We start from the raw sequence: 286,199 nt of genomic DNA, 5'->3' as shown, positions 1-286,199 counted from the left end.
CAACCCTGAACTTGTGTGTTGCAGCGAGGTCTGATGAGATTACAGCAACACAAAGGGGCAAGAGGATTCATTAGGACGTTTGACCCCGAGAGGGATGAAGCACGATCAGCACAGGTTCATGTTTACAGACCGAGAATCTACACAACTGCAACTCTAGTCACATCTCGTCAAACACAAACTGTATTAGATGGACGGGTGTTGAGTTGTACACCTTTTGCGAACACAAAGATAATTTAAAGAGCTTTACAGCGACACGTGAGACCACAGTGGAAAGGAAACGATTGAAACAATAGTCAAGCAGTCATGTTGCAGAGCAGTGGACTGTTTGTTTGAATTTAATAAAGGAAGTAACCTTGTGGAAGAGAAAAATCAATAATTCAAAGACAGAAGAAAACAGGTGAATTTTTATTTGTTTGAAAGGTTTAGCCTGGCTCCAGGCGGCTTTTTGTTTAGCAATTTAAATAATAAGTCTGGTGTTATGTTCTTGACATCGAACAAACAGCTTTGTGGGTTCATCATACTGCTGCAGCAAACTAGCCAGCTACTTTATCCATCCATCGTCTTCCACTTATCCAGGGTTGGGTCTGGGTGTCCCAGGTGTTCCTCTTCCCTAGCAACATTTTCTAGCTCCTCCTGGAGGATCCTGAGGCATTCTCAGGCCAGAAGAAATATATATAATCCCTCCAGCTAGTTCTGGGTCTGGTCGTGATCCCGAAAACCACTCCAGACTCAAGGAAGGCTACTCTTAGCTAACAGCCTAAAGGGATCGTAATCAAGTTCTTAACTTAATCTGAATCATTTCAGACATTAATAGACAAAGTAATGGTTGAACCAGATGCAGTTTGTGTCTGTTTGATTGTGAAGAAGGCTTCAATGAGGACTTACTGGTGGTTTGGCAAATGCATGTCTGGTTAAACCTTCCTGCCTCCGATGAAGACCGGCACATGACTGCTTCAGAAACGTTTCTATCAGAAGGATTAAGGAGGTCCGAGTGGTGCATGGGATGGATCCACAGCCACAGATGCCAGGTGTGTGGCCATCATCTTGCAGCAGGAGCTCAGTTGGTTTGGTCCAGGCAGGATTCATGTACATGTTGGTATGTTTTCCGAAGACTTTCAGGTCATTGCGTTACCGCTCCGGTCGCACCGTTACTGAAGCTGTTTTTTGCTTCTTTTCAGTCAGTGTCTGATCAGAGGGAGATGGGATTTATATCAAAGGTGAAGACTGCAGAAATGAGGAAATATAGTTTGGAAAGCATGAAGGAAGTTTTGAAGAAACAACGGGAGGCGACGGCAGCCAGCTGGTGTGTCTAATTAAGCTCACTTCTTTCCTCAAACTGTGACTCATAACGTACAGATGTAGGCAGATGCACACCTTGTTATTCATCCGCTCTCCCTCCACCATCTTTTTGTCATTGTGTAAAAGACAATTAAACGTAATAATCCGCCTGCGTCAGCCACGACCTGCAGGGTCACCGTCCAAATCATCACATGTGGAAAGTGTTCCCGGGTCTTAGCGGTGCGTTATGTAATTACAGCAGACAATGGGAGCATCGTGTTGTCTGTGTTCTCGACTGAAGTCTCTCTAAATATACAGCAGAGATAACAACTCTTCCCATCAGTGTTGAAATAAATGTACGTAAGTGCTGGTATCTGACACTTAAAAGTCATTTAGACACACTGAGAGGAAGCAGCAGCTATACAAAGAATGGCAAGAATAAGTATTTATATATCATGAATCAGGATATATGAGCAAAAGGACGACTCGTGTTATTCCTGTCAGTCACTGTGTCTCCAGCCTGTGGTGATAATTGCAGCTCGTCCTCATCAGCAAAAACAACAATATAGGTTGACAGTGCATGAAACTTATTACCACCTCATTATGAGTTATTGTAAGGAGGCTGCCTCTCGTTGCCATAGTAATTATAACATCAGCAAAGGAGGAAGTCAGGTAAAAAAAGTCACATAAAGGTATTTCCATCAAACCAAACTTGACATCTTTACTTTTGAATGAACGGAACGACAACAACAACAATTTCATGCAAATGTCTCCGGATCAGGTGTTCGAATAATATATAAAATAAAACCTCAGTCAAACTCAACATAGCTCTTCTTATTGAAATGTCTCGGCTCGTTTGTGAATCTCAAACAAAAATATGTTAGCGAGCAGCAGCGCTGCAGGTGCAAACTGTCATTATGCTAACAACTGATTTTCAAAAGCAACAAAAGCTTCACGTACTTAAATCTCTTTTTGTTTTTTTACAACTTTGCGATCGAATTCAGACGATTTTATTCAAAACCTCCCGTTCTCGTTCACCTACACATCCCCTCCGTCACTTAACAAAAGGCTGAACTTTTAGAGATTATACATAAGGCCATTTGTAATAGCACTGCAGCTCCTGAGCTGTCAATCAACATGTTTCATCAGATGATAAAAAGTTTTTCTAATCCACAGTTTGAGCAGAAATATTCAAATTTATTCATAGTTTCATTCCTGTGTGGTTGTGTTAAAAAAAAAAACGTGCTTATCTCGCTGTGAGAACTATTATGTATCTGTCAGTCGTACACGGGCTGAAACGCTTTAAGCCCGTGAAGAGCTTTGTTTCATTCTGGCATGAATACATTTGGGAATAAAATCATTTTTCTGACAGCTATCATTCAGCAGCACTGGGGGAAAAAAAAACGGGGGGGAGCCGGTCTGTAAAAGAAATAGCTAATTTTGCTGAGAAGGGTCTGAACACAGTCCCGACAGGACTCATCCACAAGAGTCCTTTCATTTGCATGTGGAGAAGTGAAATGTTTTTGATGGTTTCTGATCTTATTATAGCTTATTTTCCCCCCGTGTACAGTTTATAGTGTCAGAGCCTCGACGAAAAACAGGATGACTTAAGTTCAGAGTCGGGCTTCGTTTATTAGAAGAGCGATATGTAAGAATGTGAAGCAATTTACATGCAGACGTGTGAAAGGATTGTGAAGATTAGACCGTCCTGGACTCTAACGGCCTGCGGACTGATTGCTAAAGGACTTGGGATGAATTTACAGAGAAAATCCAATGGGTGCAACATTAATGATTGCCTTGCCTCTCTTCCATTCCCTTACAATGCTAACAGTGTGTATCACTAGCTTAGAGTTAGAGTCCACTAACAAAGTAATTTGCTGATGGCAAACATGCCAATTTACCAACGAGATCAGCCCGGAGAGGCACGACGACTCAGCCGACTTTCCACTACAGACTATCTGCTCCAAACTGTGTTTTGTGTCCAGGATGCTCCTTTCATACCCAAACATGACACTATCACCTGTTACCTGTGAACCTGTTTACCTGAGGAATCATCCAAACAGGTGTTTTTGGAGCGTTTCACATCTTTCCCAGTCTTTTCTTTTGTTGCTCCTCTCCCAACTCGGTTGAAATGTGCTGCCGCCATCAAATTCAGCATATATTTACAAAAAATCAATTAAGATGATGAGATAAAACATTGAATAAGTTGTGTTTGCACTGTTTTGCTTAACATATTAGCATAACAACTTTATTAGGTGAAAAATCTGTCAAGGTCCGTCAGCAATTAAGAGTTTTTCTGCCCCCTATGTGCCAAATATTGATTAATGCAGCTTTGAGAATGAGACACAGTTGTTTCATTTCAGAAGGCAGAGGATACTTCAGATCATAATTCATATTTCCAAAGATAAACTGCAGTTCATTCAGAGTTGGTTAAACACAGCACCTGTTATTCTGGAGTCTCAGGTTCATTTCCTGCAGCAGTTCCTCCGAGGAACGACGCCAAACAATGAAAAAGCCGAGGGCCCTCCACCCCGATCAAATCCTTTGAGACGGTTATTTTTAAGACACTACATCATTTTCTTGTACAGTAAGTGTATTATCACTTCTAAGAAGCTTTCTAGACCCCGACTAAAAAGGTTTGCAGTACTTAAAGCCATTTAAGATGCTAAGTTGCAGTGGGTTTGTTTGGGCTTAGGGGTTAATGACCTTCAGGTCTAAGAGACTTAAAAGATGACTGACACTTTCACTTTTTCTTCTGCGACATACGGCCGATCAACTCCGTCAACTTTACAAAGTAACCGTGGCCACGAGTCGACGTGTAGCATATTAATAGATACGGGTTTATGACATATAAACATATAATAAGCATGGTAATAAAAGTGTGACACACTGTGCGGTGCTTTTAATTTGCTAGCTTTAAGAAAAAGTTTTATATTTCCAGTTAAACGTGCAGAAATAACGGACTAAGACACTTAGGACATTTAACGTGTTTGTTACAAGCGTGTCACCATGTGTTCTTATGGGTTAATAAGCATTAGAGTAAAAATAAAAGAATTAATATATATATAAAAGTCTCTATTAAGATGCTTCTTAAATATTCTTACTAAGGAAATATTCTTATTAACATGTTTAGTGCTCTGAATGATTACTTTTATTTGAATATTTGTTAAATGTTTTCACACTGAGCAGCTTTCAGACACAATATCAAGCAAAAAAAAAAAGTATATTTATTTATTAACAGTAAACAGACGCCTGTTGTGTTCTCGTGTTGTGGATGAAGGGAGCTCACAGCAGGTTGTTACTGTAACAGTTGTCAGACGGTCGACACATAACAGCCAACAATCCGCTTCTTTTTTAACTACACTCTGGTCTATTCTTAGCGCTGTTGGGCTTTTCTATGATGACCTAATCTGAAGGTGACTATGAATGCAGTGCAGTGGCCCGGCTGAGCTAAAATAACCAGAATAACTGCGGGTCAGAGCCGGGAAAAAGAACCTGGATTAAGCCTGCCCCGGAGTTACGAGGTCAGCTTCAAACAGGGTTATGAAACATGCTTAGGCATGAGGGAAGAGACCAGACCTGCAGGTAAGCTGTGAAAAAATGTACTGCTGACCAACGTGTCGTCTCCACATGACTCATACATGACTCAATATATCAGGTTCGCTAACAGACGTGTCGACATTTATCAGTTTAATACAAAAATATATGGAAACACACACATAAATTGGAAGAGGAGCTTAAATTTGCAGATCCAGACAAGGAGATCTGTGCACGCTTACTGGAAAGTTAGGTCCAAATATTTCTAAATATTATAATTTATATAATTATTGACTATGAGGAATTAATATGCATGCAAAATATAACATCACATTTAAAAGTTTATAGCATTTAAAGCCTTGCTAAGATGCTAATTTCGGGAATTAGAGTAATAACTGCCACGTCCGAGACAGAAAGAGAATTACAAATATGTTTTTATGTTTTTCATTCAGTAGTTACAAACGGAGTTTCATTCCAGTTTTTCTTAATCAAAAGTAGGCTTCAATAAATGTCATGTGACGGAGAAGGAACGGGAACAATGGCTTCTTCTTCTACAACCAACATAGACGTAGAGGGAAGAGGAATCCATCGGGGAGGAGGAGACGCAGAAAGCTTTTCTCTACGCCCACCAGCAGCAGCAGAAAATAGACCAGAATGCAACACAGACACAAGACACACTGTTTCTGAGCGCTTCTCACTTTTTCTTTTTTTTTTTTCTTTTTTTTTGTAGACTGAAACTCACTTAACTTTCACGCTGCGTGTTCTTACTATCACTACCACTACCACTCTCCACCTACATGCAAAACCCACAGCTGAATGCAACACATGTAAAGGCTCTGCTCTGTAAGAAGTGATGCAGGAGCACAAACGGCAGCTGTGGCGCCGCAATGAGACCCAACAGAAACACTGAGAGCCTGAAACAAACCCTCAGTTGCTCTCCTTTATCAGTATCGGAGTAACTTATCAATGAGTCTATATATGAGCTGTGTATTGATAATAAATCTATGGTGCTGAGGTGGTGAAGTCATTTCACCTTTTTCTCAAACTATAAACTATAAATACTCAACTCTGACTGTGTTGTAGCCCAAATACTCTGTAGAGTCGTGTGATCTTCATGACCAGCGTGACAAGAAGCAACATGTGGTCGCAGACATGTAGTTTTTAGGGCAGACGTGACTACAGACACAGTTTTTACTGAAGGGTGAAGGTCGGTATCGGTGTCTGACTTACCTCTTAAAGATCTTTACTGACTGATTGACGGACTGAATGAAAAAAACTCTCTATAATAAACATAAACTGAATAAATAAACTGACCTTAAAGGACAACACCATTTCATACTGTTTTCTTTTGTTTATATGTGGCGGACCCTGCCACCTTTCTAGCTTCAAACAGTGTTCTGGGACCTTGTTTTCCTCTGAGAACAGCTTGTTTATTCAGCCATGGAAATAATAAACTGGGTTTGTATTATTACCTCAGTAATATTGTAAATATTAAAATTCTGAGTTTGAATTTCTTCTCCAAAACTACAGACTGCCCCTTTAACCAAGCCAAGTTGTTTTGTACCTAAACACTGCACATCATAAAAGATATGTGTGTGTTCCTGCTACTTCTTCTTCTTTACCAGTTTCCCTTTTCACCCTGAGGGCCGACACCTGCGTCCAAACCATCCAGAACATCCTGTTTTTGCTTTTCATACCAAGATCCTGATGACATGATGTAATGAAAGCTGCGCAGGTACAGCTTGACTCCACTCGACTCACTTCAGGTGCCAGGTACTTTCCTCAATTTCGTTTTTTTTTTTTTTTTTCCCACTGCAGCTGGTTCTCCCTCGTGATAGGTGGGATTCTCAGCTGATTGTCATAGCAACAGGCCCGTGAAACCGCCGTGACATCATCTTCAGCGCCACACAGACACACAGGAGCAATGAACGACGGCATATTTGCACTTAATCGCTGCGTCATTCTGTACAGTGCCTTTTTTAAAGAAAAAAAATATCTGGGTCAAGTGAATTAAAAAAATAATTGCTGTCAGTGTGCAGGAAGTGATTACTCTCGTGACAATCCTCTCCGACCAATCAGCAGCCGTGTCTCCATGAAGTATTTTGCTGAATATCACATTAGAAATTTTATGTAAACGACAACAAAAAAAGGTTTACTTCTCTCCTGGACTGACAATATAACTGTCAAAATATAAATCAGAAAATCTCCACAGAGCACATTTAGACTCATTGCAGATACGTTGTGCTGCTCATCTCATATATTTTATGGTTCTCATCACTCGAACCTTTTCTCTGTCGCCTTATTAAATCAGCTGATTTCTCCTCACTGTGAGATTACATCAGTTCATTTCTGAGGAAACTTACAGAAACACCAGCTGCGTCTCTTTAAGTCGCTTCTTTGGCTCGTCGTCTCCTCTTGATTGCATCATTAGTAGGTCTGTCCACCGGCCAATCAGGTATGTGGGACTTTTCCTGTCTGAGTTTTCTGCCACGTCGGGAGGGCAGGGCCGTCTCCCGCGGAGCAACTTCGAATTGTAAATAGGAGGGCGTGGTTGAGATCCGAGGGGGCCGGGTCAGGTCCAGGCGAAAAGGCTCAACCTAAGCTTCGATTAAAAGCACTTCAGATGCCAAAGATTCAAAAATACAGTTTGACCCAGCTCTCGTGTTTGCCTTTAGTTAAAGACACTGAAATGTGTTTGCAGAAGAGAAAAACAAATCCTTTGAACATGAGGTGACATATGTACGTTTAATAATGATCATATGTTATTAATCTAAAGACTTCTTGTTTCTTCTTCGTGGTTCTGACTTCCTCTCTCATGAAACAAAGCATTTATTAATTATTTTCCTGCACAGAGGAACTATTTCTCTGAACTATACAGAATAATGTGTCCCTACAGTTCAGAACCACAGGTCCACAAGTGAAACAAGATGGCAGTTATCAGCCAGTCTGATTGGAAATGCGTGAGAGAGGTGTGTGCATGAGTGAGTGAGAGAGCTACAGAGAGAGAGAGAGAGAGAGAGAGGAAGTTAAAATTATCCACCTGAAGCCAATCCTCCTCAAGCTGATCAGTGTGCTGAATGGACTAACCAGCTTGGAGATGTCAAACTTTGCAGGCAGGTAAGAAAACTTTTTCTTTTTCTTTCTCACAAACTTATTTTGTTGTTTTCTTTTAAATCCAAACAGACGTAGAGATTTTAAACTGCTTTTTAACGAACAACTTGATGAAACTCAATCAAATCACAAAGAAAGTTAGTGAACATGAGTTTGTTTACAGTGAAACAGATGATGGAGACTGAGTGATGTTAACTTTGTATCTGCTCTAAACACCTGTACTTGTTTTTTTGGGGGGAAACATGTTTATTTTTTATTATGTAAGAACAAGTTGTGCTTCTTTTGGTTATGTAATGCATACATAAGGATTTTCTCAAGGGGCTGCAGTCGCCCATAAGCTGCAAGCTTACTGCCAACATGTACATACAGCACACGTAGCGGAGCGGCGACAATCTCATTTCTGCTTAAAAATATACCTGAACGTGTTCTGAAGTCAAAACCCAACGATTAACTCAGTGAATATAACGGATCAACTTTGGTCCTCAAGACATTAAAAAGCAGATCCAACCAAAGATCAGACACAATATTCAAGATTACAAACATGAAGTTTAGTTTATCTGTAATTGTAGCTCTGTGATTCTCAGTGATAAATCATTTTTCTGATGGAGCAGACATGTTATGGTTGTTCATTTCAACAGCTGCATCTCGTGTCAGTTAATGATGATGATACTGAGGCGGCAGCTTTAGTTAAAGACACATCCTGAAGATGAGCCGAGTCACGTTTGCTCGCATGAGCATCGTACTGAGATATGTTGGAAAGACTTGGACTAAAACTTTGTAATAACACGCTGCAGATGGACGTGTTCCTTATAGTTTACATGTGTGATGTTTGAAAATCATTGCTTTAAAAACCTCTAAAAATGTCTTCAGGTTTGGATAAAGGTGCAAGACATTTCCTCTGGTGCTGGCATTTTCTGGCCACATCTTCTTACAGATTTGAAAAGTTTGTCGTCTGGAGACAACATCATGTTTTTGTTGTTTATTTCTAACCCCCCCTCGCTCGCCTGTCCCCACCTCTGCATGTGCCACACCTTCAGCCTCTGTAATATTCAGGGCCGTTTTGATGAGCTTTAGATCACGTGCAGCTAAGATCTTGATGTGTTTGACACCTCGTCTTTAACCTTCATGCAATCGCCTTATAGGCCTGAACTGTCAGAGCTCACACAAACAATTACTTCTTCTTATTCATATCATTTTATTTAAGATGCTCAGGTGTTACAGTCGTGGAGCAGCTGTTTCTTCTCCCTTTGCTGCATCAGCCTTTAGCATAGTTGATATTGTGAGTTTTCAGTAAGGAGACTGTGGTTATCAAGTTCATTAATTGTCGTTTAATTTGCATTTTCACTACCAGTTTGGTTTTTACCATCAGCAGCGTGACTCATCCAACAGATTGGAGTCTGTTGTTGTCGTGGCCTTTGCGTCCTCTCCGGTGACCCCTCCTCTGTATCCCCGCTGAGTCTTTGGCCCAGCCGGTGCGGCGCTGATGGGCTCGAGGCCACGTGCCGCGCTGAGACCTTGGTCTGACTCGTCTTCATTAGCGAGCGAGGCCAGAAGAAAAGCTTACAGGAGGCAAACAAAATGTGAGGAGATCCATCAGCCCTTCAGATCAGACATCAGCCTCACGACAAGCATGACGCCGGCTCCCGAGAATCAAGATAGATGATGGTATTATTCTAGAGACTGGAGAGTGATTGAGATCCTCGGGTGATGGATGGTCCAGAAAACCTTTATAGTTTGGAAATTATAACCTTAAGTTCGTCATCAAGTGTGTCTGAACGTCAGTTTTTCGAGGATTAAACCGCGTCACTGTGTGTTTTAATATCTGCTGTCGTCCTCACATTAAGCAGCTTTTTACAGCTGAACTTTTATTTGCGAGGCGCTCTTCATCCTCACACCTGTAACATGAGAGTGCTTCACAGACAAATCAAATTAAAATAGAGTAGAGTCATCACCTCATGAAGTGCCTATTAAAGTGAAGTTACAGAGCGCTTCACAGAATGATACAATGGGAAAGATCATTAAAAATTCATCCCACATCATCGTCCAGAATCAAAAAAGGTCTCATTAAAGAGTCTCCGTCGGTCCAAACACCGGAGGCCTTCAGCGAGAAACCCGAGCTCCGTGCCGTGCTCGCACTAATCCAGTGTATTGTCACCCTCGCTTGTTTGTGTTTTCACTCTCTGCACTTGAGCCCGAGAGCTTTCCGAGGCATCACAAGTATTCCCAGCCGGGCCGGGCCGAGGCGACCCCGGGCAGGGAGGTCTCTGGTGAGTCTGTCCCTGAGTCAACTCAGACGGAGTTTGACCCTCAGGGTGACGGCAGGCCGCCGACCTCTGACTCACACGAACTAAGAGGTCACTTAGGCCCAAGTTCAGTCGAAGTGTCTGTCCCCCGTCTCCGTGTTCCCGTGGGAAACATAAATCCTGAGTGTCCGTCCAGAAAGATTTGACCTTCGCTTACTTTTGAAAGTTTGAAAGTTTTGAAAGAAACCAAAAAATCTTTTAAACCAGTGATGGAGTGAAACTACTCAGATACAATAACTGAGCCGGCTGATAATAACCCATGTTTAATTAAATTTTATCTTTTGATACTGAAGTACATTTTTTGCTAGAAAATCACTTCTGGTCCTAAAATAAATGTAATATCATATAACTCGTAAAATTCAGAGTTGTAAAAAAGTAAAGATATAATTTTGAAATGTCTCTTTGGTAAAGTGAAAGTCACCCGTACAAATAGTTCTTACTTAAAGTATCCTGATAATAAATGTACTTAAGTAACTAAAGTACAAGTTGAAATAAACATATATTTACATGTGAGTACAGAGTATCCTGTATATCACGGGTTGATCGGACATGTTTCTTATTATCAGAATCAGTGTTTGGCTCTGATGCAGTTTGCAATCTGCAAAGTAACTGATTACTGAAGTTATCATATCAATCTATAGAGTGAAAGTGCAGTACCAGAAGTACAATTACCTCCAAAATTGTACTGTTATTGAGTAAATGTACTTGTGATGCAGAGACACGAGGCTTTCTTACTTTTCTTTATAGGTTAATGTATGCAAGTAAACCCGCCTGCTGTCAGAGAGGCAGTAAATCACAGGGTCCGACCCGTCGGGTGCAGAACATTGTTTTTTTCATATAATTGTGCACGCGAGGCCTTTATCTAACGCAACAAAGCTGAAAACAGAGAGGAGGAATTTGAGAGAACATGTCGCCACCAGGTTTCATTGTTTTCGTCTGTTCGGGGTAATGGATGCAGTTTAAAGTGCTCCACTTTTGTGAAAATTACTGACATCAAGCTGCACTAAAATAACAAGGACAAAAGGTGCAGCGAAGCCACTCGGTGCACGTGGCACTTAGCGGCTCGGCAGCAGACGGCTGTCGACCCGGGCAGCTCTGAACTGTAATTACATGTTTTCTGTGTGAATGTGGTTCAGAGAGGAGAATCAACGACTTGTCTTTTAGTTGATCTTAATTGAGCCGGTGACAGAAAAGATAGACAGAAGTCCGTTTTATACGCTCGCTGCTAGAAGCTGTTGGCGTTCGTCAGCTGTTTATGAGCTCTCATCAGAAATAGCAGGAATGCTGTGTGTTTATTTTGCGGGGTCGGGAAATCAATATAAGTCCAACTTAGACGGATATCTGTGGGAGCAGGAACACTTTAACGTTTATAGACTGAAGCCGATCTGCTGCCAAAAAACACTGAGAGAAACAAATAGTAGAAATAATAGTAGCGTTATATTTACCTGGTGTGGGGTTAAGGAGAATGTTTAAGAACATTTTAGTCACAGTGTTTCTACCAAAGGAGGCAAATTTACAGTCTTTCACACTTATTATTGACTGTTTTAAAAGATAACAGCAGCAGGACGGTGACGGGGACTGAGGGGGGGTGTTATGGTTGTAATCACTGATGGTATGTAACTAATTACATTTACTCAAGTACTGCACTGTTGCACACTTCAGACTTGAGTATCTCTGTTTTCTGCTGCTTCCACTCCACTACACTTTAATGGGGAAATACTGAACTTCTTACTTCGCTTTATTTAGATAATAATTATATTTTCTGGATACTCTGCAGATCTCACGCTGCATCAGAGCCAAACGAGCACATTTATTTCCCGCTTACGTATGAAAACAGATGCACAGTGTTACCGTAACTGCCCACATGAGTCCAAGCGTCCTTTACGTTGGCATGAATGTAAAGTAAAACCTCCACTTAAAAAAAAAAGCAGGTCGGAGTGAAGAGTTGGTGATATATAGTCTAAAAGTGGAAGCAGGCCATTTAATACTTCATCATCTCATCTCCACTTTACCACTGAGAGAAACTGACAACCGATGTCATTTCCAGTACTTTCCGATGTCTGTCATCGTTCAGACCTCTTTTTCGTGTCCTATGGAAGTCAGAAGGCTATTAAACGTGTAATGTGAACGTGATATGACACTTAAATACGATCAGTATGACACCTATAAATTTAACCTATATGATAGTTCTCACAAACTTGAATTCGGTACGCACCAATAAAATGTTTATACAACTAAAAGTCCTCAAAACAAAAGACTAAAGTTCTCATGACAACAAGTCCTTTTAATTAAATGTTTTCACAGCTAAAGAAAAGTCCTCTTCACGTCTTCACAGCCAAACACGCTGCAGAGGAAACCCCTCTCAGAAACACCTCACACTGAAAATAAAGAAAATCCCCACAAATAAACACTGAAGTCACTGAACCCATTTATTCTCTCTGAAGAAATGAAAGTGTTAATTAAGCGGAGACGTTACTGGGAGGAAAATGTCTCATACTTTGTCAGATTCAACAAAAGCCTCAGCGCTCAAATAGCTTGTTTATAACGCAGAGAGCAGATGGTAGCCTGTTATCAGGACGTACTGACAGATATAAAGGCTACTGCTGAGAGTTTTTTATAACTTTAAAGACTCAGACTTGGCCTCGGAGGCATTTGTTTTGCATATCACTGCAAAGAAAAGCTTCAATAATAATGAAACCATCATTTTAGATAAAAGCAGACGCTCAGCAATGGTTTTGTGCTGATAGAGGCTGTTTTGTTAAGTTAAATGTTGATTTAATTCAGAGCTGTTAGTTGTTGCCCTGAAGAAATCTCCTCATATGCAGTAGTGATAAATATTTATTAAAAACACAACAGATACGTGATGTTTGGGGCCAATACCAACGCTTATATGAGGGAGTAAAAAACTCCAATAGCGATTTATGTGGTTATCAAACACACGATGTGTAACAGAGGCAGGATGTTTTACAGTTTAACTTTATTGTCAAATATGATATCAGTGAACTGAAACAGTCAATTTTACTGTTATCTACACCGATACCAATATATCTGTGTTAGAAAGATTAGGACTCGGTGCAGTAGGTGTCGTGCCATCATGTGTCACAGCCACATCAGTCCTCAAAGTGTCACTTGGCTGTCCGCTGTTGTGGCGTGTCACGTTCAGCCAGACATGACTCACCTCCGACGCCAAGTCTACCATCCAGCCGGGGCACCTGACAGGGCAGGAGGGAGGGGGTGGAGGGGTGGAGGGGAAGGCTGACTCATGTGATATGTTGCGTGAGGCAGGTAGGTGAGCTCAGGTCCCCTCACAGGAGGAGGAGGAGGAGGAGGAGGAGGAGCGCCTTTAAGCTTAAGCGAGGAGGCTGAGGCCACATGGCGGGATGTATATCCAGTGAACCTGGATATGTGGCCTGAGCCAGCAGCTGGGATTGTCTTGACGAGCTGAACGTGCACATGTATGACAGCCTGCATGCACATGTCAACATGCAAACTCACACAAAGGTTGAGCAGAGATGCAGTGGAGGGATCTCTTAAGTGTGTTGACATTTTTACGAGCTTTTATAGAGTGAATCACAGTCAGAACGCATCCACATCCAAAGTGTTAGTTGATATTAAGAGTAAAGATCGACTGTGAGCTCTGTGAGTCCTGTTAACGCTTTTCTTCTCCACATGATCTTAGTGATATATTTGATTATTGAAACTGCAAACCGCCTTTTAAAATATGTGATTTTTGGTTTATATCTGTTGTCGATCGCTTCACGACGACGACCAACCGCATGTCACTCACACGTTCTTCCTCCACAGCGACACGTGTGACAACAATGGCTTGACTTTGTGGGTGGGGGTGGCAGAACCAGGACCCTGCAGCCAATCCCTTGTTAAATAGCATTAAACCCAACCAATCCTATTAGTCTGTCACCCTTGAGAAGAGGAGGAAGAGGAGAGCTCAGCCTCCACTGAGGGAAACATGAGCAGATAAGATGCTGAGATCGAGCACAGATGAACTGCGAGCCTCAGTCAGTTTGCATTGTTGAACACTGAAAGAAAGAGATTTAGAGAAAAGAAAGTACAAATTTAAGAAAAAGAAACATTCAAAATGTTATCGTAAAAGTCATCCAAAAGGAAAAATGTAAGAAATACAATGGTAAAAATGTCTGATAGGCTTTTGTTTTCATATGTTCATATATTTTATTAACCTTATATTCTGTTTATATTTAAATATAGGCTGTTTATAATCTTTGTACATCAACTCAGAATTTATTTTGTCATGCAGACACAAAGTAATAACATATAATACCTTATAATACCACACTGTATAATAATAACACAATATTTAGTGTGAAGTCACTGTAGACGTGAGGAGCAGCCTCCTTTTTGCTGAATTGCGTCTCAGTCAGGTAAAAAAGCTCAGTAGCAGCTGATACAAAGGTTATAAAAAATACAGCATGTCAGAATGTATTTAATTATGGACTATTATCTTAGTTAATGAACTTAAAAACTACGTGGCTGCATAGAAATGCTGTGTAAAGGACATAATATCTGCTGAAGTGGTCATGTGTTGTCTCAGAGGGCCGGTGCCCTTGGTCGCTGCTCATCGCCCCTGACCACGAAGCGACGCTGCTCTTTGGGCATCATGTGCGACGCCTCGTGCCTCGCTGAGGTATCATGTCTCCTAAATCTCCTCCTAATGTTGTCTTTAAGTATCAGACAGCGGGGCTCACTGTCAGATTAAGGCCCTCATCTGTTGGCTGCAGGCAACACCTCTGAACGCCTCATTAAACTGCACTCAGTGCACCGACTTTGAGAAGAAAAACAACATATGCTTTATTGTCAGAGCGAGGATGGTTTAGAAGTCAGGGCTGGTAGACGGTTTGTTTTCTCTCTTAAAGGCGAAACATGCAGGATTTGTTGGTTTCTGTTTGTAAGAAAGATCCTGTGAAACTAAAACAATACATTCATCACTGTAAAGTTAAATAAAACAAATTATTTAAAAAACAATGTTGACTCGGGGTGAGCAGTGATGGAGCTAGCTGAAGCGTGCACTGCTACGTCCTGCAAAACCACCACGCCCATCCAGACGAAAAACCAAGTTTTTAGGGAGTGCCGTCATTAAGTGGCTTACGTATTTAATGACCTGTGAATAATAGTCTATGTATAATTTTTTAAGATAATCCTTCATAGTCAATCTTTAAAGTTTTAGTGTCGTGATTATCTAAATTGTCAGCTAAAGGTACAAAATGTCGGGATCTACTGGTTGAGTCTGCACTGGTTGATTACACGTTGTAAAAAATGGGACTTTTGACAATGTTTCAACCAAGTTCTTTGCTCATAACTGTTGTAAAGCCTTTTAGAAGTCGTCTCTGGAGGTTAAGCTTGAACAGAAAGCAACAAGTTATCATCATAAATGAGAAAATGTGTTACTTCATCTTAAAAAAAGACCCATAAACGTGGCACAAGGTGAGATTTGAGACGGCACTGTGAGGTTATCTGTCAACCAAAAACTCCAGGAAGTCACTGATCATCGCAAATGAAAAAGTCCAGCATATAAATTCAAAATTAAATAAAAACTGTGAAGATTAAACAGTCAAAATATAACATTTTGATTGGAGAAATTTAGACGTGCTTGAAGGCAGAGTTTGACACAGTGGATGTTGTCGGTGCCTGACACTCGGTGGTTTTGGACTTAGTGGTGCTGCGGGTGCTTGAACTGGCGATGGGCTATGGAGATAAGAAGATTAGAGGGAACAGCATCCTGTGTGCTCTGAAAACTTCTTCTTGGCCTGGCGTCTTGCTCTCTGGCTGACCCGACCAGCATGCAGCAGACTCGTCTTATTCCTTGACACAGATGGAAGTTTACATTATAAGGACTTTATAGGTGTGCAAAGATTTTATTAGCTGGGTAATTAGCCCATTCATTAGTTTTGCCTGTTGACAGTTTTGTCAGTAAAAAGTTTAAACCCAGGCCGACTTCAAAGATTTAAAAGATGCGTTCTTATCTGCACTTTTGAATATATAATGTTTCTTTTTACTTACTGCCACTTAAACAAAAACCAGCATGTATATATATTTCCTCTTTTTTTCCGGCTGCTTACCATCACGGCATGGAAATCTCCTTGATTGATCCACGTATGTGATTTGCCGCTTCCCTGACACAACCTTCAAAATGTATCCAGGTTGGGGACAGGGAATTATTAACGCCCTGGCTTGTGCATCCCAAGTGGCTGTGGAGCAACCTGGGATTCAGTGTTTTGCCCACAAGGACGCTTCGCCATGTAGACTAACGGCGGTGGGGACAGACGGCCCGCTCTACCTCATGAGTCACAGAAATATTCACGGGAACTGTTCTGAACTCATGTCACGAAGACACTGAGGTCGTGATATAATTAAACTCTGCAGCTTCGTCCAACTAGGGACATCAACAAGTATTTTCTGGGATCCCTCCACTTACACTCTGACTTTGTCTCCCCTTGCCTGTCTTTAAATAACCAATAAACACGCTGTCCGAGGGCGGACGAGCTCTGAAAGTGATTCACGAGGCCCTGGTGTGAGTGACTGGACCGCCCATGTTTCAAATGAAAACCAGCTTTCATTATGTGAATTGCCGGGCTGTGGTTTAGGGGGCAGATTAATTGGATGTAATCTTATTACACTGTGGCCTGCCGCAGTCTCGATGACCCCCCGCCTCCCCCTCACCGGCCTCCCCCTCGGCACTGTTTACCTGCCTGCTGCCGTCACGAGCTGTCTGCTGGCTCAGTGCTGACGGACTGAAGGGGCGATTTGATAATTGGAGATGAATTGTTTATGATGGAGATCACGCTTCACTGACGCATTCACTTCCTCTTAACGATCTTAATATATCTCTTTATCTTTACAACTATACGAATGTTTATTTTCTCTTAATTCATTCGTGACCCAGATTATCTCCCTCTAAATCTCTTCAGTCCACTTTCCTTTAGCACAAGGTATCCACATCATAACGAACACTGTTAACAAGACTAACTAAAAGATCCAGTTAGTCATTCATTTTCCTTTATATCCCAGTTTTGTTTACTTGTTTTCTAACCTTTTCTTTATACTTTCTCTGTCTTAAAGGTAAGAGCAGTCTATGATCTGATGGCTGGTTAGAAGCCGAAGTTAAAGGGATTACTCTTGGCTGGCTGTCGAACGCAGGAGGTCCTTGGAGCCAAGACGGATCACCTGGCTGGCGTTGGCCCAACACCTCTTCCCAGAGACAGCAGATGGACTTATCGGGATCGATCAGCCCAGCTCTCACTGGTTTTTAACTTGCCATGGAGCCAAGAAACCTTTGGTGAAACCACCGGGTTGTCTCAAAGGCAAAACAGCTAAAGAGTCTGGCAGCAACCTTTGTTTGCTTTTGGACTACTGCCCTGCTATTTGTCCTCTGAAAGGGATTTACGCTGTCTGGGAGGAGATTTTATCTGCAGTTTTATTGTTGACATGCTTTTCCCCAACACCTTTCAATCCAACACGTATGACTTCCATTCATGGTGTTCGTCACAACAAAGCTAAGGCCCGGGAGGACTGTCATTTATCAAGGAAAAACTTTGACTCAGGCCAAGTATGGCCAGAGACGTCAGTCCTCTGAGCCTCATGCCTTTGTCTGCGAGGCACCAGCAATGGGTCGGAGCCCCTCTGGGGTCCTTCCTCCCCCTCTTCCCCCTACGTTCTCTAATTTTCTGTTACTTCCTGTCATGTGCAGCAGCAGCGGCAGCAAGCAGTATGCCTGGCATCGAATATGACTATGGCATTAGCCCCAAATTTGTCTGCACTCCAATCCCCCCAGATGCAGACCCCAGCTGCTTTTCTCCACCCACTGTGCCCCATGGACCGAGCACTAATAGCCACAATACCGGTAACCGGCGAGCCATGATGTCCGACGAGGCCAAAGCCACCATCTTGCACCTGCGTGAGAGCCTTGTGAGGCAAAAGGAGACCATCCTGGACCAGCGGGAGACCATCAGAGAGCTCACCGCCAAGCTCACCTTGTGCGAGGGCTTCGGCGGTCACCATACTGGCGGTCACCATGACAACCATCACGAAAATCACCATGACAACCATCATGATACCCATCATGACACTCATAATGAAAACCACCACGATGACCACCACGGGCAGCACGGCAGCCACCACTCGTCGTCATCATCATCACACCACGGGCCTTCGGCGTACCACAGCAACGATCATCACTACTCCCACGGCAGCCACAGGTCGGACACGCACCACAGGAAGGGCTCGTCATACGGAAAACACGGCTCATTCTCGCCTGAACAGACAGGGAAGACACTGCAGACACTGAAGGAGAGGCTGGAGAACCTGCAGGTGAGTGAAAATATCTGCAATGAGGGAACAACATTTTTTTGAGTCTTTCAGTGGAGATGAAAGACTAAAGAAGTCCAAGACTGTAGTTTTAAGTATCTGTACTGATGGATATAATAAAATGTGCAAAGTGAGGGGAACAAATTAGAATAACTTATAATTTAAAAGACTAAAAATCATTATAGTTATTATCTATTGACGCCCATAACGATGGAAAGTCAGGTGAAGTTTCGCCCCAAAAAACAGAAATCTGGCATAAAGAATCCAAAAGCCCAGAAATCCCATAACTGATTTGAAACAAAATGTTCTTACACCTGTTTTCAGGCCACAATCTTAGCAGCTCTCACTGTAGCTGCTAAGTTAAAAAGGTACTAGCAAGCATCCCGTCTGATGTGAAGCTCCAGAAATGTGTTATGGGCTACGAAACTTCACCCAACTTCTGCATCTGCATCGGGGTGAGGAGATAAATTGTTGGGTGAACTGTTCCTTTAAATAAGCCTGGAGACACAACACTAGAGCCAAAATAAGGTGATAGCTTACTGTAAACTAAAATACATTGTAGGGGATAACAAGATAAAAGAAGCTACTTCTGGCCTTTTGTAACTTTTTTTAAACATTCAACCGAAGTCAGGTGTGCAGATTTGGGAAAATGGCCAGAGCTTGCTCGGCAAGATGCTGCTTTAAGTAGGACCAAAACCAAAATTTGAAAGTTGGTGTCATGCCAGGGGAGATGTGCACTAATCGATGGACTCCTGACACCTGCACATTTTTTTTTAAAGTTCAACACACAGGCCTAGCAGAGGGGGGAAGCAGCTTCATTTCACTCTTCTCAGTATTGACTTTCTTGCTCTGAGTTTCCAGCCAATACAGCTAAAAAAAACAAAAAAAAGGTGGAAGGTTTCAGGTAATGGTCAAACAGAAACACTGCATTTGTCTTCCAGCCCCAGGGATGTCAAGTGGGCTGTAGAAGTTGTGTCTGCAGTACACAAATAACCAATAATAACAGTGTTTTACTGCAAATTAAAGGATCCAAACAAAGCAAACGGTCGATGCATTTAATATTTTTGCATTAATTGACTGTCCTGAGGTTCTGCTCTTTCTCAACTCTGACAAAAGCTGTTCAATTTTTTTTTCAAAGAATGAATCCATAAATTTCTTCTCTTTACTATAAGAAACTCGAGCAAGGCACGGCACTGTCTCCTATCTGAGCAGATTCATACAACTGTAATTAAAGCTCTGAGGTTTCGGGTTAAAAGGGTAAACATTCTGTAAAAAGCTCCTGATGGAGGAACGTACGCCTTCGCAGCGCAACCGCACTTTTTTAAAATGCTTAGTAATGTGTCTGCAAAGAAAGGCTGAACAGTCTGCAGGGAGGCAGAAGCCTATCAAAGGTTTGACTTAATTGGGGTCGTATCTTGCGTCACTGAAGGTCACAAGCTCAGCTGCCGTATAAGCTGCCGGTGATGTCTGCCGCTAAAATGCTGTGAGAAAGACGTGTTTCATGAAGACGTGGTAACCCACTGAATACTGTTTGTAATCCTGAAGAGGCCATTGTTTGATTATTTAGACATATTTTTAATTTCAAGTGTTGGTACTGTAGTGGCACATCTATCGTTTGAGATAATCGCAAAAATTTCAAGCAAGATTTAAAAGTTTGAGTTGAAAAAAACACACACACACACACATCAAGATAGACCCACCAGTCATCGTCATACACACACCACCTACAAAGCTAATATCGCAACTGTTTGTTGGTCGTCTCTGAGCAGTTCCCTGAGCCGATCTCTCTCCTGGTTGCCAGTGGCCAAGCCTTGAGCTCAAACAGGAAGCTCATCTAAGTTTATTAGCTCTCAACCTGACCTAAAACAACCCCTGTGTCCATGTGATTATCACATGATGCATCGAGGCTTAGAGGAGGACAGGGATGCGAGGGGAAGAAGAGGGAGGGTACCGGTCTCTGCGAGAAAGATCTCCAAGATCATCAGATCACAGTATCGTTATTTGTGCAGTGATGTTTACTCAACCTGGTTAATCGCATTGAGATTAAGGATCTGCTTCCCCCGCAGAAACCAGGCCAAGTAGGCCTGTAAGTCAGCATCCTACCATAAGCCAAAACAACCCAGAATTTATACAACGTATGTTTCTGTAAAACACAGATATTGACACTACATTTCTTAAGGTTAAGTTTCTTATTCTTAATCACTTGGTTGGGGTTAGGAAAAGATTCAGTTTTCAGTTTCCTTAAAAACACCCAGTTTCGCCACATTTTACTCTGGTGACTGGGCTCCACTGATCCACATGTTTAAAAAGTGTTTACTTTTTAGCTTAGATTGATTTCAGTGACCTCAACAAGCACCATATCAGTCCACACTGGGAACTTTTGAAGCTGTCGTTGCTCTCCCAGAATTTCAGCCGTTTGAAATCTGTAGATATTTCACAGTACGTGATAGTACTGTCAGTAATACATCCTCTAAGTTGTGTTCCTCCACCTAAACAACAAGCCATACATGTGGTTCTGCTGTCTCCCTTGTGTTACAACATTTAATGATGCTGGTGTCACCTTGCGAGACTAAAACCCTGCTGCCCGCTGGCCTGTGAAAGCCTCATTATCAGCGCAGGTGGTCTCAGGCCACGCACAGGGGAAAGTGTTGCCAGAAATCCCCTTCAATCTCCCTCAAAGGTGTGAGACAAAACAGAAGCGGAGCCAGGATTTACCTTCCGTCACTCCCTCCTCTAACAGGATGTCTACGCCACCAGCCTCTGGCCGTGCGCCGAAGGGAGCTAGCCAGCCTCACCTTCAATTAGCTTCATCCTCCCTGACGAGGCTATTAATCGTGGCGTGCGCTGGCAGGGAACAAAGCCGGATTTGCTGGTGAGGAAGGCGAGGATGAGCAAGGGAGAGTAGGAAGGAGGGTTTACAGGCAGGAGGGGCAAATATGTGCATGCAACTTAAAATGACACATCAGAATTTGTATTCATTGTATATCATTTACTGCAAACAGCTTCTGACAATTTCTAAATCTATTAATTTTCTTTAAGATTAGAGCTTGGTAAATTTGACAGTTGTTAAGTCTGAAACTTCATTCTTGACCCTGGAAACCAGACAAAACAATCCCATCTCAGGGTCCACTTACCAGCGTTTTCTGTATCCCACATCAGCATAACAAGCTCGCTCACTTATTGTGTCACTTTTAGGATTTCTTATCCTTGCTGTCAATGACAATCCCCGAAGGTAGTGGCCTGCCCAACACGAGGAACGTGACAAAGAGCTTGAGGGTTCGACCTGGCCTGCAAATTCCCCAGATCCCAATCCAGTTGAGGATCCGTGGGATGTTCTGGAACAAGTCCGATCCATGGAGGCCCCACTTTGCAACCCATAGGACTCAAAAGATCTGAGAGCCAGGTCTGAACCATGGTGGGGCCTCCATGGATCCAGTGCTTGATCTGATTGGGGTTCATGAGCAGGTCTTGCAGTGTGTCAGAGTACGTTGTCCTCCTGGCTGCGTTACTGCCATCAGGGAGTGATGTTACAATGAGGGGGGGTGAACTTGAAACAGTGTTTGGGTGGATGGTACGTGTCAAGATGCATCCAGCTAAATCCTACAGTGCAGAGTTGGAGCCTCTGTTGCTCACTGTCAGAAATCCTGACCAATGTCTGTTTGCCTCCACAGGCCAGGAACTCCTCCAGCTCCTACTCCAGCTCCCTGCGAGAACTCCTCCAGAGGAAGATCACCGCTCTGGAGGAGCAGCTGCACAGCTACCACACAGATCACGACTACGGTCACCACAACGACCACCACGACGACCACCACGATGACCATCATGACGACCATCACGACGACCACCACGACGACCACCGTGGCAACGGCCACCGCGACGACCATCATGATGACCACCACGACGACCACCATGGCAACGGCCACAACGACAACCATCGTGTGGATCACCATGACGGCCACCACGACAGCCATAATACCAACCACCACAGTAGCCACAGGTACAACAGCCATCGCGGCGGGCACCATAATCGCCATCACGACTACCACTATGACTCACACCACAGCCGGCCTCATGGCAGCCGTCGCAGCCACTACCGTGATGACCACCACAATGACCGCCATTATGATCACCATGATGACCACCATGATGACCACCACAATGACCACCATGATGACCACCATGATGACCACCACAATGACCACCACGATGACCACCACGATGACCACCATGATGACCACCACGATGACCACCATGATGACCACCACAATGACCACCACGATGACCACCACGATGACCACCATGACTATCATCACGACTATGACCACAGACCTGGTCACCACGATGATCACCACGATGATCACCATGATGACCGCCACAGCACGGACCGCGTTACCGATAATCACCCACGCCGCCTGCCTTTCGGCAGCAAAGAGACGAGTCTGCGGGGCGCAGGACACAACAAGCTGGAAACAGTGATCAGCCAACTGCATCACACCTCTGACCATGGTACACACACACACACACACACACATTTTAAACATATACGTTGATTTGACTGTTAAACAAACAGAAAAGGCTGATCAAAAATTAAACTCCCCATTTAATGGTACTATTCAGAAAGTCCTTGCTATCTGTAGCTAAGTTATAGCTAAGGCTAACCTTAGCTTAGCTGAGGTTACAGTTAGCTAGTTAGCTGCTCCTACACAGTTACTTTAACCAACACTGTCCTACAAATTGTCTGCATCAGGAAACAAGCTAACTTTAGCTAACAATAGGCAGCTAAAACCATAATATCAATATATTCAACATGCTTTACCTTCGACTTTTGACTTTGTGTCAGACTGTGTTGCGGTGAGTGCCAACCGTTTGTTGATGTTAGCATTTCTAAGCTAATGTTAACTAGGCCTAGTGTTGCATGCTGTTGGCCCTGTAGGGGAGCAGAACAGTGTAGGCTACTTTACATGACATGAATCTAAATGTTGCCATCTCACCAGGAAACCACAAGAAGCTAAAGAGTCCCAACGCCTTCCTGCTCGACTTCCCCATGAGGACCAACTACATGTACGCCAGAATGAAGCGGTCGGTGGTCAACGAGATCTTCGCCCTGACAATCTGCCTGTGGCTGAAAGCAGGATCCGGTCCTGGCCTCGGTACTCCCTTCTCCTACGCAGTACCTGGACAAGCCAATGAGCTGGTGCTCATCGAATGGGGCAGCAACCCCATGGAGCTGCTGATCAACGACAAGGTAAAAGCAATGCAATAAAAAGTGATGTAGAGAGTTGAGAGCCAGAAAATGTTAAGAATGAGACACTAAAACTCTTTGGTGCTGATTCTGGTACAGAAAACATTGGTTCTACTGGATATTAAAGGATTAAAGACTCCATACGAAGTTCTTAAAGAGGGATTTTCCAGTCAGGAAGCTGTTTCTCTTTAGGGGGCCAGTGTCCTTCGGTAACTCTGATTTTCTGTGACAAATCTTGTACACAGTGAGGTGTGATAGTCCCAGCTCAGACTGGACCACATCACCTCAGCGGTGGAGGTCAGGGCTACATGGAGAGGACAGTGACGTCAGACTCAGGAGTGACAGTATTAACACCGAGCCTGCCATGCTCTCAGTCACTGCTTAGTCGAATGACGTCTGTTGATAGTGGCACATGCAGACTTGAGGGAATGAAAAAGAAAGACTTTTGCCGTCTGTGCTCAAGCGTTTGCCGGGATGTGCCGAATAAATATTTGGTGAGGTGAACGCACAAACACTACTTGGTAAGGTTTTGGAAAAGATTATACTTATGGTTGAAATATGTTACATCAGCTTAAGGTGAGTTACTGTTGTACTTATTTATGTCATACATCACACAAAATACCTCTTAACTCTAAACACTCGGGACATAAACTCGACTCTTTGGGGGGAAAGTCCAGTAAATGACCCATCCAACCATCCAACCACCTGACTCGGACTTTTCTTTCTTTAGACTGCACTAGGCTGCTGCATTTGACAAGCTGGGAGTGAGAACGGGCTGCGTATGACTTTTACACAAATATCTAATAGAATAAGATAATTATGTTATGATATTTTATATCTAAAAGGTCAAAGGTCAATGCCTTAGCTCCATCACACACTGGGGTTAACGAAGTTGTAGACCTACAAATGAGGTCATGGCTCAGAAAAGGCTATCTGTGTATGATCATCAGAGGCTTTAAGAAATAATTTGGCTTTGAGCCTCTCGTGGCTGTAATCTCATTTTATGAAAAATTGTGGACATCTCAGTTTAAATGGCACTCGTGCACAGATTCTTGACACACAAATTAGTCAATTACTCCGTTAGCCTCCTAATCTGACATTCTCTGAAAAGCTGAAGGCCTTTATCTCCAAATCGGGAGACAGATGTTTGTCTTTTTCCCTTCCTTGCATCAGTACAGTGAGCAGGGAGCTCAACAGACAAACCAACAAAGTAATTAATCTGATTATCGTACTAGATTGGCCTGATTGTCTGTAGGAGTGACATCACCAGGAGGGATGAACTGTCATGTTTGTTTTGTTTAGTTTTTTCTAGTAACACACTTGGCAGTCATCAAACCGATCAGTGACCCAGTTAAATGATCTTCTAAATGCAGATTCATCCGTCTTTGATTTATCTTCTAGAGTTTTTAAGGATGAACAGAAATGAGATTGTCATGTTGTACTAATTCAGTTTCCATACATTAGTGAGCATGTAAAGCTGTCGAAAGCTATCATGGGATTGAGATTCGTACAGTTTTTGATTTTTCTTTCCGGATGAAACAAAGAAACTTTTTTCTGTGTGTGTATGCTGATGATGATGTGCTGATAATGAAGATTATTTGATCAGGGAGAAATATCGGGTCAGGTCAGGAATCAATGATCTCATTAACCTATCACATGCACATTTCCTCAGTTATTACTTATAAGTGTAACCTTGTGAAAGCACACAAGAAGTCTTCATAAACACATTCTTTGACCACAACCTTGTCTCCATCTGTGTGTTTGTAGGCGGTCACATTGCCCATAACCATGACGGATGGGAAGTGGCATCACGTGTGCGTGACGTGGTCGACACGCGATGGTGTCTGGGAGGCATACCAGGATGGGGTGAAGAAAGGCTCAGGGCAAAACCTGTCATCCTGGCACCCCATCAAATCAGGAGGGACCTTCATCCTGGGCCAGGAGCAGGTAAGACGTCCGTTTTGCTGTCAGATGGAGATGCAGTAGGAACAAGAAGTTTAAATGGACGCACACATTGGGCTCTACAAACACGATCATTTTCAGGAAGTTTTTCAATTACAACGTTTCATGCCAATCTATGAAATAGTGTCAGCAACACAGTTCACCAACACAGGCTTGCAATCATTAGCCTTTCTACACATTAACTCCAGACAATGTTTGCAGAATCAGATGCAGACTTTGTCCAGAGTTGCCATTTCACACATGTAGCACACAACAGGAGATCGTCCGTGTCCGATGCATTTTCACCTACTTAATTAGGTTTAAGCGAAGGGTTGGCACCTGGGTAAAGCATGCAGGACGAGGAGGACTCATGTAAAGATGACTGTTGTGGTGCTGATATCAATATGACCTAGGGATCATATGATTATCCAAACATCAACAGATGGTTTTATGCCCTCACAACTGTCTTTAAAAAGATTGTGGTACTTTACAAGAAAGGCTTGACCTTATCCAAGTGATTTTGCAGGTTAGGGTAGGTGCACAGTAGAGTCCAATAAAATGTGTTTGATCTTTGATCTTTATTTTATTTGTTTTACAGCTCAGTCAGTAATCCCTGTGTAAAGGCTCAATCCACCCAATATGCAAAACCATCTCAACCTGTTCTTTTAACTTGTCCTCACAGGACACGGTGGGAGGCCGCTTCGACGTCACCCAGTCTTTCATGGGGGAGTTGGCCGACCTCCAGTTCTGGTCCAGAGTCCTGACGGCCAGCGAGATCTACGGCCAGGCGACGTGCGGAGGCCACCTCATCGGTGATGTCATGTCCTGGTCGGAGGAATCGGTGGAGCTCCACGGAGGGCTCACCGAGCTCCCGTTTGACCCCTGCCACTAAGGACTGACTCCAGACAACCCACATCAAGAGCTGCAGCATCATCATCCTCACATTTTGGATTAAATGTTCATGTCAGAAAAAGTTGGAGAGCGGTAAAATGTTGTTTTGTCACGGATCAAAGATGATGAAATGAGTTATTTCATTGCTCGCTCTGGTTCTTCATCATATCGGTCTGCAGAAGTTTAATAACACAAGCTCAGCCACGGGCAACAGATGGAGCAAGGAGTTGTTTTTCCTTTTTTCTATATATTTTTGCCATTCCTGTTCGATCTTTCTGCCTTCTTCCACCTACACTTTCTTCACTCTGACGCTGTCAGCAGGACGACTTTGAAGGCTCCAAAGAGCGCAGGGCTTTGGATTTTACAGGCAGTGTGGTCATGACTACGGCTGCTCTGAGAGATCCACCACACATAATAGGATTTCTTTCCAGCAGAACAGGTCCAAAGGTTGCTTGTTGCCATTAGCTCACCTGCACTAGCTTGTTCTTGTTTGGTATTTGAGCAACATAAACATTACGGGAGGTGAAAGAGTGGCTAAAAGGCACAGGATCGCTTACAAATGAAGCCACATGGGGACCTGAAGCGTGATGATTCATACTCGTTTATAAATGACTGATCGGATATCCGCTCGTTGTTTTGTGGAGACGAGGAATAATGCTGCTGCAGGAGTGTTTTTTAAATACAGAGAGAGGTTTTGGCAGACTGTTTTATACTAGTATTTCATATTGAAAAATCTACAACAGGTTTGTTTTTTGTAGGAAGAAAAACAAAAAAAGTGTAATCCAATGCAGAATTTAAAAAAATATTCTCTGTCTCCGTCTGTAAGCGGATACATTTCTCTGTTACATAAGAGCGCCGCGGCTCAATGTCAGCCATGACACGTTACAGCCACGAGCCACCTGACTGCATCGTTACAGCGTTAGCCGTCCGTCAGCATGTCAGCCGCCGTGATGCCGATGTCTCCCCGGCACCCGGCGGCTTACAGCGGGGATTTAAACTGTGGACAACTGATCCGATCCTGCCTATTTCCGACCAGCTCAAGCCACGTGGCAAGAGGCAGACTCACAAACACACTCACACGCGCACACACACACACACACACACACTTGCACATGCTCAGAGGAGGTAACGAGATGAAAAGAGACGTTGTTGATCTCATGCTAACTGTAGATGCACCTTCCTGTTTTTATAACAAAAGAGGTTTTTGTACATGTAAATTATATCAGATAGTCTCTTTTTAATTATAAAAAAAAATATTTATTATGGCATTTCTCATATTGTAAATAATTTATAAAGTACATAGCACTTTCTGGACCCACTCTTGACCCCGTGTTTGTTTATAAAGCATGTCTTTGGGAGTAAAATGTTTTTTTTGTTTATCATATTCCTAATCCACTTTGAGTCAAACTCAGCGTTCACTCAGCGTTGGACTCTCGTTATTGATAGTAACAAGGGGGTATCTGTTGTTGCCATGGTGATAGAGTCTCTCAGCATCAGGACCGCATCATCCCGACAGTGTCGCACTGCAGCAGTAAAATATCTGCGAAACGTTTTTCTTTTTGACTGTGATGCCAAGACGAGCGGCACTATCCTCATGATAGTGGGGCCAAACGCACCTGACATGACTTTCATATGTTCTGTCTTCTTGTCTTTGTCTTATAGACTTCAGTTTCTACACCTCCTGATACTACCGAACTGTGTAGTCTGTAAGCTGAATGTTGACATAAAACATGTAAAAAAAAAAATATATATGCATATATACATGATATACAACTTTATGCAGAAAATGCTTATTCTCGCCTTTGGTGTACATTTTAATAATCATTAGGTTTTTTTTGTTATGTTTATCCTCCTCTGTGTCTTTGGCTGTAAATATTTTAAGTATCACATCGTGTTCAGTCAACAGTCCCTCCCTCATGTGTAAGCCAAAATTATAAACTGAATTGTAAAACTTGAAAGAGGAAGAAAATGCACTATAAACTGTCAAATATTTGTAAATATGTCAGGATTTTGAATAAAAATATTTAAAAATATTTTACGAATTCAAACCAAACTCCGAACTTCTTTTTGAACACATAGCACCGTACAGTGTGAACTGTGGTATACGCTGTTTTTGTGACAGGTCAGCAGAAGAGATCCACCGGAAGTCGAGGTCAACAAATATTTGTGTCATCAGGAACGCAACAAAAGAAGATTTATCTTTTTACAGAGCACCAAAAACAAACCAATGTACATGACTACATACGTGGTAATCAGCAGGACGACATCATTCGTCTTCCAATAACGTCACAAAATGCTGTTGAAAAAGCAATCTGTTTTATCATCACATGAAACATTGTGGTTTTGGGGTTCAAATGCACGATTACCATGAAGTCAAACATGGTTAAAGGGTAACGTCGACAATTTTACACATTAAAGTGTGTTTGCAGGTCTCGATGAGTACGACTGCTTAGTGGAAAAAAAAAGTAGTATAAAGCCTTTTGTGGCTCCAGTAGAAGCTGGATGTCATCTGATAAAACTGCCTCCAGTGATGTCACTCAATGGCTGAGTTGCATTGTGGGTAATGTAGGCACCAGGTTCTCAAATGCAGTCCGCTGGTCAAACATTGGACTCATTATGGACAGTTTTAAAACAAATGATCATAATCAATACAACAGAACCAGAGATATCACCTTACTTATTCCACGCATACTTCTTCCTGCTGCCTACATTACCCACAATGCAACTGATCCGACCATGACTTAAAACCCAGTTACAGTGCAGGTAAATACTAAAGTACTGTAAAAAGAAAGATGACAGTGGGGGATGTCTGTGGTTGCTGTGCATCAGCTGCTGAACTCTTCTGGGCTGTTTGGTTATCAAACGGTTCTGCTTTGCATCCGGCTGCAGAGGAGCCAGTATTTAAATATGAGATATATCATCCACATTAACACATCAACCGTTGGGCTTTTCTTCTGCACCTGCTGTTGGAGGATGAGGACTCTGACAAACTGCTCTCGTGGAGTCACGGTGCGTTAATGCATCGACACTCACGCCTGCTCCAACTGATGAAACCATGAAAGTGAACAACGGGTCGGTTCTGCTGGAAGACCAACAGGAAACCTCTGCAGACAAAAGTAATATTCTGTTTTTATCTTTTGCAAAGTGTTTCTCGTTACAGCCACATGTGTGCATTTAACCTCCTTTCACTTTAAGACACATTTGAGCAAATTTTTCTTTATAAAATCTGGATTTTAACGACCTCGACACACAGAACAGGTGCATTAAGTGGACTTTGTGCTTTTGTCTGACAGTTTTATTTTGAAACAAATGACTTGCATGGACTAAGTCAAGTGTGTTTTAGAGATTACTGTTCAGTTTTCCTCATTATGACATTAGGTGATGTCTGTGCAGATAGTTTCAGCTTTGTTTGCTGAGGTTTTGAGAGATGCCACCTCCTCCCCCGTACAAAAAAGTTTCATTTTTATCGTTTACGACATCAAAAATTTCTTTCCAGAGACAATCTCCCGGTTACTTAAGATAATCTACAAACCTCGCAGCGGGGTGGAGGCTGAAGTCTCAGCAACAATCTCAACACATCAGCAAATAAAAGTGAAACTTTCAGCATGTCTGGACTCCATCAGAGGTGAGTGGGAACAAATACAGCCTGCCGATGTGTTATTATTATTATTAAAGGTAACACCTGCAGAGTCTCACGCGGCAGTGTGAAATAAATCAACACCAGCCTCATAAACACAGGATTTACTGTTGGACTGATTTGGGCGAACTGCCCCTTTATGTAAATGTTGCAGCATTGTGCTGAGTCAGCTCGTGCATGTGAAGTTGAAGTGCTGTTTGTTTCCTCTCAGGTTGGTTCGGTCAGTACAGACAGCTGACTCATTACTTCGCTCTGCTCTGCTTCCTGCTCATCATCATCACTCTGCTCCAGACGCTCTGCTGTGAGTAACCTCAGGATGCTGCTAGCACGTTATAATGACGGCCTGTCAGCGGTTATTAACCTGTTATTAAACTAAATGACTTCACACAATTAACAGACATACAATTAACATATACGGAAGGAATAAATAGATGAAAATAAGAATGAGAAAATAAATATGATCACTTTTGGCTCCAAACAAACCAAGATGGCGCCGCGATGCCAAGCTCAAACTTCTGAAAGGTCGTCCACAGACTGATGGGTGGCGTCACGGTGGGCTTGTTGCCACAACGAATCTTGAGAATGGTTTGCAGATATATTTTTAAAAGCTGATAACGTCTTCCTCCTCCAGAACATCCTTTCCCGTCATGCCGGCAGCTGTCAGTTTGTAAATCGTCAAATGAAGACATTCAGTCTAAAACGGGATGTGAAAAGGAAAATGTCTCCATTTGTGACAGAGGATTGACTCGATGCTCCCGCTGAACGTCTTCATCTTTTCATGTTTTTCGTTACCTCTGTCAGTCTGCTTTGTTTTCTCCCCAACACGTCCTTTATTATCCTGTATCCATGGAAACGGCTGATGGGACATTGTGTGTGTAATTTTCTGTCTTTCTGGCGTCTCTCTGTGTGTTTTGATACGTCAGTGGTTCAGATCAGCTTGGTGTTCCAGTCACAGTCGACGCTGCAGGAGAGCAAAGTGACGGATCTGACGAACAGACTGGAGAAGCTGAACCAGGCGTATCGCCTCCTGTTCTCCCAGTATCCAGCTCTGAACCAGTACTGCCCCGTCAGCAACTCCACCACCGGCGGTAAGCGTTGCTCTGAGGACCCCCGAGGCTTGTGTGGGGACATTTTTAGACGTGTTGTCTGGTGCTCACTTCTTTAAAGGCCTGTTTGAGGGTCGCCACGTGGTTAGGGTTTGGAAAAGCTGGAAACAGCTGGAAATGTCGTCTCAATAAAAATATCCAGGGGTTGACCACTCACAAATGTTGAAAACGCAGTCTTGAACAGTGGTCTTTGGCTTGGCCGCCTTCTCGCCCAGCTGTAACGACATCACCTCCACCTCCTGACACAAAAGTCAGCTCAGATACTTTCAATCTGATATCAAACATAATGTATGAACGTAGATGTGATGCACATGAAAATGCCAAAGTTTTATTCTGTGAACTGAGCTGGCAAACCTCGCATGAATAAATAAGATAGGAGATGAAACTGTAGATAACTTTTGTGCACCATTGCAGAAAGACTTGTGTTAGTTTGGCTGTTTGGCTTCGTTAACTTTTCATATCAGAGTTGTTTGCAGAAACCCGTTGGACCCAGCAGCTCTGATTTGCACAGTGATCTGCTAAAGCACACAAACCACATCATCTGTGTGCTTTGGATTCAGATAACAGGAGTTCTTCCTGCTTTTGTTTCCTGAAACTGTAACTGCCCGCCGAGGTCGGTCGAGCATCCAGAGCGCTGAATCATGTATTTACTGCATATTAACACCAGCCACGACCGAAGAGTGTCCGGTAATTCGTACCACGCTCAAATTATAGGATATATGATTTATTGGCCACCTTTCACATCAGAAGGTGGAGGAGATGGTGGTGGTGTTATTACAGCCAACAAAGACGGCCACCCGGAGACATTTCCAGATGTTTTTGTGCCGATGAACTGTCTAGTTGGACCATCTCCATCCGTGTTTGTTGTGACCGTAACAGGCATTTTAAACCAAACCATGAAACCCTAACCGGGTGGGTTTCTGTGCCTGAGAAAATTGAATCCAAACAAACATGAAGTTGCATGATTTCTTCTATTATACAGGATGTACAGCAGTTTACATAAAGTCCCTGTTGGTAAGATAGTCAATCAAACACTGATGCTTTCGAACAACAGCCGACTTGACCAACAGTCCCAAAGCGTCAGTATTTGATGAGTTGGGAATGAGACTCAAAACTCAATTATCTCGCCAACAGGAGCGCAGAGCACAAACATAATCAGCTTGTAAAAAACAAAACAGACTGGGAATGAATTTCTGATGTTTGACGACAGTTTTATACTTTTAAAAAGTGCAACATGATTCTGTATTTCATGCATGAAAGGCCGTGAAACAGTCAATCAGGATTGTGGAAAAGGTCACGTGGAGCGAGAAGCAGATTAAAACACGCTGAGGATAAAAGTTGTTTCTTCTTTTTTCTGTCTCCCACAGAGAGAGCGTGCACGCCGTGTCCAGCCAACTGGACAGCTCAGGGAGACAAGTGTTTCCTGTTCAGTCGGGACAGGGCCGACTGGATCAGCAGCCAGTACCGCTGCATGGCACTGGGGGGCGCTGTGGCCACGGTCAGGACAGAGGAGGAGCAGGTGAACACACACACACACACACACACACACACATTAATCCTATCATTTTCTAGTTTTATTTTCTCATATTTCATCTCTACTCCATCATATTTCACAGAACATCCCTGGAAACTGAACTCTCTGCCTCCTTTTCTAAGTATCCGTGTCTCACAGAGAGCCTCACTAATGATATGTTCTGCCTCTGTCCAGTTGTAAAACATTTGAGATGCTTTCCCTGAAATATCAGCTGCACGATCACACATTTCAAAGTGCACACACCCTCAGAGAGACGAGTTAAAAATAGATTTAAGACCTCTATGAGATATGGGGACGTCTGCAGGAGCAGCCGCTGCTCGGGGTCAGCTGAGGTTTTGTCTTTCACTGTTTTACTGTACACATAACACAGTTTATGTCCTGGATGTGTGAAGTGAAATGATCTCTGGAGGAGAGAGGGAGACATTTCTAAACTCGTCTTTTCTGACATGTTTTTTTTTTTTCAGGTGTTTCTGTGGAGCGAGGCCCAGAGTCTGAGCCAGGGGGACTCGTACTGGCTCGGCCTGAGGACGGGAGGTGGTGACGAGGGCTGGCAGTGGAGCGACGGCTCCCCGGTGGAGAAGGGACCAGAGTGAGTAATGAGGAGCAGGAGGAGGAGGAGGAGGAGGAGGAGGAGGAGCAGGAGGAGGAGGGTTGAACAGGGATGAAAGGGGGCTCCTTAGGTGACGAGCCAGCAGATGTTGATCTCTATTCCTGCAGCTCGAGACTTTGGTCACATGTTGCTGGTTCACCTCTGAGGACACACAAGTATGGACACTCGAGATGAGTGATGAAGATATTAAAATGTAGACGATCCCCTGAAGGAAATGTTTGTTTTGTAAGGAGAAAAATCAACTCGGACGAACTTTCCATGTGATTAAAATAGAAATAGAAATAAAATACACAATGAGGAGGTCAAAATGAGAAGCATCAGCGAGAAAAATGTGTGAAAAGTAAAAGGAAATGTAACAACAACACAATAATTTAAGTGTTAATCACTTTTATGAGTGTTTGTGTGTTTGGTCAGTGTGTTTGTTTTGATATTATGTGTATATTTAACATTAAAAATGATATTTTAATCATAGATCACACTGACAGAGTTACAGTATCTTCACTATCTCCTCTTTGGATATACAGTGATTACATTTGCTTTAATGGGAGGGGATTAAAAGACAGTGGGAGGCTGTTTTTAATTTGATGGTGTATTTTCATATGGAGAAGGAGCGGTTGCCATGGTAACAGATTAAAGACTGTGGTTTCCTCCTGCATCTCTGCAGTTTTTGGCAGCATGTGCCCGATAACACATACAGCAGCGAGCTGTGTGGTCGACTCGCCCCAGGAGACGACTACAGGAAGAGCTGGTTCACCTCCAGATGTTCCACCCAGCTGAGGAGGATCTGTGAGAGGAGGCAAGCTGCTCTGCAGTGAGAGGAGGAGAGGAGAGGGGAGGAGAGGAGAGAGGAGAGGAGAGGAGAGGAGAGGAGAGGAGAGGAGAGGAGAGGAGAGAAGAGAAGAAGAGAGGAGAGGGGAGGAGAGGAGAAGAGAGGAGAGGAGAGGAGAGGAGAGGAGAGGAGAGGAGAGGAGAGGAGAGAGGAGAGGAGAGGAGAGGAGAGGAGAGGAGAGGAGAGGAGAGGAGAGGAGAGGGGAGGAGAGGAGAGGAGAGGAGAGGGGAGGAGGGGAGAGGAGAGGAGAGGAGAGGGGAGGGGAGGAGAGGGGAGGAGAGGAGAGGACAGAGGAGAGGAGAGGAGGGGAGGAGAGGAGAGGAGAGGGGAGGAGGGGAGAGGGGAGGAGAGGAGAGGGGAGGGGAGGAGAGGGGAGGAGAGGAGAGGACAGAGGAGAGGAGAGGAGGGGAGGAGAGGAGAGGAGAGGGGAGGAGGGGAGAGGGGAGGAGAGGAGAGGACAGAGGAGAGGAGAGGAGGGGAGGAGAGGAGAGGGGAGGACAGAGGAGAGGAGAGGAGAGGGGAGGAGGGGAGGGGAGGAGAGGAGAGGAGAGGAGAGGACAGAGGAGAGGAGAGGAGAGGGGAGGAGGGGAGAGGAGAGGAGAGGGGAGGGGAGGGGAGGGGAGGGGAGGAGAGGAGAGGACAGAGGAGAGGAGAGGAGAGGAGCTGCTCTACAGTGAGAAGAGAGGGGAGGGGAGGGGAGGGGAGCGGAGGGGAGCGGAGGAGGAGAGGAGGAGAGGAGAGGAGAGGAGAGGAGAGGAGGAGAGGAGAGGAGAGGAGAGGAGGAGAGGAGAGGAAATTACTAACAAAGAAGCAAAACAAAACCACATTAAGAAGCAATTCAGAGTTGTGAGAGATGATGATGATACAAATAAAACACTTAAATCACTAAAATAATTTGTTTGTTCTTGTTTGTTTTCTTTGTTTTTTTTAGTTCTGTTACTTACTTCTCTTACTTCTGTTTTTGCTGTTTTAGGTTTCAAGAACCCAACTTCACTGATTCTTATTCATAAGATCAATGTTGAATTTATCTTTTAGTCTCAAATCCTAAATATTTACCATTTAATAAATAAGAGATACAGATGGACTGCAACACTGAATATTTGAAAAGTGGTTAAATAGGAATGCATTGAAAAAACAATAGAAAAGCATTGTCATATGTGAGCCAATATATGATATTTCCACTTATTTTAACTATAGAAAATAGAAAATAATGTAACTCGGTCCACGCATTTTCTTTTTTAGAGCTTTAAACCACATTTAACTGTCTGTCAGGCTTTTTCCAAGATCCATAATTAACATTAAAAACATTAACCCTCAATATTAAGCAGATAAAATGATTCATAACGTATTTTTATTTTTTTATTTATATTATTTAATCTTATTGTTAATATCTTATTTGTGTTAGATAAGCTCTCCACCTGTTATCCGTCCCGGGCTGCTGCTGTACCTCCTCGGTGTGTCCACCAGGTGGCGGTGTTGCCTTTTCAAACAACACCTGACGCATCCTTTCTGTTTCCCGACATGCTTTGCGGGTGCGCAGCCCTTCACAGTAAAGGACACCGAGCGGTGAGATTATAACGGAATTTCAGTGTGAAAGGTAAAACAGCTCATCTTACTAATATTATGACTTTTACTTCAACAGCTCGCTGTTAGTGATTACATTTAAATGTATGTGTCATATTCATGTATGTATTTGTGTCTGGGGGACGGGTCAGGTGGTAGAAGCGTCCACCTCCAATTAGCAGAACCGGCTTAACGTTAGCTGAGCCCGTCTTTAGTGGACACGTTCAGAATTATGATTATATTTAGTTTAATATATATTAAAACCAGTGTTCATTTTATTGTTTAATAAATAACTGAACGGTCGGTGGTGCTGAATTATCAAATTTCCGCTGACGTAGGCCAAACCTGCTTCCTTCATATCAAATTATAGCGTTCCGTTACCCGAACTCCATTTGGAAAGGTCCGTGTTTTTTGTTATTCCAGTGTTATTGTTCAATGCTTACATCCTAGAGAGAAACGGAATGATTATCCCTAATAAGTAAAGTCCTCTGGTAAATTCGGCTTTCATCACAGTTACCAAGACCGGTTTAAACTGAGCATATGGTGAAGTTTATCAGTTGGTCTCCATCGCTATCCTCTCTCTTGACCGCTGGCTGTGATGTAGATCCATTCAATTAGAGCGCTCTGTTATCCGAACTCCATTTGGAAAAGGCGGTGTTTTTAACATTTTCACAATTATTGTTGAACGCATACATCCTAGAGAAAAATTGAAGGATTCCTACTAATCAGTAATGTCATCTGGTAATTTCGGCACTCAACACAGTAACCAAAACCGAGCCTAAACAGAGCAAACGGTGAAGTTTATCACTTGATCCTCGGTGCTATCTTCTCCTTGTACAGTGTATTTTGGGGCTAAAAATGCGTCTCCTCTTATGCAGATCCACTGTTATTGAATAATTAGCGACTCTAAGCTAACGTTAGCCAAAGCAGCTTTCTCCATATTAAATTAGACCCTTCTGTTATCCGAACTCCATTTAGAAAAGGCGGTGTTTTTAATTTCCCCAGTGTTATTGTTGGAGCCATACATCCTGCAGAAAATTAAAGGTTTCTTACTCAATCAGTAAAGTCATCTGGTAAATTCGGCTCACAACACAGTTACCAACACCAAGCCTAAACAGAGCAAATGATACATTTATCAATTGATCCTCATCGCTATCCTCTGCTTGTGTACTGTGTTTTGGGGCTAAAACTACACAGTCCTGTAATGCAGATTCACTGTTTTTCTTCTCGGTCCGGTTTGGAGTGTCTAACATGTTGTTGCTCCTCTGCAGATATCCAGCAGCTGAAGATGTCTGACCACATCGAGGAGAAGATCAAGAACTACAGGACGGCTCCTTTCGACGCCCGCTTCCCCAACACCAACCAGACCCGCAACTGTTACCAGAACTATCTGGGTAAACAAGACAACCTGCTTCATACAGTATTTCACACAGATCTAGTGCATAAAGTCTCAACCCCATCAGGTGGTACTTCTTCAGGTGTATTCATACCTTATCTCGCCACTGACATAGAGCATATCTGCATGTTTCCTCATGTCAGACACACACAGGACTTGTCCTCTGACGCTGACTCCTACCTGAACTTTTTAACCGAAGCAGGTGAAGATGAACGCAGGTCACATCTAACCGAGAGTCACTTTGCTTTGCTCTAAAGCTTCTGCCGGCATGTTTTCTTTATCTTTGATTTCACTTTATCTGGCTTCATGTGAATGAAAGAGCTGATCTTTAACTGCAGCTGTAAGGTCAAGTGTTTCGAGGCCTTCAGCTTCTGTTCTCACTGGCTGTTTCACATCTTGATTTCCTCATCGTCTGTTCCCACAAACACTTTAATGTTCCTGCTGGACTTTTTTTGTCTTCATAACAGACGAGACTGTGACTACAGGGGACCCAGACATCTTGTCTTATTTCCTAACATTGCAGAAAAATCTTAATTGAAAGCGTTACGTTCTGAGGCTATTAAACAGAAGAATACAACTGTACACCCACTTTTACCAAACTAAGACAAGTTTAATTGCCTTGTTGTCACAGTCACCAACTCTAGTTTGGTCAAAATCACGTTACACGTTAATGTAGCAGCCAACTGAGAAGGTGTTAAAGTGATATTTCTGTCTCAGCCTTCCTCCAAATCAAATTTTTAGAGTTTGTTTGTCTTTATTTTCATAAGAGGGCAGTTCTTCTTTTCAGAGCTCCATTTTGAAGATGTTGAAAGTGTCTGTATTTCCGCCTCATTTCAAGCCTGACAGTCAGCAGATTGTTCCCTCGTCCTCAGAACTGATCGCCGACTGCTTCCCTGCTTATTTTCAAAGTATTTTAAAGAAAGATATTTCTTCAAACGTAGCATTTTCTATGCGTGTTGGCCTCTTGTACACATGTCACTGAAAATGGACCGTGTGGAAAACCTCTGCTAGGGTGGAGATATTCAGAAATGACGATGCAGACACCCACGTTCACTTCCTGACTGGGTCTTATCAGGGTTTGTGGTAATATTTTGCAAATGTGAGCACGAGGTATGTGTATGTTATTATGAAGTATTTCGGTTTATACATTCAATGATGGAAAAGAGAGGCAAGGCAGCTTGTACGTTTCCCCTCGTACATGTGGACTCGATCTAAAACTAGAAATAGACGGCGCTTTGTGAAACTATTATTAATCTGCACTCCACACAGACACAGAGACTGATTGCAGTCTTAAGTATAAAGTTGCATTTGTAATCATTTGTTAAAAGTAATGAGACACTCCTTCCTCTGGAGGGTAATGTAAAGTGACATCCACCATCTTGTTCAAGCTCCTCAGAGCAGAAATAAGAGCTTGAGGACAGACGGCAACATGGCCGACTAGAACGACTTCTGGTTTAATGGAGGAGCACGGAAATGTCAGAGACGAGACTTGGGACGTGTCCTCTCATTAGCAGCTGTGTTGGGGATCACTGCCGGCTGTTTATTTCCTGCTCCGACATCTCGTCTTCCTCTCTGTGTTTCCTCCAGATTTCCACAGATGTAACAAAGCTCTGTCTGCCAAAGACCAGGACACAGCTCCCTGTGACTGGTACCAGAGGGTCTACAAGAGCCTCTGCCCCATCAGCTGGGTACGGTGCACCAAACACACATTAATATTATGGACCTGTATCATGTCGGGTCTTATTTTCCAGTGTTGACCTTCGACATGACACTCGGGTCCTTCTTTAAGTTTTCCTCTCTGTCTCTCTGCTGCAGGTTCAGAAATGGGACGAGCAGCTGGAGGCAGGAAGCTTTCCCGGAAAGATCTGAACAAACACAATCCTCTCCATCCTCCTGCACCTTTCTTCATCCACGTATCTTAATGTGAAGCATCTGCTCTTTATGTACAGAAGCAACTAAATAAATATAATGTTACTGTGAACCCTGTTGTACTCGTCCTGAATTATACCTGATGACTCCTGGACCAAACTACTGCAGCAAACCTCAGAGATCGATACTTAAGTATATTTACTGCCAGAAAATTACTTTTAATGTCAGAAACTTTCAGACTTTTACTGAAGTACTGTTCATATGGGTGACTTTCATTTTTATTAAAGTAATATTGTAGCACGATATCTTTACTTTTACTCAAGTATGACTTTTGGGCACTTTTCACAACAGTGATCATCTGTGGTGTATTTTTTAATTCATGTGTAGGTTTTAATGTCGTCTGCATGCTGGTGTTGTGTGTCCATACGTGTTAAACAGGTCTAACTTCAAGATCAAGTGTTTTTGAACACTTTTGGGTCAAGGTTTTCATTTAGGAGCTGTTCTGGAGCTTTAGATCACATCACATGCGCCTCATCAGCAGATCAATGTTCAAAGCTTTTGTTTTTCTGACCTCTGAAAGGACTTCTTGTCCACGCTGACCCCAAAAATGTTTATTCTTGACCTCAGCTCCTCGAGGGTTTCTGATCACAGAGTAGAGATGTAGTTCTGCCTCTTATGAGCCAGTTTGTCCCTGATCATGTTATATTGATAGTTTGTGATCGTCCACGCTGACTCAAAAACCTGAACTTGAATAATCATTCTTGACCTTGAGTTGAGATGTAGCTCTGTGTGTGATGCTGCAGAGAAACGGTTTGACATCAGCGTCAGCTTCTTGTGGCGACCTCACAGTTTTTCTAAACGTATTCATTGCATCACTGCACACAAACCTGCGTGACTCACAGTCAGCTGACTTTTGTTGTCGTCCATGAGTCACGAGCAGATCATGAGACGGGGGGGGGACTGCAGAGTGTGCATTAATTAATACCCGACACATCCGGTGTTATTGGGCAGCTGTTCACAAACTGTCTGTAAATGTTTGTAAAGTCATCATCTGTACAACTGGAGCATCATCTGACCCGTTGCCTCGGTTACGGAGCGCCTTGCATCAGCATCCGCAGCATCAGCTTCACCCAGAGCTGCTGTCAAGGTCGCCAGAGTGAGGCATCATGGGAAGGCGAGGAGGACAGCAGAGGGAGGGGAGGGGAAGGGGGGTCACATTCATCCCTCTCACGACCCTCAGGGAGCTCCCCCTCTGCGCATGCGCCCACTCTATTCATCAACCAACTAACCGACCATCGGCTGCAGCCGTGATAGGAGCAGGGCGCCGGCTCTGGTGATGCGCCGGAGTCACGTACGACCGGAGGGGGCGGGGCCACGTCACGGCATCCCAGCATTCCTGCTTTTCATAGGCTGATGGGGGGGGGAATAAAAAAAATAAAAAAATAAAAACAAGTGCGTGCTTTTTACGTGCGGTTCTCCTCGCAGCTCCCTGAATAAGACGAGTTGGATGAGGAGGGGAGGGAGCCACTGCCGCACACGCACCCGACCGCTGAAGCCCAACAGAGGGGTTCTTTGTCCGGCCCGGGAGCCACGGTACCGGTGAGTGGAGCTGCAGGCTGCTGGGTTCGGGTCTTTTTTTGTTTGACCGACAGCACACACACACACACACACACACACACACACAGAGGTTAACCGACAGACAGGCATCTACATTCACATCCTGCACTTTATAGTTAAGAGTTGAAGCTTTACTATCGATTATCAGTGATCGGTTTCCTGTCGGGGGGACAGAGGGAGGCTCGGTCGTGTCCTTCCCTGGCACAGCCGGCTGGTACCACGGACAGCGCCTAACGAGGTGCGTTTCTTTTCCCGCAGCTGTCAGCGCCGGCGGGCGGGTCCTGCAACGCTTCTTCTCCTCACCACCACCTGAAGATCTCGTGTGCGCATCTGAAGTAAAAAAAAAACAACATCCTCTGCCAGATTTGAGAAGATGGAAGGACAGGCAAGTGATTTTCTTTCCTCATACTTTCTGTTGTGATCCAGATTGTGATGAGGAGCTGAGAATAAAACACCTGTGAGGAGTGTTTCTGTGTGAAGTGGAGCTGTGTGGGCGGTGTCAGTCTGAATGCATGCTATAATAATGCTGTGAGTCACTGCAGATGTGTGTGAAGGAAACATCGTGTACTATATACATGTCTGGCGTGGATTACAGTGAGCATGCGTGGGTTTTATATTGTTTTATAAGTCTGTGTTCAGCAGGATTGGTCAGGAAATGTGGCCTTTGTTTGACTCATTGTTCAAGTCAGATGTCTTACAACTGATGAGCTAATGCATGAATTACAAGAAAAGTTCACCCAAGAATAAAAATTAAAAATGAGTCATTATCTCCTCCCTCCATGCTGATGGAGAGTCAGCTGATGTTTCATAGTCCACAAAATATCTCTGCAGCTTCACAGCAAGAAACAGAGCAGCATTCTCCTAAATCAACTGAAGTAGCTGGAGACTTGTTTTAAAACAGCATAATCCAAGTCTCAGGAAGCCCAGAGATCCCACATTGATTTTAAAAAGATGTTATTTACACCCTCAAAGCATCATACACCCACTTCAGAGGAGTTTAGCAGCTACAGTGAAGATTTCCTCTTAAAAGGAGTTTAAATAAACGTCTTTTCAAATCAGTTTGGGCTCTCGGTGGTTGGATTACAACACATGGAGCCATCTTAAGTTGTTTTATTACATTTTAAAACAAGTCCCCAGCTGCTTCAGGTGTTTAGGAGAACGCTGGGACGCTGTTTTTGTTGTGAAGCTCCAGAAATGTTTAGTGGAAACTTCACCTGACTTCCCATCAGCATGTGGGGGAGAAGATAATGACCGAACTGTTCCTTTAATGTAGGATGTATCATGAATTCCTGTCGCTCACCAATAAGAAATGATGATGTCACGCTGGATCATCAGCTAAGAAATATTAATTTACATCAACACGTATCATTGCTGTATTTATGTTTAATATATAAATGTTAATCAGTAGATTTGCTTCCTGTTTCTATAAGATCAGGTGCTGTTTTGCTCGCATATAAATTAACGTCTCGTGATTCATGATTGTAATGTATATTTATGACGTATGAACGTCCTCAAAACAAGAGACGGCAGCGAAATAAATCTTTAATGTTTCATTTCAGAAGATGTATATTCGGGTTTAGGATTAGGATTAATATAAATGGACGCTTACACGAAAAATAAGCCTTTTTTTTCTCAAACATAGATTAAGTAACATCTTTTCAGATGTTTTTTGAGCAGCTACAAAAAGAGTTTGAGAGCAGAAAATATTTCCCAAAATGCAAAACATCGTATTAAGCATTGGATCTGATGTTATATGCTTCCTTTGTAAAATCTTATAATCCAGTTTCGACAGCCACAGTAGCAGAAATAGACCAGAATGTAACGCAGCTACAAGAGAAACAAGAAACACTCTCTGCACGTTCACATGTCAGCAACACACCGATGCAACGTGTTCCTCCTCTGGGATTTGCTGAGAGGAACCTCCGGAGACATCAGTTAGAATCAGAGCAGAAGAAATCAGATTATTCTCTTAATCTATTTAGTGAGTGTGTGTATGAGCTTTTGTTATGTGCAGTGTGTTTGGTCCACTGCACTCAGGTCTTCTTACAAACGAGCCAACTATTTTGGTAATCGACGGATCATTTCGGTCATTTTTCAAGCAAAAAAGTCAAATATTTGTTGGTTCCAGCTTCTTAAATGTAAGAATCTGCTGCTTTTTATTGTCATTTATGACAGTAAATGAAAAGTCATTGGGCTTTGGACTGTGAGCAGCATTTTTTACAATTTGTGACTGAACAATAAATCAATTAATCGTGCAAATCAGTGTAAAAATACGCTTGATGATAACTATGTATGACTGGCTCCAGCTTCGTAAATGTGAGGATTTTGTTGGTTGTCTTTGTCGTGTTTGACAGTTCATGAAGAGTCTTTGGGTTTTGGACTGTTGGTTGGATAAAAGAAGCAGTTTGAAGATGTCAGTTTGGGCTTTTTTTGGACTCTCGTGGGTGAGACTTTGTGAAAACAATTGGCAGATTCATCGATAATGAAAATAGTAGTTGTCTGAAGACTGAATAGAAGTTAAAATAACAACAACAAAAAAAAAGTGTGTTGAAAACTCTTAGTTTGCGGACAGATGATAAAACTTTTATAACTTCAGTGAAAACTTTCGCCTCCTCTACATGTTGACTCCTTTCACTGTGAGACTAGTTGCATGTTTGGGTGTACAGATGTGTGTCAGTGTGTTGGTGTGTGTGTCCCTGCAGGGCGTCCTGTCATGTTCTGACTTTGCATCCCGCTCTTATCGCTCGTGCCAAATGTCGACCAGCTCGTCGATACGCGACCCGATCGCTGTTTGACCCTCACGCTAAAAAAATCCGGCCTGCAACGTTTTTTATCTCCCAAAACAGCTCGATACGTTTCACTTCCTGGATTTTAACTGGCGACTCTGACTTGATTGGCTCTTTAGAGAGAAACTGTGTTAGCTGGCTCGGACCGGATGTAGGTCAGATGTAGTCACTGTGTGTGTGTGTGTGTGTGTGTGTGTGTGTGTGTGTGTGGGGTGATGCAGGCATGTGTCCACACCCACATGCACTGTTGCAGTAGCAGGAGTGTACTTTAGCTAATGAGATCCTGCCTCATGTCTGCATGTGTGTGTGTCTGTGTGTGTGTGTGTGTGTGTGTGTGTGTGTGGTTACTTTCAGCCTGTGTCAATAAAACTGTCACCTCCAGGCTGTTGCCATGGAGACGGAGGAAGAAGGGGGGGCGAGAGGAGAAGTATGGATGCTCTTGGTTGGACGGAGGGAAAGAGAGAACGGAGACGGACACTAGGAGGAAGTTTGAGAAGGACAATTAGTGATGAGTCATGGCGGTCGTCTGAGTCATGCGTACAGTGGTTAGCATCAGAAACACCTGTAGCTATGCAACTGTTTCCCCTTGCACACGGCAGAAAAATCATGTTTGCTTGTGGGAAGAACAATGTTTTATTAGTTTAGCGAAAAATGTTGTGTATTTTGACTCAAAAGTGACGATGAATATCCTCTAAGTGTTTTTGTGGCGCCCCGAAACAAGGAACAACAAAAGTTTTTCAGTGAGCAGACGGCAGAAAAAACTCTGTTTGTTTTGCAATCAAAACAAAAACAAAAGACGTACGTCGTGTGGGATCATGGGAGTTGTTGTCTTCATTGATAAAAAGCAACCATTAGCTGATGAAAATCTATCGACCTGCATGGGTGGATGGATATTTCTGGTTTGAACATCATTGGAAACATTTGTGATAGTGTCTCATATTGTATCTTTAAAACGTAATGACATCACACGAGAGCACCAGCCTCACCTCCCCCTCACCAAGTGTTGCTCTCTTTAAAGACACCAAACTCCATTGACAAAAACAGTGATTTTACCTTGCAGATCATCATAAAACTTGACAGAAACAAAGAAAAACTCACTAAAACCAGCTTGATTCATCTTTTCCAGTGTTCCAACAATCACCCACTCTGGTTTAGTCAAAATAAACCTTTAATTTTCAACGAGTTAAATTATAGTTATAGATCTAAATCTACCTGACATAATTATAAGCTTGTTAGCCGTTAGGGTTGGCAAAGAAAAAAACATCAGCGAGCACAAAAAGGTAGTGAGTCCCCTAAGAGCTGCTTTAAGGATGGAGATGTTTGAACCCATGACACTCGGTTACATCGTTGGCAGCAATGTTTCTTTCAATCGTGCTTTTGTTATTTGCATTTTCTTAGCTTAGCTTCCTCAGTGTAGCTAGCCAGCTAACTGTGTCTAAAGTTTCTGAGGCTGATGTGTGTCGGACACATGTGAGAGCTGATCTGAGTCCCGTCACTGGTGATGGACGACAGTATCTCGCCTGGGTGAGACAGTCAGAAGTTGCCATCGAGAGATGATGGGAAACAGCGTTGTGGTAATTAGCATCTCCGACCTTGTGGCAACTCTGAGGGGACACAACCAGAAAAAAACCCGCTTCAGGGAGCTAAAGTCTGATGCTTTAAGTGAAGGTGAACGCTGAATGCTTCAAACCGCCCGAGAGCTCTTGAGTTTCGTCTTCATTCTCAGCTCAGGACACAAGGTATGAGGCTGGACTTTGTGTGTGTGAGCGCAGTGTGTGCACACTGCGTTATAATGACAACGGTTACCATAGCAACACAGCATCTGTTCAGCAAATCTGGGAGCTGCAACAGGCTGCGAGCACACAAGTTTGTCCGGAGCTTAATATGAAACGTTCTCAGCTGGTGTTCGTGGGTTTGTGCATCGTGTTTCTGCTCGTCGACATTCAGATAACTGAGCTGAAGGATGATAAAGGTTGTTCAGACTCAACATTCATAAGATTAAAGAGGGTTTGAGCTGTTGGATCAGGACTGCTGTGTGACTGAGGACGTCTCTACAGATCTAAATAAGAGTCTGGATCTTTAAACAGAAGTGTCATTAAAACACAAACAGCTGCATTAATGTTTGACCGTACACGCTCTTGTTATTGATTCTTATCTGAGACGTTTTGGGTGCCGTCACGTGACCGATAATTTCTACTGAGTCACTGTGACTTGACAAAAAAAAGCAGAGATGGATACAGTCGGTGAGGGAGACGGAGAGGAAAGAGGAAGGTGAACTACAGGGCAGATATAGTGTGTGTGTGTGTGTGTGTGTGTGTGTGTGTGTGTGTGTGTGTGTGTGTGTGTGTGTGATGTTTGATATATAGCTTTTTTTCAGTGTCCTTAGACACCACAATGAGTTGCATTTGGGTCTTGTGACGCGCTCGGGGCTATTTTTTTTTTCTTTCTGTCTTGTTTAATTAACTTTAAAATGAAGTGATGTTGATGATTTCAGACGGATGGTGAAGGATCAGTCTGAAGTTCCTCCTCAGAATTAATGTCACAATGTCGTACTGAACCGTCATCTGTCATCAAAACCACTGATTTTATTTACATGAGGTTCAGTTCACACATTATTTTACTGTCTGTGAAAGTTGTTGTTGAACGTTTTCTGTAGCTCTGATCCCCAAAAAAAGTAAGAACGTTGTGTTCACTGACATCAGTTTAACAAAGCTTGTGTTTCGTACCCAGTCAATCAGTCCCAGCTCGATGCTGTCATCAAATTCAGAATAAAAGCAAATACTTTACAAAAATCAATGAAACAAACGAGCCTGTGTTACCAGACGGGGGAAGTCTAATGAAATATGCTGTTGAGCTGCATTAAGGATTATATATGATGGAGTATGTTTGGACCCATACCAGAATTAAATATCAGACTCAGTCGGCGTCTGCTGCAGCAATTTCTTTAATGTTTCACTGGCCAGCGCCCAAACAGGTGGAAGTAAAAATACATTATATACATACACACAATATATTATGGTTGTGCTACTGCTAAATTCTTGCACACTATCACGATAGTGTTATGTTCGAGTGAAGGTACTTCCGTGCTGATACTACTATATTCTCTTAGATTAACCTGAAGTATAGAAGAAAAGTTACGTTTATTCATAATTGTGTGATAAGTTATAGTTTCAAATCCACCTGAAAGTGACTGAATATTATAAAAGTGGTGGAAAAACACCTGTAGCTCATCATTTAACATCTGTAACATTTAGTCAGCACACATACATTTATATAGGGAATAAAAATCCAACCATATCTGTAAAAATCACAGATAAATGCATTTATTCTAAAATATCATTGATGTAGGTGTAAAACAAAGAATAAAAGTAAAACAATGTTGTGTAAAACAGCCAAAACTTAAATCAAGGCACACTGGTGACGATCAGGAAGGTGGTAGTGTTTTGAAGTCTTTCTAAAATGTCTGTTTTTAATAAATCTTTTCAATTTATCTGAGAAAAATATATAAAACTTTGAATCCGGTGTCCATTTTAGATCCTGAGATACACAACGAGAGCAGACAAATACCTCCAGCCAGTCCATTTTGCAGACACACCCAGAGAGACGCAGAGGCTTTCAGGCTGTCGGCTCACCGGATTATTGAACGCTCGTAAATGTCACACAAGTCCTCAGGGAACGTATGGAAACAGAGAGAAAGAGCAAAACAGTGGCTGTTTGGCCGAAGAGCAGATCTCATTAAGTTTGGGAGCTGGAAAGGATTCAAACAAAAGAAGAAGAAGAAGAAAAGGGAGATGCAGGTGGAGGACAGGGTGGATGTTTGCTTGTTGAGACCTTCAGCTTTAAGAAGAAATCCTCCTGATTCCTCCAGTATATAATAACTCCAGTTTGACCTTCACATCATTTTTTCATTCATGCTTCTCACCCGTCTTCATCTTGATTGGTCCCGAGTAGCCGACACCCACCTGGCCAAAACTGAATCCCGAGAAGTGCAGTCCATGCTAATATTGTCCGACCTCGCTCTGATATTGTTGTGCCAAGGGCGGTGGATCACCTGAGGCCTCGTTCAGGTCTCCATACTGTCTCAAATAACAGCAGCGGCTCGTTCTGCCTCCGTCAGCACCGAGTCTCTTTATTATCACAGAGCTCAGCAGAAACAAAGACACGCTGGCCTACTTTCTCCTGCCGTCACCCAGCGTGACCTGCCCGCTGTTTCATATGAGGGATCGATCCAGATGTTTTTTTAATAAAGTTCGACCTTCGATGACCTCTAGTTGCTCCCCTCCTCCTCCTCCTCCTCCTCCTCCTCCTCCTCCTCCTCAGCACACTGAAATCACTTGAGATGAGCCAAAAGTCTCCTTGCTCCCAGCAGTGTGTGGATGGGTGAAGCATTGAAAAGCATTTCTGACAAAGAAATGTGTCCTAATCACCTTAAATGAACTTTAACCTGAAGTTTCAGCCCAGATTCAAGAATAAAATTTGGGCAGTGAAGGCGAGGTGGCTACCAAATGAAAGATGACTGCTAGAGACCGAGAAAACTGGGTAATTTTGGTGACTGTCGGGACATTTTCCAGCTGTCTTTGTTGCTTAAAAAACAGGTATTTTACATCACAACATGATTTTTGTCCGAACCGTAAACAAATGGTTCATTTACCAACAGCGTTCACATGACATAAAATCCAAAACTGTAGCATGAAAGCAAAGTTTCAACACATTCATGGTTTGCTGAAATGTAAAATGCCAACATTTATTATTTCCAAGAAAGTTCTTCGTCATTTTCAGATTGTAATTTATCGTCATACCTTCCATCAGCGATCACAGAATTAATTATCATCGCTCTTATTTTTGTGCTGATGCTCTCGTAGTTGGAAGACTGGATCTCTTCCTCTTAGTTTTAGTCTGGTAACAACTTCTTTTTGCCTTTTTTTAAATACACTACACCATCTGCCGACACCATCTCAGTTAATCATGTTCCAACTAGGAAACATAGATAAACTGGGCTAGTTTTTTGCAGAAAAAGTTACAAAAAGTGAAACAAAAGGATGAAAACGAAGCTCATGTGTTTAAAGTTTTATTCCAAAACTATTTAAAAAAGTGCTTTGAACAATCTTCATCTCACGTTCTTCACTGATGGTTAAAGATAAGTAAAAACGCAGCAGGACTCTTCGATGACACTCCTCTGATCAGCTCTTTTATAACACATTCATCTTTTGGAGGCTTGGACGTTGTGACATCTGCTCCACCATGATGCTCAACATGATTTCATTACAGAGATGAATACAGGGGCATTATGAGGGCTGACTCAGAACCAGAAGACGGCTTCAGTATTGAATTTCATCTACATTAACTGATTTTGTGTTCGAGAAAGAAAAACAGAGACGCTTGAACGAGCTGAAACGTAACGTGAAGGCCCAAATTTAGTTTTATTTCTAGGTTTTTAAATCATTTTATTCCTGTTTTGGGTGTTATTTATAGAAAACTCTCGTTTGAATGTGATGAGTCATCTTGTGTGGGTGCACAAGTCTGAGCATGAGTTCACCTGAAATTACTGTTTGTGATCCGTCTGGCATCAGCATCAAAATCTGATTATGAGCTCAGATCTCATATTTACTGTCTCTCTCTCTCTCCTTTTATTTCCACATTCATCTCCATTTTCTGTTTTGCTTTTCCATTCTTCTTCTTCTTCTTCTTCTTCTTCTTCCTTCTCTCTCACAGCAGGAAAAGCAGGTGACAGGTTACCTCCTGTTCTCTCTGGGCACCGCTGTCATCGGCTCTCTGCAGTTTGGTTACAACACAGGAGTCATCAACGCTCCTGAGCAGGTTGGTGATGATCAAGAAATAAGACTATCAGCCGAAACTATTCTTTTTACTGACCAATACCAATAACATTCGTCCCTGTACCTTCAGAAACTACGATCCTTCTTCAACGACACCTGGGTCGAGCGCTATGGCGAGCCAATCAGCCCGGGCGTCTGTACCATTGTGTGGAGCGTCGCCGTCGCCATCTTCAGCGTGGGCGGCATGGTGGGCTCCTTCAGCGTGGGAGTCATGGCCAACCGATTTGGCAGGTAGAAACTGTTTACTGTTGTCGTCTTTAATGAGAAGCTAACCCTGTTCATGTCATGTTGCACATATTTACTGTAGAAGCGTCTATCTGGAGATTTTTTTCAGACTTGTGTTGTTTTTCCTCTAATGTCTCTGTGTGTTTCCTGTGTGGTTCAGCTGAACTGTCACAAGCCATTACCTCTAATGGAGGAGATGAAGCGTGTCTGTCTTGAGCCCACAGCTCGGCTCTAATGTTCCCCAGAGTTCTTCCTTCTTTCCTCCATTTACCATTTTCCCTTTCAGGGGTGAGACTGTTGTTTTGAACATAAGTTTGTTTTCCACATTTTTCCACTAAAAATGGTATGAAGTTGTCAAAGAATTCAGATTGAAAATAAATTTGACGTTGCGTTGTGTGCGTGACATGCGTGTCAATCTGTGCACAAGGTACAAAGCTGGAGCTTGGAGCTTCCAGCCTTTGTAAGCTTAGCTAAGCTAAGCTGAGCTAAACTAATCACCTCCTGCTCTAGCTCCATATCACTATGGAGGAAGCTGAATGTGCACGGCATTTGAGTCCGAAACAAATTTCCCCACAGGGAAAATGAGGCACATCGTACCGTATCGTAGCGCTTCATATCATGCCATACCATACCGTACTGTACCGTACTGTACAGCATTGTATCATACCGTACCGTATCGTACAGTACCGTACTGTATCGTACCGTGCCGTACTGTATCATACCGTATCGTAACGTATCGTATCGTATCGTATCGTATCGTATCGTATCGTATCGTAAAGATGGATGACACGTCTGCACCAATATCCCCTTGCGCTAGTGATATAATATTATAGCATCAAATAACTAATTACTAAAAATGAGCACTTGAAAATACATCAGCATGATAAAAACAACCTAAAATTAAAGCTGCAAGCAGCGATGAACGGGCCCTCGCCCCCCCACATACGTTGGGCCGTGGCGCCGTTGGAGGGCAGACGCAGAGGGCAAGTTTGTCCACTATGTGGCCCTAGAGCTCACCCATCAATTATATGTCATGTTGTAATGTATGATTTGGAGAAAACAGCCTGTGAATGTAAATCGGATGATGTTTGTCGTCACAGCACATAGCTGAGCGAAAGATAGCGCCTCAGTAAGCTTCTGTCAGAAATGTATGTATGTGTCATGTGTGAGAGAAAGTGTGTGTGTGTGTGTGTGTGTGTGTGTGTGTGTGTGTGTCTTTTGGTTTCACTTCTGTTTTGTTGTGCTTGCTTTTATTGTGTGAAGCTCTTTGTGCTACATTGTATTTGTATTAAATGTGCGATATAAATGACGTCTGATTGATTGATATCGGGCTGACCCACAACACAACATAGCCACCTAGTGGACAGTTTGTGTCCAACACACACCACACATTGACGTGGCTCCTATAATGGCCAAGCATTGAAAGTTCAGACTGTCATGCCCACCAGGAATAACGTAGGCGAAAGCTTTTTACCACTTTTCATCATCAAGGTATGAGGATGAGTCTTAGTGACTGAAGTCTGTGGCGTTAAATCTGTAGGGCAAGTTAATTAAAGTACGAGCCATGGAAATGGGTGGAAATGGCGGCAACATCTCAACTTTGAACCAAAATGGAAAACTTCCCGTTGGACTGAGGTTGTGGGTCCAAGAGGCTTTTTTGTGTGTTTGGTCACGATACTTATGCGTGCCGAAATTCATTAGTGTATGTGCATGTAGGAGGCGGGGCTTCAAGTTTGATAAAATGGCCGCTGTGAACCAAAGTGGCCGACTTCCTGTTGGACTGAGGGTTTCGGTGCCGAGGGTATTTTGTGCGTCTGGTCATGATACATATGTATATCAGAGGCAAAAGCTTTTGACAAGGATTCATCATCAAGGTCTGAAGATGATATTTAGTGAGTGTGAAGTCTGTGGTGTTAAATCTGTAGGACTAGTGAAATAAAGTACGAGGCGTAGAAATGAAAAAATTAATGGGGAAATGGGGAAAAAAGTATCGACTTAACGTACTCATGTGTAATGAGCTACGGGCCAAATCTGGTGACCCATGACTCATGCAGCCAGTGTAGTTACATGATCCCAACATGATTTTGAGTCAATTGATCACATGACCTGGAAGCTATTGAGCTAAAATGCTAATATTTACATATAAAAATTAATTAAAAAAATAATAAAAATTAATAAAAAATATTTAGAGATTCAAAACGTAAAAACAAGAGGTGTATCTCATGCAGCCAGTGTAGTTACATGATTCCACACTGATTTTGAGTCAATTGATCACATGACCTGGAAGCTATTGAGCTAACATGCTAATATTTACATATAAAAATTAATAAAAAAAACAATAAAAATTAATAAAAAATATTTAGAGCCAAAAATGTAGAAGTAATCCTATAAAAATATGCAGCTCATAAAATCCAAAAGTCAAACATTCAGCTGATAGAAACAAAAGGAAACATAGATTTCCTGTTATCTTGACACACACATGTTTGCAGTGTAAAACTGGACTGACCCTCATGTGTCAATGAGGGATTAGACAGCAGAGCTCCTGACCTTCAGCTACAGTCACGCAGGTCAATCAGTCCTGACACACGTATCGTAATTTCTCAGCTAATCAATGAGGTTGTCAATTTTTATCTTCTTCAACCACATATCTTTTAGCTGATCCTCCTCTGTCCTCATTAAAATAAACAATGCTGAAGCTTATCTCATAAACTACATAAAAAATTCATCACCCTGCCTCTTCTCCTCAGGCGTCGCTCCATGTTCCTGGTGAACTGTCTGGCAGTGATCGGCGGTCTCCTCATGGGCTTCGCCACCATCTGTTCCTCTTATGAGATGGTGATCGCCGGTCGCCTGGTCATCGGCCTGTTCTGCGGCCTCTTTACCGGCCTGACTCCCATGTATGTTGGCGAGGTGTCGCCCACTCCCCTCCGAGGAGCCTTTGGCACGCTTCACCAGCTCGGTGTGGTGGTGGGCATCCTGATCGCTCAGGTCAGCAGGAGCCTTCATAACAAAAAAGGTTCAGACTCTAATATAATTTTTGGTAACTCTAACCCAGCTCTTGTGGTCCTTGGTGTTTAGATCTTCGGTCTGGAGGCTCTGCTGGGCTCAGCCAAGCTGTGGCCCCTGCTGCTGGCCCTCACCGTGGCCCCTGCTGTCCTGCAGTGCATCCTGCTGCCCTTCTGTCCTGAGAGCCCTCGCTTCCTTCTCATCAACCTTAAACAGGAGGAGCAGGCACGCAAAGGTAGGCACTGATACACAGGTGTAGTTTTCAGGGGGCGTAGTCTCTAGTCCAGGTCCTCCTGAATATTATGTGCAGAGACGAACCACTTCCCTGAGAGCCTGACTGCATTATATTCTGTTTTTTCGTATTTTCTTTGACCTAAACGAAGATATTTCCACCATAAATTGATGCAGAAACTCACAAATTGGTGCATAAAAAAACTCAGAAACCAGAATGCAGGAAGTGTTTTAACCTCTGCTTGATATAATAACTGATATGTGCTGCGGCACACGGGACCAACAGACACTGTGAGGGTGGTGCTTAATTTAAGCTCCTTGTCCCTTATGAAACAGGAAACACTAAGGCGGCCAGCTGGTTAAAAAACAATATCGTATTACAGCTAAACAGTTCACTCTACTCTTTGTAGTTGAGACAACAGCCCTTAAATCAGACAGATGATGCATTTTGTATCATCTGGTGGGTAGGAGAGAAATATATCAGATGAGAAAAGTGGGACATAAAGGTGTGCTGAGAGGAAACAAGCTGATGAATGTACGAAAAAACATGAGAGAGAGATCAGTCAGTGTAGCCAGAGATACACAGGGGTGAGCTGAGGTGAGTCAGGATGACGCTGCAGCCTGGAGAGAAGAGTCCTTGAGCTGGCAGAAGGTTTTGGCATCTGTTCCACGTGTAGCCTGTCAGGGTCGACGCCGAGGCGCTGACCCACTTCTCCTTCACACCTCTCGTCACAAACAAACAATCGCAGTTAGAGCTGCATCATAGTTTCTGTGACTGTGAGGTGTTCACAGCGGTTTCTCTGCTCTTCCTGGTAAATAGGTGTGTAGATATAGTGTCAGAGGGGGAGGATGTCAGCAGCTTGTATGGATGTCGACCACGTGGTCCTCTCTGATACCACCACTGGAGGGAGCCACAGTTTGGGATCTTCAAATACCACTTTTATTGGCTTTTTGGGGGGCATTTTTATTCTGTTATTGAGTCGTATCCAGTGCAGAGCTGTGAAGAAACGAGGGAAAAGTTATTGGAGTGTCAGCGCACTGACTCAGCATCACCAACCTGTTAGCAGAGAACATTTTTGTATCTTCTCTCTGCCTTTATGTCCGTGTGCCAGATTAAAAACAAAGACCGGTTTGTGTTTGTGTTCTGCCGACAGCGCTGGTGCGTCTGCGTGGCAGCGAGGATGTGAGTAAAGACCTGCAGGAGATGAAGGAGGAGAGCGCCAAGATGGCCATGGAGAAGAAAGTGACGATCCTCGAGCTGTTCCGCTCGGCGTCGTACCGGCAGCCCCTCCTCATCGCCGTCATGCTGCAGCTCTCCCAGCAGCTGTCAGGGATCAACGCTGTGAGTCAGCCAGAAGTTCTACAAACCTGAGACAGATGGTGGTCAAAGAAAATAACTATATAACAATATGATAATAAAACATGTGTTGTTTTCTCCTCAGGTGTTCTACTACTCGACAGGTATCTTTGAGTCAGCGGGTGTCAAGAAGCCCATCTACGCCACCATCGGCGCCGGAGTCGTCAACGTCATCTTCACTGTTGTCTCTGTGAGTGACGTCAGCGTGTTTCTGTTTCCTGCTTGTGTTTGTGTGCGTTCAGCAGCACATCACTGCCTCCTGTGTCTGTCCTCCAGCTCTTCCTGGTGGAGAAGGCCGGACGAAGGACTCTGCACCTCCTGGGATTGGGTGGAATGGCCGTCGCCGCTCTGCTCATGACCGTCTCCCTCCTGCTGGTGAGTTCGGTGCTATCACAGCTCACCTGACCACCACTCTCCCATCAGCCAGCCTTGATGTTAAATATATACGAATACAGTTCATTCTGTAATAGGATATTGTTTCTGCTGCTTCAGCTACATTGCAGTTTTTTCTTTTGGCCACAAGGTGGCAGTTGAGAGTTATGTATTCACCCACAGTTCTCCCACTAATCATGAGATAATACAGATGTCAATCAGTGATCATGTAACATATCATTTTCTGATGCCTCTTCTTCCTTTTTCTCTCATCCTGAGCAGAAAACTATGACCGCTATGAGCTACGTGGCCATCACTGCTGTCATGCTGTTTGTGGCTATGTTTGAGTTGGGCCCCGGTCCAATCCCATGGTTCATTGTGGCCGAGCTGTTCTCCCAGGGGCCCCGCCCGGCGGCCATGGCTGTGGCCGGCTGCTGCAACTGGACGGCCAACTTCCTGGTTGGAATGAGCTTCCCCAAGCTAGAGGTTTGGACTGAGTTTGGACTGTCTTTGAGAGTTTTTCTCCTGTTTTTTGGTTTGATTTCACGCTTTTGAATCTTTTGTTTTACATAAATCTTCCTCTATTTTCTGTTTCCTTGCCTGTTTACATTCTTACAGATAATATTCACTTATCTGTTTATACAAATCAATAATCTCTACAAAGCTCTGACTCCCCTCTCTCGTCTCCTCAGGAGTTGTGCGGGCCTTGGGTCTTCCTCATCTTCACCTTATTCCTCATCCTCTTCTTCATCTTCACCTTCCTCAAAGTCCCAGAGACGAGGGGCAAGACCTTCGACGAGATCGCCCGCAGCTTCGGCAGCGCCCAGCCTCCCACCTCCTCATCTGTTGAGGACCCTCCTGCCACCGCCAGCGCCGCCACGACGCTTCCCGCCTCACCGGTGAAGGAGAAGGTCCCGCTGGTGGAGGCGCCGGCAGCAGCTCCGCCTCCTGCAGCTGAAAGCACGCCACTCGACGATAAATCAAACTCCACAGTGCAGGAGAGTGTGTAGATCCAGTTTTAATGGTTGACGGGGGTTATAAATGAAGGAAGAATCACAGAGATTTGAAATATGCTGTAAATTGTAGTTAATTATCAAACCTCGGAATAATATAAACAATATAATTTTATAATAGAAAACAACTGCATTATCAATTTGTAGGCTCTGACCTTTAAAAGGTCACGCTTTCTGCTGTCACGGTAACATTTTCTACAATTCCTTCTTTTAAATCCTCCCTTCCTAAACTGTGAAAGGGAAGCGGTCACTGTACAAAACCACAGGTCGAATCTACCGTACATTCCTAGGAATTAAGCTCCACTCATTAAAAGGGTGAGTGTTTCTCAAGAGTGTCGAGTGAGGATGACACAGCAGCAAACACAGGTTGTGTTCATGGAAATACTAACAGATAAAACGTCCATCAGTGCAGACTAAGAAGCAGAGTGTGTTGACAGTGGCACAGCCGTTGTGCAGGTGTTTCCACACGTGTTAGAGAGTTCAGGTCCATGTGGTGAGAACGAGGTGACATGGATCGAGCCACGATGCAAATATTTTTTCACATATTCCTGTCATAGTGGATATTTTAGTGCAATATAACTTCATAGCTGTAGTGTCATCTTGTAATATTTATTTATGTTCTATCTCTTATTTCCTGTCTTGTTTTCAGAAGTGTTCTCAGATCACAGGTCGATGAAGGGATTTTTAAAAACTGAAGCTCTGCCTTCAGCTGTCGAATATGAGCTGACGAAACCAGAGAGCTTTTTAGCAAAATGCCAAAGTAGTGAACTTTAATTACCATCTTGCGAACACATGCGACCTCAGATGTGTTTCTCCTGGTTGTTGAATTCAGGGCGAGAGATTAGCAGAAGCCACAGGTCATGCTGTGTTGATTCATTCTGAAGGCGGTGATTAAAGCTGTAATCCACAAGTTTATTGAACTTTATTTAAATTAGCGGCATCCTCGGTGGAAACCACTTGTTATTGGTCTTGCCCCGAAGGTTCATGAACTTGTTATTGGTTGATTTTCTCTTCTGATATATTTATGGGCAAATAGGGGAAAAAAGATATCAACTTCTTGTTAAATCTTGTGGATTATTGCTTTATTGGAGGGTCAAATAGTTAGTAAAATCATGACTGTGGCTGATGATTTTGAGGACCTGCGGCCTGTGGATAAAAACATGTTGGCTGAATTGTTTTACACATGTAGATCACAGTAGGGTAACGTGCAATGTATATTTTTTTGTTGAAGATAAAGAGTATTTATTACCTTAGAAGTTAATTTTTGTATAAAGTATATAATTATAATACACTAAAGTAAATTTAGAATCGTAATGCTTTCCAAACTAGCCCCCGGGGTAATGAAGTTAAACGAGTCTGTAGTGAGCTGCTCTGGTGGAGTAAACCTACACCAGGGACCTTGAATTGACTGAGAGTGAAACGCTGTAAATCTCATTCGTTGCTCTATTTAGATGCACTTTGTGAACCAGTTACGCAGCAAAGTGAAGCATTAGAGACACAATCGCCGGTATAGAAGTCATTGAGCACAACAACGCTTTATGTCAAATTAACTGAATAATAATTAAAAAAACTATATTTAGGCTACCTGAGCAAATGCTTAAATCTGACAGGCTGTTATTAGAGTAGAGTTGTATAAAATGTGCAATCAAGAAATAGGAGCTGATAATGAAAAGAGGCGATTAAAGGGAAGTGCTAATACTGAAGAAACAACGGGTAAACAACATTTTAGTGGAAGACCAACTGTCCCTGAAGAGTTGCTGTCATTTGATTAAAGTATCTAAAGTGGTTAATTAATTAATTTTTTTATGATTTCATATTTTCACATGGGAGAAATGACTGTGACTATTGACTTATGTTGACTACTCTGATAATCTGAGAAAATTATTTGAAATCTGTGAGTTTTATATGTTAAATTAACATTATTCCAAAATGGAGAACAGACACTTTTTTTTCTATGACTGGCAGCATGACATTAACATTACATTGATCTGTGCATACAAGAACCTTGAATTTAACAGATTGAAGTTTTAGTTTCTTTTAACCTTAAAAAACACCACTAAAAATCAACTAAATGCTTATTTATGCAAGTTAGGCGATTTGCAGACGAGCCTATCCTATACCTAGCTGACCTAGCTAGGAAGTTGTCCCGAATGAAAGAAAAAACAATCACAGATTTTTTTTTTATTATTTAGCCTATTTAAGGCAGCTTTTTTCTTCGCCTCGTGACTTTATCTTTTGGCTATGTTAGCTAACTTAGCTAGCAACTGTCTTTTGCTCCAGAACCTGTAGTCCTCTGGTCTTTCATTTGAACCAACTCCAAACTGAGTCTCGGAAAATGTTTAAGAACTAAAACTACAATCTGCCTTCAAGTCAAAATTAACAGATTTACTTATTTGTTAGCACTTTGGAGTAAAACTAAGCTCAGATGACACGTTGAGATTGGACATTGGGAATGTGTTCAAACACTTTAAAAATCCTTTTGAAACAATTGTGACAATTAAAGCCAAAACACAATGACCACAACTTTGTTAAGAGTTTAAAATTAAATTTAAAATTGAGCTGTAATGGAGGACTGTAACTTTTAGCAATGTCTATTTTCCAACATTAAAGAAGTCTACCATTAGGTTATAAATGAACAGTGTTTCCGCCACACTTCTGTCGGAACTCAAAATCATACCGTTTTCAGTGTGTTTCTGGCTTTATTTGTTGGGTCCAGACGCCGTCTACGCTGTGGTGCTTTGTCTGAAGAGTCAGCCATGTGTAGCATCGTCAGCCTTTACAGATTAATGTATCGCCACCATTGTACGGCATCTTTGGTGTATAAGTGTATGACACAAAGTATATTTTCTATACTCTGTAGTGACTGTGAATTACTGTTGTAAAATGAAAATAACTTTCTCAACTACAGTAATTCATACTGCACTTCGGGAACATATTTATTTATGTATTATTTATTTTTGAATACACATTGAAAAAATATTTATCTTGACAAGTGTTTCAAGTGATTTACACTGAAGTGTAACGTTTGATTTGAGTGATACCTGCCTTGTTATAAAATACTGATCGATACGCTGATTTGAAAGTAAAATATGTCCCTCTGCTGACATTTTTCACTTGATTTAAGAAATATAAGCCTGTATGACTCATGTGATTTGATGTTGAACGGCTTGTTAAGATGAATATTTCTTACAGTGAAGGGACTGATTATGGTCAAAGTCATGGCTTTGTTGTGTATTGCTGTATTTGTGGATGATTGTGGCGTACTGTGTTTGCACTGGGGGAGGTGTGTGGTGCACCCTCTCATGGTAGTGTTCAGTGTCGTATTCAAACTCTCCTGCAGGGTCCCGCTTCTACACCTACACTGCTCCTTTAATATGGTACTAACACTGAACTTGACCAAACCTGAGTCGAATATGGATTTAAAATGCTTTCTATTACTCAGCTTGCCCAGGTGGGTTTGCCTTTTGTGATAACACAATTTCAAATACCTCTAATGTTAATGCTTGTTGCTTTCCATTATCTCTGAGTGCTGAGGTGAATTGAAGGTGTCTCAGAGGTAAAAATGAAGACACAGGTTGAGAATTGTGTTTAATAACAATGTAAAGAAAGCCAAAATGTCACTGTTGTCCAGGAGAGGATTTGTTTTTGGTGTGCCACATCCAAAACCAAGTTGAAAGTGTCAGTTTAAGGTGCAGTCACATCAGCAATTTGTTTTCTCTGGTTCAAACCATTGTGGAAAAACTAATATGATTTATTTGTAAGCAAAACTGCCCATTTACAAGTGAATCAGGGATTGCAAATAAAATTTACACACCAACTCAGTTGCCAGAATAAATGTTGGCAATATGCAGTTTGTTTCTGCAAACCACGGATATGTTGAAACTATGTTAAAGCTTATGGTCTGGTTAGGTTTAGGCACAAAAATGTCTTGGTTATGGTTAGGAAAAGATCATGTTTGGGCTTGCCTGGCATGTCTTGACAAATATATCTGGTTTTGTGGCCACAAACATGGCTGGAAAATGTCCCGGCATCACCTTGAAAATAAGTGTTAAAACGCCATCTATCTCTCCTAGCTGGCGCGCCAACATAATCCCCCAGCTGGCACGCCAGCAAACTTCCCACAATCACAATCCTGAAGTGAGAGTTAGCTCATGTAATCTGAATGTGATGTTACACATATTGTAGGAATGCTAATAGGTACAAATATAATGTCTCCGTGGTTTACATAAATGTTAAGTGCCAATAATTTATTCTGGCGACTGGGCTGTATCGAAGTTTAAACAATAAACTTTAATGTTTTTTTCAAGTAAATATCTCCGGACTCCAAACAAACTGGTTTGGTGTGGCTACCCTCTAAAAGACAGATGCATTCAGTGTATCACAAAAGTACGTGAAAGGATTTTTAAACAAATATGTGGACCCAGGTGCACACTGCTCCCAACTATCGCCATCCACTTTATGCACATGTACGAGCTCACAACCCACCACTTACTGTACAAACTAGGAGAGTAGTATAAGTATTTATTTGTAAATATGTATTTTCTAAAAGAGTACTATTTATATGTTGACTTGCACGGTCATGCGTGTGTTGGGATTATTTTCCCTTTGCGGTGTACACGTTCATTATGTTGAAAACCTCTTTCTCTTTGTACATTTTGCTCCTTCTGTGGGTGAACGCGAGTCAATCGCTGACTAACACAACTTTCTCCCGTCTTATATTTTCATCTCATGTATTTCTCATCACTCAGTGGCAGCCATGGGCTTTTATCTGTGTGCCTATTCAGATTACTCTCAGAGCTGTTGATAGTAGTTTTGTCAGGTTTTTGGCCACCGTCGTTGTCCTTCTCTGCAGGCTTTTTCTAAACACTTCTCGGCTGTAATGGCATTCCCAAACTACTGTATAAAAAACTGTCTCTGAAATTAATCATGTAATGGAAAAAAAGTGTCATCAACATGCTTGAGCTGCTGTGATCTTATCGTTTGTTTGGTCCTGATCTGTGTGTTATAATTGTGTATATAAATGTGCTGACTGTGCTGTATGTCTGAGTACCATGTACTGTAAGTCTGCTATTTGTGCCTCTCTGCACCTCACACATTCACAGACTGTTATTTAAATGTTGTGATGAGAAAGCTTCCCACAGCTTCTGTATGTGAGATGAAATCACTCCCTCTTTTACTTAATGATACACATTCAACAGGTGACGTATTATTGTACGTGGCTGGCAGGCAGTGATTACGATCCATCACGTAATATTTACAGCGTGTCTAGGGAGTCACGTGACACCGTTAATGACTTCTGGGTGATTAACGTTGGTTTCTGTGATGTTGATGGAAGGGAACCTGACAGAAGACATTGTAGCTGCAGGCTTTTATAACATTTCTCAGCGATCACCCCGACTGTTTCTGTTTCACTTGTGTTTGTACTGTACATACCAGACATAAAGTTGTTGAATAAAATACTCATCATGTAACGAGACATGGTGTGACTGTGTTAAGAGTGTTTTTCTCTCTGAATTTTGGTGCATTTGTGTTTGAATTCAACAAATTGAAGAGCAGCCACAATGTGAGCGATTATAAAGTACTCTTCTTCAGTTCTAACCAACTGGAGGGGAGTCGCAGGGTTTTAAACCCTGTGTGGGAGTCGTTAAGGACACGTGTAGGTCGTTGACCCAACCGGCCTTCGTGTGAGTTGCTAGGTGAGCACAGGTGTGAATGGTTGTTAAGCCGTGTGGGGAGGGAACTCTACTGCATTGTAGGTGGGTGATAAGTAATGTCTTAGGCCACCTCCTCTGTTCAGACCATCTGTCTTCTCTGGCCAAGATGTTTACATCGTTGGCCCTCACGACTCTGAAACTCAGAGCTCTTTAAAGGGGCCTTCCACCATTTGTCAGAACAACACGGTTTAAAATTGTCGTTTGTGGCTCTGGAGGAAGCTTCTTTAAAGTCTTATAAGCAGGATTGGGAGGATTATTTAAAATTTAAATGTATTCGGATACAGTTAAATTACCTGTTAAAAAATGCAGATATTTGCCTAATCCAAGAGATAATTTTTTTCCAGGACATCTTTGGTGACGATCTAGCTGGTACGACAGACAGGGAGCGCGTCAGTAGTCGTTATTAGAGTTGACGCCATTGATTAGTACAGTAACTGAGTTCTACCAATTATTCCGTCATTTAATCGAGTAATCGGATCAATAATAATTTTGCTTTAAAGTGACTACGAGGAACTTTTAAGTGTTTATGAAACAGTCTCTGTTATCAGCGAACAGACTGCTGTTTTTATATAGTTATTATTAATGTCTGTGCTCGGGTCCGATCACATATATCACATATAAAATCACATATAGATACATTACCTCATCGGGATCCATCCTGCGGTCTCTCTGTCACTCAGCAAAGATCTTTACAAGAGATTGAACCGATTTTGTCCAAAGGAGGCGCTAGAATCAACAGAAGTTCCTTGTTGTCACTTTAATTAATCAAGAGCAATAATAAATATATAAAAGAAAAATCTACATGTTTATAATAATATACAGTATACTTCTAATTATGCGAGTTTAAATAATGTTTTAGGACAGCACAAGATTTTCCAGGACATTCTGCTTTTTCTCTCGTTTTCCATGACTGTTTTCCAGGTTTTCCAGGACATCCTGATCAATATTTTTTATTGGTGCTATATTGCTGCTGATTTCTATTTCCACATATAAATCAAAATTATGAAGCATTTTGTGTTTGCTTGCATTTGCACTGTGGTCAGGATGTTCAGGGGGTTGAGATCAGGAGGATCCTGCAGTAACTGGGTCACAACAAAGTGTTGTAACACCTGGTCCGGCCCAGACAGACTGAACCGGGGGGGGGGGGGGGAAGCCTGTCTCCCCCCTCCTCCATCCTCTCCCCCCCGTCCTGCTGCTCCGTCATCCCGTCGCGCCGGAAAAGGCAGAGCAGCGGAGAAAAGGAGGCGTTGCCCTCCAACAACACATCAGCTGCAAATTTATGCAAAACAGTAAAAGCACTGCTGCTGCTGCTGCTGCGTCCTGCACACAATACAGACCGAGCAGCACCAGCGGGCTGCACAGGCCCACCAGCGGCCCCGGACACGGTTTGCAGCGGGCAGCCGGTTGCAGGAGGAGGCTGAGAAACCCGGACCGGTGACGGTAAGGACGGACCGAGAGCCGCCACCTCCCCCCTCCCCTCCACCTCCACCTCCTCAGTTAACGAGCCAGACAGCAGCAGCGGTTAGCGGGATGCTAGGAGGAGTAGCCTCCGGTGTTGACTGGGCTGAAACATGGAGGAGAGCAGCTAGGCTAACAGCGAGGATACACCAGCTGAGTGTGTGTGTGTGTGTGTGTGTGTGTGTGTGATGGTCGATGCAGACTGTTGGTGCTGGGACAGGATGGTGTGTGTGTGTGTGTGTGTGTGTGTGTGTGTGTGTGTGTAGGAGGGGGGTAATAATGATAGACTGCTGCTGAGATGTAATGGATACAACACCAGATCTAAACAGATCCAGAGTCAGTGCAGAGGAGGTTAAAGTAGGACAGCATAATAACAATAATGTAATAATAATAATAGTAATAGTAATAATAATAATAATAATAATAATAATAATGATAGATGAATAAAAATAAATAGTGTGTTAATGTGATAAAACATAAAGATAAAAGTATTGTGCACACAGCCTGTATGTTTTTTTTGTTTATGCATTTATATTGTTGTTTGCAGCAGCCCGGGTCTTTTGCACGAAGGAAAATCATTTTAATTCTGCTTCTATCTCTGCTAAGATGCAGGTTAAAAAAAATGTAGGGGTGCACGATCATCGGCCGGTCAGATAAGGAAATTATAGCCGATAAATAGAACCGATAATGCAAAGCCAAATTGCTTTAGTCGACTTAACAAGTGCAGCGTTTACACGCAGTATGTGGCGGCATGCACCTTTAAAGTTGGTTTGTGAGCAGGTAATAAACAGAGAAGAACAACAAACATGCTGATGTCGCACTCATAATGTCAAACGGCTGCACACAGTTTCCCCTCAGGGCTGTAAACACTACAGGTTAGGAACTTAATTTTAAAATACAAAAAATGTGAAATTATAATCAGTATCGGCCGTAAAATCCATATCGTGCATCCCTAAAAAAAATAAAATAAAATTGCAGATTTCAAAATACAGGTCAATATTAGCTGATCAGAGGTTTATCAATATTTGTGTGTCAGTCACAAGACATCGTAGAAATACCAGACACACGTCTCGCTGTTACATGGTTCGTCAACAGAGCGCTGACAAGTGTATCTGTAAAATATGACACTCCTCCTGTTTGTTTACCTTGTGTGTTCATGAAAAACTCTAATGTCAGCCGATATGTTGTAGAGTTTATTTAATTATATAAAGTTATATCGGTATCATCTTGAAAAGTCCTGTATCAGTCTGGTCCCAGTATGTTCTGTGTATAAACATTCGTCTCTAATTATCAGAGGCCGACTTGTGGATGGATTTCAGTCTCAGTGTCAGATGTTGGATCTTCCCACCTGCTCTTCCATCACTGCCTCATATTTTCTATCTGTTTGGTCTGTTTTCATTTAAAAACAGATTTTTTTGCCCCACTATCAGTGGTATGATTAGTGTTAATGACCATTTGGTGATAAATTGTGATCCACTAATCCACCAGACATAAAAAAAAATGTCAAGTATTCAGCATTTTAATCCTCCCTGTTAATGTCTGAACACATTTGTGAAGTTGTTTTGGATTTATGTACAGACTGTATATCCTGTAATAATAATAATACACATTTTATTTGTATTTTATGTGAATTTCTGTACATCAGTGTTACAAATGTCCTCAAATGAACGCTGACGCTTCAACATTGTGTACATTCGTAAAAATCAATTTTAATTGGTTACATTTTTTACGGCAATTACTCGGTTAATGATTCATCAAACACGTTTGTAATAAGGTTGTAAAATGCACAAAACGGTTTTGCTTTCCTGCGAGAAAAAAACAGTTTGTGAGACACTGAATTATTCAGCTGCGATGCAGAAAAACGGTGAAATTTAAAGATGTTGAAGTGTCAGAAGAAAAGTGTGAGCAGGACTCCATCAGTCAGTGTTTACGTCAGTGAAACATGGACTCAGAGTGTGTGTGTGTGTGTGTGTGTGTGTGTGTGTGTGTGTCGGGAGCAGTGACGGGCTGTTTATCATCAGCTGGCCTCTCAGAGTAAGTGGAGTGTGTGTGTGTGTGTGTGTGTTTCTGTCTTGTGTTGTGACTGATGGACGGCTCCTCCGTGTCTCCCTCAGCAGCCATGGAGACGGATGGAGAGCAGCAGAACCAGCAGGGGGCCTCCACCAATGGGAGCGCTGCGTCTGGGACCAGCTCCCGCCCCTCTCCGATGAACTCCATGTCGCTGTATGAAAGACAGGCCGTGCAGGTAGGTGTGTGTGTGTGTGTGTGTGTGTGTGTGTGTGTGTGTGGGTGTGTGTGTGTGTGTGGGTGTGTGTGTGTGTGGGTGTGTGTGTGTGTGTGTGTGTGTGTGTGTGTGTGTGTGTGTGTGTGTGTGCGGGCGCCTGGTAAAGCTTTGTTTACAGTTTCCAGGCTTTGGTTCTGCTCGGATGCGTGTTGATCTCCTGAGTTTCGGCTGAAGAAAAGTCTAAATCTCAGTACTAATATTTACCGTTTACACATTCAGTCTTCCCGAAAAGTTCACAAGTTACAACAATGATTACAACCCACCGTTTTTAAAAGTGTGAAACGCATAAAATAAAAAATGTATGTTGTTTATGTTTCACTTCTGTGTGCCCGTGCTGACTCAGCTCATCTTCTGTGTTGCCGGTAATTTAGGGGCTGCAGAATTTTATTCAGATCTCAGAGGCTGTAATTTCAGATGAAGGTAAAATATGTCACAACATGCAATTATAAGATGCTCCAGCCATGACATCACGTTCTCCAGATGTACGGGAAAACAAAAATCACATCGTCATTTTTATGTTTTTGCAGCGAGATTAAACTGCAAAAATGATAATTCCCAGTAAATTCATGGCTCGTATCAACGTCGCAGTAGTTGTCAAAGTAATCGCCAAATTGTGCAGCCTCACCAGTAATGATGGCAACTGCATCCTGTGACTGATGGAAGATTTCTTCATCAGCAGGGAGATCTACAGATTATATCTGTCCTGACGTAACCCCTCGTGGGTTAATCTGTCCTCGTTAAACATTTGATATGTGACACTTCTGCCAAACGATGACACGTTTGGTAAATATTTTGTAGAGTTGTGTACGAGTTATACAACGTAACGGTGAGTCGGATTGAGGAAGAAAGTCGATGATGTGACAAAACATGACATGAGTAAAACTCATACATAGATTTTATAGTTTTATTAGCTTTTATCTGGTTCAGTCAAAGGTTTCACTGCTCAACTTTCCACCTACTGAATACAGCTGAAACCAAAAATCATATTTTAATCAAAAATTTTAGTGAGAATGATCATTTTTACAGAAAAAAATAAAAGTAATGATCAGATTTTTGCACAAGTCTATTATAAATAGACTTTAATAGAGAGAATATATGATGTGTAGGCCGGGGCATCCCTGCAACACCACAGAGATTTATTCATAACGGTCCGTTTGAGACGCATTTTACCGGCTTCTCCTGCAGTTCGCTTAATTTTTCCGCCTCACTCCTGAAACACTGTACATCTCCTCCATGTAAAGATCAGCCATTCCTTACTCTTTCCCCCCAAACACCAACCTGTGCATCACTTCCACCCAGAGGATGATGGTCCAGTAGCTGAGAGGCAGAGTCGACGATTATTACAGTGAATGAAAATGAAAAAGATTCGGCCGGTGTCGTTTCCTGCTGGAGGTAACGAATGTCCTCGCAAAAAAATCTCTTAACTGGAGCATTGGAACAAGAACCACAAGTAGGCTGCGAGCCTGGGGAGCCGAGAGCACATGAAAATGTGATTCAGGTCTCGATTTAACAAAATGAGACTTCAGGAAGCTTTTGGCTGTTCTCGTAAAATTAAAAGAAGTGATTAAAACTATAAATCTACTTCCTCTAGATGAGATTAGATGACATTAATGCATTCATTATAATATAGCTTATTATTTCTAGTAGTGAAAATCTGGCTGAGAGGATTTAAGGTCGGAATAGGGAATGTAATTGTTGTGCCGTCGGTCTTTTTGTTTATGGGTTCACGTTTCAGTGCTGCCATTTTGTCATTGATGTCGTCTGGAAGCTTTCACATCACAAACACACAGTATTTGTATTGTTGTTGAGGTGTGAACGGAGCTTGTTTGTGTGTCTGAGCGACAGCAGGCGGACACTCGTGTTCGTCTTTATATTCTCTGATTTATGTGTATTTAAGCTGATGGGTGGAAAGTGATGAAGAGCTGAGAGGTGGAGAGAGAGATGGAGTCGTGCCGGGCTGATGGAGGCTCTGTGTAATTTTCCCAGGCTTCTGTCACCCTGCACAGCCATCTGTCTTTGTCACCCTGAACGCACTAATCCAGCCCGCCGCGCTCGCTTTCATCCCTCAACTTATTACAGTACGAGCCTCTGCTCATACATCAGGCAGCTGGCAGCCGGCTTTACGCTCGGCTACAGCGTCCCTCCCTCTCCGCTGCCCCTGCCCTCGTTTCTCCTCTTCCTTATTCTCTCATTTTTCATGCCACTGAACTTCCTTTATCTTCCAAGTCTCCTACTTTTACCTCCACATCCTTATCTTGTTGTTAGCTCCAGCTCTGCTTCTCGAGTTGTCTCGTTCATCATCCTCCAGTACATCCATCTTGCTTCCTCTCTGTCTCTTCTTCATGTCCTCCTTTCTTCCTTCTTCTCTCTCCTCTCTTCCTCCATTTTCTTTGCTGCCCCTTGATTTCTCATTTGTCTGCTCTCCTCCTCCCTCCAGGCCCTGCAGGCGTTACAGAGGCAGCCCAATGCAGCTCAGTACTTCCAGCAGCTGATGCTGCAACAGCAGATCAACAACGCCCAGCTGCAGAACCTGGCAGCTGTGCAACAGGTAAAGGTGTGTGCATGTCGTTCATAATACTGCCTCGCAGAGACAGAAAAAAAAACATGCAAGACGGGAAATAAATCAGACGGCTGATCTAATAAATCAGGAAACACAGAACAAAATGAGATGACATCATCCGAATAAACCAGGCCGACAAGAAAACAAACAAGATGGAAGAAAAATCTAATTTGCTGTGAGCTCGACTGGACGTGGTCAAAATATATTAAGTCTGTGACTCAAACAAAGAGCCACATTTCTAACTGCTCCACTGTCACATCACATTGTTACATAGTGTCCAGCAGCTTGGAGTTGTACAGTGTTTGTTTATTGGACTATTTATACAATTATCTGACAATTACAGAGTTTGATGGTGAAGTTATAGTCTGAGGAAAAATCCCGGTATCACAATTGTAATGCACTAATCTATTTGACAACACTACGGGTGTGTAAGTCACATGAGAACATTTTATAAGGATTTCATTGTTATTGTGTTTTGACCCCACAACGTTTCTTTGTTGACTCGAAACAATAAAAATACAGAAAATAATAAATGTAAATAAACAAAAGTGAGGTCAAAGTGCAGTTTCAGTCGGCTAAAGTGAAGAGAAAAAATGTAAAACATCATGCAGAAGTTGTTTCCTTAAGGGGATTATGTAGTTTTTAAGAGAGTTTATATTGAGGCAAAATAAATATATCATCAGTACTGTGGATGTAATGAAACCAGAAACTCTTCTTCCCCCTCTTCCTCTTCCTCCCAGGCTACTCTGGCAGCCAGTCGTCAGTCAAGTCCCTCCAGCAGCAGCTCTTCTCAGACCACCAGCACCACAGCTGTATGTACTCTCTTCCTGGTCAGACCGCACCAGCACTGTGGTGACATGTTAACATTTCCTCCCAATGGACTCTTTTGACTAATGCACCACAAAACAGCATAACTTCGCCTCACTGAAGTTGCTCATTATCGTCTGACAGGCCAGCGTAACGTCTGGATCAGGGTCGACAACCAGCAGCCGTCCCATAGGGGCCTCAGCAACGTCCACGATCAGCCAGTCGGTGCTGCTGAGTGGGACGGCAGGGGGACAGGGACAAATGTACCTGAGGGTGAGTTTCTCTGTGACTTTGACATGAATATATTAAATGTAAATGTGAGTATATCAGCGTATGCCCTCTGCTGTGCAGCGCATACTTCACAGACTGCAGTATTCGTTTAGCACCTGTGTTTGATGCCGTCCTGTCGTCCTGCAGGTCAACCGCTCCCTCAGGGCCCCCATCTCCTCGCAGCTCATCTTTATGCCTGGCAACACAGCAACCGCTGCCGTGGCAACCGTCACCCAGCAGCCACAGGCTCAGCAGCAGGAAGTGACACAAACTTCCTCTTCCAGCAGCCAATCAGATAATGACCAGGTTTGTGGAACGATGAACGGAGGAGGGTACTAACTTTGACTCTTGCCACAGTTTGACCTTCGTGTTTGTGCTTCCCCTCCTTCCTGTCTCCAGGTCCAGAATCTGGCCATGCGAGGTGTGTCCGGTACCAAAGGCGTCGGTGTAAAGACTGAAGCCCCAGAGAGGAGTGACTCAGGTAGGAGTCAGGAGGAAACTGAACTCCACATGAGTTTATGGTCTCAATCTCTAGTTTCAAGTCTTCTTCAACACAGCATGATGTTCATTTCGTACAATATGGTCCCATTTATGATAAAGCAGGGTCTGCGTTAGGGCGTGGCTACCTTTTGATTGACAACACGCTACCACAGCGTGTCCTCAGGTTCTCAGTCAGATCCAATCAGGATATCTTCCTCAACAAACCGATGGGTTCGCACTGCAGCGAGAAGGAAAATGAATATTGGACTTATCATTCATCAGATGGCCAGAAACACGAGTCCAAGTGAAAGCTGAATGTGTAATATGTCTGTTTGCCAACAAGTGCCCATATGGAGTTTATAAGGTGATAATCACATGGGGTGGTGTGTTTACAGCTTGTTTTCGCTGCCAGTTAAAGTGTCATAAATGTTGGTGTGTAACCTGTTTTACTCTCTCGTCTTCCAGCTGCCTACTCCCTGGTCCAGCCCTCCCACCAGTCCAACAACCAGTCCCCCACGAAGCCGAGCCAGCCTCAGCCTCAGCCGCCCCACATCAAAATCCCCACGTACCCCCAGCCGACCAACCTCAAAGCCCACCCTTCCTCCTCCTCTGGTGCCTCCTCCTCGTCCTCCACCTCCTCCATCCCTCTCTCGCAGCTCCTGCTTCACGGGACCCGGACTCTCACCACGGGAACCACAGCTCCCACAACAGCACACACTCTGGTCCTAACGTCCAGCGCGACATCCCAGCCTCATGGGTATCCTGTTGGCACGGCGACCATCAAACCGGCGGTCAACGCTCAGACGCTGGTGGTGCAGCCTCTGCAGAAGACCTCGCTCGGCGGGGAGAAATCGGGCCACGGCAATGGACCCATCCCCATCCAGCCTAAAACTCTTCAGGGGCTCCGGCTGCCCCTCCAGCTGCCTTCTAGGAACCCCCCTCCCATCCTGCCTGCCCCGCCGCCCACCAGTAGCTCCGCCCAGCCACCCCAGCCGCCACACATCCCGGTCCAGATCGTGGGTGCGAGACAGAGCACTCTGGGAAACACCCAGGCTCTGGCTCTGGCCCGGGGCAGCTGCTGCCAGGAAGGAGCCGCCGTCCTCAGCAGCTCGTCCAGCCTGCTCACCATGGTGGCGTCCATCGCTTCCAGGGAGGGCGGCGTCGTGGGCAGAGGGGTGGGGCTAAAGACGCTTCAGTCGCCGCAGGAGGCTCCCCCGTTGGCTCAGGTCTCTCAGGTGCATCCGCAGGCCAATCAGAGCTCTGGACAGTCACAGAACGGATCCCTGGCTTCGAGCCCCGCCTCCTCCCAGTCCACCACCGTCTCCTCTCCTCCCGCCTCCATGTCCCGCTCCTCCCTCTCCCTCCCCCTGGTGACAGAAGAGCAGAGAGGAGCATCAGCTGGTGTGACCACCAACGGAGACTCATCAGGAAGTCAGACACCGCAGGTCAGCTGATTACTGCCATGTAGTCAAGATTACATCACTCCTCACTGAACAAGTGTTTCCAGATGAAATTTAATTTCACAGCAGTTTATTTACTTTCAGTTTGAGGCGGTTTAAAGGACTTTTGTTGGCACAGCTTTCATTTTCACTTCTTCCCTAGTATATTTCATCCATTCCCAGTACTTTTTACCACTTTGTAGTTCTCTGTCTTCAGTCTGTCTACTCTGTACAAGAGTGCAAGTTTTATTTCTTATCTAAACAGAAGTTTCTAAATAGAGGGCGTCAAGTACTCTGCAGATGTTTAAGCCTTTGAGGCAAACGTGTGATTTAGGGCTTTAAAAGTAAAAACAAAAAACAATTGTGATGTAGACGTATTAGAAATTTGGAAGATACGGCCAGAATTGTAGTGTTGACGTTATGACATAGATGTCTATGTATTGTCTTGCAGAGATATCTACTGAGGTTATCATGCTAACCAGCTAGCCCTGGCTGTCTCCTAATGCTAACAAGTAAACAAAACATACTCCACCATACTGCACCTGTTTTCCTTAACAAACATTAGAATACAAAGTCTGGAGATAAACTTAGGTAGACAAACAGCTGTGTCATGAATGTAGTTGCTCACATACTTGCCTATAAGCATGTTACTGGAGGATGCTGTGTTTCCTGGTCAAGCTGAGCCATGTTGCCAGTGGTGACTCCCCTCGATGCAGTACTTGCTATCGGCTTGCTATACTTGCTAGATAGTCGCTACAGCCAAAGCTAGCTGCAGCAATATAGAGTATAGTGAGCTACCTTCGATTCCTAATGACCAGCTCTTAGTCCAGCTGTGCTGTTGTCTTTACATCTGTTCATCTGTTCAAACTGTTTGTGTCTTTCAGGGAAAACAGTTGACCGGCTCCCTAAAAAGAAAATCAGACTCCAACTCAGCCAATGACGAGGACGGCCCCTCCCCTCCACGGCTCCAGCCAGTCAGAGATCACGCCTCAGCGCTCCCGACCAATCCCATCGAAGCCCTCACCTCCCCACCAGGCTCTGGTGCTCCTCCTCCAGCCTCCTCCTCTCCCTCCCCGGTGCTGGCGGTGTCTCGTGGGGTCTGCGGCCAAGGGGAGAGAGCTCCTCCCCCACAAGCTGTGGTGAAACCCAACGTCCTAACGCACCTCATAGAGGGCTTCGTCATCCAGGAAGGGGCAGAGCCTTTCCCTGTGAGTTCATGGGATTTGTAGTTTTTAGCACGAGACACATGCATGACACAATAATCACCAACCTTTGTTCTTACTCTGTTACTGTTTGATTCACAGGTGTGTGGTTCAGTAAAGGACTCGACTGGTGAGGATTTAACTAACGACAGTCCGGACACTAACCAATCAGAGACAGTCACGACAGCGACAGGTAACTGCTCTCAAATACTGCTGCAGGGTAGAACATTGCCTGTTTGCTTAAAGGAACAGTTCACCCAGAAATTAAAATTAAGTCATTATCTACTCACTTTTTATAATCATGGAAAGTCGGGGGAAGTTTTGTAGTCCACAAACCGCGTTATCGGAGTGTGCTAACCATTTCAGCTTAGTAGCTAAAGTGACAATTTCTCACGGCTTAGACTTGGATTACTCCAGCTGTATGGAGCTATTGACACAACATCATCAACACGAGTCATTTTATGTTTTTTAATCAGTTATTTACTTTTTAAAACAAGTCCCCAGCTACGTCAGTTGTTGCTGGACCACGTAACTTCACCAGACTTTCCGTCAGCATGAGGACATAATGACTGAATGTTAACTTTTGGGTAAACTGTTCCTTTAACCTCGCCAGATATGATCAACAGAACACAGATATGGACTCTGTGTTATGTTAATTATATCTGGCAGTACTTTACACTGTGCAACAACGTGACCGTTGTTTGACCCTTGTTTGTCCGAGCCGGGCCACAGGAACGCACAGAGGTTTTAATTACGCCCTCTTCAGTCTGGAATTTCCCACCTCCGACTTTGACTGGAAGGCAGCTTAACAACAACAAGTCAAATATTACAGTCGTCTTCTTTCATTGTGGTGTTATGACGAAGAAAAAGAAACATGATCTCGAAGCTATTTTAGTGCATTCGCAGGATTTTGTAATGTAACATTATAGTGGTGCAACACAGTTATTTATGTACACAGTCATAGAAATGATATGTTTACCGTCTGCTCTGTTTCTCCTCCAAACTCTCCCCTCAGTGCTGAAGTGTGAGTACTGTAAAAACTTTGCTCCTGCCAGCCAGTTCAGAGGCACCAAAAGGTTCTGCTCCATGTCTTGTGCCAAGAGGTACTTCAACATGCATGAAATATAATATATGCAGCGGGAGCCATGTTGGAAATAAAAAACACTGCACTGCTGAGCGCTGCAGCCGCTGTAGCCTGATCTCTGTCATTTCAAAGGTGCAATATGTCAGAAGTTTAGTTTAAAACATTCAAACATTGAAGCAGGACTTATGCATTTTTGTTTATTTTCCTTTTTATAGCTTCTTGTGCATGTAAAAGGTCTTGAAAGTAAAAAATGTAAAGGTCCGGTCCAACAGAAGCTCCTCTCTCCCGCAGAAAACACCTCTCCTGAAACACCTCGTCGGTAGTCCCGCCTTTAATTCTGTTACTTTGTGACATCACATTACATCACCGTGTCACACATTTGCATAATTTATGCCTAGTGGCATGTTCATCATGTAAAAATTGATTTAGCGCAGCTGCTCTGTTGTTTAGTGGTTCTGGGTCAGGCACGTGTGAGCTGACCAATCAGAGCAGACTAGGTGTTCAGTGGGAGGGGCCTTAAAGACACAGGAGATAAAAAAAAAAGAGCATGTTTCAGACAAGTGATGTGTTTTTGAGCATTAAAGCATGTAAATCTGTTCTAGTAGTAACTCTAGATACATTTATGAACATAAAATAAACATTTTGTCTGCTTTAACTAAAATAATCACCAGAATGTGAAGAAATAACAGCGTTGACATTATTTCAAAGATGCTTATATGTTCTGTTGCAGAGGTTATAAATAAAGTTGGCATGCTAATCAGCTGTTTAAGGCTCAAGCAGAGTCAGCTAATAGGACTGCTAGCTGCACAGCCAGCTGAGCTAACTAGCTGACGGCAGCTACAGTTAGCAGCAGTTAGCGGTTACTCTGGTTATACGCTGCCCCTCATTTGCTCGGAAGATAAGTGTGACAGGTGGCATAATTCTGACATGTTGCACCTTTAATGAGAAAAAACTGACTTTTCAGAAACCGATTGAGGAAACAGTTTGACGGCAGTGTGTAAGTTCTTATGTGGCTTCAGCTGCATATTTCCCAGCATGTATGTTTCATGTTCTCATGTTTTACACGTATGTTTGCGTACTGTGATAGTGCCACATCCACTCTTCACTACAAAAAACGGCATGTAAACGTTTGTCTGTTTTCATGTCAAAATGCAGTGCAGTAAATTTTTGTCTCTTTTGAATTTGCTCCATATTAAAATGTACGTTGTATTTAATGTGTTTCACTATGTAAACAATGCACTGTCTGCATTGTTTGAAACAGCCTATGATTTTTACATTCTCTGCTTCTGCTTTGCATTTGTCCCTTTGCCCACTACATGCGTATGGATTGTATACCTCGTATGGCGCAAAGAGATAAAAACTGTATGTGTTGCTCGTCTTGGCTTCAGTACCGTATATGTCACTCTTTGTCTACGATACAGTATGTATTGGTTCCCCAGGTACAACGTCAGCTTCAGGCAGCATTTCTGCGTGCGGCAGGGTCAAAGTCAGGGTCACGCTCCGGATCAGGATCAAGGCCACGGTCACTTCTCCAACTCCGACGAGGAGGCAGGGATCGCCAGGCGGAGGGTTCCCCGCAGGACGAGCTCAGAAATAGCCAGCGCAAAGATAGCGGGGAGACCCATACCTGTCAAGGTGAGCGGGGACAGAACATTTCATACACAAATAAATTTTAGTTACTTCACCTGACATTAGCCGTAAGATAGTGAGCGACGGCAGCGAGGCGTTTAAAGGGAACGTTTAGATTCAGATCAACTCTACCAGAACTAGCCGGCAGTGAGAAGCTGAGCAGCAGGTCTGCCGGTTCTCCTGACGCAACACTCGGCAAAATGTGCAGAAATTAAAAAGACAGAAATTACATATTGTGCATTTAAGCATCTGGCTTTATGCGGCAAGCATTGGCATTTTGAAACAGAAAAGGGTCTCCTTCAAAATGTTGTAGCAAAGTTGGGAGGACCATAAAAACAGCTGTAGATCTGTGTGAGAACAAGGGCGTCCACATATTACACATAAACACATCATCACAAAAACAGTCATTTAGACAGTAGGCAGGATGTTTTTAGGATCCATCAACAGCAGTCATTCATGTTAAGCCTGTCTGCCCCCTAGTGGCTGCAACACGGCACTGCATGCTGCACTCGTAACTAGAATCACTCTCACACCTTCTCTCTGTGCGATGCTACCGAACTGTTTTGGGGTTTTGGGGATAACAATCCAACAACATCCAGTGCCTTGCTCACAGGCTCCTCCGCCTCTCCTCCTCCTCCCCACAGTGCCGTTCAGAGTCCAGCCATTCAGAGGAGGAGTCCAGCGGAGAGGAAGATGAAGACGACCCCATGTCCCTCTCGCCCGCCTCCTCGGCCTCCTGCCACCAGCCGCCCCCGCCGCTCCCGACAGAAACCTCTGCACCCAGCTGCCTGCCTGCGAGCCCCGGCCAGTGGAGCGTGGAGGAAGTGTCCCAGTTTATTTCCTCACTACAAGGTTGGGAGAAAGAAAGACTGTTTTTAAGGAAAAATTAACTTGATAGTATGAGAGGCCAATGTATAATAAGTTGCAGTTGTTGATTCACTCCACCTTTATTCTTCATTATCTTTGTTTCGTCCCCCTTCCCCATATTGCTTCCTCCGTTTACATCTCTCTTCCTCCTCTTCGCAGGCTGTGAGGAGCTCGCCTCCCAGTTCCTGTCGCAGGAGATCGACGGTCAGGCCCTGCTGCTGCTGAAGGAGGAACATCTCATGTCCACCATGAACATCAAGCTCGGTCCTGCCCTCAAGATCTGCGCCCACATTAACAACCTGAGAGACTGATATTAGTGTTTTCATAAGTCCTGCCATGTTCAAAGTCAAGCCCTGGGCATTTACCCCAAACTCCTGGTCTCCACCCTGTTGAGATGTGGAACTGGTTCCAGAGCAGGTGAATGTAGGAGGTACAGTGCATTTTGAAGCACTTGAATCTGTTGTTGATTTGTTCCCGTCGTGACAACATCTTCACATGTCGTGTGAATGATACAGTTACAGTATTGTTCCTCGCAAATCTGTCAAGTCTGTCAGTTAAAAAACTGCAGGACTATATTTTGGTTCATGTTCCCCTAAAAGGTGCAAAATCAGCACCTGCAGTCAGAAAACGTTTCCACCGAGATTTCATTTTGCTTTTAAGATGCACAATTTCAGTCCTGTGCCTGTGTTGTAAAATGCAGAAATGAAGGTTTTGAATGTATTTTCAATGCATTATATCACTTGTGTTGTATAATCAGGGTGTACTTGCACAGGATTCCCACTTTTTTTTAAGTTATGCACATATAGGGCTGCCCCCTTTTCACAGGCTTTGACTTAAGCTGTGCTAATTGTGTTTCATTTTATGTTACATTTAATATTTCTGCCATTCACTCATTCATTGTATCACACTGTACAGGAAAAGTATTTTTGAAAGATTTGCCAACTTCTTGGGCAGCGAACTTTATTCAAGATTCTTGTTTTTCTTGTGTTTGAGAAGAATGTTCTCATCGAGGCTCCTCACAACCTGATTTAAGCCACAATCTGCACAGAATTAGGACAGAAACCTGCAGAATTTAATTAAAATCTACCCAAAACTTCAGTCAAGTGAAGTTCATTTTGAAGTTTTATTGTAAAGAAGTAAATTCTAAGGAAAGCACTTACAGTGTGTGATTTATAACTTTAATATTCTGTATGTAAAAACTTTCAAAATTATAATCATTGTGTCAGAATAGGCATCATGAGGCATCTTTTTATTTTGGAAGTGGCCTATTCTGCAGTTTACAGGGTACAGTTAAAGTACAGGGTACTGAAATTAAAACCCAAATCCTTCAAGGTTCAGAGAGTGTTTCACATGTCAAGCGAGGCAAAAATAAATACTGACGTTGCATAAAGTTTTCTCACCAGATTTCTACATACAGAGCACATCAACAGCAGACACTACCGCGACATGCTGTTTTTTCACTCAGTATCTCCAGGAGATCCGACCTTTACAAGTTTTTTAACAGAGAGCACATTGTTGACTCTAAACCGACTCTAATCTGCAAAAATCTGTGACTGTTTTGTTCCGTGAGGCAATTTTTCAAAATTGTAATGTTTTTCCAAATGGTCCAACCAGCTGCTCCTGATCAGAAGTATGAAGTGTGTGAGTGAAGGGTAACGTCATGGGCTTGATTTTGTGAAGTGACAAAAAAAAAAAGTTGAAAAAGAAAATGCTGAAACAGATGAAGAATGAAAAGTGAACTGCAGATGTGATGATAAGATGTTAATTTGAAGTATCTCAAAGCTACATTCATGAACAAAAACCTGAGAATCGGTGAAGTAAAAGTCGTCTGGCAGCCGTGTGGACCTACGTTTAGGATGGATGAGAGGAGAAAAAAAAATCATACCCGAATGGATGAGTGTGTGTGAGTGAGAAAACCTTTAACTATACTGTAATAAGTGTAAAACTTGCCTTTATATTTAAATGCACATTTGTTTGCTGGACTGCCTTGTTTAAGCTTTTTACCGTAGGAGTTTTCTCATGTTATCTCTCTGTGAACCTTGTGGCCTTTCTCACTAGTCTCTACGATAGGTTTAGATGAGGATTGTCTGTTTTTTAACTGCTTTTCATACCATTCCTTGTTTTATATTAGTGCTTACTTTTTTACGATTGTTATTTCGAGCAATGACATCCGTTGCCTTTCCCAAAAAGTGTGACTGAATAGTAGCTACCTTGATCAAGGAAACTTGCTGTCTTCCTCATAGCTTTGTCACATAGCGTGTAACTACCAACAGTATTTACCTTTCTAGCTAGCTATCTTTGGCTTTATTGTTAGTGACTGTGGCAAATTACAGCATTTTTCTTTCAAGAAGGATAATAATCTCGTTGATAGCTGTGTGTTTATATGTCATAGTCGCCCCAGGATTTTGGAGTGTTTAAATCAGCAGATCTCTCGGTATATTGTAAAAACCAAAAAAGGCATTTGTGCTTCATTACAAGCGATGCTAGCCGAACATTTTTAGTTGAATCGTTGCAGTTGTGCAGTGATTACCGGTGTAAACGTTTGTTAACAAGCAGACCGCTGAGACTTTTCCCAAAAAGGTAGCACTTTTTGTCACAAAATAAGAAACTTGTTTTAATAAAGAAGCTACTCCAGAATTAAAATGTGTTTGCTTGCAATAATCAGAAAAAAACTGCAAAATCTTGGAGGGACTGAGTTTGACATGGAGAGGCTAACAATACTATCATGCAAATAAATAATCAAGGAACTGTTTTAAAACTGTGATGTCTGTGCTTTTATTCCTGAAATGGAAACTGATCTACAAATGTCACGTAACGGGTGATTAACTTTTATATATTGCTTTGATTTTATATTGCGTGTCAGACTTTGCATGGATAAATAACCCAGAGTCACAAAGCCAATCAGATCATACCTTTCATGTGAAGGAAGTGCGTTTCTACTCATGAGTGGCTCGGGCTCGTAACAGTGCTGGACGTAAACATCCTTGGTGGAGCTGTAACATTAGCTAACATAGTCAGCTTGTGTCTCTGAAGCACCACATGTGTCATCTAGTTGCATTATATTGGAGAGCAGCTACAGCCGATATATCAAAAACTCTGCAACTCCCACCAAAACAATCTAGATGGATAAATGTAACTACAGGTAAGAGGCAAAATATGTACTTTTGATTTTGGGGTGAACTGGCCCTTTAAAGTTGACTATTTCTAGGCTCCATACATGCTATCAAGCTTTGAATTTAGTGATAGGTGTTCACACTGTATTTTGCGACCTGGATCAGTACTTGAGTCCTTGAGAAGATCCTGCTGGGCTGAGTCACTTGATAATGACAGCCCTGCAGGAGGTGCTCAGTATGCGTTTGAATGCATGGCATCATGCTAATGCTATCTCTGTGTTGTCATGAAGCAAAAAGCTGCAGTTAAAGCTTTCATCCTGATCATTTTATGGTCCCCACTGAAGACTTTGAGATTTATAGTGCAGTATTTCTGGTCCAGTTGCTGCAGAGGGCACACCCTGACCTCTGTCATCAGCACCTGAGAGGCTATGAACATACAGAGACTTTTGTTACAGTTAAAAGTGCAGAGAACTTGCATCGCTTCCTCTCATTATATTATAATATATCATATTTACAATCAATATATTAAAGTCCAGCAATATAAAGTGAGTGTGCTTCATAATGCATCTTAAGTGTTCTAACAGTACAAACAAGTATAAAAACAAATATGTGTCTCAGAAACATTAATTAATTATAATATAACTTCTTCTTCATATATTCTTCACTCTCGTCCCAAAGGAAAATCCACTGGCCAATAGGCGGCGACAACAGCGTCAAGTACTCCTCACTGAAGCCTCTCTCAGCCAATCAGAGCATAGCATAGTTGTACGCCTCTCCATATCCCGCCTCCCTCATGTATTTCTCGATGTTCAGTGGCTCAGGCACTCTGACAACTGTCCTCCCATTGGCTGATTTCTCTCCCGCCTGAAGTTTCCTAATCAGCTCCGACATTGACAGCCGTTGTTGGGGGTTCCAGTGGCAGCAGGACTTCATGATGGAGTACCTACAAGACCAGGTACAACAAGTTAAACCCGGCAGAAAATTACATGTATTCAGTACCTTTATCAAGTGTAGACACGTTGTTAGCAGGTTATTACAATATTTTACCGATGTGTTAATGAGCAAGGTGCTTTTTTTGTCAGTTGTTGGAACTAGCTTTAGCCATAGCTAACGGCTAACCGTTACCTACCCTTAACGTATCTTACATTATAGCTATCTTAGTTCTCTTGAGCAAGTTCATTTGACAATTTGGATTAAATGTGTTTTGTTTGAAAAGGTTGTTGTGTTTAGAGTAATGTTTAAATTGCCTTGCCTGAAATAAACCAACACCGATGAAACGGAAGAAGGAAGTTTGACATTAAGTCAGCTAAAGTTACTGGGTAAAGTTAGCCTGCTAGCTAAGTATGTTCCTCTTAACTTGGACAAAGTGAGCTGTGCTAATATCCCAGAATAGCCATCTTTGTGTGAGTTAATATGTATGACCTACTGATGACTTAAGAAGGAAACAGAAAGATTTTGTAAACAAATCAAGAGCGAAAAATAAAGGCCAGCTCTGACTTTTTGACAGGTTTAATACTTCCTGTTATGGTTGGTACTCAAAACATGATAGAAAAACAATATATCATCACTCTGTGAAGGTGAGGGTAAGAGGTCCAACCATATTGGGTAGCTACATCTGACAAAATGAAATAATGCTAGTCTCTGTGGCTCTTCCTGAGGTTTCTTCCATCTTTTTTCCCCTCTGTTAAATGGTTGAGGGTTTAAAGACAGACGATGTTGTTCACTGTACATATTGTAAAGTCTACTGAGGCAATGTGATTGCGATTTTGGGCTGTATAAATATAATTGATTTGATCTTAACTGTCAAAATTATTTTCAGATGTGAGTCGTTATCAGTGGCAGGAAATCAAAGCTTTCTCTTAACTGCATTTTGTGAGCTGTGCCAGAGATGGCTGAGCAGACTGAAGGAAAAAAAACCTGCTTTTATTGAGGTCAGTCTAATGCTGGTACTTAATAATTTCAGGCTGATAAAGACCTCTGGACAAGGGTGTTTCCTGTGTGATGCACAGCTTCATAAATACTGTTTGCCTTACAGTGAACTGGAGCAGGTCGCCGGCCGTTTGAGGTGATTCCCTCTTTGAAGATACTGCAGAAGTTCAGTCGCCATGAGCTGAGCAAACGGTGGGTCACCTGCATAGATGGGAGATTTCTATATTAGATTGAAGTATTTTTATTTAAACAAATGTGCACTGAAAAGATTTAAGCCTCTGCACAACTGTAATGCCAAAGTCACAGAGGTTTAAGATACATTCATCTACATTTATCAAAAATAAGATTGAAGTTTGACTGGATTATGAACTCATCCCTGTTGAATACATTTTAAAAATGTATTAAAGTACCTTATTTATTTATTTATTTATTTATTTATTTCGGCATGTTATTAGACAGTCATCATCACACATCATCTTAGTTAAAATCAGATAGTACACATGGCCGAAAGGGAAAGCGGGAGAAGCAGATGCTTATCTAGTCCCGCCCCCGTTGCCCACAGAATACATTATTTCCACAAGTTATATTTCTTTTGTATTTTGACGTACATGTTACAGCAGCATGCATTGAACAGAGCTGCAGTCCAGCTCTAGACAGTCAACAGACTACGTGTGTGTCTGCACAGTGTCTATATTGGTCCATCATGAGTGAACAACAGTCTCTACTTGTTGCCTGGAGTGTAACACAGTCATAAGGTGATCCAATCGATATAGGTTAGTTTCAGTTATTTGGTTGTTAACTGGGATGGTGTGAGAGCTAGTATTGCCGTCTTTATTCATCCATCTCTTCTGTAGCTTTCGCCGCGCTTAGCTTCACCAAGACCTCTTGGTTAGAAGCCACGTCTGCTCGCATCTTTCCCATGTACTCGCACATTTGTAAAGACTTGAAAATAGGTGTATTGTGCACTCTCCTAATCTACAAAGGAGCTTGATATTTATTATTTTCTGGAAACAGTAAGCAAAATTCCAACATTTTACTTAAACGCTATGTTGTCAAATTCTATGATTCATTAAATAAACAACGTCTCTTGGAGGTGTATCTAGAAAACACTCACCCAGTGTGACCATTTCATAGAGGAGGATACCAAAGGACCATCTGTCGAAAGGTTCAAGAAGGACAAAATGTGAATAAAAGAGTCTCAGATTAAACTGAAAACAGTGCAGAGGTGCAAATTTCATCCCCTGTTATGTACCAATGTTTAGGGACAGACATTAGAATAAACATCTGTGTGGATTTTCAAACACAAATTGTTCATTATCTAAATTGTGAACCAGGATGTGAAGTGGCTGATCAAAAAACCTTTGAACCTCTACTACCCAACCTGGTTTAAATGGTTTTATGATTGTTTAAAGCTTCTCTCTGCATATGAAGTGGACTGTAATGTGAAAACTATTCATATCAAACATTAATTCAAATAGATCAGTTATTCAACATCCAGATTAAGTTAGATAAGGATCAAGCTCTGACATCAAGCTCCCTCTTCAATAACATTGGCTGGGACATTTCAATGACGTGCTTTATATTCAGTCATCTTCACTGCATTATTTAATATTCTTTCAGGGGGCTCGGACACTCACACATCACTGCTCTGACTGATGGCTCTTCTGCTCAGCACTTCAGGTGCCTGCCACTTCCTCATCTCCATGTCCTCTACCTCCCCCGGTGAACTGGCCTGTGCTCTCCTGCGGTAGGCTGAGCCCAATCCCCACAGTTTTGCTGTCAGATCTCCACCAACCAGAACGCTGCGAGCTCCCACGTTGCCATGGATGCAGTCCTGACTGTGCAGGTACTCCTTGAAGACAGATAAAGATGGGGTGATAAGAGGGATGCTGGGAATGCAGACTTTCTAGAATTCAGCTTTACAAGGGTGCTACAGAAATTACAAACATCAACCAGACATAAGTGGTTTATACTGTATTCATACGTTGTGTAATTTGCACGTCATTTTGCTGACAGCTTACACTTAACCTGACGTAAGAAGGTTCTGTTCAGAGTCAGAGGTATCTGGGTAAAACTGGGAGATGGAAAGAAGCTGACAGACAATTAGAGCGACAGATAGACAGACAGCAGTTTAACCAACCAGAGCAGAGGCCACTTGTGCTGCCATGGTGAAGATCCTCTTCTCAGTCATATCACATGCAGACTCTAAACTTGAGGTATCCTTCAGTGAGAAAGGAAAAGGAGGAAGAAAAGGGAAAATATGTAAAAAAAAAAAAAAAATTATTATTATTTTTTTTAAATTACAGCAGCTTAACGTCCACTTCTGTGCACTCCTGTTTCACAGATTTGAAATGGCCTCGGGGCCACTGTTTTGGAGACATTTTGAAGTGTCTTTAACGTGATTGACAGACTGTCTTACTTACTTTTACATGAAATACATTTTAAATTTCCATAACTTTTATCACCAGTGTTAAGCTCCAAATGAGATTCAGTTTCAGGTTTGCCTTCACTGAAGAGCACATGTGTAAACCTGTCTCTAAAACTATAATAATCTGTCTTTGTTTTTGGTAATTAATAGATTACATTACCTGTCGACATCTCCACAGGTAGCCCAACAGGTCTCTGTGCTGCAGCTCCTCCACCACCATCATAATGGGCGGCTGCACCGAAACCACACCCAGCAGTGCAGGTAGGAAAGGGTGCGGTCCCAGTCCTGACACGAAGGATGCAAAACCCAAAAAGTGCTGCTTGTCACGGCTGTTTGCTGTTTCTGTGGAAGAGGTTAGATAACAGAATACTTTTTAAACTTTTATTCACACTGAGAATCATCAGAACACCCTGCTTCACTCATACACAGTTAGTCTTATTTGATTTTAAATATTTAAGCATACATTTTTGGTTTGACGAGGCAGAATGTGAGGCTTTTGTGCCATCAATCATTTGTAGTTTTTGAATGTGAAAAGTCACTGAAAAGTCCCTCCATCCTCCACCAATACAAAACCAAATATAAAACTCTAAAAGTGTCTGCAAACAAGTTACAGACCATTTACTCCCTGTATCTCCCAGCTGCTGAAATCAAAACTTCTTCAGCAGACATGTAGTAAGTAGGTGTTTGAGATTAGGCTGTGTTCAGCTGACTTTACCTTTCAGCACTCTCAGGGTGACGTCCTTGTTGTCCATGCGGGCCCTGTAGAGGCTGACTGAGTCATTAGGCTTGATAGAGAAGGACAGTGGCAGTGCAGTGACCTGACTGAAGGCTCCAGGACGCCTCTCTGTGGACATCTGTGGTACTGCAGCCAGAGTTGGCCTGACATTCTGCTGCACTTGTTGAACTGACATTGGCAGCTCTTCATGTTCCAGTGGGTTTATCCCCGGGGGTGCTATTGAGAGAGAGAGAGAGTGATAGACACAGAGCAGAGTGATAAATCTGTATCTGTTCTTAATTATAATGAGAATAAGATGAAAAACAGACACAGAAAGCATGCATGCTTACCGTCAATGCCATGTAGGTTATGTCTGTGGCTATGCCTTTGTGTGTGGCTGGGCCTTTGCGTGTTGCTTTGCCTTTGTGTGTGTGAAGACCTGTGGTAACGCTGAGGGGCTGTGGTCCGTGCCCGTCTCCGTCCAGGACAATACCTCATTATAAACAGGGCCAGTAAGGTGACCAGGGTGCCCAGGAGGAGCAGCGTAGGGACGATAATCACCGCCTGCTCATACTCCCGTACAACTGAGAGAGAAAGAGAGAAGTTCATGTGTAAATGTCAGGTTTAGTAACAGGTTATTTGAAAAAAAGTTATGAGTTGGTCGGATTACGAGGACTTTCTAACCCCCTGTTTATTCTCCTTAAGTTTGGACAGTCCTCCAGTCCTAAACCCTTTTGTGAATTGTTTGCATTCACATGTGTCTCAGGGATGTTAAAGCTTGTATTTGAAAGGTCTGTTCTCAGTGCTCTGTTCAGGGCACTTTGACAGGATGAACGCGCTGGCTGTTAAAAAGGTTGCACCACTCAAGTGTTGACAGGATGTTCTGTCGTGACATTACATCATCCTCCATTTACGCCAGTGTTGATATGTTGATATATAGCTCGATGACGCTGTAATTTAGAGACTGTGACTATCAATACCCTAGGTATTTTTTATACGATCTGTTAATTACAGTGGCACCAGCAAGGTAACAAAGGATAGAAAATACATTTTTAATCTGCTGATCCGATACGTCAGCAGTAAAATCAGTTCTCAGTGAACTGGAGGAATTGTTTGTTCAGTCATAGACGATTTATTTGTTCACGTGTCTAGCTCTAATCCCGTTGTTTAAGTTCTTTGTTTTGTCTTTATTTGTTATTTTTGTCACTGTGATAATAAATCTGTATAATTAGAAGGCATGCAGACAGCATTTATCACAAGTGATCGTAATTGTCATGCCATTTCTGCCTGACTCTGCCTTACTTGGCTGATAATTAAACAAGTTTTATCCCGCTGCATTGTTCCTAGGTTGTCACCATAATGCAATTACGCCTTAATTAGCCAGTAAGACTGGACGGACATGCTAGGATGAGTCATGCATTGACCTTTAGAGAATAAGAGCTGCAGACTGTGCTGATGGTTTGATAAGATGCATTTCCCTGTTGAGCCACTGAACCTCTTACAGTATGTGATAGCTGATACCTGAGAGTTTCCACACAACTGAAACGGTTTATTTGCACAAAACTCAGCAGGACTGACTTTGTTTTTATTCATTTTATCGTTTATCATCATGTCTATCCTGCATGTTGACCCTTCACTGACAACTCCTTTAAAAACAATATTCTAGGTGCAGGCCAACACACCTTTAAATAACATTACTACACAGTTAGCTTTTAGCCATCAAATCCATCATCATATACACCTCCTGTTGTAAAAATCCTGATGTGAATCCAATGTTGTTTCAGAGAAAACAAACTGGAATGTGAAGCCACTGGTCCGTGTGAACACCATGTTCAGGTTGTGGCACATTCTTAGGTGTGGTGAAGGATTCGGAGAAAATCAAAAGTCTTTTCTTGTCATTCTCATTAAAGGTTTGGTTTGAGCTTGAACTTTGAACACATCTCCTCCACAAAGACTCAATTGAAGTCCGACATTTTAGGCTGTTTAAAGTTCATGTTTCTTGACCTGAGACATCTATTGATAGTTGAACAAATATGTAGCCTAAGCCGACCCTCTGAGGTTAGTTTAAGCTAAGCCCTAACTAAGCTTCTCTCTGAGGGTTTTGTATAAGATAATATTTTGAGTGATTATGACTAAAGACTGGTATATTTTTGCAGGTGGCCAATTCAGTTTTTGTTTTTTGTCAGGTTCCTGGTAGCTTTACACATGAAGTGACAAAATGATAATTCAGACCTATCGCTGCGTTTATGTGGAAAACCCCGAAAAACATACAGTTGGGGTAACGACAGTTTAAAATGTTATGAACAAAGACAAAATGGATGTAAAGAAAGTCCTTCTATTCTGTTTCCTACAAAAACTACAGAATAATCTTAAAGTCTTTACTGCAACTACTTTAAATAAGAAGTTATGAGAAGAAAATCATTTACTGCATGAACACTTGATGTTAGTGACGTAAGTGAGTGATGTAACATACGTGTGATTTGTGGTAAAGCCTAAACATAATACAGTAATACAAAAGACTGATATGGCAGTTGAAAAACATATTTAGATAACATGATTATTAATTGTGTGATGACGAAGACTTCTCAGCAGTATCTGTGAGTCAGCAGCTATTACTACATATCATTGTGTTTCCACTAATCACCTGGAGCTCAAGTATTTCATGTGACTGATCTGGAGGCTGGATGTTGCAACATCATTGTAGGTGTCAGTTTCATAGTTAAATAAATAGACATGATGAGATATTTTTGTTGTTTCATAACCAGACGATCTCAGTTAATTTCACCTTAATGGCTTTGAACTAAAGTCTTCGTTTAGTTAGCTGTTGTCTGCTGATACACTAGGTAGCTGCTAGTGAAATGGTAAAGATTAAGTTTAGACTGTTTTTTTCCTTCAGCTGTTGTCAGGTAGATATAATATTAGCTACTAAATACAGAAGCTTGGTTATTAACATGTGAAGATGAAGCACAGGACATCAGCAGGCGAGAGGAAGAATGTGAAGAGGGGGAGAGTAGTAAAGGAAAATGTGAGAGGAGACGTGCTGAGGAGGAAGTGATGACGAGAAAGAGACAGATGAAGAGCAGCAGTTGTGTCCTTACTGCAGAGGTGGTCGTCCGGTGCACACAGATTATCAGCCGTGGAGTTGGATGACATGCTGGAGAGGAAGAGAGGAGCACAGCGAGATCAACATTACCTCTGCTCAGCAGCCAACTTAAATCCCCTGAGCTTAGAGAGAGCATCTGCCCCTCTAATAACTCCATGTAGACAAGAGCAGTAGCTGAATGAAGGAGCTGGTTCAGAGTTTAACTGCTTTAAGAGAAGTTTTCCAGTAAACAGCAGAGCGCTTACCCAGAAGGATGACGACTATTAGCGATCAACTTTCAGAAAATAATGTAAATATTTACTGCTGCCTTTTTATCCGTACTTGCATAGCAAATATAAACTGTGACCTTTGTTATCTCGACTCGACTCGCACGGCAAATATCAAAAGGAGTGCTCCATGACTAGTTTTCTATGTGTATAGTCAACCTGCTATCAGTTACACAGATAATAGTGGAGCAGAGATCAGCATTACCGTCGCTCAGCTGTGACCCAAAATCCATAAAAGCCTTGAAAGGATAACCTGGCATTCAGCAGCCCATTAAACTTCTCAAATCACACGTGGTGATATATCATTTCCCCTTGAAGTGTTATTTATTTCAAAGGTGTCACATCAGTCGGGTTATTTTTACCATACGGTATATTGTCATTTTGGCTAAATGACCCGCTTTTTATATCGAGCAGCTGATCAGTTGGTTGTTTGTCAGTAAAAATGTTGTAGTAGCTTCAGAAGGAGTCTAGGATCTGAGGTCGTCAGAAGTATTGATGCTTTTTTAATACCACGCGATTAAAACGATAGAGAAAAAAACAATAGCTCAACGATCAGATTTTCACCCCAAAGCTTTCCAAATATTAACATTATCCTACCTTTTGTGACTTGGCCTTTTTTTCCCTTTTTGCTGAGGTATCGATAGTGTTATCGAGTATCGTTTTTATATACTAGTATTCTGAAAGAGGCAGTGTTAAGGTATTAACTAAACTAAACTAAATGGCAACTACAAACATTCAGGTGAAAGTTCACTGTTAAAAGGAAGACAAGTTTTCTATCTCTGCTTTTTTCTGTTTTTTAAAATGGAAATGAGCAGTACAAGCCATCCTTCCAGCTTCCCTGTCTTTTCAACTCGTGTCACCATGAAGTCTGTAACCTAAAAGCTCATCAAATAGTTTTTATTGTTGCTGACATGATCAGGTTTTAGACGATTCTCAAAGCAGGAAATCGAAGTGAAAGACATTTAACCATAACTGATGGAGAACTTGGCGTCACAGGGGGGAAGTGAGGTGAGTGTGTACTGAACGGGAGGGTTCCTGAGTCGGTGTGCTTGTATGCAAATTTCCCCTGAGCACATTTGATCCTGTGTTTGATTGAACTGGTTTCCTGGATTTTTTAACAACAGAAATATTTTACATGACTAGAAAATCCCATACTCAAATCAGGAGGTTAAAAAGGAGGGTTGGGGAATAAACTCTGCACGTTTACTGTTGTCCTCCTGTACGTCTGATTTCTTTAACAAATGTAGCAGAGAGTGAGGTGGCCTGGTAGAAATCATAACACTTCCTGCCTGGGATCCAGGTGTTCACACTTACCTGTGTTTCTATTTTCATATCTTTTAATCGGGGTTACTCGGGATCACTGATGAGGTGAGCCGATCGCCAGGGGATCCTGTATCTTGTAACATCTTGTACATGGTGATATAATGCGATGTCAGAGATTACCCGAAAGACACGACACAGTCTATCCTCTATCTTAAAGTCTGTTATTGAGGTTAGAATTTATTATTCAAATTAAAGATGTTGAGCTTGCCTTAGTATCTGATGGAGCTTTGAAATATTAAAATCTTTAAGCTTTTCGCAAGCAATACACTTAAAGTTATATGACTAAATATTTAGAGAGAGTGTGAACATTTTATTGGAAATATTAAACATAAAGTCAATCTATTTAACAGCAGTGACTCCTATTTAAAAGTCTGTGCCTGATATAATATCATAGCATCATATTCTGTTAAACATTATTACACAATCCAAATAATAATTATAATGTGAACTTGTCCTATGGAGCACAAGGATTTAAAATTCAGTCTTCACTGCTGATTGATGGGGCTCAGCAGGCAGACATGTTGCTCCACCAGAAAAATATCTTACTTTTATAACATCTTAGTTCTGATTGTCGTCCTAATATTGCCGTAGGAAAAACCAACCATCGATCCACAGTCGTCGATGTACGATCCGATCACCGAGCGACTCAAGCTAAGTACTCACCGAGTCGTTCTAATACACAGTTGATGAAGTTGATAATGAATCGGCGTTTAAAGTATAAATGTTATCAACCTATCAGTCGGCTCTGTCACATTGAATATGAAAATAAAGAACAGCCTTTTCATTCAAGCCGGAGTTTGCCCTCATGTTTTGGTAGTAAAATTAATTTTAGTTTACCATTTAAAACTCTCTTCTAAGACTTATAATAACAGAATAAAACAAAAAATACACAGATTTAGAATAAATAAATATTGAATTCAAATTAATTACACATATTTTGAACCTGTTATGTCAATGAAATATAACAAGTTCTTTATGTACATTAGTCCATTACTTGACTAAGTGTTTTTAGTGAAAATAATTTATAGAAAATTTGGAGGCTTACATGTCAAATTATAAAAAAAAAGATATTATCTTTTTTGTATTTTTTATTCTGACCTGTTAACTGTGTCAAGAAACACAGGTAAATGCATGTAATGTACACAACAAGCTGCTGTGGCAATGAAATGGTCTTAACATCCAAGTGAAGACATTACCAGTGCAGAGTGTCATGTGTTTTAGACTGTATGACCTGAAGTTAATGTGGGAATAATGCAGTGTCATCCTCACCTCTCAGCACAATTTTACTCTCGGTGTGACAAATACTGGCACACGCACACACGCCTCCTTTACGAAGTCACACAGGTATGTAGTTAACATTTCTTAAGACAAAACACACACAGACACCGACACCTGCCATTACCCTGAAGAAACGGATGCCACTGAACCTGTTTGCCTGCATTGTTCTCCCACATTCATTTGCACTAATATCTCTCCTGCATCAACAAGACTGAGCCAACACACACACACACACGTAAACCATGAGAACAGAAACTAAAATATGCTGTTAAAGACACACAGACGTATGTCTAAATGCACACATAAACAAGATGGTGCGTCAATACACAATCACATAAAAGGTGTCAGGATTCAGGTGTGATGATACCATAATATTGCAGCGATACCATTTACTCACACACACAGTAAGTGGTTGTACACACATTTTTCCAACACATGATAATGCACCAGAAGACAGACAGCACTAGAGCTTCAGCAATTTATTCCACTTGTCAATTAGTTGAGGTTAAAGTAATTTTTCATCCAAAAATGGCAGAAAATGCTGTTTACACTTAACACTACAGTAAGTAATTTCCTGCTTTTCTCTGTTGTATGTCATATTTCACTGAATATCTTTGGGTTTTAGACAAAACAAAGCTGGGATGACATTTTGTAGACCAAAGTTTTAATTGATTAATCTAGAAAATAATCGGCGGATTAATTTATGATGAAAACAATCAGTCCTACACAGACCTTTCATGTACACATACAGAATAATATTACAATGCATAGACACAGACTACTTTATACGTGAGTAGGGACCCCAAATTTGTTTTTGTGATATACAATTCAACATCACAAATGAGGGATTTAGCCGCTGTTAAACGTCTGAGTTTCAGTCACACTTTCGTGTTTCAACAGTTTTATTTTCCATCTTACCTGGCCAACTCTCTGGGGCTGCTCAGGTGTCAAAATCTGTGCGCTCCTCGTATCCAAAACATGAAAGTTTGTCCGTCCCTGCCAGCCACACGAGTGCAGACTTGTAAGTCCACCTGCTGAGTTTTCATGTTTTCGTAGTCAGTCTGCAGTGTCGAGTTAAATCCACAGGCAGACACATTTCAACTGAAGATACTGCTGATGTGAGAGTCTCTGTTTCTGTTTTGCCGTCACCAGCTCGCTGTGCTTTCTCACTTGTGTCTTTCCCGCAGTCTCTCTTTCTCTCTGTCTCTCTCTCTCTTTCTCTCTCAGGTTGGCCACACACCCCCCCCCCCCCCCCCCTCCAGCACTTTTTCCTTGTCACCCTTATCACCTGCACACACCTTGCAGTCGGTGTTGTATTTGCTATGTGCATGTATGTGTGTGCCACTGTCTGTGTGTTTTTGTGTGTGTGTCGAGTGGCCAGACAGCTGGCTGTGTTTGTCAGTCTGACAGACTTGGGGTTACTAAGTAGAGGGGCGACACGACGTATCTGTATCTTATAATGGTCGAGGTGCAAAATCAAAACCAAAGAACTTCTATCCAAACAAATGAACGCATTGCAATGTACTATACTGTAGTATATAATTGAAACAGCAGTTATCTTGTGTTTGCTGTTCCTCAAGACAACTTAGAGAGAAATTTGACTGAAATTAAAAAAAAAAGAAGAAAATGTTAAGACAACTGTCAAGATATTATTCAATTCAGATAGATGATAACATCACATCCTTGCCTCAGAGAGAGATTTCTGAAGGTGTCATGTCTCGATCCTCCAGAATAAATGTACAGGCTAAAGGAAATAAGTGTTGAAGCTGCTATTGTGTTGAAACTTTGAGACAGTTCAGATGTTTATCTACTTTCCTTATGCTGGCAAGATATCTAAGAAACTGACTTCATTGCACGTATCAGTTTTATTTGAGCTGAAAGGTGTGACACCAGCTCGTGTGTGTGTGTGTGTGTGTGGTTCACCTCCACCCGCTTCCCTTTGAATAGTCAAGCTGCTGTGCTGACACACCCACACACACTGATAGCACTTTGATCAGGTTCAGTCATGGCCACCGCATTTATCTTCATCCATCTACATCTAATATGTTTTCACTAGCTTAATGTTATCGCTTATAGACGATCACTGTTTCATGTGCTTACAGCTTCCGTGTCAAACGTCATTATAGTGACCTTGTTTTTCAGCCATTTGCTCTGTTAAACTGTCCTTCAGGAAAAGACTGAAACTGATTTGAAACATTATTTAAATCTTTATCCTCTCACTGTATTGTTGTGTAAACTCCCTTTAGTTTCAGCAAAGACCTCAGGTTTACCTCAGTGATGATGTTAGGTGGAATCTAATGTGTTAATCTAACCCACCTTCAGTATCGTGTTAATTTTAAATAAGCCTAAAGGCATTAGAGGTTGGTTACATCGGACTGGAGCCACCAACCCAAAGCGTACATTTTTGACGACCTGACGACCAATCTTTACCCAGAATCACTTCACTAAAATCACACCAAACACCAAAATATATATGTATGACGTATCATTTTCAGTAGTCTGAAAGAATTCATATTATAGAGGAAAAATGGCTGCATGTCTCAAAATCAGCCTATGCATTAAAAAAACTATGTCTTCAGCCCATTAGCAGCAGCATCCAGCATTCCAGTAACGTAGTACCATCTTTTCTACTGGCAGAAGTAATTGCTGGGCTTACACCAGTAGTTCTGACCACTGAAGATCCTTTGGGTGATGGAGTGGAAAACACTGTTGGGGACTTCAATCAGTATTGGTGGAAGGACAGCTACAATGTTAGCCAAACATTCAAACAGGTTGCCGTAGTAGTGGAAAACAAATATCACTAAGCAACGTTTAACTCTTACAACAACTGCTGTTACTACCTTCAAACTTTTTTGGATGTAGTCCTGAGTACAGCAAACCAGGCGTTCTCCCGTGGACTGTACTCACCTGTTTTTTCACCTGCCACCAGGAGCATCATTGAATGGGAACAACAAACACAGAAGTTTACGCTTGTCCTCAAATCCATCCAATCCAAATCCATCCCGTTTCCATACAGGCGCTTTGACCAGCCACTACAGGTTGTTTGTGCAGCAACAAAGAAATTATACCTCACTAGCTTCCTACATGCAAACAGTATCGTTGTGTTTGATGGAGCTCCTGGACAGGCCGGACGCTGTGCTGCAGTGTCTTCACACAGTGTCTTTGCAGCAGGGGGGGATTGCTTCTCCCCCTCCTAACAACCAGGGCACCCCATGTCTCTTTAGATCTTTAGCAACAAGTTATTGGTACAGCACTGCGAATAACTTTGACATTTCTGGAATTTAGTCTTTCTAGTTCACTGCTGACTTAACTTCACAGGGGTGGGCATTTAGCTCGGGGCAATGGGTGGGTGGGTGGGGGGGGGGGGGTAACCCCAGCTGGAGCTAGTTTACACCATGTCCGAATATGTGTGAGAGAGAGAGAGAGAGAGTGAGTGTGTGTAAGTGTTTGTGTGAGGATCCATGCATGTGTATGTCTATCCCTGTGTTGCAATGTAGTGTGTGTGTGTGTGTGTGTGTGTGTGTGTCCTGGCGTCCAGCGTGGTCCTGGTAATGCTGAGACAGACGGTGAGCGGGTGGGTTTATTTTTGGGTCAGTGACAGTGTGTCAATGGCCGCAGATGCGTCGGAAAGGAAGGCTCTGAGATACAAGCAAACCCTGGTCAGTGTCCCTCTCTCTTTCCTCTTGTTCTTTCTCTCTGTCGCTTTCTTTCTTTCTGTCTTTGTCCATCTGTCTGTCTCTACGTCAGCCTCTCTTGCCACGTCTGTCTGTCTGTGTTGTGTGTCGGCAGTGTCTTTTCCCCGAATCACCCGTGTCATTCTTGCATGACGCACCTGTATTGGCAGTGCGAGCTTCATGCATAGATGGAGCCTGTCTTAACTTATTGCATGTGTGTGCCTGTGAATGAGCCACGTACTGTGTGTGAGTTCTGGACATGGTGAAGACCAATTAGCTGATGTATAACAACAGGGTCACGCACATGGTCACGCAACAGGTGCACCTCCTTCACCCCTGATCTTGGCATGCACACATACACGTGCACACACACACATGCACATACACACTTTGTCGCTGTCTTGCCGTTTCCTTCTGACTTGCCTGCCACCTGTTTGCTACCCTTTCTGCGCCTCCTTTCTTAAGCTCCGGTTGGTCTTAACACATGTAGAAAGTACTTCTGTGATGTGTAACACAGTATGTTTGTATGCATTTAAGTGTATGTACAGTATGTGTGTCCTTGCATGTCTGTGCACATCTACAGAATGTGTGCATTCATATTTTTGCATGTGTGAGTGATTGTGTGTCCATTTGTTTGTGTTGTCCATGTGTGTTCCCAAAGAGGGGAAACCCGATCGTGCATTTGTGGAGGCGCTAATCTTCACCATTCATGTCGTGACATGTATGTTTTGGGACAAGGGGGTGTGAAGGGTGTCTCAGAACATCTGGAGGACTTTCTTCATGGCTTTGGGATGTTCTGTTACACAACCCCTCAATGCTCTCAGAGTTGTTTACTTGATGTGTACATTGAGTAACGGTGGGACAAAATAGCGATGCATCAATATATCGGATCGCTTGCTCTCGCGATATGTTTATCGATACACTGTTGCCAAATATCGTTAATTTTATTAAAACGTACAGGTGCTGTAAACAGATACCCCTGACAGTTTGACTCAACTAGAGTCACTACACCATGTGGTGTAAATCTGATTTACACAGATTGAATTTATAGAGGTTTTGTTTTAGTATTGTTGTATCCTTCCTTTAAACATTTTGACTCCAGAACTGTTCTGATTTCTTACAGTTTGTGACCTTTTTTACATTTAAATGACGGCACACATGAACAAACTTCAGTCATTGTGTTCGATTTTAAAAAAGCACGAAGTGAAGACAATTTTCTATACATTGTTTCATCAGTCATATTCTAAGAAACTGACCCCACAATGCAGTGAATAAATGCACAATTCCTGCACTTTTTAGGGGGATTTTGTATTCTTCAGTTAGACAGATATTGTGACGTATATACTGTACTGTACTGTACAATACTGCAGAATAGCTTAAAGTTTATTGTGGGCAACGTTTATCCTATTGTATGGTGAGTTACTGTGATTCCCACCCTTGTCATTGAGTGGCAAGAAAATAAATAAATAAATCAGGTCATCATGCATGTGATATAACATTAATTAAGGGGATCCTCTCGTGCTGATCACAGAAATTGAGGAGACAAAGTAAAAGCCATAAACAAAGCGGACATCTAAAACAAGTCGAAGGTGTATATCCACTGCAGAATCCTTAAAGACTAGTTCATACAGCCGCAGAGCCTCCGTGGTGTTGATTGGCTGGTATGTGAGTGCTGGTGCTCATTTTGACCTATAGAGTTTAATGGTTGTTGAAACCCAGTGCCTGTGAGTAGTCCAGGAAGTGCAAAGTCATCTAACCTGTGTATGTGTGAGAGTGCGCTGTTGAAGGCTATGTGGGCCTTGGTAACCCTCATGTTTACACTGTCAGTCATGGGAGACGGGATATAAACAGGAGAGTCGTGTCACTTTTTTGTCATTTTGAATGTGCGTCTTTAGGTCTGTGTACATGAATGGTAATCGTCCCTTCAGGATACTGTCACTCGGCCGACAGACGGGGCTAAATTTGAAACACTGAAAAACAACAATGAGAATAAGATTAATAACTCCCCTGATACAATCTACTACAAAGACAGGGCACGTTGCCAGGAGTTGGCAACCATGTAGAGAATGTATGGAGTTAAACCCTCCTCTATTTTAGAAGACCTTCATATGCATTAGCACATGCACGTTTAGCTCTGTACGGAGGTATGTGGACATCAGAGGGCTGACAATGACATAGTGGTGTTCGTTCTCACAATGTGATATGATTCAGTTTGAAAAATCAGCTGGTACTAAACTACTCACATTTGGTCATTATAACAACAAAACAGCAGGCCAGGTTCGATCCAAATGTAACACAGATTTTAAATGAGGGGTGGAGTAAATCACGATATGATATGATTTACAATACGTTGCCCAGGATTACCATCATATCACGATACTGTGATTCTGCAGTAATAAATACATCGCTAGACACTTATCTGACGAGATATCACGATATATCCGTCTAACTAAAGAATGCAAAATAACTCTGTATTTATTTACTGCATTGTGGTGTCAGTTTCACAGAATTTGACATGAACTGAGAGGAAACAATAGAGTCTTAGTGCTTTTTATCTCACGCTGACTGAAACTTGTCCATGTGTGCCATCATTCCAATGTAAAATAGTCATAAACTGGCAAAAGGCCAAACTGCCAGGAAGCAGTTCTGGAGCCAAAATGTTTAAAGGAAGGATACGACGATAGCAAAACAAAATCTGTATAAATTCATCCATGGAAATTCAGTTTACAGATGTTTACACCACAAGGAGTCATGAAGTTGGGACTTTGAATCGAGTTGTCAGGGGTTTCTGCAGGTATTAATTAAAAATATCCATAACTGGCACCAGTGTATCGATAATTGTATTGCAAGAGAAAGCCATACGATATATTTCCGTAACAAGATTTTATGTTTGTTTCTTGTATCGATCGGAGTCTCTTCATCACTCCGCACAGATCTGATGTTTTCATCTGTCGCAGTTTTTCATCTCTTCATTGGGAGCTTCAGTGGATATTTAAGACACAAGCTCCCATTCCATCAGCTAATGTTTCTGCCAAGTTACTAACTGTAAATTTACTAACTGTAAATTGGCTGATACACTCCTCTGGAATATTGGGCAAACTAAGTCGTGGAAACTTAAGTTGTTCGGAGTTGTTTTACATGTTTATACTTACTCCATAAGTCCTTGCGGGACAACGAGAAGGACAAACGGAGAGAGTCACACACATTGGAGAAACTGAGGAATATGATGAGACATTGAAAGGTACACTGATGGTGAGAGAGACGGCGAGAGGTGTGGGAAGTGTAATGAGGAATATTGGATCACACCGGTACTAAATTTAGCCCAGAGTAGTGTTTCAGCGGCGGAGAGAGAGAGAGAGAAGGAAAGAAAGGAAGGAGAGTAGGGGGGAAAGAAGGAAGGAGGTAAAGCAGTACAAGTGATTAGTGCAGAGTAGAGTTTCACTGGTCAGGAGGGGAAAACAGGAAGGAGAGGTAGAAAGAGGTAATGGAGGGAGAGCGTGGGAAGGATGGATTTCTGACAACATAACTCTGTGGCGGCCATGTTGGAGGTCCTCCTGTCCTGGGCTGCATAGTAGTGAACAGCTGATGATTGCATTTCCAAACATACAGCTTAGGTGTCTCAACCAGATCAGGTGGAGATGTTCAATTTATCTGCTCTTGGAGATTGTCACCACTTCCATCATCGAGGCTTGTTAACAGTAACATGGTCAGCTGAGCAACACTCGGTTGTTGTAAACATACCTGGTTTTGTCTTAGCTAATATTTCTATAAGACCGTATTTGTGTATTACTTTGGCACAATTTATTTCGATTTAATGTTGATTAAACAACATATTTAATCGTCTTTATTATTCTCAAAGTAAATACCAAATAATCATCGTGTGCATCCAGATTGTTGCGTGTGTTTTGTTCCTTTTAGAATAAGTTGCGTTGCTAATGTTGGGGCTGATAAGTCAGACTTTTCTGTGTGAATGACTTTCTGAGTCTAAAGATGAATCCATGCAGTGTGTTACTTAAGGTGTGATGTTGACAGTATATCATGTATCTGTCTGGGATGGTAAGGTGATAGTTGTCCTCTTTCCGCTGCATTTGTGTGTACTCTTTGTGTGTGAAGCCCTTGCAGACAAGAGCTTTTAGGACAGGTCAGAAATAATGTATGATGAAAAAATCCTTCCTTTTTTACGGAAGCAAGAAAAAAAGTCCGACCTAAATAGTTTTCTTTCCAAGTTCCACAAAAAAGTTTTCCCAGATGGTAAAAAAGTGTTATAATCATTTATCTTAAAAGTTACTTTTTTATCTGTGAAAACAGGTTGATAAGAAGTTTTGTGAGAAGAAGGTGTTGTTGTAATATTCATGTCCTCCACAAGAGGCAGAAGTGCACCACTAACCCAAACAGGTCTCAAATCATTCCAGGTGAGTTTTACTTTCTACATGCGCTCTAAACAAACGCTGTATATATATTATGTGTTTGTTATTTACTGTCACATCTCTTATCTGTTTGGAAAATGGGGTCGTGGTGCACGTACGCTTGTTGTGGCCACAATGAGTATTACAAAAACAAACACTTTGAAAATGATCCTGACAAAAAGAAAATGTAAATTCTAAAGAATTAAAAGAAAAAAAAAAGATCCAGGTAAAACGTTTTTTTTCACCTGGTAAAAACTTTTTTCAACCCGTTCTTAAGTCAGATTTTTACGGGTTTAATTAATTTATTTTAGAAATAAACACATCTTCCAAGTCTTGTGTCTCACCTAAGTATACTGTTACACGGATCAACAGAACAATATGTTGTGTGATACATTTTACTTGAAAGAAATGAGCACCGCCTACCAAATTAAGACATCCGTGGCTTCTATTGTTTGAGTTTGTGTTGTGTGTTGGCATTCAGTTACAGCACATTGTGTATTATGCTGCTCAAGTTTCACTGTGCATTGACCGGCATCTCTGCTCACACAGTATCACCAACACCCTATGTGTGTGTGTGTGTGTGTGTGTGTGTGTGTGTGTGTGTGTGTGTGTTTAAATACACCCTCCATCAATCTGTCTGTCCATGAACCTGCTAAATCAGAAGCTGTTGAAAGGACACTACTGGGACATCGTTAATGTCGGCCCCAGAAACAACTTACCAGTTTGTCAGTTGTACTCCTGCAGTTCTGTTGTCTGCTCGTTAATATATGAGCCCAAGGCGAATATTTGTGGTACAGTGCTGAAATATTAGGCAAGACTTCATAAATAAAGTTTTCTGATTCATGATTCTGAGTAGTGGAGTCTACTTTTAACGGTTTACTTTCAGATTTGAAACTTTGAGTTTGGTGACCTCCAGTGGCCCTACGTAGTATTGTTTCATGTTACTATAACACTTTTTATAATTAGTTTTAAAACCACCATCCTGCACTATTTTATTAAAAGGAAAAACATCAGTTCACAGTAATCATTCCATCAAACCAAACGCAATACAAATAGAAATACGTTATTAAATACTTAGCATATATACAGGCGCACATTTTCTTCTTCTCTTTTGCCTTTCCTAAAAGTTGTAGTAAAGATGTATTTTTTTCTGTAACTTCTGGTCCTGAAGTGTGTGTAAATGTGTAAAAGTGTGCACAGCAGCTATCAGTTGCAAGAGTGAACATGATGCAGAGACAACCTGAGAATCTAGAAAGTTTAAGTCCATAAACCATTTAGGTCCTTGTACTTTTTCATACCCGCACACTGTGATTAATTTGGAAAAGAAAAGAGGAAATATAGTGGAGGGGATGTAAAAAAAGAAGGTGTCTATGTAGTGAGGTTTTTGTTGTGTGAGAAATGCAAGAGGGCATCTCCTAATGATAGAGATATTTGTGTTTGTGTGCGAGGGAGCGACAGAGATGAGAATTAATCTCTTCCCCAGATGTCCCAGGCAGTTTTAATGGAGTCTGTCCAGAGGTGATAAATCTAGAGGCAGAGCCCATGTTTCCGCTTCCATTAGCTGTTTGGGTCCACACGTGGTCCTGTCTATTTTTAAAATGGACTCTTCTCTGCCTCTGTGCCAAAGGGAGAGTACTACCACACTCCACATTCTCACTTGCTCAGGGACTACCTGTACATGTTTATGTCTGATGAATGAATGCTGGATATCCACATGATCTGCTCCCTTCTGTACTGATTGATTAATGGACTGATTGACAGCTCTATGGGGAGTACCAAGAAAACCAAGGAGGCTCCGGCAGACGGGAGGCCGCACGCCTGCTGACAGAGAGACAGATCAAGAAGCATGGCAACCACCCCCGCAGCCATGGGAGGACGAGGCATGGACATGGCCGCCGTAGCCATGGTCAAAACGGATACCACAGTCGACATCAGCACGCCTCTCACAGCAGACACAGGCACAGGCATCAGTCCAACCTGGAGGCTGAGGCTGCTGATGAGCAAACAGATGAACCCGACCTCACATCGTCTATGAAGAATAAGCGCTCCTTCTCCAAGTGTCGAGGTGAGAAATCCAGAGGAAAGACGAAACGGGCAGTAAATGAACAGATGCTTTATTACTTCTGTTCTGTGAGCGTTTGATGTGTTTGGTTTTGTCAGACTGCATAGCACGAGTCCAGAGATTCCTTGTAACCAGGTTGGGAGAAGATTGGATCTTCCTTGTTCTGTTGGGCATCACGATGGCGCTGGTCAGCTGGACAATGGACTATGCCAGTGCAAAGAGCCTTGAAGGTAACACTACAGTACCCACAATGCATTGCAGAAGCAATTAAAGTAGAGGAAAGGCATGTTCTTCTATGCCTGCTAATTTCCCTTTGTCTTCCTTTCCTACATCGACCCATTTCTCCTCACTTCCTTCCTTTTACACTCGTAATATTCATCCTTCTCTCTTCTTTATAATCCCTCACTCCTTTGGTTTTTCTTTCCTCTTCTTTCTTCCACCTCTCGTCTTTTTCTTTCCCTCCTTCAGCCTATAAATGGATTCATGGGGAGCTGAAGGGGAACATCCCTCTGCAGTTCCTGGCCTGGGTTTCATATCCCCTGATGTTCATCCTGTTCTCCTCCCTCTTCTGTCACCTGGTCGCACCTCAAGCTATCGGTCTGTACCCCTCTTCTTCCTCATGCCTGAGTCCTCATGCCTCTCTTTTCTCATCTGCTGGTAGTTTCTTATGGAATGTAGGGAAGGTTTTCACTACGACCATAAATGCATCAATTAACAAAATGTATTGATATCTTCATCTGGGCCAATCAGTGACTAAAGATGCCATAACATCTGACTGGAGTGAAATCTTGCAGAGTCTTAGCCCTGCAGGGTGCATGATCACCTACCTTGGCTTCACTCAAATACAAACTGTACATTGTCTCATACCATCTTCACATCAGGTGATTACTTTTACTATTTTTCTCAACCTCTGTGCCACCTTTTGTCTCAGGTTCTGGTATCCCAGAGTTGAAGACCATCCTGAGAGGTGTGGTGCTAAAGGAATATTTAACTCTCAAGGCCTTTGTTGCTAAAGTCCTCGGTCTGACTCTTGCCCTGGGTAGTGGGATGCCTGTTGGCAAAGAGGTGGGTGAACTGGACCATTAATTCACCAGTCACTCCCTGCATGTGCTGCTTTATAACATCATTTAACTTGTTTTGTGCTCATCTCCTCCACTCAGGGCCCCTTTGTGCACATTGCCAGTATCTGTGCTGCAGTTCTCAGCAGGTTCATGTCCTTCTTCTCAGGAGTTTATCAGGTAAGCTGATGTCAGGAAACATTTTCAGTTACATTTAACATTGAGAGTGTTTATTAAAAAAATGGAAACTGCATGAGATACTCCTCATCTATATGTTGTTTTTTTCTATTGTGTCAATCCTGCCTCCTCTTCCTCCTCTCTGGATCAGTAGAATCCATACTGTTATACAGACATCCTGACAGTGGGCTGTGCTGTTGGGGTGGGCTGCTGCTTTGGTACTCCACTTGGAGGTACACAGCCTTTTGTCTTTCCTGATCTAAGATAGCCATGTCTCTGCATTAGAGATTTGTACATTTCACCTGTCAAATTCACATGTTCACTTGTAGGAAGTTAATCACCTTTTGACATCTGTGCGCACATGAAACTGAAATTTGGAGGCCATTTAACTTCAGGTTGTTTTCATGTGCCTTACTTTATATGTGAATCAGTGCATTGTTCTCATTTCCTGCCTGTTTGATGACTGATTCTTGATCCTGTTTTTTTCTCCACCAGGTGTGCTCTTCAGTATAGAGGTAACATCGACGTACTTTGCTGTGAGAAACTACTGGAGAGGATACTTCGCTGCCACATTTAGTGCCTTCATATTCAGAGTGTTCTCTGTGTTCAACAAAGACGCAGGTACTGACTGGAGACGAAGTATTTATCAAGATAGTGACGTTTAAATGACACATTTTGTTTTTGTGTGTGAGATACTGGTCATGTCGCTTTCTCTTTATCAAACATGCAGCAGAGGGCGCCCTTACTTCAAAAACCGCCACCAAGCAAACTGTCACGTCTTTTTTAGTGACACTGACTTAATGTATGTTTTGTAGGCACATCACGTGTTTTCCACTAGATGGTGTCCTCCTCCACTGTGCAGCTGTGTAGCAGCAGGGTATTTTAATGACTGACTCATGTTACCAGTGTCTTATGAGAATATTTAATTGAGTTCAAGACAAACCAGGAAATATCTTTTCTCATTTCACTGTGCCATCACTCTCCCATGATCTTGGACAGCACCGCAAAATACAGTGATGATGTACACCCCAAAAAATCCTCCAGCAGCTGCTGCTGTAAAGAAAATCACCTGTTTGTTATAAGACTGAAATTTTAAAAGGTTTATTATACTTATCCTGCATTTAGATCACCAAAATCTTAATGTATAAATGTCATCTCTTTGCCTTTTCTTCACCAGTAACCATCACTGCTCTGTTCAGGACAAACTTTCGCATGGATTTCCCTTTTGACCTGCAGGAGCTGCCAGCATTTGCTATCATTGGGTGAGCAACTGAAGAACTGAGACACACTGTATATGTCAGCTTTTTTTTGTGTGTGTGTGTGCATGTGTGCACTGTGTATATTCAAACTTACTAATGGACAAGATGGAAAATGTTAATACGGCAAACTTTATGCAAATGTAACATTTGAAACAGTGAGGATCTAATCATTATCTCACCATTTACCTCAGGGGAAGAAAGAGAGAGACGCAGAACACAGGTGGATTCTTTGTGATGATGCAGTTTAACACCGGTGTCACCAGCCTTTTGTTCTGGCGTTGAAAACGTTTAAAGATATCCAGTAAAACGTTGGCCGCTCCTATCTGACATTTCTGCTGTGCTTATTTTATGCATTGTGCTCCTTAGCTAGCATTTTTTCCCGTGGCCCAAAAGGTAAAGTAGGTCTCCAAACAAATATTAAAGCGTTAAAATTAATAAGATATGAAAACATCAAACTTGTTTTTAGATGAATTAGATGGACACACTTTGTAATACAGCATGAAGCATATTTAAGTTTAAGTGTGTGATGCAGTGATTTTCTAGCCAGATGTTATTATAAAAAACACTCATTGGTTCCAGTATTTATTTCAGATGACTTAACTCGGCTAACATGACGGTTATGTGTTTTATTCAGGATCTCCTGTGGGTTCCTCGGGGCGTTCTTTGTCTATCTCAACAGACAGGTGGTTCTGTTCATGAGACGACCCAACGCCATGACCCGCTTCCTAACTAGACAGTAGGTCCATGTGTGTCCATATGTAGAAGTATGTACATCTTGTCATTATGTTTTGTCCTTGTTCCTTGTGCTTTGGTTGATTTGTTCAGGGTTTTGATTATTAGAGAATTTTACTAATGTTTGTTTGATCATAAATTATTTTTTTCTGTTTCCTCTCCCAGCCGGCTGATCTTCCCTGCAGTGGTAACGCTGGTCATCGCTACCTTGACCTTCCCACCAGGGTTTGGACAGTTCATGGCAGGAGAGGTCAGAGTTCATACCTTGTTATCCTTCCTGTCTCTTATGTAAACAAAGGAGAATCCAGGGCACGTTAATGTGTTTGGACCAGCATGCAACGTTGACAGCTACAGAGAGCTGATGAACAAAATGCCACCCCACAAAAGCAAACAGCGGTAGCTAATTTACATGTTTCAAAACACAACTAGAGACAGATATTTATGTAAAAGTACACCTGCTTCAGAACAACACTGAGCAAAGCTGTGGGCTTCAATATTTATCTGCAGGCTACCATGTATCATAGGCAGAAAGCAAAACGCAAAAAGCCAGCCGTCTCTTAGATCTTTGGTCTCTTTAGATTCCTTTGGATACATCATCTCAGACCAGTAGATGTGGAAAAAATAAGCCTACTTTGTTCCTGTTACTGATGCTGCATCACAGGATTGCTGGTTATTGAAGTCAATTTTTTTTCAATCTGTGACCTCTCGGAGCCACAGGGAGCGACCAACATGAACGTTTTCCTCCTTTGAGGGACAAACGGCAACAAACTTTGATCTGGTGTAAGCGTGCTGGGAGAAATTCACTCGAGTGTGCAAATCAAACCCCAAAATCAGAACGTTTTTTTCCTTCACTTTGTTATTTTTATATGTATTTGTTAGTTAAAAGTATTAGAATTTGAAATACTATAACATCTAAACTGTACTTGTTTATACATTTACTGTATTTGCTGTAAACTTATTGTGTTGTCACATGACACAAGAGTAAATATAATCATAACCTATAGTTATATAGCACCTTTCTTAACATAGCTGCAAGGTGCTTGTGCAGTGAAATGAAATACAATTCTGCACAGATAACTTAAATAAATTAAATTAACATAATACAAATGCACAACACCAACCAGTAAAATGAAATTCACAAAACCAGTGAATCCAAAGCAATAAGCCTCAACAAACAAGTGGTTTCTGAGCTAGTCAACGTGAGATCTTTTAGAGTTTGGGGGCATTCATAGGAAAGGTCTTGATGACCTTGGGACAACCAGTACAGCCATCAAGGACCTCAGGTTACACTTTAAAACTTTAAAATTTATATTGTTAACGCTTTGTATTCCTCAGAAAAGAAACTCTCAGTCCTGGTGTGTGTTTATCGTGTTTGCTCTATTAGCTCTATTAGCTATAAGCTGTTAACTCTGTAACCTGTTAGCTCCCTAAGCATAACACACTGCAGGACTTTGCTTTCCACCGTCTGCTAACAGCTAACTAGCTCTCCTCCTACCAATTTCAACTAGGTCCTTTCAGATTTTAATGTGTCATATTTTTCGCAGGTCTCGCTTTGAATAGCAGCAGCATTGTAGTCTGCACTCAGCTAGTTTAAAGCGCTAATTATATACATATTGGGACAAAACTCTCTTGTCCCAGAGGCGTCTTGGGGAAGATTAAGCACATTTTCTACCTTCCCCGCAACGACAGGGCGGCGTTAGTCCCGAGCCCTGATTTCTGCACAGTTTGCCCAAAGCCATATATTCTTCAGTGTTTGGCAAAGTAGAGCAGCAGGTTAGATAAAGTGGGACACTCACATGTTTCTGATAATTGAGATTAATATTTAGGATATGAGCTGTAGCACCCTCAGCCCCGCTCTCATGTCAGTGTCGATGTCTGAACGGAAAAGCTATATGCCTTGTAGCCCCTTGTGCTGCATGTACAAAGGGAGTTTTAAGCCACACATCAACAGCTCACCCACTCAGAGCTAAAAGCTAATCATGTGTTTCACAGATGCTCAGAATAGACCACTTAGTGTGAACCAGGTGTGTGTGCTATATGCTGTTGTAAGTGAATGCGTATCCGTTTGAGTGCATATGTCAGTCAGCAACACCTTAACATGTTTTTTTTTGTGCCCTCGGTGCATGTCTTTCACACCCTCTTTGTTGAAATGTCTCACACCTTTATAACAAACTCACAGTATCGTTTAACACGGCAGAGGAGCAAAGTCATATCTGCATTTAAATCATTTCAATTTAGAAAATATGTCCGTTACTTTTTCAACCCTGAAAAGTGTTCATATAGCTTTTGGGGAATGAAATCCTTCCATTCCGACTTGATAGCGCAGCGCTGAGTGACGGAGGAATCAGCACAGCGAGAGGAGATTAAGTGCTACATGGGTTGTGAACCAGACGTGAACCCACAACTTCAAAAAGGCCCAGGAAAGCCTATTATTACATGCAGCTCCGTCGAGGCCAACAGCAGCCTTTCACAGAACGCTTCCACTCGCACGCTGAACGCTTTAATTTCAGGGGCCTCGATTCAACCCGAGCTCAAGTAGGAAGTACAAAAGTAGAAAAATCGAAATGACGTGGGTGTTGTTTTTCCCCCGCGGTGGCGTTATGCAGATGCGGAAGGCGCTGCGATTTGTGCCTGTGAGCGGATACAGAGGCATCTATGCAAATGTGCAAAATGGTTGAAGTGAATTAGTCATTCATGAGTCATCTAAAGAGAATGAGTCATTGGACACGGCCACCCTTACCCGTCTGCTTCCAGCTCTCTGGATGACTTCCTGTCTGTTTATCCCACTTGACTGTCTTCCTCCCTTCACATTTTTTGTCTCTCCTTTTCCCTTTCTTTTTTTCTTCTTCATCCATTTCCTCCTTACCTCTTTTCCTGCCTGTGTCAAACTTCATCCCTCCCTCTTTGGCTCCTTCCTTACCCTTCACTTCCTTTTGCAACCCACTTTCCCTCTTGCTCCTTTGAAACCTTCTTCAACCCTTTCACTTCCTCTTTAATCCCTTTTCCTCCCCATCCCTCACCCTTTTTGTCTCCAGTTTCCTTTACACACCTCCATCTTTCTCCTCTTTACTTCATCCCTCTTTATTTCTCTTCTAATTCCCCTTAAATACCCTCCCCCCTTTCCCTTCCCCTCTCTGACCATCTCTCTTCGATTCTCTCCACTCTTTCCTCCACTCCTGTTCCCCCTTTTGCCCTCACCCCTGCCTCCCCCTGTCCTCCCCCTCACCAGCTGATGCCCAGGGAGTGCATCAACTCTCTGTTTGACAACTTTACGTGGACAAAGATTTCGGGATCTCCTCTTCCAGTCGGTCTGGGTCGCTCCGCCGCCTGGCTGCACCCTGATGTTAGTGTCTTCATCATCCTGCTGCTCTTCTTCTTCATGAAGGTCTGTGGCTGCTGGGGAATGTGTGTGTATGTGTGTTTATGTGTTTGCTTGATTGGGTAGGTGTTTGTGTGCAGGTCAAGTGTGTCATTGTGTTTCTGTGAAAGTGTTTGGATTGTGTGTATGGCTGTAGGTGTGCGACTGGACAAGTGCGAGACTGTGTGTGTGTGTGTGTGTGTGTGTGTGTGTGTGTGTGTGTGTGTGTCTGGCTCCACCTGACGTCAGCATTTTCGTCATCCTCCTCCTCGTCTTCATTAGGGGCATTTGTTGCAGGTCACTCATGTTGTGTGTTGGTGACGGGGACATCTGTGTGTAGGCGTGTGTGTGTGTATGTGTGTGTCTTTGTCTTTCTCCTTTTCTTCCTGTCCAAGGTCAACAGTGTTGGCAGGCTGCCAGCAGTTCTAGCATTCTTGTGTTTTCTTGAAAGCAGCTCTCTCTCTCTCTCTCTCTCTCACACACACACACACACACACACACACACACACACACACACACACACACACACACCCTGGAGAGTTACAGTTTTTGCTATCTCAGTTATTAGCATCGACATGTACACAAATGTGCTGTAGGTGCTGGGTTGGGAATGTTGATTAACACACTATAAACAACCCGAATTAAATCAGAATAACATGGCAGCTACATAAACCAAGAAGAAGTAGGTTTAATAAACCTAGGTTTTAGGGCCACACACACACACACACACACACACACACATATATATATGAAATCATCATTCACCTCCCATTGACTTCCACTCTATCTGTGCAGTGCACTGTGGAGTTCAACTTTGGTGAATCTTGCCCAGCGAAGTCGCAGCCATAACTAATCCCAAAGACGGACTAAAATACCCACTAATGCTCACTATTTTGTCTTCAGTTGGAAAGGGTACAATCGGCATTCATTCGTGGGTCAAATGACTCGCTGTAGTCTGTCCATCCATCCCTTTTAAGCGCCGCTCGTAAATTGTCATATCGGCGTTGAGCCTGAATAAGAAGATATAAAATGGCTCTTGTAAGTCTTGTGCTGATATCTATAATTTTTCATTATTACAGTGTTATTTCTCACCTGACTTACAATATATCCAATGTAAAAGTTCCTAATTATTAATATTATTTAGTTATTTAAAGGTGTTGTGTGTGTTGCTGCAAATGGAGAAGTAAAGCACCATAAAATACGGATAATGTAAAATAAAATTCTATAATTATATACTGTAAGAAATACCTGACCCCTCCCAAGGACGATAATATCGTGTACCGTGATATTTGGGCGGGACAATATTGTGATATAAAATTTTGGATATCGCCCAAGCCTAGTGCTGGTGGCATCTATTTAAAGAAAAATCCCCAGAAACAGTCTAAAAAATCAGACATTTGGGTCCTGCAATTAAAACTGGTTGCTGCAAGTTAAGGCTCATAAATTGGCTCACAGATGACAGCAGTCTAGTGGGACTAATAAGGTCTTCTGCAGACGCTGCATGGTCGTGTAATGTCCAAGGCCATTTTTTAAGACCTCCGAAGTGCAGTAGCTGCTCCTACCCATACCAAATTAATGAGTGGTTTCATTAACATCCAGACAATGTCAGAGTAGAGGACTTTAACCGAAAGGAGCTTGATGACAGTCAGACTGATTCAGAATAGAGTGGAAAATAATTAGACCTGTTCCAAAATCTGATGAAACCCAGACAGAGAGCACCAACACTGGCAGCAGCAGGACTCACTATCAGTTAATGAGTAGCCACATATAAAAAAAATACAATAAAAGTAGAAATTTGTATAATTGCCCCTGGTCTTTGCCTACCACTCATTTTTTTCTGTCTAATATCCCAATGCAGACAGTTCAGTTTACTATATAACATCAAAACCAATTGGTAATCCTTTTCTTTAGTCCATATTTCGATACTACTGACGGTACTTGAGTACTTGAAACAGTCGGACATTGTTTTTTAAAATGAGGGCAACAACTCCAGCACTGTTTGTGACAGCAAGGCAGTTAGGTTGTCACCCAGTTTTTATCAAGCTGACCCACTGAAAAATAACCACCAAGCACAAGCCATCAGTTTGACTCGATGTGTAATCAGAACACAAACACACGTCTCCAAAAATCAAAGCTGTTTTGAAGTCAAAGGGTAGCCCTCCTCGTGTTCAGCCTCACGATATTCATACTGTTTCCTTCATTTCTGTCAATCTGTCCACCCCCAGTATTGTTCTTCTTTGAAAAATAGTGTGACCAGGGCTTCTGACTTCAAGTGTTTCATGTATGAAAATCAGAGACAGACAAAGTCTGGGCTCTAAATACTCTGAGTCCCAGCCCGCCTACAGTCTGTTGGCTGCTGCTGGAAATGGCACCAAGCTGTTGCTGCCTCCTGTCTGGTGAAAATCTGCAGCTTCTCAAGAGCTCAAGCAGAGAACAGTGAGAAACTCGGGGAGGAGATTACTTTCTCAGTAAATACAAAACCAAACTTTTCAGTCTACTATGGAAGTCCAGCAACACAAAGTGATGTTCATGCCAGTATTTGTTTTCAGTGTCTCTAAACGTGTTATGTTGTATCGGCCAATGTTGTAATTTTCTGCCCAATTAAACCAAGAAGTTGAGATTTAGCTTACAGAGGACTGTAAATTTAATAGAAATTCATTTATAGACTGGATATCTTCCTCGTTCTCTCTACAGCTCCAAATTAATCAAACATGCCACATTACCCCCCTTGGAGGTATCGCAATGTATTTGCCTTTTTAACCTCGGCCTGTTTTTGTGTTCTGTCTAAGGTCAAATCAAGCAGAAAAGATTATGAATTATTATAAATAATCCTATCAGCAGAATATAAAAGCCTGTCACTCAGCGTCAGACACTGCATTGGTTTAGTCATGGTGTTTCTCAGTTGAGCAAAGCGGCTCCCTGCAGTGAAAACTTAATTCAACCAAAACTGAGAGCAGCTGGCTGGTAAAACTCTCTCTCACAACACTCACACACACACACACACACACACACACACACACACACACACACACACACACACACACACACACACACTGTGTTTTTCTGCCTTTCTGTCGCCTTCTGCTGCTGTCAGCCTTTCTCTAATGCGTACACAAACATAGACTCTGGGTCCTCCTCCTCTCTCCCACATGTGTTTAAGCCTCTCTCTGCTTCTGTTTCCCTATCTTTGTCCTATAACAACAACAACAACAATAATAACACTGTCTCTATTTAAACGTCTGTAGTTCAAACCAGCTGTAAAACAAACCTGAGGGGTCAGTTAAAGTCGAGGGTCATTTGACTGCAGATTTGTTAATACAGTATGAGCGCTGTTTCAGAATCGGGGTGAGGACTGAGAAGCCTGAACCGACTAGTCTTATACAAACTGTGCTCTACAATCATTTCAGCTTTAAGTCCCTACTTCAAACATCAGAATGTACTTTTATCTGTAGTAAGAAAACTTGATAACATCTGAAGTGGCAATCTTGCACAGAACAGGAGAGGTACAACACCTCATCGGTGTATCAGCAGGCAATAACACAAGCAATATTTTATCTTCTAGGAGGATGGTGTCAGAGGGGTGCTTGTTTTTCTTATTTTGCTCATTTTACTTGTTTTTTAGTGACTCCACCTGCTTGTACATTTTCCATTTTCCTGCATATTGTATCTGAAAAATCTTAACCTTGTGTTTATAATGGTAAAATCTTCCTTGAAGCTTTTTAGATGATTTTAGATAACAGTCGTAGTGGTCAAACAGAAAGTTTAGTGTTTACCAGCTTGGGTTAAATGCCTCTGGAGGGCAAGATTATTATTCTCGGCCGTGTCTATTTTACTTTGGGGTTTCTCTGTTGATTGTTCCTCATCTCCAAGGAAATGGACACTGAGCAAAGTGACGTGCTGCGTCGCACAAGATCATCTAAAATGTTGAAGAAGGTTGTAGGTTGATTATTTGCACAATATTCGAAATTTTAAACCAAACCCAAGAGCAGTTTGTTCATTTGTTTTTACAGATGAGTTTTCCTTCAGTCTTCAGTCTATATTTTCTGCTATAATTCACCTGTTTTGCAGTTAATTTCAGACTAAGACTATAACCTTCTTCTCTTCCATCTGTCTCCGAGTATTGCACATAACCCGGCAGCCATATTTCCTCTTTTTATTTTCTCCCCATCGATGTTGTTTTCCATCAAACAGTGAAGCTAACTCTGTCAGTGTTTCTGCTCCCATCTATCTCAGGATTTGTGACACTGATGAAAGAGTGTGCTGAATGTGTGTGTGTTTGTGTGTGTGTGAGTTTTAGCGCGTTGTGTGTTTCTGCGTGATTGTGTTTGACTGTCAGGATTAAAAAGAGAGAAGAAGACAGTGAGCTCAGGCCTCTGTGTCATCAGGATAGCAGCCACCCTGTGAGAGACGTGCTAATGAGTTTTTATCTTGTACCACAGTAATTAAGTTCTCAAACGATGATGACAAACGATGTGTAGAATAGTAATCTGGAGTGTTAAAATGGTAATGTAGTGTTTCTCGCCAATCCCTTCAAATCAAAAATGAGAGAGCCCAGCGTGTGGTGTGAAGGTGCTGCTGTAACAGTTTCTCTCTCTCACACACAGACACAAACAACAAAAACCCGGAGCTCGTGTCAAGGTAATCATTATCTCTGATGAGCTCTCTACAGCCAGGAGCAAAGTCTGTTATTAGGCGAGCTATACGTTCTGATGAATACAGAACTTGTTTGGAGACAAACGGTGTAAGTGACATTTACAGGGTGAGTTTAGCTTTAATTTTCTCTGCAGAGGAGTTTGATCTTTTCACCCACTCAGACCTGTAGTCACACATAACTGCTACATCTCTCTGCTGCTGCTGCTGCACTGGAGCAGCTGTTGATTAAGTGCCTTGCTCAAGGACACCCAAGGGTGATTGGGTCAACCCCCCACGCCACATACATGCACAGACTTTCCAGATTCTCCACTTCTGTGACTCATTACTCTGTGACAAAATAGCATATTTATATATATATTTTTTTTTTGAAATACAAAATCAGAGATAACGAGAGTTCAAAAGGGCACAAGCACTTCGCGCCATCATTTTTGCGATGCAACACACCATCTTGGAAGCGATTTTAAAAAGTACTGGGTGAGGAACCTGCAGGCAGCAAGGAGGGAATATTGAAAATAAAACCAGAAAAGAGAAAAATTGCTGTTGACCTGTTTGCTCTTGTAAGAGAAAATGGAGGCTTGTGTTCTCTGTGGAGAAGATTAAGTGACTTGTTCAGTTTGTAATACTGAGAATGACAATGATTATTTTTTTTAGTTTGGACATAAACTTCAGTCACAGAGTGGAAGTCACATAGATTGGCTTTTGACCAAAGTGAGAACCCAACATGATGTCACCCATTTGTTTGTGGACTGCCATTTTGAAGCCTCTAGTTTGGCATTACAGCTGTCGCCATCTTGTTTTTTTTGGAGCTAGAAATGAGCTGGGGAGGAAATCCTGATCGGACTGACGGCCACGCCCAAAGCATACCTTGCTTTTTCATTTATTTTACTCTAAACTGGAGCTATAACCTACGAAATGAACATCACGCTGTGTTGAAGAAGACTTGAAACTAGAGATTGAGACCATAAACTCATTAGGGAAACTGTTTACTGAGGTCATGAATCAAGTTAGAAGTCGTGTCACTTCCTCATAAGCTCACGTACAGTCTGACCCCCTGCTGTAACCCTGTCATGAGAGTATGAGAATATGAACGTCCTCATATGTGACTCTCACGGTTTGCCTACATCAGGCCGCTGTTGAGAGGTTGTTTCTAACATTGATCTGATGAGTTGCCTCGTCTGAAGCACTTTCCTTGTCTTGCAGTTCTGGATGTCTGCAGTGGCCACCACCATGCCCATCCCATCCGGGGCCTTCATGCCCGTCTTCATACTGGGTGAGCAAAAACACCTTTTCTGTAGTTGGGGTTGAATGGTTTATGCTGTTTGTTTGACTATTTTCAATCATTGCAGTAACACTAAAGATCCATACGCAACAGGAATCTTGAAATATACTGTAGAAATGTGAGATTAGATGTGCTCCCTGAACTTCATTTAGAAAACATTATTTTTACCCTTGTTCAATTAGTTATATCTGAACAGACTGATGCTCCCAAGCTTTATTTCTCATTACCTTTTTAAAATTAGATATCAGTTTAATTATTATTCAAATCAACATTTTAGGGATCAGTGTTTATTTGCAGTCGTTTGCAGTTCATCTGTTGTTTTTGTCGCGTGGACTACTTTAGAGCGTGACCTTTACCAGTGCCTCACTTTAAAATATTCATCATTACCAACCGTAAACAACTTAAAATGAATAAACTCAGCTCTAGTTTAGTGGTGTGTGTGTGTGTGTGTGTGTGTGTGTGTGTGTGTGTGTGTGTGTGTGTGTGTGTGTGTGTGTGTGTGTGTGTGTGTGTGTGTGCATGTGTGTGTTTCTCTGTGGTTTTAAAAGGTGGCCTTTTGCACTGTCACGCAGTGCAGCTGCACAAAGCATCAACATTTTGTACAAACTTTCTAAATGAGACCATTACAGGCGGTTCATGAATAAGAAAAAATCACGATAGTTGCTGTTACAGGCGTTTCTGTCTGACAGCTGTGATGTTTTGGACGTAATCCTGTTGGAAGTGATTTCTTTGATCAGCCTCTCCACCATCTGCTGTCACTGGAAACACTGATGACTTTTGTTCTGTTTGCACTGGTGATAAAAACACAAACACGGGAGACCAGACAGTGATATTTTATATTTGTCTGTAGTAGTAAAATGGCACTTATTGAACGACATAACCTGTAATATTTTTGCATTAAAATGCCCAAAAATGACGTTTGTGATATATATTTTGTTGAGTTATCCTGAATGTTTCCAAGTAATTCGTAAAGTTTTTTCAAGGTTGTTATAACTTCCTGGGAAAGATCAAGGAGTACACATCAAAGAGCGAGGAAAGAAGTTGGCAAACAAGACGAAACATAACGCAAATTATGTTTTTAAACATTACCTCATCCGTGAACATTTCCTGCCTCAAGGTCAAAAATAACAACCTGAAAAAATAAGAGCAATAAACTAAAAAATTAGATAAATATAAAGTAATTCTCACATTCCACTTATTTAATTCTGCTCTGTCACTACTCATTACTTAAATCATAGAGTAATCCCTTTAGCAGATTGGAAGGTAATATTTTAATTCTTCTCTCCTCTTGTAGGAGCTGCATTCGGCAGGCTGGTCGGGGAGATCATGGCGACCTTGTTTCCTCATGGGATCGTGTTTGATGGCATCCTTTACCGCATCATCCCTGGAGGGTACGCAGTCATTGGTTAGTCTCTCCTTCCTCCTCTTAGCGACCCCCCCCCCCTCTCTCTTTTTTTTTTTAGTTTATCTCCAACTGCAACTTTTGTTCATCCCCCTCCAGTATATAATGCAAATCAAGGCACTTCCTCTGCGGTACAAATGATCACCAATTACTGCTGCATATTTTTAAACCCATACCACTGAATCCTTAATGTCAAGCTGTCCACCTCCCCTCTGTCTCCTCCCTGTCCTCCTCTTTCTCCTCCTTAACTGTCAACCTCCTGCACCCTTAGCTTGTCAGCAGTGGTCAAGATGTCCTCCTTCCTTCTCCCCTGTCACTTCTCTCATCCTCTCCTTCCTCCAACTTCTCCTCTTCCTCTCCTGTCAACCTCTCCGGCCCTCTAGTTGTCACTCGTTGTCAAGTTGTCCTCCCCGCCTAATCTTCCTCATCTCCCTCCCCTTCTTTGCCTACCTCCTCCTCCTCTTCCTCCTTTCCATCAGAGCATGTGGCCACTTTGCTGTGACAGTTAAATGTCACTGTGGGTTCTCTCTGCTGTCCTCACCTCAGCCACTGACCCAGAAACGTGGCCTTCCTTCAATCCCCCTCCTGTTGCCCTACAAAGCCCATCCCTCCTCTCTCTCCCTTGATCCCTCCTCGTTTCCTCATGTCTCTTCCTTTCCTGTCCTTTGTTTCATCATGTTTATCCTTCTCCCTGTTCTCCTTCTTTCTCTTCCATATCTTTCTCTTGACATTTGTTTGCTTCCTGTCGCACTTGACATGCGTCATCTATTTTTGCTTCCAAACCCTTTTATGAAACTCTGTTAACTCTTTCTCTCGCTGCCTGTCCCGTTTTCTCCCTCCTCCATCCTCTTCTCCCTCTTCTCACTTTGTTCTTGTTTTTCTTTTTGATGCGGCTCTACTGTCCCTCCTTCATTTCTCCTGCCCACTATCCCACGATCTGTTTCCCCTTTCTCCTTTTTTTTTTCTCTGACGAAAACAACTCACTTCCTCTTTCCTAAAATTACTGTCTTCTTCTCCTTTGTGTCCCTGCCACCTACTGTATGTTTACATGTTATTAATTCCCTCTATTGTTCTCTGAACTACTTTTTACATCCTCATGTTTCTTCTTCTGTCGTTCTCCTCTTCTGCCTCCTCATCTTTAACCCCCATCCTTCCAACCCTCTCTCCTTCTGTATCCTTCCTTCACCACCTCCCTCCCTCCCCTCATCATCCCATCCCATCCCATCCCATGTCTCTGACAGGAGCGGCAGCTTTGACCGGGGCTGTGACTCACACTGTGTCCACGGCAGTTATCTGCTTTGAGCTGACAGGCCAGATCTCCCACATCCTGCCTATGATGGTGGCAGTTATCCTGGCCAACATGGTGGCCCAGGGCCTGCAGCCGTCGCTCTATGACTCCATTATCCAAGTCAAGAAGCTGCCATACCTGCCGGAGCTTGGCTTCGGACACATGAGGTGTGTGATGTTTCCAAAGAGGCTCTCCTCTGCTGTGGAGCTGCCAGAATTTCAATACTTAAATAGATGGTTCTTTCTTGTAAATATTAAGAAGCAACTTTTTGAAAAAATGGAAATTATCCTACAGTTCTTCAAGTTAAGCTCAAGGAACTTTCCAGTTAAATTGAAGCCTCAAGATGCTTAGTGCAGAGGCCTAAGTGTTGAAACGTCCAATTTTATATATATTTCTTAAATATAAAATGTGTTTACAAGCTGTTTCTGTCCACCTCTGCATCCTTGTGTCTGTCCTACAGCCAGTACAACATCTTTGTAGAAGACATCATGGTAAGAAAGGTGAAGTTTATATCATCCCAGTCTACATACAGAGAAGTCAAACTCCTGCTGGACTCCTCCTCCCTCAAATCAATCCCACTGGTCGACTCAAGAGGTAAAAGGCTTAATTCTGAATTTAACAGTTGCCATTAAATGAACGACTCCAGGTTGTGTAGTTCCTGCCAACATCTATACACAAGCTACACAGAATCAAATCTTAGTATCTGTGAGAGAAAGGTTAACCTCCTTCATGTTTTCGAGGAATATTTTTGTCATAGTTTGTATGAAATCATGAAAATATGGTTGTTCAGCCTGTGTGGTTGTCTGAAGGATTTCTCCTCCTTTTCCTCCAGAGTCTATGATCCTATTGGGCAGCGTTGACAGGTTGGAGCTTCTGGCTCTCTGTGATTGGTGGTTGTCACCGGAGAGAAGGCTCCTGATGCAGGTGGGGACAGTCTGAGACATCACTATTATCTGCTTTTGTTTTCTACCAGATTACTGGATTACTTCAACATAAATTACACTTCACAGTTCATTTTTCGGGGTATTTTGGCACTGTGAGAAAACAAATTGTCTGTTTCAGGTTTTTTAATGGGTGTGTATCGCTGAAACTGGAGTGGGTGACATCATCGCTACGTAATTTTTTTTAATAGCTTCCAGGTCACGTGACCCATTGACTCAAAATCAATGCCAAAATGTCTTCCTCTACTGGTTGAATGAGTTAGCACAACTAGAAGAACAGGTGCTGCACAGTGCAACAGTTCACGCAGAGTTCAGTTCTGTTCAGTTTGTATTGATCTGTTTATCTGGATTTGGATTCAGGGTCGAAGTCTACAAGAGCAGAATCAGTCTCAGAAACACAGCTGGGAATCCTTTGCCTTCGTCGATGAGGAAGATGAGGAGGATGGAGAAAAGGTGGGGCTCTGATTTGTTCTGTTTGTTTTCAAGCTACTGTAACAGTCCAAGGTGGATGATATTTACTTTACTCCTGGCCAACATCCTTTGTGTTGTGACTGTGCTCCTCTGTAGCCATCTGCCTCAGTTTTAATGCCAAAAGTTACCTTTTATTCAGTGAAAGCACCTTAATTTGACTGTTTTTTAATTAAACACCAGTTTATTGTCAGGCACATTTTACTATTTGTTTTGAAAGGTGCTTTATTAATAAAGTTTACTGATTCACTATCCGTTTGTTGTCTGCAGGGCAGCCCGGTGCAGGAGGAGAGGAACGGCCCCCTGCCTCCTCCAAAGCCTCCAGAGCCTTCTTCAAACCACACTGCTCCTGTTCCCGGTGAGCAGTACACATTTAGTTTTTTGTTTTATCTCACTGGAGGTTTATGGTCGTACATTATTTCTGCATTAGCTGCCTCTGGGAGAAGTAATAAATGAACAAAATGAAATTTGCATAGTCTTAATAGGATGTGATAAAAACTTCCTCCAGGGAGTGAAGGATAAAGACCTCGCTTGCTCCGGTTTGATGTCTTCGTATTACCTGCCCGTGAACCCCAAATCTAGTTTCTGTTGAAGTTATGTTCCAGTTTCATTCAGAAACAAATCCAACGTTGGAGGACAATCGCAGTTTCTCCTTATCTCAGTTACACTTGTGGAGTTGTGTGACACAGAGTTGCGGCTGGGCAGTGGAAGCCTTATGGGGCTTGTCATAGTTATATTGATTCCTTCAGACACGTTTTTGCACACTCGGGGAATGAAATAGGATTTCTCCTTTTCTCTGTCCCCCGTACTGCCCCTCAGAAAAAAAGACGTCAGCTGATATGACGAAGCATTTAGTCAGAGCCCAGATGGTCTATGAAGCTCACCAGGTTTTTCGTATGTGTTAAGTACATTCGGGCCTAGAGGACACAAACACATCTCGCTGGTGCTTCTAAATGAGAGGAGAAAACACGAGAGTTAATCTAATCGGGAACGATGTTATGTTATAAAATCTGTTGAGCACAAAAACATGCCAAATATATGTTTGCAGGTCCTTAAAAAGTCTTAAAATGTTGTAAATTAATACATATTAGGCCTTAAAAGTCATTAAATAGTCTTAAATGTTGATTTGCAAGGTCTTAAGAGTGTAAACATTTTATCTGATGTTATTTATCCATCTTTGTTCTGCTTGAAAGTCAACAATTCTGATTGGACAAATATTTAAACCTTCCAATATACCTTACACTGTCATTTTACTTAACATTACCTGTTGGCAAAATGTTGATTAACATAACTCACTGAGCATATTCCTACATAAACCTCCCACATATACTACTTTGAACTTACCAGCAGTGCTTGAATAAAAGAAACATCCTTTTTTTGTATTAAATAAGTCTTAAGTTTGGTTAAAACTGATCTTGAAAAGGTCTTGGAAAGCATTAGATTACCTGCAGACTCCCTGTTAACACACCGAAAAAGTGCAAAATGCTAATAGACGATAATTCCTAGTCGGCAGCTCCCTGCAGCTTCCCATTTGTCCTTCCAACCATGCTGCTCACTAGATAAAAGGTTAGAGTGATTTATTTGAGTAATTTGTCAGCCTTTCACACTGTTTACCACCGAGACATGACCAAGTTTGTTCGTCTCGGACCTCAGCAGATGTCAAAAGATCCTAATTAATAACTTTGCAACCCGAAACAGCAATGAGGGAAGGTTTCGGCGGCAGCTTGCTCGCTGCAACCAACCAGATGGGGTGTGTGTATCTGTTGTGGCACAGTAAACTCCTCGGTAGCCTATCACACTCAACAACAGTCTCCCAGTGAAATGGTATCCAGGCAACAACAATAAGGAGTTGGTTGGGTTTGTCGCAGTCTCTCAAAAAAACCTCCATTTGCAGACAGATTATTCTCGCCAGAAGCTTCGAGTCGTTCCAAAGCTGCATTTGTATAATTTATTGACCTTCACCCGCTGCATCTCCCTCTGCACGTCTCTCTCTCCCAGACAAAGGTCCTCTACAGTCTGTGAGGAAAACACTCAGGAGTCTCTTCACCTCTGAGAGCAGACAGACAGAGGGACAGTCGCAGGTGTGTGTGTGTGTGTGTGTGTGTGTGTGTGTGTGTGTGTGTGTGTGGTAATGCACTTTGATTGCATGTCTGTCTGGTTCTGAGCTTGCTCACAAAAGATGCATTAGTACTCTGTCTCTGCCGTATGTCATATTTGAGATCTAGCTCACTTACATCTTGTTTTTCTTTGTCAACTTTTGTGCCGTTTCTCTGTTCAGCTGAGTGTTCAGAGATGTCTGGAGTGTACTCGGCAGCCAAGAAATGTTCCACTGTGTTAAAAAAAAATCACTCAAATGCAAATAACCCAGCATCCATTTGGCAACACCATCCCAAAACCACGTCCTCACCCTGGCACCGCTAGGATATAAATATTTATCCATTATTTTTTTTGCAGGGTGAATTTTTCATTACGGGGTCTGCTTTCTATTCAGGCAGACACACACTTATCTGATAGACAGAAGCACATGAATACACAACTGCTTCCTCATCGTCAGACAAACTCCCCGAAGTCGAGCATCTTTTTTTCTTCCCCAACCTTCTCTCATATGGAAATAGGGAAGCCAGATACTGGAGGTAGACTTATTATTCAGCTTGGCGCTGAGCCTGGCTCACAGGGAAAGCAATACATGTCATCTGTTTATACGAGCAGGAATGAAAACCACATTGAGAAATAAGCATATGCTTGTAAGCTCGCAAGATTAGAATTTGATTTCTGTTGTGCCCACTGCTGTGGCTCGTGAATTACCAGTCTGATTCTCTATTATGTTTCTGGATTCAATCCTACTCTTGCATGGGGATTGTTTCTACAGGAGCGAGCGGCGGTTCTACAGCTCTGAATATCAAATAGACTCACAGTAGGAAATTTCCACCAGCAGTCGAGCCAAAAACCTCGGCTGAATTCTGGCTGTGAATCAGGTATTTGTCTACTTTACCAGCCGCTGATGGCAGGTAACCAGACACTGACCTTTAGAGTATTATCTGGCTGGTGTAATAATGTCAGCATCTTGTTAATTCTTGCATTAGTATAATTGCTGTGGCTGCAGTGATAAACAATAACACTGATTTGCATAGGTGACTTAAAAATAACAAGGAAATGTGTAAATGTGAAACACTCCATTCATTATTGTGTTTATCATGTAAACTAAAAAAAGTTGGCTCCCTGCTGCAGCTGCACAACTGTTTTCTATCAATACGTTGATGGCTTGTAAGCAATTTTTGGTGCTTTAAAGGTGCAATCTGTAACAAAAGGGCCAGAATCTTAATGTACAACATAAACATAAGAACTAATATTATCAACAGACGGGGAAGACATCATGTCAAACACGATAGTCTGATAGCTCCCATAGTTTCAACTGGCTCTGAGCCTTTAGTGTAATTTATAAACAAAATAAATATTCTTACATTTATTAAACAGAAAAATACAACCATGCACCATCTGGATGCAGGTTTCTCTTTTAAGACGAACTTAACTGCCTCATTAACTCATCGTATGACACACGTCATTCAAACTTACGTAGCTCCGCGGCTAACTGAGTTCACTTGCTAACAGCAGCCAGTCACGACAGCCAAAGATAGCCACAGCAAAGAGTACAGTGAGCAGCAGTCAGCTGTTATTAAGGTGATTTACTGCCCTCTATTTGTTTGCAGCGACCTTCGACAGGTGGCCAATTCTTACATATTACATCTTTTTAAGGACAGAAGCAGCTGCCTCGACAGCGAGTATATGAGGGACGCGTTGCTCATTAATTCTGATTTTACAAAACGGGTCACGGCAGGTGTTGGCCTGAATTTCACCCTCAGTTAACTCACAAAGGTGATGCATGGGTGAAAGATGAGCCGAAGAAACTGGATGACAGCAGCCTGATTGCCAAAGAAATGTGTCTGTAATTTGTCAAAACTGCGTTGAAAAAGATAGAAATCCAATTCAAGATATTTTTAGATTACATATTGTATTTTTTAAGAGCAAAACAAGCCGTTATTATCTCTGTAGACTGTTTAAAATACAAAGTAATCACTTCTGATATAAGCTCTGTTTTTATACATCGAAATACGTAAATAATTTATACAGAAAGACATGAATCCAAAAGTAACTGTTGAGTAATCAGATTGTGTAACTGTATCAAGAACGTGAAACAGATTGTACTTTCAGTTACTTTCCCTCATGTAAGATTCAGATGAGGCTTTCTGGATTTAGAGGTGACATCGCGCCCGGCTCAGAGGGACACAACTGACAGAGGATGTTTTTATAAAATCACTCACAGACATGTCTCATCTTTCATCTGTCTCTTCCTTTTTTTGTCTCCAGGAGCCCTGTCCTCCTCCCCTGTCAGACACCATGACACCAGAGGAGGTACGGTAATCATGGAGGGATGATGAATTTGCATCTCTAGTACTCACGTATGTCGAGTCACCAAAGCTCGAGTCTAAAATTAGTCTGAAGTCGTCTGCGGCTGAGTTGATAATGGAAGATGTTAACACGCACTTGGTAAAACCCAGTCGCCAGAATAAATGTTAACAAAAACGACTATACCCAGTGGTGTGACTTGAACTCCTGGTCGCCCTTTTCATAGCCTTGTTGGCTTGTAATAACAACACTACCTTCCCCTCCGCCAAGCATATAATGTGAAAGTGATGTGCCACGTTTGGTACACGTCGACCTTGGACGTTACTGTGGTTTGCAGAAAGGTTAACTGCCAACATTATGTCCTGGAGACTGGGTTGCTCAGTGAGCTCTGGAGTTTACTCATCATGTAGTAAGTGTTGGCATATCTCCATATTAGCATTCAACTCCTTGTCACATGTAGGTCACAGGTGTAACAGATCTGTGTCACAGTTGAGGAGCAGACCCAGAATTGGGGCACTTTTTAGCTGCAGTGTGAACGCAGCCAGAATTGTAAATGAGACATCATTTTTTGTTAAGAGCACCAAAACAATATTGTGCCCTCCAGTCCTGTTCTGTCTGCTGCTCTGCCTTTACTCTTCCTGGCACTTTCCCAAAATGCCCCGTAACATCGCCCTGTAAATCCTACAAGACTGCTGCCCCTGTCACAGCAGGCCGAGGCTTGTAGGTAAAATCCATAGAGAGGCTAAAAGGTGTCAGACATCCTAAATCTCAGAGGGGAGAGCGGTGACATGCAAGGACGCTACACAGGGTTTCAAGGTTTTTCACAGCTGCAAAACTGTCCTCGGTCCTAGCGAACTACCCTCTGCAGCCACACACACACACCGTCAATATCACCCAAACATCCTGCTCAGTGATTAATAATTTATTTAAAGGTGAATAATGTTTTAATTAAACGCTATACTGTATGTATATGACCCATTATAACAACAAATGCTAATCTTCACCTCTGGCTGAACTCGTATATTTGAATAAAAGGAGGGATTTTCCCCGTCATGAGAGCGACTCTGAACCGATGCCAGCCCGTTCACCTCCGTGACCTTGTTTCTTGTTCGCTGTTGCAGATCAAAGCGTGGGAAGAGGAAGAGATGGACAAGCCGATGGAAATCGATGAGATACGAGTAGACCCTTCCCCTTTCCAGCTGGTTGAGAGAACATCGTTACACAAGGTTGGTGGGCAAAGACAAAGATAAACAGGCGCCACAGAGGTCAGCAGATGTTTAAATCATATCCTAGCAGCCGTTCGAGAAGCACCTTGCTTCATTACTGTAATTTAGTCTCTATGAAACAGGAAGAGAGATAGATGGGAAAGGTTTACTAGTGCTTTCGGAAATTAATCATGTGCCTTACAGAGCTATACTAAATATAAACCAAAGTGCTCCACACAGCATTCTCACACAGAAATGTTCAGTTATTTTTGTTTCAAAGTGTGTTCAACAATGTAATACTGATGGGAACACAAAATGGAAAGATGTTTGGTTCAGGGGGTCGACGACCTGCACCGTCTGCCTGATTGTAACAGCTCGTATGTGCTAAATAGGGGGTGTGATACATCTCTAATAATTTGGATCGGGACACAGTCTGCGGGCTTTGTTTTCAAAAATGTTCAAAACAGTTTGTGGTAGAGAGATATTTTTCTTTATTGCAGATGAAACAGACTCAAACAGATTGCACATGTATCCCTGAGGCTCAAAATAATTAGATACATTTGTTTTCTGAAACATTAACAGTCAATTTTTTTGACACTTTGCTTTGTTTACAGCCATGTGTGCAAGCTACTCGTCTCGTTCTTTCTCATCCTTTGCTCACACATTATTTATTCCTCAGAGCAACAACGACCAGCGGCACAAGAGAAAACTTAAGTTTATTCATTCATTTAGTCTATAACAGAGACTTGAAAGCGGATAGAAATGGTGCCAGGCTGCCAGCCCGTCTGGATCGCCAGTCGGCTTTCGTTTTTCTCAGGAGATTTCGTGCCCAGTGGCAGACAAAATTGCATAGTGTAAGTGAGGTGTATAGGCAACCAATCTAAAAGCCGACGGTGTTTTTAATCTGCAGCAGAAGTGCCCAAACTTTTTACTTGGAGGGCCAAAACTTATAGTTAAAGGTGGTCCACGTGCCAAAAGAAAAACCTGTTGTATAAGTAAACAAACATTGCTATAATTTCTTCTTTCTTTTTTGTTTTTTCTACAAACATCTGGCGGTCAACCCACTTCTATAGCTCTAACACTGTGCAATCAACATTTTTCACATTAACTTGAAGGTGATTTTAAGGACACTGTAATCTCTCTGGGCATGTGCAATGGCCGCGGTATCACACTAATGAATTTGAAGTTTCCCTGGAAACATCAGTTAGTCCTCGTTTCCACTCCTTTGGACACCAGGCACCTCTTTAATCAGCAGCTGTTTGTGGGAACCACTTTCTGTCAGACTCGTTGTTCGCGTGCCAAAACGTGCAACACTCTCAGCAGCTGGTTTCCTGTTTCATGTGTTTAACATTAAAGTAACCAGCAGCTTAAAGTAACTGTTCAAGTGGTCCCTAAAAATCAAGCTCATCTGCTTTGCTAATGTTATGCACAGTAACGACAAAAGTGTATGAACCTGAGCCAATTCTTATTCATCCAACATCCTCATTTCCATCACTCTTCATTTTAATGTTACTTAATTTGAAAATATCTCAAGGGAACATAAAAATATCCAAAGAAAATGAGGAAATATTGTCATTTTCTTCCATTTTCATTCAAATGTATTATTCATTACCTCATAATTTGCATGAAATTACTCGGATGGGTAGTCCACGGTTGATTTTATTGAAAAGCCATGAATTCACCGTGGACAAGAGTTTATGGGTTTTTTTTGTCGCAGGTATTATACAAGCAAAGAAGCATATAAATGAAGTTCAGCACCTCGAGCACTCGTCAAGTCTTTTGTTGATGTTCCCACACTCGGCTCCTCAAGTTGTTTACTTCTGTAACGTCTCATTCAGCCGCGGATGTGGATAACCTTGACAGAGGGGTAATGACACATGAACAACACTCAGCGAAGACTTGGATTTATTCACACGGCGTCGCTCGACTAACTGAAGATAGACATGACAACGTTTCATATTTTTTTGACTGAGGACAGAATCTTATTAACAGTGGTCAGGGAGGGATATTACATAAACACCCACATATTGACATGGGTGGTGTGCCTGTCTGTTTTCATTTGTTAACCGTCATTGTGAAACTTACTCTTACATTTTTTTGAGGTGAACAAAAGAAGCGCCCTTGTTTCATACTATTCATTTACCTCCTGGAAGCTGACAAGTCCAAACACAGAAGCTCCACTGGAAAAGGGGGCAGGATACTAAGTACTTCACTCAATAACGACCCGACAATAATTGCTTCGCGAGGGGAGCTTGTTCAAGCCCGTTCACATTTACTTCATGTCCCTGTTTGGGCAAATAGTCAGAGGATTTCTCTTTTTTGAGTGTAGATCCAAAGGCAGCAGTCGCATCATGTCGCTGTCGGAGCCACAGATGTTGTACGTTCCACATAAATAAATGATGATATACTCAAACTAATAACCAGCTCGCTGTCGAACCTCCGGTCTGCTGCTGTTGTCCAGCTGTTAAAGTCCTCCTCCAGTTAAAACTGTCGTTTTCTTCCTGTTCCTACATTTGAATGTTTGATTTTCACTGTAGAGATTCGAGTGATATATGTGCAGAGTTTGACACTAAAAGGCTGTTTTCACACTCAGTACTGAAAGTGTAAATTTTCTCTGCGCTCAGGCGGGACTACGAGAATGATTTGTGCCACCACAGATAGTTTGGAATCGAGTCCTGATCCGATACTCAGCGTACATCTTGATATCCAGAGATCCTGTGCCCAGCGGTTAAACGTGTGAAATTAAACATCTTTGCATATTCATATATTCTGGATTTTTTTAATGAGGGAGAAGGAGGAGGGGCCATTTTAAGGATTTTGATGTGGTAGTCATACTTGCATAAAGGTTTCTGGTTACCTGTCTGTCAAACTCTCTCTTGAGGGCTGGATATCAAACTTCGATAATAATGGCTCCAACCGAGTTGTCACAATTATACTGAACATCGAAAAATGTCTTGTCTCATCAGCATCAGTGAGCCAATAAGCATGCGGCATGCTTGTTGTGCCAAGATCTAATAGTGCTGCTGATTGGCTGTCTCGACACATGGAGGAAAAACACCAGGTTACACCCAGAGATGGGACTCGCAATGTCTTAAAACTGTGACATCAAAGTATCGGTACTGGTATCAGAAGAAGATACTCAGCCCCACATGGAATCACAGATAGTTTGTTTTTTGGGAAGACATTTAAAAAAATATTGGTAATTGAGCTACTACTCGTCTGTATCTAGTGACCTGAATACTTTTTGACTGTTGTCCGACAAAACAAGAGATTTGAACACGTCAGCTTCAGAACCAAATGTTGATTTTAAAAATATATATTCTGACATTTCAATGGAAATTATTGTTAATCCAACAAATCTGATCGGATCATTATAACGGAAGGAACTGTCCGCACGCTTTTATGTGATTTCTGTTCTTTGACTAAATCAGTTTGGACTCGTTCAGTTAGTTCAGTCTGTTCAGCCGATTTAGGCTTCAACAGCTTGACATTTTATCATCTGCTGTACTTTGCTTTGATTATGTTCATATTTTTCTTGTCTGTTCACCGAACGTGTTGGGGTGTGAATGTATCCCAAATGTGTTTGAACAGCCCAGCTGCAGATTTTCACAAAATCTTGTAAATCTGCTGCCTATTGATGATGAATGTGTGAATAGGCAGCAGATGTGTTAAATTATTAGTATATTATAGGTGGTATTATACTGTGTATACTTTAATTTGTATTCCTGTATTGTACAATTGCTGTGAAACGCTCACATTTGTATTATGAGAGACCTGAAGGTGATCCAGGATTTGCAGGATACTGAAGCGTGTAAACAGTTTGTTCCATTGTTGTTGTTTTCTTTTGTCGTCGGTGTAATTTATTCTCACGGTGATATCCAGAGTATTCTGCTTATTCATGTGCAAAAGGAGGCTTTGATTTTGGTGGAGCTGTGCTGATGCATACAAAGAGCTCATCTAAAGTGTGACCTTAGCCGGAATATGGACCAGAATACTTTGTGCACGGAAACATTTCCAAGGACTTTACCTTCCTGTAGTTCACCTGAAGCCTCGAGCAAGTCTGCTTTCATCTTTCTGTCTCTATGACATTGTGTCTAGACAGAACTGACAGGGAAGCTCATAGCCTGTAAATTGTCTGGATTCACAGACAGATGTAAAAAGGCCGTCTTGGTCTGAGAGGGAGAAGTTTGTTGTAATTTGACGTGTGACCTTTTCTCGCCGTCTCCACAGACCCACACTCTATTCTCACTGCTGGGCCTAAGTCATGCCTATGTGACCAGTATCGGCAAACTGGTCGGGGTAGTGGCGCTCAAAGAGGTAAGAAACTTCACTGCAGAGCATGTGAGTGTTTTTAGTTTAGTTTGTTTTTTTAAAACCCTTTCATGCACGAGTTATTAAATCACAAATACTTTCCAAGGAGAAATTATATCAGTATTATAGATGAAACACACAAAATAAGGCAGAATCTAATGAAGCAAAATAAATCTTTTGGAGTGGACAGATGTGTTTTCAGTCACAGAAAAAATGTGCCAGAAATATTTTCTTAAAAATCTTGATAAAGTAAAATAAAACCTTATTTGGCTGAAAAATGTATCTTCTTACCTGTCTGGTTTTCTGGACACTTGAGGTACTTGATGCAGCTCCTCTTCCCTCCGCCATTTTGAATTTATGATGCCTTATCTCAACATGACAAAGAGAAATTGTGGACAGGAGTTTGGGGATCCACCAACTTAAATGGTTTAAAATGGCTTCCAGATATACGCTGACTGTAGAAGACACCATGCATAAAATGGTTACATTCAAACTATGTCTGATGAAGGTCGGCTGGAAGCAACAGCTGAACAGTAGATTTAATTAAAATTGACGTTGATTAAACTCTGAAAACTCCCTCTTCCTTTTTTTAATACACTCAACTTTTAGAAGTCTTCCCTTGTCTGTCTTGACTTTGAGGGAAATGAAATCCAATTGGATTTTTGCTCCTGATTTGCTTGAGGTCTCATAAAGCTTTTTGAATTATGTATGAGTATTTTGTTAGTATAATCAATATCCTCTCTGTATTATTTAGGCTTTCTTTGATTTAATTCATTCCCTTTTCCTCTTGTCACTCCTCCATCCCTGAACCTCCTTTATCTGTCTGTTTCTATCCCGTCACCCCGTCACTCACTTATCTCTCCATCTTGCTGTCTTTTCTTGCTAACCACCGTCCTCTCCCTCCTTCTGTATTCTATTCTCTCCTCTTTTTCCGTGTTTTTCTTGTCTCTTTCCTCCTTCCATCTTTCTTCTCCACCATTTTATTTTATCTCCCTATCCTTTCCTTCATCCTCCTCCAGCTCCAGAAGGCCATCGAGGGCTCCACGCGCTCCGGCGTCCGGCTCCGTCCTCCGCTCGCCAGCTTTCGCGACATCAGCAACCACAACTCTGTCCCTAAACCTCCACCTTCTTCTCCTACTTCTACTTCCGCCCCAGCCTCCACCTCCCCTCCCTCACCGACTGCTTCCCCGCCTCCTTCCCCCTCTTCCCCTCACCACCACCACCACCACCACCACAGCCACCACCACCATCATCATCCTCATCATCATCAAAATGAAACGGAGGTGTGGATCGAGGGCGTGAAGTTGGAGGTGGAGGAGAGCAGCAGCAGCAGTACAGGAAGTGGAGGTGGCAGCGGCAGCAGCAGCACGGCAGCCTCCACCTCAACCTGTAGTAGGAGTTGCAGCTACAACAGCAACCTCACCCTCCCTCCCTCCTCTACTCCTCCCCCAGTCCCCTCTTCCTCCACACCTCCTCCTCCTTCTCCTCCTTCTCCTTCTCCTCCTCTTTCCTCCTCCATCCCTCTCTCCACCCTACAGGGACTCTTTGAGGGGGATGAAGACAGCGACGATGAGCCAATGGTTTAGATTAGACGAGAGTGATGGTTATGTTTTTTATAATGGAAAACTTTTTTAATGGTGTGAGTTTTTTTCTCCTGTTCTTAATTTGTTGCTCCGGTCTTTCGACACCCATTTACCTCTCTTTGTCACCACCACCCTTAGGTGGAGCGAACAGTGTGTTTGCTTGAAGCTACGCCAAGCTAGGCAGTTTACCCCATCTTTATTCTGTGTGCTTATTTCACAGACCTTCTAGTTGATGGGGGAAAAAACCTTTTTTCATTGCCCTGCTCACCCTGACCTCTGTCTTTCCTAAAAGGTTAACTCCATTATGTTTTAAACTGACCCCTATTTTCCCATGTTTTGTGTCTAAGTGTTTAAGGGGGACAACAATTTGTGAATTTGGTCCGGTATCGAGTGAGATCACTGCAGCAGAAGATACATCCACCTATGGAGCTTTTCTACACATTACTGGTTACAACAGGGTTACCTGCTTGAAGGTGTGTCTTTAACCGATGATGCGCTTGTTTTGTGTAGCCCTCGCTCTCACTCTTCTCCTGATATATTCACCGATAACACTGTGGATTAAGGGTTAGTGATTGGAGCAGTGAGAAGACCAATAACGATGGTTTTGGCGAATTTAATTTCGTTTTCATGTCAAGTGTGTTTCGTCTCGCCCGATACTGTACCAGTGTCAGACGTTGTTGTCCTATTGGTCATGTCGACACAATAACACGGGAGAATACAGTCCAGGGTGGAAAATACTGGAGTTCCCTTAAATAAGCTCCGCACATGTTTGTTTTTTGATACTTGTCCTTCAACGCTTCCTCCTCATTTTCTCTTTCTCATCAGTCAAACCAATTGAGGCAATTGGTTGAACCCTAAACTGAAGTATCACTGAAGATATTTATGTTTCCCTCAGGATCATGTTCCTGTTAAGAGGTCATACACCATCTAAACCCTGAAAAATATCGTTTTCCATTGTTAGTGGCTTCTTAAAAAGTAGGTTATATGTATATTACACGTTTTAAATCATGAAAAATGAATTAAGAAAACATTACTGAGGAATAAATGTCTAAAATGCTGCTATCATTTGCATTTCCCCCTTTTGATTTGGATTTATTAGACCCGTCTCTGTGCCTCAGTGCTTTACAGCACCACATATGTTCCATATTTGTGTTTTTTTGTGTTAAACAGTAATCCGAACCTGTGCTGCCCGAACCAGATATGAACCCACTGAACCTCTGCACAGTAGTCCTGTGTCACCTGAACGTTTATGTGTCTTTTAAAAGAACGTTTTTATCAGATGAGAGCATGAGCTATTGATTTTTTTTAACTGCCAACAGACCATCTGGATAGCGGGAGACTAATGGAGCTGCTCAGTCCACTGTGGAAGATTGGCCAAAGCCCCAAAACGACCTCCAAATTGTGTGCTGACCTTGTGGATGCAGCCTCAGAGCTCATCTCATCACGCTTAAGTTGATAGATGGTGCAGCTAAAGGCGGCTGACGACAGCCAAACCCCGCTGCACGGGTCCTGGAGATTGTTTTTGTCTTTTTGTTCCCCAACAAGGCTGCAGTCCTGATTTTACAAAAATCACAAATATACAACGACCGAAGCTTTTCATTGCAAAATGTGACAATAACTAAGCGCTGGCTGACGGTCGTGACGGTGCCAACGTTTTGTCACGTAACATCTATATGCTAAACGAAGATGAAAATGTATGTTGACAGACGGCAATGAATGTATTAATTAGCCTAATGAATGACCTCATTAGCAAAACTGTTTTAATACAGACCTGTCATGATGATTATTGCGGGACTTGAAGCTGCTCCTGTGAGACGTCTCTTTCAAAGTTTTTATTCTAGTTCCTCAAATTTAACGGAAATACAGTTAACAGTTTGAACATTAGAGCACAAATGAAAGTTGACACGACTTCCTCTCTCTGTCTTTTTATAACATTATATATTTATGTAGTAAAATATCAGAAAACTTTTGTTCATTTTCAAATTAGTGAGATCAGAGAGACTCAACCATAACAGTTCATGAACAGCTGGAAAATTGAAAGAATTCACTAAAAGAGGCAAAAAACTGTCTAGAGGTTTGAGTTCAGGGCTTAAATATTTGTGTTAAATATATCACATTAAACCTACAATTAACACAAAATGACCCTTTAGCCTGTTAGTTGACGTCTCATCGATGATCAGAAGTGCCTCGTCTTTCTTAAACTCCTTTATGGCCGACGACGCTGTACATAAAGAGGAAAGCGTATGTAATCTGAAGAGCTGCTCAGTGATTGATTAATAGTTGCATTAATGTGTTGTTGACCTTTTTCTCCTCGTGATGCACCCCTGCTTATCATCTATCACTCCATCTCTTACTACACTCTTATCTCCTGGATTCAGTTTCTCAGGTGCTGCCTTGAAAGTCTTTAAACCTGCAGATTTAACAGAAAATCTTTTACGTCCGTGTGAATTAAAATGTGTGTGTCTGTTTCTTAACGGGGCTCTGAACTGGTCTAAAGTGCTAATTTACATTCGTCTGTCTGTGGTTGTGGTTAATGTTTTTATTTATTTATCTCAGTAGAGTCAAATGTTATCTCATAAATGTATAAAACTGTGAAGGATGTAGCGAAATAAAGTTTTATTAAGTGCTTTAACTGTGTTTCAGTTTGGCCTTTGTGTATCCAGGTCAGGCGCGTTGTAAAGGCAGACCAGGACAGAGGAAAGTCAGACAGAAAAGTTTCTTCTTTACTCAGAAGTCACCAGGAACTGAACTCCGTCGAGGTAGGAAGGAAATCTAGACTTTCACTTCAGAAATCACGAGACAATTGAACATGTTTGAGCTTCTGTGGTTTCATACCGACTCTGACGACATGAAATATCCAAAACATGTTTTGATAGTCCTCTTCTAACTTAGAAGTACATCCAACACATCCACGAGCACACTGATCAACTGTCATATTAAACCTAACTTTATTTTGACAGGGTTTTTGTATCTTCCTGTGGTTTCTCACCTTAATTGCTTTTTATCTCATGTAATTTAGATGTCACTTCTTCTGCAAGTCTCGTTTTGAAAGGAAAGTCATTATAGGCATTTAGTCTGCTCTCCTGCAGACCTCTGTGCAGTGGAAATGATCTCATTTTGGAAGAAAACTTTTCAATTAAAGTGAGTGAGAACCAGTGTAATTATACAGCATGGCTGACATCTCGGTTATTTCAGATGTGACAAAAGCTCCATGATAAGTTTCACTTCCACTCAAGAAGACTTTAAATTTGTGCCGTCGTTCCTCGTTTCCTACAGTCAGGTGTCACTTTTTTAAACTCTCGATCTTTAGATGTGATCTGAGCCTCCTGCGCTCGGACATCAGACAATTTTTAGGTCAACATCTCTTAGCAACACGCGGACAAACGGCACAGATGATTACAGCAGCGTTCAGGAACATCGTAGGTCATGATCACTGAAGTGTGAGAGTGAAACGTCCTCTTCGCACCCTGCCAGGCAGCTGGATTCATGTGATCTCATGAATTTTTCTTAAAGCTATGCACTATTGTGGCCTGACAGACATAGCGTTGAACCAATCAGTGTCCTTTGAGTCTATTTATTTATGTAGTAAAATCACAGAAAACATTTCAGATGATTGAGAGCAGGGAGACTCAACCGTACCAGTTCAAAACAGCTGGAAAATGGAAAGAAGTCATTTAAGTAAAGCTAAAAACTGTGTAGAGTTAGAGTTTGGCACTACTTGTGACACATGATTCAATATCTATGTCACCATGTTACCACAAAATCACTAATTGGTGTTCAGGAGCATCGTGTCGCTGAAGTGTGAGAGTGAAACGTCCTCTTCTTACCTTGCCAGGCAGCTGGATTCATGTGATCTCATGAATCCATCTTGCCAGGCTTCAAGCTATGCGCTTGTGGCCTAAGAGACGAGCGTTGAACCAATCAGTGTCCTTTGAAACATCCGGCAGCTACAAGTGTGGTTTAGCTGTGACGACCAGCGAACAACAATGGCGGCTATAGCATCAGTTGTATCAGAGCAAAAGAACGACACTGAGGGCTTTTCTTGATGGAAAAGATGGTTTCGTTCTCATCTGGACTGGCTCCTACTAATTGATCTGATCCGTTGGAGTTCAGCCATGATCACCGTTGGCGTTTTAAAGACTTCTCAGATGGTTCTGGCACATCGGGTTAGTCCTCTCTAGCAGCTATAGGTAGAATCTTTTAAAAGATTGTTAGGTATGACGTCACAATGCTTCATACACACACAAAGTTATAAAATACCTTATTTTGTGCCTTTTCAGTTTAGTCGAGCTCCTTCGAGCACACATGCAGAGTCATGACAGATATCGTCATACCGCTCGCTCATTTCCAGTCTTTGAATCTTGCTTTCAAGAACGTTTTCTATTCTGCAGCACTTCTTTATTATTAAAATGTATTTTGATGTTTTTATGAAATGGCATTAACAAAAACTCACCTTTTTGCCGCTGCCTTTGTGAGACGAGAATGCAACATCTGAACACACACACACACACACACACACACACACACACACACACACACACACACACACACAGAAAGCCTCTGAACGAACTCAAAAGGATAACAGCACTTGAAGGAACAAGGGCACGTCTCCGCCTCCAGACAATGCTGAGGTGTACATGGCCCGGTTTAATGAATGAGGCTGTTGTGGTGGTGAGAACACTTCAAGCGTTTTAGTGGAATTGATGACTACAAGAAAACGACCAACCGCTCATTGAAGAAAACGTCTGACCTTCACGCAGCAGCTTGGAAAGTATAAAGCAGTACACAGGTCTGCTCACGAGCCTTTTTACCATTCTTTGTTCATCTGATTGAATTTTACAATGAGAGTGAGGATTCTTGGAAAGTGATGGCATTTTTTAACTGTCTAGACTAGAAATATGAAAAAGTTATACACCAATTATGTAATGTGAACATTGTTTTTAGCAGATCTTAAGATGGAAGTAGCCGTCACACTTCCTACTCATCTCTGTTGAGAGGTGCACATGTGCAGGATGTACCGATTGAGTATCTTTAACAAATTAACGTTTTCTCATGTGACGCAGTTCCTACCACTTTCCAAAACTGGATATTGACAGTCAGAAGTCATCGTACCGCCATCTCCAAATGCAAATTCAGTGTTTAATCTGCAATGAGTGCGTTGCAGTAATTAGAGGATATACTATTATGAGGCACATTGAGAAACAACAAACTTTCCAGAGGGAATCGCAGGAGAACGAAGCCAAAGTGCCGAGTTCGATTGCTGCTTTTTCTCGGTTTTAAAACCTGGGGAGTTAAGCCGAGGCACTTATCAGTACACAGGAGAATGTGCTGAACGGTGGTGACTCTTCCTGTGGAGTCCCTGTATTCATGTTAAATGATGTTTTGACCTATCGTTAGACCATGCGGTGAGTATGTGCTGCCATAAATCTACTGAGCCCTGACAGCCGATGCCATTCTCTGACCCTGACCTCACGTACCTTTAAATCATTCACTCAGGCAAGCGAAGAGCGGAAACTCTGCAGCATGACCCGGTGTTATAACTTCACCGGATTCACTTAGACTAAACTACGGAGGCTGGTCAAACATCTGAATGCCATGAACTTCTGACTTTTCCAACAACCATCGATGAATATCTGGTTCCACATACTTACATACAGGAGTTGTGCCTTGAGTTTTGAGGTTAAAGGTATAATATCTAACATTTCGGCATTAACCAGACCTTTGTTATGTATTTTTGTGTACTTACTATCCAAAATGATTCCAACCATGTTCTAACCCAGGGAAGTCTGTAATCTTCCTCTGCCAGCACTTAAAACAGTGTTTTATTTAATTTCGTGGCATCGTAAGATCAGAAATCTGCAACTAACATCCAATGATGATTTTGCCTCGGGGTAATGGCAAATGTTTCAGGCTTCCGGTTCGGCCAGCTGATATCCCAATTACGAACAATGGATCTGCTAGCCAAGACTTCCTCTTCTGTGGACCAGTCATTGATCGAGCGATTAATCATTACAAGTCAGACTGAAAATGGACAGAAAACAGTGACGAGAAAGCTTCTGATGCCAAAATCTTGGGGTCATATCCCCTTGAGGAAGTCGGCTCACTAGCTAACCACTCTATTGTTTACTTTTGTGAACACTTTTACTCGTTAGATAGATTCTCAGGCTGTTTAACAATGAAGACAACAACTCCCATGATCCCACACTACTTCAAGACGTCATCGACCTCCATCTTTTGTTATTGTTTTGACCGAGAGCTCAGAATCAGGTTAATCTCGTATTATAGTTACATTTGATAAGTGCAGATGTGTGTGCACAGGACAGAAGAGCACCAAGACGAGTCTGTTTCCCAGAATATATATATTTTACACACAAACAAAGCTACATTCATACAAACATACGTACATACATACTACACATACATACAGTCTTACATTCATACAAATACATATCAGTTTATTTGATTTTTTTTCTTTTATTATAAAAAGCAATTTGATATATTATTACTTTGTATACTGTGTGTTTATACTGTTAGGGCTAGGTCACTGTTAAAAAGCATGCACTTTCTTTTGGTTGTGTCCAGATCATGTGTTTGCAAATGACTCCCGAAGTGTGTGTGTGTGTGTGTGTGTGTGTGTGTGTGTGTGTGTGTATGTGTGTGTGTGTGTGGCACGGGTCACTCTGAGACTCGGACCGGACCGGGTTTAATCTCAGAACATCTCAACTGACAAGCTGTCGACCAAAAGCAAAATACTTTAATTAGTAAATCATTCTTTGTTTGTGACAACAGACCTCAGAGTTATTTGCAAATACTGTTTGACCCGAGTCCGTGTTTGTTGTATTGCACTGAATTTTTAACTCGGCCTTTTCTTTCCTCTTCTCATACAACCTTCTTTATTAATAAGAATTTCACATCCCTCCGTTTGGCGACCGTTCAGCTTTTTTAGTCCCGGTTCTTTGGTCCGTTTTGGTCCAAACGTCTTGTGAATCCATCGTATCCTCTCAGTTTCAGCAGTCACTGAATTTTAAGTCTCTTAAATCTCGTGTGTTCATTGTCACGTACATAATAATCCACATTTCCCGCTGTAACTGTGTGGGGCTTCTTGGCATTTAGTTTGTGTACATTACATCCCACGTTTTCGTCTGAAAAAGTCTTCTCGCGTTTCCTCTGACTCAAAGTGGGTAAATAGTGGGGGAGGGGAGGGTTGGGGGTTGGGATAGAATAGCTTGATTGATTATTGAAGTATTTATTTCCAGTTTTTGGCAGTTTTTTTTTTCTGGCCGTATGATTCAGTTGGTTGCGACAACAACGAAGGAGCCGTCCTCTGCCTCCTCGTCCTTCTCCAGCAGCTGGACGACGCAGGGTGTGACGTCCAATGGTATCCTCTCGGATTCTGGGAACTGTGCCGGCAGTCCTGGGCTCGAGCCTCTGGTAGATTGGCCCTCCTCTCTCAGCGGGGACGGGGTCAGAGAGAACCGCTCCGGCTCCAAGGTAAATGTTACCTCGTCTACCTGTAACGACAGGAAATGAAGCGTTTAAAGGACATTTGGGATGCAACAGTTGTGATTTGTTCTAGTCAAAAGAAGACTTGGTTTTTGGTTAGAGAGGTAACAGACCTTTGTCAGCTCCTCCTCTTCCTCTTCATGCTGTCCAGGGATGTCTTCAGACTCGGGCTCTGGCTCCTCTCCGACTGTCTCCACCACTCCTCCGACCATATCAGCCATCTGTCCACTCAGCTGCCCGACAATCTCCACCTGTTGACCAGTTAAGTTTCCTGATTTATTTGCTTGTCTTTTTTACGGCTGCATTAAGATCATTCAACAGGCTATTTGCATTCTAATCATGTTCAATCACAGGCTGACATCGACTCTTCGACTTCAGTTCATGGTAACAATCACAGAAATAAAGAAACGGACAAAGAAGACAGGAAGGAAGGAGGATGGACAAGCAGAGTATGAGCTCCTCTGCCCCCACCACAGTTTGGTTTCCTGTGCAGGACATCAGAGAGAAAAGACAGATACTTAGGTGGGTACATCAAACACAGATGCTGAATCCAAATGCTTAGAGTTGCAAAACTTGCGGACTTTACAGCATGCTACTCTGAAGACCTGCGGGTTTAAGCTGGTTCGTTGTCAAAACTCATCAGGTCCGCTTACAGGCTGTCATGCAGACTTTTTGCAGTGCTCCATGCAGATTTTCCAGCCTGTCTCCTACCTTGGCGACTTCCCTGGCAGTTTCTCCCATCATCACTCACTGCACTACAGATGTGTGTTAAATATGCCTGCTGGTATAAACAAAACCAGATCCAGAAGACAAAAACAAATTAGCCAAGATGAATGTCAGACATGATGGAAAATGACCACAGAGGCTGTTCCTGTGCAGAGTAGGACTGCAGCTAATGATCATATTTATGACAGATGAATCTGCTGATTGTTTTAATGATTAATCGATTAATGTTGTGTCTATAAAATGTGGGGAATGAATTTCCCAGAGCCCAAAGTGACGTCTTGTCCTATCCAACCAGCAGTCCAAACCCCAAAGATGAATATTTTCTCGATTAATCGATCAGTTGTTTGGTCAATAAAATCTCAGAAAATTATGAAAAACGTCGATCAGTGTTTCCAAAAAACACAAGATGACGTCCTCAAATGAATGTTTTTTACTGTCAGAGAGGAAAGAAACCAGAACATATTCACATTTAAGAAGCTGAAATGAGAGAAGTTCTCAAACCAATTAATCAGTTATCAAAGTATTTTGCAATTAATTTAATAGTTAACATCTAATCGACTAATGGATAAATGGTTGCAGCTCTAACATTAACTCAACCAGCAAATGTTGACTGAAACAATAAATTGATTATTAAAAGTATCAGTGATTAACTTGCTTTTGATTTATTGACTCATTAATCGACTAATCATTGCAGATCTATTGCAGAATTTTACCATTAACTTGACATTTCTATGATAAGTGCACTTTTCTTTCACCTTTGGAGACACGTGCCTGAGAAATGGGATCAAAGACGATAAACTACAATAAGAGAGAATTAAATAACAGTAAGACACGCTGTGATTGTTCTGATGACTCATTCTGTGACGACGACCAATGGACACGTCTGTCCTGTCTGCTGTGACTGTGTACGCAGTCACGTAACCTCGTGCCCTCTCGTAGCTGTTCTGTCAGAATATATTAAACTATCATCCAGTCCGCAAAGTCTGTAATCTGACCATTTGGATTCAGCAGGCGAGTGCATACGTGGTGTGCTTCGACCTGCGCAGATCCCCACAGGTCAGCTAGCCGAGGGTGGGTGGGTGGACCGAGACTGTGGATGGTGCTGTTGGGAGTGGCTTGGAGGGAATGGGAGGCACTGTGTGGCCTGTGGTCCATAGACTGTGGTCAGAGATAAGACAGGAAAGAAGAAGAAATAATGAGGATTTAGCGTATAATAAGCTTATTATATTTTCACGGGGTTGTTGATCAGCACCAGTGACTCAGCAGCTACTTGGCCACATTTCTCGATTTTAAAACTTTTTGTTTTCGCCACCCACTAAAGATTTAAAACACTCTGAGCCCCCCAGCTCCTGACATTTCCAGCTGTCCAATAATGGAAAACAATGCTTTATTGCATCACAACACATCATGCCAAAACAAATTACAAAGCAGCTTTATTCTTCCAGCATTTCTTTTGCCAGAGACGTGAGTAGGAGGGGGACACTTTTGCCAGTCTTTGAGCCTCTAATAATGGTCCCCGTCTACTTTAATACCCCTTTAAAACATGAGTCAGGGACGGTGCTGCAGGCAACAGCCAGCGAACATCTCCTGCTCTTACACATTGACTGCTCCTCAGAAAACTGACTGACTGATTGAAATGCTTTTTTTTCTAAATGTAATGTAAAATATTCAATAGTCTCCTTCACAAGGGGATCCATATAAGACACACAGTAAAGCTAACAAGCTCATTTCCATTGTGGTCTCGGATCAGTACACCTTTTCTATGACACAGTCCCTGACCTTTTCAAGTTATTATTTCATAACCCTCAGTTATTTAATGAGCTCTGAGATGTACCAATGCAAGAGCAGCCAGCGAAGCTGAAAAAGTCTTTGGGTGTCACAGTTCATCATGACTCACTTCATTTGCAGAAAAGCTCCCAGCAGCCTGAGAGCTGGGAGTCAGCAGCTGAGTTACACCAATAAAAGACACACAGCCGGCACATCCAGCCAGTTTAAGCTGGTTATGTTTATGTTGATAACAAGACTACAGTCATTGTAGCGGCTTTTTTAAGGCTGCGTCTCAGCACAGCGATGCTTTATATAAATGCCACTACAATGTTCAGCATCTTAATTAAGCATGTTGGGATGCTGATGTGTGATTAGGTACCTGTTGTTGTTGGTACTGCAGAAACTGTTGCTGCTGGTAGTGGTGAAGCTGTTGGAGCTGTTGGAGTTGGTTGTGCTGCTGCAGGGTGAGATGAGCCTGGTGCTGCTGAATGTAACCGCCGACTGTCCCCTCGAAGCCCTCACCAGGTGTACCCCCTGCTCCACTGCTGCCACCTGGAGCGGTCATAAAACGTGTTACCACAGGTAATGCTCAGACACGGTCAAATGTTTGGACACGGTGTAAGAGAGACGATTCAGTCCTCACCTGTCGCCATGATGTAGGAGCCTGCAGCAGGTGAAGCCACGCCCGAGGGCTGGCTGGTGATTGGGTCCCAGGCGTCTGAGGACGACAGGCAGTACAGGCCCTGTGAGACGTAGGTGTGAGGCCAGACATCCGCAGAGGAGTGATGGAGCACCTGGTCTATGTGGGGGAACACAGACAGGTGGGAGGAGTGAGACAAGTTCACTGAGACAGTTTAAGAGGTGAAGACAAAGGATAACGAGAAAGAGACGAAAGTGCAACTTCTTGTTCAGTGAAAGTCAAGAATTCAATATTGCCATGTTTTTCAATAACACATGACATTACACAAGATTCAGACAGGTTCCTTTTCCATTTGTGCAAATAATAATAACTTTTCAGAGCATTTCAAACAGCAGCTTTAAAACGATGGAAAACATTTTTGTCTTTTCATTATCAGAATTTCAGCCATTAGGTCCACTAACACTTTGGAAGAGCTGCATGATTAAACATTTTTATAACCAAGTTAGTTCCTCAAGTCGTCGGCTCGGACGGTGGAAGTCTGTAGTGAACACGCTCGAGGATCCGGGGATATTTTGTACCCGGGGAGTCGAGCTTTTTTGGCTTCATGAACGGGTCTCCGCTAAACTGAGCCTGTTTTCTGGTGGAAAAAAATTAAAAGATTTGAGCAAATAATTTCATTTTTATAATATAAAGAAAATGGATGTAAAGGAAACTCTAATAAAGCTCAGCGAGGCACGTGTGGGCGTGTTTGAAATGGAAAAACACGAGACACATAAAGGATAAACACATAAAGAAGAGACTTGAATCCGACCTCAGACTCTGAGGTGTTGACTCAGTCATTAGCAGCTCAGTTTAGATGCTCTTAAAAAAAACCACACAGCGGAAAACCTTCCAGTGCCTCATCCAGAAGCAACAAACTGTAATAACGTTAATCGGAGTGTGATTAGTGATTATCTGCAGCCGCGTTGTTGTTACAGAGCGTAACACTCAAACAAACTGTGGAGGAGAAACATCCCCTCAGACATAATGCTGATATTAAGTAGCTTTTTAATCTTTGCTCTGTTACTGTGTGTGTGCTGTACGTGTGTGTGTGTGTTGGTGTTGCATGCTAGATAAAGCACAGAGCAGAGCCCATATGGTGTTGTTAATGAGAGCAGGGCTAAGTCCTTGTGCTAACCTACAGACTCCCTCAGGGTTTGGACAGCGCTCTGCTTTGCTAAACACCAGCAAGAAGCGAGAGAGAAACCGTTTACAGTGTTGCTGTGCGTACGAGCGAACGCGGCACAGAAGTCCTGATTGTAAATGAGATTTTCTTCTTGTTTTTGAACAGCCAGGAAGAAAAAACCAGCAACGCGGTCATGGAGCTGTTTGTTTTGTTTAGATTATAAGGCTCCTCCTGTGAAGTCAGATTGGTAATCTTGCCCTTTTCTTTTCCTTTCTCTCTGTTTTATTCATCCTACGTGCAACTAACCTAAAACAGACATCTCACCACCTGAGGCTCAAACCACAACTCATGTTAAAGATGTCTTGTCCTTCTCGTCCGGGCGTCCTCCTTCACAGTGTGTTCTGATATTTCAGAAATGGGCAGGCTGTCGTTTGGATTTGTCATTTAGACGTTTTTTGAGTAAGTGCCCGGTAGCAGTGAAAGGCAGAGATGTGCAGCTGTGCGCCTGCCCTCCAAAAGTCCTTTACAGCTGGTTGGCAGAATAACTGACGTTGCTGTTTTTAGTTTCCAACAGGGCTCTAATTTTCCCAAACTGTGCATCTATGCATAATCGAGAACGCTAGAGTTTAGTGTGTGTGTGTGTGTGTGTGTGTGTGTGTGTGTGTGTGTGTCCGAAGACGTGACTGACTGAGTGTGAGGAGTGTTTACACTACAGTGAGAATAAAGCATCTGTAGTTATGACTCACAGCCTCCCTTATATAACCTCTGATTGTAGGTTTATGGCAGGACCACTTCCTTTTAATGCTTTCACACTATGTGACATCAAGGTACAATGAATACTACAACAGTTCCCAACAAGAAGCTTATTCAGACACCATGTACTGTAGGGTTTAATCAAAGTCCTTTTAGGCAAGTCTCGCCCCCCGGGGAGTTATTTCAGGCTAACAGACCAGGCTCGTATCTAAATGGCTGTGGGGGAAGCCGTTACTTCACTTTGAATCGTCACCTGGACATGACGACTGCATGTATAGAATCGCAGGTCAAATCTAATAATAAGGTTCGGAGACTTTGCCTCCAAACTAAGCTTTAAAACAAGTTATACCTCTACTTCACATGCACACGGTTTCACGACACTTACTTCTTTAATTGCTCAACTCAGAGTGCCGTGAAACACGCTTGGATCACCCCAGTTTTCTTAGTAACGCTGTGTGTTGGCCTGATATCCTCCTCTTTCATTCCTATAAGGAGACTCAATCTCAAATGTGCCTTTCCATCAATGCAACAACGCAATTGGCTCCTTTTCAGGCTGTGATCAAGCATGCAATTGGCTTTCGGTGGGGAAACTGCCATCTCTGGCATCACAGACTTTTCTATTCAGCATGCTTTAAGTGGTTTGTCTCCTCTATAATGTCTCTAGTTTATTTCAGTCGCTGGTTGATGGCTTCAGAATTAACTTTCTGAAAGTTTTCAGTGTTGCAAAGCTTGAAAATATCCATGTAGAGTTTCTGCCAGTAACAAGTTGATCAACAAGGGTCAGTTCGGGTCTCTGCCCTGGTTACTATTTGTATTAATGATATTTTCTTTTCTCCAACTAATTATAATGTCCTTCTTTTTGTGGATGATACTTTAGTACCCCAAAGCGAACGGTAATCAACGACCTGAAAAACTAGCCTCTATTTTGTGTCTCTGCTCGATAATTAGTGTGAGTGTAGTGAGTGTATCTCTGCAACTACAAGGTCTATTTGAATAATCAAGGTTTCATAATAAAGGGAACACTTGAAATATTTGTTCAGATGTATAAGTATACTGTATATGTCACTGGGTACAAGTAAAGTATGTTGGCACACAGCATAAATGAAAGATTTTCTTTAAAAATGACAATATTCGAATGAATATACCTGAGGAATGATGCAGCTGCAGCTCCAAATCTTTAGCTAACCGCAGCAAAACATCTGAACATAACCTCTGCCAACTTTTATGCTAATAAAGTTAATCAGAACTAAATTAGAGAGGCTTTAGTACAGGTTAAATGAGTAAATGAACCCTTGTAACACCCAAAAGCCATTTGCGAAAAGGATTGAACCGCAGTACCTCTGCTGGTGATGCTCTCCTGGTTGACCTCACTGAGGTGGGCGACGCTGCCCTGGTTGGAGCCGGCTCCCATGCTCTCCCCGTCCATCGAGTTCCAGCCAAACAGGGTCGCCTCAGAGATCGCGAACTGCTGCATGATGCCTAAAGAAGAGGGAGGAAGAGGAGTGTTAATGTAAGCTGAAGGTGTAGCGATAACTGATATTAGCAACAGCAGCATGTAATACACAATTAAGAGATGCATAAAACAATTCCCAGTCCCAGCTTCGCCGACACATACAGAAGTTAATGAGGAATAAAAACAAACAGGAGGTAACGATACTCATTAACATAGAGAAGCAGGATGTTTAAATAATTTATTTATCTTTGCCAGACGGGCCGATGGTGCACCAGTGGTTAGCAAAAATGTATATTCAAGATACCAGCGTGTTAAATGTTTCCAGGCTTATCAATTTTAGAGTTAGAGGAACACGTCGGGATAATTTTAAAGACACCTGGAGACATTTCCAACCGTTCTAGTGGCGACAAAACTGAGTGTCTTTAAAGAAGACCCGGGGGTATTTCCAGCTGTTTTTGTGGCGACAAAACAGCTATTTTTCACAGGAAGTCGGACCATCTTCATCCGTGAGCATGCCAACCAAAACGGGTATTTTAAGCCAAACCATGATGTTCGGCTAACCCTAACCAGAGCATGAGCACAGCGTTGTGACGAGAGAGAAATAGAAACTCGCTCCTCAACAAACGGAAAGTTGCAACATTAAGTTTTAACTTATCAGTGGTTTTGCAAGTGTAATCTCACCTGCAGCAAAGCGAGCCTCCTTCTCGCCATCGCTGAGGTCGCTGTAGGCGTCATTTTCCATCCTCCTCTCCTTTTCCCTCTGCAGGTTGGTATGCCCCGCGCCCCCCATCGGCCCTGCAGATGGTTTGCCCCAGCTCTGCCATTCGATCATGTGGGCAACACGACCCTGGGCCATGGCAGTGGGCTTGGTCACTTTGTCCTTCATGGAGCGAGTCACACCTAAAGCAGGTATGAGGGGGGGGGGGAGCAGGAAGTGGCAGACGAGCAGCGCACACACAAACACACACCACGCACATGCACACACAAACACTGTCAAAACTACTTCTGGCCTCTGCAGTTACAGACGCCTCCAGCTGAGGCTCGGGGGGGAGTAGAATGATAATGAGAAACTGAGATGTGGCAGGAAAAACTGTTTAATACATGAAACTATTAAAAATAATGAGAATGGGGTAATAAATGAGGAGTTTGGAGGGATTCGGTGAGGTGGAATGAAAACATGACGACGACCTTGAAGCTGCTTAAAAGAAAATGAAAATCTAAATTTGCGCTTTTAATTATCAGATTACGAAGTTCTCATTTCTACCGTAGCGTCTTTGAGCACGATTTCTCTTTTGTTAGCAACCTCCTGCTCCATAGTAACACGTTCACACCTGCTCAGTACAGCCTCAGTCTGACTGTTTGGCCAATGAGCCCTCCTGCTGGAGTTGTTGCGAGTTAAATACTTTGCTCATGAACAGAGTAGTGGTGTTTAATATTCATCTGTCTGTGGGCAGCACCTCACCTGCCTCTAATCTTTAAACCACCGCTGCTTTCAAACTTCCATCAGCGGAGCTAAACCCCAGAATATCTACAGTACCGTCGTCTGAAGCTTTTAAATGTGTCGCTTTTCAATTACTGCTCGCATGCTAATCGTCGGCAGGAGTCTGACAGCCACCACTCGCCATCTATTCATATCAATCACGTCATTATCTGCCGTTTTAGATGATAACGATGTGACTGATATGAATGAGCAGAGAGCGGCGTAGAGCAGCAGTCATGTAGAGGTGAACTCGTACAGTAATGAGCGGGTCTCTGCCCTTTAATTTGGTCTTCTGTTGTGGCAACCAAACAAATGTTTTGTCTGTCTGAGTTTAAAATATCAACCTATTTGGGATCTGATTAACTGAAGCTATAAAATAAGCAGACACGCTGATAAATCGGCTACAGACGGAGCTAAACCTGTGAAATCTTTGCTCAGGTGTCAGGACAGGAGTGAGCACGTCAGAGGTCGTCTGATGATGAGTTGACCATAAACACGACGGCGCCGCCTGTGTGGTCCTTTGAGTTTTTTCTTTTAAAAGGACAAGGATGACGGCTGAAACGCTGACAAACCCATATTAATAATTAAAGCCATTACTCATCTCCTGGTAAACAGAATAAATGAGATTCATTAGACTTTGCGTAATTAAAAACGTGTTGCAGAGACTGAGAGAGGCAAAGGAAAAGTAATCCTTGGGTGTAAACAGAGCGCTGAGAAGGGTCCACTGGCAAATCTCTGCCCAATTAAGATGCAAATACAGAATCCAAACTGGGGACATATACACCGAGTCAAACGCTGGCAGAGAGGCTGATCGATAAAAAAATTAAATTAAAATCAAACAGGCATGAATAAACAGAGGCAGCGCTTCGGAAATTGCTCCCCCGGTCCAGGGGGCAAGTTACAGGCTGAGTTATAAATAGAAACAGTTTTTCCCCCTTAGACAAAGAGAGCCAATCTCATTTGAAAATCAAACACTCCCTGCAGAGTCTAATTGGGGATGGAAATAGGAATGGAAAGGATGAGGGATGAGGGATGAGGGAGGGTGTTGGGGGGGTCTTGGCTATTCAAAAGGCTCAGAAAATAATGCTATACACTGTAAAAAAAATGATACCAACAGATTAATTTAAAGTGCACCAGACACGACACAAACACTGAGGTGCTACACTTAAAATGCTACAAAGCACAAAGCACTACACTTTGAAGCACAAAGCACAAAAGAGGCACCAGCCACTTGAAGTCACGACACACTGCACAAAAGAGTCACTCGCTTCACAAATATTGGGCCACTCCGCCGCCGGCACTGCCACATCACAGATACACTTCCCAACACGCCTGTGGAGATGCTTCAGTAAGTCTGTAAAGTAAGTAATCGCACTTACTTTAGTCTTTTTTGAAATCAAAGACCTGATTGGATTTCCGTCAATGACTCTGCGAAATGTGTTCGTCATTGACGTCTTGCTGTTGATATTAATGGAAGAAGAAGGGAAAGTAGGGAGTGATATAGGAAGGGGGCACCCACAGGGGCGGCCATGTTGGTTCCAAGCTCCTCCTCCTCCTCCCCCCTGCCCGAGAGTGAAGTTGTCTGTTGAGGCAAAGTTTGATTTACCAAAGCCGCCGTTTGTGGCAAAGGTGAAAAGATCATTCCTGCTTTTTTTCCTCCTGTGTGTGTGTCAGACGAGTCTTTGGGCTGAAAGCAGCTCAGAAACCAAGTGGAAGCAGCAGCAGAATGGAGCTTTTATTATAAAAACTGTAGGTTTGATTGAGTAAATCCAGGTCTAGTGACGATAATGAGGATTGCAAGATCACGTGATCATGTAATCTCACAAATCTGTCTTGCCAGGCTTCAAGCTACAGTATATACTTGTGGCTGAACACACAGTGGTTGAACCAATCAGCGTCCTGAGAGGAGCTAGCTACAGGTTTGGTTTGGGTGTGATGACCAGCGAGAGAGGCAACAATAGTGGCTCTTAAAGAGGTTAATGTAGCTGCTGTAGCACCGGTTCTATCAGAACTGGAGAGTTTATTTCACTGACAGAAGAGCAAAGAGCGTCACAGAAGGTTTTTCTCCATGAAAAACGTGTGTTTGATTTATCGATCGGCTCCACTGGTGCTCTTCTACTGTCGATCTGATTGGTTGGGTTTAATTTTGAAGGCGTTTTAACACTTACTTGAAAAATACTTTGAGGAACAGGGCTGGGTACCGAACTTTCGATACTATTATGGCACCAACCGAATTGCCTGTATACCATCTAGTATTGGGAAAATGTCGGAAATGTTGATGGAGTTAATCTCATCAGCGTCAGTGGGCCAATAAACATGCAGCGTGCTTGTTGTGCCAAGATCTGATGGTGCTGGTGATCGACTGTCTGTCTGGTTTGAATTAAAAAAATGTCAAAGAAGATTTTTAATGTAATGTGTAGTGTAATCTTTTGTTAAAACGGATTTAATAAGATTGGTTTGAAACATTTTGTCCAGGAACCGGTATCGAAGTATCGGTACCAGTATCGAACATTTCTGAACAGTACCCAGCCCTAATGCGGATAATTTACCCCTCTTCTGTCCAGACAACCAAGATATGAACTGTCAAACTGCATGTGCACGTATTCAAAAGGGCAATGCAGTGCACTGCTGGATGATGTGGCAATGTGTTGGAGCAGGCTGGATTCATTTATTTGTTGCTGGAAAACTTTTGTTTTTCTCTTTAGACTCCATTCTGCACAGTGGAATGAGTGGTTTGTTTGGCCATAAAGACCTTAGAATAATGACGCTAATGCTAAACGACTGGTAACACTAAACAAATTTAAATTTTACTTTATTTTCATTTGGTTTATTTGCCCCATTCACTTATTTATATATTGCAGCAGCTCGTGTTAAACCAAACCACACATTGATCGTTCGGCTGCTGCGCTGCTTTAGCACCGAGTAACCGTCTGAATCTCACACAGAAGAAGAAACCAGAAATGATCTTTTACACATCAGGGTACAGTAAGTTTAGCCCCCCGTCAGTTCCCAACAACAACTTCACCCTCGACCGTCTGCGGGAGCATGTGGAGGCAACATGGGGGCTGTTTTACCATCTAGCAGCACAGACACACACCTGACACACCTGTCAGAGAGGACTTAGCCAGGGCACCGATCCCATAGGAGTTGGCGGGCTTCCTCTTGAGACGAGGCAGAATGGAAGTAGTGTCCTCCATGGACAACTGAAGAGAGAGGGGAGGGGGGAGGTGAGGTGTGGACGAGAGAATCAAAGAGGAGGGAGGATGTAGATAAAAAAAAATCCAATGTGACAGGAAAAATCACAAAATAAGAATAGATGAGAGAGAGAGAGATAAAAAGCAAGAAAGAAAATGGAGTAAAAGAAATTGAGGTGAAGAGAGCAGATGATTGAAGATCCAGAAAACAGTTTGAGGGAGATGGAAGAAGAGAAGAGAGGTTGTAATAGAGGGAATAAGAAAGGAGGGTTAATTATTTGAACACCTTGTAAATGTCTCACAGGGATCATCGATTGAAAAAGACGAGACTCATAGATACTGCGGCTGAAAGGAAAGATGGGCACTTGAGCGGTGATTCAAAAGCGATGTAAAAAGGACAACAGAGGGTCTCATGTGAGCGGAGCAGCTGGTGATTGGCACAAAAATCATCATGAAAAACTTGATGACATGGAACAATTATTGATGGATGTGGAGTTTTCACTGGTGAGATGCAAAATTCGTTGTATACAGTGCAAAGATTAGATGGGTAAACAGTGGAAACAGCAGCCAAGAGATTTATTTATTCATATAGCTACATTTAAGAAGTAAATGTTTATATGATTATGAGAAAATCTTTCTTCTTCAGTGCAGAGACAGCAGCTTAAACAATTGTCCTCTACGTTCACTCGACCTTCCAGCTGCTCAGAAACCATTTTACCCAAAAAACAAAATAACATGCAGCTTAGAAAGCAACAAGTGAACCCCCTCCAAAAACGATAAAGATAGCATGAAATAATGTTAGATTTCTCGGATCTTTAAGGTTAAAAAGACGTATTCAACCTGCTGTTTCTCTCCTTTTAAAGAACCGAATCAGTGTGCAAGAAATGAATAAATATGTTGAGAGCAGGATCAGGATTGTAGATACTGCCTCAAACACTAAGTGCACAGCACACCAACCTGAAATAGCTCATGCTTGTGTGATTTCTACTGTACTTCCTGGCGCCAGTGCTCATGGCAAACCAACCAGCAAACTAATGAACACAGAGCCAGAGCCCCGCTCTTAATGAGGTCCTCCAAACAGCTAATTACAGTGGGAAATAGTGGGGAAACATGTGGACTCTGTTACACTGGGGGATTGTGTGATAGATGCGATGTAATATGGAGTTAAACTGCATTAATTACTGTATAAAGGTAAACTGATAATATCCAGTCCCTCTGTGGTGCACAAGTGGAGTATCAGTGTGGTAATACAGCCGGCAGGGAGTCTGCAGGTAATCTGTGGTTATGGATTTCTCCTACACGAGTCTTATATGAACTAGAGTCTGTTCATCCTCAGATGTAAACCAGACGTGAGCTCAAATCAGGTAACGAAGATGTGTTTTCTCTAATGAATCCAATCTGTCACATGATGTGTAAAACAGCAGAGACCTGGAGAAAATGTAAACAGTGTGGTGGTATAGTTAAATATGCTGCATGCTGCTACATGTGAGCACGACATCATTATTAGTAGGACAGAAAAAATGGTTAGCTACTGTTAGCTTCATGCCTAAAAAAAGGTTTTGATTAGATATTAAAGCTGCAATATGTGGGAATTGGCCACCTGCAGAATTCATATGTCAAACAAGTAGGGGGCAGCATATCACCAGAGTAACCGCTGCTAACTGCAGCTGCCATTGGCTAGTTAGCTCAGTTAGCCATGCAGCTAGAAAGCCTGATACTGTCTGGATTGGGAGCTCTGGGGACTGTTGATGTTTACACTGCTGGCTCCGGAGCTTCAGACCAGGGGGCCAGGGACAGGGTGGCCCGGCAAGAAAGTTACCAGAATTGGAGCCGGGCGAGCGGGAAACGGAGCAAGACCAGGACCACTGCAGGCCAGTTTGACGATAGATACATCGAGATTACTGTGATTTAAAGTTTCGGGTTCAGGCGTGGACAGGGGAGGCATGACGAGTGAGAGGAGCGAGAGGACAGGCAGGCTATTATGAGACAGGACGAGCTGGAGCTAGCTGGTTAACTTTAGTTACTAACTTCTAGTCTGCAACACAACATATAGACGTCTTTTACATTATGTCAATTGTTTTGATATTTTAGACTAAAATTCTTATATCTTACTTGTAAGGTGAAAAGTGCCACTCAAAGAAAACACACCAACACTGCAAGTCTACAAAGCTTTTAGCCTTTCTAAGCTCATAGTTTTGGTTTTACGGTCCATCGACCACATTTCCAGCAGTTGTTTTCAGCAAACAAGCTCTGATTAAGCTACTTTACACCGCCTGCCCAGAACGACTGACAGAGTTGGTGAAGAAAGCAGAATATCTCAAACTGAACCAGAGCTGAAAGTTTTTTCAGGTGTCTGCTGGACGTGAGAGTCTTCACCAACATGTTTCCATCCAGAGCTGTGGACTTACATCATCTCCATGTAAAGAATGGCAGTTTGGTAAAACTTAATTTTTGTTTGCTCGCAAATTTTCTAGCATTTCACTTAAAATACAAATCTAAACTCAGTCCACACGGCGAGAAAAACAAACCACAAGTACAAGAACCTGCTGTCGACCTCAAAGTCAAGCGATGCTACCTCCGGGTCAGCGCTGTCTTACTTCAACAGAGCGTTTTCTCCAGAGCTCTGTCGCTCGAAACACAAGTGTGTCCGTGTGAGATTACTCGCCTCGCAGCATATTCGAGTCAACAAAATTCACGTTGTGTGAATAAATTCTGCTGAAGGTACAGAAACAGTCGAGAAGCGATGCACTTCATCATGCAGAGCTTTCAGTAAAGACTAGGACTTGTACGAAAGGCTTCAGCTGTGGATGAGATAAGCTTATTACAGCCTGTTATCTGTGACTCTGTATATATATGAAGCTTGCAGTACAGTAGATTAGCAGAGGGCCAGGAGAGGAGACGGATGGGAGGGAGAGTTTATGGGGAGGAAAAAGAAAAACTGGGGGGATGAGAGAGAGAGGGAGTGGGAGAGAGAGATAAGAGTGGCAGGAAGTGGAGGAGGAAGGATAAACAAACAGGATGTCAACTTACATACGCAAAGCTCAAACTCAGGTAGTGGGTGAGTGATGGAGGAGGGGGGGAAATGACAAGCAGAGGAGATTTGGAGGGGGGTGAAAAGAAGGAGATTTAAACAGACTTACATTGATTCCTTCCCAGGAAAACTCGGTACACCCATGCTGGGGATGGGAGGAGAGGGGAGGGGAGAGAGGGGAGGAAGGAGAGGGTGGAGGGGAGGAGAAAAAGTACAGGTGTAGCAGAGGCGGGAAGAGAAGAAGAAGATTTGAAAGAGGAGTTTTTGGGACATAAAGAGTGGTCTTAAGCCTTAAAGTCCTGAATTACAGTAATTTGAATATTAACACTTTAGATATGAGGCTGACGGCGGTTGAGCGGCGCTTTAAAACGTTTTGAAGGTCAAAGAAATGGACCTGCAGGTAAGTGTTTTGTTATCTTGTGCTACTTTATATTTTAAGTGAATTTGGTGGTTGTAGTCGAGCGGTTTGAGTTTCAGGTGCCTGTCTGCGGTTGTGATTGGTTCAGTTATGTATCGGACATACAACAGTCTGGGAAAAGTTGATTTTTGAGTCTCATTCCCAACTCCTCAAAAACTGACGAGAGTCAGTTTTTGAGGAGTTGGGAATGAGACTCAAAAATCAACTTTTCCTACAATTAGCACCTTTTAATCAGCAGAGTCATCGTGCAGAAGTGCTGACGGGAGGACACGAGAAGCAGTTTTTTGAAACGGGAGGGAATTTTTTGATTTTATTTACACGGCACCTTTAAAAATCAAATGCAAGCGGCAAAAATAGGATGCTGAAAATGAGTTTAGAGACGAGTAAACACCAAAAACAAACCAAAAAGCAACGCAAAATAAATCTAATTGAACAACTACAAAAGATGAGCTATTAAGATAATACAAGCAAAATGATATTATCGCAGTAAAACAGTAAAATGTAAATAAAATCGTGTGTATATTGTGTTTGTGTTGTCAGCTGCTCCATATCTCTGTCCGTCTACACTGCTCACACTGTTCAGGTAACCAATGGATACCATTCAGCCGTGGCCCTGTTGCCAGGGGCAACAACAGATCCGATTGGTGGTCCAAACCTGGACACTGTTTATTGTGTCTCCTCATACACACACACACATATATCATAATGAATATGTACCATTCTGTACAATAGACGGGGAGATGGACGTTTTGGGAGCTCGGGTCGCTCCGGTGAATTTAAATACGCTGCCGTCAGAAGGTTTCTTTTATTTTTGTTTTCTGTTTTAGCAGCAGGCCGTTTGTCACAAAGCCCCAAAGAGTTTCACCACCGCCACTTTAGCCTTGTTATCGTCGCCGTGCGGTTCACAGCCTGCCGATCACAGGCTGCATGAGAGGTGAAACGGAAAAAATGCCCTAAACTTTATGTCAAAGTAAAATGCCAGACTTTATCTCCTGTCCTCACGAAGCCGCCGCCGCTGCTGCTACAACCCCGAGTCCATAAAGGCTGGGATGCTGTGTTAAACATGCAGAATGCAATCATTTGCAAATTAATTGTTTACCAACAACGGTTAAACAAAGTGTTCCTGAGCCCATGTAGTGATCTCCTTTATACAGTTCGGTGCTTGAAGTGTTTTTGGATCATTCATCGTCATTCACAGTCTTGTGTTGCTCCTGTCCCGACTTGTTTCAAACGGGTTGCTGCGTCACATTCAGAGTCGGGATTTAATCACAAAACTCTACGAGGTTTATGAGGTAAAACATTAAATATCATGTCTTTGTCTTGTTTCCAATCGAGGATATGTCAGAAAGGAAATGATCACATTCAGTTTTATTAATGCTTGACACAGAATCCCAACTTATTTGTAGTCAGGGTTGAAAATATAAGCAGCATATTTAATCTATAAAACTTGTTTGGCGACAGTATCTTCATTCATAGTACAGCTTAAGATAGAAAGTCTTCTATAGGAAACCCTTTATGCTATCGTACAGTATGCTGTAAATGTAAAGATAATTATATTTTGTCGTATAATGGTACACTCATGTTAATTAGCTAACTAACCAGCTAACTAAAAGTGTGAATCTTGTATGTCTATTTGTATGAAGGAAAAGAACGGCAACAGACGTGCATGTGGTCTCTACAACACTCACCCTTTCAAAATCAGATGCTTTCTTTTTTGAAGCACTTTGCAAAGAATTGTAGGATGTTAACAATGAATTTAGAGATTAGTGCAAAATAAAACAAACCCAAAAAGCAGAAACTAAAACATAATTTCATAAGGCAACAAAAGGCTGGTGGATGTTTTAACACAATGTTTTTCCATCTATTTGTCTGAAGAAAGAACAAAAGTGCAACAGAATTGCATTCGGTGTCTCCTACGACCACTAATGCACTCACAAAGTGAAATAAGCCATTTTTCTTCTGTGGGGAAGGTGTGGCACAAAAATCCAATTTCAGGCACTCAAGTGGCTGGTTACAAATAAAAGCCTCTAATCATATGAGCTTTTCACAATGGTTCACTAAACTATGAGAGCTACACGGTGCCATTTTGCTTATTGGTGGATTCATTGCAGTTAATTGTTGGAATTCATCCAAAAGTCCCGTAATAGATATTAGTTAGCTTCTCACAGCACATTTAACCAACTCAACTAGTCTGTGCATGATTTTATATCGGCATGTTGTTGTTATTCCCACAACATCATGATTAGTGTTGCTGCAGCATCATTCACTTTAGTTGTGTGAGCACTTTGCTGTACCGACCCTGCTGCTGTGTCTGAGGAAGGCTCACGACAATGTCGTGATGTTGCTGCTAGCCGAGGGGAGAGAGTGCGATGTGCTGTGTGATGCTAAATACAGACTATGAGCGTGGCAGAGGGCGAGGGATTCAAAGAGGGAGTTTGTTATGCCATCAAGTTGACAACACTTTGAGAAGAAGATGGATGGATGAGCTCAAAGTCGAGCGATCCAGGGAAGACATGCAGTCATTAGGACTGCTGGACAGCTCTCGCAAACAATCAACTACCTGTTGCTTCATCAACGCTGACAGTTTGCTTCTTTATTCAGAAAAAAACATGACTTTACCTTTTTTTCCCCTCCTATTGATTAACTGGTTAGTTACCGGTTAAAGGGTGTCGTCCTATCGGAAGTTAGATGAACTGAAACTGATAACTGGAGTCGTAGCTGTGCAGCTCAGGGAAAAATACACAAATGCTTGAAGTTAGCTTGTGAAAGTGTCTATTTTAACCCAAACAATGAGCTTTTCCTGAGTCCAACCACGTAGTTTTGTTGCCTAAACAAAACCAAACTGCAACAGATAACTGAGAATTTAAAAAAAGATGAAAATAATAAGTCAACTAAGTGTGTTTGACTCCATTCAGCCACCTCGACCTGCTGCCTCTGCAGACTTTGTCACTTGTTGGTCAGTTGGTAATTATGATGCTGTAGTAACAACACCGACACGGTGATATCATCCTGTCAGCACAGAAGTGTCCATATCCAGGAGTAATAGCAATATGAATTACAATAATTACAAAAAAAAACTTGTTCTTCTCTTATTGCAGCCTCAGTTTTGTGATCTCAGATAAACAAGAGTCGGATCTTCACATAAAATCTGTTCTTGTGCAGCTGTGAAGGTGCATCCGTCTTTTTTATGCGTCGCAAAGAGGCACTACTGATAAGATATTAGAGGAAAAGAGCAGTAAAACAGGTCTGAGGCTTTTTCATAAGATATTATTATTACTCCTAACATCCGCTGTGGACAAAAGGTCATCTGTGGAAACAAACCAAATAATAAAAATGCTAATACAATGATAACATAGCAGGTGGAAGATGGAGCAATAAAAAAGAGTAAGAAGAGAAAAGCAGTGCAGCAGTGGTGATAAAAAAAATTAAGATGGAGCTCGGCCTCTGTCTTTGTATTTATTCATGCTTTAATCAGCAGCTGCTGGGCTCAGAGACTATAACTAGAAAATCTACATGAATGAATGTGAATTTGGGTCTGACTTTGTTTAAGGCCGTACTGCCCTGATTAACATTTTCCATCTGGTGTCAAATACAGAGGACGGTGCACAAAATTGAAACCGTGGGCGAGCGGGAAAAAAAGAACCGAAAGCCAGAATTAATTCTGTCTTCCTGCGGGGCCCCTTTCGCTTTCTCAATGTAATATTCATGTCAGACATGTTTATTTTCATGACAAGTGGATGAGGAATAAGAATAATCCTCCTCTAACAAAGCAGCCTCTGAGATGGCAGAGGGATTTAACGAAGCCTGGAGCGAGTCACCGGTCGCCTCGTCGCTGTTTTCTTTTCCCTCGGTTACATATTAAAAAACGAACATTCACACCTGCAGTCAGAGACGATACACTCTCCTTAACAAACACGCTGTTAATCACGCACACTCACACAGCTGACGGACTAAACTGAACTAATTGAATAACGGTTTATTTAATCTCAAAAGCTAATGAACACGCTCAGCAGTGGAGCTGCAGCCTGGACTGAGGCAAATTAGTCTTTCAACAACAAGAATAAATCAGAGACGAGTCGGCCGAGGAGGAATATTTGATTATTGAATATACTCTTCATCGTCAATATATTATGTTATGCTTGTAAACGTTTTAGTGAGAAAGGACATTACTTAACGTCTCAATGACTTTATCTTCTCTTTGCATGGTTTCCTTCTACTTTCAGTCTTGACTGAAACACTATGAACTGAAAACAGATTAAGAAAAAGGGATACAAACCCAACAAGGGAAGTTTTTCCGAAGAAATAACTCAGCTGAGGATTCGACTAATGGCTAATGATTACAAACTCTTAAACTCTTCTAATACGATGGAGACAATGTGCACTACTCCAGTAAACAGGACGAACTTTACATACAACAAAAGGGGAACAGCAGAAATAGAGAGCATCAATTCAAAAGGCGTCTTGAACTCATGATATCTCAGAAGCTGGCCCCAGCTAATCATTCAGCCCCTCGGTGTATTGATCAATGACCCTGTTACTATCATTTTGTCCTATGAAGCAGAAAAGTGTAGCTGTTGCACGCTCAATTATTCAGAAAATGCAAACACAACAAGGGTTCAGGGTCAGCAGCTCCCGTAAAGAATTAATAACTTCGTCTGCAGGCTTATAAATCATCAGATATAGATGATTTATAATAGTCAAACGTGGCGACGAGGCGCAAGTGGTGTCTTCTCTGCCCTTGGACTGTGTGTGTGTGTGTGTGTGTGTATTATTAACGCAGCTTGCGTCAGAGGTCGCAGGATTTGGATTCAGCAGCACCCCTCAGTGTGTGAATGTTAAGCTCTCACGGTCAAACGAGGACGAAAAATCAGGCGTCATCACCGTCTTTGTGTGTGTTTGTGTGTGTGTGTGTTCTGTATTCAGATAGACTCCATAAAGTATATACCAGCTGAGCTCTCCCCCTGTAGCCGCGTCAATAGTGGATCTTCCTGAAAGTGAGACGCGGCAGCATTGTGCGCGAGCTGAAACCCCAAATCCATTCATCCTCGATAACATTGACGGAAAATTCTCAGCTCAACGTTCAGCGTCTGTGGCCAGCTGGTTGAGTCGGCTCTTTAACAACGATGGAAATCACGCCTTAAAGCGTTTTTCCTGAAGCAAACAGTTTACACAATAATAAATATCCAGCTGTACATTTTCTGTACCTGTTCATCCCGCTCAGGGTCGCAGGGGGCTTCGGTCTATCCCAGCATGCATTGGACCAGACGCAGGGTTTCTATTATGGTTACTTTCTGCTTTCTTACACACGTTCATAGCAGACAAATCATTTCACCCCATGCAAGAACCTTAAAGTTAATCTTGTTGATGGAGAGAGTGGGAGACATCTCCGTCAGCAGTCTGATGGTAGAAGAAGCCACAAATCGTCTGCTTCTGCACTTCTGTCAGACAGACTTTGGTCCTCCAGCCTCGCTGTTTTTACTTCTGCTCCCAGCTCTGCATAACGTGATTTCTAACGCTCGACCGAGTCCTCCCACTGCGAGGACTGTGAGCTCTACAATGCAGCGAGAGCACCAAATCTGGGTGAAGGTCGGTGCTCAGGTGGAAAGACTAACCACCAGCATCTTCTACTCAGGGCCATGCAGAGGAATCCCGTCACTGATGTTTTCTGTCCTTCATGGACACAAATGTTGCTGCCTTCAGGGGATTAGTTGTTTTCAAGGGGAAAGAAGTTCGTCCACGTGTTGTCAGGAGTTGATGCCGGGCTCTTCAGGACCTGATTGTGCCGGCAGGTGTAGCGGCCGAGAGCAAAGGTCGGATCTTATCGTTATAGTTTTAAGTCTTTTCATTTTGTATTTGTTATTCTTTTACAACGTTACAAGTTCAGAGGCCCCTTTAGTTAAAAGGGTGAAAGTTTATCAGCGGCTAAGCAGGACAATAAATCACATAATGAAGAACAACATAGTGCATAATAGAAACCAGTGATGGGGGGTTTTTTGTACGACGTTCAGGATAAGCAATTAATTTTAATTTTTACAGCTGTGGGATCATCTTGCCTTAACAGCTGCTAATCTTTAAACCATGTCATTAGTTTTTAGTGTCACACAATGTAGAGGTTCAGTTTCAGGAGCTTCTTGGTGAGGAAACATTACAGTTTTGACACGAAAATGGAAAAACATTAAGGAAATTGAGTTGTGGTGAAGCATCAAGCTGCAGCTTTCAGGAAAACGTCTCTGTGGTATCATCATCAGAAACTCATTGGAAGTCTAAAAACCTTTTTACTGAGGAAAAACACACTAATGGCTGTGAATTAGTTTAGTTGCATCTCAATCTCAGTCAGATCTGTTTGTGTTTTCCAGCCCGTTAGTCAGACTTTGTGTGAATCTGGAAGGCACACTGTAAATCCTCAGAGGAGATCTGATGGCAGCACTCAGTATTGATCTGACTCTTAGTGGGACCACAAACAGGCTGATGTTTCAGCTAATGTGCCTCTCGCTGAGCCTTATTCTGCGGGGATGTTTCCTCACTTTGGTCGACAGTGTTTAATGTGCACGTGTGAGTCAAGCACGATGAGCTCATTCCTTTTGATTCCTGCGTTCATTAGTAAAACATGAGCTGTAAACTGTGTTTTCTTTATTTGTTTGTTTGGACGGTCGAGCGCTTTAGTCCCGACTGAAACATCTCAACTATTAGATGGACTGCCAGGAAATTTGGCTCAGACGTTCATGTTCCCCAGAGGATGAATCCGATGGTGATCCGCTGACTTTTACTGGGTCAGATCCACCAGGTTTTGGTACTCGTTTTTACTAAAAAGTGACTCGACATCTTTTGGATGGATTGGTCCGAAATCATTCAAAAATGTGGTGATCCTTTAACTTTTATCTGCCTTCTTTTTTCCCGAGGTTTCCTCCACATTTCAAGGCCGTCTTCCAACGGCCTCTCCTGTCCCCGGGATACTCCCATAATTTGCATGGCCCTCAAACTTTAGCATGAATAATTTACACAAATCCACAAGTTTTTGCCTCTTTGTCTGAAGTCATCCAAGTTGCCAGGTCGTCTATGAAATCTACACACAATCCACACATGACATACAGTTTTAACCCGTCTCAGCAACCTGATTCAAGAGGCTTGAGCGTAGCTGCTCTCTGCTAAGGTGGCAGGTAACTTAAAGGTTCGATTTGTAAGAAAGTCATCAAATCCCAAAGAGTTAACATCTAAAAAATCTAAATACAGTGCCATCACCTTCAAAAAAACAAGGATATTTTGAAATACACAGCAACTGTTGGCCGTATAATCTACCGTTGTCATCTCATCTAACATGTTTTCATTGCTTTGATTTATGACCAAATACCTGCAAACCCTATCAACCTCAGCTGTACTTACTATTAGCATGTTAACATGCTAAACTGAGATGGTGAACATAGTGAACATTACTCCTTGTAAACATGAGCATGTTAACATTGTCAGTGTGTGAATGTTAGCATTCCCCTGTAGCATCTCTTGCTAACGTGGCTGTAGAGTCTTGGGTTTGTTTTGATTTTGAAAACTGTCCCATTTTTATTTGTTGTTCAGATCATTCAGATCTCTCTGAATTAAAACAATTAAAGACATTTAAAAAAATGAACATTGTTGACGTCGCTGCAGCATTTTGCAAATATAAATAACTTCCTTCAACACAAAGGCAACAATATAAGAAATAAAAAGTCATGTATATTCTGATTTCATCGCTGATTCTCACGACACAGTGAGAATCAGTGTAGTTTTTCCCTCCAACTTTAATAATAGTCTGTTTGCGTTGCTGACTCTGGCTCTGTAGTATTGTTTTTTATGCGTCAGTCTGTGTTTTTTTGTTTGCCTCACTCCCTCAGCCCCCTGTTTCTCAGTCTGAATCATCTCTCCGAGCTCCTGCATTATATTTTTACCAAATCCCTCTCCACCTGCCGGCCTCTCTCTCTCTGCAGGTCTATAAATTACGCTGAAGAGTCATGTTTGAGGAAAGTAAACAACTCGAGGGCCGTCGTGGGATCGGTGCTCAAAAAATGAATTCTGTTACTGATGCCGTGGCCACCAAGTGTCAACCAAAACATCTGAAATGTGTGCAGCATCTCAAAGCTTCTGTCGCTGGAAGAAATGTAGAAATCACTTCTTCTTGTAGGAGGCAGCAGGACAGAAAGCAACAGGGGTTTAATGGAAATAAACAAGCTACAGGTTTATTGTCATCTTGCTCCTTCCCTTGCACGCTGTAATCAACTTAAATATACCTGTAGACATTTATTAAATGGACAGATTACTGGCTCACGTCAGGCTTCTAACCCTTGTGTAGGAGGAAAAATGGCAACGGTGGAGAAAAAGAAAGCAGCAGCCAGTGATGGAAAACAATAAGATGGATGTCTCTGTTTTTGTCTTCCTCTCTCACTCTTTCTGCTGCTCGGTCTCTCTCCCCAGGGTCCACAGCTGAGAAGTGATACATGGCTCAGTAATAGTCTGAGCCCTGGGGAGAGCAGCTCTGTGGCCTTGGTAAGAGACTATCAACACACACACACACACACACATACACACCTTCACACCCAGTCACGCACAGCCAGTCACGAGAGTGCAGGCGTACACACAGGAGTACACACAGGTTTGACTAATATGAGCTTCTGCAGGCTGAGACTAATATTTTCTGCCAGTGTGTCCTCGTTTTTTAAATTTTTTTCCCCCACTTTTTCAATTTTCTTGCCAGATATTGAGACGTGTTCAGTACCTGATATTAATTTTCTTCTTGTCTGGTACAAAACCAGCCTCTGAAACAGCGTTCAGGACTTCATCGTCAGCTCCTGAATGAATCAGGACTTGTTCTTTTCAGGATGATCTTTAAAGCCTGAAAGATCTATTTACTGCAGTTTCTCTCCATACGTGAGGGGACAGCCTTTAGTCTCTGAGACATTGAAGGATTAACTCACTACACAACAGGACAGTTGTAGTACAGTATTGTTTGTGTTATCCCTTTACTGCAGCACGTTGGGTTTAATATGAAGCAATGAGAGTGAAGTGGAGGTGTTGAAATGTCTCGATTATGAAATGCATCGCGAAGAGACGGAGCATAATCGAGAGTCTGCAGCTTGTGTTGATTGTTGGTTGTCCGTCCACAGCTGGACAATAAAGTTATGTCCCGATGGCTAACGTTACTTGTGTAGGAGGCTGAGCTGAGCGTGACTTCTGCCTCACAACAATTACTAATCACGTTAGCCGTTTTCACCTGAAGCTAACGTCTGCAGCCATAAATAATAACTGTTACAGCGAGCCGAGCTAATCAGCCGAGATCTGAGGAGGCGCTGTCAACTTTGCCGTCCAACTCTGAGAGAGGAGTGTGCAGCAGAGTCAAATGTCTTATCTTAAAGCTGCCATGTGGAAACAATATTATTGTAGACAAACGTGTAGCACACTGCAGATGTTGTGTTTTTGTAATGTTTATGTATTTAAAACATCTAGAGTGAAGCGCTGACTTCCAGCTTTAACAGGACGTCCTGTTGGCTCAACGCAGAGTTTACACATGCAGACAACCATTCAGACTTCGGCCAATTTAGTCTCCAATTAATCCGGACTATTGATTGTGGGACAAAACTTGAGCACCGGCAGGATCAAGACAAACATGCAAACTTCAAACAGAAAGCCGTGAGATGAACCTTCTTGGGCTGCGATCAGACTGAACCCGGCGTAGCAGCGATTAGCAGCGGCTGTGTGGGAGTGTCATTGGCCTGTCTGTGTGATGTCATGTTGTGGACTCACAGGATGACATCATCTAATATGCAACAAACCATCACAAGCTGTAACTTGCAAATATCTACAACCCAACGAAAAACAGGCTCAGTATGTGTCAGGCGGATAGAAAACTGCGACGTCAACACAGTACAGATATCTACAGATGAAATAAAACCACCATTTCCAAAACCAAAATGTGGTTGCAAGAAAGTGAAAACTAGTGGAGAGTAATATGATTTAAATGATTACCGAACCATTTAGCAACAACTATCTAAGTGAATCAGTGTTGCCAGGTGTCCCTCGGGTTCTCTTGGATCGCTGACGTTCAGAATACGTAGTGTAGCTCAGCAGCCCAAACTTCAGAAGTCCACAGCTTTAAAGTATTTGCAGCACGACTTTAGGATTTTACAAGGTCCAATGAATTTAATAGAAGTTTCAATGTGAGGAAAATCCGTGACATGAACTGGGAGGCCCCGAGGTGAGTCGGTACTGAATGACCCAGATCACAACTAATCGATCAGTCGCTGCAGCTCAAGTTCTTCTCCAGATAAACAGACTTTAAAATGTAAAATTTGATGGTGTTTCGCTGAAATTCAGCTCCAGCGTGCTGCAGGACAGAGACAAAACAACCAAACATGTGACACTGTCCTGATACTTGTGCCTGTACACCTTCATGCTCCTGCACACACCTGCACACATGCACACTGTAAAGAGAAAGAAACACTCTCCACACATACTGAATCATTTTCCTCTTTTTTTTAGATCTGGCTGACCTTTCTTTAGACCGAGGCCTGGCGGCCTAACAGCAGGAGGCAGCTCTGGGTGAGTAACAGCGCCTCTTTTTCTCACCTCTTAAAGATTCGAGGAGACAAGAAATGAAACTCTCTCACATTTCTGTTTGGAGACTGTTCAGATGTAAGAGGAGAGCTGAGGACAGACGCCACGATGTCTTTTGTATTCAGTCACAGTGGATTTCAAGCGAAATGGGAAAATAGATTGAGGTGTGCAGAAATGGTGGAGGCATTAAAAAAAAAAAGGATAATAGCATTTTACCTGATCCCCATCTTTCCGTACCGGCACAGCATCCGCTGCTGGAGAAAAAGAGAGAGAGAGAGAGAGAGAGATGAGTTAAGATAATTTCATTATCACATGTGCTTCAGCTCCTGCAGGTATCAAACCATGTGCAGGAAACACAGATGCACAGAAAATATCAGCCCAGAATACACAAGTGCTTTTGTCTCAGCCGTCCATGATAGGAGAGGGCGAGCGAGGGGAGGAGAAACGCCGAGCTGGAGGAGCGAGCGAGGAACACTGACAAGGAGAAGGGAGATAACAGTATGTCAAACCGATGCAGCCTTCAACATGCTCGGCGAGGGAAGATGACAACGCTGTCCAGTATTTCCCTCTAACACGCACTCACACACAAACACACCGAGCTAAAATTAGATCAATTATCCACGCCAAGCTTTGGCACGCAGAGGGCACAACCAGTGTGAGTCATGAAGGCCAGAGATGATTGTAAAGTGTGTGAGGGCGAGGAGAGGGGGAAACCATTCTGCTCGTTATTAACATACATAATGGAGCCGTACTTTAATAATTCAGTGGTAATGAAACAGAAAACAGTGGCTGCTGACCAGAAAAGCCAGAAGCTGAAGATTTTTAGGATAACTGATTTAACCGTGTCCTTACGTTACATGATGACCTTGAGTTGACCTCAACAGTAAATCAGTTTTTTCTACAGTGAGCGCTGTGTCGGAGGCTACTGGACGTGTTTCAGTCTCAATTAAAGACGCAACGTGCAGGAAAAAGCCACCTGTCGAAGGTCAAACCAAACAAATAGGTTTGAAGCTTATCACAGCTAACGTCTGCTCACTACACTCTTTGCCGTAGCCATCTATGGCTGTAGCTGCTAGCTGCCATTAGCTCAGTTAGCTGTGTAGCTAGTAGCCAAGCCCCCAGAAGTAGCACCAGGCTTTGAAGCCAATTGTCGTAGCGGCCAAACCGTGTAGTGACATCACGTGATGCACTGGGCCCCAAACAGACTTTAAAGACATTGTGAAAGGAGTGGCAGCAAAAGGATGGATCAGAATTTGAGCCATCGAGTCCGATAAGTCAAGAAGAGCCGAACGATTTCACCATTTTATTCCCTTTCAAGTTAGCTAAACCGGGAGTGGCTGGCTCGGTTGGCAGAAGATCCAGGTAACTTAAACCCGGGAGGTTGAGATTTTTTGAGCAGCTTCTACAGGATCTATCAGAGCTCTGCCTCCGACTGTCTCCAGATATGATTGTTAGGTCCATGCTAGTGGCCCTATTAGCTGACTACAGTCTGCTGGGACCAGGTAGCTCCAGGGGACCAGGTAGTGTTGGTGTTCACACTGCGGGTGTGCAACCAGGATCAGCAGCCTCCCGGTGGACATGGCAGGACTGGGACTGAGGTGACAGGGGAGACGGCGCTGAGGTGATTATTAGAGCCTCTGACCAGAAGAGGAGTGAGAGGACGGTTCATCATCACGAACGTGGAAAAAAAGAGGTGTACAGTTGTATTTTCTGTTTAATAAGGAAAATATGTGTCAGAATATTTCCTTTCTTGACATTTTGTGAGTTTATTTTGTATGTTTGACTAAAAGCTAAGAGAGTTTGTGAAATGTAGACAAACTGGGGTCCTGTACTATCAGACTATCACCTCTTGAAGAACAAAGTGTTGTTATGAGACAGAACAGGCCTGGAGCTAGCTGGTTAGCATGCTAACTTAAGTAGTAGACGTCCTTGCAACACAGTACATCACAGTCTTTAAAATAAGGTCAAAACTTTAATTAATTCTCACTCTGTTCTTGTACATCTCTGAATGTTTTTACAGGTTCACTTCTCTGTAAGTCGACCTCCATGAACCTGTGCAGTCGCGTCGATCTCATCCGGTTTTTCTTGTTCTTTCGTCTCGCAGAGTCGAGACAACCCATCGATAGTAACGGCTCTGGACGGCTCGATTGATTTTCCAACTGGAGAAACAACCTTTAATGAGCACCGGAGCTTCAGTTCGAATGTTGGAAACACCGGAGATGTGAAACAGCAGCTCAGAGGTTTGTGTTGAATTAATTCTTACAGTAAATGCTGAAGTTTCTGCTGCTGTAGGAGCTGAAGTTACAGCCTGTTAGCTGAGTTTTAATGCAGAGGCATCATCAGATTATTTAAATCATAGCTTCAAATGAATACTGTGAAGTCGTTACAGTTATCTCCAGTCGTCCTTGAACCCTCGGTGCTGTCTTTGTCCTACAGTTTTAAAGCTACATCAGATGTTGTTTGAGCTCCTTGTTTACTCTTTGCTGGTCGGCTGGTTTGGCTGCTGTTGCACACACGCTGCTGTGTAATGCAGAATAAAGCAAACAGTAAAAGTTGTCCAGGACAAACTAAATCCTGGGTTTTTTATGCAGTGTAGAGCTGCGATATGTGGATATAACTTTGGGGTTTTAGCGCGGCAGTCTTTCATCTTTGATGTGTATTTTATGGGATAACAGACGTTTTCAGTTCTATTAATCCGTGAGCACAAGTTATGAAGAATCGTATCCTCGAAACTTCACAGATTCAAGTGTACTTTTCTTTAAATGAGAAGACATTACTTTGCTTTTCCTGTCAGCGGGCTCACAATGAGGGAGCAGCGCCTTTATTATAGATGGTGTCGACAGATGGGTGATTCTGCTGGTTCTGGAGGAAATGACAGCAGGATTAGTGTGTGTGTGTGTGTGTGTGTGTGTGTGTGTGCGTGTGTGTTAGCGATGGGGAGATAATGAGCCGGCGTCAGTCGGTGGCTCAGACAGTCGACTTCAATGTAAGATCACTGTTTTTGATTCTCAAGCCAGGCAGGAAAAAGTCAGAGGAGACGGCGAAGAAACTTTTCTTTTACAGCATCCAAATATCATTTAGTGAAGAAGGCTGGAAATACATCAACGCATATCTGCTTTACTTCAGCAGATGAAGACGAACATCTCTCCCACTCAGTCTGCTGAGCCGTCCTCGTTGCTCCTGCAATGATTCATCAGCCTTAAGAGGTTTGTCAGTGGACGTGGTTCACCTGGTCGTCCTGCGGCCCCCGAAGGCCATTAAAGCTCCACCATCAGCTCGTTTTCTGTCTCGCTTCCAGCTGGCATCCACCTTGTAAGGTTTTTTTCCTCTGGGATTTTGGCAGATTTTAACACAGCGACACAGCTCATATCTCACACATCAATGCATTTAGTTTAGTTGTTTGGTTATTTAATGTCCTTTAACATCATTTTCCATTTACCTCTTTAAATTACAAGGTTTGAATTGGCTCTAATAATTTTAAAGCAGAGAAAAGCAGAAAATCTTCACATTTGAAGCTTGAACCAGCGTTTTTTTGTCATTTTTGCTTCATTAACGACCTAAACAATTAATGGATTATCACATTTTGGCCCCACATACTCTATTTAGCTCATGTTCACACTTTTATCTTAATAACTTATGATTGTTAAGTTGTTTTTCCGTTCTCCTCTCCCTTGTTGTGTCACAATCTCTTGGCTACTTTGTGACATGATCCTAAATATAAACAAAAACAGGATGTGAGTCATAACCGGAGGAACAAGCGTGCATGTAAACACACGTCGACACTCTCGTCACGTGGATCACAAAAGAATCCGATGAACCCGGTGGTTTCTTCTCGCGTTCGACACCTTTTATCGCATCATCGACACGAGTTAAAATGAAATCTCCGTCCAGTCCGACACTCGGAGCCGGCGCTAAAATTAGATTAATTATCCACACCATGCCTCGGCACAGGGAAGCACGACCTGTATGAGTCAGCGAGGCCTGGGATGTTGCAGGATATTAGATTTAAGTGGTGATGAGAGGAGAGGCCTCCCCCGTGTTAACACAAATTATAACCTACATCTCAAATATCTCGTGGCAACAACAACAACAAAAAAAAATGCCCCTCAGCTCGTGTTGGATCCAAAACGCTGCTGGAGACACTAAAATACTTGAGTGCTCTGAAATTAGTCCGACTTCAGCGACAGATGATAGAAGGCAGGATGAAGAGTCCTCGTGGAAAATCGCTTAAGTTGTTGAATATCACTCCAAGATTGTTTCAAGACGGAATCATCTTGAGCTTTCTGGGATCTCATCAGTGGACGAGTCCACATCGTTCAGAGCTCGAGAATCCTCCTTTAGCCCGTCACCTCTCCTTCATCTCCTCGTTGATGAAAAGCTGATTGAAGTGGATTTAACAGCTCGAATCAATAAAGCAGCTCCGGACTCACTTATCAGTCTGCTTTCGGACTCGGAGCCGATATTTCTTATGTATTGTATTCTCAACATATGGTCCAACATCCACATCGATGCCGTCCGCATTGATTTCGTTGCTCTCTGGCAGGTCTCCACCCCCGCTGAAGGAAGGGCCTGCTGATCGACAGCGGGCTAAAAATACCTCTGCCGTCATACTCCTCCTTCAATGGAGACTTAAGCTTTCCATCCGAATCAATATCAATAAACTCTTCGAGGCAAGGGATGGAGGCGGAGGTGGTGCTGGTGGTGGTGGTGGGGGATGGCTGTCGTCACTGTTAAGAGGTAGAAGATACAGTTTGGAGATGTACTTCATCTCGAGGGACAAGAAGTGACAGCTGTGCAGCAGAGTCGCTCCGAGCAATCGATGCTTACAGGTTGGAAAAGACGCTACTGGATGTAAGAGGAAATACTCCAAACTGAAGAAATGAAACGCCCTCATTTAAATTAATTCTGTTCAAAAAGCAGCGGATGAATATATCTGCATGTCTGGCTCCACGCCCCCGAGTGATACTTCCTTCATCTTGCTGATAACTGATTAAAACGTCCACGACATGAAGAAACAACAGAACATCTCAGCAGCTGTTACAGAAGCAGTGAAGCTTCCATTTTGTTTTTATCTCACCAGGCGGGTCCACTCACTTATGATATTTTTCACAAGGCGAGTCCTCCTGGTTAAAAGCTACATAAGCTCCTGATATCAGAAAGTGCTTTAGACATCAGCAGCAGGAAAATATTTTGGTTTCAGTCGCGCTGAATCAAAGAGGCGAGAGCTTCTCTCTCAAGTCGCCAGTTAGCATCGACATCAATGAGAGAGGACTCGATCAACACGGGAGATGAACAGAGAAGTTTCTACACAACACAGACCAGGACCAGCGCAGCTACAACGTGCTGAGTGTTTGTTCTCAGCGTCGCTTTGTTCTTTAGATATTCGGAGCAGCAGAAACAAGTTGTGAACACAACAAATCATCTTTTAAGTCAAGAGCCAAAAAAACAACTAAGTGAGCGTGAAGTAAATCAGTGATGTTGTGGATTTAAATGCACAGTGTGTAACAGTGTAAAACATCCCACAGTATCTCGCCATGTTAAAGAAAGTGAGATCCTGGATCTGCCCCTTTATCCGGATCTGCACCAAAAGTGAACAGGGTCTATTCTGGGCTGAGACTTCAAATCCATTCAGTAGTTTTTGTGTAATCCTGCTGACAAACCAGCAAACGGACACGGGTGACATTGCCTCTTGGAAGAGAAAACAAAAGATGTAGTTTGATAAGAAGCATCATGGGAGTCGTTGTCTTCATTGTTAAACAACCAGCGTTGTAGATGAAAATCTGTCTGACGTGACTCAGGCATCGAGTCGAGTTAGAGTTTTATTCATGTTGTGTTTCGTCACATTCGCTGACTTCTTCCTCAGAAACGCACCTTTACTTTGAGCAAACTTACGTACACAACTCAACAAAATATATAACAAAGGTCCAGTTTTACCCTCCGACATGACGCAGTCACATCCATGACAACAGTTAGACAAGTGAACCTTCTTGGCTCAGATTAGGGAAACGATTATCCTTCATCAGTCAGAGAAACCAGTGCTGACTGTGAGCTGCACTCTGCGGTGTCAAAGCCACGGCCTTCGTCCACCTCGGCCTCCTCACTAATGGAGTGAAGACCCGCTGAACATACAGCAGAGCAAAGCAAAGTTCAGCCCGTTCATTCGCCTGAGTCGCCGAGCGGACTCCATCACGTTAGCTACTGTTAGCGGAGCGGAGACGAGGCACTCGAGAACACGCACCACAAAGAAACAGCAACATCAAACAACTTCAACAAATCATCCCAGACAACTGAGAAACACAGGGAAGGTCTCATTATTCACATCTCATTACAATACGCTCACATATGATCAATAAAGGGATTAATACATGTACATTTCTACAGATTTTTACATAGAGCCACTTTTGAGTGTTGTGGGATAAGAGATGACATCGAGCTCAAGCGATGTCAGAAAGGAGAGGGAAAGTTTTAACTTTATCAATAATATAATGACCGTAGAATTGAAGCTCAGCCTGATTTACCAAAACACTAATATATTGGTTCCAGTTTAGTGTTTAACTGTGAATATGTGTCTGTTTAAAAGCAGCTAATAGAGTGATGTCGTCTGTAGTCAGAAAACCTGGAAAACAGTTTGCATTTTTGCACATCTGGTTCCCTCGTCTCAAAGTCTGTGAGTTTTGAAATAAGCCTGAAATAAGAGATTCGGTTTAAACATTTTGTTCTACGACATAAAATTCATCTTTAAATATCCCACAATTTAAAAACGGCGGTTGCTAACAAGTGTCTAAATGAGACTACAGAGGTTGTCGGGGACATTAAACGTCCTCACAGCGAACACAGAGACTCATCTACTCACTAGTCCGTCTTTACAGGCCGACTAACTATTCTTACTCTGACTTTACAACTCGTACGTTGACGCTCAGTGGTGGTGACGTTTAAGTCGTGTGAACGTGATGTCGTCTGTTTACAGCAATAATCCGTATTGTCGTGTTATTGTAGGTTGTTACAGTTAAAGAGCATCAGACGCAGGAGTTTGCAGCTTTGAGGTCTTCTGTGTTTCATATAATGAGATTTTATCAAAAGTATTGTTAATTCCTGCGTTGATCTACACCCACACGTTTACACACACAACATGTTTCATAACACATTTTACAGCCCTGACCCACAACTCGGGCTGAAGGACGACATCATCTCTTTGTGCAGAGTGAGTTCGGCTGACTTATTCAACTTTGTTAGACTCTCTCTCTCTCTCTCTCCCTCTCCCTCGCTCGCCCCGTGTTAATGAAAGGCATGCAGTCTTAGTCATGACTCGGCTCTCTGTGAGTACATTTGAGATGCGACCCAGGGGATCCTGGAGGCCATTTACTCCACACAAAACACACCCACACACGCATGGAGGCACATACAAACCCGCTCACTCACGTACACAATCAAGCCAGCGACACACAAACACGCACACACAACCGGAGAGACCTCTGGAGTTGATGGAGCTCCCTGCCGGATCCACGGGGGAGGAAGGAGAAGGGTGAGAGAGACACAGAGGGAAGCTCGAAGGCTCTCAACAAACCGGAGAGGGGGAAATACTGAAGAGGGGCGCAGAGGAGAGGAACAGAACCGAGAGATTGATCGAAGGCAGGAGGGAGAACAGCAAGTGCTGCTGGGAAAATAAGATAAAGCAAAAAAGCTGGAAAGATCAGAGAAGGAAGGAAGGAGGAGGGAAATCAGTCAGGTAGTGTGAACAGAGACGTGAACTCCAGCTGGTGATTACAGCGACGCAGACCAGAGGCGCTTCAGGAATTGATTTGAGTTTTTTTTTTTTCCAGCTTTCGTAAATGTGAATATTTTCTGCTTTCTCTTCTCCTCGAGGACAGAAAGCTGAAGGTTATCTTCTGACATTTTCCCTCATTTTCAGACAGTTTATAGACCAATTAACAGATTAATCAACGGTGAAAGTAACAGCCGGAGACGCCGTCTATGACGACAAAAGAAAGAATAAGTGACATTTTCCCAATTTGTCACAAAGTTCTCCAAACTCAACATGTAATCACAGGTTGAATAACTTGAATAAAACAACCCGAAACCAAAGCTTTGACTAAAGTACCGCCCACAGTGGCTTCCTGAACAGCTGTTTGGACTAATAAGTAATAAGCAGCAGTGTCACTGATCACTCGGTTGCCATTTGATGGACATTTACCCAGAGTTCCCTGCAGCACCTGGAGGAAACGCAGCCTGCTCCACAGTCATTACTGTCACTCAGTGTCAGACAACCTGATGACCATTCACGTCTGTTTGAGTGATCATCTGTGAAATGTTACGTTAATTTGATTTTGGCTCAGATCTTTTTTATGATCACTTCTCTGCACATCCCAAAAGTCTCCTGTCAATCAAACTGTCGCCTTCCTGTGACTGAAGTTTGAATATCTGGAGGTGCAGCCGAGTCTCCAGGACAGTTAACGTTTCTGCAAAACCGCAGATACGTCCGAGGTTGACATTTGTGGCCTTCACATGCTTATTAGCTGACTTTGACATCAAGAGGTGGACGGAGGTGGCAACAAGGCTGCCAAGTGGCTGACAGCAGGAGTCCTGCGGAGATTTTCTGCCGCTTGTGTGGCGATTTTTAACGAGAAAGTCAGATCCATCTGTGATCGTGGCGACCAAAACAGGTCTTTTAAGCTGAATCACAATGTTTTTCTAACACTAACCAGAGCTTGAGCACAGCGTTGTGACGAGAGAAATAGAAAACTCAACACAAAACAGGAGTAAAGCTGCAACATAAAGAAACATTTGGTTTTAACGCAACACAGCAGGAACTGTTGAAGCTACTGATTCAATTAACGACATTTACCATCAAAACTGATTGAAAATCCACATAAAACATTGCACATTTCCCTCTTAAGACAAATCCTCACAGCCAAGAAGCTGGAAATAGACGATGTTGGGCTGGATGCAGATAGTTTTCCCGTTGATTGAGTTAAATCAAACCACAGCTGAGGATTTCTGCCACAGACGCCTGTTGATTCCTGTTTAATTACGTGCCGGACATCACTGGCATCACTCTGGTGTGACGGATGCTAATACTGACTCTGGTTATGAATTGTGTCTTCTGAGGCTGCAGAGTAACGTTTGCTTGTCAGACTGTGAAGCAGGCGGCGCTGAGCTTCTGTGGGTCGGTACAGTATGTGTGAGGCTACTGACCTTTGAGGAGAAGGTCACTTGTGTTTGTGCACGTAACCAAAGTCTCTGCAGTGGAGTCGAGCAAAAACAAAAGGACCGTGCACAGAAAAGGGACGGCCTTCTTCTTCTTCACGGCCTCAGATGTTATTTACAGGTTAAAGAAAATAGTAAAGAGCTTTGATTTCACATTAATATTAATGAGGATGACACCAGAAGAGCTGCTGCTCTCTCAGGTTTCCAGTGTAACATATCCTACACTTTCTGTTTCGGTTGCCGCCGTCCTTAGAAAGCCTCTGCTACATTTTCCTCAGGGCCATTCCTCTGTAGTCTGAAGATTACAATGCCATCGGTGTAAATGTCGCGCTGCACACAGTCTAATCTGTTTGGCAACAGTGCGTAAGGTCTCAGGGAAATGAATCTGAGACATCAAAGTATGACAGAGAGGTGCTGGCTGCCAAATGGCCCGCTGGACCGACACGCTTCATTTAGCCAAGAACTGAGCCTCTTTTTACCTCACTCAGTCTGCGAGACAGTTTTGGCAACGTCGTCCTGTTTTCCTTTTTACTTTTCAAACCAGTGAAATATATTCACAAATTTCTTTTCTGAAAGTGAGTCAGAGTGAGAGATTTAGGCGACTTTATTTAATCTGTCTTCAAAGCTACAACCAGCAGATGTTTATGTAGACGTACGCCCGTTTTATCAGCATTAAACAAGAAGAGCAGCAGCTGTAGAGAGGAACCGGCCCGTCCACACCGCCTGCAGATTCATTTCATTCGTCTGCTCGTAAAATATTTTTGCTTTTGAGAACTTTGTGATCTTTTCTCCGCTCACAGGATGTCAGGAATTTAAAGCTGAAAGCCAAAAGTCCAGACTGTCTACGGTTTGTGCACAAAAACAGGATTAGCAAACCAATATTATCTGTTTCGTCGCATGTGTTTGGTTATTAGACCGTCCTTCCCAAGATAAACTACAGCATCTGTCACTTTACACCAGTAGAGCTTAGAGTTAGTCAACTTTTGAATCATTCCCCAACTGATATTCAATTGAGTGATTTTAAAGGGAAAAAAGTGAAATTTCTCTGTTTCCAGCTTCTTAAATGTGAATATTTTCTGGTTTGTTTCCTCGTCTATGACAATAAACTGAATATCTTTGGGTTGTGGACAAAACAAGACATTTGAGGACGTCGCCTTGCTCTTTGAGAAACACTTATCAAAATTTTTCACCATTTTCTGACATTATAGTCAACAGATTGACAATGAAAACAACCATTAGCTGCAGCCCTACAAGTATTAACAATTACCCGTTGATTGATTGTTCTGCCAATGATTAATCATGTTTCAGGCCATCATCTGGTACTCTTTCTTAAAAAACGTAAATGTAAATCATCAAATTAACTAAACCCAGCTTCAGCTCTGCAGTTTGTTAATGAGCAGAGAAGAAACCAAGAAAAGTAAAACACAGGAGGATGCTGAAGGGCACCGGGGGGAGGACGGGAGGACGAGACTGAAAAAAGGCGGATTTGTGGTAGAAAATCGTTTCCATTTAAAGAACTGCCTCGCTTTGACTGCTCCAGGAGGACTTATAAAGCTGCAGCACTGCACCACAGGGACACAGGTGGGAGAGGGAAGGAAAGGAAGTAGGAAGAGGAGGATTTGATTGCAGAGGAGAATATTGTTGGATAGAGAGGGAGGAGGAGGAGGAGGAGGGAGGAGGAGGAGGAAAGGGAGGAAGAGTCAGGGTTCAGGAGGGATGGAGGCAGAGAGGAGGTGAGAGGAACTTAAAGGTGATCAGCAGGGCGGAAAAGAGGAAGCTGCCTCCAAAAGAAAAAGCCATTTCCACAACACACACGAAGAAAGACTCACACACACACACACGCACCTGCACATGGACGCCGACACACACACACACACACACACACACACACTCAAGTGAGTATCTAAGGAAGGGTGGCACTGTGGGGACGCTGCGACAATAGGTCCTGACAGCTCTCTCTGGCAGAGCCTCGCCTGTCTGCTGCCATCGCTCTGGGCACTGGGCGTGTGTGTGTGTGTGTAGGTGAGTTTGTGTGTGTGTGTGTGTGTGTGTGTGTGTGTGTGTGAGGTGACACGCGGCCGGTGACAGCGATCCGAAGTGAAGTCTGGAGTCTGACTCACCTCCGCTTCAGCAGCGGACGCTCTGAGCCGACACCAAACACTGAGGGAGTCCTGCTCACTACGGCTTGTCGGGGTAATACCTTCATCCATCCATCCGTCCACTCTTCTTCTGTCTGTCTGACTCTGCGTGTGTGCGTGTGCGTGTGTGTGTGTGTGTGTGTGTGTGTGTGGCAGTTTTTTAATATGTCCTGGGCCATCCCAAACTCCCTCGAGCCTCTGGAGGTTTCTGTTTGGTACCTGATGTCTCTCATGACTCAAAGAGAAGCAGCAGTTTCTCTTCTATTATTAAATTTGTGTTGTTGTGATGAGGAGAGGATCATCTGTGCACTTAGAAATACTTACATAAACATCAATGTGTGTTTATCTTCTTACACACACCAGCTGATACGACACATTAGTCATTCAACCGATATCCGACACAAAGAAAAGGTTTTAAGTGTGATGTTCTGAGCACTTTGTGTATCGTCACACTTTCCTAGAAAACATAATCTGAGGAGGTCTCCAATAAAAAGCTTTTACACCTTTATTACAACAACATCAGTGCATATGCGGGTGAACTCATTAAAATAGGGGATCGACTCCTTTGAGTATGCCTTAATGTTTTTTTTGTGTCTCTTTCAACGTCACAAATGCAACGAAAAACATGACACAGTACAAAGCAGCTGGGCCAGTGATGATTTCACAGTGGTCACTTTTTTATATTTTGTACTTCAGTCTCTCTTTCAAACACCGACTGGACGATGTTTTAATGCCGCTTAAACTGACACAGGTGGAAAACTATTTACGTGCCAACCTCTTAAGTTCAACGTGTGTTAGCATCACGCCGGCAAAGGGGTTAAAAATGAGCGCGTCAAACCCGGGTGTCATTTTTCCAACACTTCAATCGCTCGTTTTTGTTTTTCGTCCAGTGAGACTCATCTCAAATAAACTGCATTAAATACAGCATAATGCCTCTCCTGAAACAGTGATGGCGATTTACTTATGCTCTGGAGTATTAGGCCCAACAGCGCGCCCCGGACTCCACGCCCGCCTGAGCTCCACACCATCAGGATCAAACAACGTGATCAGTTGTCGTGTCGCGTCTCGTGATGCAACACATCCCCTCTGGGCTGCAGGCAGGTGTAAGAGGCGGCCACCTCTTCCAAGCTTGTGTTGCTTTTCCTGTCTGCAAAGACACGGACACCTTCACTGTGTTTGTGAGCTACAAGAGAAATAATGTGTTTGTTATTAAAGCGGGTTCTGAAGTACAGTCTCACCAGCTCATCTACAGCAGGCATTACGTTGAGTCATATGAGTTTGATGTCGACTCGAAAGGTCGACTTTAATCTTGAAATGTCAAGTTTATTCTCGACATTTCGACTTGTTTCTGCAGGTGCATAATAATCCTTCTCTCATTTATTTTTCTCACCCCTCAGCCCTGATGCTCCTCTGTGCTCTTATCTATACGAATTTTGGAAATAAATAATAAGAATAACTGCTGATACTACAAAAACTAAAGATCCTGTCTAGGATCTGGATTTTTTGAGACATACAAGGTCTGAAAATAAGCTTGTGATTGACAAGTTTACTATTGCGTGTCCTCAGGGTCCAAATATGGTCACCTCTAGCTCCATAAAACCAAGATGGCGGAGGCTGTAATGCCAAATTTTACACTTTAAAATGGCAGTTTTCAAACCAACGTCTCCTCTCATCTCTCCTGCTATTTAAAGGCTGAGCGTTGCTGTAGTGACCACCAGGAGTTTGCACACTTCTGCTTAATTTTTCATTGTTTTCAACTTTATTTAACGCTGCGGTATTTTTAGTCCGCACTCATAAAATCTTCATGGTGACGGTGTCCTTCATGAGCCTCTCTTAAAAAGCTGAACCGTGTTCCTGGACTCTCTGTCCATATTTTCTTAAATATATGTGCTGGATGGTAAAATAGGAGCAGCTCGTGAAGCTTTGACAGCACGGGAACGGACACGAAGAAGAAAAAACGACCTCCTGATCTGCAGCTACGTCCTCGCAGAGACAGAAGTCTTATTTTTACTGTTTCAGTGCTCTTCTGTGGCGGTTCAGTCGAGGTCACGCCGCTCTCAAACTGTTCGGTGTGAGATTCAGAGTAACACTCGGATACTCCAGTCTCCTCAGCGTGAGGTGCTGTTCACAGCCAGGGGGGAGAAAATTGCACTTTAAGTAAATTTCTCTCTGTAAGTTGATTTTTCGGCGTGTTGTTCAGCCCTTCCTCGAGGCCGACTGTAAATCTGTTTCTCCCCCCTCCCAAAAAAAATAGTAAATCTTTATCCAGGCAAGCAGCTTAAGACGACTCAGTCCACGCTGAAGGCTGAGCAATTTCCTGGTGTTTCTATTAGACAAAGACTTCCCAACATGGATTAAACTGCAGGAGACGAGAGGCAGCGGTTTGTGTTCGTCTCCTTCAACCATCGGAGAAAATGGTTTCCACTGTTCGGCGTGGCTTGAACCTCATCGAACACCTCTGGGAGGGACTGAGACTGCGAGTCAGACCTGATTACCAAACATCAGGACAGTGCTGGTTATTGATCAGTAATTAGGAATACTAATCAGTCACAGTGACCGTTACCTTGTTTTAGCAGCTAAATTGCTGCACTGATTAGTTCAACCAAGATGGATGAATTGTCTTCTTCAAAACTCTGCCAGTTGTGATTTTTCATTTCAGCTTTTGTTGTGGACGGGCTTAAAGGGCCGACCACGGCGAGAATGATCACGGGTGAACCATAACTTTGTGTAAAATCACGTGCTAATCTGTTACTAGCGTGTGTCGCACAGAGAAAGTTGGGAGAATCAGGCGCTTTGTTACGAGAGTTGTCGGCTTTTGAAGAGAAATTTTATTCACACTTTTGGCCGAGTCGACATCAATAATCCTGCTGATCGTTCTAAACAAACCAGACACCACATCAGCGCCAAAGACAGTTTGGCTGTACTGTATGTAATGGCTAAAAATGACATTTTAATGTGTATTTTACAGCCTAGTTTACGCTATCTAAGCGTTTAATAAGTTGTATAAATATCCAAGACTGAGTTATTAGAGGAGACTAAGGACGAGAGTTTCCTCAACGTCATCAATCAGGTTACATGAAAGAGGTCGACTACAGTTAGAAACCAAGATTATAAACACTCCTGAACATCAAGCTAAGCGATGACCCTAAATTGCACCTTCATCAACATTCGCTCAAGTCAAATTTTTACTAAAATACTTGTGTCTTGTTGCTCGACAAAAGTGAAGTAGTAAGAATATCTCCATGTGAAGACAGCTGACCCGTCCTCCGTCATCGTTCATGTACACATCCCTGCAGCAGGTTAACATTCGAGGGAGGTTGTGGTGGCTTCAGATTAATGACCACGTCTTTAAAATCAGATGTTATCAATAACATATTTGGCAGTCGAGTGTCAGTCAGTTTTTCTTTCTTAAATACAATAAATGGATTTTTTTCTATGTGAAACTTGTTGGATATTGAATCTCTCTCTCTTCTGCCCTTCAGGTCAGAGATGCTCACGGCCGCCTGTCAATCATGTTATTGACCAGTCACCTCGTCCTGTGAATCCGTCCCCCCTCTGTCTTTCTGGCAAAAACACACGATCCATCTACAAAGTGTGTACATCGATATGAGTGTATGTACACACACACACACACACACACACACACATTTAGCACACAGAGCATCCGTCAGTCGGTCCGTCAGCAGAAGCATCACAGTCAATAATGTGGAGTCGGGGAGGGAGGAGGGTTTTCCTGCGTAAGGTGATGCCTCAAACACACCTGACACACGAGAACAAACACACCTCCGTGTTTGAGTGTTTAACACGAAAGCAGCTCTTTAGAAACAACCTGAATCCTGTCAGAGAAGATCAGCGCTTTGACAGAAGATGGATAGTGTAAAGTTTTAGTTTAGCCAAATTAGCCATTAGATTATTTACAGGAATGTAATAATCAGTTGAAGGATGAATGTGGTCGACAAAAGCCGACAAAAACACCAAAACCAAAGTGCTGTGAGTATCACAGCCTGATGTATCGTCCTCCTCTGTGGCACAGAGCTTCACTGTTGTCCAAAAAAACCTATTTAAAACCATCAATGAGCCACAATGTTGTTCCTCCATTAACCATGAACACACGAGCTGCTTTAAATCCTCACTACAGCAACAAATGTGGATGAATCCAGCGCTGAGAGCAGATCAGACAAATCCACTGTTTCCTCATAGAAACAGTGAACTTGGAGCTTTGTGCAACAGACAGGAGGTTAAACATTATTGACAGGTGGACTAATGCATGCCCGGTTTTATTTGTTTTTATATTTGAGTGGCTAAAAACAAGAACAATATAGAAAACCAACCTTATGTTTTGTTATCAAGAAGCAAATTAATATCTTAGGTCATCCAAATGTTACGATACCAATAAAAAGATAAGTGTGTGAGCTGTCGATCCTAAAGATTAATGTCTTTTATTTGTTATCTTTAATATATTTATTGTCCTTTATTGTTTTTACTGCTCATAATCGTATTATCTGTTCCTTGATATGATGTGATGTTATTCTTTTATTTGTTTCTTCTCTTTCTTCCTTTTCTGTGATTTTCCTGTTTTATCACTTTTATCTTTCACTTGACTCATATTGACTTTTTGTGTCTTTACATTTTCTGTTCTGCCTTCTTGTTTAAACTTCACCGTAAACTAGACGTCCTTGTGTTTGGAAGCACTTTGTAAACTCTCTTTTTAAAGGTGCTCTATAAATAAAGCTTGTTATTATTATATTATTGTCCATAGAGAACTAGAATGGCCCAAATATCCCCTTTAATTCAGTCACGCCTCGTCCATCCAGTTTCAGATACAACATTTAAATCTGCTAGATCCAGATTTATTTATTTGGACTGACATCACATCACCTAAACACACCAGATTTTTCCCCCCATGTGTTATTCCCTGAGAAATTCATTGTGAAATTAATGAAAATGAGAGAAAAAACCTCCTGGATCTGTCCCCTTTTTATTTGGATCATCACCAGAAGTTAATCGGGTCTCTTCTGGGCCGAGACTCATCCTGCATCCAAGTTTCGTTTCATTCAGTAGTTGTGTAATCCTGCCGACAGACCAACAAACCAACCAACCAACACATGGACAGAGTGAAAACACAACCTCCAAGAGATTGGATTTTGTTTCTGCGTGTCAGTTATGACCATAAATGTTTTGTAATTAAGTCTCTACTCACCAGAACCGACCCATTCCTCCCCGTCAACATTCATTAATCTCTGTTCTGTAGTTTTTTTCAGATATTCTGCAAACGACCAGACAAACGTGACTGAATCTCCTTGTCAGTGGTAATTGGCGACAAACAGGAGCAGACCGTCCGACTGAGGAAGACACTCCGTGCTATCAAAGCATGCGGAGAGCCAGCAGATAAGCTGTAGTGCCCGTCTTGATAAACGTTTTTTATAAAAGGACAACGTGTGCTGGGACGGACTCCAGTCCCCCCCGTGTGACCTTGGACAGGGTAAGTGGGTTAAGACAATTAATTAATGAATGTGTGAGGACAGTTTTTGGTTGCTGAAGCCCAAACTCTGCCACATTCAGATGTATAAATCACAAATTGCTGCTGCAACTAAAGAAATTAAGTCAGAATTCAACCTGTCTACTTTTTATTTTAAGTAGCGAGTATTGAAATTCAAGCAATTTTCCTCCGAGTGCCACTTAAAAAATGTGAAATTGCCTGACGCAGCTCTGAGTTTCTTTCCAAGCTGCTTGTCACATCTCTACTAAAAAAAAAAAAAAAAATCATGTGTCCTGGCAGCTTCAGGCTTCCATGGAGAGGAAACCTGGAGCCGGATCGCGGCCACAGAGCCCCATTGTGATGCAAATTTAGAGGAGAGAAAACTGGAAACGAGAGAGAGACGCAGAAAAAGAGAGACATGCCTGAAGGAAGCGTCGCCTCCCTTTTTTTTTTTCCATTACTGGTCTGAATCGATTTGGCTAAAAATAAAACCCGGCAGGACTCCGCTCCGATCGCGTTGCATCCACAGATGACCGAACAGGCCAAGTGTCACATCAGATGCGACTTGCATTATCCAACCTGTGTTTATTTATGTGGAAATCGAGCTGCTGTCTGCCAAAGCTGCAAGTCTGTTCTTTTACTCCGTCGCTGTTTCCTGCCAACTGAAACACAGACGCCAAAAACACGACTACATTTACAGACCGACGGGTGCGATTACGTCTCCGATGGCACCAACGCTGGCAAACAAACGGCTGCGTTCTGTATAGATTTCATGCTTCATATCCTTGTGATATTGATACGTTACACATGATGCAGCTGATTGTCGTTTTCAACATCGATATGACAGTTTTCATATTTGGAGCTTCTTCTCTAATGCACCATTCAGCACTACGAGCATGTAAATTATGAGTAACCTCGGTAACACTGCACTATTACTGCTCATTGAGCCATCCGATGCTGTATAATGACCATGCTGAGGCAGGAAATCTGCTAATTAAGGGGCTTCGGGGTTCAAACGTTAACAAAATATTCATGATTTCCACTCGGAGGTGGCTAAATCCCCGAGTTCATCAATATTTTAACAGCACAAAGAATTTTAAAATCTCATATTTGTCCCCATTATTAAGACTGACATGTTGACTGACTGACCAACAGGTGGAGCCAAAACATGAACATGTTAGAGATCGCTGCACTGGGACTAATGTTACAACTTTATCAGTTAGTCTTCTGATTATTTTCACAATTAATTGATTGTTTAGTCTATAAAATGTCAAAATACATGTAGACTTTTCATTTGGTGTCGTAACTCTCAAAGAAAAGCAACAAATCCTGAAATTTAAGAAGCTGAAAACCAACAAATGTTTCACATATTTGCTTTAACAATGACTGAAAATATTCGTTTATCAAAATAGTTGGTTTAAACAATTTTCTTTTTGTTTGATTAATCATAAATCAGCTTCGACTCGTTTCGTCTCTGCTGTAAACTTCTTATTAACAAGACGTGAATACAAAGCAGCCGTTTGACCGTACAGACATCAGCTGTCAGGCAGCTGTCAAAGTACAAACTGATCGTGTGTGTTGAGCTTCAGCCGCAAACCAGGTTTGCCGACTAACTCTCACACTTTCAGGCGCTTTCTGACGCTCTCACGCCACACGAGAGGAACTAAAGTGTGACTGCTACAGATTGAAACGTCAATCAGTGTCAATCAACTTCAGCGCCTCGGTTTGAGCCGTCCAGCGTGGATTTGCATCCAATCACATCTTTGAATTGAGTTTATATTTAATTTTTTGGCCCAGTTTGCTTTGCAGCCATCAGAATATCTAATCTCAAACTCCTGAAGGAAATATTTGACTCTTTATCTACCAAACGCTCCGCTGTGTTCAGCAGCTAATCGCACCAGGATAAAATGTTAGCAGTTAATGTTTCTGCAAACCGACGAGGTGGTTGCAATTATTCGAAGCCAACAAGGCTGCCAAACAGGCGACCAAAGTTCAAGTCACAACAGTGGATCATTTTAAGGACACCTGGAGAAAATATCCAGACATTTTTGCGGCGACCAAAACCGGCTGTTTTTCACAGAAAGTCAGATCGTCTCCGTCTGTGATCCTGGCGACCAAAACAGGTATTTAAGCCAAACCGTGATGTTTTTCCGAACCCTTATCAAGCGGTCTTTGGGCCTGAATCTCACCAGATCATACTCACAGCGTCGTGACGAGAAAGAAATAGAAAATTCAACCTAAACAAACGTAAAGTTGCAACATAAAGAAATGTCTTGCTGTGGTTTTGCTGAGATGTAACATTTATTCTGCTGATTGGGTCGCTGATTGCTAACTAGATTTTCTACTGAAACACAGCTGCCTGCTACTTGTCGGCTACAAAACCAAAACAATAAGCTGAAAGAGGCCGTATCACATATTACATTTAAAGGTGCAACATGTAGTTTTGGGGAAGAAATTGTATTAAATGTTTCCAAACTCTCTCTAATTTCATGACTGAATAAACAAACTGACCTTAAAGGACGACACAAGTTCACACTCTTTTACTTTGTTTATATGTGGCGGACCCTGCCACCTTTCTAGCTTCAAACAGTGTTCTGGGACCTCATTTTCCTCTGAGTTTGAAGTTCTTCTCTAAAACTACATAGTGTCCCTTTAATCATTTGACAAATTGTTAATGATTTGAAGTAGAAATGTAGCTTCATCAATTATTCTTATAACCTTAATGCAGCTGTGAGATCTCTTGAGATAGATAATAGATTTACTTTATTGATCCCACGAGGTCAACTGTTATGAGTTAAAGCGAGACGTACATGGATTACTGAGGCTTTAGTGGCCATGTTTTGTCTCTGCTATTAGCTGGAGACCTCAGTGTTAAGTAAACAGAGAGACTGTGAACCATCAAGAGCAGAAACCCCAATTCTTTTTTGTAACGCTCTTAATGACGTTTAGCAGCGAAGAGATTCACAACAGCCTCATCTGTGAAATGAAAACAGCTGCTATTAGACCCTCAGTGGGAACAGCCAGTCCCACTGAGCTGCTCCGTGTGACCTTGTGCTTTTTCTACAATGTTTCCAACACGCCTGTCTCTTTTTTTACAAAGATGTATTGTTGTTGAATGAAACTTTGTCTTCACATCACGCCGACGAACACCTGATATCCTGTTTTCTCAGCGTCCGGCTCCAGCTGCACTTCACTACGTCAGTACAATTATTGTAAACAAGAGAGCAGCAGCGGAGAAGACATGCAGCCTCGGACGACCTCCACGCCGCTCCGCCTGTTGTCAGCCGCTGCCTCGGATTTGGATGGAGATCTGTTGGACTGAGGACAGTTGCTGGAAGCTGTTCTCCCAAACAAAAAGGCTTTCAAAAGTTTTCTCATGATGGCACATTGTGGGAGGAGAGAAACGGCAATGGCAAAATCGCTTTGACATGTTTGTCGTACGGTGGCCTTGAGAGCTCAACGCACTGCAACTTAAGGACACGCACGCAAATATACAAAATACAACCTCTGCAAAAAACAGCGCACGACCGAATACTGAGATGAGAGACGACAACAGGAGACCAAGACGGGAGGATGATTTAGCTCATAATCTAACAACTGGATAGCTGACTTCAGTGACGAGCCACACCAAGCGTGTCCCATCACTTTTTAGTGTCTCTGGAAACAGTCAAGGTGACACACAGACGTCAGTGGAAGCTAAATAATCACGTGATGTAAATCAACTCTGAATCAAAACGTCATCTTTGATCCAAAGGTCCTGCTTTCGCCAAGTTGTCATGGAGGTCAGTTGCATCATGAGATGAGAGGTTGTGATTCCCCATCGACGCCATTTCCCCAAAACATGACCTGCCATCACTGAAGTTGCAGAAAAAGCAAGCGAGTGAAATGTTTCTCCTGTTTTCAAGGTCAAAAAACATCAGTCTAACTCTGCCACGTCACGGATCCAGACTGGACCGGTTATCAGTCATGTTGAATGATGTTTGGATCCGTCTGTCGGGCCCTGCAGTGGGTACCACACTGGTGCCATGCCACTGTCAAACAGCCAGTTTTTCAGAATCCCCAACAGTTGGGGAAAATGTCCTCCTGGACCAAAAGCCTATTTGTCCGACAGCATGTTATTGTGAAATCAAACGGCCGTTGCTCAGAAAAAACACTCTTTCCCTGCAGTAGTTGGTTTCGTGACAGCTGGTTCTGTCCACGGTGGCGAGTTGACAGCGTTTTTGCCCTTAATAAGCCGTCATTCAGGTGTCACAACAAACCATGTACCCTGACCCAAACCTGGAGCTGAGATATTAAAGTGTAACTAAACCCCAAAACCACTTTGTCCACCTGAAAACCAACGTATATGTGTATTTAGTCGTGCTGTTGAGGTCATGATCTTGACATTTTAGTGAAAAGTGTTTGAAGACTGCCCTCTACAGGTTGAAACCTGACTGTTGCCAATTAAATTTTGCTGTTAGCAAATCTCGAGGCACCAACCGACTCTCCCTCCCCGTCCCCTCGTATAAAACCAACGTTTCCCGAGTCAGAAGATCCTGAAGAGTGGACAGACCACTGACATGCATTAAGTAGTTGGATAGAAATGCCAGCCCCGCACATGTTGAGGCATTTTTTTTTAATTCCCCCGGCTACAGTAGAGGCACTTTAGCCAAACCTCTGGAGATGAGTTACTCTTCAAGGGAAAAACTTTGTCTGTTGGACAAATAAGCGTTGGAATAATGGGCTGTCCGGACAAAGGTATGCCGTCTTCACACTAGCACTAGCACTGGCGGTGATTCTTCGATAGTACTGCGGGGATCGGGAGACGCACCTGCAAGCAGGTTGACCAGTTGTGGTGGAAGTGCATAATCCCGTACCGAGTCAAACAGAGTAGAGCCAGGCCGGCAGATGTAATGAAAAATCGGCAGTGTGTTCCCCGTGTGTCCCCAAGTCCCACCGTTCTCTGTCCCCGACCTAACGTACCTTTGAATCGTTCATTCAGCCGAACAAAAGGCAGATGCTCGGTGGCTTGACCTTCTACCTCCTGTTCTTTGTATCTGCTCAGCAACCTTCTGCCTCAACTGACTTACTAAACATCCACATGTGAGTGACACGGCCCCCTCCGTTAGAAGGGTCCAACATAAACTCATCCACAGATGATTGAAAGGGTGAAATCTGCTCGTTTTTCCCCTTTCAAGACTAGGAAAGAGCATTTAGAGCGACTAAACATTGTGAATAAAAGTGATCGACTGTGTGCAGGAGTTTGTGGTCCTCTCACAGTCAGAACCAGTCGGTATCGATCAGCCACCAGTTTATATAAGTCTCTCTGGTGTGCAGGTAATTGTTCTCTTTCGAGACTGAAATTACACCATTTTGCCCGATGGTGCCTCGCAGCAGTTACACCGTAACAAGGTATAAGTACCCTGATATGATGAATCCTGAGACCATCGGATAGACACGTTCAGGGACGGACGAGACTCGGCTGCATTGCAGTACAGATGTTGTTCCCACAGGTGAAGCAGTGTGAAATCTGCTGGGAAGATCTCAGCAACAGCGGAAGTGAAACAGCCTGCGATTGACAATTTACAGTCATTCACTACATCAAACGCCTCGCTCTTCTTCTGTGGTCATTTGTTTCAGTACAAGCTTCTGTCAGCTGCAGAAGTCATCGCCGCTCTGACCCTGATCGTGAAGTGTGGAGACGCGACTGTCGGCCTGGAAGCAGCTTCTCTGTGTGACCGTCCTGGCGTCTGAGTGACGACTGCTGAACAGCAGCTCTGCAGTAACGGGAGGATAATTGAGTGTAATGGCAGGCGGTGATGCTTTGGTAAATTGCACACAGCTGAGGGAAACAATACAACACTGACAGACCAAACTGTGATACGACTGCTGAATCTCTGAGGTAAAAAAAAACCGAATGTGGCAGATCTTTTTTGGTTCTTGTTTCAACTCGTCGTGTTGTTTTTCCACAGATCACCAGAGAGAGGAGACTTTTCTTTGATTCGACACCTGATTCGTTTTGCACAAAGTCGAGGGTGAGATGAAGAAACACAAGGAGAGAGAGAGAGAGGGAGAGAGAGAGAGCTGACCCATATTTACTGTAACATTTCCCCTCCCCTCCCCTCCGTCTCTCATTGACCTCCCTCTTTTACCCCGGATCTATTTTTAGCAGCAGTCGCTCTCACTCAGGCCTAATATAAGAATAGACGCTCCTCGCAAGAAACGCAGCAGGAAAATATTCAGCAGGCAATAAACTGGAGGGGTGTGGGAGGGGGGGCGTCGCCGTCGAATCACCCTGACCGATTTTTACAAGCTCGGTCACACTGACTGTTTTCAGGCTCGTCTCTTGATCCTCGCGACACATTCATTCGGTCCTTCCATCTGATTTTTAAGGGCCACTCTGGTCTTTTTAGTGTAAGAGGAGGTTTTATTGGACTATAAAACAGTTTAATTTTACTCAACAGCTCCCTCAAGCTTAAAAATGATGCGACTGTTCCCGTCTCCTTCGCCAAAACAAGTCCATCTTCCCTGATGCAGAGGGTTTGTTTGTGGCGGCGGTATCCTTCTCGTTACGCCGGCTGCACAACCAATATATCTCTTTGTTACGCTGCTTGTTTTTCAGAAATATAAACCTTTATTCTCTGTGTGAATGAACTAGAAGGAATGAGCCCCGTCTCCTGCAGTATTGTTTCAACCCAGAGAAAAACCACTTGGTCTCTTGTTAGTCGTCGTCACGAGTGTCTGATGGGGATCTGTGTACAAACTTGGTGCCCACAGTGGACATTTGTTTCTTTCATATATGAATATTTGGTATTTAAGCTCATAAATTATGAACAGGATTAAATGCGAAGGCTTGTCCTGATTATTTCGTTCTTCTTCGAGGACATCCTCACCCAGGTGCCTTGTTATACTGCTAATCTGAGACTTTTAGCCCATATTGACCTTGTGTTAAGTGTTCAGGGCAGACAGGAAGTACGAGAGTAGTAATTTGTTCTTCATATTATGGCCCCATTCCAGTGAATTGACGAGGCATTTACTTTTACCTTTTTTACACCGAACTTAACACATATAAGGGTTTAAAAACATAGGCGAGAGACAAGTTTGTCTTTCTGTTTGTGTGTTTTTCCCCAGTTTGTCATGTTTGGCGTCACGCACGAGCTGTGAGTGTTACAGTGGTTACTTTTTAAAAAGAAGCAGAATAATATGTTGTTTACTTTTCAAATTGGTGATAAGCAAATATAAAACTCAGGAGACCATTTTGTTTATGAAAAGTTTTCCAACTTTTGTTTGTGTTATTTTGTGTTTGTGTATAACCTGCTGAAATACGAGCCTGCACTTTTATGGTCAATATGTTATTTGTTGTTGTTTTTTTGTACAACATACTTTGCGTCCTTAAGTATGACATCATTTACTTAAGTCTCTCTTTCAAACTTGACGCTGACTTGATTTTCGAGACGACGGAGAACTATTTACACATCAACATCTGGAACTTCGACGTACGTCACAGCATTGCGCTGGAAAAGGGGTGTAGATTAGCGTGTCCACCTGGCTGTCACGTTTCCATCAGAGCCTCTGGAGCCAATAAATATCTCTGACTACTACTTACAACGACTCTGTCAACTCTCTGTGGTCGAACTCTCCAAATAAAGTGTGACAGAGATACATTGTGTGTTTGTCTAGTGTGAAAGAGGTTTATAAGGTGACAGAGATCTTTAAGGGTGATTAGGTGAATCCATGGGGGTCTGTATGAAAAGGGGTAAACTCTGCACGATGAAGCCACCCTCAGAGGTCAAAAACTCTACATGTTGAGTCAGATGCATGAAGACTGTTGTCTCTAAATAACTTTGGCATCGTTTGTTCAAACGCTTAAAACAATTCCCGTATATAAAAATACTTGGGTGTGAACGGGTGGGCGTATTAAGTGTTTGAATCCAAACTTGAAGACCAGGGTTCGTATTTCCTTCTCTACCAAAACACGATGTTTCAAGTTTCCTTTATGATGCTCGTTCTTCTCTAAACACAACGAGGAGCGTCGCCGAACAGGTGGCAGATATGACGATTGTTAGAGTTTATGTCAGAGAAAGGAGTGGGCGTTTTTCTTTGTGTGCTCTGTAGTTTTCCAGTTTTTCCAGTCGATTAAAATCTGATAACAACGTTCAAATCAATGTTTTTATCCTGAAGCCAGCAGCTTGTCTTTCTTGTATGTCCTCAGTAGAGTCTGTGTGCGTTTTCCCTTCGTACCTTCAGTGCTTCAACCGTGTCCCTGATCAAGGTCGCGCAAAATCCAACCATAAAAGTTGTTTTACGTCTTCATCTCTCCTGCTAATCTCTTAATGATGTGCTATTTTACCTTTTGATTTTCTTTTAAATTATAAGTTTCTGTAGGTGGAAAGACCGACTGAATCATAATCATTAAGTTGCCGAAAAACTAGCATTTGCGTGAAATGTCAAGAACTGTCATTCAGCTATAAACCTGTGATATGATGCGACAGTCAGATGTTTTGCAGCCTTCGTTGTTTCCCTCCTTGAAAAGGCAACAACACACTTTATTGCTCGGTCTCTCTTGTGTTTCGTCCAGATTTTATTCGACCATCGCTTTCACACCTCACTCCTTGCACACGTTTCCAAAAAAAAAACCGAGAATATCAACCGTAGTGAGATAATGTGTCCGGCACAAAGCTGGCGTGATACGCTTTGATCTACTTCTGACGCCGCAAATAATAGAGAGTGAAGGAGAGGAGGGGAGGGAGAGAGAGAGACAGCCAGAGGAGATAAGATGAGAGGAGAAAGCTAAACACAAAAGGGGAACACACCCTGTTATGAAACCAAAAAAACACCAGGACATTATGTTTGGCTCTCCACACAAAAACCTCCTGCTCGCCAGAAAGCCTCCACTCTCTCCTTTTCCCTTATCGTTCCTCAACGACCTCCATCCCTCCTCTGATCCCTCTACGTCCGTCCGTCCGTCCGCTCAGCTCAGCTCAGCTCAGCTCAATGACAACCAAAGGTCAAATTTTCCCTCCTGTTATTTATTTAAATCCACCAGCAGTCATTTGTTGTCATGAAGGAGCTGATGAGGCTTTGATGGAGCGTTTAGAAAGACAGAAGGAGGTGGTCGTCCTCTGCTGCAATGTGTGTGTGTGTGTGTGTGTGTGTGTGTGTGTGTGTGTGTGTGTGTGTGTGTGTGTGTGTGTGTGTGTGTGTGTGTGTGTGTGTGTGTGTGTGCTCATACATGAGCATGTGGAGCTGCATGCCTCACTTAATGGGGATGGATTATACACAAACACACACAGAGGGGTGACCATGCTTTTCCTCGAACAGACAGCAGAGCAGTCTGAAGTGCGTCTCTTGGGTCTTAGTGTCTGTAGTGAAGAGGCTTCTGTCAGAGATTCAAAGCTGTGTGTGTGTGTGTGTGTGTGTGTGTGTGTGTGTGTGTGTGTGTGAGGTCTTGTGCTTGAACTATCTTCGTGAGGACCATGTGTAGACCTTGACAGTGAGGACATTTTTGGACTGTGAGGACATTTTGTTCTCACTTCCCTTCAAAGACTTCAAAGATCGAGGTTCGAGGCTTGATTTTAGGATTAAAGTCAAACTGAGATGTGAAGCCAAGTCACTTTTTGTGTTCTTGAAGATGAACTATAATAACACCACAGCTGTCACATGTTAATGCTCCAGTTTTCAATGTAGGATAGATGGATGTTTGAAACAGAAACAGCGTCTACTTCAGTGCTTGCGTTGGTCATGCAATGTTAGCAATTTAAGACATCTGTCCTCTTCAAACCTTCAACAATCAGGAAGATCCTCTGCGGTTAAGTTTGTATTTTGCTTGGGAAATGGAAATTAGTTAGCCTAGCATGCTAAAGTCAGCACTGATTCTCTCCTAGACTTTACTTCTCACTGTGCTTCCAACACCCAGACGCTCTCGCACACACTGCAGCTCGGTAACGCTTCAATGCAAAGCACATTACAGTTTCCATCTCAGTCACACTCCTGTCCTTTTTAACACGTGGTTAACGTTGTGAAAAGGTACAAAGTGTTATATCAAAGACAACTGATATTAGCACTTAGTATTATTCCCAAGAAATGTAACGCATTGCAGCGACGCAGACCGCCACGACTGTGATTGATTCACCGGATAGCATCGCTTTTCCAGCTTCTCCTCCGGTGCACAGTGGTGCTGCTAATACAAGTCATTGTGACCAGTAGTTTCCCCAGTAAACACACCGACCTCTGCAGCTGTTGCAGTCCCTCCTGACTGGTGGCTGCAGCTCTTCTTGAGATGCTCTTCTCCTCCAAGTGTCTCTGGGCTAGAGAGAGCGGACAGGCCAAGTGTCCGAAGGGCAGGCTGCCCCTCCACAAGCAACCCCGTGGTCCTGTGTCCAAGCTCGGTGTGTGGAGGGGCAGTCCTCCCTGCAGACACTCAGCATGTCCACTCTGCCTGGCCCAGAGACACAGCTGTGAGCCGAAGAGATCAGTGCATTTACCAGGACAAGTGTACAGCTAGCAATCTGCTGTATCACCACCACCAGGAAGGCTGAGGGCCTGTGTCCACATAGCGTTTCTTTGAGCACCAGCATTCAACAACTGTTTCAGTTGGCTGCTCCGAACGCTTCGACTTTTCAGAAAGGCGCTCGTGATGTCACTGTAGCTCTTTTTTTAATTCACCGTATTTTTGTCTCCTATGGATCCTGACATCACTCACATCCTCCTCGCTCTGATGTCCCGATGTCAAATAAAAAACAAACGGATAGTAAACCTCAACGGAGCAGTGTCGATCATAGATATTGTTGCCACAGAGACAAGACGCACGTGCAGCGTTTCTCCTCAGCCTGAAAACACTGTGGACACGAGCCCCTTATCGTCCTTTATGCAGTGGCTAAGAATGTCAGGCCTCTAGCTCGTTAACTCGGCTTTGATGTGATAAAAAGGGATGGTCACCAGCACGAATCACCACGTGGGGTCAGCCACACGTTCGTCTTTGTTAACGGTTAAAGGTGCTATTTGTAAGAAAAGCTGATTTTTTGAGTCTCATTCCCAACGAGTGAAAAACTGAGGCTTCGGGATGCTGGCTGACGAGAAGGGAATGAGACTCAACAATCAAGTTTCCTTACAAATATCACCTTTAAAGCTGCAAAAAGCGAAGATGCAGTTTGCTTTGCCTCAGAAGCAGATGATCATATATCCTTGAATTATATCACAGTCCACCCACACAGATATTGCACCAATCAAATAAACAATAATCTGAGTCAGAAGCAAAAATAATAATTCATGACCCCTGAAGATGAAAATAATCCTGACATTTCTGATATTGACAATATGAGCTCACAAAACAAACTCCAGGGGACTGAAGTGGTTCCTGAACGCAGCTTGTTTAAATGTAATTCAGACTTTAAGACATTAAGTTGAGGGTTCATGCATCAGTGTGTAGATTCCTGCATGCTGCTGTCTGCCGTCGTTGACTTTGCAGAATTGACCTACATGTGCACACCTGAGTTAACCGAGCCCGGTTCTGACTCATCCTGCACGAGTCATGCTCCGAGCTTCCTGTTCAATATCTGTGCGTGTGTGTGTGTGTGTGTGTGTGTGTGTGTGTGTGTGAAACCCGGTGTGCACTGCCTGCGTCTTCAGTTTATTACGTCGCTGCGTGACGCACAGTAGAGAGAGAGAGACGAGGAGGAGGAGGAGAGGTGAGGGAGGAGAGGAGAGGAGGAGGGAAGGGGTGAAGGAGGGAGGAGACAGGAGGGGAGAGAGGAGACGAGGGGAGGAGGAGAGGGGAATTTTCTCAGACACCCAGCATGCAATGACCTTAGTTTTGTGTCAAGGCGGAGGTCTCTCTCTCTCTCACGCACACTCTCTCTCTCACGCACACACACACACACACACACACACTCTGCCTCCTGCCTGGTGTCATCCATGTGGAGACGAGACCGTCAACCCGCATCTTATTCCGCTCACATCCCCGCTGCCTGTCTGTCCCGCCTCTCCTCCTCCAACACACACACACACACACACACACACACACACCAAACACACACTCAGATGTAATCCCTATAGTAAACCACACACACACACACACACACGCTACACCCCCCAAAAAATAACACTCACACATCTCATCTGAAGCGCTTCAACTCCCCGCAGCTTCATTTTTTAAAGTGTATTTTCACCTCCTCTCATCACTCCATCTCCTCCTCCTCTTCATCCTCCTCCTCCTCCTCTCCTGACCCTTTTCTCCACACCTCCACCCTGCACACCTCCACACCTCCACCTCTCATTCTCTCATCCACATGGCGCAAAATGAATGAGGCGGTGTGTGTGTGTGTGTGTGTCTATGTGTGAGTGTGTGTGCGCGCGTGCTTACTGATCGTCCGGGATCCTATGCAGCCCATGTTGTCTTATAGAGGCTCGTGCAGCTCGGGGAAAATAAAATCCATCCGTCCAGCGGGCATTTCTCCTCCTTCTCCTCCTCTTCTTCTTCTTCTTCTTCCTCTTCCTCTTCCTCTTCTTCTTCTCCTCCTCCTCTCTGTCTCCTCTTCTTCACTGTCCTCCTCTCCTCCGTATGTGAGAAGCAGAGAGGGTGTGTATGTGCGTGTCATTCGCTTCGCTTCCTCTCTCTCTCTGCTCTCTCTCTCTCTCTCTCCGTCGTCACACACTCCTGTTTCCCCCTGTCATTGTCGACGTCGCTCGCTCTCTCTCTCTCTCTCTCTCTCTCTCTCTCACGCACGCGCACATGAACTCACACACGCATGCAAAGTGGTTAAAGGTAAATCAGGTGTGTTTGTAAATGTATGGTTAAATAATGGCAACATGCACGTTTGCAGAATTTTATTCAAAATAATAATTAAAAAAAATAATTTAAAATTTGAACCAGACTTGCAAAAATACTGACACTCCAGTGACAGCTGTTTCTATTAATTTGTCCATCCCCTTTATATGAAATAGTGCCCAAAACCAAGGAACCCAAAAAAAGAAGGAAGGGTCCAGTTACATTCAAAATGTAGTACGTTAGCTTTATTTTAAAGTAATGTATTACATTACAGTATTACTGTCTGAGTAGAGTATTATATTACTTATAACTGTCAATGTTAAAATATTTAATCGCGTGATTGTCTTTGAACTTTTGTTAATGAAACAGTCTGTCGATTCCTCTGATGATTATTTACGACCTCTAACAGCAAACGAGACCATCAGTGAAAATACTTTATATAGTTATAATTAACGCCTGTGCTCGGGTCCAATCACATATATTACACATAATATCACATATAAATACATTACCTCATCGCGATCCATCCTGCCACACGCGCTAGCAAAGATCTTTACGACAGAAGGCTCTGGTGTTGTACCACTTTTGTCCAAAGGGGGCGCTACAATCAACAAAAACTGAAAGTTCCTCGTTGTCACTTTAACTCGCGATTAATCGCAATTTTTTTTTTTTTTTTGTCCGCAAAGGGATATTTTTCAAGTTTTTAAATACTCATCAACATGGGAGTGAACACATATGCTGGCTTTATGCAAATGTATGTTTATTATTATTGCAATAATCCAAAACAACAACAGATACTGTCCAGAACGTTCTCCAGAATACCCTCAAAGGTCCTGCATGCTCAAACAATATGCTGAAAGCCCAACAACCAACAACAGATGGGCAAACTGACCTGAGTAATACTAACATGATGTAGTGTCCAGATTTACACTTGTAAAGGTTAACTAGCTGTAGCCACCCATTGAGCTCTTGTTGAAAGTTGATCAGAGCTATGCTGTGTTGAAACATATTTCCAAAACTTACCAGGTAGTCTAACTTCCTCACTCACTTCCCTCCGCGGCAGCTCCTCATTTGTCCTGTCTCGGTACGAGTAGATGTGTTATCCTACAGCTCTGGGTGTCCGCAAACGGCCAAGATTAGTGATTATTATCCTCTCCTCCATTGTTGCTCAGGAATATCCGGACATCAGCGACCTGAACGTCAGTGTGAACGGCAAATGACTGACAGGACTGATAATATTGTGATCAAACGAGGCAGGATCGACGGATTTACGCTGATGAGACTGTGATTTACAGCCAACAGCAGCGAGAAAAGGAGCCTTTCCTACACAAATATGAGGAAAGGAACAAGAATGAGTCGCTCACCTTTCTTCTTTCATTTTCTGGAGTCATTTCATCCTCAGAAGTCACAACCTTGATATGTTGGGTTTAAGACTTCAATGCAGCTGACGCCACAGTCTGACACCAAAGCGAGATTCAGTGATGTAATGACCCTTCCTTCTTTTTTAAGTTCCTCGCCCAAAACCTGAGAATAAGTTCACATCACACATCCGGTTCCCTCGTCTCAAAGTTTTAGAAGTTTTATGAATTGATTTTCAGTTAAATGCCTGAAATAAGGTCTGTGGTTACCACAGGATTAAGAAACTTGCACGTTTTGTTCTACGGCATAAAATACATCAATAGAGGTGCAATATGTAAGAATTATAGTTTAAAACATTCAAAAAAAAAAGGTGCACTCTAGTTTGGGGGAAAAAATTTTAATCAGAAGAGAAAGATCTTCATAGAAAGCCGAAGTCACGCCCCCCTCCGGTGGACCTCATTGGACCTTAGAAAAACTTTGTTGTAGATGTCTGTCAGTTTAAAAGATAATTTTCCAAGTCAATAAAGTCTCTAAATATCAGACAGTGAAAATACGTCATTATAAAGACTACACAGCCAACCGTCCAATGCTGGTCCACCAGAAGGGGCTTGACCTCGGCCGTCTATGAGTCCCAAAACCCAGAAATCAGTTTTTCCCACTTCCGGTTCCCTCAAGTCCTGTGTCCGTGGTCAGCTTCTTGGTTTTTATGACGCTGAGCAGGAGATCATTCTCTTCTGCAAGATTGTTGATTTCCTCATAATACGGACGATGACGGGGGTGTCGTCTGCGTACTTCAGGTCTTAGTCCGATGAACACAACAGAACCACATCATCTGCATACAGCAGACAGAAAATCCTGAGGCCCCCAAACCGGAAACCTATCTTGGTTAAACTTGGATAGAGCTAGAAGTTTGGTGTTATTCTGTGGACGCCCTCCATCAACAGTTACTGTCGGACCACATGCAGAGTACCTCCTCGGCTCTGGTAGCAACATGTTTACTCACGGTTCGCTCTCAGACGTTGCCCCCTGATGAACTGTGTGATGTATAATTTTTTTTTTTTTTATTCATCGCTGGGGGATTTGAGAGCTTTATTCCGCTTGAGTAAAGGCGAGCTAGTGATGATACAGGCGATATCTGATGCATGTAATATGTACCACACTCGAGCATGTTTTTCAGTCTGCAGCTGGGCTTTCCTCTCATCTCTCATCTGTCTCTCTCTCTAACAATGCCGTACAGCTGTTCCCCTCCTCCGAACATATCTGCCCTCGCCTCCTCTCTGCCTCCCCTCCCCTCCCCTCCATCAGTCTCACACAATGAATATGAAAACACAGTGATTCAGCTAAGGAGTGCGAGCGAGGAAGGACGGCGCTCCCCGACTATATTAACTCAATCTCCATCTCAGACGGAGAACAGAAGTACAGCCCCGAACTCGACTCTGTGAACTCCACACTCAATAAATATGCAGACGACTAAGCTGCAGCGACAGTGATGACTCGCTGAGTTTTACAGCTTCTTTCACAGAGAAAGAGAGTTCAACATCTTACACTTGAACCAAACTGCTGCTATATATAGAAAGACATCTCCAGCCCTCCATTTTGATTTGTTTTCCCACTTCAGGGAATCCAACTATTCTGTGACTAAGCCTTTTTTTAATTATTGAGACTTTTATATGTTCTTGTAAATGAACTCATCTATTTCAAACCAGCTAACGTCTCCGAGAACCGAACTGCATCCTCCCCTCAGGTTTTATTAAAACGGGCCTGTTGCAGGCAGCTCTTCGTCTGGACTTTTTTAATTATAGCTGCCCCATCAGAGCCGGCAGTACGATTCTCCTCAGCACCAGAACACCGGTGCCAAAATGTGTCATCCTTCCTTTCCTCTGTCGTCGGTCGTACCAGCACTCTCCGAGATGTTTCGACAGATTTACAGCTCTCACTGCAACACTGACGTCATCCAACGGGGACAAAAAAAAAAACATAATTACTTGCCGGTAATTACATAACTCATCTCATCGCACGCAGACGGGTCAGAGATCAGGCTGCAGCGACGGAGCGGCAGGTGGATGTTTTTGCTGAAACGAGCAGGTTGAACAGAAGTTTAGCAGAGGCAGTTTTTAGGAGAAGAGGTTCTGGTGGATTATCTAATACGGGAAAACCAGTTTTCAGCTCAATTGTTATTAAATTATGAGCTCAGAGTCGAGTTAAACACATTCAGCAGTCGCAGCAGAGAGTCGCTCGGTGGATTCTTGGCTTCTTCAGCTTTTTCCCCTCCGCCGGCTCATTGTGACGCCTGAGATGTTGACAGCAGGGCACAGTAATGAACACCGCCCCCTCCCCCCGGCTGCTTGTATATGTACTTTTGCTGTTTTCAGTGTTTGTTTCTGCAGCCTGGGTGTCCTATACTGTGACTATAAATACAGCAGCGATGCAGCAGCTCGACAGTAATCCAGCAGACGAGGGAGAAACACGTCACGGCAGCACCCACGCTGTTTACTGACAGCCCGAGAGCAGAAACTCACCGATAATGAACACCAACGAAGATAAAACACATCAGACCAGACGCTCTTGAACTGACAAATGTTCGCTATACACAAGATAAGTTATTACAAAATGTCAAAGATCAAATTAAGATTTCTACTTTGGCTCCCCCCAGTGGTGGTAGGAAGAAAGATGGTGTCACAGTGATGAGTGCCGCTGTTTCCAGTGTTTACAAAGTGGTAAAAGCCTACACACTGTTTCCTCCAGTAGAAACAGACTCTGGTTAAAGTACAAGTACTGATTCAGCTTCTTTACTCCAGTAAAAGTAATAGAGTACAGGCTCTGAAATGTACTCAGAGTATCAGAGTAAAAAGTCTCCCTCTGAAGGACATTTGTGGTCAAAGCTAACTGAAGCTCACGTCATATTAATATAATTCAAAGACTATTAAAGTTAAAGGTAGAGTCAGTAGGATTTGTCCCAGCTGTTCCTGAACGCACCACAAAGATGGTTGATAGTTGAGTCTCATTCCCAGGACGTCAAATAGCCACATGTTGTGTTGGTAAAGCGTCCCGAGCAGCAACAAAGAGAGAGAATAAGAAACTCTCTGCAGATACGAGACACTAACACGCCTTTTCTCCCCATTCAGCCTCCCTCTCTGTCTGTTCACGTCCTCTTACGTCTTTGTTTTGTCTCACTGCGTCTGCCGTGTGTGATGTGCTCTGATAGGTCGACATCAGTCTTGTGATGTTGGGAAATAAAAATAATTCATAATTTTCCCTCAAATGCATCAAACTAAAGTAATGAGCCTGTTTTGAAAATGTGAGGAGGAGAAAGAGAAAGTCAACGAGATACTCAAGTAAAGTACAGATACCTGATACATACAGTACCTGAAGTACAGTAACAGTATAGTATTTGTGCTTTATTACTTCCAACCTCTCATGAATTATATTTTGCACATTGCAGTATCAGTATCTGCTGCGACCTCGCACAATCTAGGTCAAACGTTTGCACTGCTGGACACATCTTGACAGTCTTCACCCACTTTAAAACCGGTCACACTCTGTCTCTCTGTCTTAAGTACTTTTAGTATTGTTTGTCGTTTTGCACCTACAGACCACCGAAAACTCCTCGTATGTGTAAACGACCTTAATTGATTTGTTGTTTGGTCTATATTATGTGAATCAGTGTTTCTCAGAGCACAAGACGACGTCCGCAAACGTCTCGTTCTGTCCTCAACCCAAAGAGATTCAGTTTACTGAAGAGGAGGAAAGAAACCAGAAAATATTCACGTTTAAGAAGCTGGAATCAGAGATTATTAACCTTTTTTCATTCAAAAATTACTCAAACAGATTAATCAATTATCATAAATAGTTGCAGATAAATTTAACAGCTGATAAGTCATCGATTAATTGATTCATCTTTAATGTATTGGATATGTTTGAAATGTGTATATTGGCATCATTTCTCTGGAGTAAAAGTGTATTTAGTGATAAACCGTAACATTTATCAAATACAGGCTGAAACATCTGATGAGATCATTTAAAAGCTGTGTGTTTATAAATATAAAAATGATAAAAAGTGATGTGATGCGTCTGCAAACTATTGATTCAGACTGACTTATTTAAAGTTGTGTTGAAAAGAAAGTGTTAACTTTTTGTAAAAAAAAAAAAAAAGGAGGGATGGGGAATTAGAGAGGAAGGAAGAAGTACAGAAAGAAGGAGAGGGAGGTAAAACCCGAGCAACCGTGGATGCTTTCCAAATAAAAACTTTGCCCGAGAGAGCGACGGGATGGAGGGATATAAAAAAAAAAAAAGAGGGTAAAGTCTGTGAGTCATGCCGGGAGATGAGGACAAAGAACTGAAGCAGAGAAAATTTATGGGGGAAATATGAGCTTGTGTAGGAATAAAAACTTGAGCGGAGGAGGAGGTTTATTAGTATTCTGTCTGAGAGGAGAGGAGAGACGGGTGAGGTAAGGTGAGAACGAGGGAGGAAAAGAAATGGAGGGAGCTGACAAGAGAGAGAGATGTGATGTATCTGAAGACAAACACGGAGCTGACTATTTATAGCTGCAGTGTGTTTGTGTGTGTTTGGATGCATAATTGTGCAGCTGGTCGGGTGGTTGTGTGTTTGTGAGGAGACGTAAGAGGACAATAGAAAATGATGAAAGGCTCTTTAGTGGACAAAAGATGTTAAATTGCTTTTTAGCAGCTAAACAAAGAAAAAAAGAGGTTTTATTTGTCCTTTCTTTATCCTTCAGACCACGAGGAGCAGATCCACCAATCAGTCGGCTGCAGATCGATCAGGTAAGGTTGATCCTGTTTTTCTTCTTATCAATGAATGTTATTTGTTTGATGGCGTGTGTGATCGTGGTAGGTGGTTAATATTTAATAAGGCCTTTATAAGATAACTTTGGGCATCTTAAGAACATTAATAAGAGTCTTATGAGTCTTCAGGTTGTTAATAACAGCTTTACAAACACATTTATTGACTAAACGAACCTATTTTGTCATTTTCTAACCTTTATTAAGCTTTTTGTTGCTTTATTAAGATGAAAACACACTTTATAATCCGTTTATTAGCTGTTAACTATGTTTAATTGTAGCTTCTGGATCTAAAGCGAGAACAACACCACAATTATTACTGAATCCCTTAAAGTCTTATCTTAATAAATATATATCAATAAGCATATTATAATCACTTGTAAAGGCCGTATTACCTTTTAATTAACACTTATTACAATGAACTTTATCTAAAGCGCTACTGTAGCAACCTGTCATTCTGCTCTGATGCTCTGGGTTTGTAGGACGAGTCGACCGCCGACCCAAAGCATCAGTGTTTCAAGTTGGGAGTGAGACTCAAAAATCAACTCTTCTTCTCTTGTAGCTCCGTGCCCATCGGTTCCTGCTGAACACAGTACCTTTAATTTACCCTACAATCAAATAGAAAGCAAACTGTCTTGTTTCTGTTGCCATAAATCTTCACAGACTCTCTGACATCAGGTTTTAAAGAGATCAGCTGCAGGTGAGGAGTCGTTGAGACAGAGGTGTTGGTGTCGAGCGTCCTCTGAAGAGTCTCTGTGGAGGCGCGTGTGTGTGTGTGTGTGTGTGTGTGTGTGTGTGTGTGTGGGCGGGTCAGGACGAGGTGACGGCAGCAGTGTGGCCGTCTGCTGGGTAATCCTGTCCTTGGCAGCCGGAGCTAAAGGACTCACTCCTTAACTGCTTAAAGAGGCGGCCTCCGCACAGGGTTTCCTCTGCGGGACGGGAGGGGCGGGGCACGTTATATAACCACTGCGTTACAGCTGCATCTCTTAACGATGAAGTACCGTTTCAATAACTAATAGCTAATCTTTAACGTCTCGTCCCGCTGCAGTGATGTAGCGGTGCAGTGACATCACTGTCGGGTGTGGTTACAGGTGCAGCAGTGATGCCTGGTGTAAAGCTGCACTTTTTCATTAGAGCGATACGGTTTGTGCCTGTTTACACTAATTCAATGATGAAATCACTGATTAAGATGAAAATCCTGAACAGAAACTTTCAGTTTTATTCATTCAAAATCAAAATGTTATTTCTTTACTTTATTATCACTTATACTTCAAGGTACTTCAAAGTATTTGCATTAAAAGTACTTTGACACATTTATTTCCTGACACTGAATGATGTCCCGCTGTGTGTTTAGCTCCGTTGTAAGCTATTAGCTCTGTTAGCCGATCGCTAGCCGGACACACCTCAGCTGCTAACAGCTAGCGAGCGCTCCTCCCGCCGATCGCAACACAAATTTGTTGTTCGCAACTGAGCGTCATCCGGAGGAAAAATGTGACGTGTCCCTCATGAACAGTGAGTTTACTGCGTCGAGTTTTTTCGTACGTCTCGCGCTCAAAAGCCAGCCGGTGATGGTTACCATAGTAACAGCATGGGAATACGTGCTCCGTCGTCGACAGCGCTCGGTTCAGTTTGTCCATTGGTGAAGGGTTAGTTACACATACAGCCGTGGATTCATGAGCATCCGAGAGAATATTTTAAATTAATTCAACCGTCTACACCAGCTGCATGATGCTGCCTCAAACTTGGAGGAAGTTTTTTAAAAAATAAAGTGTCTGAATGTGTTTAATTTACTGACACACACACAAAGTGGACTCACTGCTGACAGAATATCTTTATACTTATTGAATCTGAACATTCAGCATCAAACAGGCTTCACTTCACTTCACACAAACGAATCACACGTCCGTGACTCACCGGAGCGTCATGACATGAATGACGACGATCACACACACACACACATCACACATCACACAGATATACGCACATGAACAAACACAGAGACACAAAGTCCAGCGGCAGCTTCACAGAGCTCTCACAGTAAATGCCATAACGATTGATCCCACACTTGAGTCGGGCTCGATCGATACTCTTTGTTTTCTGCTCGCAGCGTCGCCCTGCTGCCCGGCGCTCCGCCGCCCGCTGCTGCGAAAAGGCCTCTGAAGCCACATTTAGGCCTCGTGTCAGGCGTCGGAAAGCCAAAACAAACCGCTCCTGAACCAGAGCGATGCAATGGAAACTCCTCCGTCCTTAATTATTCTGCAGAGAAGCACAGCGTCATACAGCGCAGACAGAAATGACAAGAACAGCGACGCTTTTTTCTCCCCGTGCTGCAGCTTCGTCCTGTAGATGAATCAGTGACAGCGAGGTCAGAGCGCTGCGTTTGAGCGTTAACGGAAGGTTTTCACATCCTCATTAAGTGTAAGAATTGTCACCCCCCGTTGTGCAAAAATCCCCCAATTTAAGGGGACATGAAGTAATTGGATGGCAGCGGAAATCCTTTGCGATCAGTCGACAGGTTTTTCTTCCAAATGTAGCAGAAATTTTGGAGAAAATCTGCAAAAGAAAATGCAAATATGTGAACATTAGGAGCTGAACATGTCAGAGTATCAGCCACAAGCACAACAGTTGCAGTTTGGTTTAGTTTAGGCACCAAAACTTCTGGACTGGTTTAGGAGAAGATCATTTCTGGAGAAAGATGGTTGATTGAGATCGTCAACTACTGACACTTTGGGTCAGCAGCTCGGACCCAAAGTGTCAGCAGTTGACGATCTCAGCATGAGACTCAATAATCAATTATCTCATTTTTTAACTTGTGATCTGAAAGTTTTCTTTCGAAGGTTTGTGAAAACGTGAAAATCCCCAAGTCTGTAGACACAAAGCAAAGTCAGTCTCCTGATTAATTATACTAATCTTAAAATAAGACATCATCGAGCACACAAGATGTACCTGAAACTTCCTGTTCCTCTGATTATAACAGCGTATATAAACTCCTCTCTACACCAGCAGCAGAGAAAAGTCTCCAGAGTTTCTTTTTTCTCTCTCTCGGAGGCTGAAGAAGCGATCTGAGCGACAGCGGCAGACCTCAGACCAGTCCCGAGTCCCTGTCGTCAGGAGAGGACGGCAGATAAGCTGCGGAGGTGACGAGCTCCTCGGCGCCTCAGCAGAAAAACTCTGACAGAGCCTGAGACAGCACAAAGCCCAGGTGACACATACAGAGTGGCAGGTAGGTTAGCTGTGTGTGTGTGTGTGTGTGTGTGTGTGTGTGTGTGTGTGTGTGTGTGTGTGTGTGTGTGTGTGTGTGTGTGTGTGTGTGTGTGTGTGTGTGTGTGTGTCAGGTCTGCAGGAATCACATTTGGAAAATTGTTCCTGTGAAGTGAAGTTTGTGAAGTTTTTCAGTCTTTGTTCCTCTCGCTGCAGAGATCGTGTAATTCATCGAGTCAGATCCGTGTCGCGGCGTGAAGAATAATCGGCCCAGTCGGCAGGAAAAACAGATGCATTTACCATTTCACGCAGGAGGAACGCTGTTTAAAACCAATTCAACAGGGTCATTTTGAAGCCAACTTAGACTCACTCAAATCAGGTACTTTATGCCAAAACAATATATTTTCCTTTTCCTAACGTTAACCAACTATTTGAAGGAAATCTTCAATACCAACATTTATTCTGGCGATTGTGAAATTATTCTCTGTGTCTTAAAACAACAACTCCTTGACTCCTGAACTCAACTGATGACCATGAGAAGCTCCAGAAACAGCTAACAAGAGGACTGTTGGAGTGAATATTATCTCTCAAAGATCTGAATACATCATCTTCTGTATCATCGTATGTTTGCAGCGTGCTGTCGAGTGAGAGTCACGTGATGTCGGCCTGATTTCAGCTTTGTGACGACACCTGATGCATTTCACGACCTTCCAAAATCAAGACGCCAGACAGACGAAAGCTTTTTTTTAAACTACTTTCAACCTCAGTGCCGGCCTCACTATCTTCAGCATCAGGTGGTAAGAAGCTTTTCTGTCCTCTTTGTACCACGCTGAATACATTTATGAATTAAAGACTGATTTAAATTGTTCGATAACCTCATGTAACCCCGACGTAACCTGGGAAGTGTTAACCGCGTCAGTGTAGAAGAAAATTAATGAATAAAGTGATAAATTAGTCGATGTAAAGACAAATTAATCAGTGAAAAGAGGAAAAGGAAGGTGAGCGAGTTATTCTGCAAACAAAACCAGTAAAAGAAGAAAATAACAAAGAAGTTTTGTCCAAAAATAGAAGATATTTTCATAACATACTATTTCTCTAACTAAAATATTAACTAATCACTTGAGAAAATGATTCTTAAACTATCATTTCGTGTGTTTTTCATCAAATACCAGGTGAAATATTTCCTCGTATTTAATTATGAATGGAAAATCCCACAGGCAGCCGGCCTCAGCAGCCTCCATCCCGTCTCATTTACCTCTCCTCACCTGGTTTCCTGCCAGTTATCCCAGCATCCTCTGTGCAGAGCTGATTAGAGGCCTCTTTCCTGTAACAGAGGACGAGACAAGGACGACGCGCTCGCCGTCTGCCAGGAAAGCTCTTAGATTTAGTCTTCAGTGGGGCCGAGGCAGAGGCTGCAGCTCGATGAAGACGGATGGTCTAATCCTGCCAGGAGAACGAGGGTTAAAATGGCAGCCGGTGGCCGTCACACAGGTCTTTATTTAACGAGATAATCACAAACCGCTGGAGATGGTGATCTGCAAGTCAGCTTCGTTTGGTTATATTTTACTTTACGCTCTCGTTAAGTGAGTTTATTTGACCTTTGAAGCGTCTCTTCCTTTAATTTTTGTTTTATTCGGCCTCAAACTCCAAATAATGGAAAAGTGAGTCTGTAGTTGTTTACATCCGACGGCTGCAGCAGTTTCTCATGCTGCTCTGATGAAAACTGGTTTGAACACCAGAGAGGAAAATAATTATAGCAAAGAAACCATCAGGATTAAAACATGTCACACACCTGAGGCTGGATACAGGTGGTGCCTCAGCCTGTTGACACCAGAGGGCGCCACACAACAGTGAAAGAGAAACTCAGTCTCTTTAATTGGCCTGTTTTTGTCTCTTTTAGCTCTTTTAGTCGCTGAAGGCTCAGTTCAAGTGTCTGCAGTTTTTATCTCTCCTTACTGTGTTTCTTCTTCTCTTCTCCTGACTGAACACTGATTCTCTCTCATCTGTCGCTGAACCTCCTCTTCCTTCTTCTTCTGTGTTTTTGCTGAACATTGTGACATCACTGCTTCTTTGCTCGTGTGGTTCAGTGTGTCAGTGGACATTTACCAAATGAAGAAGAGGTTTGAGCAGTGAACACACTTCTGTTGGACGTCATGTACACATTAATACTCTTCCAGTCTTGTTCATACTGGAAGCTCAGGTCTCGTGATTATCTTCCCTTAAAATTGACTCTGATCTTTTTCGTTTGTGTCTCTGTGTCTCTGCGGCTCCAGGAATCAGGTTAACATTTTAATTTGCTGAATACTAAACACGTGACCATCCCTTCAGCCTCTGCTATACTTTGTGTATATTTCTAATTAGCGTGCTAACACTCCAAACTGAGATGATGAACATGGTGAACATCAGCACATTAGCTTTCAGTCCAGCTGATATGCACCAAATCTGAGGTGAATTTGAGGTGAACCCTGAACATTTTCCTGACCCAAACATGACAACACAGAAAAGGTGATGTCCTCCATGTTTTGATAGTTAAGGATTACAATCATACCTTATACCAACATCATAAACTGTTCAGGTGAAGAGTTAATGGTGAACTCAGGTACGTTGTGAGAAGGAAACGAGATGGTCCAGTCGATCTTCATAAAAGCATTTGCGATGGCTCCATCCCTGAGCATGTTAGCATGTTAGCATGCTTTGTGTCTTAGTGAAACCTCTCAGAGCAGCTAGCATGATTGCAGACTCTTGTTAATCTTGTTTCTTAACTGATGAGGTTTATCTTTCTGTCAGTGATGCTGTTTTCTCAGGCTGTTCTGTCGGCTGTAAACCCAATCTATCTTTTAAACATGAAGCACAGTTTTGGTGGTTTGTTTACTGGTGTCTTCACCTCCAGCGAAACCTATTTTCTCCTCATGTTAAGTTGGAGTGTTTTCTCCCCAAACCGTCGGATTACTTAACTGCACGTTAGCTGTGAGCTAGCGAGCAACAGCAGGCACTGATGGTGTTTGTGTCTGTGTGTTTAGATTCAGGTCGACTCTGACTGAACGCAGCACTCAGCAGAGACTCTGGTTCTCCTCTCTGTAACGTTACGTTCATGAAGTAAAGTCCATTTCCCCTCCAGCTCCAGTCAGAAGTCGACATTACAGAACATAAACACCCGTCACATCGCTGCTGCAGTCAGGCTGATAAACAGGAGTGAAGATAAATCCACTTTTTAATCCCAGAAGTTAAAAAGTAAACTCAGAGCAGGATCCGATGTGACTCTGGGTGTTTACTGTTATAATATATATCACAGAGGATAACTCATAAGTCATGACTCATATCTCATCACGCTTCAGGAGATGTGAGCGGACGTGGCGATGCTGAACGCGCTCTGTGTTTGTCGTCCTGGTGGCTGAGCAGGTTTTATCGCCCACTCCCGTCGCCTGGACTCAAATCTGCTTCTTGACCTTTTGTGGTGCGTCTTTCCTTTTTTTCTTTCTCCGACACATCGACTGTCACATCCACTCTTTAACGAAGAGGAAATACTTTAAATGTCATCAGCTTAAAATGAAATTATGAAAGGTCATCTTCATAAACAGTTTGAGCCTCCCGGGGCGACTCGGATTCAATCGTTTCAGGGAAAAAACAATGAAGGATTAAACTGTTGAGGTGACGTCAGACTTTGTGGCTGCCGCTTCTTGTTTTATCTGATCTTACTGAAATATTTCAGGTACATCCTACCTGTGTATACACTGCTACCTGCTCTGATCACCTGCTGCCTGCTGGTTTCTCATGTGTTTGGTCCGACGCCTGCACGCTGCCTGTCTGTTATTTACCAGTTGGTCCTTTGTTTGTGGATTCAGGGTCTTTTCGGTGCCAGAAACCTGAACTTCAACACAAATGTCTGCATGATATAGAAACCTCATAAACAGCATTGTCTCATATGTGATATATCATTTATTTTAGTGTGTTTTGCTGCACCTATTGTCTTGTATTCATGTCTCTTAAAGGGACAGTTCACTCCAAAATTAAAAATACATATATTTGCTTTCACTTGCGGTGTTATTTATCCATCTATCTGGATAGTTTTGGTGTGAGTTGCAGAGTTTTGGAGATATCAGCTATTTCAGCAACAAGAAACAGCAGCCTGAGCTCGAGTTGGAAAAGTCATATAACTGTGGGAACTTAAACCAGAATTCAACATGTTTGTACAATCTGAGACGCAGGAGGACAAATATCAGACAGGAGAGCGCTTTCATAGCAGCCAGGCTCTCTTTTGTTGGATAAAGCGTGCTCCTGTTGCATCATGGGAGTTTATCAGTGCAGCTGGAATGCATGTAAACCGATGACAAAGCATTTCTCAAGCTGGATCTTATACAAACTGCAGGTCTGTACACCGTTACACCAGAACACGCATGTCCACACAAAAGAGCCACGTTTATCTTATCTCAGTGTTCGTACACTTCTGTGTGCCCTCATGCTCTCATTCATTCATTCATCCATTCATTCGTTCATTCACATGTTGTCTTCCAGACGTTCTCGCCGCTGAAGATGTCAACCTTTGACCCCGGGCCCGGCGGTGCCTTGCTCAACATGTCTACTCACCAAATGTCACACCCCTTGACATATTGAGAAGTATATGAAGGAGAAGGTTGGATGTCATATTTATAGGTTGACCTTTACTTCACCCGGCGCTGACCGACTTAAATAACTGTATACGTTCAGAGGCGCGGAGCATTGTGACCACTTAAATGGCACAGGTCTTGGATCACACGCTGACTGGTGTAGACTTCAGACATTAACTCTCAGATGTAAGTCTGAATATTTTATATGAACTGATCCTTCTCACAAGTATCAGGCAACAAACCAAAGCCTTCCTGTCTCTCTGTGTTCACTGTTGAGTAACAAAAAATAAAAATAGCTCTTTGATTAAACGTAACGTGTCAAACAGACGAGATTTTTGAAGACTCAGCTCGGTCATGTTGCTTAATAAACTGCCCTGCCCAACACCATCAATAACAGACCGGACAGATGTTGCTCCATTGTGTTTGAACAGCGTGTCGACAGAATATAATGGATGAGAGTTTAGATCTGCGGCCTGCAGACTGATTATCCAGGAATAGACTCGGACGGTCTCTCTGTGAAGGAGACACAGGAGATTTAATTTCATAGACAGAGCTCTCAATCAACAACAAACATTTGTCTTTGTCTTAATGTGGTTCTCAGCTCGAAGTTGAGTTGAATAAAAATGAATTATTTAGCTGTTAAAGAACTAAAATCACCTGACGTCTCGACCTAAAGTTCACCAAATCACTGGTTTCTGGGTTACAGAGCCTGCTGACATTTGGGACAGTGTTCTTGTCTGCCACAGTATTTTGTTGTAATCATGTGTTCTTCTTGCAGCTGCTACAAGAGCAGGAAAATGAATGTGCTGATTGTGATTCAATACAGCTTAGTGCAAATACGTTCAGTACCAGGGGAGCTGCCTGTTTGCTCCAACTGCTCCTTGATTACAACACAGAGGCTGAGCTTCATCAACACACCCAGCAGGCTTACAGGTGTCACGGAGCAGCAAGAGACATGTTCTCTGGCTCGGGTTGTCATGATGTCTGATTTCCACAACATGATTACTGTAATTCACAATATAAATATTCTTGCCTTATTGAAAAAACAGGTGAAATGAATCTTTTAAAGTCCCACACTAGCGAGCTTCATCATCCCTGGAGTCAGAGTCCAGGTTGCAGCCGCTGTAAACCACCTCCTTGTCATCAAACTGGCCTCAGAGGCCCGGCTCACTTTAGAGGCAGCTGAGCCCGGTTTTAGCTACCCGCTCACCTGGCCCTGGCTTTGGTTGCCCACTCCAGCGCTGCTCACCACTGGCAGTCTGGTTGGGTGACTGCCAGTGCTGGTGCATGAAAACCTCCTTTCCCTGAGCTCCTAGTCCAGGCAGAGTCAGCTAATAGCACCACTAGCTGCACAGCTAACTAAGTGACCACAGCTACAGTGAGCAGCAGTTAGCTGTCCCCTGTTGATTTGTTGTCTTGCACCTTTAAAGGCAGAAATCTCTGCAGCTGGTGAAGAAATTGTTTAATCATTAGTATTGATCACCAACTCTCAACACTGAGCAGACAAATATTTCACTTATAAAATAATGTACTATAATAATGTTCAGCTATAAATATAAAATGTTGCTTCAGGACCTACAGTGATATAAATCTAAAGACTGAGGCAGCAGCTTAAAGCCTGAGTGAACCTGCCGTGACATTTCCTCTCCACCTCCTCTCTGTGCGTGCTGAGGTTCACGTAGCAACGAGCTCCACTCCATCACATGACTTACTGTTACAGTGAACATGACACTGGACAGCAGGGTGGTGCTGCTGGTGCTGCTGGTGAGGGGAGGGTGGAGAGGTCCGGTTATGGACTGAGGACCAGTGTAAAAATCAACTACACTGAAAGCTTCTGACTGCATTCAACTTTAAACCTGGTGTGTGTGTGTGTGTGTGTGTGTGTGTGTGTGTGTGTGTGTGTGAAGAAATGAATGTGCAAAGTGGTGTTTGTGTCGTCAATAGCTTTTATTTCTTAATCAATAACACTAAAACAAATTTAGTACTCGTTGCAGCTTAATGGAGAGTTTGTGAGAACAATAAAGCTTCAGGGATGGATGTGTAAAAAACAGTGTTATTATAATATGATAAAAATCAATTATACACAGCATTAGGCTACAGAGTGTTTGCCTGTTAGTCAAAATGACAATGGAGTTGTTACCGTCATTGTGTTTGTTATTTATTAACAACTTATTTCTATTAAATTTTTAAACACTCTTTAGTTCAGTTTACTATGTAGGACTATATGTGGGAAAAATATGTGCTAACCTTAGCTAAGATGGCTAATGTGTATATTATTTCAGCTAATTTAATGTCATGTGAATTTGTTTACCCTCGATAGATAGCAAATTAACTTGGTCATTCAGCAATATCTGTATAAAGTTTGCAAATATTAGCTAACATTAGCCAGCATAAGCTAGCTTGGCCATACCAGACCAAGCAGCCTGTAGCATCTAGTTAATTGTATTTTGAACAAGGGTGCGTGTTATTGTTTACATGTTAAACTTTGTGTCTTTAAGAGGATGGTTGTGTAGCTTCTTCTTTCAGAAATGTTGTTTTTATGTTCATATCATGAAAAATCTCAAAATGACGGTTTAGCTAGTTTTTCGTACTCTGACATTGTCGCTTAGCAACCACATCGTGTAGCCCCGCCCACGGACAACGTTTCATGGCGGTGGATCGATAGTTTATTGAAACTAGTCCAATAAAAACACACACTGTCGCATTAAAACAACGTTTAGTCCCTCAGACTGGTTGTAACTGAGCTCCAGGACTTTTGTGTTAATATCTATGGACCTGTTCACGATGTGCCTTTCTCACTGTCATGTTCAATAAAGTTTTATAAAAAAGAAAGAAAAAAAAGTTTCACGCGACCTTGACATTTTGCCTGGGGGCGTGGCCGGCGGCGAGCTGCGGGGATAAATTGCGGTGAGACCTCCGCTCGTCCCCGCTGTCACTTCTCCTGCTGAGGACGATCAGACTGAGGTGCATTCACAACCGGTACGGTCCAACTTGTTCACCATCGTTTACTTCTTCTTCTTCTTCTCCTTCTTCTACTTCTTCTATTTCTTCTTCTTCTGCTTCTTCTTCTTCTTCTTCTTCTACTTCTACTTCTTCTTCTTGGTTTTCTATTTCTTCTCTTTCCTTTCTTCTTCTACTTCTTCTGCTCCTTCTTCATCTTCTTCTGCTTCTGCTTCTTCTACTTCTTGGTTTTTTACTTCTTCTATTTCTTCTGCTTCTTCCAATTCTTCTTCTTCTTCTTCTACTCCTCCTTCTTCTCCTTCTTCTTCTTCTTCTTTTTCTCCTTTGTGTTATTGAAGTTGTTAAAATATAATGGAAGAGTTTTAGTTTAATTTTTGTGCAACAGGTGTCAAACAAACTGACTTTTCTGGGGATTTCTATTCAAAGTTTTAGTAAAGTAGTATAATTAGTCTTCTGGGCTCTTTGTTGCAGCGTCCTACTTTTGCATGATGCTGTGTTTTGTGTTGTTTTTGGCTAAACGATGTATTAATTGTGTCCTTAATCTGTTCCCTTGCAGTGAGGACTAAACCATATCAGACAAAATGGTGAAGATTGGAATCAACGGGTGAGTTGATGCTTTTTCATTTTGTCATTAGTGTGCTGGTGTCCTCTGTCTTGGTCTCCAGGATTAATCAAGCCTTAGTTATAATCCATTTATTAATAGAAATAAAATGAAACAGCTGCGAAACACAAACATTGGGGAACCACATCATCTGAAAATAGAAGACAGCAGGTGGAAAAACCTACTCAGGCACGTCCGTAATCCTCAAGTACATCCTCTTCTTCTGTGTCTCACGAAATGTGACACGTTTGAGGCATCCTCTGGCTCAATAAGTGAGCATTAGGAGGTGTCTGATGAGTGTCGAGGGCTCCAGCAAATACACAACGTCTCGCTGCTTTTTCCACCCACATCGACATGATCTGAGGATTAGAGTAAGAGGAGCGTTCATATCCTGAATCACTGATGTTATGAGCATCCAGTAGTTGGGAGTGTTAAAGGTCTTTGAGGCACAGGACCCCGGACAATGTCCCTCTGACCGTCAGATGATTATCTGAGAGTCGGTTTTAATCATTTCACTTGGAGACGAGGGAGAAATCGAGTCAGCTGAAGGAGAGGAAATTGGAAATGAGGGTGCGAGTCAGTGAGGAGATGATGGCATACGTTTCTATGCAGTGGGGATGTGATGGAGAGGCAAGACAGAAGGAAAACACGTCTTTATTTCCTGGACACAAGTGTTGATATTAAATAGTTATATGTGTAACTTGATTAAAAGCTCACACACTGCTGCCCTTCCTGAGCCTCTTTATATTTAAGACTTTCTTTGTGCTGTGGTGGTGACAGGGGAGGACTGTGGACAGGACCCGTCTATCCTCTGGTTATTTATAGTCCGGCGGTGTTGTGGTGTCACGGTTGACGTCCCCTCTTCTTCCACACCCTTCAGACCTCTCCAATCCCGCTCCCTGCTCCGGCCGGTATCGCTGCCCTCCTCAGCTGTCACATTCCTTTTATTCTCCCCCTCGTCTATTTTTAACCCTCTAACCTTTCGGCTGAAGTTCAGAGATCATCCGGCCGGCGGTTCACGGACGCTGCTCAGACTCGTGGATCACCAGGTGAAACGTTTCCTCCTCCTCCTCCTCCTCCTCTGTGAAGCAGCAGCTGCTGTTGAGCTGCAGGGAGATTTAGCTCGTTGACTCTGGCCTCGTACCAACACCGACACTGAGCCTCAGAAACAGAAGATGGGCTCCGGTCCATTTTCTGGTTGCTTGATTGCTTCCCAAAACTAACCGAGGAAAACGGCAACGTCCACTGACACTTTCCCTCCTGTGAAGGAAGGCAGACATTTGGACAATTAGGTTTTATAACTGACAAGCTCAGCTTAGCTGGACCTCAGTCTGTGTGGAGCTTGCATGATCTTTCCACTGCAGAGACGTGCGTGTCTTATGTTTTGCACTATGGCTGACTGGCTCAAGTAAAGATATAAAGTTTCCCTGCAGGGAGAGTTGTTTTATTCACTCCGTAGGCATCCATCTCTGTCATCAAGTATCTTTCTCAGCAGGGTGTTGAGGATTAACATTTTTGATACTGATCCCGATGTCTTAGTTTGAGAAACAGATACCAAACTGTGGGGTTGTTCCGATACTGATCCAAATGTCACAAATGCCTCCTTCACTGCCTAAAATAATGAAGTCGGTTCCAGTGAATACATGAGTCTATACACCGGTCAACTATCATATAATTTATGATTAAAAACAGGGACCCGGCTTCCCAGCAGCATCCCGTACACCTGAATGCAACTTTACAGATTTAGAATAACAAGAAACAGCTTCAAGAACATCCATAATACAAAATCTATACAATCTATGTATTGTTTAAATACAAAGAGGCCGTATGAATATTTATTAATGGGTTTGTCATTGTTGATTTTGATGAAACGTAGATTCTCAGCACTATAAACCTGCCGTCAGTTCGCTGAATCGTAGCAGCGGTGACCTTCCTCCATCAGTGACAACCTTGTTACCAACACTCCTGTTGAGACTTCCTGTTGCTTCTTGACTTCTGACCTTTCTGACGCTGGACGCCGTCTCTTATTTTGGCACACAGAGTGTGTGTTGTGTCTCTGTCACATGGTTTAAGTTTCAAAGCGTCCCATGAGAACATACAGTGAGTTATGTGATGTGACCTTTGAGTGTTGGAGACATGCGATGTTACGTAACAGGAACACCTGGAGAATCAGAAATAGTGTCGTTACTGTGACATGACGAAGTCTTTGTCCTCGACTGAAGACAACTGGAGGCTCTGGGCTGTAATACTTTGGACTTTTAAGCCTATTGCAGCTCTAATTTTAATTTTAATGACTCTGGATTATCTTTAATTGATGCAGCTTTACAAAACATCCAATTTATCTTCTGTAGCTTCGATTTTAGTCAAATTATTTAGATTTAATTGTGTTTATCAAACTCTGTGGTCATTTGTAACGCTGTAGTTGTGTAATGTACAGTATTATATTAGGTAATGCTTTATATTAAGGACATTGTAATAAGCATTAGTTAGGAGGTAATACAGCCCTTATAAACATTAATGAGACAATATAAACTGTTAATAAGAGCATCATAAAGAATTTATAGAGCCAATATAGCCAGTAGATGCAGAACGTATAGTTAACTGTTAATAAATGCAAAATAAATTATGAATTCATCTTAATAAGGTAACAAAAAAGCTTAGTAAAGGTTTAACACTGACATAATGGGTAAGTTATACTCAATAAATGTGTTTGTAATGCTATTAAAAGCAATTACAAGAAACTTATAAGGCTTTATTAACTTTCTGAAGCATCTATATTCTGTTTTAAACCATGAAGTTTCCTCGTGACGACTTTTGAAAAGACGTAGACGTTATCATGGGAGTCGTAGGCAGCAGATATTTGCACACAGTGTTGACTGAGGTTAGTTCGACCTGCCAGGATCAGTTTGTGTGTCCACCCAAAGAAAAGTCTTTTTGTCACACAGACGTTCATATCAGACTCAAACACCCTGAACTTTACTTATTATGAGGCAACTTTATTCTCTACGTTTGACTGAATTCATTTAACGGAGGACATGGAGACGAGCAGGAGCCGACCTCAGTGAAGGAACCTCATCATAGTGTAGTAAAACTGCAGTTTATCCCACAAAGAGCTGCAGGATGACGTCCTCAAATCTCTTGTTTTGTCCACAACCCAAAGATATTAACTTTTCCTTCATAGAGGAGTAAAGAAACCAGAAAATATTCACATGTACGAAGCTGGAAATACGTCAGACTGATCAGAGCCCGACTGACGTGATGAAACACCACCCCCTCCCCTCGGTCCAGTCTCAGGCCCCTCACTGTCTGACCTGCCATGACAGCAGCCATATTAGGTGTAAACGGGCCTTTGGCTGCCGATGCCAACTTTTGTTCTCTACAGTCAAGGTTGGCGGGCCTTGTATGGCCCTGCTGTCCTTCACTGTGACTCCCATCTTTGTTAAGGTGTCAGTGCCACCTGCTGGTCAGAGAGGGGGAATGAAGCAGGCTGCTCTAAAATAAAAGATAAAAGTGAGTTAAGAGTGAAGAGCTTAGAGTAAATTTCTGCTTCCTGCCACATCAAGTATATTCGTAATGGATCTGAGGCACCGTAACACGTCTTCAAAGTATCTAAATGTAAATATTTATCCAGCTGTTTTATCTTTGATTCACGTTCGGCTCGCTTCTTCACGCTGACCTCGTCCTCCTGCGTTTCAGATTCGGACGTATCGGCCGTCTGGTGACCCGCGCCGCCGCCAAGGGAGGCAAGGTCGAGGTGGTCGCCATCAACGACCCCTTCATCGATCTGGACTACATGGTGAGAGGCTGTAGATACTGATCTGGGTAGAATGTGAAATATAAGCAGGCACGAAGTTTAGTTATGAAATACGGATGGAGACGTTTTAAAGTCTTCACTGGAGGCAGAAAGTTAACTTAAAGGTTAGCTTGTAGCATCAAACCTGTGGAGCTGCTCTGTGGTTAAAGCTTCTCTTCTTTAAATATTTCTTATTTTATTCAAATAGGTCTTTTCCTGTCAGATGCAGATATTAATCATCGTGTTTTGTCCTCCTGCAGGTCTACATGTTCAAGTATGACTCCACTCACGGCGTGTGGAAGCACGGAGAGGTGAAGGCCGAGGGCGGCAAGCTGGTTATCGGCAACATGCACATCACAGTCTACCACGAGTGCGTATTCCTCACACTTCTGGCTTTATAGACATTTTTAACACAGTATTTTTAACCGCTTTGCCAATGAAACCTCTCCTGTGTGTGATGATGTGCAGGAGAGACCCCGCCAGCATCAAATGGGGCGAGGCTGGCGCCGACTACGTCGTGGAGTCCACTGGTGTGTTCACCACCATCGAGAAAGCTTCCGTAAGTTTACAACTGGAACGTGATTATGAGAAGTTTCAGCAAATAAACATTGTTTATAGATAAATATTAATATGTAGATATTGATAGTGCATGCAGTACAGTAAAGTGTTTTATTCTTGAGTCTGAAGGGAGCTGCAGATGACTATTATGCAGAAATGATGATGAACTCACATCCTTCACGTGTTCATTTAAAAATGCATGAATATGTTCACATTATAACCTTGAACCTCCTGCTTGTCCCCGCAGGCTCACCTGAAGGGCGGCGCTAAGAGGGTGGTGATCTCTGCCCCCAGCGCTGACGCTCCCATGTTCGTCATGGGCGTCAACCACGAAAAATACGACAACTCCATGAAGGTTGTCAGGTGAGTTTGGACATTTTTATCATCATCTCATTTCAAAAAAGCTCTGTAGTTTAACTCTCAGCTGTAGTTGATGATGATGACCTTTTAGATTGGACAGAGTCATAACCTGAGGTGAGGCATGTTGACGTCACCTGGTCCTCCTGTTCGTGTGACGCAGGATGTCGAGTGTTTTTCAAATCTGGGCAAGGACAGATGTGAACATCTGGATGCTTTTTAAGTGCCCTGCCAAAAAGAAAAAAAAAACAATGTCAAACCAAGATCATCTCTTAAAATATACCGAGTGTCTGTGCACTTCTGATGTCAGTTAAAGTAGCTACACTTTGTACAGTTTGTATGTGTGACATGTTCTCGTCTCGTCTCGTCTCCACAGCAACGCTTCATGCACAACCAACTGCCTGGCTCCCCTCGCCAAGGTCATCAACGATAACTTCGGCATCGTTGAGGGTCTCATGGTAAACAACTCAGACTTTTCATCCTCTATTCCCACTTTATGTTCACCCTGTTTCAGTCTGACACAAGGGAAGAAAATTTACTTTTGAGTCAACTATCCTTTAATGATTTTCACATTATAGAGACCAAAATCATGCCCTCTGACAAGCAGCTGCAGCCGATGTGAAACAGAAAAGTCAACATTTTTCCATTTATTCTGCTGAAACTAGCAAATATTTGGTATTTCTTACTTGAATCAATTCCCAGATCAGCTCCCTTTAACAGCCAAACATCACTAATTGATGGTTTGTCAGATGACTGATCATCAGTCTGTGTAAAATAAAATGTTCTGATCTTAACACGTCCAAAACAAAAGTGGCAGCACATCATTTCCTAACAGACAAGATGTCATCGTAACAGTGTCGTTCAAGGCGTGAAGCATTAATCTGTCTTTTTAATTCGAACCTTCTGCTCCCACTCCTCCAGAGCACAGTCCACGCCGTCACCGCCACACAGAAGACCGTTGATGGTCCCTCTGGTAAGCTGTGGAGGGACGGACGTGGTGCCTCCCAGAACATCATCCCCGCCTCCACCGGAGCCGCCAAGGCCGTAGGCAAGGTCGTCCCCGAGCTGAACGGGTACGATCAACTCTCCCCTGGTTTTACCTGGATGATTTCCTCGTGGGGATCAGTCTCTGAGCTGAAGCCACCTGAATCTAATGTGTTTGGATGTTTGTATTTAGTGTCTGACTCTTGACTGTCTCGTTCTTACAGCAAACTGACTGGTATGGCTTTCCGTGTCCCCACCCCCAACGTGTCTGTGGTTGATCTGACTGTCCGTCTGGAGAAGCCCGTAAGTATTTCCTGACCTTTATAATATATATCCTGAAGCTTCCTTATCGTTCATATGTAACAGGCTTTATTTTGACGCCAATAAACAACTGATAATCACCTTTTTACCTCATTTAATTAGATTTTACGATTGTATTTCTGACTGATACATTAAGGTCAAAAGGGAAGAAAATCTTCAAGCTCGAGTTGAATTTCAAGAGATTTGTCATTCACATCCCTCCACTCTGTTATTTAAACTGAGATGTGCTGGGCTCAAATTTTTTTATTAATAAAAATCAAGCTGCAATGTTGAAAACTAACCCTCAGTTTCTCTGTCCCGGTTTAATTATGATGTCTTGTCCTCGTCTTTAGGCCAAGTACGACGACATCAAGAAGGTTGTCAAGGCCGCTGCTGAGGGACCCATGAAGGGATTCTTGGCATACACAGAGGACCAGGTACAGAAAACAAGACTAATTGTATAATATATAATTATATGCCTGTATTTTTATGGGAATGTGTGTAGAGCCATACATGAGCCACTAGATGGTAGCACATCTATAATATTATGGCAGATCAAGCTGTCCTTGCAACAGATATTTGTACTTTTTACCATTAAATAAAACTCGTACTCAGTCACACTGCAGACACTCTTGTATCCAGGATCAAACAATACATACAGCAGGATGAATCCAGCTCTTTACAGATCATATGACCGGCTCTGTTTCTACTGTGCATGTATAAACAGCTGCGTTCGCCTCTTTCTGCTCAGGTTGTGTCCACAGACTTCAACAGCGACCCTCACTCCTCCATCTTTGATGCCGGCGCTGGCATCGCACTCAACGAGCACTTTGTCAAGCTGGTTTCATGGTGAGTTGTGCAACCAGGACACTTATCTGAACAGTATTTTGACAAGTATTATATAAAAGTCCTTCAGGTCCTCCTTCCCTCTCATGGGACAGGTTTCTTTTCACGAATATGACATAATCCCCACTTTCTGTTCTGTTTGTCTGCAGGTACGACAACGAGTTCGGCTACAGCAACCGTGTGTGCGACCTGGTCCTGCACATGTTCAGCAAGGAGTAAAGTCCTGTGACGACTCCTCGTTTCCTTCCCATGATTCCCTCTACCTTCACCTGTAACTGGATGCCGTGCCATCCATCCACCGGGAGCAAACTCTTCTACAATAAACACTAGCTGATGAAAGTCAAAATAATAATGATAATATCTTTTTATATGATAAAGTCACCTCTGTTCTGTTCTGAATAGTCTGGTTACACTAAACATGCACATTGGCTCCTTTGCACTTAATAAAGTCCTCAGTTTGTGGAAAGACTTGACGTTTTTATCATGTATTTTATGCTCGCTGTACAAAATGACTGTGTATACTTACTTCTCTAGGCATTAGGCTTATTTTATTATTTTGAATGAGCTCAGATGAAACTGTCCACAGAGCTTTTATCAGCCAGAATCCTAAAGCTGTTCTTAATTGTCCTGCCGAGACAAGTGACATTGAGACTGGTGCAGAGAAAGACGTTAACTTCTGGGAGAACTGCCAACATTTAATTAATTTGTCCAACATTATCAAACCAAAACCAAGAGAGGAGGAAAACATACAGGAGGTGTAGTTTTCTGTCACTCCTCATTATTTTATATAAATCATCTGTCTCTCTCAATTAGATCTAAGAATTGATCATGACAGCGTTACTCCTCCCCAAACTGTGGTTAGATGTCACTTTTCATTCACAACACTTCATCCAAACATTCAGTCATCTTAATAGTTGAAATCTTATCTGTCATCATCCATGATCCACATACAGCAGTGGTTCTTTTCACATTAACAACCCCAAAACCAAAACAAATTAGCTCGCAGACCCACATTTGATGATATGTTGTCACAGTGTACCCGATAAGAATTGTGCTTTTCGATTATTTATTACAGAAACTCTCTGCTATCTGTGTGGAGTGTACTACTGAAGTACACAGGACCTTTATAATTGGCAGTAAAGTTTTATACAGGGACTTCAAAATTAGAGCAATTATATGACAGTTAGTAAACTGAAGGGTGAACTTAATGCCAGTTCACCCTTTCAAAGGGCAATGACCTTTACATGTTTAATAGTATTCAGACATTGAAATGTGAAACAAATATTAAAATACTTTCAATAGATAAGACAAATAAAATAAATCAACACGACTGTGTGAAGGACTGTTAAGTTAACATTAAGTCCAGTTCTTAAAGTGGCCTGGCGTCACGACGCAAAGTGAAGTCGGCCATGTTGGGGAGTCCGCGCACCACGCAACAGCTGAGGGCGCTGCGGGAGGTCGCCATGTCACAGGCCTCAGACCACACATCCGTCATCACGTCGTAGTACTCCACGCTATAGGAGGTGGTGAGGCCGTTGAAGCCGCCCACAACAAAGAGCAGGTCGTCGATCACTTCGATGCCGAAGTTGCTGCGGGTGGACGACATGGAGGACACCTCGTGCCAGGTGTTGGTGCGGGGATCGTAGGCCTCAGCGCTGCGCAGACGGGCGCTGCCATCGAAGCCACCGACCTGTGAGAGGAAGTGTTGAATAAACGGTTTCTGAGCACATGGCACTATTATTACTACTATTATGTACTCACTGCAAAGACGCGGTCTGCATATGTCACGATGCCAACTCCACTGCGCTGGCTGCTCATGGGGGCGATCACCGTCCACTGGTTGGTTTCCGGGCTGTAGTATTCGCAGGTTTCCAGGCACTCGTTCCCATTGAACCCTCCACAAATGTAGATCTAGGAATAACAGGAGGGACATTAAGTTATTAACTATCTAACTAACTACTAAATTTAACAATATAAGCAACCTTTGTCGCCCCTGAAGAAAGTCCCCAGACACCCTCAAAAAACTGCGGTCACTGTGTCAGGTGTGAACTGAAGGGTTCTGAGCTGTCCACCTGTGATTGGATCACTCAGGATGGATGTTAATACCAGGTCTGAATTCCCTCTGACTCTTGTTCCAAGCAGGTAGAAAATCAAATCAACAAAGTTCAGTCAGCACCGTACATCGTCTGTTACTGGTCCCAGCTGCTCTTCCACTTCACCCACCTTGTCCTTGAGAGTTGTGCAGCTGGCGTCGCTCCTGATCTCATGCATCGATTGAATGATAGTCCACTGGTTGGTGTCTGGCCTGTAGCACTCTGCAGTGCTGAGGCGTACATGCCCATCAAGACCTCCCATTGCATAGATGCATCCGTTCAGCACAGCGATGGACACGTAGCAGCGGCGGAAGTGCATGGGTGCCACCTCCTGCCAGGTGTGTGTGCTCAGATCCAGCCTGCGAACACTGTTGAAAGACTCCATCCTGTCAAAGCCACCGACACAGTAGACGTACCCGCCGAGGAAGGCAGTGCCGTGATAGGCACGAGGGCGCTCCTGGTTGTTGGTCAGCTTGATCCAGAGGTCCTCCCGGATGTCATACGCCTCGATGGAGTTAGTTGGAGCACCTCCGCTCCAGCCTTCGATGGCCAACAGGATGGCGTTAGGCAGGCGAGGACGAGCGACAGAGACACGCATGACGAGGGCAGGTGAGGTGAGGCGGTCTTTGTTGTCCATGATGTCTTTCACCATTTGACAGCACTCAGAGTTGCTCTTCACCAGCTCATTGGACATCACAGTTGTCCCCAGGTGATCCAGACTCATCAAGGCCAGTCGGACCTACACAGAGAAAACAAGAGAAAAATCTTTGAATTGAGTATCAGTGTTGACAATACTGATGTTTCTGCTGTCAGCTAAATCCAAGCTAAAGCTAGTGGCAGAACTTACCTTGGACAAGAGCACAAGCAGGTGTCCTTGTCTTTCTTCAGGGGTGTGGGTGATCCATTGAAGGATGGCCTCGCACACAGTGCCTTCCTCTCTCACGTTGAGGTCGTCTCTTTCCAGGATGGCAGTGAGTTCCTGCACAGTGAGATCCGGAAACTCTTCACTGGAAACGACCTCCTCAAAGTGATCAAGGATGAAGTGGTAGGCCTTTCTCTGCAGCTCAAAGCAGGGGCAGACGTTGGTGAACTGCCAGATGCCGATGCAGTTCTCCGGGCTGAGCTGCTCCTCCAGGAAGTCGCAGCAGGCTCGTACTATCTTCATGATGTTGAACTGATCGGCTGCCATCAGCAGCTCCTGTACATTGTCCCCTGTCACAGAGAGAGAGCCGGTGTACGCAAACTCAATGATGAGCTGCATCATGTCAGGAGACAGGCCTGGGATGTTGAAGACCTTCTTTGTTGGGGCTGACCAGCGTGTGAAGAGAGCTCTGTGGGTCAGGATGAAAACACAGGAGACGATTGAAAAGAAACAGTATTCAACATCTTTCTCTCGTCCTCACGCTGATTTATAATTATTGCAAGTGAGGTTTACAGTTTCAGTGCACTGATGTCATTTTGGCCAAATTGTTTGCTGAAACAAAAGGCTGTCGTGTTCAAGTACAAGTGTCTGTTTCTTGATCTGCAAATGTGTATTTATGCTTGACATCGTGATGATGTCAGTAAATATGAATAAAATTCAGACGGTGCTTATCCTGTGTGAATGCGCGACACAAAACCCAACGTGAGGAGGTCATTTCTGAGTTACATGAGGTCTCCTGGTAAAACTGTTGTTTGATAACCACATTTTAGGATCATTACAATTAAATCAACTTACTTTACCATTTAGTATTGACTGGAAATGATACATGTTAAACACTCATGGACGTCATTCTTTCTCTTTTTTCTCTCTTTTTTTAACCACACCCAAAATATTTTTCTGTTTTTTTAAGCAGCTGGGAACTTTTCAATTTCAATTTGCGTCCTGAATTTTTGGACCAAAGTGCATCAAAAATCAGCTGTTTCAAGTGTGCATGATAACTTCCATTTATAATATATTATTTATACACTTTTTAATTCAAAATCTGCTTAAAAGTACTGTAGCATGGCACCGAGAGACAGGATATAAAGGTAAAATCAATCTTTACATGAATGATAATTAACAATGTGCACAACTGAATTGCAGAAAAAACCTTAATTTAAACGTATATCTGACTGTGTGGACGGACCTGCACCGTCATTAAACTTATACTTTTGAGTTATCTTTTAAAATAATATATTCTGCATCAGGTCGTTCATGTCCTGACTTCTAGCTCAACTCGTTTCATCACAGCTGCTCATGAATCAAACCAACTCATTGCTTATTGTGATTAATCATGAACCTATCATTTAGTTTTTCTGCTTATTTAAAGGGATGTTCATTTATAATCTCTCCCCCTGATATCAGATTACTGACTCACCGGAAGTACGAGCTGCATTCACAGAGGATCAGCTTGTGGACGTGAAACTCTACATCCTGGACTCTGATGACTGCGTCACAGAAGTGTCCCTCCAGACGGAGATCATTAAACACTGAGCCTGGCTGGTCTGAAGATGTGCCTCGGTCACTCATCTTGAGTTTTAGTTTGAAGTTTAGTTTAGTTTAGTTTAGTTTCCCTCAGTATCTAGGTCGGTTTGTCTCAACAGGTTTGATGAGTGAGGAGAGAAATCTCAAAACACATCATGGTGGAATCATCACATCGTCATGACTACAGTCAGTTAAACTGTGAAATGTTATGTTTACAACCATACAACCACTCAAACATCAATTCATTTGTAAATGTAGTTTTTATTTAAAACAGTCCAGTTGAACAGTAGCTGGATAATGTTTTATTAAAATGGCCTCTTTGGTGGGTTGAAGGACACAGAACACATCATAAACATGACTATGTTTTGTACTGATACCACTACTACTATTGCCTATCAGCAATTTATTAGGGCCCGAGCAGGGAACAAAACAAAACAATTAAAAACAAAACAAAACAATAAAATACAGCAAAATCAAAGACAAAATAAGATAGAAGTGTCATCACGCTACTGGATATTAAAAGCCATCCCAAAAATAAATAGGTTTTTAGCTCAATAGCTCCCAGGTCATGTGATCAATCAACTCAAAATCATGTTGGGATCATGTAACTACACTGGCTGCATGAGATACGCTTCTTGTTTTTACGTTTTACATCTGATCATATTTTTGATTAATTTTCATGATTTTTATTAGTTTTTATATGTAAAAATTAGCATTTTAGCTCAATAGCTTCCAGGTCATGTGATCAATTGACTCAAAATCAGTGTGGGATCATGTAACTACACTGGCTGCATGAGATACGCCTCTTGTTTTTACGTTTTACAATCTCTAAATGAAAGTCAGTAAAATCAGTAGTGTAGGATGGGCATGTGTGGTGAGTGTAAGGTGTGTAGGTGTTGTAAGGTGCATAAAAGGGAACAAAGGAATAACTGAAGCTACAACTGCCGCACCACCCGGGGAGACAGGCATCCATCTAGGAGGAGAGAGAGGGACACAATGAATGAGAAACACCACTTAAATAGTAAACCAGATCACCTGGCCCAGGTGCCTTCAGTTACCAGATTGCCAGGCTGGCCCAGCCCACTGCCAACCAGCAACCAACTCCAGACCCTACTGGCAAACACCAACAGGGGTCGCCACATACATCTGTTCAAAATTTTTATTATTAGGGCCCGAGCAGGGAACCTGCAAGGACCCTTTTTTTTCGAATGATTATTAGGGCCCAAGCAAGAATCTCATGCAAGGACCTATTGTATCTGTAAGGATTATTATTACTTTTATTCCATCCCCAAGATCGCATTTTTGGCGGCTTTAACATACCCCTAAACTCACCAAACTTGGAACATACGTCACATGTGGTGAAAAATGTGACAATTCAGAATGATTGGGGGTGGGTGTGGCCAGGGGACTCCATAGCGCCTCCTAATGTATTTTTGTCCCCCCGAACTTTTTCTCGGATCGTCTTGAAATCCGCAGGACTCATGGGTCTCAAGGATTTAGGCTGGAATTATTTTTGTTGGAATTTTTGGTGCAACAGGAAGTCGGCCATCTTGAATGGCGTGCGTTGATTTTCATTTTTCAAACTCCTCAAAATTGAAGCCCCACCTCCTACATGCACGTACATGAATGCAATTTGGTATACATATGTATCATGACCAAACGAACAAAATACCCCCAGGCACCGAAACCCTCAATCCAACAGGAAGTCGGCCATTTTGGTTCACAGCGGCCATCTTGTAAATCTTGAAGCCCCGCCTCCTACATTCACATACACTAACGAACTAAGGTACGCATAATTATCATGACCAGATGCACAAAAAACCCTCTTGGACCCATCCCCTCAGTCCAAAGGGAAGTCTGCAATTTTAGTTCAAAGTTGAGATTTCACCGCCATTTTCACTCATTTAAAACCCATTTCTATGCATCGTACATTAACAAATTGCTCCTACAGATTTACCACCACAGACTTCACACTCACTCAGTACCATCCTCAAACCTTGAAGATGATGTGTTGTCAAAAGCTTTCGCCTCCGTTACACCTGATGGGCGTGGTGGGGGGTGGTCAATTGCACAGTGCCCCCCCAGTATATATGGTAATTACGGCCTTGATGCCCATCTGTCCGGTCCCTGCTGCCCGGTCCAGCCTCATCATCAGTGGCCTGTCTCGGGGCCACAGCACCGTTGGCCCCTCCTCGCGGAGAAGGTCGGTCGTGTTCGCACATTTAGCTTCATCTTGTTTCAACGCTTTGCGCTGTTTAACTCAGTTTTTCAGCATCACCCATTTCTCTTTCTGACTGTTTATTCTCTCCTTTTTCGCCAGTTTCAACATAACTTCAGTTGGGCGCATGAAGACAAAATGGCGCGATTAAAGTACCCGGATCTTCCGTGTTGTAGGGCCTATTGAGCATGCGCACTACAGACTTTCGCCCACTGAGCCGGCTAACTTCCGGTTTAGCGCCCGGCTAACCTGAATGAATAATTTAATTTAATTTAATTTAAGTAATCTAATGGCTCAAGTTATGAAAGTCAAACGAGCTGAGGTCGATAAAAAAAATTATTTGTCTCTCTACATGCACTTACATACAAAGAGGGGAACCGGAAGGGGCGTGTCTTCGGCTGACAGTCATGAGATTACACCTGTCTGTAGAGCATGAAGCCAACAGTTCATTCAATCTGTGAGCGTTTAAACACATTTTCAGACTGGTGTCGTTGAGTTCAGTGCAGAGGCTCAGATCAGTTTCTGGGAGGAAAGCCAAAATAAAACCAAAGTGCTCCAACATTAGCCTGGCAGCCGCCGGAGAGGAGGAGGAGGAGGGTGGGGGGTAAGTGGAGAGGATAGTGTGTGAGAGAGAGACGGTCTCTGGGTAAACAGGAGCTCCTCAAACACTTCAAATAACTGCCGATTATTTTATGACAGAAAGGGGCAAAGCAGGTCTAAATGTGTAAACATCCTTTCACGGGTCACTGCAGTTGATAACTAACACTAGCTAGCTAATGTTTTGAAAGACATAAGTAAACCGCGATGAACTACGTAAAGCTAGCAAACATTAGCGGTTTGCTCGCTATCGCGAATCCGCCCATAAAGTGAAAAACAAATTCAGGATGCAAGCTAACTAATTTTAACTTGCAGAGTGAACGTAACTTGTACATAACTTCCACGCAAGGTAATTTAGAGGCGTGTTAATGTGTTACAAGGTTAATTACCAACTTGCTAGCTGCACTAGCCTGGTTATTAGCTAGGTAGCGTTAAGTACTACGTCACCGGGGAGGGAGGGACGGAGGGGCACTTAGCTATGTTAGCTATACCTCGCTTAAGCTAGCTACCATAATTCAACTGTAATCGTCCGCTATGAATATAAAACTGCTTGAATCAACGTGAATGTGCCTTTTATTTGTTATAATTTTTGGGGAATAAATTACAAATTACTTCAAATGGCTTTTGATTATCTGTGTGACGTCGCGGTAACAACAACAGTTACTTCCGGGTAGAAAACCGGCCGTTGTTTTGCATTGAGTAGATTCGTGAAATCTGTGCTTCAGGCATCAAAAATGCATTTTAGATGAACCAGACTAGATGTATATACTTTTGAAATAACATAATGAAACTGTACAATTAAATTATATGTAAGCAGGAGCGTGATGCAGCTGCTTTCTACGGGAAAGTTACTGTAAACAAACATTGTGATTCGGACTCGCGCATCTACACCGATCACTACGGTAGCCATGACAGACTCCCCCCTGTGCCCCTCTACTACCGTCAGTACGGTATGCGAGCGCCGCAGTCATTCACTTGTGTTTATTCCTGATCTCTGCTGCACCGCTGCTCGACACTGCGCTTGGACTCGTTAAGCCTCATTATCTGGTGCCAAACTTAGTGTTTCCTCCTCTAAACGCCAGGTACGATGCTTGTATGTCTTTAAAGCTGCAGAATATCTCCGTGTCGCTTTATTCTGAGGCTTAGAATAACATTTGTTTGACTGCGCGTCCCCGCTGATCTCTGGAAATTGCTGCTGCGTAAAAGTAAACTCGACAGTCTGATTTTGCTGCAGGGTTCAGCTGTGTGTCTGTGAGTGAAGAGGCACCTGGTTGTGTTTTTGATAATATTTTTTATGATCCAAAACGTTTCAGCATGAGTTCGCTGTGATATTCAGCTCGGAGTTTGTTATTTAGCTGCGATTTTTAGGCCCTTAAAGCATCCTTCAACCCGCAGTGTCCGACTCCAGCGCGCAGCTCCTCTGCAGAAAGGTGAGCGTCGGGTGAATCCGGAGGAGGACTCTAAGACAGGGCTGCTAGGCCTGATTCTGGTTCGGGGGAAACGATCATCTGATTTTTGAATTACCTGCGGAATTGAACACTAAGAAGTCTGGGTTCATGCCGGATTTCGAGCACTTCAGATTTTCCTACTCGAGTATGAATCCGGTCCTGGGGGAGAGCGGTTTCCTGGCCCCGCAGCAGCACCATCACCAGATGACGGGCCAGACCGACTCCGCCATCCCAGAGCCTGGCTACTTCCTGGGGGACCACGGTGGGTTCGGGCCTGATGGGCTGTCCGGGCTGGACCTGGGCGCCCTGCCACCGTCGGGCCTCGCCTACCTGCACCTGAGCAACCCCCTGCACCGTGTGCCCCCGGCGGCTACAGCGCTGCGCAACGACCTGGGCTCCAACATCAGCGTCCTGAAGACCCTGAACCTGCGCTTCCGCTGCTTTTTGGCCAAAGTGCATGAGCTGGAGCGCAGGAACAAGGTGCTGGAGAAGCAGCTGCAGCAGGCTCTGGAGGACAACTGCGGAGGAGATAGTCACCAGAAGCCGCTCACCAAAGAGATGGGGGTCCAGACTGGATTTATTGGGCCTATCCCACCCAGACCGGGCCTCATCCCGCTCCACAACGCCAACAACTCGGCCTACCTGCCCGGCGGCCTCCTCTCCCCAACCCTGAACCCTCCTCCGCTGTTTGACAACAAGTACCTGCTGGGGAACAACTTCAACCCGATCACCACGGATTCAAACTCCAACCTCACCACGCCTGGCTTCTCCCTCAGCCCGGCCCTGAGTCCCACAGACCCGTCCAAAGCCATCACCAACATCAACGAGAAACTGGCCTGTCACACCGGGACCAACACCAACAACGTCCCCCCTGCTCCCCCGCGCTTCCTCCCCGGAACGATCTGGTCCTTCAACCATACGCGCCGGTTTGGCACCGGGAGGGAGTCGTGCGTCACGGGCCCTGGAGTGTCCTGGACGCACCCGGACGGTGTCGGGGTCCAGATTGACACCATCACACCTGAGATCAGGGCCCTGTACAACGTGCTGGCCAAGGTGAAGAGAGAGAGGGACGAGTACAAGAGAAGGTAAGCGCTGTAACACACATGTAACATGGCTGCATCGTTTGGATCAGCAGCTCTCACGCAGACATTTTGGCTTTCAAGTGGCTCGTTTCTGTTTGTGTGCAGAGATTTAATCTTTTTAGGGTAATGAGTGATTTTCTTTAACAGTGTTTGGAGCTTCGTGATCAACTTTTTAAGTTTTGTCAAACAAAAGCTTTAATAACTATTTTTTCTTTAGTTCTTGTGTCAGTTTTTCTTGAATAATAGTGAAATAATCACAGTTTACTTGAAATATTTAATTTAATGATATATATATTGTGTAACAACAACACAATGTGATCATACTGTGATGATAAAATCCCCCTGAAAGCCAATCAGACAGTGACACTGACATGTTGGCCGACCCTGGGAAGACCCGCCTCACATTCACACACAGGAAACTAAAAGAAAAATGAATTTACAGAAAAGTCATCGCCACTAAACAAGCAACAAAAATTAAACTAATCTGCAACTGATCAGGACAGTTTTGATTGCAGGTGTGGGTAAAGATTTAAGGGAAGCAAAACTTTACTTGAAGCCTTCAGATGTTTACAATCATTTACATATTGTGTCAGATGTATTATTGGGTTCACCCGTGTAAGAAGTTAGTCAAGAGCCCTGCTAATGAGTATTTCCATTGTTGATTAATCTGTTGATTATTTCCTTAATTAATTGATGAGTTGTTTGGTCTTTGGACGACGTCCTCAGATGTCTTGTTTTGTCCACAAGCCAAAGATATTCAGTTTACTGTCATAGAGCAGGAAATATTAACCTTAAAGAAGCTGGATAGACATTTTTCACCCTAAAAAGTTGCTCAGATCAATTGTCAAAGTAGGTGATTAATTTAATAGCTGACAACTAATTAATCAATGACTGTCGCTCTGGTCTCACGTCAGGTTTTGCCTGATGTTGATCTAAGTTCAGGATGTTAAAGGAAGTGACATGTTTGTCGAGCCTAACTACGTAGCTGAGGCCGTTTGTCACATTTTTACCTTCGTCAAGGTTTGATTTGGTCGTTGCACTTGGCCAGATTTTGATTTCGGTGCAGCCCTGGATTATATTATGATGATCACCATGTGATGGTCTGTTGCACTGAGGAGAGCACCAGTTAAATGCAGACTGTAAAATATAAACGCATCATGCAGGATCTGTTCAGGCCAGCTCAGCTTCTTTTAATGATATTTGCCTCTGACCATCAGTCAGATGAGAAGTATTGACTGGACGGCACCATCAAGCAGATGACAGCCTCAAAAACAAGATACACTTTATACTCAGCTGCCAGTTAATTAGGTAGTAGCTTTCTAAATGTGCACTCAGACTCCTGTTCATCATCCCGGCACTGAAGGTTTTATTCCTTTATCTCGCAGTATTGGTTTTGTTTGTAACTTCTCACCCCACAATGATTTCACCATCTAGTTAGTGCTGAGGTAGTGATCTCCTTAATGTCTCTGGATGTGTTGGATCGTTGCTGTAAATCGATGAGCAGGACAGCTTGACATTACGTGACACATTTTAATTTGGCAGCCGATTTTGGTGCAAAGCGACTTCCAATAAGTGCGTTTAACCTGAAGGAACGAGAGCAGAACGGCATGAAGAATCAGTGTGAGCGGCACTTTGATTTGTCTGGTGTTTAAACTGGTAATAGACAAGTTGTTTTAATTCATCAGCGTGATGTTGATTGTGCGATGTAATGGCTTTAGAAGAGTTGGATCCCTATAAACCTCACTTTCACGAGGCACTTTAGCAGGAAGTCCTCCCAGAAAATGACGGCTGCAGACTAAATGAATGAGTAAACTCAAGTTTTGTTTGTTGTTGTTGTTGGCAGCTGTTACTGAGGACGATGTAAACAATCCAGCTGTTTTTGTGATGGCAGCTCACAAACAGATAATCTCACCTGTCAACAGTTTCTCACTTGAAGTTATTAGATATCTTTACAGCACATATTCAAATTTGGATATTGAATATACAGTAATATTTTGTCGATATATCGGGTTTCTACTTCTGTTTGGTGCCTAAGCTAAAGTGTTATTTTACTGTATTAGATGAACCTCATTTCAATAAGTAATTTAATACATAAACATGACATTAGAATCCATCAAAACCTATTTGCACCCTTAGTTTTTGTTGTTTTTTTCCCTTTGTTCAACCATTGTCACCTTCTAATTTATCTGTTTTATACAACAAATTGTGTGACAGTCAGTAAAAACCTTCAACATTACCTTAAACATTTAAGACTGAACATTAAATAGACACACTAAAAGGCAAAATAGAGCTGTTAAAGTCATCTTTAGAAAATATTTGTATTCTTTCATTCATGGCAGAAGAGTGTCAGGATTTCCCATGATCGTGCAGCCATGATATAAATGTTTGTGCACAGCAGGATGCTACAGATTATTACGACAAACCAAAAGAAATGTCTGTTGATTTGCAGCATTTATTTTGCTTTTTAGTTGAGGAATCAGTGAAATGTTATTTGAACCTCCGTTTGGGTTTCGCTCAGCATGCAGCTTGTGTTTTTTCAGCGCTGACCCGTCCCACAATCATGACACACATCAACACACAGTCACCCACTGCTGCGTTATGCTGAAAAGCACTGACCTCTCCTCTTTCAGCCTGCTGAGGCAGGATGCTGCTGCAGGACAAACCTTCAGTCACATCGATTTCAGGGGCAGCAGGATGGTTTACTGAACAGCGACTCACACTCTGACCTGTGTGCTGCTCTGCTTATCATCATTTACAGTTTAGTGCTGCTCCTCTGAACTACATTCAAGTTTTACTCATTTGAAAGCTATGAAAGTGAGCTAGACACGTAAAGGTTAAAATATTTCCACCAATTAAACTTTCAAGAGCATCCTTAATGTGATTTCCTGGCAGTATTGAATCATCAAGTGCAAACACAAGTCCATCAGTCAAAGAGAGACAGGGAGTTTGATTTGATGTGAAGGGAGACTTCAACAACCACTGATGGTTTTAATGTCTGTACTTTGCAAAGACTTGCTGCTCAGTAAAATGTTCCTTTACGTTTTCTTTACCTCTGCCTCTGATAACGAGCCAATATGGGCTTGAAACATACATATCTTAGCATGGCGGACCGTAACGTCTGTGATTGGTCTGTTTGGTCGTATCGCTTCTCCGGCTTCTCCTCCAGTGCTAATGCCAGGGTTCGTGACCTTTAGTTCCCCCAGTAAACACACCGACCTCTGTGGCTGTTGCAGTCCCTCCTGTCCGGCTTGGTTCGCTGCCGGAGTGTCTCTGGGCTAGAGAGAGCAGACAGGCCCGGCTACCCCGCCTTTCTGAGATCAAGTAACGTTAGCTCTGTGTTTATGGAGACTCTGACACTCGTCCTGTCCACTCTGCCTAGCCCAGAGACACAGCTGTGAGACAAACAAGTCGGTGTGTTTACAGGGGAAAGTACAGCCGCATCGTTCGCTGTATCACCACTACAGCTCCTGTGGTGTATTCCAGTTAAAAGTGTACAATCAGAGAGGTAAATTTACATTTCATAGAAACTTAAAGCAGCTTAAATCAGTTGACTGTCAAACTGTTTAATTTTGCTGTCTGATACTGAGGACATGACCTCGCTGTCCTTTATTGCAGCTAGGGGCTGTGTATTTATGTTAGAGATTATTTAGGATATCTTCGAAAGAAAACTTACAAATGAAAATTTCCACTGTGTGAAAATCACTTCCCAGAAACAGCAGCTGCTTCTTCCAGTCAGGTTAACTGAATATTGCTTTAATTATCCTGTGACTGTAAATGTTTGTCTGCAGGGAGGAAGTGTCTGGGGAAAAGCCGAACATGAGGAGTTGTTTTTCTCTCGCGTGGTCTCCCATCTTCCCCTCCTTTCTTTCTTCCTCCTTTTCATTTAGCGTCTTTCTGTCTCTCTTCTTCCTCTTTCTTTCCCTCCTCTTCCTCCTCCTCTCATTTCTTTCCCTCCTCCTCTTCCTCCTCCCTGCTGGGGTTCGTCCTGGTAGCTGCAATGCAGCACTGGCCTGTGACCGCCAACAGTGATGTCACCCCACTCCTCTCTCCATTTTGTCTTTTACCCTCTGCCTCCCTCTACCTCGTCTCCCCTTTTAGCTCTGCGTATCTACATCTCTCCTCCTGCATCTCAATTTTTATGCCCTCCCTCTCTCTCCTGTCTTTGCTGCTGTCCCTGTTGACTCCTCATCCGTCTCTCCACCCCCCTCCGTCCCATGTGAGACTCTGCAGCGTCAGGCAGGCGCTGGCTTCATCATCGTTAACAACTTCATCCCCGAACCACACACCTCTCTTCTTTCAGTTCATTTCAGTTCAGAGAAGCTTTACTGTCATGCTCTTTTTATTAGAAAACATGTTGCTATGTGATTTTTGAGCGTGCAAGTCCAAAACCCCGCATGCATTCATCTGCAGCAATAACAACCTCCACTCCTCTGGGAAGGTTTACCATCAGATGTATTAACCGGCGGCAGGGATTTTCTCCCACTCAACCACAGGAGCATCAGTGAGGTCTGAGGCGATGACCTCAACCCCATGATGTTACATGATGGGGTTGAGGTCGGGGCTCTGTGCATAAAATCCTCCACACCAATTTGAAAAAACTATTTCTTGCACAGAGGCATCGTCATGTTTGACAGGACAGGGACAAACACAAAGTTGTAGGCTGACTATTGTCTAAAATATCTTCGTGTAGCCTGAAGATTTCCCTTCACTGGAATCCAGAAGTGTCGCCCAAGATCAAGCGTGTGTCCACATACTTTTGGCCTCGTAATGTTTATGCACACACTTGCAACACCTATTGTAAAGTTTTGTTTTGTTATGATGCAAAAATGGTGCAAAGATCCAAAGGTATTTAATTCACTGACTTCCTGTGCAAACTGCCTCTGTGGCTGCCATGTTGAGATTATTACAAAAAAACTAAAATACTGATCCTGAATATTTAAAAAGCCGTTTTCACCCCACAAAAATCAACAGGCATAAACAAAACTATATTATATATTTTTAAAAATACATTTTATTATTATTATTTTAGAGAAACAGGCCGAAACTGAACCTTATGGTGAGCTGAACTTGGCCTACAGGCCGCGCTGAGTATAAGAAAGAAATATAAAGATAAATAATTAAACAAATAAATGTGAAAATATCAGAATTTAGAAGAATAATTATAAACATTTACATTTATTTTCATATTAAATTGTTCATTTATTTTGGTGTATTTATTTTTTTTTTAAATAAAATGTGTATTTATGTATTTTTTGCATATAAATTACTATTTTTTTCTTCAAAAATGTTAGTGTTTGACTCTTTATGTCTCTGCAGGCTTAAATTTGCACTCGTCATCTAACCAATATTACCTCATAATGGATGCAATGAGTCATAGTGTGTGTGTGTGTGTGTGTGTGTGTGTGTGTGTGTGTGTGTGTGTGTGTGTGTGTGTGTGTGTGTGTGTGTGTGTGTGTGTGTGTGTGTGTGTGTGTGTGTGTGTGTGTGTGTGTTGAAGGTGATAGGATGGAGAGATAACAGTAGAGCGCAGCATCACTGTGTGTGTGCAGTAGATACACCGAGGCCACCGGCTGCTCGTTGCTGGTGTTACTGTGGTGTTCACTGCACTCCCTGAACACTCGACATCACTGCCGGTTACTCAGTTTGCAGATTGATCTCCTCTCTTCCAGGCAGCCGCTGGCTTCACTTCATTTACCACATTAGTGAATCATTTTGGCCAGTTATTTTGTTTTGAGATGTGTTATTGTGTATGGTTACACTCTTCTGAAAGCTCTTTCTTTATGTTATGCCATTCTGTTAAAGGACTAGTTTAACATTTTGGGAACAAAGAGTTTAGTTCCAGTCTGAATGTGAGTTATGAAGCTAGATTAAAAAAGCAAATATCATAGCTGAGCATTAAAAAATGCACCAACACCTCCAAAGATCTCAAAATAACAAGTTGCATCTTGTCTGTTTAATCTAGTGGTTTTCTAACGATCACATTTTTTTGAATTCGGAACAACAAGGAAAGAAAACACGTTGGCTGTTTTGACTGATTGTAATTCATAGTGATCGTAGTAATCTTTAAACTTAAGAATGTTTCCCTCTTCTTCCTGTTTTTATGCTAAACTAAGCTCCTCACCTTCTGGCTCTCCAAGAAAGTGAGTAAATATTCCTCCTAGGATGTTGAAATATACGATCAAAGCTTTGTGAATTTGAGACAAAACACAGCAGTGTTTCTAAAAACTGACGTTTTAGTAACGTTAAAATTGACGTCAGTGTGACCTCGTGGTTTGATGACATCACAGCTCATTAAGTGCAGTGCAGGAGCCCGGTCTCACTCCAGTGGCAAAAAAGAAATCTGAGATAAAACACAAAGGCTTGTATGTGACGGCTTTTATTATTCAGGACTTTGCATCATCTGGCAGTTTCTCCATCGTCAGTAAAGATAAACCTGTCTCTGTGTATCCAGTCAGACACAATGACACCAGCAGCTTCACTGCAGAGCAACGTGTTGAGACTGACAAACAGATCAGATCAAAGCAACGAGCACGTCATCCATCACTGTGACACCATCGCCTCTGCTCATTAACACATCTGTGTCTGAGTGTCTCTGGTCACTGCAGCAACTGAAATCAAACCGATTTTGACTTCACGCCTCTCGCATCTGACACACGTCTGAGAAAAAATCTACATCAAGTCACGTTTCGATCAAAGCATGTATCCTACGTGTGACTCGTACTTGAATACTCAAACTATCCCTGTTGGCAATCTGATCTGAGGTCATCCACCGCAGACAGATGTTGTAATTTAAGTGCGAGAGCAGCTCAGCTGAGCAGCGTTGATGTGAAGGACACAGAGGATACAGGTACAAAGCATCTGAAACGGGCAGGAGAAGCAGCAGAAAACAAAACCATACATGAAAATAATAGTGTTTACTGTCTAACTGTGTGATCTGCAGCACTCGCAGGACATGAGGTGAAAAGGTTTGGCCTGAGAGCGGCGCCAGTGGAGAGGATGTTAGTGCTGTACGGTGGCCATTTTAGGACATTAACTTCAGCTTGTCACGTTGTTAGCGTGCTAAGTCATTGTAAGTGTGCAGTGACCAGATGTCCCGGTTCATCTGGGATTATCCCAGTTTCAAACTGGGTGCCTTGAGTTCTGGCAAACATCTGTAAAACACTAAAATGTTCAAGCTTTTAACTTCTCTACGAAGCTGTCTTCAGTTTTCACCACAGCTAAAGGGGCTCTTGTTAACTATTTGCAGCAATTAACATGTATTGATCAGTTTGTTATTGGCCATATGTGAGCGGATTGTAACGTGATGTGGAAAATGAAACATCCCCCGTCTCTCTCGTTAACTTGTTTAATGCTGCTGGACTGTGGATTTGGGTGTGAAGGACTCGGGTTGGATTTTACGCGACAGTCCAAAGGATGTGACTTCATACACGTTCTCGAGGGCCTCGCTCCGCTCCGCTAACAGAGAGCAACAGTAGTTAACATTAGTGAGGAAAATCAGTAAGCTAACATAAACAAACGACAGGCTTCCAGCTAGAGGTCGACCTATATGGCCTTTTCAGGGTCGATACAGATCATTAAAAAATCAAGGAGTCTGAAAACTGATATTTACGGCAGATTTTTATTTGCAATAAAAATGAAAATCAGGTACTTTACTTGAGTATTTCCTTTTTCTGCTACTTTATTCTTCCACTTCTCTACATTTATTTGATACATTTAGTTACTAGTTCCTTTGCAGATGCTGACTTTTCAGTGTTTATAACTTTTTAATTGTGACGTGTTACCGATCAGATATTGTTGTGGGCGGGACATGGTGTGACAGGAAGCTGCATCAGAGCCAAAGCAGCACATTTTTAAATGTGTTTATTTTGTTGCAAGGGCCGATAATCGGTCTATCCCTACTTCCAGCTCAGCAAGGAAGTTAACAGAGCCCCTTTTTAAAATAATAATTATGATATTTGACATTGCTATGAGTTCATGAGCTGCGTCGCATCACAACTGTGCAACGATCACCAGAAATCACACGAGATGGTTCTCAGTCCTGCAGTGTTCGCTCAGCCCATCTGTTTTATTTCTGTCTCCTCCATAGTGACTGGCTGCCTGCTCCTCGTGCTCCACATGCACTCAGCATGGCGTCTCCTTATGTAACAGCTGCTGAGTAATACTCGTGTTGGTAGGAGGAGCTTTGATGCTGTGTAGGTCAGTCAGGTAACTCGGGTGGGTTTTTGTCTTAAAGCTGCAGAGAGGAAGGTGGACTGAGACTCTTCACACATCTGACCTGGACATGAGGCCACGGTCTGATGAAGACAGACGTTCAGTCGTCATTGTCCCGGCAAAAATATAGAAATGAATGGTCAAGTTAACCTTCATATTCCCTCCGGTGGGTTGAAACCCGTGGGGACGTTTTAAAGCTTTTGAAGCAGATACAGTCTGAATATTATGTGATTATGTGTCTCATGTTACAAAGTGCTGATGTATCTGTGTGATAATCTGTGTTTACTTCACTGCTTTGTGTTTGTCTGTGTGTTACAGATGGGAGGAGGAGTACACAGCCAGAATGGACCTGCAGGAGAAGGTGGCAGAACTGGAGGAGGTGAAGTGACATTTAAAATGCTGAAATATTGAAGCGCTACAGTTCAGAAGTCCATTAAAGAAAAAGTGTTTTTAAGACGCCTACAAAGTGTAGCTCCTCATCTTCTTTAGTGCTTCTGATCGCATCACAGCTCTTCTTCCTTTTAACAGAACAAATGATCCAAGGGGTGAAAAGTTTTATAGTTTGAGTCAAAACTTTAATGTCCTCTGAGAGGACAGTTCGTGGTACAGTGCAGAACATACAGACACATTAAAAACACATCAGACAGACAGAAACATTAGGCTAAGATCATCTGGTCATCATCATCACAGTCCAGGCAGACCTTTAAAGTGCATGTCAACATTTTTCATAAACATGAGTCGTTTACTGCACGTCCCCGATGTACCCGCTTATTTCACATCCCCTGGTTCGTGTAACAATAAGGCTGCAGCTAACGATTATTTTCATCATCAGATTAATGATTTTGTAGACAAGATGTCATAACAATGCACATAATTACTTCCCAGAGTCCAAAGTGACGTCTTCAAAATCAACAAACAGTCCAAAGTTTCAGCAGGTTGCACACACAATCTCCTGATTTTTTTGTTTTTGTTTTCTCTTGTGAAAATTTATTTATTTTTGTCTCTCGTGAAATTTTTTTCTCTCTCGTGAAAAAACATTTTTTACTGTGAAATAAAAAAAAAAAAAAAAAAAATTGTTACAAAAATTTACTCATTAAAAAAATTGTGGAAAAAATGATTTCTTTCTCATGATTTTTTTTTTTTTTCTCGTGATTTTTTTTTTTTTTTTTTTTTAATCCGAAGGCTGACTTTGACAAGGCATACAATTCTCACCTGTGCATGTGTGTGTCTTCAGGACCTGCAGGAGAGCGAGGTGTGTCAGGATGAGCTGGCTCTGAGGGTGAAGCAGCTGAAGGCCGAACTTGTTCTCTTCAAAGGACTCGTCAGCAACGTAAGTCTTCTGTTGGCTGTGTTCAGCTTTTTTATCCAAGTAGAAAAAGTGTTTAAATGGACCAAAAGTCGCACTAATGTAGAAAAATATTTTTCTTTTTGTTTCACCATGATCACTGATCCACAGATTGATCACATGGTTACATACTGCTGAACATCTTGCTGAGTTTTTACAGTAAACAACAATAATTAACTGAATGTAGATGAAGGGTTCTTTGTGTCCGTCCATCAGAACCTGTCAGATCTGGACAGTAAGATCCAGGAGAAGGCCATGAAGGTGGACATGGACATCTGCCGCCGCATCGACATCACCGCCCGCCTCTGTGATGTCGCCCAGCAGAGGAACTGTGAGGACATGATAAACATGTTCCAGGTACGTTTGTGCTCGTGACGACAGCCCACAACCGACCAATCATCTGCCTCCACTTTAGTTAACACGCCTCCTCGTCGACAGGTGGCCACGCCCCCCTCCACGCTGAACGGCCGGGCCAGGAAACCGAGCGGGCAGTCGGCGAAGGGCGCGGACGGAGACGATCTGAGCATGTCTGAGAGCGAGGGAGGCGGGGCCAAAGACGAGGAGTCGTGCAGCACGTCGGCCAATCAGATCAACGAGCAGATGCAGAGGATGCTGAATCAGCTGTGCGTGTTTTGAACAAAAATATTACGTAGTGAATGATGTAAAACCATGTCATTAACGTGTGTGTGTGTGTGTGTGTGTGTGTGTGTGTTGTACAGCAGGGAGTGTGAGTTCGAGGATGACTGTGACAGTCTGGCCTGGGAGGAAACTGAGGAGACTCTTCTGCTCTGGGAAGATTTTCCTGGATACTCGCTGGGAGTGGATACACAAGGAGAGGTGCGTGTTGTCATGTTTGATGAAACTGCAGTCGAAAGGAGCAGAACTCACAACTCTGAGGAGGAAATTGTTCATTTCTACTCACAAATATCTGAACTTGCTTGGTGAGAAGTGAAAGTCACCAAGTCACTGCTGTGATAATGTGAACACTGTGTAACAGAGAAGCACCGGCTCACAAACAGGAGTCTCCTCGGCTGCTGCAGCACTTAACGGAGCTCCGTTTGGATCCATCAGATCTATTTCCTCAGCGTCAGGGAAGCCGCCAGGTGTTTCCTTTCGTGGGCAGTTTTTTCACTTCGTCCTACTTGGCTGACCTGAGCTGGTGGACGAGCTGTTTTTAACTGCCGCAGGTTGATGCTGTTGTTTTGTTAGTTCAGTCTGGTGACGCGGATGCCGTAAGATAATCCAGCTGACCTGTGAGCTGTTTTTATCTAAATAAGCCACAGAGACTAAACAACCTGCTTAGAGAGGAGCTGGAAGACGCTGCAGGAAAACCAAGACAGATTAGACTTTACACACCCAGGTAGTGATTTCTGTTGCTGTAACTGCTCTGAGAGCTAAAATCAATAATAATTCATTGAAAATTGATTTAAAGTGCCAAAAAAAGGCTGATAGATCATCAGTGATTTACGAACAACAAACACGTTCTAGTTTCTGAAATAATTTAAAAGTTACTCAACAGCTTCATGCACAATAATAACAACAAAACTTCCTGTTTCTTCACAATAAAAGCTCCCATTTCCTCCTACAACAGGACAACATGTACGTATCTTTACGGTATATGAATGCACACGAATACCTGGAGCCTGTAAACTTAATATCTGCAGGTTTTTGTTCTGTTTGTCAGACAAAACAAGAAACTGTCGGACTTTATAAACTGATAAGTGACCACAAAGTCTGTCCAGGGACGACAGGTGAACTCAACACATCCACACATTTTGTTCTCTTGTGAAAAAATTATTTTTTCTCTTGAGTAATAATTTTTTTTCTCATAAAAATGTTTTTCTTTTCTCTCATAAAAAATATTTTTCACAAGACACATTTTTTTTTTCTCAGTAATATTTATTAATGTGCTCTGTCAGATGTAGGTTCCTGCTTCTGCTTTACCTGAATTCTAGTTACTTATTTCCACACAAAAGATTTAATGATTTATCATGCAGATATGCAATTATTCAAACAGTTTGCTGTAGTAATAATAATAATAATGTTTAACGCAACATTTCCCAGAAATTCCCCTCGATTTTCCCTAAATAATGTATAAAAGACATCTAGCTGAAGTTGATCTGCAGCTGCTCCTGTTTGTTGCATCAGTTAGAAGTTACACTTTTTACAGAGATCGATCTCAAACTCAGCAAAGTTCTTCTTGAAACGGTTCTTTGGCTCGGCTGACTCAGGTTTAACTTAATCAGATACATTCAGGAAATACATGACGACTGATGTTAGCTGCAGCTGTATCATGTAAATCAACAGTGTTTCACTCCGTCTCTCCTTCTTCTCTCTCCTCGTCCACTCTCTGTTTTGCAGCTGCAGCAGCAGGACGAGTCCATCGAGGAGGTGATTAAAGACACCGAGTCTCTGTTCAAATCCAGAGAGGAGGAGTACCAGGCCACCATCGACCAGATAGAGGTGAGACTGCTTTTTTATATTTCTGTTTATAACAGATAACAGATTCAGCAGCCGTTCAGGGTCAGAAACAGCTCCAGTTTTTATTATTTGAAGAGGGTCAAAGGCAGTATATGGATTGTAGCTTGGAGGGGGTACATATGAAGACGCTAAGGCCCTGTCCACATGGACGTCCCAAAACTTATGGTTTTTGTTTGTTTTCTGTCCCGGTCAGCTGGAACTGGCTACAGCCAAGAGCGACATGAACCGTCACCTGCACGAGTACATGGAGATGTGTTCGATGAAGAGAGGGCTGGACGTCCAGATGGAGACCTGCAGGAGACTCATCACACAGAGCGGAGACAGGTGGGAACACATGTTTAGATATCTGACATGAATCTGAAGATACATCAGAGGCACCGACTGGAGCTCAGTTGAGGTGTGATGGAGGTGAAAACAGTGCAGCTTTCTGCTCTTACAGGTTCAGTGTGGAGGAAGCATTTGAGCAGCAGACAGATTAATCTCTCTCATGTCTTCAACAGTAAGGCGACCTCGCTCATCACCCTGACGGTGGACGACTCGGACAGCGAGGAGAAGGAGAGGAAAAAGCCAGCTCTCCCTGCCGACTCTGAGAGCAGCGACTCTTGCTGCGACGCCAACGCCGCCATCCCTCCTCTGACCTGGAGGAAACCCTAACACACACTGAAACACACACGCTGAAGTAACGTCACACCGATGCTCTTCTCTTCCTCTAGTGGCGTTTGACAACAGTACACACATCTAAACTTCTGTCTCCTGGTTTCTGTTGATCTAAAGTAGAAAAAATATTTTTACTGGTCACAAACTCAGCCAACATGACAGCAGGTGATTTAGAGCAAAAAGGTGGAAAAGTTACTCCAGGGTTGTTTGGGAAAAAAATACATAAATTGCTTGAAAGCTTATGTAGAAAATTAATTTTCAAGGCAATAACTCTGCTGCCCTCCTGTGGTCATCAGCTGTAACTGCACCTCAGTGAAGGTCAAACAGAACAAAATGGCACTTTAAAGTCCTTCACTGGCTTCCTTTTATTGATAAGATGACACGTTGTATCTTATTTCGCAAACTGATGTTTCTGTTTTGTGCAGGAAACAATTATTCGCACAGATTCTGTAATGATGCCTTTCAGCTGCAGGTTCACACGTGTGCACAGAGGCAGTGACGCACAAAGAAAAAGTTTGCACATAACTGTTCACTGAAGTGATTTAAGAGAGAGTGTTCCTTATTAATCTCTATAACAATGTAATGCTTGGGTTTTTTTCTATATTTTTGTGCAGCAGTTTTAAAATGTTGCAGAAGTTTAATCTCTAAAATATAAATTACCCAAATGACGTCTTCTGGGATTTTACTGTAGGTGGAGTACGAACTTCACAGATCTCCAACTATCAACTTGCCTTAAACTGTTCAACTATCCAACGTATACCAAAATATGACACCTCGTCCTGAAAATGCATCTTGAAGGTTTTTAATTTTGCTATTTTGGTTTTCCACAGTACGCAGAAGTACAGAAGTCCTGAGGGGCAAGTGAAGATTCTTTTTTCCTGGTGATCAATTTTCTAAGATCTAAATAATTTACTCTCGTGTTTATGACTCGAGAGCTGGTCGAAAAAAAAAAAGTTTTGCCAGGATTTTTTTTTTTTTCTTGTTTTACATGAAAATATAAGATTTCACCTGCAATTTATTGGGGGATTTTTTTTCAAGGAGAATTTTTTTTTCATCCAGGAGAAAAAAATGTTTTCAAGATAATCTTTCCCTTTTTCAGTTTCTCACATGAAAAACATTTTCTTTACATTTATTTTTTCACCTGAAATGTTTTTTTCATATATGAAACAAAAACATTTTTTTTTGTCCCACTTGGTTTCACACATGAAAAAAGTGAAGATTTCTCCTGAATTTTTTTTCCCCAGGAGAAAAAAATGTTTTCAAGATAATCTTTCAAAGTTCTTAAAAAATGTTTTTCCTTAGGTTTTTTCCCTTTTTCAGTTTCTCACATGAAAAACATTTTCTTTACATTTATTTTTTCACCTGAAATGTTTTTTTCATATATGAAACAAAAACATTTTTTTCGTCCCACTTAGTTTCACACATGAAAAAAGTGAAGATTTCTCCTGAATTTTTTTTTCCCCAGGAGAAAAAAAAGTTAAAAGATTTCAATTTTAAAATCTGTGAAAACACGTACAAAAAAAAGAGAAGAAGTTCAGGTGAAAGTTTTTTTTCTCGTGCGAAAGAAAAAAAATTATTTCTCCTGAATTTTTTTTCCCCGAAGGAGTAAAAAATGTCATGAGAAAAAAATTGTTTTTTTCCCCATTTTTACATTTTTTACATTTTTTCTTTTTTTTTTTTCCAGGAGAATTTTTTTTTCATGTGTCAAGCAAAAAACATTTTCAGGGAACGTTTTCTTCCACATCGGTTTCACACAAATTTCCTACATTAAAAGGGAAGGTGTCATATTTATGTGCCATTAATCACAAAGCCAACGCCCTCTTACTATTTTACTGTCCATGCTAATTGAAAACGATGCGTTACGCCACATTTTACATTTTACATTTTGCAGATTTAACGGGCATCAGATTCGTCTGAAAGAACGTGGTCTGTGATTTTGAGACAGTTGGCAACAACAGGAAATTTAAGAGCGTTTTCTTGTTTTTCTTTTACAAAAGTAAAAACCTATTTTAAAACACGTTGTCAAAACAACTGTACAGTTTGTAAAGGCGTAATATTGTATCTAATGTACATAACACGGCTGTGTATAACGCTGAGCTGTAACGCTTCGTGTTCTTATGACGTACATTTAGCTTTTAGAGACGATTTTATGTTTTATTTCTACCATCTTTAAGTTTTAGTATTGTTATTGTATGATTTGAATTAGACATCGTGGTATCGGAAGTCGTCTTTCTGTAGAAAACACACCTGCAGCCATGATTAAAATTTCCTGTTTAAGGACGTGTACATATTTTTGGGGAGAGAAGCCATTTTGCAGGAGGTGTGTTTAAAAAAAATAACAAAAAAACGAAACAATCAGGATTTTTTTCTACTTCGCTTGTGCCAGTTTTTCTCTTTGTTGACCTGCTGCTATGAACGCATCACAGTTCACACATCATCAATCACATCATCAAATGAATGTCTGCTTGATCAATAACCTGCCGTGTTCACCACAGAAAACAGATTCATTAGAGGAACAACTTTCAGTTTCAGTCCTGCAGTTTTTCTTCACTGAGCCTCAAAAATGAGACTAAAAACCCTGAAAATGCTCATGTCTGTATGTGTCTGTACACTTTACACAGATAGTTCTCATCGCTCAGAGAGGAAATGGACTAAAATTTGACGTTGTTCCTTTTTAATGTCGAGGAAAAACCAAAAACAAAGCAAGTGTACAATAATCATTAAAGCAAATAGACGAACATCACTCACCTCATGAACTGTACAGATGCTGCTGCTGCTGTAACGGAACTGTTGATCTATATTATCTGACTGTAAACAAAAAAAAGCATCTGTGGAGAGAAAACAAATAAATCAAGTGTGAAAGGGGATAAAAAATGACTTAAAGACCTCATGAAACACGAACTGGAACGTTTTATGGAGATAAAACAGTAAGTACGGACAGAAAATAAGATGGCAGAAGCCAAAGAAGTCGTCAGGAGAAGAGTTTCTGAGCTCTGTGGATTAAAGTCTGTCACTTCACAAGCAGAACAAGTGTTTACTGTTTTCATGAGGTTGTTAAAGTCCGATTGTTTTCAGTCGCCGTATGCAGAGATGAATGTTTGATGGATTGACTGGAATGAAAAGTTGCACAGAATAAAAACTTTAAAAAGTTTTGAGTTGTGAGTTGTTTTTTTCTGCACTAACTTTTTTCTTTAACTGGATTTTAGGTTTAAAAATATACAGTTTACAGATTTTAGACTTTTCAAGGTAAATCCAGATCAGACGTGATGCGTCACAGTGCTGGAGCGCTCAGGTCCTTTATTTTGAAAGGGTTAAAGAAAGACCGGACTGTGAAAGTCCTTGATTCATCCTCAACAAAGTAGTTAGACTTATCCTACACAGATAAGTCAGAAACCACAGAATCACTGTCATGACTGTAAGTTAAATTAGTTGTGTAGGTCATGTAGAGGTTTCAGTATTTAATTTAGAGTGTCGTAGCCCGTTAAAAGTTTCTTGTAGCAAAACGAGACCAGAGGAATACTTGGTTACTAGTCAAAGTCCTGCGTTAAAAATGTTAAAAATTCAGGTTTTTTTACTAAAATGAACTTAAAATATCAAAAGTAAATTACAGTTTTATATTATTTTCAATGGTGGAAAGTTTTGACTGCACTACATTTATTTTACAGCTTTACTTATGGAAGATTCAGATAATTAAAATACATAATAACAAATAAATGATGTGTTTTCATAGATAAAGTATACTTAGAATTAGATCCACATTTACCAGCTGCAGTTTTAGTACTTTAAGTACTAAAAGCTCATACTTGTGTAGTTTTACTTCAGTAAAAGTTCTGAGTGCTGTTCAGTTGAGACAAACACGGCCTGAAATCAACTAAAACATTTAAATGTGTTTTAATTTATCAATAATTTGTAACGTCCTGCATTAAGAATACTTTTACTTTTTAAAGTCTACTTCAAAGTTTTAGTTCAAAAATTTTAGTGACAATACTTCAGTTTTTCTACCTGAATACTGCTACCACTGAAGGATAGAAATACTTCTTCCACCTATAAAAAACATTCAACAGAAATACATTTACTTATTGATTAGACACTAATTAGAAAATGTTTTCGGGCAGCACTGATCGGTTTCAGGTCAGTCGTCTGCTCCTGTATTGATCGCAGGAGGCCGACAGCAGCAGAACAAACATCTTCAGAGCGAATCGATGGAGACGAACAAGCTGCAGAAGAAGAAACAGCCGCTGAGGGGAAACAGTCTGCTGCTGCTGCAGCTCCATGAACAGCAGCAGCAGGTTGTGTATACACGAGACAAGCCAACAATCACTCTGCCGTGGCTTCAGATCAACACGAGGATACTCGTCAAGTAACTAAATACTGCACTACTGTAACTAATATCTAATGTACAGTAGTTTGTTCGGCTGGATTTCAGAGGGAAATGATGCAACTTTTTCTTTTCAGACACTTATCTGACAGCTTTGAAAGCAGGATTTTTCTTACAACAGAGTATTTCCACGTGGTTGTTTTAGTATTTTAACTTGTAAAAGATCTGAGTATTTCTTTCACCTGTGATTGTTGTCCAATAAAACAACAGTAGAGAATGAGTTTGTGTTTGCTTTTTATTTTTGTACTTTTGAAAAAAATAGAAAATACAAAATCTGATATGAAGAAAAACATCTCCTAGAAGAAAAATAAATCAAGTTTTTGTCCTAAAAAATCAGATTTTTTTTTGTCCTAAAAAATCAGATTTGTTTTTGTCCTAAAAATTTAGATTTTATTTCGGACTTCAGTGTCTTTAAAAAATAATAATAATTAAAAAAAAATTCCCCAAAATATAGTTTCTTCGTCAAAAATGTAGTGGGGTTTTTTTTTTTTTAATTCTGATTATTATCTTTTTTTATCTGATTTTATTTTATTTCCGATTCTTTTCTAGGATGAAGAAAATCTGAAAAAGATTCTGAGTTTTCTTTATAGATTTCCTTTTCATGTGTGAAACTGGTACTGAGCAGGAAAAGAATCTGATAGGAGGAAAAACATCTAGAAGAAAAATAAATCCATTTGTTTTCCTAAAAATTCAGATTTTGCCTTTTAGAAATTTAGATTTTGTTAATCTAGGATGAAGAAAATCTGAAAAAAATTCTGATTCCTCCTAGAACATTTTTTTTTTTATCAGAACAAATCTGAATTCTTTTACTTCTAGATGTTTTTCCTCCTATCAGATTTCTTTCCCACTCAGTACCAGTTCCACACATGAAAAGGAAATCTATTAAAAAAAAATTTAAAAAGGATTTTTTTTTTCTGGACTCTCATCCTATAAAAGATCTGACATATTTAGAAAAAAGAATCTGAATGTTTACAAAAAATCTGAATTATTTTCCTTCTAGCAGATGTTTTTCCTCCTTTCAGATTATTTTCCCACTCAGTACCAGTTTCACACATGAAAAGGAAATCTATAAAGAAAAAAAATCAGAATCTTTTTTCAGATTTTTTTCACCTTCGAAAAAAATACTTTTTAGAAAAGAAATCTGAATTTACAAAAAAAAGATCTGAAATTTTTTCGTCTAGATGTTTTTCCTCCTATCAGATTTATGTCCTTCTCAGTACCAGTTTCACACATGAAAAGGAGATCTATAAATAATCTGAGAGTCAAAACAACCAAGAAACAAGATGAAGAAGTCCTTCCAGAGTAGCTCAGTTTGAAAACTCACTGCCTCTGTGATTTGAGGTTGTTGGTTCGATCCTCAAGTTGCTCTGTTTCAGGAAACTCATCTGATTTGAATTTTGAAGGCAGAGTCCAAAAGAAAGAGTGAAAATCTCTGAGTGACAAAGTTCACTGCTCTGATCAGACAGCTCAGGCTACTAGAGGACTGCTCTGAACTTCTGTGGTTTATGGTTCACTTCTCATGTGACTCTGAATTTTAAAGTGCAACTGAAAAGCGCCCAGAGAAGAGCTCTCAATGTGAAGGTGACTTGGTGGCGAGGTGAGTTTGTTCTCGGTTGTTAGTAACCAGAGCCGTTTGCTCTTTTTCGAGTCCTGCTGGCAGCCAGTACCTTGAGCCTCAATTGTTGGAGATGGTACTGATGGTCCTGTGGTTTCTCAACGATGGAAGCAGTCACTCAGAGGTTTGATTCACACAACATAATGATTATAATGTCTTTATGTTTTCAGCAGCAAATCAGCAAGTCAAATGTTCCTGGAGCCTCCAGGTGGCACGGTTCACTGTCAATAAGAAATAAACTTCTAATAAGATTTGTTAGCTATGTTAACGTGTAAAGTCCTGGTCAAATATCTCGGCTGAAACTAAAGTAGATGAACTTGACTCATTGGAAAAGCAGGACAACATCATGTTTCCATCTATGAGAAACCATATTAGGTGACTAAGCCTGACAACTGATGCTCCAGGTTCTGGCAGGCAGCAGGATTTGGAAAAAAACACCAGCACCTGTTGTTACTACAGCCGAGAACAATCGCACTGCGCCACCGAGTCCTCTTTACATTGAGAGCTCTTCTCTGGGTACTTTTCAGTTTCACTTTGGGTGTTGGACTTTCAAAACCGCTGAGTCTCATAAGAAGTGAACCATCAATCTCAGAAGTTGAGAGGAGTTCGCTATCAGCCTGAGCTGTCGGATGAGACAGTCAAACAGTGTCTGTCAGAGCTTTTCACTCTTTCTTTTGGACTTCAGCCTTCAAAATTCAAACCAGATGAGTTTCAGAGCGACTTCTGGATCGATCCAACAACCTCAAATCTCAAAGGCATCGTGTCTTCAAACTGAGCTACTCTGGCAGAAAGTTTTCCCAAAATTCACGGAGTTTTCCGAAATGTTCCGAAACATTCACGAAGTTTTCCGAACATTTCCGAAGTTTTCCGGAAATTTTCCAAAAATCTATTTAGGAATTCAGGAATTGTTTGGAAAATTGATTTAGGAATTGTTGCTTTTAGGGGGAAAATATTAGATTTTTTAGACATGGTCAGCAAAGTGTCCACATGACAGAGTGAAAACCTCTAAGAAACAAACTGCAGAAATTCTGCCAGAGTAGCTCAGTTTGAAGACACACTGCCTCTGAGATTTGAGGTCTTGGGTTCAATCCTCAAATCACTCTGGTTCAGGAAACTCATCTGGTTTGAATTTTGAAGGCAGAGTCCAAAAAGGAAGAGTAAAAGATTTTCGAGGATTCACAAAGTTTTCCGAACATTCCCGAACATTTTTCCGAAAATTCCGAAGTTTTTCGAAAATTTCCGAACATTCACAAAGGTTTCCGAGGTTTTCCGAAAATTCATGAACATTTTTCCAAACATTTCCGAAGTTTTCCGAAGTCTTCCGGACAGTCATGTTTTCTAAAATTTTCAAAATGGAAAATTTCCGTTTGGAAATGTTCGTGAATGTTCGTAAAACTTTGAAAATTAACAAAGTTTTCTGAACATTTCTCTCAGAGCTTTTCACTTTTCGTGAACCAGAGCAACTTGAGGATCGAACCAACGACCTCAAATCTCAGAGGCAGTGTGTCTTCGAACTGAGCTACTCTGGCAGAACTTCTGCTGTTTGGTTCTTGGAGGTTTTCACTCTGTCATGTGGACACTTTGCTGACCATGTCTAACAAATCTGATATTTTCCCCCTAAGAGCAACAACACAAATTTTTCCGAAGTTTTTCGAAAATTCACGAACATCTTCTCCGAAGTTTTCCGAACATTTTGGAAAGTTAACAAAGTTTTCCAAAGTTTTCTGAATTTTCCAAAAATTCACGGAGTTTTCTGAAAATTGAATTAGGAATTCAGGAATTGTTTGGAAAATTGATTTTAGGGGAAAAATATCAGAAGAACACTGCCTCTGAGATTTGAGGACGTGTTGTTTGATCCTAAAGTCCTGAAAAATTCCAGTTTTCCGAAAATTCACTAACATTTCCGAAGTTTCCGAAAATTTCCGAAAATTCACGAAGTTTTCCGAAAATTCACGAACATCTTTTCCGAAGTTTTCCGAAGATTTCCGAAAATTCACGGAGTTTTCTGAAAATTGATTTAGGAATTCAGGAATTGTTTGGAAAATTGATTTAGGAATTCAGGAATTGTTTGGAAAATTGATTTAGGAATTCAGGAATTGTTTGGAAAATTGATTTAGGAATTATCAGATTTTTTAGACATGGCAGCAAAGAGTGTCCACAAGTCAGGAAACGTGAAAAGCTCTGAGAGAAATGTTCAGAAAGCTCCGTGAATTTTCGGAAAACTTCGGAAATCTTCGGAAATCTTCGGAAAACTTCGTGAATTTTCGGAAAACTTCGGAAAGCTTCGGAAAGCTTCGTGAATTTTCGGAAAACTTGATTTTTTTCAGGACTTTAGGATCAAACACACGTCCTCAAATCTCAGAGGCAGTGTTCTTCTGATATTTTTCCCCTTTATCAATTTTCCAAACAATTCCTGAATTCCTAATTCAATTTTCAGAAAACTCTGAATTTTTGGAAAATTCATGAAGTTTTCCGAAAATTCACGAACATCTTTTCCCAATTTTTTCAGATTTTCCCCCCCCTAAAAATTCAGATTTTTAGATAGACTTTAGAAAAAATCAATATCCAAATGACAAAGTCAAAACGTCCAAGAAACAAGCTGCTTAAGTTGTGACTGAGTAGCTCAGTTTGTAGAGACGCTGCCTCCACGGTTAGAGGTTGTGGGCTCGATCCCTGAGTCGCTCTGGTTCAGGAAACTCATCTGTTTTGAAGGCTGAAGTCCAAAAGAAAGAGTGAAAAGCTCTGAGAGACACTGTTTGACTGTCTCACCAGACAGCTCAGGCTAATAGAGGACTGCTCTCAACTTCTGAGATTAATGGTTCAATTCTTATGAGACTCAGTGATTTTGAAAGTCCAATACCCAAAGTGCGACTGAAAAGCACCCAGAGAAGAGCTCTCGATGTGAAGAGGACTCGGTGGCGCGTTGGGATTGTTCTCGGCTGATGTTGTTCTGCTTTTCCAATGAGTCAAGTTCATCTACTTTACTTTCAGCCGAGATATTTGACCAGGACTTCACACGTTAACATAGCTAACAAATCTTTTTAGAAGTTTTTTTCTTATTTGACAGTGAGCCGTGCCACCTGGAGGATCCAGGAACATTTGACTTGCTGATTTGCTGTTGAAAACATGAAGACATTATAATCATAATGTTGTGTGAATCAAAAGTCTGAGTGACTGCTTCCATCGTTGAGAAACAACAGGACCATCAGCACCATCTCCCACACCTGAGGCCCCAGGTACTGGCTGCCAGCAGGACTCGAAAAAGAGCAAACGGCTCTGGTTACTAACAACCGAGAACAAACCCACCTCGCCACCAAGTCACCTTGAGCTCTTCTCTGGGCGCTTTTCAGTCGCACTTTAAAATCACTGAGACACATGAGAAGTGAACCATCAACCTCAGAAGTTCAGAGCAGTCCTCTAGCAGCCTGAGCTGTCTGATAAGAGAGGGGAACCTTGTCTCTCAAAGCTTTTGACTCTTTCTTTTGGACTCTGCCTTCAAAATTCAAACCAGATGACTTTCCTGAACCAGAGCGAATTGAGGATCGAACCCACGACCTTAAATCTCAGAGGCAGTGTGTCTTCAAACTGAGCTACTCTGGCAGAACTTCTGCAGCTTGTTTCTTGGAGGTTTTCACTCTGTCATGTGGACACTTTGCTGACCATGTCTAACAAATATGATATTTCCCCCCTAAAAGTTTTCCGAAAATTCACGAACATTTTTTCCCAATTTTTTTCAAACGTTTACGAAAATTACCGAAGTTTTCCGAAAATTTCCGAAATTATCCGAAAATTCACGAACATCTTTTCCGAAGTTTTCCGAACATTTCGGAAACTTCGGAAATCTTCGTGAATTTTCGGAAAACTTCGGTAATTTTCGGAAATCTTCAGAAAACTTCGGAAAACTTCGGAAAACTTCGTGAATTTTCTGATATCTTCGTGAATTTTCGGAAAACGGGATTTTCCTGGTCTTTAGGATCAACACACGTCCTCAAATCTCAGAGGCAGTGTTCTTCTGATATTTTTCCCCTATATCAATTTTCCAAACAATTCCTGAATTCCTAATTCAGTTTTCCGAAAATTCCCGAACATCTTTTCCCAATTTTTCCGAAGTTTTCCGAAGTTTCCGAAATGTTCGGAAATGTTCGGAAAACTTCGTGAATCTCCGGAAATGTTCGGAAATCTTCGGTAATTTTCGGAAATCTTCGGAAAAATTGGGAAAAGATGTTCGTGAATTTTGGGGAAACTTCATGAATTTTCCAAAAATTCAGAGTTTTCTGAAAATTGAATTAGGAATTCAGGAATTGTTTGGAAAATTGATATAGGGGAAAAATATCAGAAGAACACTGCCTCTGAGATTTGAGGACGTGGCTTTGATCCTAAATCCCACGCGCCACCGAGTCCTCTTCACATCGAGAGTCATCTTCGGTAATTTTCGGAAAACTTCGGAAATCTTCGTGAATCTTCGGAAAACTTCGTGAATTTTCGGAAATCTTCGTGAATCTTCGGAAAACTGGATTTTCCTGGTCTTTAGGATCAAACACACGTCCTCAAATCTCAGAGGCAGTGTTCTTTTGATATTTTTCCCCTATATCAATTTTCCAAACAATTCCTGAATTCCTAATTCAATTTTCAGAAAACTCTGAATTTTTGGAAAATTCATGAAGTTTCCCCAAAATTCACGAACATCTTTTCCCAATTTTTCCGAAGATTTCCGAAAATTACCGAAGATTTCCGAACATTTCCGAAATGTTCCAAAAAGTCACGACCATCTTTTCCGAAGTTTTCCGAACATTTCCGAACATTTCGGAAACTTCGGAAAACTTCGTGAATTTTCGGAAATGTTCGAAAAAAATTGGGAAAAGATGTTCGGGAATTTTCGGAAAACTGAATTAGGAATTCAGGAATTGTTTGGAAAATTGATATAGGGGAAAAATATCAGAAGAACACTGCCTCTGAGATTTGAGGACGTGTGTTTGATCCTAAAGACCAGGAAAATCCCGTTTTCCGAAAATTCACGAAGATATCCGAAAATTCACGAAGTTTTCCGAAGTTTTCCGAAGATTTCCGAAAATTACCGAAGATTTCCGAAAATTACCGAAGTTTTCCGAAGTTTTCCGAAGATTTCCGAAAATTACCGAAGATGTTCGTGAATTTTCGGCTAATTTCGGAAATTTTCGGAAAACTTCGGTAATTTTCGTAAACGTTTGAAAAAAATTGGGGGAAAATGTTCGTGAATTTTCGGAAAATTTCGTGAGTTTTCAGAAAACTTCAGAAAAATGTTAGTGAATTTTCAGAAAACTTTTAGGGGGGAAATATCATATTTGTTAGACATGGTCAGCAAAGTGTCCACATGAGTGAAAACCTCCAAGAAACAAGCTGCAGAAGTTCTGCCAGAGTAGCTCAGTTTGAAGACACACTGCCTCTGAGATTTAAGGTCGTGGGTTCGATCCTCAATTCGCTCTGGTTCAGGAAAGTCATCTGGTTTGAATTTTGAAGGCAGAGTCCAAAAGAAAGAGTCAAAAGCTTTGAGAGACAAGTTTCCCCTCTCTTATCAGACAGCTCAGGCTGCTAGAGGACTGCTCTGAACTTCTGAGGTTGATGGTTCACTTCTCATGTGTCTCAGTGATTTTAAAGTGCGACTGAAAAGCGCCCAGAGAAGAGCTCAAGGTGACTTTGTGGCGAGGTGGGTTTGTTCTCGGTTGTTAGTAACCACAGCCGTTTGCTCTTTTTCGAGTCCTGCTGGCAGCCAGTACCTGGGGCCTCAGGTGTGGGAGATGGTGCTGATGGTCCTGTTGTTTCTCAACGATGGAAGCAGTCACTCAGACTTTTGATTCACACAACATTATGATTATAATGTCTTCATGTTTTCAACAGCAAATCAGCAAGTCAAATGTTCCTGTGAAGTCCTGGTCAAATATCTCGGCTGAAAGTAAAGTAGATGAACTTGACTCATTGGAAAAGCAGAACAACATCAGCCGAGAACAATCCCAACGCGCCACCGAGTCCTCGTCACATCGAGAGCTCTTCTCTGGGTGCTTTTCAGTCGCACTTTGGGTATTGGACTTTCAAAATCACTGAGTCTCATAAGAATTGAACCATCAATCTCAGAAGTTGAGAGCAGTCCTCTATTAGCCTGAGCTGTCTGGTGAGACAGTCAAACAGTGTCTCTCAGAGCTTTTCACTCTTTCTTTTGGACTTCAGCCTTCAAAACAGATGAGTTTCCTGAACCAGAGAGACTCAGGGATCGAGCCCACAACCTCTAACCATGGAGGCAGCGTCTCTACAAACTGAGCTACTCAGTCACAACTTAAGCAGATTGTTTCTTGGACGTTTTGACTTTGTCATTTGGATATTGATTTTTTCTAAAGTCTATCTAAAAATCGGAATTTTTAGGGGGGGAAAAAAAATCTGATTTTTTATTTCAAAAAATCTGGATTTTTTATTTCAAAAAATCTGGATTTTTTTAATGGGAAAATCTGAATTTTTTTAATGGAAAAAATCAGAAATTTTTGGAAAACGAAATGGATTTCTTTTTCTTCTAGATGTTTTTCCTCCTTTCAGATTCTTTTCTCACTCAGTACCAGTTTCACACATGAAACAGAAATCTATAAAGAAAGAAAATATGAATTTTTTAGAAAAAAAAATCTGAATTTATAGGAAAAAAATCTTAATTTTTATGGTGAAATGTCTAAAAAAAAAAAAAAAAAATCTGACATTTTTCCCCTAAAAGCAACAATTCCTAAATCAATTTACCAAACAATTCCTGAATTCCTAAATAAATCTTCGGAAAACTTCGTGAATTTTCGGAAAACTTCGGAAATCTTCGGAAATCTTCGGAAAACTTCGTGAATTTTCGGAAATGTTCGGAAAACTTCGGCAATTTTCGGAAACTGAATTAGGAATTCAGGAATTGTTTGGAAAATTGATATAGGGGAAAAATATATATATTCACTTCGTGAATTTTCGGAAAACTGGATTTTTCTAAATCAATTTTCTGATGATTTAGGGGAAAAATATCAGAAGAACACTGCCTCTGAGATTTGAGGATATGTGTTTGATCCTAAAGACCTGAAAAAAATCCAGTTTTCCGAAAATTCACGAAGTTTTCCGAAGATTTCCGAACATTTCGGAAACTTCGGAAAACTTCGGAAAACTTCGTGAATTTTCGGAAATGTTCGAAAAAATCTGAACTTCTAGCAATTTTTTTAAAAAAAATTTAGGAAAAGAGAATGATTTCTTTTTCTTCTAGATGTTTCTTGTAGATGTTTTTTTCTCGTGAAACCAAAAGGAGTTGGGGTTTTTTTTTTCGTGGAAATAATTTTGTTTTGTTTTTTGTTTTTTCAATGGGTTTCATAGGTGAATTTCTTTTTTTCCTACTGAAAAAAAGCTTTTACTTTGCTTCACAGGGAAAAAAGTACTCTTAAGGAAGAACAATTCTTTCAGGAAAAATGTTTTTTGTTCTCGTGTGAAACCGAGTGATTAAAGGATATTAAACCCATTAGGAATAAAAAAGGAGTAAAAAAAAAAAAAAATCAATTTTAAAGTAAAATATTTTTTTATGTGTCAAAAACGGTGAAAAAATGTAATTGATGAATTATATTTATTCCAGAATTCTTTTCAGAAAATGGTTCCAAATGTTTTCAACCAATGCAGATTATTTGGTTAAAATGATCGATCAGAGGTGAATAATACGTTTTGCTTCTTCACCTCTGACAGCTGATGAAGACCACGTGGTAGAAAGCCCCGGAAAACTGTCAAACTAAACTGAACCTGTGCTGAGCTGCTGCTGCTGCTGCTGTGGACAGACCGTTTACCTGAGCAGGTGACGGACTACAATGCATGTGCGCATGCGCGGTCCGATTCATTTAACGGAACAGCCTCAATATCGAACAACAAACACTCATTTCCGTTATTACCGGTTATTAAAGCCTCCGTGTGTGTGTGTGTGTGTGTGTGTGCGTGCGTGCGTGCGTGTGTGTGTGTGTGTTAGTGGGCGGGGCCAGAAGTGTGACGCAGACACTTTTAATCTGCGCAGCTGCTTCAGTTGTAGCTTTTTATATTTAAGAGAAAAAGTGAATCAAGAAGAAAAAGACTGAAGTCATCCTCCATTTATATTCAGCTGGAGCTCTCTCTCTCTCTCTCTCTCTTTACCTCACCCTCTCTCTCTCTCTCTCTCTCTCTCTTTACCTCACCCTCTCTCCCTCCCTCACCCTCTCTCTCTCTGTCGGACTCAGATTATCTCCACCATCCTGCCGCTCAGATGTGAGTACTCCAACATATTTTATACATTTTTTTATTCCATATAAACCAGATTAAAGATAAATATCTGTTTATTATCATCACTTCAACTTTATTAAACGAGCTACAGACAAACTCGACGTATTTAAAGTCATATATTTTATTATTTTATTCTCCATTTCCTTCATTGTGTGGCTGCTTTTATTGCTTTAAACTGAAACTTGTCGTCAGTCTGGAGATGTCTGGGCTGCAGCAGCAGAAACATCTCAGTGACTCACCGGCTGACTCACCTCCACAACTCCATCCATCATACAGTGATCAGCTGCAAGTGATTTAATACAGTTTAACACAGTTTAATACATTTAAACATCAGAAGAAGAAGAAATAGCTCGTGTTTTTGTCGAACTGGCATCAACTTAAATCAAAATGAGTCTTTAAAATGTCAAAAAAAAAAAAAAAAATACATGGAGGAAGTTCACAGGAAAACAAAACATAACATTTATTTGATTTTATTGGATGTATGTCGTCTCGTGGGGGGGGGGGGGGGGTATTATCGCGTGCATGTTTATCTCCATCAGTCAGTCAGTCTGTCTGTCCATCAGGAGCCTCTGCTGCACTAATCTTTCTCCATTTTGTTTCTGGAAAACAAGCCTCTGCTCTGTGTGTGTGTGTGTGTGTGTGTGTGTGTGTGTGTGTGAGACTGTCTGATTACTCGGCTGGAGGCCAAAGTTTGATGAGTCATGTTTCTGTTATTGAATTTGTTTTTAAAATTCAAACTGAGTTCCAGCTGAGGAGGAAGAAGAAGTCCTCTGATATATTTTTTTTTACTTCACTTAAAGTATTAATACCACAAAGTAAAAGTACTTTATATGATCTGTAAATACTGCAGCCTGACAGATATTATCAGCTGATATTGGCCTATTACAGATATGTTACATATATGTTGGTTTTCAGCTTATATATGTTGATATAAAACTTTTTTTTAACACAGAGAAAGATGCTCATGGGAAAATTATCCATTATTAATTATTCATTTCTCAGAGAGGTTTACTGTTTCAGTGCACTGATTTCATTTTGGACGTAAACTTTATTTAACAGTCAAATATTCTTCGTTGTTTCATTCAGTTTGTGTCTTTGTCACGTGCGATGTGGACCGAACTTCCTGTGTCGATGACTTGCAGCTTGAAAGAAAAGACTTGTGACTCGTCTTGATACACGATGACTCAGAGACTCGACTGTGTTGCTTTTATCTTTACAGTTTAGTTTCTTTTTGTTATTTATTTCCCAGTTTAACCCCCTGAGACCATCATTTAGGAATGATTTCATAACTTTTGAGTCGCAGCTCAGTGTAAGTCACTTTTTTAATCCCTGAAGTTGACAACGGGCAACGAGGTCTCCAGATAAATCCAAAAATGATTAAATCTGTAAATATGATATCCACGTTTCGATGGTTAGCTCCGGATGACACTGACACATTGTTGTCTTGTTGTTTCCCCTGATTAACAAGACTTGGAAAACATTTTTCTAAAGCCTTGTTGTTGTTCATTAAGGCTCTCAGTGAGATTCAATTTCTGTTTTCTTACTTTCTTTGTCTTTATGGTCATTTAATTATTTACACATCCACGTGGAGCATTCATATTCTGATGGTCCAGTTATCTTCTGGGTTGAATTGTCGGCCTACTTGTCACTTTGACCTTCTTCCTCTCTGCCTGTTGCTCTGCAGGTCGACTCCAGATGCAGGAGCTCAAGGGGCCTCGGAGGGCGAGGGGGGCCCTGCAGCTCCGGCCCCGAACCTCACCAGCAACAGACGACTGCAGCAGACGCAGGCGCAGGTGGACGAGGTGAGTTAATGCTTACTCGTCCGTCAGGAGATGTTTGCTTCCTTCTGCACGATCAATGAGTCTTAATGACTCGAGGAATAATCACACACTCTGCTTATTTAAATATTTAATGATGCAAATTTTAACATACTTCCCCTTAAAGGTTCAGCTGTAGCGTCAGCATAAAAGAAAATGTAGTAGATGAAGGCATATAAAGGAAGGAAATTAAAATAAAAAGTTATTATTAGGCCAACTGGAGCTGTAGAAGTCTGTGAACATGAGCACCTGGACCACCTGTGACAGGTGTGCTTGTCCCTCAGGTGGTGGACATCATGCGTGTGAACGTGGACAAAGTCCTGGAGAGAGACCAGAAGCTGTCGGAGCTGGACGACCGGGCCGACGCCCTGCAGGCCGGAGCCTCGCAGTTCGAGAGCAGCGCCGCCAAACTCAAGAACAAGTACTGGTGGAAAAACTGCAAGGTGGGCGTGTTCAGTGTGTGTGTGGTTTGTTTCCCATCATGCAACAGTCAGTACTTCATTATGACTGTAGGATCCATCCGTCAGTTGACTACGATGTAACGTGTGTGTGACACCAACTTGAAAACATTTCAGTTAAAGTCTGTGATTATTGAATCAAGGCTGCGGAGCTACGGAAGCCCAGAGGGGCGATCCACTTTCTGGTTCTGATCTAAACTGTTTTCTCTCCTGTGATGACTTGAGTACTGGTGAAAAAAATGTTTTGCCAGGATGATCTGGAAGTTTCTTCAAAAGTTTTTTATTATCAGGAGTTTTTTTTTTTTTTCACATTTGAAGCCAAGTGGAAAAAACATTTCTTTCGGGAGATTTTTTTTTTTTTTTTTTTTCTTCAGGAGATTTTTGTTCCCTGGAAAAAAAAAAAAATTTTTGGGGGGAGATTTTTTTTTTCAAGAAAACATTTCTTTCAGGATTTTTGTCTCCAGAGACCTCAAGAGAAAACAATAATTCTGGGAAATTTTAGAAAACTTTTTCTTTTCAAAAATTTATTTTTTCAGGAGAATTTATTTGAATTTTTCCAGAGAATTTCTTTGTGTGTGAAGTCAGCTCAAAAAGCATTTTTATCTGGAAATCTTTGATCGTTTCTAGATTTTTTTTTTTTTCATATGTGAAGTCCCAGGGAAAAAAAAAAGATTTGAGGAGATTTTTTAATCATCTTTTTTTTCAGGAGTTTTTTTGTAGAATTTTTCCTCCTTTCACAAATGAAAAAAATATCGGTCCTGAATTATTTTTAAAATTTTTTTTGGTCACATTTTCACAGATGGGAAAATAAAATGAAGGAATTTAGAAAGATTATACAGCAAACTTCTCAAGTCATAAACACAGAAGTGAGAAAATGGATCACCAGAAAAACAATATTCCTCACTTGACCCTCAGGGCTTCCGTACCTCACTATCACATATGTTGATGGTTTGGATGTAAAACTGCATGTAATGAGTCCTGATGGTTGAAAGCTAATAACATAATCACTAAAGTCATTAAATAAATGTGGTGAAGTATAAAGTACAATATTTGCCTCCAAACTGTAGTGAAGTGGAAGTAAAGTACAAGTACCTCAAAACTGTGCTTGAGTAAATGTACTTAGTTACATTCGCTCCCTGTCATCAGTGATCAGAGCTGTGTGTTCAGAGACAGGAAGTACGCCTCACTGCTCGTCTCCTCGTCTCTTCTGTCAGTTTCCTCATGAATCAGATTAAATCCGTCCGCTGGTGATAATGTGATTTAATTCTGCTTTCAGCGTTTGAGGTGACGAACCAACAGGAAGTGAAATAACTGAGGAAATAACAAAAATTCTGCTGCGTTCACAAAATAAAATAAAATCAGAGCAGAACTGAATGTGACGGAAACAGGAGAGTTGAATAAGATCTCAGCTCTTCATCACTGAACAGATGTTAACAACATGATTAAAGTCTTCAGTTCGTTTCTCCCTCATCTGATCTCCTCAGTGCAAACACACCGACACTTATATTTTTATTTATTCCTGTTTTATTTTAGACTTCGGTTCATTCGGCCTCCACCTACATCAGGAGTGAAGCTGCTGCGCCTGTAAACTAAACTCTCACCTTATATGAACGTATGAACTCACTGTTACACTGAAAATAGGCTCATTTTATCAAGTTTCTTTACCGGCTTTTTAGATTTGTCTTTTTTTGAGAGCTTCTTTCTTTTTTGGGTGGAGGTGGTTTGTGTTAGCGCAGGTGTGCTGCATGAAACGACACACTGGAGCGTATTTCATTGGAGGATCCACCTTCATATGACGCCTTTAACTGAAGTGAAGTTTCTTTAACAGCAGGCTGACAGGGGAGGAGCACAGGTTGCTAATGTTAGCCGCTAAGCACCGCTAACGTTAGTGTCCAGGTAACGAAGCAGCGTTCTTTAATATGTGATGACGTGATCGACGGTGTGAATGGAAGCGAGCGTTCATGCTTTTTCTTTCTGTTCTTTAATCTTTATTTTTACTGAAAGCAGCTGAAGTCGTAGAAACGCAGCGTCACTGTGCTGAAGCTGCGGCTGCATGTCAGTCTGTCCGCCATCTTTATCCTCACTCATCTCCATCACCTCATCACACCCCCCCTCCCCCCCTCCCCTCCTCCCTCCATCCATCCATCCATCCATCCGACCTCCGCTGCCAATCCAGTTTGATCTCAGCATCACTTCATCCAGTAGCCCCGCCCCCCTTGACACTCCTGTTTCAGATCGTCCAATCAGAAACCGCTGTGTAGGATTACATTAGACTGACCAGGAAGTGAGGGAGAGAAATCCCAATCTGGATTACAGTGATGGTCGGGGATTAGAGGGACAGCTGTGATTCGTGATGTAACCCCTCCCCTCCCCCAAAACACACACAAGCACACACAGTTGTTTGTTCTGTACCTGTGAGGACCCTGCTGCTGTTTGTGTTGTCTTTGTTTACTCACCTGAGCACGGAAAGTGGATTAATCCGCCGCTGAAAATAGTCCCAATTAAATCCACCTTTCCCTCCTGTTGTTGGTTTGACTCTGAAGCTTTTTTTAAAACAGGAAATTGTGTGCGAGACTTTGTGACGTTAATAAAAATGTAGAATGAACCTTTAATTCTCTTTTATTGATTTACAAACACGAACAAGCAAACAATCAGTCTGGTTTCTCTCTGTGCACACACACACACACACACACACACACACACACACACACACACACACACACACTCTCTCTCTCTCCCTCTAACCCCTTGTTCTCGTTAATCTCTCTCGCCCTCCCCCCTCATCAGATGTGATGTGATTTTCTGTCCGTCAGCAGCTCTGATGATTCTCGTGTCATCGTGTGGATTTATTAGTGGACTATTTTTGGTCACACACACACACACACACACACACACACACACACACACACACACACACATTACATCGTCTTACACACTAAGCACCCCAAAATCAGCTGTTTTCCAATCAGATGACGCAGCTTTTGTCCCCAGTTGTCCCAAATTAAGTCTGAAAGTCTGAAATGTGTCCTATTACTGTACTTCAGCAGATGTTTCATGTATCTGTACTGTACTCGAGTATCTCTTTGACTCTCCCTCTCTACATCTGAACACAAACATCTGAACTTTCTCCTCCTCACATTTTCAAAATAGGCTCGTTACTTTAGTTTGATGCATTTGAGGGGAGTTATGGATTATTGTTATTTGCACGCCGCCTTCCCAACATCACAAGACTGATGTCGACCTATCAGAGCACATCACGCACGGCAGACGCAGCGGGACGAAACAAAGACGTAAACAGACAGAGAGGGAGACTGGTGCTTTATCTGACTTTATACTTCCATGTTGCAAACAAAACATCTGATCGATTTACAACACGGAGACACTTTAATGTTTTGTTGTTGTTTTTTTTTGCTGATTTGAGAAACAACAGGTTTTTGTTTACAGGTTTATTTTTCCCTTCACGTGAAGTTTTTGTTCTGACCTTTGTGATTTCTGTGTTTCTTCCAGATGATGATCATGATGGCAATTATAGGAATTATATGTGTTGGAGTCGTCTTCTGTAAGTCATCACACATCACACACACACACACACACACACACACACACACACACACACACACACACTCCTGCAGCCCATCTGTGATTTTTATCTTTAGTGTCTCGTTGTAGCTACATCACTGAGAAATGACTCGTTTCACCGTCATAATTTGAGCCATTCGGTCCAATAACATTTGGAAAGTCTAGATGAGTCGCACGATTAAATGATGTTATACCACCTTTAAGTTAGTGTTATGTTTTTTATAAGAGGATAAAACATGTAAAAACACTGACTGAACAATGTGCAGAATTAATAACTTGACATTTGCAGAGATGTGCATGAATATAACAAGCTGAGTGAGATGCACATGAAGTTTGTAGGCAGAGCTTCAGGCTTTTATTCCTGTCTGAGGGAGACATTTGATTTATATTTGTATTTTAGCTTCACCTCAGTGTGTTTACAGATAATGAGCTTTCTCTAGTTTCACGCAGAACAAGATTACTGAGCAAATTAAATCTGTTTCATTCAACGTCAGAAGCTTCTTAGAAGAGTTTAGCATGTCAGATGTTCTCGTCCGTGTTGGTTTAAGTCGGTTTTTGAACCTCACCCGTTCTCTCCTCCTCTCTTCTTCCTCCTCTCTTCTTGCTCTTCCTCAGTGTATTTCTTCTACTGAGCTGCTCTTCAGGAATCGACACACAAGTCGCAGGACGAGTCTGCACCGACACCACCGAGCCGAATCCAGCCTCTCCTCAGCGCTCCGCCTGCTCTTCATCCTCCTCCTCCTCCTCTTCCTCACGGATGCCTTCCTCAGATCCTTCCATGCATGATCTGTAACACTGTGCTCCAGTGCCTCCTTTACTCTCTCTGCTCCTCCAGGAAAAACGTCTCCAGGCAGAAATCCTGAGTGAAACAACAAGTGGATGAAAAGTTTTAGTTTTTTCTTTGACCTGCTGGAAGCAGCAGATGGTTTCACAGCATCAGGACACTTTGAATTTATCAGAAATGTGAACTAAACTGACTTTTTCCTCCTGGTACCTGCTGTGTTGTCCTGTGAAACATCAACATAAAATCCATTAACCCAGGTTCAGTTGATTTAAAGGTATTAATCAGGTGATCTGTCATCGCTCTGGGTCAGTTTCCTGTTTCAAATTAAGACTGTAAAGACGTAGAAAAACTAAATAAAGACGTAGAAAGTCATGACGACAGTTTCAGACTTTATTCTCACCCAGTTTCTACAAATAATCCAGTAAATGTTTGTTAGATAACTTGTTTCTTTCATTTTTACATGAATCTGTTTCTTAATTGATCCCTCTGATGACATCAGTGTTTTAAACCTGGGTTAATGGATCCTGTCTCCCTCTGCTTGTGCAGTATTATTGAGGAACGCTGCCCCCCTGCTGTCAGTATCGGTACTGCTGCTGCTGCTGCTGACGTGTTTCCACTTGAAGCAGAAAAACTCAACAGGAAAAAACATTTTAGACTTTTTCTTTCTGTCTCGTTCGTCCGGCCCACCTCAGTTTGAGTTCTTGTGATGCAGAATCAGTCCTGTTTCTTAATTCTCGTCGTCTCGTGAACCGACCCGACTCGTGTTTCTGTCGTCTTGAATGTCTTTTTTTTGTTCTGAACGTGCTTGAATGTGAATCCTCTGTGTGAAGGGTTTCTGAGCGAGTGTGTGGGTTAGAAAGGTTTGATTTTAAACAACTGTGAACGTGTGACGCATTAATCCTGCTGGATGTTGAACTTTACATTTGACATTTAAAAAAGATTACAGGCGGCGTTTATTCTGACTGTGGCCTGAGATTTCAAATAAATACATGTTTGCAACAGAAGTGTGGAGTTTGTGCTCTGATTTAAAGATCTTTCATTTCATCCTGCTGGTAGAAAATAACACAAATGTCTAAAAGCCGTCATTGTCAGGATGATTGTTTTAAAATAAAAAATTGACATTAACTTACATTAAATACCAGACTTGCCACATCGTGGGTCGTTTGCCTCCGTGCACCAGTCAACTTGTTCCTGAGCTGTACGGTTGAATAACGGCCAGAATATGAAGACGTCACAGCGAGTTCAACCTTTGACCTTTAGTCACCACTTCATCCTTTTGAATATGTGTAAATTTGTTTCTCATAATCTTCATGTGAAATGTGTTTAGTGAGGTCACAGTGACCTTTGACCCCTCACGTCATAGTGGACTTTTGTTCTGAGTTTGAAGAGATTCCCTCTCAGCACTCGAGAGACCTCGTTCACAAGAACGGGACAGACGACCCGATAACGTAATTCGTTTGGTCACAGCCATCGGACATTTTTAAATCCATTACAGTTAAATGTTCAGACGGACCAGCGAGCACAAAACATTCAGTTAAACTTTGGGAAAAAAGCTTTTTCTCTTTGTGAAGTTAGTTTGATTGTTGTTGCATAAAAACACACACAGATTCTTCTGGATGAATTCAGTGATAAAAACAGTGATTTAACAACCTCATGATTTTAGTTTCACACATTTATCAAAGCTTTGATTCAAAATTGCCGCCATTATTCTGAATGTTAGAATGTTTAAAAAGAAAAACAAACATAAAATGAATCGTTGTTCACTGAACGACTAAATTAAAACCTTTAAAAACAACCAACAACAAAAAAACAGAAAATTACTTTATAGTTTTCACCCCCGAGTGTTTTAGTCCGGTTGAATCAGACTCTGGACCAAAACAACTTTGAGAAGATGTGATCTGGACCCAAATGAACTCTGGAGCGCTTCGTTTGTGGTGGGAACGTGATCTGATCCAACTACAGGTGTACTGTAGAGCTAAACAGCTCCTGTAGCCAGCTGCGCTTTGCATTCTGGGATGCCGGAGAGCACACAAACAGTTGGTAGTAGCAGCAGCTAGCGGGTATAAAGCAGTGTAGTATTTGTGAGTGCATTCAACCTACTTCCTGTATTTACGTTCTTGTTCCCGCCTCAGACACATGTGACCAATAAGCGGCGTGAACGTTCTCGTGTTTTGACGCCGCCGTCGCCGACCTTCTGCCCAACGGACCACAAACAACTTCTTTTATTACATTTTTTTATTTAGGTCCCAAAAAACCATCATAATAACATTATATCAATAATATTAATACAGAAATTGAAAAAAAAGGAGGAAAAAAAATAAAATAAAATAGCTTTTCTGTCCACAGCCTCAAACTTGGGTTATCGGGGGGGAAAAGGATTCGATCCTCCAGAAAAACTCTGTAAAGTCTGTTTTTAGGGGGGAAAAAGTGAAGTGGGCGTGGCTTCAAGCTGGAGCGCGCTGTCCGTTATTTCTGCTGTGCACCAATCAGGAATGTCGAGGTGAGGCAGGGGGTGGTTTTCGAGGTAAAGAGCAGAGTTTCAGTCTACTGCTGCGACATCTGGAGGAGAACGGAGACGACAACGTTAGAAACACGTTTTTAATGATCATTTATTTATTTATTATTAAACTCTTACATATCGACTGACGATCGATGGCTTCAGCTCCGTACCTGTTGTGTCTGTGCCTGTGTCTGTGTCTCGGGTCCTCGGCTCGCCAGCCGGCTCAGGATGTTCCTCTCAGACATCTGGAGTCGCACGGCAACCGGCGGTATCCGGGCGATGGTTGCCGGGAGGCGGGTGACGTCCGCCTTCATGTCGCTCAGCAGCTCCTCCAACTGCTTCAACACTGAGAGAAGAAGAGGAAACGAGGGATGAGGAACTGAAGTCACAACAGATTTATGGTTGTTTGTTTCAAGCAACATTTTATTTTCTAAAGCGATTTATTTCCTTTCTTCACGTTAGATTTTTACCTCCAGGTTTCATACTCTGATCTCAGTGTGACGACAGATTTCACAACCTAAAGTTCACATTATTTGCGGACGTAATAACATTATTTTAAAGGACAAGCTGAGGTACGTATATATTCTCAACAGAACATAGAAACTAGATGAAAAATTAGTCTTTGAATAATGATTAAAAAGCTGTAATAAACGAGACCAAAACATACAAAAAACTTAATAAGATAGTCGCCGTTTATCAAATTAAAAGCATCTCTAAAAGCTTTCAAAACATCCTGGATGCTAAGATGCTAACAGGAAGTCATAACTTAAACCAGAACCCTGATCACGGCGGCCGACAGCGTGTCCGTGTCTCACCTTTGTGCAGGACGGCGTTGGCCGGTTTGTTCCCGGACATGGACTCCTTGCTGAGGTGCTGGTGGGACTCGGCCAGACACTCCACCTCGCTGAAGCGGGTGTTGAGGGCCATGGAGGGGTGGGAGGGGTCCTCCGACATGTTGAGGTAGGCGGCGCGACGCAGCTGCTCCTCGATCACAAGCGCCTGCTCCAACAGCTGGAGGAGGAGGAGGGAGGAGGGAGAGCGTCAGCGTCAGCGGAAAATCAACTTTATCATCAGCAAACATCCGAGTCCGCACTGGATTCTTGTTTACCAGACGTATAAAAGATAATTGTAAAGTGTCAGTAAGATTTATATTATATTAATCTGAACACTGGAGTCTCCTCGCTGTCTTTGTTCTGTGATTTACAGCTTCATTTATCAAATATCAGAGAAGTTGCACCGGTCAAAGTCCGTCATCCTTCAACATCAGGGATCGACTGATGTGGTTTTCCAGGACCGATACGGACTCAGATTATTAGTAATTAAGGAGACCAATAACTGACATCTGGAGCCGATATACTTTGAATTAAAAATAAAGTTTTGGTTTAGATTTTCATAAGCGCCGATAAACAGAAAACTGCAGAAACTTGGCCCTGATAAAACAGAAAATACAGAATATTGGGCTCAATAAAATGGAAAAATGCAGAATATCAGCCGGACAATCAGCCATAACGAGTCCGTCCCTAGTAAACATGACATCATTAGGTCATTTATCGCCCCTCGTTTAGCAGTTATGACAGGCTGATGTTCTGCAGGAAGGCTGAGAGCCTTAAGAGGAAGTTAATTCATCTTAGATTTTATGTTGTTTCTCCCTGATGTCATCGTCTCCTGCTTGAAGAGGAAACCGATCGCTGTATTTACAGTGGAAGAGCTTCACTTGTAGAGAGGTCAGACAAAATCAATAAGTTTGTGCAAATCTCAAAGAAAACAGAAATATGCGCCGATACAAATGAGTCCCCTGAGAAAAGTCAGAAAAACACAGTTCAACTACAGTCCTGGTGCTAATGAGCCAAGTTATTTTCATTGACGTCTCAAAATGTATCATTAACTCATTAAGTAGACTAAAAGTAGATAAAGTGTTGCACGCTCTGGCTCGCACATTTTTTGAATTATTTAATGATGTCGGGCCCTCAGGGCTTCAGGAAGGTTTCTGATTTTGAATCTGAACAGTTGAAACATCATCAAATCAAACAGAAAACACGGAGCCAGAGGAGCTTGCGGCGTCCATCCGTACCTTGAACCTCCTGGCGAGGAACTTGTTCTTGATCTCCAGGAAGTTCCCTCGGTTCATCTCTCCTTTAAAGGGCTCGTTGAGGATGGCGAACTTCACGTCGTTCTGGATGTCCTGCCAGCGAGCGTAACCGTGTCTGAAGAGAGCGGCGGGTTAAGAGGAACAACTTCTCTGAGCGGACAAAGACTCATCGAAAACACAACGACAATCCTCCGCTTACACCCCTTAATTCTCCTCATGGAGAGCGGTGAGCCAATCACAGGCGGTATAAAAGGATACTGTATGATGCCAGCCAGCAGCCAGTAGTCATGGCGACGGTGCCAGATCTCATTGGTCTTCTTGGTGACGGTGGCGGCGCGCTCCTCGTTCTGCCACAAGGAGTGAAGCTCTGAGGGAGAGAGAAGAGAAACACGTCGATTATTACATGAAAACGACTTTAAACTACCTGTGTGTGTGTGTGTGTGTGTGTGTGTGTGTGTACCTGTGAATCCTCCGTCAGCGATGTTGAACATGAACCTGGTCTTCGCCTTCTTCTTCTCCTCGCTGGCAGCTCCGGCGGCGGCGGCAGCAGCAGGAGGAGCGGCGGTGGCGGCGGTGGCAGGGGCGGCCGACGCTGCGCTCTCTTTGCTGCCGTCTCCGTTCTGCAGTTTGGTCGCCTCCTCCGTCTTCGGCGCCTCCTTCTCCTCCTTCAGATCTGCTGCAGGAGGTGAAAGGAGACACGATTAACAACCAGACGACAGAGTGCGAAGACAAGAGAGAATAAACCTCGTTGTTGAGTTTGGTACCTTTCTTGTCGTCAGCGGGAGGCGTGGTGTCCATCTTTTCTGTCTTTTCTTCTTTCTTTTCTTCTGCTACAAAAAACGAAGGAAACATGAAGAAGAAACATTAAAAGAAAAATAAAGACAGACACAATTTTGAAGATCATAACAGACTCAAAAACATAAATAAATTTAAAAAAAGACAATGTCAGACTTTTAACGGCGACTTTTGCAGATTACAGTCCGACACAAAAGTCCGCTGCAGTCGAGTTTGTGTCAGAGATCAGATCTGACTTCGCAGACTCGTATTAAGTAAGTTTGTAACGTGAGAGACTGAAAACAACTTTAAAGAAATGACGTCAATGTGAGTCATTTCAAAAGTGAAAGTAAAAGATGAAGGTTCAGACGACTGCAGACGTTTGAATCACAGCTTCGGTCTCAGCTTCAGAGCCGATACACCTCCATACAGTGTCGATTACTGTTCTGTTGTGGTTGTGAGCGTTTCTGTTCTGAGTAATTTAAATGTCATCACATCTTCAAAACCTTTATTCTTCTGGTTTTGGTTCTGGTGTTTATATCGTCAGTAGCTTTTCTGAGTAAGTGCCGTGCACCGTGAGGAAGTTGTTAACCTTCGTCTTGTGAAAATAAAAATGGAAAACTACCGACTGAAAACAGGCGATAAAAACAGTTTTAGAGTTTTACCTTTGACTTCAGGGTCTTCAGGTTTGACCTCTGACCCCTCCGTCTTGGCCTCTGCAGGTGACTTGGTCTCCTCTCCTCCCTCGGGACTCTTCTTCTCGCCCTCTGCCTCCTTCTCCTTCTCCTTCTCTCCCTCCTTCTCTTTGACGCTCTCCGTTTCTCCGTTGCTCGGTTTGTCCGTCTCCATCGGCTCCTCCCCGTTCTTCTTGTCTTCCTGCTCCGCCGGTGGACTCTTCTCGTCGTCATCTGGGATGGCGATCACCTGGAGGGCAAAGTCAATTTTTTTAATTAACACGTTCAGAGTCTAAAGATCCTACTTTTATTCACGTCACATGAACACATCGTGTCTTTACCTCGTTGCTGGTCTTTGCTGGCTCTTTGCCGTTCTTCTCCGGCTCGCCCTCCTTCTTCACCTCCTTCTCCGCCTCTTCAGTCTTTGTTGAGTCGTCAACTACAAAGAAACACGTTCATTCATCATGTTGTTTTAATGTGGTTTGTGAAGATCGTCTCGTGCACTGGGACCTGAGCAGTGTGTGTGTGTGTGTGTGTATGTGTGTGTGTGTGTGTGTGTGTTACCTGGAGCGGGTGTGTTGGGCTGTGTGTCGGCGGGCGTGCCGGTGGACGGGGTTTTTCCGGGGGAGTCCGGCTGAGCGGCGGCCTTCTTGCTCTCCTCCAGCTCGGCCATCCAGGGCATCGACCACTGACCGTTCACGTGCTCGAACTCCTGGACCTGGAAAACACGAAGAAGACGCGGTCAGTGAACGCAACACTGCTGTCAGAAAGGGTCAAGACTCTCATAATTCGTCAGGTCTTTTACCGCCATCGCAGCTTTCTTTGTTATTCTACCAACAAAAGTTTGAGTTAAGACAAGTTTGAGTTACCTTCTTGCGAATAAGCGACATGACACCGATACGGGTGAGGACGTGTTGCCGTGACAACCCTTCTCTGGGGACGCCGTCTGCGAAGGTCTCGGCTCCGTCGGCTCCGGGCTCACAGAGGTGACGCATGAACAGCGAGACGTAGGCCCTGAAAGAGAGAGAAGAGTTGATGAAGGACACGCGAGACGAGGAAAAACATACGAGAGGTTCTGAAATAATACAAGAAGAGAATTAAAGGTTTATTTTTATCTAATATCAGTGAAGAAACTCTGATGTCCTGATATTTAAGAAAGTCCAACCACTTGTTTTCAGCGATCGATCGATCATATTTTGTTTCTTACTTGAACTCTTTCTCAGATTTCCCTCGCAGGTCTCGGACCAGCCACTGGGTGGTGAAGGCATCCTGGGGAGGCATCCCATAACGCATCACTGCGTTCAGGAAGGCCTTCCTCTGCCGAGAGTTGAAACCCAACACCTGGGAAACAGCGAGAGTCGGACTTCACAAACAGAAACCAAACAGCACAACACGTCTGACCCATGACAACCCAGTGGATTTTTAAACAAACAGTCCCGGCTGGCGTTGAGCTGCTCACCTCGATGTTGCCTCCCACCCTGGCCAGCAGGGGGGGCAGCGGTTTGTCTTTGTCGTTCCTCAGGCCCTTCCTGTTCGGCCTGCGAGAGTTGGCTGCAGGGAGGAGGACAGATGGTGATTACACAGATAATAAGCGATGCTCTGCAGGGAGGCGAGTGAGCTGCATCAATTATATCTTTATTTCTTGTGTATAAACATGACGAAGCTGCTGCCTCGTCTTTATCTGGACATTTTAGCTCTTGTTCATTGTATTTGCCCTTTTTTCAGATGTTTTATGGTTTCAGAACAAGTGAGGGACAGCTTGAAATCAGCATCGTCTAGTGGTCTATGCGGTGGTTCTTACCTTCTGTTCGCTCATCAAAGTCCTCGTCTCCCTCCTCAGACGCCACAGAGTAATCTGACTGGCCATCAGACTGGTCATCCTGCCAATCAGCTGTAAGAGAAAAAAAAAACCCCGGAAACAAACGATGAATGTCCTCCAGCAGAGAAAGTGTTTACAACACGATGAAGCATAAATTGATCTGCACAAGTCCAACATCCACAAACACCACGAAGAGAGAGAAAATTTCCAAAATTGGACGGCAAATATCACCTCTCCTCGTACCTCTGTCTTCTTGCGAGCCGTCGTTGTAATTGACCTGCTTTCGGATACGTTTGCCTTTGCCGAGGTTGCGAGCGAGATCCTCCTGCTGCTGCTCGTAGTGGTGACGCAGCAGCTTCTCCCAGTAGTCTGGATCCACGCTCTCCTCCTGCTTGATGATCTCCCGCTGAACCTCCTCCTCCTGAGCCGAGGGACAGAAAGAGTCAGAGGGTGAAGAAGATCAGCGTGACGACCGAGACCAGTTGAGTAAGTGAAGCCGAAGCCGTTGCACATCCTCACATAAGGGTTGCAACGTCCTCAAAAGTCTCGTCATAGTTGACAACTAATTAACTGCTGCTGTGCGTAACATCTGGATCCACTCACCTCCTCCTCCTCGTCTTTGACCACATACTGAGCCACCTTGAAGGAGCTCAGGTACTCGTTCATGCTCTGCAGCTCCGTGTCGTCCGTGGCGTCCTGGTTCCTGTCCAGCAGACGGTCGATGGCCTTGTCGTCGTAGTGAATGATGCTGCTGTCCTCCTCCTTGTTCTCACCTGAAAACACACGTCGGTTAACACAAGTCGTTTCTCGGCGTCGTCGTGCAGCCGTGAACAGCATATCGGTGCCGTTTCTTACGTTCTGACATCTCGTCCTTGAAGAGCTGCTCCGTTCCAAACTTGAGGATGTCGTCCAGTTCTTGTTTGGACATGGAGCCCGTCTTGGATCCGAGACCTGGTCGGACCACCAGGTGAGTCAGCATCATCTTTTTCTTGGCAACCTGGACAGAAGAACACAAGAAAAGATATTTATCACAAACTGCTTTCACTTTTTTATCCAAAACTGTTTTTTAAATGTAGCTCCGGGCAGATGTTTGTAGGGTTTTGACCCGGTCGTGCAGTAACATAGGACTTTGTATGAAGCCTGATTGTTCCTCTTTGCTGGTCATAAAAATAGTTGCCAGACTGAAACGTCTTTTAAGCAACACTTGCTCGACAGATACGTGTTGCTCCTGTCCCGCTCACCTGAGTAATCCTCTCCTCCACTGAGGCCTTGGTGACGAAGCGGTAGATCATCACCTTCTTGTTCTGACCGATACGATGAGCTCTGCTGAAGGCCTGGACGCAGAGGAAGAGGAGTCATGAACAGAGGAAATAAGATCTTTACAACATCAGCTGAACTTTTCAACAAGATAAAAAGATGTTTCAAGAACGTTTCACAGTCAAACCAACTGTACGACATCACGTCAGACAACGGCAACTTTCTTGGCTTGAACATGAAGCTTGAGCCTTACGATGCACTTCAATAAAAGCTAGCAGAAACAGAGGTGTCGCAGTAATCCTGCTGTACCTGGATGTCGTTGTGGGGGTTCCAGTCAGAGTCGTAGATGATGACGGTGTCGGCGGTGGCCAGGTTGATACCCAGACCTCCGGCCCTCGTCGACAGCAGGAAAGCAAACTGCTGAGCACCAGGAGCTGAGGGAGAGAAGAGAGGAAAGAACGGTCACTTTACAGAACGTTTGAATCACCAGCTTCCATGAAAGTTTAATGACTGTAAATAGCCATTTAAACACTATTGACTCATCAAGTTTACATTGTGAAATTAAAAGTTGAAGTTGAAAAGAAAGACGTTTGTGCTCTCCGTCTCACCGTTGAAGCGATCGATAGCTTCCTGTCTCATCCCTCCTGTGATGCCTCCGTCAATCCTCTCGTATTTGTAGCCCTCGTTCTCCAGGAAGTCCTCGAGCAAGTCCAACATCTTGGTCATCTGCAGCAAAACACACAGAGGAGACGGTTTGTTAGGAAACACTGAGGTTTCTGGATTTCTCTTGCTGCAGCTCAAACTGGAAACGCTTCAAACTCTTTTGTAAGTTTTCTAGAGTTTGGTCGAATATTTTTTATGAGTCGTCTCTCACCTGAGAGAAGACGAGCACTCTGTGTCCTCCCTCCTTCAGCTTCCTCATCATCTTCTGCAGTAACAGCAGTTTCCCAGCAGCCTTTGTGAGAGCGCTGCCGTCGTACATCCCGTTGGGCATCTTTGGAGCTTCCTGTTTGGGGCGAACAATCAAAAACATTTAGGTTTGTCGACTCTCTTCCTCTGCAGTAATTTAACACTTCCTTTCAAACATTCAATACAATAATTAGAGATCTTCTTTAACACAATTCTTCAGAAGTGCCTTGAAATAAAATCTAAACTAACATTTCACTAAAACAAATGATCTGATGTTCGTGTCTTACAATAGCAGCCGCGGGGAAGAGGTAGGGGTGGTTGCAGCATTTCTTGAGGTCCATGACGACGTTGAGCAGAGACACCTGGTTTCCTCCTCCTTTCGTGTTCAGAGCCTCAAAGTTTTTCGTCAGGATAAATTTGTAGTACTTCCTGCAAAAGGACGACATCACACGTTTACCCTTTTCTTTATCCACCGTACCATTCTCAAACTACACGGTCTTAAACAGGAGGCATCGTCGCCTTCGTTCCCTCCTCCTGACTCACTTCTGCATGGGGCTGAGCTCCACTCTGACGATGAGCTCGGTCTTGGAGGGCATGTGTTTGAAGACGTCGGCCTTCAGCCTCCTGAGCATGTGCGGACCCAGCATGTCGTGCAGCTTCTTGATCTGGTCCTCCTTCGCGATGTCGGCGAACTCCTCCAGGAAGATCTCCAGTTTACTGCGAACAGAAAGGACGACACGACACGGACAGGTGAGTGACTGTCAGGTGGGATCTTCACACTGCTGATTGAAAACCGTGATTTTGTTTTGTTTTACGGTTGCTTCGATTGCTGAAATCATTCTGGGTTTTAAACACAGATGTTCTCCTACCTGAACCTCTCAGGTGTGAGGAAGTTGAGCAGGTGGAAAAGCTCCTCCAGGTTGTTCTGCAGAGGAGTTCCAGTCAGCAGCAGTTTGTGCTGCAGAGGGTAGTTGTTCAATACCCGGAAAAACTACAAACAGGAGAAACAAAGAGAAACATGTCAACAGGAGCTTCAGTTAAACTTTGGTAACAGCTGACTGCAGAGACTTTCAATCCAGACGTGTTATACTTTTTTTACAGCTGATAACTCATGCTGATTCTTGATGAAGTGATCCTGAGTGTGTCTGTACCTTGGACTGGTTGTTCTTCAGTCTGTGGGCCTCGTCCACCACCAGGCAGGCCCAGTCTATGGAGCCCAGGATCGCCATGTCGATGGTGATCAGCTCGTACGAGGTCAGCAGGACGTGGAACTTGATCGACGAATCTTTCTGTTGGATGAAATCAACATAAAAACGAGTTAAAACAAGTTTAAACCCACTTCATTCTGTCGCTCAACTCATCTGGGACGTATTTTTTTTTCTGTCCCGCCTCCTCTCACCTTCATCCTGGACGCCTTCTTCCCTCCTCGGATGGCGTTGTCCTCGAAGGAGAACTCGTTCTCTCTGATGACGGCTCTGCTGTCTTTGTCTCCGACGTACGTCACCACATACATGTCGGGCGCCCACATCTCAAACTCTCTCTCCCAGTTGATGATGGTGGAGAGCGGGGCGCTGACCAGGAACGGCCCCTTGGAGTGGCCCTGAGGGGGGAGACAGGAAGTCAGCTCAACACGTCCTACAGATCAGACAGTTGTTTGACTTGCAACTGGAAGTTTTGCATGGGACGTATTATGCAAGTTAGCATCACTGTCACAAGACAAATTACTCTAAATTGAATTCTTTTGTGAGTTGTGAGTTTCATCTTGCGGCTGACTCAGACCTTCGAGGCACCAAATTATGATCCCAGGAGATTTAAAAGCAATTTCTCCTTGTTTTCAAAACGATGTCAAATTAAATTAGGAGAGCAGAACTTGAACAGTACGAAACATCAGCACCCGTAAAAAAAATCACAATAAGAATTTGCAGTTAAATATTTATGGCTCCAAACAGACTTTAAAGACCAAATCATGTCATAAAGGGTAACTAAGAGGACAAAATGATTTCAGATATTGAAATCCTAAATCATGTTAAACTTCAAGCAAAGCGGTCAAACATTTTCTGGTTCCAGCGTCTTAATGTGAGGATTTACTGCTTTTCTTTCTCATTTCTGACAGTAAATGAAGAGTTTTGGGGGTTTTGGACTGAAGCAATCTGAAGACGTCACTTTGTGGACGATTAATAATGAGAACAATCGCTATATGCAGCCCCGCTAATGAGGATTAATAGCAATTAATCAGACGACTGTCTTTTTGGCAAATTTTGGTCTAGTTTTTGCAAATAAAAGACTGAACTTGTCATCAAACATCCTGCTATAGCTGCTGTCTCATGAACGCCACACCTCCCCCGGCTCTGAGCGTCTCCACATCTAAGAAATGTTTATGTAACAAAACATATCGTTAAGAGGGATCAATTAATACCAGTGGTTTAAAAATAAGTCATCACATTAGGTTTATGAACAGGGACAGAGCTCCTGCTGCTCTGGCAGGAAGTGTATTCTGGCCTCCCGCCTTTAGGTGGCAGCAGCTGCACACACGTCTGGTGTGTGAATGTTTACTGTCTGAGATCGAACTTAATGTCGTCAGATTTCACCTGACTAATACAAAATGGCTGAATGGCTGCCAGCCAATGGGATGACGGCTATCTAAAGACAGTCACAGGCAGGGAGGCTCGGCCAAAACTCATGAAAACAGATCAAATTAATTAGTTGTAAACTAATAATGAAACTAATTTAATAATAATCATGAAGAGGACAAACTTCAAAGTCAAAACAACTTTCTGTGCTGAGCTCCCGTTTCAAACAAACCAGTTCACCACAAAACCAGTGCACACAGTTTCAGTGTGTGTGGCCTCAGAGGGAGCGTAACACACACATCTACACAACAGACACGCAGTCTCTCACAGCACACACCTCTTTATAGAGCGAGTACAGGAAGACGGCGGTCTGCACCGTCTTTCCCAGACCCATCTCGTCGGCCAGGATGGTGTCGGTGCCCTGAGCCCAGGAGAAGCGCAGCCAGTTGAGGCCCTCCAGCTGGTAGGGATGCAGCGTCCCGCCCGTGCTGTCCAGGTACTCCGGCTGACGCTCGAACTTTATCGTCGGCTGGAGGAGAAAAGAGACGGGACAGAAACTGAGTCACATGAAGACGAGTCTCTTGAAGCTTTTATAATTTTAATTGTTATAATAAATGCAGCTTCAAACTGTCACTTTATTTATTTAATGCTCGCTAATTTTGAAGCACAGAGACAAACAAATATGACAACACAATTAAAATATTAGAAGATTTTTCTTCACATGAGTGACTGCGTAGATGAAAACGATGCCCAAAATCAGGCATATTGTCAGTGTTACATTCCATCCTCCATCTTCCTAACCTTGAAAAACACGACTGTTTAAGATTAATTGCTTTCTGAACTTTCAAGACTTTTTTATGAACCCTGAAAAACAGAGAACTCATAAAGATCTTAAAACTAAAACGGACAATTTATTGCACAGTGGCCAATTATATCATTATTCATTCAGCTTTTAATCCAATCAACATCAGCAAGAATGGAAAAGGTCAAAATAAGCAAAACCAGCGAGGGATACTGAAAATATTAGTCTTAAGAGAATATATTGCATATAGTTGAATATACGGTCAGTCGGCTCCTTCTCAGCCACAACTGCACAGAAACGGTCCATAACATCTGAAGTGAGCGTTGTCAAAATGTGTATTTTCACTCATGTGGGCTTGTTTTTAAATTGCATTCCCTCTATTTACGGCTAGAAGTAGGGAGAACCCAAAAATAACAACTGACAGCTAAAATGTCAGAAATCATTGAAAAGGGAAGCTGAATTTCTTTCCTAAAACATTTGAAGGAATCTGCAGATACACAACAACATTATTCGACGCACCAACAAATGATACCACTACTGAAGGAAAGCAGGTCCCACATGCGACACACACTGAACTATTTACATTTTTACAACCTCTCTGGTCGTCTCTTATCTGCTCTCTGTAAACACGCTGCAGTTCAGCGAAGATTTTTCAGTCGTTCAATGTTTCTAAGTTGCACTGAGGAGCACAGAATTCAACATTTCTAACAGGACCTGCTTCCTGCAAACGGTTTATTTTTGGCAACGTTTTAAATTAAACTTGTAGAATAATGTTGTTCATCTCATTAGATCAGTGATGGAGGTGTTTGTCACAAATTATTTGTTCAAGGAGCGTCGAAATGTAAAAAATCTGACTATCATTTCTGTATTTATAGGTTCTGGTGATAAATGGTAACTTTCTTAAAAGAAAACATGTTTGGGGTTCAGAGAGTTTAACGGTCTCAGCTATTAATTATGTGAATGAATATAATCCTATTTTTGCTCAGTAAACAAGTGTAAGAACTGCAAACTGATCCAACAGAAATGTCTCCAGGTTTGGTTTTAAAAGGAAAGTTTCTCCGTCTCCTGAACTTGACTATCGTTCAAACCAGTAATGGTTCAGTTCTGGTCTGAATCCTGAGTTGTGAACAGCTTTTTCCTCAGTAACTCTGTTAATCTTTACTCACGTCGACCACGGGGTTCTCAGGAGGTCTGTCAGGCCGCTTCACTCGTCCTTTCACCTTGATCTTCTTCCCTGGTTTCCCCTCCTCTCCCATCATCAGCTCTCTGAAACAAACACACACAGTCAGTAAAGCAGGAAGTGTTGTGTACGAGTGTGTTTCTGTATCGCGCAGCAGATTAAACGTCTCTATCTCACCTGTGGTTCCAGTACTGCACCTTGAAGACGTCAAACTCCTGAAAGTCCATGTCCTCGGACTCCCAGGTGGCCTGGTCGTACTGCAGCTCTCTCCACTTGATCAGGTAGTGCACGTTGTTCTTCCTGTCCACGCTGAGAAACACAGCAGAGACGGAAACATTCAACGTTTTGCTTGATTTGACTAAAAGATGCTGCTAAACTTAATGTCATGACTAGTTTATATCACTTGATTTCTTAAAGACTCTAATCATTGTTGACAGATATTGAGATTGCAATGCGTCACGATTTTAATGGGAAGGATGGTGTGATTTTTGCGACCGAACAAGCATCTCAGCATCACAGAGCTTCGTTTATCTCCGTATTTTGCGCCACATGTTACTTTTATCAGAAAAAGTGCAGCTCCAGCGAGTTGGATATCACATCCGACCTTGGAGGGATTTCAACTTCAGAGTGCTTGTAGATTCTTACAAAAAGGGAAAGGCCAAACTCAAGAGACCATCCTCGTTAAATAAAGGTTGAATAAATAATGCAATTAAAGAAATTTTATATAATTAGATTAGATTATTACATATAATTAGATTGAGTGGTGCATCTTCTCAAGGGAACAACTTACAAGCAAGAGAGACTTTCAATATTATGAATAGAAGTAACGAAGAGGAGACGTTTTATTCTGATAAACTTCCTATGCTGTGACCTGAATATATATACACTTCATATAAATGCAGCGATGTCTTTTTAAAGAATGTATCGTTAATTAAAAAACTTTGCTTCTTCTAACAGGTAAAGTTGGAGCATTTAAACTTATTTGTAAGGTGTGTGTGTGTGTGTGTGCCGACCTGTGGTTGAGGATGCGGTGGATCATCAGCCACTCCATCTTGATTCCAAAGCGGAGGTATTGCTCCTCCAGCTGTGCGTACATGGGGTCCTTGTTCTTCCTCTTGACGCTCTTGTCCTCCTCTCCCTCGCCGAAGTCGATGGGCGGCGGGTCGTCCATGTCGTTCTTCCTCTGGTAGTTTCTGAACATCACCTGACAGTGGAGCTCGAGCTGGATGGATGAAAAGAGGAAGATGTTAAAGGAGAATGTCGACTTATGAAGTAAAACCGTTTATTTGTCATTTCTCTGTGTACTCCACACACACCTGGAGCTCTGTGACCCAGGAGCAGTGCCAGTACGACATGTTGGACCACTTGACAAAGAACTCCCTCTCCGGCCGCCCTGCCAGCGGGGCGGGATCGGGGGCGTCGGCTGCAAGGTCTGGAGGGCGAGGGACAGGTGTGGGAGCAGGAGCATCGCCCCACCGCCATGTCAGGATCTTCTGGACCTTCCCCTTCATGGAGGGACACTGCAGGAGAACAACAGAAATATTAGAACAACGTTTTTCTCTTTCATCTCATCCCTTCTAAAAAAACACTTCCAGCTCACCGTGCAGCGGGGGCAGATCCACTCTCCGTTGGGGATCTCAGGTAGCGGCGGGTTGAGGCAGTGGATGTGGTAGGACGAGGGGCACGAGTCACAGCAGAGGAGCTCTCCTCCGTCTTTACACACCCTGCAGAACTCCATGTGGTGGTCGTCCTCCTCCATCTCTCCGGTCTCGCCGTTGTCCTCCTCGGCCTCTGAGCCCTCCTCCCTGGCTTCCCACTGGATGCCCTCCTTCTCCTGGAACCAGGAGGAAAAATTCAGGGTTTATACGTCCACTGTTGCTCCTGCTCAACTAAACTGACCTGCGTTTAACAGGAACAGGATTAAGAGTGTTATAATTTAAGATTATGTGCGTGTTGCTTACACAGTGCGGGCAGCTCCAGGTGCCCTCGGGGGCCTTCTCCATGTCGGGGTCCAGGCAGACCATGTGGTACGCTCTGGGACAGGTGTCACACAGGATGATCTCTCCACCCTGCTGACAAACCTCACAGTAGTCCTGGTGGTCCGTCTCATAGCCGTCCCCCTCCTCTGCTTCTGGTTGCAACAGAAAACACTTTGACCAAAACGCCTCCTGACATTTTCACATTAAACTGGAACACAGGATGTGCGATACGTGCTCAGATCCAGGCTCGGCATTTATGACATTCTGCTGCTGCGTGTTTATGTTGTTTTGTCGGAGGAAAACCCACTCGCTGACTCATTTTTTCCCCTCAACAACAGCAACACCAACAGCTTCAGCGGGAGGCTTTCACAGGGAAAATATAAATATTAGTTTTGGCGGGTGAAACTGATCTTTACTACTAATTTCTCAATATTTCCTAAGAGTTTTACATTTTTTCAGCAAAGTCTTAGCATTTCTCAAGAATGGGTTCGGCTTTTTGGAAACAAACGAAATGTGTCTCGGCTGGTTTCAGGAGCTAAATGTTCAGCAGCTAACCTGAACCTTTCACCTCAGATCCTCAGAGAAGAAACAAAACATCACGACAGTTAAAGGGACGCTGAATCAGCTGCGTATCGGCTCCATGTGGACTTAACGGCCTCTTCCAGTTGCCGATTTAAATTCACCGGTGACGCATCTGAGCAGCACTTCGGTCTTGTGACAGCAGCTCCAGGGGATGCGTCAGTCAGCAACGACCAAGATGTCGTCCTTCTAAATATACCCAACTGTGCTGACTCAGTCGCAGTGACTAATGTGTGTGTGTTTGTATGTGTGTGCATACACCTCCTCATGTTGTTGTTCGTTCTTAAGACGTTTAAGGCTTCACCCTGCATGCAGTTATTACCGTTCACCACTGTTTGCTTAACCTACAATCTGCAGGCTTTATCTGAGGCCGTTCACAGAGCATGTAGAGCTCTGACTCAGTGATCGGTTCAACTCCCGGAGTTTACACAACAGCTACTGTGAATTCAAGTGAAGGAATTAAACAAGGAGAACAGAAGTAAAATTGACTTTTAGAGGCTAAAACGGTGTCAGACGTACCTTTCTTTTTCTTGGGTTTGCTCTTGGACGGCTTCTTTTTGCTGCGGCTGCTGCGGCTGTTGGATCCCTCTGAGACTGAGACGCTGTTCATGCTGCCATCCTCGAAATCACTGTCCACTTCAGGCTCATCCTCCTCGCTCTGTGCAACATGAGAGACAAACTCATTATATAAAAACTCAGCTGTATGTAGACACACGAGCAATGCGTGCACGAGAAGAAAACGGACAGGAAAGACGGATCGTACCGATGAACGTTTCCGCTTGCTGTTGAAGCCTCCCAGTTTGATTTTAAGAGGAGCCACTTTCTTGGTCTTGGCGTTATTCTTCTTCTCTTGTGGTTTAGGTGTGGTCTTTGACTTCTTGCGGGCGTTGGGACCTGCCAACACATTAAAGAAAGGTGGGAGTTAGTCACGCACAGAGCCGAGGAGAAACAGAACAAAGAGCTGCCTTAAAAACACAAACTAGGTGACTAACGAAACAATGGATACAAGGGACGGGGCTAAAACCAACACGTCTTTGACTGAAACTTATTTTCCAGATCAATCACATCGTTTATTGTTGATGTCAGAAAATCCGAGATGACGTCCTCAAATATCCTTTTTGTTCTCAATCATTACAATCCTTTTATCCTTCCAGTTGAACTATGAGTGACGTCTCCTCCTCACTGTACCTTTGCCTTCCTTTGTCTTGGCCTTGCGTAGCGGCGGTGCAGGGGGCTGCTGAGGCTCTGCTGGGGGCGCCGGCGCTGCAGCAGCCGGGGCGACCTCCGCCACCATGTTGTCGACGGCGGCCGGTACATTTGCGGTTGCCAGCGCTGCGTTGGCAGCAGCGGCTCCTCGCAGGGGGTTGTTGGTGCTGAACTCACGCCACTTGGCGCCCAGAACCATCATCATCTTGGACACGGCGATCTTGGGGTTCTTGGCTGCGATGAGGGGCCTGGAGGGAAGGAAGTCAAATTCAAATATGGTCCGAGTCAAGTTTTCAACATGTCTTTTGTTCTGCATGAATCAAACTGGGTTGCAATGAATCTTTGATTTGACTCATTCAGTAGAAGTACCTACAAATTGTGCTAACTTATATTCATCTGTGGCGACTTTAAATTTTGACATCAATAGTTTTATTTTTATATTTCTATTGCAAATCTGTTTGTGTATCTACCTGACGAACTGGCTGAAGGCCTTGTAGTTGGTCAGAGAGCGGTAGTCTTCCTCGGTGAAGACGTGGTCGATATCCTCCATGCCCCAGTCATCGAGCAGCTGGGACGACGACTTGGGCTCCTACAGGAAACAAACAACAACAACAACAACCTTCATTAATATCAGAGCGACAAAAATGTATAACAATGTCAAAAAAAGACTAACGGGTAGGGGTTGATACATCAATTCAATGACCAACAGTGCATCTCACTCAGCAGTCTGATAACTTTTTTTCTCGCTACGGCAAAATTAGCTGCTCTGTTTCAACAAGGTTAGGCTGAAAAAAGCTACATGCAGGCTGAAACTAACCTGAGGTGCTGGCAGGAGATGCAGCCATTTGGACCAACAGTGAGTCAGAAAAAGTATAAGTGATGGATTTAATTTGTGAAGTAGAGGAAAAGTCTGCTAGCTGCCAGGCTAATTTATGCAATGTAAAATGCCATCATTTGTTTCCCTGTATTTTTGTGTTGTTTTCTTCTAAATGGCCAGAAGCAGAATAGAGAGGGTGGTAAAAATCGGCATTTCAATCGCAGGTCCCTGATCTGAATCGAAAACGTATCATGGCAGCGTTTGTGACATCATATATTGCATCGTTGTGCAAAGAATCAACATGATATTGTAATCAAACTTTTGATTTACACCCCTCCTAAAAATTAATTAATTTAGATTGTCTAATGGCACAGAAAGACGTCTCACAAACTGGCAGCTAAAACAACTGTGAAACCAGGAAGACTCGCTGCTCATCTTAAGAAAACTTAAAGATTTAAGAAGGTGCCAGTCATTGGAAAGTTAATAATACACACCGCAAAGATAGTCCGATCTAACTGAGTCGATCGATCTAAGAGTCACGAGTAAAAACTTTACATATCAGACAGCAGCTGGAAGATCCAGTCGACGTCTTTAGAGAAAAAATGAACAACTTTCAGTGTCAGGATGTGAACGCTGCATCGTCTGATGTCTCACAGCCACTTAAGTTAAGACTCATCAATACTAATCTGATCGACTTATGAGATAACCAGAATGTGGAGGAGAACCTGGTTTACAGACGAGCGAGCCCCGACATGTGTAAAGCTGCTCTGCTCATAATTCAATATGTGCTAATGAGACGAGACAACTCAACATTATTATTCACAACAAACTTCTGTGATGTAAGAAGCTCGTGCAGGATGATTACAGCCGATCACACTCTGACTGAGTGACAAACATGCGAGAACAACTGTGAGCTTTTTGTTTTTGTAAGAGTTTTCAAAAAGCTCCTGCTGCTGCGTCCTTGTACATCACAAAAGCCAAACCTTCAACCTCTCACAAAGACATTGTTCCCCCTCCCCGCACGTCAGCAGCAGCCATTACTTTACCCACAATAAACTGAATTATTGTGCCGCAGGTGCTGACGTTATCTGTCCTAAACGCGACATCTTCATTTGGAGTTGATGGTGATTTTTGTTAATTCAGAAATGATGATGACATTTGCGCGGTCATGAGGTTTAAGTGGCCGGTGAAGAGGATCTGAAATTAGCAAACGGATGCTGAAAAAAATAAGTCCATTAGGATTTACCTGCCTGACTGACCACTTACTTTTTATAAGATAATTGCACTGAATGGTTTTGGTTAGTTTGTGAGTGCATTAACCACCAGATGAGATTGTGGTAAGAGATTTAAGTCATTTGTCAAGTTCAGCTTCATGTGATTGTTGATTGAAAGTTTTGACGTCACTTTTCGTCAGTGAAAACATGTAAACATCCTGTCAGGCTACAGGAAACTGACAGAAGTGTCAAATGTGTTGTTCAATAGAGTGAATGATGAATTAAAATAATATAGATATGTATATATTAATAAAACACATTAGATGGAGGCTTAAAAAGTTTTCTAAACTCTGTCCAAGCTGTCAAACTTTCATTTCTGATATGAGTAAAGGCTTAAACTTGGGCTGCAACTAACGATTATTATAATTAATGATGCATCTTTATAGATTTATATGAGAACATGGTTAAAAGTCACAATGTTTAATGATCATTATTCTCTCCAGATGTTTGTTTTGTACGACTAATAGTTAAAAACCAAAACATTCAGGGGACCATCACAGAAAGACAAAGAAGAGCAGCAAAACCACAAAATATAAAAAGGCATGTTTGCTAGAAAAATGATTTTAACAATTAAATTAATTGTCAAATTGGATACTTTGGAGCTGTAATGATTAGTCGTTTAGCTGATTAGTGGATTGAAAGAAATTAGCAGCCAATTTTTTGGATAATTGACGAATCGTTGAAGTAATTTTCAAGCAAAAATATGAAAGATTTGCTGGTTTGATGGTAAATTAAGAGTCTTTGGGTTTTGGACTGTTGGTTGGACAAAAGAAGCGACCTGAAGGCATCACGTTGGGTTCAGGGAAACTGTGATGAGAATCTAGAATTTTGTTTTTAATGTTTTAGACAAATCAAAAAATAATTTGCAGATGAATCAATAATGAAAATAATCTTGGCTAGATGCCTGCCATTGTGATTATTTTATCAATCGTTAAACTAAAGTAATAATTTTAGTTTGGCACCAAACAGACTTCAGAGCGGTTTCCTTCTATAAACTGCTGATTTCCCTGAAAATGATTTACTAAAACCAATTTCTTGCTGATTGAAGTTTAATCCCTCAAGTTTAAAAAAAGGCCCTGAGCAGGTGAGCAGTAATTTCAGCCAGGTAAACTACACCTTCCTCTTCCAGCCTTGAACCAAAAAACGCTTCCCATCTCGTCGTCTTCCACAACGCGCTGCAGAAAAGGATTGAGGGCGGCGCAGCCGATGAATTAAAATGTGTTTATCTAACCAAAAAGAAAAAAGGGTCAAGAGCGCAGTGCAGAGCGGCGCTAGGCGGGGTTACCATGGTAACAGCATATATGCCTTACACACCCCCGTCCCAGACACACACACACACACACACACTTACACATCCCAACACCACCCCTTGCATAAGTGTCATTAACTACAAGGCCCCCTATTGGCCGCCGGATTGTGAGTCCACCAGGCGCAGCTCTTTGTTTAAGCACCTCTCGTATCACATAGACTCCATTACAGGTACACAGTCAATATGTGCTCGTCACGGAGCAAACAAAGGCTGCTACCAAAGTTATGTCCCAAAAAAAATAAAGGAATTAACAGGACAACAAAGATGCTGAACATTTTAGCCCGCCAAAGGTCGCAGTTTTAGTTCAATACCGCAGTTAAATGTTGTTTCTGCACACTTTAAAAAAGGGGTCATCACGGTGGTTTGGCACATTAACTACATCTTACATATACTTTACATAACAGCTAATTATTCTTATTCTTTAAATCTGAATGCACTTTTTTACCTGTACATTTCATTTCTGTGTGTCGTGAAAATCTTCTTACACAAGAGGTGTAATCAGCAGTTTTCCTTGATTATTTAATGTGGTGCAGACTTTTCAATTCAGCCACATTTACACTGACGTAAATTAATGCAAGTTTAAGAGTCTGCAGATTTGACTTTGGGTGATGAACAGGGACAAATGGCTACATGGGAACGATACTGAAGGACAGCTAAAATCTCGTATAGCTTTGAAAATTGGCAGGGTTCAACATTAAGGATCGTCCTGGGCAAGTAAAGGGCCACGTACGGCTAGTTAATCTAGTGACTCCAATAATTAAACACATTGCGTTTTCCAGAGAGAGATGAAGGAAGCAGCTCTGAGTGAGCATCTCGCTTCCTTTACATCTGTTGAGTGCGGCACCTGCACAGCGCACATGGAGAAAATGGCAGCAGGTATAGAAGTTTATGAGCTGAATACCAGTAAACGTTTCAATTATCCTGGGAACAGGTTTTGCTGGATGGTGTTTGAGGATATGGGCGAAACTCAAAGTATTTATTGTGCGGTTTGCCGCAAGTTTTAGAGCAAGGCGTCGACATAATTAACCAAACAACTCTTATTAGGGACAATTAAAAGTGTACTGAGGGCAGGTTTCTGACACAAACATCACTGCTGAACCCTGAATGGTCAACAAAAACATTCAGTGTGCATAACGTGTCCTGTGCACACTTGTCAGACTGGTATCTGAGATCATTTCCACACACAGAATCAAAGTTGAGCAGATTCAGTGTGCACGAGGGGAATCCCTTTTTTCACCCCACAATCTGAAATTAATCTTCCTCCTCCTCACTCCTCATGTCCTAAAGCTCTCCTTTCAGCTTCTGCTCCAGTTTTCTGAGGTTCACAGACTTTTCTGGCCAATGAAAAGGAATAAAACATCACAGATCCGTCCCTCAAACACCCTCCCCGGTTTTCCTCACCGAGCCATCGTCATCATCGTCGTCCTCATCTTCCTCGGGCTCCGGTTCCTTCTTCCTGGAGGTGCTCCTTTCGGCGCCGGCGCTGCTCCTCTTCTTTTCTTTGCCGCTGCTCCCTCTCTTCTTCTTTTTGCGTCCTGGAGTGTAGTCGCTGCCCTCGCTGTCGGAGCGCTGGGCAGGGCCGCCGTCCTCGGCCTCCTCCACCGGGCCCATGTCCATGGGCTCCGGGGAGCTGATGGGAAGCTCCTGGGACAAGGAGAGCAAAGACATGTCAGCAGAAGAAGCTTTGACCTAAAACAGGTTTGAAATGCCAAACATGTTCTGCAAAACAAGCAAGCAAGTAAAAAGTTTTGTCTATTAACTATTAGCAGACGGGGTCAGGCCATCTATTACAATCATAACTACTCCCCAGCAAATTTGACCTTATCAGCTGTTTTGCCTGCATGAGAAGATTATCAAGCCTGCAGACGATCATGCTTCTCACTGAGTGTGAAGCTTCATGAGTCGTGTCTGCGTTTAAGTTGTTTTGTTCAAAGTTTTTTCTTTTTGATATTTATTCTACAGTTAAGTGACCACACACACACACATCTGCATCCTCACCTCTCTGCGTGACCGCCTCTTGCTGCCTTTGCTCTCTTTGCTCTTCTTGGCCTTCTTCTTCTTCTTCACCTTGGGAGTCTCGGTCTCCGAGAGCTCCTCTTCCTCATCGTCTACAATCATCGGGACCAGCGGAGACATTTCAGGGTTCAGATACACAGAGGAGAGACTGAATGTGCAAGTGTGATAACAATGCTGAACAAAGAGTTGTGACCGTAGCGCGTACATCAGCAGACACTTGCATATCGGGCTGTAACCAAAACACGAGCGACACGGCGGTGAATTCTGAACGTGGCTTAGTTTGGTTACTTAATCCGTCGATGCAGCAGGTGAATAACCGAGTCACTGAGCAGCTTCTCTTGTGGATTTTAAAAAGTTTAAGACCGAACTGTTTACCACGGCTTTCAATGAGTTTTCTCTCATGTCAAATGTATTTGTTAGTTTGTCTTGTTGTGCTTTATTCTTTTCATCTCTCTTCATTAGAGTTATTGTTTTATTCTTTTTGTATTTCTGTGCCTTCTTTTGTTATTTTCATCATCTCCTCCCTGTGCTTTCATCTGTGTAATCTGTATGACACTTTGGGTATGAAATGTGCTATACAACTAAATCTGCCTTGCCTTTTGCTTATCTATATTTTGGGTGAAGTACTGCAAAATTCAACATATTCCGTGATGTTATGGCTCAATCAGGAGGATTTTCCATTTAAAACTGCTTTTCACAGACTGTCTTCACTCTTTAAATCATCACTGAATATGTGAGATATTGATTAATGGGGCTAATGTTTTAATTATCAGTATCAGGAGGCCAAATTTCCAACAAACTACTTTTTGGTTTCCAAAGGAAAGAAGAAGTTCTTACTGGAGCAGGATAATTACACCGCTGTGAGGCTGCAACCACATCCACCTTGTGCCAAATGATATGAAAGTGGTCTGTGATTAAAGGAGGGCCTGAGAACCAGGACTAGTAGAGGACAAGCTAGTGGTCTGGGCTCCTAACCCATTTAACAAGTTGCCCCTAGGGGGGTGATTCGAATCAGTTTTGCTCTAGTGGTTAAAACTGTCGTTTACAGCTGATTAGTCATTATGATTTACTACACAGTGCTGCAGGCCCTCTGACGGAGGGGAGCACGGTCCAGTGTTGCATCAGTGGCTCGGCACTCAGAGCCTATTAATGTAATTGACTATGGTAAAAAGTAAATGGCAAGCTGCCAGGAAGATGCACCTGGTAAGGAAGACGCTTTAATGTGATGAGATTTTAGGTCATCTAAAGGAGACCGAGCTGTGCGTCTGCGGGTGGGAGGGTGGCTGCACAGCTGTAAATTCAAGCAGGTTAAAAAAAAAATCATCTTTTAACGCAGTACGACAACGTTTCTGACGTGATGACGATTCTGTAGTTTCCCAAAAGCCTCTTAACGGCTAAAATGATCTTCGTCCATAAACTTAGAGCAGCTGTAGGATCATTTTAGCCAAAGTGAAACTGTGAGATGAGTTTCTAGAGACTTGACACTTCATTCAAGTCTCCGAACATTAACAGCTAAGAGAGTGACAGACACTATTAACAACACTACTAAAGGAAAACACTGTGTCATCTTAACGTCAGCCGCACAGAGAAGACTTGCAATTAGAGCTGAAACAATTAAATTTAAGGCAACAGAAAATTAATCTGTGATTGTTCATATTATGTATAATGATTTAGGTTATAGGCAATAGCAATCATGTCCTGGTTTTAGCTTCTCCAATGAGAGATGTTGACACTTTCCCCAGTTTAAGTACGACTCAGGATTAGTCAGGGTTATTGGGACAGGGGTCAAATGAAAGTCAGGGAGCAGAAATATTCACGAAACGCAAAATAACTATTCAGATATGTCACAGAATAAACAATGAAGTAAAACACCAAAATATCCCTCACTAATTTTGAGTAGTTTAATATTCCTAATATAATTTCCTTGTATCAGACAGTCGATGGGTGATATTAGTGAACTGTGATTGTGTTGTTCTGTTCACAAGACATTTATCTGTCTGTCCTGGGAGAGGACGCCTCCTCTGTGGCTCCTCCTGAGGTTTCTTACATCTGTTTTACCTGTTAAAAGGTATTTTTCTTCCAGTATGTTAAGTTTTTCTCACTCGAATCGAAGGTCTAATAACAGAGGATGTCGCTTAGTGTTCAGATTTTAAAGCCGACTGAGGCGATGTGATTGTGATTTTGGGGCTGAATGAATAAAACCGACTTGATTTTGGCTTTTGTATTGTTGGTTTGGACAAAACAAAACACCTGAAGATGTCTCGCAAGGACTCTAATCATTAATTTCTGACAACTTATGCAGTAAATAATTAACCAATTATGAAATATAATCATTAACTGCAGCTCAAACCAAGTTCACAAGCATTTCTGGAGTCTGATATCATAACAGGACAGAAAACAAACATGAAATATAATGTCATGGCTACCAAATCCAATTAAAGTGCCTGTTCAGGGGAACAATAACCTGCATTCATATCCAGAAATGTTCACCATTTTCTACACTTTTCGGTATTTTTCTGCTCCTGTTCGCACAGCGGTTTGTTTACACAGCATCGCCTGTCAGATTGAGACGAACTGGGCTCTTTTTAATGGATAAAAAGCCGGTTCTGGTCGGGTTTTAGCCCTCGCAGCTAACTTGTAGGACTATTTGTTCTCAATGGTTCCAACGTGTGCGACGCGCGTGCTCGTCGGAATCATACAAACTGTAAACAATGCGTTGTTCGGTCCGCGCGAGCCCGAGCGATCAATAAGCTCGATTAACTGATCGGATAAAACGCATAGGTGAGATGTGTGGACGTATTTCAGCTGTACGCTATTATTTGCACTTTTTCTTCCCCCCCCCCACACTCAAACCGAAGGCGCCGGCCATGAGGAGGGGAGAGCCGCCGAGCGTCATCCGCCAGCTTCCAAGCTAACTGGCTGCCTCCATCTTGTCATCGACACGTAAAAAGATACCGGTAGCTGGCTAGCGTTAGGCCCCGGGAACATGCCGGTCAGTCGGCGTGACTTCGCCACAATGCATCCATCGGCCACACCGCTTCTTGGTTGTGGTTTAGGTAAAAGTGGGTGTTTTTTTTTGTTTTTGTTTTAAATAGATACTGAACAGCAGTGCAGCCGCGAGAAGTGTTTGCTAATGTTGCCGCTAACATTAGCTACCCGGTAGTTAGCAGCATTGACTTAGCGGGCGCTTTGCTAACGAAACATGATTGATATGAATGTCAAAAAAACATCTGCTCATGCTAGCCTACGAGCGGCGTGAACATTAGCCATTTCAGCTAACAAATGAGCCTTGTCTTACCGTGCATCAACCGGTCGTCCGCGGCTCCATAATCGTCTCTGTCATCCTCGCTTCCAGACATAGCGGACAAGCAGAAAACTTTCTATTTAGTTAGCTAACAGTTTAGCTAACTAAATAAAGTTATTTGTTTGTGGGATAATCCAGAGTTCTGACCCAGTCTTGAGTCGGTCCAAGTCGTGGTGTGTGTTGTGTAATTAGGAGAGGGGCAGCCGGCCAGGTTTCGACAAGGGAAATAAGAACAAAAAAAAAAAGAAAACGGAAGTGAATATTTAGCAGCAAAGAGCATTCAAAACACAGCACCCGGTAAAACACCGAGCGACCTAAACACTCACCGCATGGACGATGAATCTTAACTTTATCTGCCTATTAAGTTGGACGGCTCACAAAGATTAGCACCCTACACTCACTCCATCTCTGCGTTCAGCTGACATGCCATCTTGCCACTATCGTTAGTTTCCGTGCCATTAGCATGCGTGCTAGCCGAGCTTGACCGGCGGCCAGGTTCAGATTGGAGCCGCTCACACAAACACACATATCTGGCGTTAATCACGAAATATCTGCGCTAACAACCCGGCATCCGAGGCCATCTGCCCCCCGCCCCGACCACCTCGAGTACATTTAACAAACAATGAAAGCCTCCACAAGAAAAAAAAGAAAAGAAAAGAAACTGAGGATACTCACAACTTGAGATTCACCCAAAAAAAAAAAAAACCCCAAACAAAAAAAAAAAAAAAAACAGTAACTCCAGGCTCACTTTGTCTATCAATCAATACTTGGAAGCTGTTTGTGTTTAAGCTAACGGTATACATACAATTTAAATATATTTCCGTGTTTTTGTGGCAGCGTGTGCGCACGACGCCGTCTCCTCTTTCTCTCCCTCGCACACTACACACACCCCGCGCGCGCGCACACACACACAAAGAGATCAGGGGGCAGGCATCCCATAATATCCCCCCTCATACAGAGACACACACATACACACACACACACACACACTCACACTTCAGTCACCCCTCCCCCACTCTGCATAGTTACCTTGCAACGTACAGACCATAATAGTCAACTCACCCCTCCCTCTCCTACAGTCTCTTCCCCATTCCTCCATGCACGCACCCCCCCCCCCCCCCCTTGCACCTCCACCCCCTCCCTTAGCAACCGGGGTTACCATGGAGACGCTCACCCCCCCTCC

The 286,199-nt window shown here is 42.6% G+C and overlaps 12 protein-coding genes and 3 long non-coding RNA genes across 37 annotated transcripts; 12 read left to right on the top strand and 3 right to left on the bottom strand.

Moving 5' to 3' along the window:
- The first annotated feature begins 17,564 nt into the window (after positions 1-17,564).
- LOC311272911 (uncharacterized protein) lies at positions 17,565-27,802 on the top strand. Its single transcript, XM_084379660.1, has 5 exons — positions 17,565-18,569; positions 22,238-23,072; positions 23,561-23,811; positions 25,576-25,755; positions 26,432-27,802. Exons 1-5 carry the CDS (start codon positions 17,811-17,813, stop codon positions 26,639-26,641), a joined length of 2,235 nt encoding a protein of 744 aa, XP_084235786.1. The 5' UTR covers positions 17,565-17,810; the 3' UTR covers positions 26,642-27,802.
- A 1,893-nt stretch (positions 27,803-29,695) lies between these two features.
- LOC311273291 (C-type lectin domain family 6 member A-like) lies at positions 29,696-34,342 on the top strand (the record flags this gene model as incomplete). Its single annotated transcript, XM_084380271.1, has 6 exons — positions 29,696-29,756; positions 30,489-30,578; positions 31,201-31,365; positions 32,751-32,902; positions 33,382-33,506; positions 34,192-34,342. 6 exons carry the CDS (start codon positions 29,696-29,698, stop codon positions 34,340-34,342), a joined length of 744 nt encoding a protein of 247 aa, XP_084236397.1.
- A 1,510-nt stretch (positions 34,343-35,852) lies between these two features.
- LOC311272918 (cytochrome c oxidase subunit 6B1-like) lies at positions 35,853-39,296 on the top strand. Its single transcript, XM_084379677.1, has 4 exons — positions 35,853-35,953; positions 37,191-37,313; positions 38,903-39,003; positions 39,131-39,296. Exons 2-4 carry the CDS (start codon positions 37,208-37,210, stop codon positions 39,182-39,184), a joined length of 261 nt encoding a protein of 86 aa, XP_084235803.1. The 5' UTR covers positions 35,853-35,953; positions 37,191-37,207; the 3' UTR covers positions 39,185-39,296.
- A 1,329-nt stretch (positions 39,297-40,625) lies between these two features.
- LOC311272912 (solute carrier family 2, facilitated glucose transporter member 1-like) lies at positions 40,626-61,101 on the top strand. Of its 2 annotated transcripts, none has more exons than XM_084379662.1 (11): positions 40,626-40,783; positions 41,060-41,186; positions 49,303-49,404; positions 49,492-49,652; positions 52,394-52,634; positions 52,725-52,887; positions 54,038-54,225; positions 54,326-54,430; positions 54,517-54,615; positions 54,895-55,098; positions 55,305-61,101. In XM_084379662.1, the coding sequence occupies exons 2-11, from the start codon at positions 41,175-41,177 to the stop codon at positions 55,620-55,622; spliced, it is 1,593 nt and encodes a 530-aa protein (XP_084235788.1). In that variant the 5' UTR covers positions 40,626-40,783; positions 41,060-41,174; the 3' UTR covers positions 55,623-61,101. The 2 variants fall into 2 exon arrangements, with proteins under 2 accessions (XP_084235788.1, XP_084235787.1); XM_084379661.1 differs by having other exon boundaries at positions 40,627-40,783; positions 49,300-49,404.
- A 1,479-nt stretch (positions 61,102-62,580) lies between these two features.
- LOC311272909 (polyhomeotic-like protein 1) lies at positions 62,581-78,180 on the top strand (the record flags this gene model as incomplete). 5 transcript variants are annotated; one of them, XM_084379656.1, is made up of 14 exons in its annotated part: positions 62,581-62,779; positions 64,915-65,042; positions 67,519-67,635; positions 68,382-68,453; positions 68,593-68,721; positions 68,866-69,024; positions 69,118-69,199; positions 69,664-70,643; positions 71,522-71,845; positions 71,942-72,032; positions 72,855-72,942; positions 74,345-74,558; positions 75,197-75,404; positions 75,579-78,180. In XM_084379656.1, 13 exons carry the CDS (start codon positions 64,917-64,919, stop codon positions 75,728-75,730), a joined length of 2,742 nt encoding a protein of 913 aa, XP_084235782.1. In that variant the 3' UTR covers positions 75,731-78,180. The 5 variants fall into 5 exon arrangements, with proteins under 5 accessions (XP_084235782.1, XP_084235783.1, XP_084235784.1 ...); XM_084379657.1 differs by having other exon boundaries at positions 64,912-65,042; positions 67,519-67,629; XM_084379658.1 differs by having other exon boundaries at positions 64,912-65,042; positions 74,363-74,558.
- Positions 78,181-79,398: 1,218 nt separating this feature from the next.
- Positions 79,399-82,171, top strand: LOC311272919. Its single transcript, XR_014624619.1, has 4 exons — positions 79,399-79,487; positions 80,352-80,463; positions 80,568-80,653; positions 82,082-82,171. It is a non-coding gene; the product is annotated as an uncharacterized lncRNA (long non-coding RNA).
- A 46-nt stretch (positions 82,172-82,217) lies between these two features.
- On the top strand, positions 82,218-135,213 carry LOC311272908 (chloride channel protein 1-like). Of its 5 annotated transcripts, none has more exons than XR_014624617.1 (26): positions 82,218-82,307; positions 83,068-83,242; positions 99,416-99,719; positions 99,815-99,946; positions 100,185-100,313; positions 100,648-100,781; positions 100,877-100,954; positions 101,106-101,184; positions 101,447-101,572; positions 102,129-102,213; positions 102,845-102,946; positions 103,108-103,192; positions 106,172-106,327; positions 112,154-112,223; positions 113,527-113,637; positions 114,876-115,089; positions 115,383-115,516; positions 115,755-115,846; positions 116,224-116,316; positions 116,602-116,689; positions 118,330-118,412; positions 120,697-120,741; positions 121,857-121,961; positions 126,171-126,257; positions 130,478-130,593; positions 135,128-135,213. XR_014624617.1 is itself a non-coding variant. In XM_084379653.1 (26 exons), the coding sequence occupies exons 2-26, from the start codon at positions 83,114-83,116 to the stop codon at positions 129,175-129,177; spliced, it is 2,811 nt and encodes a 936-aa protein (XP_084235779.1). In that variant the 5' UTR covers positions 82,218-82,307; positions 83,068-83,113; the 3' UTR covers positions 129,178-130,466. The 5 variants fall into 5 exon arrangements, 4 of the variants coding, with proteins under 4 accessions (XP_084235779.1, XP_084235780.1, XP_084235777.1 ...); XM_084379653.1 differs by lacking the exons at positions 130,478-130,593; positions 135,128-135,213 and adding exons at positions 128,182-128,307; positions 129,154-130,466; XM_084379654.1 differs by lacking the exons at positions 130,478-130,593; positions 135,128-135,213 and adding an exon at positions 129,154-130,466.
- LOC311272913 (uncharacterized protein) lies at positions 134,175-189,999 on the bottom strand. 8 transcript variants are annotated; one of them, XM_084379666.1, is made up of 11 exons: positions 189,704-189,999; positions 160,759-160,796; positions 149,656-149,691; positions 146,419-146,524; positions 142,523-142,741; positions 141,727-141,867; positions 138,474-138,629; positions 138,210-138,382; positions 137,102-137,221; positions 135,451-135,588; positions 134,175-135,345 (listed from the first exon to the last, which is right to left on the bottom strand). In XM_084379666.1, exons 1-11 carry the CDS (start codon positions 189,729-189,731, stop codon positions 135,124-135,126), a joined length of 1,377 nt encoding a protein of 458 aa, XP_084235792.1. In that variant the 5' UTR covers positions 189,732-189,999; the 3' UTR covers positions 134,175-135,123. The 8 variants fall into 8 exon arrangements, with proteins under 8 accessions (XP_084235792.1, XP_084235791.1, XP_084235789.1 ...); XM_084379665.1 differs by having other exon boundaries at positions 137,087-137,221; positions 146,428-146,524; positions 189,704-189,997; XM_084379663.1 differs by having other exon boundaries at positions 137,087-137,221; positions 189,704-189,996.
- On the top strand, positions 138,618-182,213 carry LOC311272920. The gene is made up of 7 exons (XR_014624620.1): positions 138,618-138,691; positions 142,608-142,750; positions 158,407-158,478; positions 160,468-160,527; positions 160,866-162,782; positions 175,367-175,496; positions 177,136-182,213. It is a non-coding gene; the product is annotated as an uncharacterized lncRNA (long non-coding RNA).
- A 9,027-nt stretch (positions 190,000-199,026) lies between the features above and the next one.
- LOC311272750 lies at positions 199,027-201,694 on the top strand. 2 transcript variants are annotated; one of them, XR_014624599.1, is made up of 4 exons: positions 199,027-199,490; positions 199,685-199,847; positions 200,102-200,265; positions 200,641-201,694. It is a non-coding gene; the product is annotated as an uncharacterized lncRNA (long non-coding RNA). The 2 variants fall into 2 exon arrangements; XR_014624600.1 differs by having other exon boundaries at positions 200,102-201,694.
- Positions 201,695-206,955: 5,261 nt separating this feature from the next.
- LOC311272749 (glyceraldehyde-3-phosphate dehydrogenase-like) lies at positions 206,956-214,940 on the top strand. The gene is made up of 12 exons (XM_084379386.1): positions 206,956-207,051; positions 207,590-207,637; positions 211,331-211,430; positions 211,688-211,797; positions 211,896-211,986; positions 212,233-212,348; positions 212,719-212,800; positions 213,264-213,415; positions 213,551-213,629; positions 213,980-214,063; positions 214,378-214,475; positions 214,622-214,940. Exons 2-12 carry the CDS (start codon positions 207,615-207,617, stop codon positions 214,689-214,691), a joined length of 1,005 nt encoding a protein of 334 aa, XP_084235512.1. The 5' UTR covers positions 206,956-207,051; positions 207,590-207,614; the 3' UTR covers positions 214,692-214,940.
- Positions 214,941-215,706: 766 nt separating this feature from the next.
- LOC311273228 (kelch-like protein 10) lies at positions 215,707-219,166 on the bottom strand. Its single transcript, XM_084380178.1, has 5 exons — positions 218,905-219,166; positions 217,413-217,896; positions 216,696-217,304; positions 216,234-216,383; positions 215,707-216,162 (listed from the first exon to the last, which is right to left on the bottom strand). The coding sequence occupies exons 1-5, from the start codon at positions 219,054-219,056 to the stop codon at positions 215,842-215,844; spliced, it is 1,716 nt and encodes a 571-aa protein (XP_084236304.1). The 5' UTR covers positions 219,057-219,166; the 3' UTR covers positions 215,707-215,841.
- Positions 219,167-222,273: 3,107 nt separating this feature from the next.
- iffo1a (intermediate filament family orphan 1a) lies at positions 222,274-240,201 on the top strand. 2 transcript variants are annotated; one of them, XM_084379213.1, is made up of 9 exons: positions 222,274-224,359; positions 232,886-232,946; positions 233,802-233,897; positions 234,129-234,269; positions 234,351-234,535; positions 234,635-234,749; positions 236,274-236,375; positions 236,587-236,717; positions 236,894-240,201. In XM_084379213.1, exons 1-9 carry the CDS (start codon positions 223,383-223,385, stop codon positions 237,045-237,047), a joined length of 1,962 nt encoding a protein of 653 aa, XP_084235339.1. In that variant the 5' UTR covers positions 222,274-223,382; the 3' UTR covers positions 237,048-240,201. The 2 variants fall into 2 exon arrangements, with proteins under 2 accessions (XP_084235339.1, XP_084235338.1); XM_084379212.1 differs by having other exon boundaries at positions 222,275-224,359; positions 234,632-234,749.
- A 10,899-nt stretch (positions 240,202-251,100) lies between these two features.
- LOC311272518 (vesicle-associated membrane protein 2-like) lies at positions 251,101-258,962 on the top strand. Its single transcript, XM_084378977.1, has 5 exons — positions 251,101-251,305; positions 253,005-253,122; positions 253,422-253,580; positions 257,103-257,154; positions 257,790-258,962. Coding segments are annotated over exons 1-5 (348 nt in total). The 5' UTR covers positions 251,101-251,303; the 3' UTR covers positions 257,807-258,962.
- A 1,213-nt stretch (positions 258,963-260,175) lies between these two features.
- Positions 260,176-285,925, bottom strand: chd4a (chromodomain helicase DNA binding protein 4a). 5 transcript variants are annotated; one of them, XM_084380001.1, is made up of 41 exons: positions 285,692-285,925; positions 285,011-285,168; positions 281,695-281,804; positions 281,098-281,340; positions 276,767-276,885; positions 276,279-276,544; positions 275,854-275,984; positions 275,610-275,748; positions 274,494-274,663; positions 274,133-274,366; positions 273,849-274,052; positions 273,546-273,754; positions 272,710-272,841; positions 272,519-272,618; positions 270,888-271,079; positions 269,380-269,580; positions 269,132-269,269; positions 268,850-268,971; positions 268,524-268,697; positions 268,268-268,409; positions 267,946-268,077; positions 267,680-267,797; positions 267,381-267,505; positions 267,056-267,148; positions 266,670-266,811; positions 266,418-266,587; positions 266,046-266,235; positions 265,797-265,886; positions 265,455-265,546; positions 265,203-265,336; positions 264,865-265,009; positions 264,560-264,713; positions 264,337-264,434; positions 263,987-264,245; positions 263,312-263,377; positions 263,008-263,220; positions 262,806-262,914; positions 262,530-262,662; positions 261,274-261,469; positions 260,629-260,804; positions 260,176-260,517 (listed from the first exon to the last, which is right to left on the bottom strand). In XM_084380001.1, exons 2-41 carry the CDS (start codon positions 285,069-285,071, stop codon positions 260,503-260,505), a joined length of 5,937 nt encoding a protein of 1,978 aa, XP_084236127.1. In that variant the 5' UTR covers positions 285,072-285,168; positions 285,692-285,925; the 3' UTR covers positions 260,176-260,502. The 5 variants fall into 5 exon arrangements, with proteins under 5 accessions (XP_084236127.1, XP_084236126.1, XP_084236123.1 ...); XM_084380000.1 differs by having other exon boundaries at positions 266,058-266,235; XM_084379997.1 differs by having other exon boundaries at positions 263,008-263,223; positions 285,692-285,922.
- Positions 285,926-286,199: the final 274 nt, after the last annotated feature.

This window comes from Pagrus pagrus (assembly GCF_965226575.1).
Source record: "Pagrus pagrus genome assembly, chromosome: 17".
Classification (NCBI taxonomy): Eukaryota; Metazoa; Chordata; class Actinopteri; order Spariformes; family Sparidae; genus Pagrus; species Pagrus pagrus.
This window is presented reverse-complemented; position numbering and strand designations above follow the sequence as displayed.

Coding starts and splice junctions, on each gene's coding strand:
- LOC311272911 (XM_084379660.1), top strand. CDS start 17,811: ATGGCCAGAGACGTCAGTCCTCTGAGCCTCATGCCTTTGTCTGCGAGG. Junction 23,812..25,575: donor AGCTGCTGATCAACGACAAG/GTAAAAGCAATG, acceptor GTGTGTTTGTAG/GCGGTCACATTGCCCATAAC. Junction 25,756..26,431: donor TCATCCTGGGCCAGGAGCAG/GTAAGACGTCCG, acceptor TTGTCCTCACAG/GACACGGTGGGAGGCCGCTT.
- LOC311272918 (XM_084379677.1), top strand. CDS start 37,208: ATGTCTGACCACATCGAGGAGAAGATCAAGAACTACAGGACGGCTCCT. Junction 37,314..38,902: donor CTGTTACCAGAACTATCTGG/GTAAACAAGACA, acceptor TGTTTCCTCCAG/ATTTCCACAGATGTAACAAA. Junction 39,004..39,130: donor GCCTCTGCCCCATCAGCTGG/GTACGGTGCACC, acceptor TCTCTGCTGCAG/GTTCAGAAATGGGACGAGCA.
- LOC311272912 (XM_084379661.1), top strand. Junction 52,888..54,037: donor GGAGGAGCAGGCACGCAAAG/GTAGGCACTGAT, acceptor TTCTGCCGACAG/CGCTGGTGCGTCTGCGTGGC. Junction 55,099..55,304: donor TGAGCTTCCCCAAGCTAGAG/GTTTGGACTGAG, acceptor TCGTCTCCTCAG/GAGTTGTGCGGGCCTTGGGT.
- LOC311272908 (XM_084379651.1), top strand. CDS start 83,114: ATGGGCGGCTGCACCGAAACCACACCCAGCAGTGCAGGTAGGAAAGGG. Junction 103,193..106,171: donor GACAGTTCATGGCAGGAGAG/GTCAGAGTTCAT, acceptor CCCCCTCACCAG/CTGATGCCCAGGGAGTGCAT. Junction 118,413..120,696: donor AGACAGAGGGACAGTCGCAG/GTGTGTGTGTGT, acceptor TTTTGTCTCCAG/GAGCCCTGTCCTCCTCCCCT.
- LOC311272913 (XM_084379663.1), bottom strand. CDS start 189,731: ATGGGCTGCATAGGATCCCGGACGATCA. Junction 141,868..142,522: donor GGAGGCTCGCTTTGCTGCAG/GTGAGATTACAC, acceptor CCTCTTCTTTAG/GCATCATGCAGCAGTTCGCG. Junction 138,383..138,473: donor CTCCTACATCATGGCGACAG/GTGAGGACTGAA, acceptor TGACCGCTCCAG/GTGGCAGCAGTGGAGCAGGG.
- LOC311272749 (XM_084379386.1), top strand. CDS start 207,615: ATGGTGAAGATTGGAATCAACGG. Junction 211,431..211,687: donor TCATCGATCTGGACTACATG/GTGAGAGGCTGT, acceptor GTCCTCCTGCAG/GTCTACATGTTCAAGTATGA. Junction 213,416..213,550: donor GTCGTCCCCGAGCTGAACGG/GTACGATCAACT, acceptor TCGTTCTTACAG/CAAACTGACTGGTATGGCTT.
- LOC311273228 (XM_084380178.1), bottom strand. CDS start 219,056: ATGAGTGACCGAGGCACATCTTCAGACCAGCCAGGCTCAGTGTTTAAT. Junction 217,897..218,904: donor GAATGCAGCTCGTACTTCCG/GTGAGTCAGTAA, acceptor CCTGACCCACAG/AGCTCTCTTCACACGCTGGT. Junction 216,163..216,233: donor ATGCAGACCGCGTCTTTGCA/GTGAGTACATAA, acceptor TTCCTCTCACAG/GTCGGTGGCTTCGATGGCAG.
- iffo1a (XM_084379212.1), top strand. CDS start 223,383: ATGCCGGATTTCGAGCACTTCAGATTTTCCTACTCGAGTATGAATCCG. Junction 224,360..232,885: donor AGGGACGAGTACAAGAGAAG/GTAAGCGCTGTA, acceptor TGTGTGTTACAG/ATGGGAGGAGGAGTACACAG. Junction 236,376..236,586: donor CCACCATCGACCAGATAGAG/GTGAGACTGCTT, acceptor TGTCCCGGTCAG/CTGGAACTGGCTACAGCCAA.
- LOC311272518 (XM_084378977.1), top strand. Junction 253,123..253,421: donor CGCAGGCGCAGGTGGACGAG/GTGAGTTAATGC, acceptor CTTGTCCCTCAG/GTGGTGGACATCATGCGTGT. Junction 253,581..257,102: donor ACTGGTGGAAAAACTGCAAG/GTGGGCGTGTTC, acceptor TGTTTCTTCCAG/ATGATGATCATGATGGCAAT.
- chd4a (XM_084379997.1), bottom strand. CDS start 285,071: ATGTCTGGAAGCGAGGATGACAGAGACGATTATGGAGCCGCGGACGAC. Junction 275,749..275,853: donor GCAAGCGGAAACGTTCATCG/GTACGATCCGTC, acceptor CATGTTGCACAG/AGCGAGGAGGATGAGCCTGA. Junction 263,378..263,986: donor TGAAGACCCTGAAGTCAAAG/GTAAAACTCTAA, acceptor CGTTTTTTGTAG/CAGAAGAAAAGAAAGAAGAA.